General features: G+C 42.6%; 9 protein-coding genes, 1 long non-coding RNA gene and 1 other non-coding gene across 39 annotated transcripts; 6 read left to right on the top strand and 5 right to left on the bottom strand.

Moving 5' to 3' along the window:
• Positions 1-13,462: 13,462 nt before the first annotated feature.
• On the bottom strand, positions 13,463-14,890 carry ACTL9 (actin like 9). Its single transcript, XM_004277330.1, has one exon. It carries the CDS (start codon positions 14,781-14,783, stop codon positions 13,533-13,535), a length of 1,251 nt encoding a protein of 416 aa, XP_004277378.1. The 5' UTR covers positions 14,784-14,890; the 3' UTR covers positions 13,463-13,532.
• A 4,694-nt stretch (positions 14,891-19,584) lies between these two features.
• On the bottom strand, positions 19,585-38,516 carry ZNF558 (zinc finger protein 558). 4 transcript variants are annotated; one of them, XM_033401015.2, is made up of 10 exons: positions 38,298-38,516; positions 37,403-37,485; positions 31,406-31,486; positions 30,636-30,761; positions 29,991-30,079; positions 29,271-29,357; positions 28,933-29,059; positions 23,283-23,378; positions 22,690-22,772; positions 19,585-22,182 (listed from the first exon to the last, which is right to left on the bottom strand). In XM_033401015.2, exons 4-10 carry the CDS (start codon positions 30,664-30,666, stop codon positions 21,400-21,402), a joined length of 1,296 nt encoding a protein of 431 aa, XP_033256906.1. In that variant the 5' UTR covers positions 30,667-30,761; positions 31,406-31,486; positions 37,403-37,485; positions 38,298-38,516; the 3' UTR covers positions 19,585-21,399. The 4 variants fall into 4 exon arrangements, with proteins under 4 accessions (XP_033256906.1, XP_033256905.1, XP_033256904.1 ...); XM_033401014.2 differs by lacking the exon at positions 31,406-31,486 and adding an exon at positions 31,637-31,723; XM_033401013.2 differs by lacking the exon at positions 31,406-31,486.
• A 145-nt stretch (positions 38,517-38,661) lies between these two features.
• LOC117195705 (uncharacterized) lies at positions 38,662-82,028 on the top strand. The gene is made up of 4 exons (XR_007476325.1): positions 38,662-38,878; positions 40,636-40,685; positions 42,644-42,781; positions 80,307-82,028. It is a non-coding gene; the product is annotated as an uncharacterized LOC117195705 (long non-coding RNA).
• On the bottom strand, positions 45,593-46,586 carry LOC105748380 (olfactory receptor 7E24-like). Its single transcript, XM_012535693.3, is given in 3 exon segments — positions 45,593-45,948; positions 45,951-46,514; positions 46,517-46,586. Coding segments are annotated over 3 exon segments (990 nt in total).
• On the bottom strand, positions 73,476-90,230 carry LOC105748381 (zinc finger protein 699). 6 transcript variants are annotated; one of them, XM_049707534.1, is made up of 7 exons: positions 89,945-90,230; positions 89,800-89,863; positions 83,751-83,803; positions 82,739-82,865; positions 78,055-78,153; positions 77,483-77,666; positions 73,476-77,132 (listed from the first exon to the last, which is right to left on the bottom strand). In XM_049707534.1, exons 3-7 carry the CDS (start codon positions 83,796-83,798, stop codon positions 75,674-75,676), a joined length of 1,917 nt encoding a protein of 638 aa, XP_049563491.1. In that variant the 5' UTR covers positions 83,799-83,803; positions 89,800-89,863; positions 89,945-90,230; the 3' UTR covers positions 73,476-75,673. The 6 variants fall into 6 exon arrangements, with proteins under 6 accessions (XP_049563491.1, XP_049563490.1, XP_049563489.1 ...); XM_049707533.1 differs by having other exon boundaries at positions 89,777-89,863; XM_049707532.1 differs by lacking the exon at positions 89,800-89,863.
• Positions 90,231-96,385: 6,155 nt separating this feature from the next.
• LOC101272375 (zinc finger protein 177-like) lies at positions 96,386-129,455 on the top strand. 18 transcript variants are annotated; one of them, XM_049708573.1, is made up of 11 exons: positions 96,386-96,613; positions 104,094-104,322; positions 104,875-104,918; positions 106,911-106,993; positions 107,753-107,860; positions 124,944-125,029; positions 125,611-125,737; positions 126,174-126,266; positions 126,782-126,864; positions 127,398-127,562; positions 127,723-128,034. In XM_049708573.1, the coding sequence occupies exons 4-11, from the start codon at positions 106,936-106,938 to the stop codon at positions 127,885-127,887; spliced, it is 885 nt and encodes a 294-aa protein (XP_049564530.1). In that variant the 5' UTR covers positions 96,386-96,613; positions 104,094-104,322; positions 104,875-104,918; positions 106,911-106,935; the 3' UTR covers positions 127,888-128,034. The 18 variants fall into 18 exon arrangements, with proteins under 18 accessions (XP_049564530.1, XP_049564517.1, XP_049564518.1 ...); XM_049708560.1 differs by adding an exon at positions 105,925-106,123 and having other exon boundaries at positions 96,419-96,613; positions 104,094-104,312; positions 104,833-104,918; positions 127,398-129,455; XM_049708561.1 differs by adding an exon at positions 105,925-106,003 and having other exon boundaries at positions 96,419-96,613; positions 104,094-104,312; positions 104,833-104,918; positions 127,398-129,455.
• A 1,736-nt stretch (positions 129,456-131,191) lies between these two features.
• Positions 131,192-156,476, top strand: LOC101269489 (olfactory receptor 7D4-like). The gene is given in 7 exon segments (XM_049708575.1): positions 131,192-131,533; positions 144,012-144,095; positions 144,684-144,810; positions 145,406-145,491; positions 151,275-151,722; positions 155,410-155,731; positions 155,734-156,476. Coding segments are annotated over 3 exon segments (1,125 nt in total). The 5' UTR covers positions 131,192-131,533; positions 144,012-144,095; positions 144,684-144,810; positions 145,406-145,491; positions 151,275-151,549; the 3' UTR covers positions 156,364-156,476.
• Positions 156,477-178,964: 22,488 nt separating this feature from the next.
• LOC117195763 (small nucleolar RNA U3) lies at positions 178,965-179,175 on the top strand. The gene has a single exon (XR_004475585.1). It is a non-coding gene; the product is annotated as a small nucleolar RNA U3 (small nucleolar RNA).
• Positions 179,176-186,766: 7,591 nt separating this feature from the next.
• On the bottom strand, positions 186,767-198,525 carry FBXL12 (F-box and leucine rich repeat protein 12). Of its 2 annotated transcripts, none has more exons than XM_049708576.1 (4): positions 198,040-198,525; positions 192,974-193,122; positions 192,788-192,860; positions 186,767-188,250 (listed from the first exon to the last, which is right to left on the bottom strand). In XM_049708576.1, the coding sequence occupies exons 2-4, from the start codon at positions 193,057-193,059 to the stop codon at positions 187,429-187,431; spliced, it is 981 nt and encodes a 326-aa protein (XP_049564533.1). In that variant the 5' UTR covers positions 193,060-193,122; positions 198,040-198,525; the 3' UTR covers positions 186,767-187,428. The 2 variants fall into 2 exon arrangements, with proteins under 2 accessions (XP_049564533.1, XP_033256919.1); XM_033401028.2 differs by lacking the exon at positions 198,040-198,525 and adding an exon at positions 191,704-191,744 and having other exon boundaries at positions 192,974-193,038.
• A 34-nt stretch (positions 198,526-198,559) lies between these two features.
• Positions 198,560-200,252, top strand: UBL5 (ubiquitin like 5). Of its 2 annotated transcripts, none has more exons than XM_033401030.2 (5): positions 198,560-198,714; positions 199,086-199,152; positions 199,360-199,443; positions 199,605-199,642; positions 200,098-200,252. In XM_033401030.2, the coding sequence occupies exons 2-5, from the start codon at positions 199,097-199,099 to the stop codon at positions 200,139-200,141; spliced, it is 222 nt and encodes a 73-aa protein (XP_033256921.1). In that variant the 5' UTR covers positions 198,560-198,714; positions 199,086-199,096; the 3' UTR covers positions 200,142-200,252. The 2 variants fall into 2 exon arrangements, with proteins under 2 accessions (XP_033256921.1, XP_033256920.1); XM_033401029.2 differs by having other exon boundaries at positions 198,563-198,714; positions 199,037-199,152.
• A 5,869-nt stretch (positions 200,253-206,121) lies between these two features.
• PIN1 (peptidylprolyl cis/trans isomerase, NIMA-interacting 1) lies at positions 206,122-218,561 on the top strand. Of its 2 annotated transcripts, none has more exons than XM_004277336.3 (4): positions 206,122-206,228; positions 208,211-208,423; positions 216,894-217,004; positions 217,937-218,561. In XM_004277336.3, exons 1-4 carry the CDS (start codon positions 206,171-206,173, stop codon positions 218,044-218,046), a joined length of 492 nt encoding a protein of 163 aa, XP_004277384.1. In that variant the 5' UTR covers positions 206,122-206,170; the 3' UTR covers positions 218,047-218,561. The 2 variants fall into 2 exon arrangements, with proteins under 2 accessions (XP_004277384.1, XP_033256924.1); XM_033401033.2 differs by lacking the exon at positions 206,122-206,228 and adding an exon at positions 206,252-207,860.
• The last annotated feature ends 3,012 nt before the right edge of the window (positions 218,562-221,573 follow it).

Genomic DNA, 221,573 nt, shown 5'->3' on the forward strand with positions numbered 1-221,573 from the left:
TCGAGGTGAGGACTCTGGCTTCCTCTCTGAGTGAGACGGGGGTGCCAGGGAGTTTCTGAGCATAATTCTGCTGTAACTGTCCTTCCTCCCCACCCCACTCCATCCTGTGGTGTGTGAGGCTGAGTGAAAATAAATAAAGCCACCACACAAGTACAAGAGAACTGGCTCATTGTCTTGAGAAAGGGGGTGACTAACCACAGTGTTGCTGTGACTAATCTTCCCACAGGTGGCCACACGTCCCCTGCCCTTAGAGCCAGGGTGCTTATCCTATCCCTGTTTTTAACCCTTTCTGTGATATGAGGGGTGAAGCAGGTAAAGCTGCTCCATGAGGCAGATTCATGGAAGGTAAATGCACATGTTTTTCTTTTCTTCTTTATAAAACTGCTTTCCAAAAAAAAACCCATTTTGGACAAGTGTGGGAGGGAGGGCTGTCAGGTATGTGTGTATTCGGCTAGAAGGTTGCAGGGCATGCCAAGGTTGGGGGGAGGTCAGCAAGTTAGTGAGCAGGAGAAGGTGAGGTTGAGTGGGCTCAGGTAAACCGGAAGAGTTGGAGATAAGCTGGAGATAATTGGCTCCACCTGGCAACAGTGGGAGGACGGCTATGCAAGACCAGGGGGTGAAAATGAGGTAGAGGTTTACATCTGCTCTACAATTACTGTGACCCCTGAGGGTCTGTCACCCAGGACAAGTGGGCTCATTTCCCAGCTGCCTGGTTTGAGCCAGTCCCTCTGCCTTGGATTTTGTTTCACCTTCTGCAAAGGCTTCGTTATTATTATCCTCATTAACAGACAGGGAAACTGAGGTTTGGAGCAGTTATACACGTTGCCTAACATCAAACAACCAGCACCAAATGGGCCATTTCACCCCCTCATCGCTGCACTGGTGTCATGGCCAAATTTCTCTTCCTTGAAATCCTTTTCTGCCTCAGGTTTCTGTCCTTGCTGTTCCCTCTGCCTATAATGCTTTTCCCTCAGTCTTTAAATGCCTCTCCTGGGGACTTCCCTGGCAGTCCAGTGGTTAAGACTCCGTGCTTCCACTGCAGTGGGCATGGGTTCAATCCCTGGTCGGGGAACTAAGATCCCACATGCCATGCAGCATGGCCAAAAAACAACAGCAATAACAACAACAAAAAAATCCCCCCCAAAACCAAAAAGCTCTCCTTTTCCATTTTTAGGTCTTGGTTCAAGCACTACTTTCTTAGGGAAGGCTTTCCCTGAACACCCACTCTAAAATGCCTCTGCTTCTTTACGTCTATCCTACACACAGTAGGTATTCCATAAATATTTGTTGAATGAATAAACGAACTGGATAAGAACAGTTGATCCTCCTAGTAACAACTTCAACTGCAGTTGAATCCTGTGTCACCAGTTTTGTCTGTCTCCACCTCGAGGATGAAGGTGCCATGGGAATAGGGGGCCCGTCTGTTGTGTTCCCTGAAGGAGCCCGAGTATCTGGGAGAGGATCTGTCAAAGAGCAGGTGCGTGATAAATACTGTCGAATTGAATCTGACGATTGACAAGGAAATTGAGGCCACGTTATGGGGCAGAGAGAGACAAGGAAGGACAGTGTCACGTGGGTCATTCATTCAGTCACTGACAACTTTTCAGAGAGGATGAAACCAATCCTTGCCCTTTGGAGCCTGTGTCTTTGAGGAGAGGGACAGCCTTTGAGTGAACAAATAGATGGTCAAGATTATGTCAGATGCTGCTGAGGGCTGTGGGCTGAGGCATTTGGGGGCGGGGGGAGGTCAGGGAAGGTCCCTCGGAGGAGGTGACATTTGAACCGAGATCTGGAAAACATGAGTGAGAGAAGCCGGTCACCAAAGGCCACGTGTTGTATGATTCCATTTATACAAAATATTCAAAATAGACAAACCCACAGAGACAGAAGGCAGGTTGGTGGCTGGTTGCCAGGGGCTGGGGGGAGTCAGCAGTGACTACTTAATGGGCACAGGGATTCCTTTTGGGGAGATGAAAATGTTTTGGAACTAGAGAGAGGTGGTGGTTGCATAACCTTGTGAATGCACTAAATACTCCTGAACTGTTCACTTTAAAATGTTAATTTTCACCACCTAGAGCGGTGGGATAGCGAGGGTGGGAGGGAGATGCAAGAGGGAGGAGATATGGGGATATATGTATACGTATAGCTGATTCACTTTGTTGTACAGCAGAAACTAACACACCATTGTAAAGCAATTATACTCCAATAAAGATGTTGGGAAAAAAAGAATAAAATGGAATAATCCTGACACACACACAAAATGTTAATTTTCACCTCAATTAAAAAAAAATGCCATTGAGTCTGCCATGCACAGAGGACAGATGGGCCCCTGAGAGATGGAAAAGAAGAGATTGACCAGGGAACTGGGCACAGAGTGCAGAGGGGATGTGGAAGGACACGGTCCCCTGTTGGGTCCCAGCCTGGGCACACCGCCCTTGGGGAGATGGGGGAGGGGCTGATCTAGGGTGGCTTTGGCCTGCAGCAGCTTGAAGCAGGATTTCGGTCCCCCGGCCAGAGATTGATGTCAGGCCGAGGCAGTGAGAGGGCTGAATCCTAACCACTAGACCACCAGGGACCAGTGGCCAGTGACAAGGCCCTGGCCTCTCTCAGCACTGTAGAAGTAAATTTCCACAAAGGGACAGAAAGTGGTGAAACAAGTCAAGTGTTTATTAGGAGGAAAAAGGGTGTGTGTGGATAGACACGTGGGCGGACTCAGAGAAAGAGCTGCGCCCTCACGGTAGTTTGAGTCACTCACATGGGGCATTTCTTCCGGGTCTCCTCTGGCCCGTCCTCTTGCTTTGCCTGGTTCTGAGTCCAAATTTGGTTTATCTCAGGGTCCTCCCATGTGTGAGAGCGCATCTCTTAGCCAAGATGGATTCTAGAGAACAGGCCTATGGGTACGTTGACATCAGTCCCTTTTTGACCTCCAAGGAGCCTTTCTGCACATGTACAGTCAGGAAGGTCTCCTTGACCTCAAGACTGAGACATATGTGGTCTCTGTTATCTGGGCAGGACCCAGCCTCCTCTCTGGCTCCTGCTAGTTTGGAGTATCTGTCCACAGGGGACAAACTCCAGCTGCTCAGTCTGGGGCCCATCTATCTCCTGCTTCAGGGGAACTCCACCAGCCCCCCACTTTGTGGTATGCCTGGGTGACTGGGGGTGAAACGCCTGGGTCTGCCTGAGTTGACTTGTGTGCACGCGCGCACACGTGCACACACACACACACACACACACTGGCCTGGGTGTGCACGTGTGATGTGACAAATGCATGCACGTGTGTGTGCTAGGGTCTGTGTAGGGACATGAAGCACACACTTGCACACATATGCTAGAGCCTGGTGTGCAGGGAGCCCCTCGAGTCTCCGCATACGTGGCCCCCTAAGCCCTCTTGCGGGGGCTGAGGCTCAAAGAGGTGGGGGGACGGAGGAGAGCGGAGCCCTCTCCCATAAGGCGCGAGTTGGGCCCCCTCGCCACCCACTCTCTCCCACCGCCTCTCCGCCTGTGGCTCTGCAGGTTCTGGGGGCGTCCCCAACCTCCCCTCCCCCCATCATACTGTAAATTCTGAGAAATCCTGTCCGCGGTTTGGCCCGGCCCCTCCCCCGCCCTCTAACAGGGCTGTCCTGGCCACTGTCTTCCTGTCTTGGGGCCTGGGTGTGCGGCTCGAAGCGAAGGAGGGCTCTGCACTGCTTCTGGGGCCTTTGCATCACCTCCCTGGGCCTCAGTTTCCCCTTCTGTGGAGTGGAGATAATAATAGTTCTAACCTCAGAGGGAGAAGAGGAGGAGGTAACGCGCCCTGGGCGGTTAGCGCAGCAGCGTCTGGTTGGTAGGAAGGGCTGATACTTGCTAGTGGTTATTATTCTCCACTTCCTGCACCTTGCTTTCCCGTGGCTTCCACACTGCTACCTTTGCTGTTCCCCTACCCAGCATGCCCTCCCTCCTGTCCCCCTAGTCAAACCCAGGAATCATTCAAATTTCAGATCCTCAGGAAATAGGGGAGAGCAGTGAGACCAGCTGGATTCGGGAAACAGGGAACCTGGGTTCGAATCCGGGCTCTGCCAGGGACACGCTAGATGGCCTCAGGTTCCCTTGTCAGGTTCTGATGCTCTGTGGTTCTAAGCCTTCCTGATGAATGATCTTCGTGGGGACCCTCACCTTGTACCCCGCCCTGCCCCAAGCTTATCTGTCCTCTCCCGATGCTGAGCCATCTTCCTGGGCTCTTCTTGCCACAAACAGTGAAACTTTTGGAATATATCATATTGGAATATATCACAACCTGCCCTCACCCCCTCCCTCTTTCTCCCCACTCACTCCACTGTGTTCTCCAAGCACACCAAGTGGGCCCTGCCTCCAGGCCTTTACCCTTGGAGTTCCCTCGGCCTGGAATGCTCTTCCCTCATCTTCTTGGGTCCTTCCTGTCTGATCACCCATCACATCACCCTGTTTAATTTTCTTCAGGGCATATTGTTTTTATTGGAGTATAGTTGATTTACAATGTTGTGTTAGTTTCAGGTGTACAGAAAAGCGAATCAGTTATACATATACATATATCCACCACTTTTCAGATTCTTTTCCCGTATAGGTGATTACAGAATATTGGGTAGAGTTCCCTGTGCTATACAGTAGGTCCTTATTAGTTATCTATTTAATATATAGTATTGTGTATTTTTACCATCTAAAATTCTTATTTCTTTTCGTGTTTATTATCTGTTCCTTCTACTGGGCAGAAAGCAATCAAACTGTCAAGTAAGTGTTGGTTGAGGACCTACTATGTGCCAGTTTCCAGACCTCCTGGAAGTCACAGTTCACTGGGGGAGGCTGACCTGGGCTGAGTCACATGCACAGACAAAATGCACAATCCTGATAAATGTTAGGTTGGACTGATGCCTGGTGCTGGTGGACCTGAGCCACCTGGGCAGTCATAAAGGGCTTCCCAGAGCTGAGATTTGAAGCAGGGATACAGGCATTAACTAGGGAAAGACGGGAGAAGAGAAAGTGTTCCAGGTGGAGGCAGCAGCTTGTGCAAAGTCTCTGAGGCGGGAGGGAAAGTGCTGAGTTCCAGGGAATGAAAGAAGCATTTGGGAATGGAATGCAGAAGGCAATGGGGAGCCATGGGGGGTTAGCAGGGCTTTGGTCCAGGCTTCATTGGGGTTCTGGGAAAATTATTTAGCCCCAGGGCCATGGGGAGCCATGGAGGGATATTGAGCAGGAGAGGAGTGTGATCAGATTTGCTTCTTGCAAAAGAGATTCATGGGTTTCTAAGGGGGGTGGCAGTCAGAATGGAGGAGAAGAAAGGGATGCTGGGTGCCCATCAGGAGGAAGGGGGTGGCAACCCGGGTTGGGGGAGGCGTGGACTGGTGAGAAGTGGGTGGAAGATAGTGAGACCCTGGAGCTGACTTGCCCCCTGAGGGGTGATTGCCAACCAGGTGGGCTGGGCTTTTCCACCCATTGCTTGGTGACTTGATCAACTGTGAGTGGGGTTCCTGGAAAATCTATTAGCCCCTGATCTGGAACCCTGTCCCCTGGTCCAGTACCCCCTCCTCCACCTTTCATCCGCACATCTGACAGCCTCATCTGTCCATACAAAGTTTCAAGAGGCCCCAGGTGATAGCTGGGGTAAGGGTGTTTGTGTGTGTGTGTGTGTGTGTGTGTGTGTGATTGTGTGTGTGATTCTGTGAACAATCCTGCTAAAACCAGAATTCCCTGTCTGTCGGGAGTTAAACTTCCCTGTTGGGTTTAACTTCACTGTGCTGGGATGGGGTGGGGTGTTGGCTGAGTCCTTCATTGCTCCTGGGGCAGTGACCTGGCTGGGGGGATGCAACCAGCAGCTGCAGGTACCCAACTGGGGGTGGTAGGTGGTGGTGTCGGTGATTTCCTGGAAGGAAGCAGGCCCTGCGGCCAAGGTCTAGAGGAGTCTGATCTTCGTGTGTCTCTTCCTGGGCCAGCCTCACGAAAACCATCTGAGATCCTCACCACCTCCTAGTGTCCACGCAGCTGGGATTAGGGTGAGGCAAGTGAGGCATTCTCATGAGCAAATTTAAGGGGGCTCCCAACATCTCAGTAATCAAAGTGAAAAAACTTTGAAATATATTTCGCATATAACATTGTGTAAATTTAAGGTGTACAACATGCTAATTTGAGACATTTATGTATTGTAACATGATTGCCACTGTAGTGATAGTTACACCTCTGTTGCGGTCCATTATTATCATTTGTCTTTAATGGTCGGAATAATTAAGTTCCAGTCTTAGCAAATCTGATGATGATAATACAATATTGTTATCTATATTCACTATACTGTGCATTAGATCTCTAGGGCTTATAAAATAAAGAATATTTCAGTGCAATGCTTTTAATCGAGATTATCTCTCATACCATACAATTCACCCTTTGAAAGTGTACAATTCCAAGGTAGTTAGTACATTCACAGGGTTGTGTAACCATCACCCCTGTCTACTACAGAACAGTTTCATCACCCCAGAAAGAAACCCTATACCCATAGGCATCACTCTGCGCTGCCCCCTCCCCCCAACTCCTGGCATCAATGCAATATGTAAAAAAAATAAAAATTAATGCAAAAAATTCCATGATAAACAAGCGGTCAAATTTTAAAAGGAAGCCAAGCTCTGATGCTGTACTTTTCGGCCGTGCAATATTCACTCCACCTTAATCTCCAATTGGTCTGTGATTTACCTGGTGGGATGACCCCACCTCCTCCAAAGACTTCCTCTGCTGGGTCCCCCAAAGGATAGGCAGTCTGGACTAAGGTCACTTGGTGGATTCTCTCTCTGGTCAAACTCTTGGAGGAGGGTCTGTCTCCAGACTCTTGGTGGCCAGTGGGCCGGCTGGACGACATGGAATCTGTCTTTGGCACACTCTAGTGGAAACAGCTGCCTCATCACCATGTATTAACCACTTGCTGTGTACTGAGTGTGTTAAGTCCATTTTATGCATTACTCAAAATGGTTTGAAGGAATTATTTCTATGGAGGCATTTGCATTGTAAAACACTCAAACAATGCATTGATATACAGAGTAAATACAAAAACTCCCGTTCCTCCTCACAGCCCCAAAGACAATGGCAGTTTGACATGTATCCTTCCATACTTCCCAGAGCACCTGTGTGATCTGACTTAATCCTTATAAAGCCTCCCTGCAGTGAGCACTGATGTCACCCTCACTTTACAGGTGCGTTGAGTGAGACTCAGAGAGGTCTGGTTACTTGTCCAAGGTCGTACAGCATGTGAAGAGATGATGCTAGAACCCTGGTCTCTATGACTCCAGTGTCAGGAGGAAGAGAGGAAGAGGGGTCCCTATGTAGAGGATTCCTCTTAGCTCAGCCAAAGTCACAGCTTATTCATTTAATCATTCAACAAACGTTTATTGGGCATGACTGTGCGCTGGGTACATATACACATGGGGCCTCTGTCCTCCCCAAACTCAAGGCTGAGGCGGGAGACACCATCCATTGACATCATCCATTGACAAGGAATCAAACAAATCAGAGGATCACAGCTAGGGAGAGAGAGAGAAAACAGAGCTACCTGGGTGGACACCAGAGGAACCTAAAATAAATTTCCATATTAAAAAATATATATTCATAGGGACACACAGTTTTGAGAACATTAGCCCCCTGTGGCCCCCTTCACCTGGCAAAGCAATAAAGCTGTTCTTTTCTACTTCACCCCCCAAAAACATATTTACATGTTTCAAAATTTTAATATAGTAAGTCCCCTACGTACGAAGGAACTTTCAAAGATGCGAACGTGCGTTCTCATGTCCAATCACGTAAGTTAGTTCACGTGTCTGACGTACATTGTCATGTGTGTTCATTCACGTGTGTTCATTCTCTACAAGTGCTTTGTGTACTTTACTGTACAGTACTGTATCTTTATTTCAAGCCCAGGATGTCCGGAAGCAAGCGTAAATGTAGTGGTGATGGAGCTGGTACTATTGTACTTTTCAAGGTGCTATACTGTAAGATTAAAAATGTTTCCTTTATTTTGTGTGTGTGTTTGTTTTTTATGTATTATTTGTGTGAAAAGTATTATAAACCTTTTACAGTATGGTACTATACAGCCGATTGTGTTAGTTGGGTACTTAGGCTAACTTTGTTGGACTTACAAAAGAATTTGACTTACGAACGTGCTCTTGGAACGGAACGTGTCTGTATGTAAGGGACTTACTGTACCTCACAAGGGCAGGCAGTGAGCAGTCTCCTCCCCACTTTGCAAAGGCTCCCTGGTCACCTCCCCAAGAGCATCAATCCTCAGTGGAGATGATATTGTCCCCAAAGGAGTGAAAATTGGTTTAGGGGTGTGTGCAAAAAAACCTGTTTATGTATAAAGCACAGGTATACACAGACTATATATGTATAGATATAGTATAGATACGTAGTACCTCTGTTGTGTTAAACTTTTGTATGGGACAATTAAGAAAAAAAAAGTCTAAAAATGATTGTTCCTTGAAGCGTAATAATGAAATAAAACTGGAAAAAATCTGGTCTAGCAGCAGCCACCAGTCAGATTTCTTGTGAGATCATCTAGAGATATTCTAGGCATTTCCAAGCAAATATCTACATATCCCTTTAATCCTTTTTTTTTTTTTTTTTACATAAATGGTAACATACCATTCTGGGCCTTCTTTTTTTTCACTTAAAATATATGTTGGCTTGCAGTCCATGTCAGTGAACAGAGCTTGCTGGTTCCTTTTTAAGAGCTGTGTGGTATTACTCTATGTTTGAATGGCATTTATGTAACCAGTTCCCATGGATGGTCACATAACGTTGGCAACACATAATGTTTTTTCCTATGTTTTGCCACAATAAAGTGCTGCACCGTACAGTGGATAACTGCACTGATGTCATTTCACATACGAGTGAGTGTATCTGAAGGAGAAATTCCTGGAAGTGTGATAGCTGGCTTGGAAGGTGTGTGCATTTGTCATTTAGGTAGATATTACCATTTGTTCTGCGTAAGGGTTTGTACCAGTTTCCTTCTGCATCATCAGAATAAGAGAGTACCAGTTTCCCCAGAGCCTCACCAACCTGGGGAGTTATCAAACCTTTTGATCTCTGCCAATCTGATGGATTAAACATGGTCTTGCAGTGTAGTCTTAAAGTTCATTTCCCTTATGAGATTGAGAATCTTCTCTTGTGACTAAGAATCATTTGTGTTTCTTTCTCTGTGAGCTCAAAGTTAATATCCTTTTTTAACTTTTCCATGGACTGTTGTAATATTTTTCTTATTGATTGTTTCCAAGAGCTCTTTATATATTATGGACACTGTCCCTTTGTGTTATGAACTGTAGTTTACTCCATTTGTCATTTTAAAATTACTTATAATTTATTTAATTTATTTTTTGAATAGTCATTTGTCTTAACATTGTTCAGGGTGAGGAGATAAAGTAATTGAGTTACGTTTACCCTTCTCTTTGATACCCTAATTTAAATACTAGGATGTAAAGTGAACAATATTTAAATACTATGCTATAAAGTCAATACATCTTATGTTATATGATATGGAGATAAAAGAGGGAAGAAAACAAAGATATTTGGTTTATATATATATATATACATATACATACATATGTGTGTATATATGTAATATACACACATATTCATAAAAAACAAGAGAGAAATACTCATGACAGTTATAGTCCTCATTTCTGTAATTGGCCACATGGTTGTAGCTGGCATTATAACTACCTTCCGAACCACACTTGGTAAAATCTCTCTTAGTCTACTGGGGTTGCCATAACAAAATAGATTACAGACTAGATGGCGTATACAACAGACATTTATTTTCTCACAGTTATGGAGGCTAGAAATGCAAGATCAAGGTGTTGGCAGGGCTGGTTTCTTCTGAGGCCTCTCTCCTCGGCTTGTAGATGGCTGTCTTCTTGTTGTGTCCTCACATGGCCTTCCCTCTGTGTGTGTTGTCATAATTTCCCCTTTTTATAAGGACACTTGTCATATTGGATTAGGGTCCAATCTCCAGCATAGGAATTCTGGGGGGGACACATGCAGCCCGTAACAGTATGTTCGAGGAACAGAAAGGCAACTGGTGTGTTGGGGGTGAAGGTGGTGGGAGGGAAAGTCAAGGAGAAGTCTGGAGAGGTTGGCAGAGGATTCAGAGCTATCATAAGAACTTGGGTTTTGTTTTCCACCAGAGGGTTCTAAGTTATGCTTTGCAGAAATCCTCTGCAAGGGCCTTCCAGAGGGTGAGAGAGGTGACCAGGGCACCAGGGAGGAGGCTCCCACAATCCTCCAGGTGAGCAATGAAGAGGCCTGGGCTGGGATGGGAAGGAAGTGTGTGCTTTTGAGGCCATAAGAAGGAAAGGACTTGTGGGTCAGTGTGTGGAACAGATATCAGGCAGTTGGAAGTTGATGGAAGAAGTGACCTGGTCAGACCTTCCGAGGAGGGTCTGGGAGGCTGAGACCCCATTTCTTGTTCACTGTGGTTTCCTGAGACCCCATTTCTTGATCACTGTTGTTTCCTTAGATTTGAGCACGGTGCCGGGCATGTAGTGGGTGGCCAATGAATGTTTGTGGAATGGGTGCGTGAGTGACTTAAAGCAAGAAATGGAAAAACTTGAGGATGTTGGGTTTGGGAGAGAGTAGAGTCCAGGGGTGCATGTGGGCCTGAGTGGGGGGCTCAGGGTCTCTGGTGCTTTCAGTGCTCTGGATGGGGGGTGGCAAGCAGACTGCAGAGGTTTACCTAAGACTCCTGGGATGACTTGAGATTTTTTTTTTAATTAATTAATTTATTTATTTTGGGTTGTGTTGGGTCTTCGTTGTTGTGCGCAGGCTTTCTCTAGTTGCAGTGAGCGGGGGCTACTCTTCATTGCGGTGCACGGGCTTCTTATTGCAGTGGCTTCTTTTGTTGCGGAACATGGGCTCTAGGTGCGCGGGCTCAGTAGTGTGGCGCACGGGCTCAGTTGCTCCATGGCATGTGGGATCTCCCTGGACCAGGGCTCAAACCCGTGTCCCCTGCATTGGCAGGCAGATTCTTAACCACTGCGTCCCCAGGGAAGTCCATGAGTTGAGATTTCTAACACAGACTTGAAGTAGTGAGCTCCCCATCCCTGGGAGTGTGCAAATGGGGGGGCACATTTCCAGAGGGTTGCAGTGGAAATCTCTATCCCAGGGAAGGTTTGGAGCTGGGGGAAACTTAGTCTGGTCTAAGTGAGTGTCCTTTGGGTTTCCCAGCAGCCCAAGGGTGGCAGGGGTTTCTGCATCCTCCTCACTTCCTGTGACTTCTGAGACTCAGCCTGTCCCACATCCCTTCTCTGTGTGTGTGTGGCTGGCAGTGCCCTGACATCATGGTTTGGGGTGGGTCTGGGATGCCAAGTGTGCTGCAGCCATCGTGGTTCTAAATTCGGCTCTGCCCTTAAGGCCTTGTGCTTGGAGGTGCTGCCCCCTGGTGGGAAGAATGAGCAGTTCCCCTCACCACTTCATAACCTCCTGGGAGATCTTGCTGATTCTACAGGTTGAGGCTGCCTGCAGGAGGGAAGGCAAGGCAGGGGGTCCAACCTTGCATGCCTGTGATATGGGGATCTGAGCCTGTCTGTGAGGCTGTCCTCTCAGCTGAGGACCACCCACTGACCTGTGAGGGGGCTGGAGCCACTGCCCAGGACACAGTGGTACAGGGTGGGTGGGGATGACCAGGGCCTTCACTCCCTCCCATTGCCTGATGGCAGATGGGGGAGTGCGGTGGGCTCACACGCTCCATGAATATAGGAGTTTCCACGCTGGAAAATTCCTGCATAAGAACTAGTGCTGGCAGGTGAGTCAGAGAGAAAAACACATCAAGTGAACAAATAAAAACCAAAACCAAAGAGACACACAGAAGGACTCAGGGAGAGACAAAGCCTGTGAGTGAAGCTTAGTAAGCATTGACTGTTTGAATGAATGAATGATCCCTTGGACCCAGCATGAACGTGGATAAGCTCTGACAGCTCAGGCTTATTTTGTTGCTACATTGGGAAGATGTGTCCAGGCTGCTGGCCAGGGATCCTGACATTAACTGGGCTGGGCTAGACGGCATAAAGGCAAAGGGTCCTGCCTCCAGCAGGGGCCTCGGTGGCTGAGGATAAGGGCAGAGCAGGGAGAGGGGACTGAGGATACCCTGTGGGGAGAATGTCCAGCCCCTCCACCCTGCAGGTGGGGTAGTAGAGGCTTCATAGGACATCCTCAGGGCAGGTCCCAGAGAAAGCTCCTGGAGTGGCATAGAAGGAATATGCCGAGAGAGGTCTGGGGAGATGGGGCGAACTTGGAATGAAACACTAGTGGAATGGAAGGCGGTGGGGATGGACAGCCCAGGACAACTAGCACTGGAGACTTGTGTGGGGTTGGCAGGAGGGAGCCAGGGTCCAGGGGGACCCCCCACCTGGGGTATCTGCCTCAGGGTCACATTGCGCTGGGCAGTCCTTGTAAATGTCACTGGCTGTTGGTGTCTCAACTAATGGGATGGGACCTTGTGGCTGGTCCTGGGGGTGAGTTCCGGGAGCCTGAGAACACCAGGATGGGGTGTCCTGGGGTTCACCAGAGGGCAACCCTGGGAAAATGTCTTTGGGGAGGGAGTTGGGGGATTCAGAACACAGGTGCATTACTGGGGTCATCACATGATGGTCCTGGGGGCCGTAGCCTTCCTGGGAGGATATTCCAGGAGCTGAGGAATGGGGTCAGGAGACGCACTGAGAAATCACGTGGGAGTATTTCTGGGGGAGTTACAGAGCGGGGGTGGGGGGTGGGCTGAGAGCAGAGGGGGCCATCCTGGGGGCTTTGGGGGTCTCAGAACTTGGTGTTCTTTGGGGGTAAAGATGGGGGATGGGTTGTGGGAGCATCTGGATGGAAGGAGTTTGGGGAAACGAATCATGTGGGGAGGTCAGAGCTTTGGAGGAGGGTGGAACTTGGGGGATGGACTTTGAACACTGGGGGATCCTTTAGTGTGCTGTTGTAGGGGAGACCCTTGAGGGTCAGATTCTGGATCTTTGTGGTGGTGTGGGGATGCAGCACTTGTGGGGGGATGTTCAGAACATCAGGGTGTCAGAGAACTTTGGATAATCAGACCCGGGAAACCGAAGAGTGGGTAGATTTGGGGTGCTGAGAACCAGGGATAGCTTTGGAGTGGGCTTGGGAAGGGGAGCCCAACCCGAGTGTGGTGGGAGACTAGGATTGTGGGAGATGGGTTTGACAGGGTTCGCACATGGTGGTATGTGTGTGTGTGTGTGTGTGTGTGTGTGTGTAGGGGGGTTGATCGTGGGGGACGGAGGGTCAGGGAGTCAGAACTGGGGTGTCTCAAGGGATGGCTCCTGGGAGGTGAGTCAAAGCAGGGCAGAACCAGGGATGTCTTGGGAGGTAGCCCACCAGGGCGGGTGTGTCTGTGGGGTCACAGCCAGGCGCATCTGGGTGGGTCCAGCAGTGGACTGGGCCCGGCCTTGGGGGAAGGCAGGACGGAGCCGTCTGGGTAGCAGAAACTTTACTGCCCATAACTCGCCCCAACCCCGCACCGCCCACACCCACCCCTGGCCGTGTCAGCAGCATTTGCGGTACACGACGTGCGGCCCCTGCTCTTCGTACTGCTCCCGCAAGACCCAGCAGAACTTGAAGGCGCTCAGCGAGGCGAGGATGGAGCCGCCGATCCACACGGAGATATTCCTGGTGGGCTGGGCCGCCACTACCACGTGGGCCTCTGGGGGCAGACCGCGCTGCAGCTCAGCGCGGAAGCGATCCTCAAACCCGGTGAAGAGTGAAGAGCCCCCGCAGAGCAGCACGTTCTGGGCCAAATCGGTCCGCAACTCCAGCGGCACCTTCTGAAGACTCTGTTTCGCCATGGTGGGGACGCCCACGGGCGACAGCCCTGGGATCTCGGGGGGGCTGAAGAGCAGTTCAGGGCACCGGAACAGCTCTTTGCCCAGCGTGACCATCCGCCCGTCAGGCAGCTTCAAGGTCTGGCGGCATTCCTCCTCGGGCCGGGCCTGTGCCTTCAGGAAGTCGGAGGCCACATAGCAGTAGCGGCGCTTGATGTTCTCCACCGTGTCCAGGTCCTGCCGCCCCAGCGGCAAGCCGGAGCCGAGCAGCATCTCCGCCAGGAAGGCGGTCAGGTGGGTGCCCGCCAGGTCCAGGCGCTCTGTGGCGTGAGGCAGGTTGTAGCCCTGGAAGACGGGCACCGTGTAGGTGACCCCGTGGCCCGTGTCCACCACCAGCCCGCTGACCCGCCCGTGCGCGTAGGCGGACAGCACTGACTGGGAAGCCACATACATGGCGGGGGAGCTCAGTGACTCGAAAGCCACCTCCACCAGCTTCTCGCGGTTGGTGGTGGGGCTGAAGGGCGGATCGGAGAACAGCAGTGGGTGGTCCCGGGGGTTCACGAGGAGGTCGTGTTCCAGCATGTGGCGCCAGATCAGCTCGGCTGCGTCCCAGTCCACCACGATGCCGTTCCGCACGGTCTGCACCAGCATCAGCTCAGGGCGAGTGCGGGCTGCTTCGCCGATGAACGCCTCCAGCACCGGCGGCCCGGTGGTGGTCGACTTCTTGGGCTGGCAGCCGACGACGGTGGCCACGGTGTAGGTGGGCCGGGCCTGCCCCGCGAAGCCCACCTTACAGGTGCCTGTGCCCATGTCGATGACCACCGCCCGGGTCTTTGGGGGCAACCTGTCGCCCACCATGCTGGGGGGTTCTTGCGGCATGGTATTGTTCGCCAGGATTGAGCAGGGGTTCGGGCTAGGCTTGGGGGCCTCTGGGGAGGTCTGGGGCCCCGGGGGGTTGCCCCGATTTGGATCCATGGCTGTAAGTGGTCGCGTGGGTTGCTTGGCAAGGCAGCCCACTTTCCTCTGGGGTGAGGGGGGTGTGGAGAGAAAAGGCTGAGGCCAGGCCTGGGGCAAGCACAGGCGGAGAGAGGGAGAGGGGGCGGGGCCGCTGGTCTATGACGTCATTTTGCTGCTCACAATGCTGGAGTGGAGTGGTGGGATGTAAGGGTGGGCCCTTCCTTGCTCCAGAAAGCTCCCAGAGTATTTAATCTGGGTTCCCCTCTCCGCTCTCTTTTTTAAAAAATTAATTAATTTTTGGCTGCGTTGGGTCTTCGTTGCTGCATGCGGGCTTTCTCTAGTTGAGGCTAGCGGGGGCTATTCTTTTGTTGTGGTGTGCGGGCTTCTCATTGCCGTGGCTTCTCTTGTTGTGGAGCATGGACTCTAGGCGCATGGGCTTCAGTACTTGCGGCACGTGGGCTCAGTAGTTGTGGCGCACGAGCTTAGTTGCTCCGTGGCATGTGGGATCTTCCTGGACCAGGGCTCGAACCCATGTCCCCTGCATTGGCAGGTGGATTCTTAACCACTGAGCCACCAGCGAAGTCCCTGTTATCTCTTTTCGATGCTAGTCATTCTAACAGGTATGAGGTGATGTCTTGTGGCTTTGATCTGCATTTCTCTGATAATTAGTAATGTCGAGCACATTTTCACATACCTGTTGGCCACTTGTATATCTTTTTTGGAAAAATGTCTATTCAATTCCTCTGCTCCCATTTTTTTTTTTTTTTCGGTACGCTTGCCTCTCACTGTTGTGGCCTCTCCCATTGTGGAGCACAGGCTCCGGACGCACAGGCTCAGTGGCCATGGCTCACGGGCCTAGTCGCTCCGCGGCATGTGGGATCTTCCCGGACCGGGGCACGAACCCGTGTCCCCTGCATCGGCAGGTGGACTCTCAACCACTGCGCCACCAGGGAAGCCCGGTTTAATGTGTTTTTAAAGCATCTTTCTTTGACAGTGATTAATTAGTTCTCATTTTCTACTGTCTATTTACTTAGTTGTTCAACACTAGTATACACACAAAGTAGTTTCAGAAGTGCTAATGCGTGTCATCTGAAAAACAATTTTTTAAAAACTAGAGTGCAGAATTTCTGGACAGTTCTTTTTGTATTCAACCTTACAGTATCCAGTCAAAACAGTCTTCTAAAGTAAATCTGGTTTCCTTTTTGCCCCGTTCGTTGTGGTTATGTTATTCATTTGTCATACAGTTAGGTTCATTTGTTATAGTTTGCATTCCCTCCCCTATCTGGGAGATTACTTTTTCTTTTTAAACCCACAGTAATATTCACTCTCTGTGCGTGGTTGGCACAGTTCTGTAGGTTTTGGCAAATGCTAGAGTTATGGATCAATCAACACAGTCACGACTGAACATGATACACACATGAACATCAACACATTTGTGACAGAACAATTTCATCACTCTCAAATCCCTTTGCTCTGCCCCTTTGTGGTCACCCCCCTCTCTTACTCCTTGCCCCTAGAAACCACTGATTTGTCCTTCCCTAAAGTTTTGCCTTTTCCAGAATGTCATACAATGGAATTATACAATAAATGTCTTTTTGTCTCTGGCTCCTTTCACTTGGCACAAATCTGATTTAAATTTAGGTATGTTACGTGCAGTACAATGTAGAGACCTTAAGTGTACAGTTTAGTGTGTTTTGACAAATGCATATACCTATGCTGCTACTAAGATACAGAACACTCTCCTCACCCCATAAAGTCCCTTCATGTCTCTTCAGTCAATCCCTGCCCCTCCCTCACAACCTGAGCTTAAATGCAACCACTGTTCTGATTATTTTCCTATCCCAGATTTTTTGCTTGTCCTTGAAATTCATACAAATATAACTGTACAATATTTACTCTTTTGAGTGTGGCTTATTTTGCTCAGTATAATCCCACAGTGAATTTTAATTAATTCATAATAAAAGATGAAATAAATATACAATGTTTCCTATACACCAGGAAGTCTCTTAAGTGTTTTACATGTATTGATTGAATCCTTAGTATGTCTAAAAAAGTAGGCACTCTTATTGTTTCCATTTTACAGATGAAAAAACTTTGGCATGAAAAGTTTGTCACTTGCCTAAGGTAACTATCTCTAGAGAACCAGGATTGAGCAGAATAAGAGATTGAACTGTGATAACTTAAAAATGAAGACTACCCTTGATCCCATGGGGAGTTCCCGAGCTGAGGCTGACCCTTCAGGGGTGTCTCAAATTGAGGCAAAGTAATTGTACCTTTGTACCCCCCAAAAGAACCAGTCATTGGAAGTGGACTGGCCCCTGGACAGTTGCCATAATCTTAGGTGTGGCAATTTTCTTTGGCCCCAGGGAATTCCCAGAGAGGCTGTCAGCATGAGCCATTAGCAGCCAACACTTCCAGCAGCTGGGGAAGTGACTTAGTCCTAAAAGAAGAAACTGGGAAATATACTGGTCTCCCTTATGGTCCTCCAATTATGCCACTCAGATGTACTTGCTTCTTACAGTGAATGCACATAGGATTCTGGTTGCTCTTGTTGCCTGGAGAAATTTCCAAGAGAAAGATAAATGGGACGAACTACAGACAACTGTCCACAGCAGCTATTCTCAGCTGTTCTAAGCGTCAGCTGCAACTGACACATCATTTTCCTCTACTACCCTACCCTACCCTACGTTCCTTTCACCCTTGACTAGCATCTCCGCTGGTCTAGGTGGTTTACCTGGCGGGATGATCCAGATCATCGAGGAGTCTGAACACCTGGTCAACGTACCTTTCTCAGGATAGAGCTGCTACACTTGTTCATCAACAAAATTGGGAAAAGAATATCAAGAGACATCTCATTGGATTACCTGAATCCCGAATGTTTTCTTCTTTGCCCTCACTGTGTAATAGAAAACCCACATCTTCTGGGTGACAGGACTAATTACCCATGCCAAAAGCCATGGTGACGTCTTTCCTTGTGTGCTGGCCTCATAGCAGCCATAAAGTTCAATGGGGCTCTTACTTTGCCTCCCAGTGGGAGTGTTCGCCTTCTGGGAACCAGGATGTTTAGGTTATTTTTTGCACTTTCCTCCCAAGAACCCCATATCCATCTTGAAGAACACTTGTGGAGGAGACTAGTTTAGACCACAGATGTGAGTATATCAGCTCTTTGACAGCACCCAGGATGCTAGAGTAGTTGATGGAATTCCTGGGTAGGGACATGAAGTTTCCACCCAGGTGACTGTTAAGAGTAGATTCTAAGAAGCAAAAGGGGTGAGCAGTTCTGGTTTTCTTCCCCCGCAGAGAACCCACTTACTCTACCTTGCTGCACCTTAGAAGGTTAGTCAGTATGAACTGTACCAATGGGCTTTCTTGCTTTATGGCTTCTGGTTGGGTTTAGTCAATGGGGAGCCTGGGCATGAAACACGAGGATGAAATAGACTGAAGTCTGGCACTGGCTATTTCTTGCAGAACCTGGGTCTGGACACCACCCCTGTCATCCTCTCAGCTCCTGGAATATGATTCTCTCCTCTCTTATCTCTGGATTTCAATAATCATTCCCTCCCCTTGCCCCTTCAGGCTTACGGGTGTTAGAGCACTGCCTTTACCAGCTACTGGATACCAACCGCCTTTTGTGGTCTTTCTATTGATACATCCTTCCTACACTACTCTGTAAGTAGCCCTTTTATGAAAACTCTACTTGAACTGCCCTAGTCTGAACGTCTCAGCTGTTTCCTGTTGGGGCTCTAAGAGGCCAACTCATTGAAAGTATAAGGGAAAGTCCTAACAATAACCCATAAAACCCAACACGAGCAGGATCCACCAAGTCTTTTCTGCCAGTCCATCTTCTCCCACCCCCTCACCGTCCCCAGCTTGTTCACACTGGCCTCCGTGGTGCGGGCCTCGGCATACGCTAAGACCGCTCTTGCCACACGAATTCATGTGACTCACTGTTCCAACTCATTAAGGTCTCTATGCGAGTGCACCTTAACTAAGAGACTTTTCCTTCCGATTCTACATAGAATAGCAGGATCCCAACCCCCTTTAACTACCTTACACTGCTTTCGTTTTCTACATCACACTTACAACAACATACTTTCTTGATTTTTCTGTAGGGAAAACCATTAGGATGTATTTTAATGGCAAAACTTGAATTTCATTCATTGCTATAGACACCAGTGTCTCAAACAGTGCTTGGCATATACAATACACTCAATAAATAGGCTAGTGGTTAAGAGCACAGACTCTCTGGATTCAAATATGGGCTCTACCATTTACTAGCCAGTGAACTTGGGCAAGTAATGTAAGTGTACCATGACAGTTTTCTCATCTGCAAAATGGGATATTAATAGTCCACCTTTCTTAAGCTTATACTGAGTACTAAGTTAATATCCATAAGGCATTTAGAAGAGTGCATGGTCTTTGGGAAGAGCTATATAAATGTTCAACCATTTATTATTATTATATTTATTATTATTTTTTGCGGTATGCAGGCCTCTCACTGTTGTGGCCTCTCCTGTTGTGGAGCATAGGCTCCGGACGTGCAGGCTCAGTGGTCATGGCTCATGGGCCCAGCCGCTCCACGGCATGTGGGATCCTCCCGGACCGGGGCACGAACCTGTGTCCCCTGCATTGGCAGGTGGACTCTTAACCACTGTGCCACCAGGGAAGCCCCAAACCGTTTATTATTGTGTTGAAATACGTTGCTATGAAAAAATACGGCCCCTACATAAAAAAGAACAATTCACAAAACAATACCTAACCATTTATGTACCTATTTACATCAAAATACGTAAAGAAAAAATGACAATTACCAAGAAGAATTTGTCAATCCGTAACAACGGTGGAAGACTTTAATTCACATCTATCACTAAATAAGCTTGAAAGAAAAATAAAAACCAACCTGAATGTACATACAATATCTGAACATCATAAAGTCCACTTACTTGATAAAAATGTCATTAAATTAGAAAAAGGTATGTAGCAAATATAGTCTAATTTCTACTAGGATAAACTAAATCACTCAGGAGATAATCAGAAATACCTTTATAAATATGCAATGTGTTAATATTTTTAGAGTAAATGATGATAAACATATTACATATAAAACTATGGAACATAATTTAAGGTTTATCTTAGGGTATAGCTATAGACATAAATGTTTATACTTAAGCAAAGACTGAAAATTAAAGAGCTAGTTGCCCCACCCTAAGGATGAGACACTGATAAAGGTAATTCCATGCTCATAATATTTACACTTTTCATTCCCAGTTTAAAGTATTCTGTGGCCACTCAGAGAAGAGCTGAGGCAATCTCACGTTGAGTATCTTCTAGGGTTCCCCACCTGTGTGACTTCTCAGAAGTCAACAGACAGGACTCACCGAAAGATTTCCCAAAATTAATCCACAGGTTTTGCATCCAGGAATTTCATAGCTTTCCTAACATAAGAGGTATCATTAAAGGCATTCCCTCATTCTTTATACTCACAAATTTCTCTGCAACGACTTTTCAGTTTAAGGAATGTGGGAAAATGGAAGGCTTTCCAGTACTGATGCCATTCAATGGGACATTCTCTCCAGAATAAATCATCGTATCTCTTAAAAGTTGAGAGAATACTGAAGGCTTTCCCATAGTACTTGCACTCGGAATCTCCTCATCTTCTGTTCAGTAATGTAAACTCTTGTGCTATAGAGTTTTCCACATTCCTTATATGAGTGAGTGTTGCTCTGTAGTGATTCCTCATGTGTGTTCTAAGGGATGAGTGTCCCTGAAGACTTCTACATTCTGATGATATTCATAGGACTCTCCCCTTAGTGTGAACTGTCACATGACTCCCTAGATATCACCACTGTATTCCTCAGATTTATCCACAATACTTAATCTTTTGTGTACATTAGGCTGAATTTGAGCTGAAAGCTTATCACAAAGACTGGACTCATGAGGTTTCTTTCACGGGTGAATTAACATGAGAGTTATTAAATATTACTTCATACTGAATAGACTGAAAGAATGAGGGTCTCCTGAAGGTCTTACATCAGTGATTTCATGGAAAACTGCTCAGATGGTTCCCAACAATCTGTTTCCTGGTATTCATACTGAGTATGGTCTCTTCCCACACTGTATCAGGATTGGTCTGTGTGACCATTAAAATATGGAAGAAGTGATGATATGTCCTTCTGAGACTAGGTCGTAGAAGACACTGTGGTTTCTGCATTAGCTCTTCTTTAAATCAAATGCTTTGGGAGGAACCTGCTTTTATGTCATAAAGACACATAGCCCTGTGGGGAGTCCTACATGGTGAGAAAATGAAGGTTCCCTGCCAACAACCAGCACTAACTTGCCAGGCATGTGACTGAGCTATTCTCGAAGTGGACTCCTCAGCCAGCAGTAAAGTAGATGACAGTAGCTCCTGCTGACATCTTGACTACAACCTCATGAGAGTTCCTGAGCTAGAACTACACAGCTAAGCTGGTTCTGAATTCCTGACCTATAGATAATAAATGTTTGCTGTTTAAAGCTACTATGTTTTGAAGGGAAATTTGTTATGCAGCAACAGATAACTCATACATCTAAGCGTGAGTTATCACAAGTTGTCTGAGAGATAAGAAATCAGTGAATGCTTTCCCAGTTATTGTAGTCATATCCACCTATTATGGATTCTCTTGTGCACAGAAAGGTAAGAGTTAGTGGTGAAAGATTTCCCACAATGATTACATTCATAGGGTTTTTCTCCGGTGTGAGTTCTTACATGTTTCTTAACAGCTGAGAGATTATTAAAGGCTTTCCCACAGTTACTGCATTCATAGGGTTTCTCACCGGTATGAATTCTCTTGTGCACAGTAAGAGAAAAGCTACTGCTAAAGGATTTTCCACACTGATTACACTCATAGGGTTTTTCTCCAGTATGAGTTCTCATATGCTGTGTGAGATATGAGCTCTTCCTAAAGGTTTTCCCACAATCACTGCACTCGTAAGGTTTCTCTCCTGTATGAATACTGTTGTGCCCAGTAAGGGAGGACCTCGTGCTGAAGGCCTTGCCACACTGATTACATTCATGGTGATTCTCCCTCGTATGAATTCTCTTGTGGCTTTTGAGGTTACAACTAGTGCGGAAGACATGAAAACACTGGTTACATTCGTAGGGTTTTTCTCCAGTGTGGATTCTCACATGCAGTCTGAGGGAGGAAGGATCATTGAAGGCTTTTCCACAGTCATTGCATCCATAGGGCTTCTCCCCATTATGTATTCTCTTATGAATAGTGAGGTAGGATCTACTGCTGAAGGATTTGCCACACTGATTACAGTCATAGGGTTTTTCTCCAGTATGAATTCTTTTGTGCTGAGTAAGGTTAGATTTTGTGCTGAAGACTTTAAAACACTGATTACATTCATTGAGTTTCACTCCTAGATGACTTCTCTCCTGTTAAGAGATGAATGAAAACTATAATTTATAATATTTTTTAATATTCAATGCTGTTATACAAATTCTCTCTCCCAGGAATTCTGTTACATTATTATAATTGATGTTTTGGTTACCTATTTTAAATGCCTGTCAAACTGGGCTTCTGCCCAGTTTGAGCTCTTAGAAGTTAAAAAAAGAGAGACAGACACATTGCCACAAGTCCTTATCATATTCACAGAGCATTTTCTGATAAATTTAAGACCACTTTATAGTTCGACAGTCAATATTTTAATCACATTTAAGGAAATATTTACTTGTGGAAACTCTCAGTAAAGAAACAAGTCTGGAGTTAATTTATAGTTTTCTCCAAATTCACAACTGATTTACAGTATCTCTTCTGGGACACCATTATCTCATATATAAATGACATTTCCCTTTAATGACTCTCCTGTTTATTCTGTGGCTTTTCTAACTTATGGAATTCTCCTACTGTGAAAAAACAGCAATCAACCATGTTAGTCTTACCACTTTTACACCATTAGAATGTTCTTTTCTAAAAACATGCTTCTTAGGAGTTAACCATTTTGCTTTAAGTACCGTCTCCAAATCTGAAACAAATTGAAAAGAAATTTAAGCTGATGGAGAAAAGAAACACAAAAGTACACACGAGTATAGACAAACTGAGGGATTAGGGTTTTTGAGCAAGTTTGCAATGAAAGGGATATGAGTATTCAAATTACAGGTATTAAAAAAGGATTCTAAAAGGATTAGGACTGATCAGAGATTTACAAAGGGAGGAATTATCAGGAAGGTAAAGTAGGAAGGAGTTGGACAAAGAGCTCATATGAGACTTAAATTTAAAAAGGAAAAGAGACGTCTTTATTTTTTCCCCCTGAGTCCAAAGTAAAGTATGCATGTTGAACAGAAAGTTAAAGAGGAAAGAAAGAAGGTGCATGAGGAAGCTCATAACAAATGTTCATGGCCATCTCTGTCAGAAAAAAAGGACATTTTACAAAGTTCCCTGATTGCCATTTCCAAATGTAATACTCCCATGCCCTGAATCATCGGCTAGAGCTATTCCTCAAAAAGACTATTTCTCATATCTTCCTAGTGCTCACCTGGACAGGTGCCTGGAAGAATTCCTCTTTCCTCCGTCATCACCTTGTCTTCTTGCTCCAACTGGGAGATCAGACTGGGTTTATCAACATGATACCCTATTTGCGGAAAAAAGCCGTGTTATAGGGGGGCTGTGCAAGTGACAAGCAACTGCATGAAACTGAAGCCAAGAATTCTGAAGACGGGCAAGTGTGGCTTTGGGAGCAATGAAATAATTACATCTAAATTCTAATGAATATAGTAACTCTCAGGAAACAAAAATACGAGCAACTCATTCAATATCCAGGTGACAGGGCACACATAGGCCCAAAGTCCATGCCCAAGTTTTTTTAAAAATTTATTTATTTATTTATTTTGGAGCAGAGAAAGGTTTATTGCAAGGCCATGCAAGGAGACGAGGTGGCTCATGCCCTAAAAAGCCTTGAGCTCCCCGAAGGGTTTTGGCAAATCATTTTTAAAAGTCAGGTGGCGGGGGGGCAGGGGAGTTGCAAGATACATGATCAGATCGTGCACAATTCTGATTGGCTGATGATGAGGGAACAGGGTGGTGCCACAAGGGTTAACTTTATCAGTCCTTAGGCTCCAGGAGGCCTGGGGCTATGTGCTCATGGTCATCAAGTAGTTAATATCTTTCATTTGGTGGTGGTGGTATGTGTGGGGGAATCATGCCCAAGTTTAAATTCACACTTCAAAAGCTATAAAGCTTTTACATATGGAGAATATAAAGTCAGGGTAAGGAAATATTCAGTTCATAGGGAAGGAATTAAACAGAAAGCTCTATGAGCATGGGGACCATGTCTGTCTCCATCACTGTATTCCTACACCCCAGTAACAGACCCAGAAACAGACACATGCTTGACGTCTTGTGAAAAATGATGACAATGAAAATCATGGAATATGGAACTTCAGAAGTCCCCCTCTCTATGAAAACAGTGAATAAACTGGTAAAAACTGTCAGAACAACTTTATCACAACTCTGAAAACTTATCAAAAGTCTACAGCAACCAGGAAAATGCTTAATCAAAGACAAAAAACAGCTGACATTTTAACTGACCCTTGCCTCATCCTCTACTCCTTGCTTTGGCTGTGACATTGAAGACAACTCCTAGTACTAGAGGGAGTAGGATGGACCTTATTCTCAACAAGCTATGGTTGTTTGTTTTGACCTTTCTGGTGGCTCCCTGAAGGACTGGCTCAAAGGGCTTGCCTTTACTTATCTAACCCCAAACTCTCTGAAGGCTGAGCTGGTTACCCAGTGGGCATGTGCTGAAGACATTAAAAGGCAATATATTAGCCACTACTGCCTGAGGCAAGTGGAAACAGCAAGGGAAAGCAAAAGGCAAACCAAGAAGCCTGGAGGAAAAGTATAGAATAAAATGTTTGGGGGAATTTTTGAAAAGCTTTCTGAAAAGCTCCCTCATATTTCTTTGAATCTAGAAAGCCATGTGCATACCCAGGCTTGGGCACATGCTCAGAAAAGACATGAGAGGGCACTAAGTCCTCACCTTTGGCAGACCTTCAGGCTCTGCACAAACAGGAAGTGAAAACTAAGGCAGAGTTATAAACTGCTTGATTTTGAAGGTATGCCCCTGTATAGAGAGACTAGGAGTTTTTTATTTTTTGTTCCAAGTGTTCAAGGAAATCTGATAAATCACTAGCTAACCATTAAGATAACAGAACAGAGTCTTCAGTGGCCACATACAACAAATACTGACATTACAAAAATGAGTTCAGAAATATCACTAAACATACATACCACAGCAACAACAACAAACTCTAGGGATGGGGAAAAATGTGATTCCAGAATTACTATGTTGTAATATTCCAAATGTCTAGTTTTCAACAACAAAAAATTATAAGGCAGGCCAATACACAAAAGTATGGCCCATTACAGGAAAAAAAAACCCAAATTTAGTAGAAACTATCCTTCAGGAAGTCCAAACATTGGACTTGCTAGACCAAGAATTTAAATCAACTGTTTTAAATATGCTTAAGGATCTAAAGGAAACCATAAGAACAAATTCTGACCAAACAGAAAACATCTTAAAGAGACAGAAATTATAAAAAGAAACCAAACAGAAATTATGGAATTGAAAAGTACAATAACTATAATGAAAAATTCAGAAGAGTGGTTCAACAACAGATTTGAGCAAGAAGAAAGAATCAGTAGCCATGAAGATAGGACAACTTATATTACTCAGTTTGAAAAACAGAAAGAAAAAAAGAATAAACAAAATATGACCAGCACCTAAAAGACCCACGGGATACCATTAAACATACCAACATACACATAATAGGCGTCCCTTAAATGAAGAACAGGCAGAAAGAATATTTAAAGAAATAATGGCTAAAAACTTCCCCAAATTTGATGAAAGGCATAAATGTACACAACCAAGAAGCTTAACAAACCCAAAACAGGATAAATTCAAAGAGTCAGAATCCATCCTGAAACACATAATCAAACTCTGGAAAGACAAAGACAGAGTATCCTGAAAGCAGCAAGAGAGAGGAGATTCATCATGTGCACAGGATCATCAGTGAGAGTAACAGATAATTTTGAATCAGAAACCACAGAGGCAACAGGCATTGGGATAATATACTCAAGCTGCTTAAAAAAAAAAAAAAAAAAAAAAAAAAAAAAGTGAACCAAAAATTCTGTCCTTTGAAAATAAAGAAATGAAGACATTCCTATAAACAAAATCTGAGTGTTTGTCACTAACATATCTATCCTACAAGAAATGCTAATAGGAGACTTCCAAGCTGAAATGAATGGGCAATGAATACTGACTCAAATCCACCCAAAGATATAAAGAACACCAATAAAGGAAAATAAATAGGTAAATATAAAAGTCAAAAACAATTGTTTATTTTTGGTTTGTAACTTTCCTCTTTTTTTCTAATATGATTTAAAAGAGAAATGTCTGAACTAAAAATTATAAATCCATGTTAATGAAACAATGTATAAATTTATAATTTGTAAAAAACAAACAAACAAACAAAAAACAGCATAAGGAGGGGCACAGCTATACAGGAGCTAATTTTTTGTATACTGTTGAAATAAGTTGATATGAAATCAAAATAGATTGCTTAAAATTAAAATGATAATTGCAATCCCTCAGGCAACCACTAAGAAAATAACTAAAAAATATAAACAGAAATGAGAAGGGAATCAAAATGGTCCACTAGAAAATACCTAACACAAAAGTAAACAATAATGGAGAAACTGAGGAATAAAAATGATATAAAGCATGTAGAAAACAAACAGCAAAATGACACAACTAAGTCCTTCTTTATAAGTAATTCCATTAAATGTAAACAGACTAATCTGTCCAATTAAAAGGCAGATTTTGGCAGAATGGATAGAAAATAATCAATTATACGCTATCTATAAGAGACTCACTTTCTATCTAAAGACACTAACAGGTTGAAAGTCAACAAATGGAAAAAGATATTCCATATAAACCACAGCTAAAAAAGAGAGAATGTGACTATACTAATATCAGGCAAAACAGACTTTAAGACAAAAATTTTTACAAGACACAACAAAATATATGATGATTAAAAGATCAATTAATCAAGAAGATATAATAATTACATATACGTACCTAACAACAAAGGCTTAAAATATACAAATTCAAAACTGACAGAATTGAAGGGAGAAATAGAGTTCTACAATAATAGTTGCAGACTTCAATGCCCACTTTTAATAATGGGTAGAACAACTAGTTAAAAGACCAACAAGGAAACAGAGGACTTAAACAATCCTATAAACTTACTAAACCTAACAGACATAAAACACTTCACCCAAAAACAGAACACACATTCATTTCAAGTGCATGGAAAACATGCTCCAGAATAGAGCACATGTTAGTCCACAAAACAAGTCTAAATAAATTTAAAAACAATAAAATCATACAAAGTATCTACTCTGACCACAACAGAAGCAAATTAAAAATAAGCAACAGAGGATATGTATTGAAAAATTTAATATTGTTATGACAATAATAACCAAAATCATCTACAGATTCAATGAAATCGCTACCAAATTTCTAACAGCTTTTTTTACATAAATGGAAAGGTGATCCTAAAATTCATATGGAATTGCAAGGCATCCTGAATAAACAAAGCAGTCCTGAGAAAGAACCAAATAGGAGGAATCACACTTACTGACATCAAAGCAATGGTAATGTGGTACTGGCACAATGCTAAACACAGATTAATGGAAAATAATTGAGAGTACATAAACTCGCATTTTATAGTCAAATAATTTTTGACAATTGTGCCAAAACAATTCAATGGGGGCAAGAATAGTCTTTTCTACAAAGATGCTGGGACAACTGGATTAATACATGCAAAAGAATGAAGCTGATAATTTCTCCTAAGCCATATAAAAATTAACTCAAAATAGATAAAAGATTTCATTAAAAAAAAAAAGATTTCATTGAAAAGGTAAAACTATAAAATTTTTGGAGGAAAACATAGAGCTAAATTTTCAGGACCATGGTGGCAATAACTAGGTATGATACCAAATGCACAAGAAATAAAAGGAAAAAGTACATAAATTGGACTTTGTCAAAATTAAAACTTGTGTATCAAAGGATACTATCAAGAAAATGAAAAGATACCATACAATGGAAGAAATCATTTACAAATAGGATCTAGTATTCAGAATATAATAAACCTCTAAAACCCAGAAACAAAAAAGATAACCCAATTAAAAAATTGGCAAAGAACTTGAATAGACATTTCTCCAAAAACGATATACAAACAGCCAATAATTACATGAAAAAAATGTTCAGTGCCATTAGTAATTAGGGAAATGCAAATCAAAACAACAGTGAGATACCACTTCATACCCAGGAGGATGGCTATATTCAAAAAAGCGAATGTTGGGGAAGATATGGAGAAACTGGAACGCTCATATATTGGTGCAGCTGCTGTAAAAAACAGGTTGGCAGTTCCTCAAAAAGCTAAACATAGTAATCTATAACCCAGAATTCCACTCCTAGATACATAGTGGAGAGAATTGAAAATAGGTGTTTGAACAAAGACTTGTACACAAATATTCAAAGCAGCATTATTTACAATAGGCAGTAAGTGGAAACCACCCAAATGTTTATCAACCAAATGAACGGATAAACAAAATGTGGTATACCCATAAAAGAGCATGTTATTCAGTCATAAAAGGAATAAAGAAACTATACATGCTACAACATAGCTAAACCTTTAAACATTAAGTTGCTTGAAAGAAATGAGACACAAGGATCACACATTTTATGATTCCATTGATATGAACTGCTCTGAATAGGCAAATCCACAGAGATAGAAAGCACATTAGTGGTTGCCAGTAGTGGGGAGTGGGGAAGGTAACAGGTACTGGCCACTTAATGGGTACAGGTTTTAGGGGTGATGCACAACACTGTGAATTTATCAAAAGCCACTGTACAACTGATTCACTATGTTATAAAACAGAAACTAACACACCATTGTAAAGCAATTATACTCCAATAAAGATTTTAAAAAAAGCCACTGAACTGCATACTTTAAAATGATTAAAATGGTGAATCTTATGTTATGTGAATGATACCTCAATTTTAAAAAAGTCTTGTTACCTGAGTCATTAAATAAATGCAGGAATGATGTCACGCTTACCAAGTGAAGCCAGGTTCCTGCAGTTCTCCAGCATCACATCTCTGTACAGTGTTCGCTGAGAAGGGTCCAGCAGTGCCCACTCTTCCTGGGTGAACTCCACAGTCACATCCTCAAAAGTCACCAAGTCCTAAACCACCACAAACATCATGGCTTAGCCAAGGACCAACCCCACCAATGTGGACAGGAAAAGAGCCAAGGATGAGAGAGGAGTAGGAACAGGGAATCCAAAGCAGAAGCTGTATGGGCAGGGTTCTGATCTCTGCTCTCAACTGCTCCTAGGGTCAGCCCTGAACTCTCTTCTCCTGTCTATTCATGCCCACCCCCAATGTTAAATGTACCTCTAACACACAGGTGATTTTCTTTCCCAGTGAGACTGTGACATCCTGCAATCGAATTCCCCTCAATCTCAAAGGATGAGCATAGGCCTAGGACATTGCAGAAATCAGAGAAGTACTTGGTAAATGGATGAATGATGCCCTAATGGCCATCACCAATTGCCTGAGTTTAGGACACAGTCATGTCTTTCCTTAGCTTCCCCTTAAAACTCTCAGCAAAGGGGGAGGAGAGTAGGGAGGGAAGGATTGGGAGTTTGGGATTAGCAGAGGTAAACTATTATATATAGGATGGATAAACAGCAAGGTCCTACTGTATAGTACAGGGAACTATATTCAATATCCTGTGATAAACCATAATGGAAAAGAATATGAAAAAGAATACACACACACACACACACACACACATATATTCTGTCACTTTGCTACACAGAAGAAATTAACATGACATTGAAAATCAACTATACTTCAATAAAATTAAAAAAACAACAACAAAAAACAAAAAAAAAAAACCTCTCAGCAGAACATGGTGTAGACAGTGACCCTGGAGGAGGCTCTACATTGCAGTAAATGCTGACATATGCTAACACTGTTTGGGTTGCCTCAAACCCTCCATCAGATGCCCAAAGACCTGATTTGGCTCTGATGCTGCAGGTCACTGAAGGATAACAAGTCCAACTTCTGGTCAAAGGAATAATGATTTGGAAACAGGAATATCTGACTCACCTGTAACCAGTCTGTCAGGAAGCCATTAGCCAACCCTTCCTCCTCTGTGCATCCTTTCTGGTGAGAAGCTGGGTACGGGGAAGACTGAGCTGGAGAAGAAGAAATGTCCCAAGAATCCAGGATTGCCCCCTGTTCTCACACTCACAAATCTGGAGGCTCCCCCACCTACTTGTGATTGACTGTATCCCCAACAGACACAAATGACTATTCCCACACACAGCACATACCGACACCCAAACACCCACACCCAGCTTCCACAGGAAAACGGAACAGAGCACTGTCTCACCCAAAGCCAGAAAAAAGGGCCAAGCGCCCTCCCATGCTGGAGGAAAAGACTACTATTTCCATTTTGCAGATGAAGAAACTGAAGTCCCAAAGGACACCACTGTTATTTTTTTTTTAATTTATAGAAAGAATTAGAAGTATAATTCAAAAGCTCCCACACATTCGCCACACAGGTGACATCTCCAGAGACACTCAAACCAGCTAAGTCCCAAATCCCAAGAACCACAGAGTCAGGCACCAATGACCTCCAGGTTCCTGGGGTAACACACCCACCTCAACTTCTCAGTCCCTTCCCTCTACCTGCTCTGTGGTGCAGGGGCCTTTAACACCTGGGCTCTGAGGGCTGACCCTCAAACTCACCAAAAGTGGGGGACAGAACCATGGTCGCCATCCTGTGATTCAGACAGTAAGTTTTCCTGAACAACAGGGAGCAGAAGAACGAGGATGCTCCTCCTCGTATCCCCACAGTGCACTCAGGACAGGGCTCTGGAATAAACGGGAAAGCACAAAGTGTTCACAACCAACTTCCCTCTCCAGGGTACTGAGGACAAATCTTTAGCCTGTCCACCATTTCCTCCTTCAAAATGCGTCTGCCTCTGCCCACAATGGTGGCTACTTCTCCATCCATCTTAAAACCTCAGCTTCACTGAGTCTCAGGGCACATTCTTCCCATCCACGTGGTTGTCACAAACACATTCCCAGCTACAATCCCTCATTCACTGGAGACTCTGGCCCCTGACTCCCAATATTCTTTCAACCTCCCATCCTACCGCACTCGAATGACATCAGAGCCCAGGAGGGTGGCCCTCACAGTACTATGAGTCTGTCCTCATTCCACCTTGGCCACGCACTTCCCCAGGCACCACCCTAGACTTTGTTATCACCGGACATGATTCTACACCTACAACAATAGTTCAGAAATTTCTCTCTCTGAAGCCAATCTCCCAAACTTCGACCTTGCTCATTCACGTTTTTCTTTCACTACATGTGTTCTTCTCCCACGCAAAGGGCTCAGTCCACACACTCTCCCACCCTCCTGCTAGAGCCACCTCCTCTCCTCATTTTTTACTTTCCCAGCTTGGGTCTCACCGTCCTTCATTTCAACAAATTTCCTCACCCCTACCTCCTACCTTCACTCTGGCCCAGCAGAACTCCAACCAGGCATGGTTCCAATCATCTGCCTGCTCATGGCAACATCTGGGCAGACCAACCTGCACAAGAGTGGTCATGTTGCCACCTCTAGAAAAGCACGGTCAGCAACGTGAAAAGAGCCCTCAACACCGCAGGGCAATTCTATAAGTCAGTGTAACTTCCTACTCGTGAACCCTTCTCTTATCTCTTTAAATCTCACACAGCCTCACCTTTTCCCTCTATGGTTATCAGCTTCCCGAATAGCTTGAATGATCCAAGCTTCCTGGTATTCACAGCCACACTGAATCAGGGCTGACCTGTGTGACCAATAGAAAATTGTGGAGATGACTTCTGAGGGTAGATCCCTACAAGGCACTGTAGCTTCTGCTTAGTCTTCTGAACTGCTTGCTCTAAGGGAAGGCAACTGCCATATTCAAAGACACTCAAGCAGCCCTGTGGAGAGACCTACTTGGAAAGGAACTGTCCCCTCCAACAGTCAGCACTGATGTGCCAGAATGTGAGGGAACCTCCTTGGAAGTGAACCCTTTGGCACCAGCCAAGCCTTCAGATGACTGCAGTCCCAGCTGATAACCTCCTGCAGCCTCATGAAAGTCCCAAGCCAGAACCTTCCAGCTAAGCTGCTCCTGAATTCTGAACGACAAAAACTGTGAGAGATAGCAAATGATTATTGTTTTAGTCACTAAGGTTAGGGATGCTCTGTCATGCAGCAATACATAACAAATACACCCTCACTTTCAGCAGATGGTCCTGCACCTTCCTTCTCAAAGTCATCTCCATGAGAAGGAATCTACCTTCGTATCTTGCCACCAAAACTATATTCTGCACCATGGTTTCCTCCCTCTCTCGTTATAAACCAGGACCTGCCTTCTCTATAACACTGGGCTCTGCAGTTCTGTTCTGTGTTCCACTCCATCTGCCTTTTTAGGAGCTGGACATCATCGATTCTCTCTCCTTTACCCTTCCCTTCAAGCTCTCCCACTCTACTGGGCTCCCTCATACCATTTAAACTCAATAAAGTGTTTTTGGTAGTGAGACTCATTTATCCTAAGGGCATAATTTTCTTTCTAGTTACCACCCAGTCTGTCTCCCTCATCATTTTTTTTTTTTTTTTTTACTCTCTGTCTCATTTCCTCATGTCCCACCCACTCTGAGACACAGTTTAATTTGGTTTCCACCACTACCAATTCAATCAGTAGAATCATCATTGATCTTATTCACAGGATGAAGATGCAGATTGCAACTACACTGATACCATTTCTTATCTGTCAGATCAACAAAGACACAGGGGACCAACCACATCTTTCATTGGCAAGGCTGTAGAAAAAAGCACTCTCATACACTGTTGGGGTAGAACTCCTGTGGAAGGAAATTTGTTATCCTCAAGCAAAATGCAAAAACATTTATCACTTCCCTGTCAATCACACTACAAGGAATCTATTTGAAAGATACACAAATACTAAAAGACAAGAGCAAGGTTACTCACTGTAGCATTATTTATAATATCAAAGGATTGGAAACAACACAAATTGCTATATATAGGAAATTGGTTCAGTAAACTATGGAATATCCTCATAATGAAAAAGCATGAAGCCAAAAAAAGAAAGACACGATCTCTAGGTATTGATGGAGAGTTTTATCTCCAATAAATTTAAATGAAAAACAAAAACAACAGCAACAAAATCAAGGTACAAAGCAACAGAAATGGTATGTTTCCTTTCTATAAGGGAATGCCTCCTCTCCCTGGAGTTACAGAATACAACGTAACTCCATAAAACCAGCTTCTCAAGGTCTCTATCTGTGTCCTTCCTGCATCCAAAAGATAAAAGTAATAAAGTGAGTGTGTGCAGGGAGGGGAACACTGGACACTACGGTTGAGTGTCCAGGTGAAAAACTGTTGCAGAGAGTCTTTGACTCCTGGGCCTGTGGGGTAGACAGATTAATGCCTCTGCCCCAAAGATGTCCATGCTCTACTCCTCAGAATCTGTGAATATGTGACCTTACATGGCAAAAGGGATTCTGCAGATGTTAGTAAGGTTAGGATCTGGAGATGGAAAAAATTATTCTGGAATATACATATTGACCCAGTGAAATCACAAGGGTTCTTCTTTATAAGAGGGAGGCAGGAAGGTCAGGGTCAGAGGAGATGTGAGGATGGAAGCAGAGGTCAGAGAAAAAGAGAGAGAGAGAGATTTAAAGATGTTCTCACTGGCTTTAAAGATGGAGGAAGGAGCCACAAGCCAGGGAATACAGGTGGTCTCTACAAGATGGAAAAGGAATGCAGCCCTGCCAACCCATTTAGGATTTCTGACCTCCAGAGCAAGAAAATAAATGTGTGTTACTGTAAGCCACTAAGTTTATGGTAGTTTGTTACAGCAGCCATAGGAAACTTGAACAGCCTCTCATACCAAATCTTCCCTGAGGTCTTAGTGTGAGTCCAGCAGACCCAGATAATTGCTGAAGATCTTCTCCACTCTCTGCAGGTAGAAGAAGTCTACATTCTTCCCACCAGGAACCCAATTTGCCTTTAGGAATAGTAACAGTCATGAGCTGAGGAGTGACAGGAGGGGTGGGATCCAGACACCCCCAAAGCCCCAAGAGGAAAGCAGGCTGGGAAGGTGCCCAGGACACTCTCAGGTCCTGAGTACCCTCTCCAGGTCTTTTGGCAGCTGAAGCCTCCTATTAGGGGAGGAGGGGTCTCGGTTCAGTTTACAGATTCAGCGACTCCTGCACCTGGAGTCAGTGTTGAGAGAGGGTCAGAGGAGGGGCCACTCTATACCAGTGTTGCTCAACAGAACTTTCAGGTATGATGGAAATGTTCTATACTTCTGCTCTGTCCAACGCGGCAGTTCGTATTTTCTATTTCTCTGATGAAACAGAAAATCTAAACAGACTGATCACTAGCAAGGCGACTGAATCAGTATTCAAAAACCTCCCAACAAACGAAAGTCCAGGACCAAGCAGCTTCACAGATAAATTTTACCAAACATTCCAAGAACTAATATCAATCCTTCTCAAACTCTTGCCGAAAACAGAAGAGGGGGTAGTTCTTCCAAACACAGTTTACAAGGAAAGTATTACCCTGATACTGAAAACCAGACAAGGATGCCACAAAAAAAGAAAATTACAGGTCAACATCCCTGATGAATACAGATGCAACAAAATATTAACAAACCAAATTCAACAATAAATTAAATCATACACCATGGTGTAATCATACACCATGACCAAGTGGGATTTATTCCAGGGATACGAGGATGGTTCAAATCAATCAATGTGATACACCACATAAACAAAAAATAAAGAAAAAATATGATCATCTCAATAGATGCAGAAAAAGTATTTGACAAAATTCAACATCCATTTATGATAAAAACTCTCCACAAAGCAGGTATAGAGGAAACACACCTGAACATAATAAAGGCCATATATGATAAGCCCACAGTTAACAACATACTCTATGCTGAAAAGCTGAAAGCTTTTCCTCTAAGATCAGGAACAAGACAAGGATGCCCACACTCTTGCCACTTTTATTCAATATAGTGTTGGAAGTCTTCACCACAGCAATTAGGCAAGAAAAAGAAATGAAAGGCGTCTAAATTGGAAAGAAAAAAGTAAAACTTTTTCACTATTTGCAGATGGCATGATTTTACATATGGAAAACCCTAAAGGTTTCATTAAAAAACTGTTAGAACTAATAAACGAATTCAGTAAAGCTGGAGGGTACAAAATCAATACACAAAAATCTGTTGCTTCTTTGCACTAATAATGATCTATCAGAAAAATATATTAAGAAAACAATCCATTCACAATTGCATCAAAAAGAATAAAATACCTAGGAATTTAACCAAGGGTGTGAAAGACCTATATATTGAAAACTACAAGACATGAATGAAAGAAACTGAAGAAGATACAAATAAATGGAAAGATATTCTGTGCTCATGGATTGAGAATGAATGTTGTTAAAATGTCCATTCTACTGAAAGCAGTATGTAATCCCTATCAAAATTCCAATGGTATTTCTCACAAAGATAGAACAATCCTAAATTTTGTATGGAACCACAAAAACAATCCTGAGGAAGAAAAAAGCTAGAGGCATCACACGCCCTGATTTATACTATACAACAAAGCTATAGTAATTAAACCAGTATGGTATTAGCACATAGCTCAATGGAACAGAATAGAGAACCCAGAAATAAACCCATTCATATATGGCCAATTAATTTATGACAGAAGAGCCAAGACTATACAATGAGCAAAGGGCAGTCTCTTCAAAGAATGCTGTTGGGAAAATTGGAGAGCCAAATGCAAATGAGTGAACCTGGACCACTATCTCACACCATAAACAAAAATTAACTCAAAATGGATTAAAGACTTGAACATAAAACCTGAAACCATAAAACTCCTAGAGGAAAACATAAGTGGTAAGCTCCTTAACATAGGTCTTGGTGATGATTTTTTGAATCTGACACCAAAAGCAATAAAAGCAAAAATAAGCAAGTGAGACTACATAAAACTAAAAAACTTCTGCACAGCAAAGGAAACCATCAACAAAATGAAAAGGCAACCTACTGAATGGGAGAAAACAATTGCAAATCACATATCTGATAAGGGGTTAATGACAAAAATATACAAAGAACTCATATAACTCAATAGCAAAAAAACAATCAGATTTAAAAAATGGGCAAAAGACATTTTTCCACAGATGACCAACAGGTACATGAAAAGATGCTCAACATCATTAATCATCAGGGAAATGCAAATCAAAACTGCAACGAGCTATCACCTCACTCCTGTTAGAATGACTACTGTGAAAAAGACAAGAAATAAGTGTTGGTGAGGATGTGGTGAAAAGAGGACCACTGAGCACTGTGAGAAATATAAACCAGTGCAAACACTCAGGAAAACAGTATGGAGGTTTCTCAAAATTTTTAAAAAGACCTACTATATGATCCAGCAATTCTACTTCCAGGTATTTATCAGAAGAAAACAAAAATACTATTCAAAAAGACCTCTCTCTCTCTCTCTCTCTCTCTCTGTCCTGAATAAAAGAGCATGGTTGGTCACCATAAATTGTGCACCTGAAGAATATCTATTGCATGACAAGCAAACATTCCCCTTAAGAATGTCAAAGGAAAGACAGAATGAAAAAGGCATACGCACACACACACACACACACACACAATTGATAAAACCCAACAGTATAAAATTACTCAAAATGGTTCTCTGCAATATGAATCACCAGACTGTTATTTCATAAAAGTTTAGAGAAACAAAGTTAATTCTTATAGAAGCCAAGTTGTAGAATACAATCTTTGGAAACTGTTGCCCTACCCTTCAATCTGCAAGTTGTTGCTTAGTACTCCTCCAAGTGATCTTTAAATATCATGAAGAAAAAATAAAACAAACAAAAAACAAAACAAGAAACAAAACCAAACAGAAAACACTTGCAAGCAGAAAATACATCTGGTTGCTGGTCAATTCAATTTTAAATTTCTGTTGCCAATATAAAGAAGTTCAAATTATTTTTCCCCCATGTACCCCTATATTTTGAATCTTTATGGAAGATGTATAGGGTTTTAGAAGTCAAACTGAACTGGGCCTGAGGAATGTTGTTGAGTAATCCTGATATACACATAAAAAATTTATATATTTATACTTATATATAAAATCCTAAAATTTTTAGTATTATGGAATGCAAGTAAATCTATATTTGTTACTTATTCAGAGTTATTTACATGCTTGCTTAATGTGTATTTATTTGCACATAACTGTATTTACTTATTTACACTCACATCACCACACACCTTACTATCTTTCCCTTGAATATAATCCGTCAAAAATAAATCATTTTTTTTTAAGATGCCCTCACTCTTAGTGACTCCTTGTGTTTACACCTGAGCACAGGGAAGGCCTAGTAGCAGTTCTGCCAGCTGAGGCTGCTGGCACTATTGTTACAAGTTCCACACGGTACTCACCTGGTCACGCAGAAATCCACGGGTCAGTGAGGACAGGTGAAACTTGAGGCTGGTTTCAACTTAAACTTGAACTCCAGAGATAACTTGTATGTAGGAAAAAAAAGAAGGGTACAAAGATTTCTTTTGAGGCCTTTTATAGGGCATAATACAGCTGCTGGATGCAAAGGCCACACCACTCACTTTTCTTTTTTGTATTTACTGTACTGATTGAACGTGTAATTGTTGGCTATGACTGGATTTTCCTGATTCCTATCCAGCCATCTGCTCTCCCAAGTGGGAGAAGGCGGCATCATGCGGTGTGCATTCATTCGCCTTGATGAACTCTTCTGGCTGGATAGTGATTTTTTTGTGACTCCAGACGCTTTTAATACGGCTTGTCACTCAGGGGCGCTAAAAGTGACTCAGCTAACCTTTAAGTTCATTCAGGGCTTTGAAGATTGTAAGACCCTAGAGCAGGGTTTCCAAACCTCGGCACTACTGATAATGCTTTGTCACGGGTGCTGTTCAGTGCGTTGTAGGATGTCCAGCAGCACCCGTGGCCTCCACACACTAGATGCCAGTAGCAGCCCCTCCCATTTGTAACAACCAAAACAATGCCTCCACACGTGACTAAAAGTCCCCTAGGGGGCAAAGTCACACCGAGGAAAGGTGATGGGGAGAGGGGGAACTCTGAGGAGGGGACGGCGGCGCCCAGAGCTAGGAGGAAACGGAGGCTTTGGGCCAACCAGAGGGATGAGCCTCAGGGATCGAAACGCGGCTCGCGGAAAAGGGGGAGGAACGCCGGAGCCTGTGACGGGGGTGCCCCAGACCCATGCCCCTCCCTAGACTCCTACAGGAGCCCCAGGACTGCCCGCCGCTCACAGAGTCCTGACCCTCGCGCTAAGGCCGAACGTACCACGTGAACCCAGTCCCCCGCGGAGAAAACTTTACACACAGCACAGTGAGCCGCCCGCGTCTCCTTCCTCAGCACCGCCTGGCGCTTCCGCTTCCGGTCTCGGGCAGTAGCCAGGGGCTTCAGTTTCCGGTACCTAGCAGACGCGGATAGCGGGGCATTGCGGGGCTCTGGGTTAAGGCGGCGGGCCGGGCGGCGGCCTCGCACCCAAGCCTCCGACGAGGTGTTCTCGTTTGCTTAGTGAGTGCAAGGCTGGGCCGTGGGCTGGGCCAGCGCCAGCGACTGAGACCCACTCTAGGGGCGGGGCTGTGGGATGGTACCAGCTTGTGGGCGGAACCAAACCCAGAGGGCAGGGTTGTGGGCGGACACCCGTTTCTTGACGGGACTGAGGGCGGGGCTGTGGCTGGGTACCGGATCTGGAGGGCGGTGCTAGAGTCTCAGCCTGAAGGTGGGCAGAGACTAGGCCCAGGGGCGGGGATAAGGCGGGGGTGGGTCTTGGGTAGGCGGGCAGGAGAGTGGGAGAAAATCAGCTCCAGGGACGTGGATGAAGACGGGGCTTTCTGTGGACTCTCCAGGCTGCACAGGTAGACGGATGCTAAACAAACAACTTTTCTTCAAGCCTTTCCCCATGTTCAGTGCGGAGCCTCACACAGCCCAATTAAACGATATGCTCATGCTCAGGATTTTTTTTTCTTGTTTTTACTGATGTTCTTAATTTTTTTTAAAAATTGGATCATATATTCACCTTTCTCTTTAACTTGCTGTCACAAGCCAGTAGATAGGGATCTAACGCTATTTTTTTAAATGTTTTTTTGTGGGGGAGGGGGCTAGGTCATAGATACACGTATAGGAAATCTTCAAACAGTGGTAGTCAGTAAAATATTCTCACTCCCATACCGTCTCCCGGTCCTTTCTCCCAAAGATAAACATCATTTTCTCCTCTGTCCTTCCAGATACAGTGTGTATATGTATGTATGTGTGTATGTACGTACAGGCCCAAGAGGGATGCCCCCCAGCAGGAAATAAAGCTGGTAAATTGTCTCATTCATTTGGATCTACTGAAGAGAGATTTAAATTTATGCCGGAGAGGATGAACCAGTGATGAATTGATAGAAATAAAACAAAGAAACAAGGAATTTTACCATTTAAAAAATCCAAAGAAAAAAGTGAGAAAGAGAATGTATTTATAAAATCTGGATCAAAAAAAATAAAATAAAATAAAATCTGGATCAGACTCATATGTCATAAAATGGTAAACATCTATGTAATAAAACAATAGACACTGACTTTTGATTTATCCTAATTTATTATATAATTATATTGGGGGAGGGGAATTATGTTTTAAAATAGCAAGAGAACTACATGTTAATTTTTTCAGAGAAGAAGGTAATTAGAAAAAATCAAAAGCTGAAAAATGAAAAAGCTGTATAAGGAGCTAATTTAGAAATACAGAATTACAACCAGAAAAACAAATAAGTTGTTTGTGGGAGTCAGAATAAAGACTGGGGGATGTAGTTTTTCATAAGGCTTAAAATATTATTTGAGACATATGTGTATAGACATACACACACACACACACAGAAACCTGAAGTTTTATTCCAAAGGGATCATCAAACTCTAGGAAGAATTTATTTTAAAAAAAAAGGTTCCCTTTGCAAAAATAGATTTTAAGAACCGCAGACTTCAAGCATTAAAAAAAAAAATGCTATAATCACCCTGGTGGAAAAAGGAATAGGCATTACATTCCACAATACATGACAAGCATTTTATGTACATTACTCCTGAGTATTTTCGTGGAAACCCATAAGGAAATGCTATTATCTATCTCCATTTTACAGATGAAGAAATCAATGGAAGCGTATTGCTAAAATGTTCATATTTCATTGAAATTTTCAACAGATATCATTTTATTTCAAAATCATTTATTGAACTTTATTTTCATTAATAAAATATCTCATTCTAGCAAATAATCAAACAGTAAGTAGAAAACAGTTTAATAAAACTACAGTTTTCTTTTGATATATTTAAATGTATCAATGTACAGGACATGATGTATGAAAAAACACAGAGATTGATGTGTATGTAGTAAAATTAGTGATTACCTTTTCCCAATTCCTCCTACATTCTGTGAAGGAAACAGGAATCTTTTCACATTCGCTTTTTGACATGTAATTGAGAAATTTCTATCCTCACTTTTTTATCCCTTTATTATTTGTAGAACTTTTCAAACCCCACCCTTTATTCTATGAATCTTAATCGTGCAGTGACTATTAGAGAAACAGATTCCACTGAGGGTCCTGATAATAAACACAAGGAAACCATACTTTTTTTTCTCTTTCAGGCATTCCTGGAGGTGTCTATAGAAGGTGAGGGTTCCAGGGAAGAAGAGAGGTACTGGATGAATAAATGTTAAATTGTCTTCACTTTTTCTCATAGTGAGTAGTGAATAATTTATTCAGTGTTACACAAACTAGAGCTGTGCCTAATCTCCACCTACACTGTGCTACCTTCTACTATATAGAAAAATGATATTTATCAGTCCATGACCTCAACCTGGTCAAGGTCTCATTGCATAAAAATAAAAATGTAATGGTCAGTCAGGCATCCAGGATAAAGTACTAATGGTATTCAATTAATTTGAAATATACCAACCTCATAATAGATGGTAGAAAGGATATCAACCTTTATTAATATCTTACCATGTGCATATATTATCTGCTTATTCCTAGAGTGCTTTAAGTTCTATGATTAAAAATGATTAAGAATTATACTGCATTGAGATTAAAAAAATACTGTCCCACAAGGTTAAAAATTTAGAAAGGTGATAGGGAAAATCAAATTTTCTGTCTGAAAAGTGCATTAGTTGAAACACTGCACTGGCCTGTTAACGTGATGAATATGATAATGTACACTTATTGATCCATTACTATGTCATAAACACTATTCTAATAAGTACTTTGGTTACCTCCTCTCAACCACCCTCTCAGTTAAGAATTTTTTTTAACACTATTCTACAGACGAGGAAGTTAAACAGAAAGATGATTTGTATTATACCCAAGATCACAGTTTATAATATCAGGTAACTTATGAATTCTGGAATGCTCCCTTAAAATTAACTTCATTATCAGGAAGAGATCAAGATGGTGGAGTAGGAGGACCCTTAGTGCACCTCCCCCCATGAACACAGCAAAAATACATCTGTATGTGGAGAGATTCTCACCGAAAACAAACTGGAAACTGTCAGAAACACTCTTCTGCAAACAACAACAACAAAACTGTAGAGAAGGACCCACACGGAGTTGGGTAGGAGGAAAGGAGAAGCGATCAGGTCAGGACCCGTGCCCCTAGGAGGGGACACAGAAAAGGAGGGGAATATAGTACAGGCTGGGATAATCTCCCTAGGGTGTGAGGGGTTTAAACCTCATATTAGACACCTCAGTGTGGGATCTGACACCGTGAAAACAATTCTCCCACCTTACACCTGTTAGACTGGCTATTACCCAAAAGCCAAAGAAAACAAATGCTGGCAATGATGTGTAGAAAAGGGGAATCCAGAGGCACTGTTGATGGGAATGTATAGCCACTGTGGACAACCATATGGAAATTCCTCAAAAATTTTAAATAGAACTGACATATGATACAGCAATTGCACTTCTGGGTATGTATGTCGAAAGGCGGTGACAAAACTATCTTGAAGAGATAACTGCATTGCATGTTCATTACAGCATCTTCCACAACAGAAAAAAGATGGAAACAACCTAGTGGCCATTGATGAATGAAGGGATAAAGAAATGTGATATACTAATAGTACATACAATGCAATATTATTTAGCCAGGGGAAAGAAGGAAAACCTGCCATTTGCTACAATATGGATGAAACTTGAAGGCATTATACTAAGTGAAATAAGTCAGAAAAACAACTGTGTTATCTCTCTTACATGAGGAATCTAAAAATATTGAACTCATCAAAGCAGAGTAGATGGTGGTTGCCTGGGGCTGAGGGGTGATGGGAATGGGGAGATGTTGGTTAGAGTTATAAGATGAAACAGATTCCAGCAATGTAATGTACATCATGGTGGCAATAGGTAACACTATGGTGTTTTGTACTTGAAACTTATTATGGGAGTGAAGTTAATGTTCAAACCCTAACAACAACAAAAACAAAATGCTAGTTATGTGAGGTGAAGGATGGGTAACTAACCTTCTTTTGGTAAACATGTCACAATAGATACATGTATCAAAACAGCATATTGTACACCTTAAACTTACACAATGTTATATGTCAATTATGTCTCAATAACGCTGGGAAAAAACACAAAAAACGCTGCTGTATTTTTGTTGGGAAACAGGTGCATCTACCTCTAGAAGAACGTCTGTAGTTATGTTCACCACTGTTCCAGAAGAATTAATGGAATGGGATAACAGCCAGAAAAGAGGACATGAAATGGTTTGTTCGGAAAAAGCTGTCCTGAATGACAAGGTGAAATGTAAGTCTAAATTATCCCATTTTCTAGTCATTAGGCAACATTTTAAAACTAAATCAATTTCACATTGTTTTTTAATCATTTAAATTCACCCAATCTTGTCCTGCAAGTGCATTTATTACCATTTTACCAATAGTGAACATTATGGAAAGGCATTTCATGAATTCGTAGAAAATCTAAGATTAATACTCAAGTGTGTATATTCTATTATAATATTTTCAGATTTAAAAATCCCTATGTTCATTTATCTTTGAAATTTTTATTTATTTTTACTTTTATTTTTTTTAGCTTCTGCACAAATCTTTCTTTTTTTGTAACATATTTATTGAAGTATAATTGCTTTACATTGTTGTGTTAGTTTCTGCTGTATAACAAAGTGAATCAGCTATACATATACATATATCCCCATATCCCCTCTCTCTTGCATCTCCCTCCCACCCTCCCTATCTCATCCCCCTAGGTGGTCACAAAGCACTGAACTGATCTCCCTGTGCTATGCGGCTGCTTCCCACTAGCTATCTATTTTACATTTGGTAGTGTATATGTCCATGCCACTCTCTCACTTTGTCCCAGCTTACCCTTCCCCCTCCCTGTGTCCTCAAAAATAGAACTACCGTATGACCCAGCAATGCCACTACTGGGCATATACCCTGAGAAAGCCATAATTCAAAAAGAGTCATGTACCACAATGTTCATTGCAGCACTATCTACAATAGCCAGGACATGGAAGCAATCTTTGAAAATTTTAAGAAGGTGCTATGTGAAAATAAGAGCTAGTAAATTTAGCGGAACATACTGGAAATTAAACCATGCACACACAAAAAAGCAACATTCCTTTGGTGCTTTCCAAGGTTTCTTGGCTATCTTTTAAGCTGGCATAAATGGATATAAAATATAATATTTTAAGATATATATTTATATAATATTTTAGAAATATTAATAATTTTAATGAGCAATATTTTTTCCCACTAAATAATTGTAATTCTCTTCTGTCAATGCATTCCCTTAATATCTAAGTTTACCATCAATGCAGTAGTTGTTTATCCTCAGTTAGAAAATGCAAAGCAATAAAACTAGTTATGGAAAGCTTTCAGAAAGCCAAGATAACTACCACAAAAATGATGTGTGACATCTCTAAGGAATATTGGAAAACCATCTTGTAGGAAACAAAAGGAGCCCAAAGACTGAGTTACCCTGACTGAAGACAGTGAAGCATGGTGAAGTGCTAATAACCAGGCTGATACTAGTTAAAGGAGAGACCTCCGCATTCTGACAACATGATCCTTTGCAATCCTATAGTAATGTAAAAGAAGATAAATTTATTGTGATGACTTGGGTGATTTAATGGTCCTCAGGCATCATTAGAGCCAGTGCAATAGGAAAAATAATACCAATGCCTATTTTCCAGTTGCATACCCATGCCTAAGACGTATTATTGACAACCACCCATCTTACCTGTGCACATTTTGTAATCATGCAATTGCAGGCACCTCACAACACACTTTTATAACTTGTGCTACAATATCAGTCAAGGTTCAGTCAAAAAAAAAAAGAAGCCGATTAGTTATTTTAATGAAGAACATTTAATATAGAGAGTTAGTTAAAGCATTAGTGAGAGACTGAAAGGCAAGAAAGAACAAAGTGGTAACATAGTAATCATAACTGAAGGAAGAAGCTACTCCACCAAGGGCTTGAGGGGTATAAAGGGATCAGTTGAGCATTTGGGGCACTAAGGCTTTTACAGACCACTGTTGAAAATATGTACGATGAGCACAAGATGGAATATAGAGCAGTGATTTCAAGCACCCCACCCCAAAGCAAGGCCCATGCATATGATGTTGAGAAGCTATGTGAAGAAAATAATCAGAAATAATGGGGAAGACCTTCCCTGGTGGCGCAGTGGTTGAGAGTCTGCCTGCCGATGCAGGGGACACGGGTTCGTGCCCCGGTCCGGGAAGATCCCACATGCCGCGGAGCAGCTGGGCCCGTGAGCCATGGCCTCTGAGCCTGCGCGTCGGAGCCTGTGCTCCGCAACAGGAGAGGCCACAACAGTGAGAGGCCTGCGTACCGCAAAAAAAAAAAAAGAAATGATGGGGAAAACACATTGCCTGTTACTACAGTAGGCTCTTCATATCTTCCCCCTTTGACCTCTGATCTCTTTCAGATCTTGGGCATTTGTCCATGAGCAGTTAGGACACAAGGCATACAGGTCACCTTTGAGTGAAAGATCTGACCGGGATCAGTAGTTCTCAACCTTGGCCACACACTAGAACCACCTGAGTGGTTTTTTAAATCCTCATGCTCAGACCACACCCAAGTCCAGTTAAATCAGAATATCTGGTGGTGAGACCCAGTGGTCAGTACTTTTAAACTTCCCAGATGATTTCGATGAAAGCCAAGGTTGAGAAGCAGTGACATGCATCCTCACACAGAGCTGCATTCACAGATTGAAAAATAGAATTTACTATGGAGAATACATAAGAGCTGTGGAAAACTTGTACATTTTCAATATATTAAAGGGAAATTAGTCATTTTTGAGGATGCTGGGGCTACCAAAGATAAACTATAGAGTTTCCATAGATGTAACGAAATTCAGTCAAGGAGTAATTATGACACACAAAGGATCCTAGAGTTCTCCCCCAGTCACATTAAACCATAAAGAGAAGCAATATCCAGGTGTTAAGCTAGGAGAGGCATGAAGGTCATAAGAGCTACAAAAATGATGTGATGAGAGAGGTAGAATTTTCAGATCTAGATGTTAATTTTGCTACATTTGCCAACCCACACTCCAAATAGATGACACAGGTACCAAGATTAGAACGTTTTGCTGAGGAACCTCCACATGGCCTTTTTGATGTCTCTGTTCCTCAGACTGTAGATGTAGGGGTTCAGCATGGGGGTGACCACAGTGTACACTACCAAGGCCACTGTATCCTTCCTGGGAGATTGTGAGATGGCTGAGCTGAGGTACACACCAAGGCCTGTTCCATAAAATATGCAAACACCTGCCAGGTGAGAACCACAGGTGGAGAAGGCTTTATACATTCGACCTGATGAGGGGACTCTTAGAATGGAAAAAAGAATTTTATAGTAAGAGAAAAAGATCCCTGAGAAAAAGAGAAAAGCATAGGTGGCACCAAAAAAATACAGGACTATGTTGTTGGTGAAAGGTCAGAACAGGCAAGCTTGAGGAGCTGAGAAGGGTCACAGAAGAAATTAGAAATTTCCACATTCTTAAAGCAGGCAACTTGTAACTCAATCAAATTGTGCACCTGGGAGTCCAAAAAGCTAACAAAAAATGACACCAAAACTAAAACGCAACAGAGGCGTGGGTTCATGATGATCTGGTAGCGCAGTGGGTGACAGATGGCCACAAACCTGTCATAAGCCATTGCAGTCAGAAGCATACCATCCATACACACAAAAAGGATAAAAAAAGACATCTGTGTCAGGCAGGCTTCATAGGAGATGACTCTGCTATGAGTTTGGATGTTCACGATCATCTTGGGGACAGTGGTGGAGATGAAACTGATGTCAACCAAGGACAGGTTGAAGAGGAAGAAGTACATGGGGGTGTGGAGGTGGGGGTCAGAGGTAACAGCCAGGATGATGAGCAGGTTCCCCAATATGGTGACCAGGTACAAGGACAGGAACAGGATAAAGAGCAAAGGCTGCAGTTCTGGATCATCTGAGAGGCCTGTGAGGAAGAATTCTGAGACACTTGTTACATTTCCAGTTCTGTGTAGCTTAGACACCTTTCGAAAAAAAAAAGACGGCTGGAAAAAAAAGGAAACAAGTAAATGGGCATGTGGCACTGTGTCCATATTTTGGATTCATGCAATTCATTTCTAAGATCATACACCTCAGCACCTTCAGCAATATTTCTCCGTGTGACAAATTCTATCTGCTTAGAACTGTTTCCTCATCAGTTTCTGTGTTTTTCACCTCTGTCTATTCACTCTTTCTTTATAAAACTTCACTGAAAAGTGAACGGAAACAAGAACATTAGAGGTAATACATTCATGATCTCAGTTAAATACAACCTACTTTAGAAATAATACAGAATACGAAATTCCCTTCCCTCTTTATGAAAAAATATAATTTGAATATAATTTGAATTTAAGCCATAAAAAAAGAAATTAAGCCATAGATATATAAATCTTATTTTACTCAAATAAAATTCTAGATATTTCTTTTATTTAGAATACTTATAAATCTCTATGAAATGAGGGAGTGTGTCATCTGGATTCTAAATTAAAAATGAAGGTCCATAATCAGAAAACATTTTTATGTGATATTCAGAGTTTTATCATTGGTTTCTCTGTCTTCCCTCCTTCATGAAATAAGTAATTACTCAAACATCAGAGTTGTGTTTTAAAAGTTATTAAGTATATACTTCATATCTTTGACTTTGGTGGACTTCAGATTTTGATCAGTGTGGTTTATTTAAGTACACATGATCAATCATACAGCATTGGTGACTTGGAATGTGTTGTTAGTGTATAGAGCATTGTCAATGATAAAATGGTAATAAAATTTAAGAAACCCTCTTGAAATTTTTTATTTTATACAAGGTTATTTGTTTCAACCCAATACCATGTTGGTAAAATGTGTGATATATGAGACCACTTTACTTTTTGTGGACTCTATTCTGTGCTGGGATAGTACTAGTAGGATAATACTACTTCATTGTTTTCCTTTTTTTCAATTTATTGAAGTATGATTGACAAAATTGTACATATTTGGGTTGTGCAACATGAAGGTTTTTAAAAGATGTTCAAAATGATGATTTAGTACACATAGATATTGGGAATGATTACCAAAATCAAGTTAATTAACATATCTGTCACCTCACATAGTTTCTACTTGTGTGTGTGTGTGTAGTAACAGTTAAGCAGATCTCTCTTAGCAGATTTCAAGACTACAATACAGAATTATTAACGAGTCATCAGGCTGTATATTAGATCCCCAGAACTTATTCATTTTATAACTGAAAGTTTGTACCCTATGACCAACATCTCCCCACTTTCTCTACCACCTCCTCCTCACAACTACAGTTCTAATCTGTGGTTTTCAGAATTTGATTTTCTTAGCTTGCAAACATAAGTGAGATCATACAGTATCTGACTATGTCTGGTGTATGTATTTCAATAAGCATAATATTCTCCAGGTCCATCCATGTTATCACAAATGGCAGGATTTCCTTCTTTTTATGGCTGAATAATATTCCTTTGTTAATATATACATGCCACAGTTTCTTTCAAGAAAATGAAGAGTTCCCTTAAACTCCACAACCTCATCAACATTCGCTATGTTTTTTTTTTCAGTAATAGCCATCCTAACAGATGTGAGGTGATATTTGATTTAGGTTTTGACTTGTGTTTCCTGATACTAACTGATGTTGAGCGCTTTTTCATATACCTGGTGGTCTTGTTCTCATCGTAAACCCTCCTATTTATGGAGGGTTTAGAAGTTCAGCACCAGGGAAGGTCCCACAGCTGGGTCTGAACCCAGCCTTCTGATGTAGATGCAGATTTTAATGTCAATTCTTCCTGATACAGGGATTGCAATTCCTTGTCTTCTCCTACCTGAAGGTAACTCAGTTTAATTATTTTGGCATGTCACACTATGATTTAATCTAGAATTATTCAAGATAAGTACTGTAAACACAGTTGGGCAGTTTCCTTATCTATGAAATTATGATAATAATTGAACCTACCTAGTAGGAGTATTGGAAGATTTTTAAAATTATTAATATTGCTTAGACCAATGGTTTTCATCTCCAGTTGATTGGTAATTTACGTGTGCTTATTTTAAAGTTCACAGGTACCCTGGTCTCAGCCTAGGACCTATTTCAGAATCTCTGCATGTGCGTTTCTTGGTCACCCTAATGTCAAGCTGGACTTGATAAATACCACTTAGAATATTGCCTAACACTTATAAAAATTTCCGTTAATATTACCTATTATTAGTCTCATCAATAACCAACACCTATTTTTAAATATAAACATTTAATAATATTTCCTTCAGATCTCAGCTTTTATAGAGATTTGAACATTTACTCATAAAAAGGGACTTTCTTGGTATCTAGCTCAATCCCATTCCTCTATATAACTGGCCCCCAAAAGCAACCATTGTCATGAAGTTGATGGGTATATTTCCCTGTCAGTGCTTCTGTAATGTCAATATTCATTTATGTATCTAAACTGCATTCTTAAAATCTTCCCTAAACAGAATACTACACATATTTCCTCTGAAATGTGCTTGTTTACCACAACTTTGTGGTTAAGTCTCTTTGTGAAGTACATACAGTTACTTCAAACATTTACCCAATGCACAGTATTATGTAAGGGAAAACATCCTTTACTTTATAAATTTATATTTATACATATAAATATAACAAATTTATATTTCACATATATTTAAAATGTAACAATATAATATAATGTATTTTCACTCTCTATTAAATAAATATTTAATTTACATTACATAATTTATAGTATACTATTATTTATATCATTTTCTTCTTACAACAATCCTATGAAAATTCTGTACCTCGCTCATATGGTATCATACAAATGAGAATTTGTATATAATATGAGAGTGGTGGCTAGTTGTGCAGTTTCTAAGAATTGATGCATGTTCAGTTTTAATAATGTTGTCTGTATTTGTTTCAATGCAAGTATCATTTTCTATCAACCACATCATCACTTGTTAAGATATCATTTGAAAATATGGTCTACCTTGTGACAATGTCATGATATCTGCACATGACATTTTCATCTTATACAGGAAATTGTTTCAACCTTAGATTTCAAAACTGGACTGCACAACATCACTATTTATAGAAAATCCTATAATCCATCATGTTAGTGCCATTCTGGCCCCTGTGAACTACTGGTGCTTTCCTGTAATTCACAGATAGACTCACTGAACCAAAGAGGATGAATCAATTCTTCTACCTTCATTTCATATTCTGAGCCAACAAACTAGGTTAGAAAAGAAACGCTATTTAGCTACAGTGGAGATGACTGAGAACTGGTGCAGCAATAAGCAAATCAAGGATTGAGTCCTGGATTTTTCACCCCATGTATGTGGAGTGTGTATAAACTTCTCCTCCTCTCTATGCTTCTGTACCTTCCTGGAAAAAAAGTCTAATACCCAGCACTACCCCATGTGTGGCACTTAAGGGATGTTTGTAACTTATAAATATTGGGTCATTTTTATAAAGAATGTCAATCATTATTCAGATAGTATGTTTATTAATTAAATATAATCCCCAAAATTTAATAATGTTTTATATGGCAGAAAAGATCGAAGCCTTTCCTGGCTCAGGACACTGGAGCATGGAATGATAAGAAATCCTAAAATGTGTCTCAGCCCATGCATTAAGATGTGTCGTCCCCTCCATTTCTGACTCTTTTTTCCCCATACTTATGAAAATTTCTGCAATGGCTTTTCAATGATTGAATCCTGCATATGCTATTAAATGAAAAGAAAATATGTCCCTTAGAAAGTCCATGACATAGACAGAAACAAGCACTATTTTATCTTGTCTCTATTCCTGTGCGACATTCTGAAAAGGATGAAAACACCAGCATGAATGGTCCACTGTGTGGAAGCTATATTGCCCACACGGTTTATTCAACACTTAACAGTTTTCTTTTTTTTAAAATCCTTGGTGCCTCTTCTGTGCCAACAAGGTATAGGCTCTGGGGAATCAGAAATAAATGAGCCTCAGTCATTTCTTTTCATCTATGAAGAATGTACTTGTATAAAATAAAATAAAGTGTCCTGTCAGGGATGTAGGGTAACCATAACATCAGATCAACAGATATTTAAGTCTAATGACACGAGCGTTAGCTTTATCATTATTAGTAACAAAATATCAAAAATGTATTTTGCCCTTTCTTTATGCATCCATCACATAGCTGTTGCATAGAGGGCGACCATTATTTTTTTAGTCCTGATTCAGTGGGTTTGAATCAATGAGGAATCGACTCAGTTGACAATACTAAGTCTCATGGATTCTAAGAAATTGTCCCATAACACACTAAGAATTAGTGGAGCATACACGATTCAAAATTAAGTTTTGTTTTTTTAAACATCTTTATTGGACTATAATTGCTTTACAATGGTGTGTTCAGTTTCTGCCAGAGCCCCCGAATCAGCTGCTCCAAAATTAAGTTTTTATTCTCCTAAGTTCCATGCCCTAAATGTCATTGTTTTCAGACTTTCTGAAAGTTTTAAGCAGAGGTACAGCAGTCTAACCACAGACGCATCTTAGGTAGATTTTTAAAACTGTTTTCATTTTCCTGCATAGGAATGAACCTTAAGACTCTGATTTTATGTCTCCTTTCATGATTGAGTCAGACGATTATAAGTACAGAGGAGAAGGTGGACAGGTGACGTGAAATCCAGGAACAGGGTCAACAGAGAGATCTACCCTGAAATGTCAGGTGCCAATTATTTCTATGACCTCACCTGTGTTCTTAGACATCCTTCCTTTAGTTGATGCAGCAAGTGCTACCTACTACCCTCCCCTGTGTCCTCCAGAAAACTCCAAGTAGGAAGGGCAAAGTGAGCAGGGAATCTCTACCAGGACTGACAGGAAAGTAACATGACTGTTTGGAGTGGGAGGGGGAAAACTGCCCAGATGCCCTGTGTCTGGACTGAGTCTGCCCAGAATGACTGGCTTCAACACTTTCTAACTCATGACCTGGTACTTGTTACATAAAATGCTGTGCTTCTTTCCTCTTACTATAATAATACTTAGGTGTGCACTTATAATTTGGGAGAAATTATGCAGGTGTAATCAAACAAGAAACATAAAAGTCATACCTCAGAGGCTGACACTTAGGAAGCCTTCAATAACATAACATAACATAACATAACATAACATAACATAACATAACATAACATCATAACTGATGTTATGGTTCATGTCATCCTCCTCATCCTTATTGCCACTTTCATAACTATTTGAAGTGCTGCGGGGGAAGGTTCCAGAGACCCATTTGCTGCTACAGTGGGGGAGATGCCAGCCAGAGCCAGAACAAGTGAGGGTGGAAGCAGATCTCTGAATGAGAGTTCTCACACCCCAATCAGAACAAAGAACGTTAAGCTTCAAAAGGCTTTATTCCAAAACTGTTTGTATTCGTGCCCTCTCATCTTTCTATACCAAATATCACATTTGTCCTCTTGAGGAGGAAATCCCAACCAGAACCAAGAACATAAATGTCATAGGGCTCTAATCTGAAATTTGTATACTGGTGTCCCCCCAGCTGTCTGTCCCAACTGCCACGTTTGTCTTGTTGAGGAAAAAATCATGCTCCCAACACTCCCTTCATCCATCACTTTCTCCCTCAGCACTTACTGGGCTGGGCTGCATCTCTGCTGGAGCATGACCAAGGAGCACAGATTCACTGCCCCTCTCCTGCCTGCTGTGTGATGAAGTCTCAGGGTGTACCCTCAGGACTGGCAGGAAGACAGGCTCAGGCTGGGACCTTCTGATACAGCTTCCTACAAAGGATGGAGACACAGGTGGGGAGCCACAATGTTAGAACTGGCCAATTAATGAGCTGAAGACACTGGCCAATTATTTACAATGGTATGACCTTAGGGCTCAATGTCCAAAGCTCATAATTAGTCAGTTGGTCCACATTGTCCCAATCTCTGGAGACTTGCTAATATTCACGGAACAGAGAAAGGATAAAAGTGAATGTCCTGGGAAGGATCTAGGTCCCTCTTCTCCTCAAGAGGAAATTCACCTGTACTCTTGCTTCTTACTTCTAACTTGCAGGATTCTAACATAAAACTCAGACTTTTTTTCTCAGTTTAACCACTCAGTGTGTGGTTTTGTTATCTACAAATCCATTGTATCGATCATGAAATCTATGCAGCACTAGGTCTATACCAAGGATGTGATACTTTCCATTTTCACAGTTAATATTTGTCTCTAAGGATAACTTCTTATTTTCATTTCTTTACCCTTGCTCAGCTGGCATTAGATACGGTAGAGATTACTGGGTTGGACTTCTTTCTTTCCTTTTTTTTTGTGTGTGTGCTAATTTGAATCTTCATTTCTAAGTTTTTTCTCTAAATGAATTACATTGGGATATTAGAAAACTATTGACTTTTATTCCTTAATACCTGATACTTTAATTAAATATTTCAGTGGGCCTCCCAGAAGTTTGCAGTCAAGATCAGCCAGGGCTGCAGGCATCTCAAAACTGGATCAGCAGATGTCCACTTTCAAGCACACTCACGAGGCTGTTGGTAGGATTCACCTGTTGACAGAATATTGTCCAGAGAATTCTTTCAGTTCCTTGACACATGGCCTCCGGGTTGGGCAGTTGTTTTTTTATCAATATGAGCCATCAAGAATGCAAGAGAGAGGCAGCAAGAAGAAAGCCAGATTTTTTTTTACTCTATTCTCAGCAGGGACTTCCCAACCTTTCTTCCACATTCTCATTGTTGGAAGTGGGTCTCTATGTACATCTCACCCTCAATGGCAGTAAGATACACAAAGCAATGAAAACCAGGAGTTGGGATCAGTGAGAGTATCTCAGATACTGCCCACCACACAGGGCTCATCCTCTGTAAAGACTATGTGCTCCAAGCAATTCAAGACTCAGGCCCTGTCCATCTACTTTTCAGCATATCCCCAAATTAGTCACACCACCATGATCTCAACAAAAATTCCCTGGACACAAACTAGCATATGGGTAGAACTTTCTCTCCATTGGGTACTGCATTTTGTACGACAGACCCCACTCTACTGCTTTAGGTCATGCAGTCTCAAATAGACCCCCTTGTTTCTGATGCACTAGGAGAGCCCCTCTATCAACACCAGGCCAATCTACAGCTATTCCATGGCCAAACGTAACAAATGTTCCCAGTGAACATGATTTCTTCTAAGTAGAGATGAATCAACTCACTCCAGAATATATATTTTCATTAGATTTCATTGTGGTCTTAGATCTTGAAGACTTTAATAAGTAAAATGTGCTTGGGCTCACCTGTTTTTTTCTACTGTATAAAGTGGGATGTAGGTGGAAAGTGGAGTGATGTAACCTTCTAAATCTTGTCCATGCAGCCTTCCTGACTCAGAGACCTCTTTCTGAGGAAGGCAGAGATTGGTTTGTCATTGATATGAAGAAAACTTTACACCAAAATCAAATTGGATATGGAGAGAAGGATGTTATTTACCTTGTGGGGATAAGTGACGGGGTATTTTTAGGGTAGAGCACATGGTGGATAGGTACAGGTGGATATGAGAGGGAGAGACTATGTGTTGACATATTTAAAATAATTCATCCACGGCAAAAATGTATTACTAAAATGCAGTTATTTCATAGAGAGTAAAATGAATAACTTACTAGAGTCAATGACAAAGTTGAATTTATAGGAATTGGGATATTAAAACCAAAGGTAGTTATGTCTGTGCCCTATAATGTGACGAATGCTTTGTTCTTTTCCCAATTCCCAGTGCTCTCCCCCCCCCACCTCCATGGTGAGTATCCTTGGCCAAATACCAAGTGAACAAAGGTGGATTGGAGAGACTGGAGGTAAATGCTGCGGTCCTTTAATGTGTTTGGACCTTAGCAAAAATAATGTTAAAATGAAGTTATAGCATTGTGAGTAGAAAAGATCAGATATTAGGGTCACTGCCAAAGATGAGCGTACAAGAAGTGGTACATGAAAAACAGATACTGATGTTTATGCAGTACAATTAGTTATTTTTCTTTTTGTTTTTTCAATTCCTCCACGCATGATGAGTATCTTTGAAAGAACACAAACCTACTCACATTAATTTTTTGATGTGTAATTGGGAAATTTCTAAACTCACTTTTTTATCCCTTTATTATTTTTAGAACTTTTAAAATCCTATCCTTTAGTCTGTGAGTCTTAACCTCACAATAACAGGGGACATTTCTGCTTATCATAACTCAGTGCTGGCATCTAGTGGGTAGAGGTAAGGGGTGCTTTTAAATATCATACAATATACAGGACAGTCCCCTATGAAAAAGAATACAGACCAAAAATATCAATATTGTTGAGGTTGAGAAACCCTGGTCTAGACTGTTGAGGAATGATATTAAAATTTTTATCTAAAAAATTCCAATCAATCTCTATTATTTTATAATGACATTCAAAACATTATCTGAAATAAATCTCAATCTTTCTCCATTATTTTGCACTACTTAATGTTTTTTATTGTGGTCAAAGTTATATAACATGAATGTAAAAGAATGAAATTAGAACATTCTCGAACATCATGTACAAAAATAAACTCAAAATGGATTAAAGACTTAAATGTAAGACCGGGTACTAAAAATCTTTTAGAGGAAAATATATGCAGAACCCTCTTTGACATAAATCACAGCAATATTTTTTGGATCCATCTCCATCTTAAGCATTTTTAAATGTATAATTGTGTACACTTGACATTAAACACATACATATTGTTGGGCAACCATCACCACCATCCATCTCCAGAACTTTTTCATCTTCCCAAACTGAATCTCTGTAACCATTAAATGCTAATGCTATTTCCTCCCTTCCTCCAGCCCCTGGATGCCACCATTCTATTTTCTGTCTCTTGCTACCTCATGTGAGTGGAATCATATAATATATATCCATTTGAAATATCTCAGTTTTGACATTTCAAACTTGAATCTCTAATGTCCCCTTTCCTTCCCAAATTTGCTCCACCCACAGCCCTCCCTGTCTCAATAGATGCAATTCCATTTTTTCAGTTGATCAGGCCCCAACCCTGGAGACATTCTTGTCTCCTCTCTTTCTCTCACACATGTATCCTGCCTGGAAGCAAATCCTTTTGGCTCTGCCTTCAAAATATAGCTCAACAGACCGATTCTCAACCCTTCCACGCTATCCCCACCTTGGTCCTACCCACCTATATCTCACCTAGCTTGCCTACAGGTAAACTCCAAGCAGGCTTCCTCACATCCTACAATCCACACTCAACCCAGCATCCAGAATAATCTTTTAAAATTCCTAATCATGTCATGTGTCTGCTGTAAACCCTACAATTATTCCTCACATCACTCAGAGAAAATGAAAGCAAAAGTCCTTCAGTGGCAGAGAAAGCCTCACACGATCAGCCCATGATACCTGTTCTCTTCTTCTGTGCTCACTCGCTCTGCTCCAGCTACATTCCCCCCAGGCAACCTCCTACCTCAGGGTCTTTGTGTTAACCTTACCCTCTGCCTGGGGCACTCTTTCCCCAGAAACCACTCACCTAAGTCATTCACCATCTTCACCAATGTAACTTTCTCAATGAGTTTACTAGGACCACCCTTTTTTTACTAGGACAACCTGTCCTCCCCATGCTCCTGATTCTCTTTATCCTGTGGTAGTTGAGCCTAAAATAATGATCGACTCATAGTAAATACTCATTAAAAATAGGTTTGATAAATTGAATAAGTGAATGTGGCTCTGAAGGGGCTGCCAGTCACACTGTCTCTTGACCACAGTTGATTTGTCCAGCGTGGAAAGAGGACATGATTGTACCAATCAGAATTCTTTTCTGATAGATATAGATATAGATATAGATATAGATATAGATATAGATATAGATATATGTTTTTAGTCCTGAGCAGCTAAGTTGAATCCAGTTCCTCTTTAGTAGTGAAGCTACCAGGTGTGAGTGGTGAGAGCTGCTGAAGCTGAATCTGACCTCTGTACACCGAAAACCGAATTAAAACTTGGAGACAGAGTTTTGGGTGAAGTAGAAAAGAATAGCTTTATTGCTTTGCCAGACAAAGGGGGCCACAGCAGGCTAATGCCCTCAAAACTGTGTGTCCCAACCTGGAGTGGGTAGTGAGGAGTTTTACAATATGGTTCAAAGAGGGCATGATCAGCTCCTGGACATTCTTCTGATTGGTTGACGGTGAAGTGAGAGTCACTGTCATCAACCTTCTGGTTCCAATCGATCTGGGGTCTACGTGCCTGTGGGCAGCACACAGTTAAGTTCTTCCACCTGGTGGGGTTTTCAGTATCTGCAAAACAACTCAAAGATATTGTTATGTATATTCCTGCTCAAAGGCTGCACTATTGTTTCTTTTTTATTTTAAATCATCTATATTTAAAAAAATAATACTTGAGACACAAACATATCTGTTTTACCTATTAAGTATTTTTACAGGAAAATATGATGATAGATTATCTTTAATTTAAATCTCCTCTGTTTTAAAAACAGTTTTTTAACATCTTTGTTGGAGTATAATTGCTTTACAATGGTGTGATACTTTCTGCTCTATAACAAAGTGAATCAGCTATATGTACACATATATCCCCATATCTCCTCCCTCTTGCTTCTCCCTCCCTGCCTCCCTATCCACCCCTCTAGGTGGTCACAAAGCACCAAGCTAATCTTTCTGTGCTAGGCAGCTGCTTCCCACTAGCTATCTATTTTATATTTGGTAGTGTATATATGTCAGTGCCACTCTCTAACTTCGTCCCAGCTTACCCTTTCCCCTCCCCATGTCCTCAAGTCCATTCTCTACATCTGCGTCTTTATTCCTGTCCTGCCCCTAGGTTCTTCAGAACAATTTTTTTTTTAGATTCCATATATATGTGTTAGTATACTATATTTGTTTCTCTCTTTCTGATTTACTTCACTCTGTAGGACAGATTCTAGATCCATCCACTTCAGGACAAATAACTCAATTTCATTTCTTTTTATGGCTGAGTAATATTCCGTTGTATACATATGCCACATCTTCTTTATCCATTCATCTATAGATGGACACTTAGGTTGTTTCCATGTCCTGGCTCTTGTAAATAGAGCTGCAATGAACTTTGTGGTACATGACTCTTTTTGAATTATGGTTTTCTCAGGGTATATACCCAGTAGTGAGATTGCTGGGTCGTATGGTAGTTCTATTTGTAGTTTTTTAAGGAACCTCCATACTGTTCTCCATAGTGGCTGTATCAGTTTACATACCCACCAACAGTGCAAGAGGGTTCCCTTTTCTCCACACCCTCTCCAGAACTTATTGTTTGTAGATTTTTTGATGATGGCCATTCTGACCGGTGTGAGGTGAACCTCATTGCAGTTTTGATTTGCATTTCTCTAATGATTACTGATGTTGAGCATGCTTTCATGTGTTTGTTGGCAATCTGTATATCTTCTTTGGAGAAATGTCTATTGAGGTCTTCTGCCCATTTTTGGATTGGGTTGTTTGTTTTTTGATATTGAGCTATATGAGCTGCTTGTATGTTTTGGAGGTTAATCCTTTGTCAGTTGCTTCGTTTGCAAATATTTTCTCCCTTTCCGAGCGTTGTCTTTTCATCTTGATTATCATTTCCCATGCTGTGCAAAAGCTTTTAAGTTTCATTAGGTCCCATTTGTTTTTGATTTTGTTTTTATTTCCATTTCTCTAGGAGGTGGGTCAAAAAGGATCTTGCTGTGATTTATGTCATAGTGTGTTCTGCCTGTTTTCCTCTAAGAGTTTTTAGTGTCTGGCCTTACATTTAGGTCTCTAATCCATTTTGAGTTTATTTTTGTGTATGGTGTTAGGCAGTTTTCTAATTTCATTCTTCTATAAGTAGCTGTCCAGCTTTCCCAGCACCACTTATTGAAGAGGCTGTCTTTTTTCCACTGTATATTCTTGCCTCCTTTATCAAAGATAAGGTGACCATATGTGCATGGATTTATCTTTGGGTTTCTATCCTGTTCCATTGATCTATATTTCTGTTTTTGTGCCAGTACCATACTGTCTTGATGACTGTAGCTTTGTAGTATCATCTTAAGTCAGGGAGCCTGATTCCTCCAGGTCCGTTTTTCTTTCTCAAAATTGCTTTGGCTATTCGGGGTCTTTTGTGTTTCCACACAAATTGTGAAATTTTTTGTTCTAGTTCTGTGAAAAATGCCAGTGGTAGTTTGATAGGGATTGCATTGAATCTGTAGATTGCTTTGGGTAGTACAGTCATTTTCACAATGTTGATTCTTCCAATCCAAGAACATGGTATATCTCTCCATCTATTTGTGTCATCTTTAATTTCTTTCATGAGTGTCTTATAGTTTTCTGCATACAGGTCTTTTGTCTCCTTAGATAGGTTTATTCCTAGGTATTTTATTATTTTTGTTGCAGTGGTAGATAGGAGTGTTTCCTTAATTTCTCTTTCAGATTTTTCATCATTAGTGTATAGGAATGTAAGAGATTTCTGTGCATTAATTTTATATCCTGCTACCTTACAAAATTCATTGATTAGCTATAGTAGTTTTCTGGTAGCATCTTCAGGATTCTCTATGTGGAGTATCATGTCACCTGCAAACAGTGACAGCTTTACTTCTTCATTTTGGATTTGGTTTCCTTTTGTTTCTTTTTCTAGTCTGCCTGCTGTGGCTAAAGCTTCCAATACTATGTTGAATAACAGTTGTGAGAGTGGACAACCTTGTATTTTTCCTGATATAGAGGAAATGATTTTAGTTTTTCACCATTGCGAACGATGTTGGTTGTGGGTTTGTCATATATGGCCTTATAATTATGTTGAGGTAAGTTCCCTCTATGCCTACTTTCTGGAAGGTTTTTAACATAATTGGGTGTTGAATTTGTCAAAAGCTTTTTCTGCATCTGTTGAGATGATCACATGGTTTTTCTCCTTCAATTTGTTAATATGGTGTATCACATTGATTGATTTGCATATATTGAAGAATCCTTGCATTTCTGGGATAAACCCCACTAGATCATGGTATATGATCCTTTTAATTTGCTGTTGGATTCTGTTTGCTTGCATTTTGTTGAGGATTTTTGCATCTATGTTCATCAGTGATATTGGCCTGTAGTTATCTTTCTTTGTGACATCTTTGTCTGGTTTTGGTATCAGGGTGATGGTGGCTTCATAGAATGAGTTTAGGAATGTTCCTCCCTCTGCTATATTTTGGAAGAGTTTGAAAAGGATAGGTATTAGCTCTTCTCTAAATGTTTCATAGAATTTGCCTGTGAAGCCATCTGGTCCTGGGGTTTTGTTTGTTTGAAGATTTTTAATCACAGTCTCAATTTCAGTGCTGGTGATTGGTCTGTTTATATTTTCTACTTCTTCCGGGCTCAGTCTCAGAAGGTTGTGCATTTCTAAGAATTTGTCCATTTCTTCCAGGCTGTCCATTTTATTGGCATATAATTGCTTGTAGTAATCTCTCATGGTTCTTTGTATTTCTGCAGTGTCAGTTGTTCCTTCTCCTTTTTCATTTCTAATTCTATTGATTTGAGTCTTCTCCCTTTTTTTCTTGATGAGTCTGGCTAATGGTTTATCAATTTTGTTTATCTTCTCAAAGAACCAGCTTTAATTTTATTGATCTTTGCTATTGTTTCCTTCATTTCTTTTTCATTTATTTCTGATCTGATATTTATGATTTCTTTCCTTCTGCTAACTTTGGGGGTTTTTTTGTTCTTCTTTCTCTAATTGCTTTAGGTGCAAGGTTAGGTTGTTTATTTGAGATGTTTCTTGTTTCTTAAGGTAGTATTGTATTGCTATAAACTTCCCTCTTAGAACTGCTTTTGCTGCATCCCATAGGTTTTGTGTCATTGTGTTTTCACTGTCATTTGTTTTTAGATATTTTTTGGTTTCCTCTTTGAGTTCTTCAGTGATTTCTTGGTTATTAAGTAGTGTATTGTTTAGCCTCCATGTGTTTGTAGTTTTTACAGATATTTTCCTGTAATTGATATCTAGTCTCATAGCGTTTTGGTCGGAAAAGATACTTGATACGATTTCAATTTTCTTAAATTTACCAAGGCTTGATTTGTGACCCAAGATATGATCTATCCTGGAGAATGTTCCATGAGCACATGAGAAGAATGTGTATTCTGTTGTTTTTGGATGGAATGTCCTATAAATATCAATTAAGTCTATCTTGTTTAATGTATCATTTAAAGCTTGTGTTTCCTTATTTATTTTCATTTTGGATGATCTGTCCATTGGTGAAAGTGGGGTGTTAAAGTCCCCTACCATGATTGTGTTGCTGTCGATTTCCCCTTTTATGGCTGTTAGTATTTGCCTTATATATTGAGTTGCTCCTATGTTGGGTGCATAAATTATTTACAATTGTTATATCTTCTTCTTGGATTGATCCCTTGAACATTATGTAGTGTCCTTCTTTGTCACTTGTAATAGTCTTTGTTTTAAAGTCTATTTTGTCTGATATGAGAATTGCTACTCCACCTTTTTTTTTTTTTTTTTTTTTTTTGCGGTACGCGGGCCTCTCAGTGTGTGGCCTCTCCCATCGCGGAGCACAGGCTCCGGACGCGCAGGCTCAGCAGGCCCATGGGCCCAGCTGCTCCGCGGCATGCGGGACCCTCCCAGACCAGGGCACGAACCCGTATCCCCTGCATCGGCAGGCGGACTCCCAACCACTGCACCACCAGGGAAGCCCACTCCACCTTTTTTTAAATTTCCATTTGCATGGCATATCTTTTTCTATCCCCTCACTTTCAGTCTGTATGTGTCCCTAGGTCTGAGGTGGGTTTCTTGTAGACAGCATGTATCCAGGTGTTGTTTTTGTATGTCTATGTCTTTTGGTTGGAAAATTTAATCCATTTACATTTAAGGTAATTATTGATATGTATGTTCCTATTACCAGTTTCTTAATTGTTTTGGGTTTGTTATTGTAGGTCTTTTCCCTCTCTTGTGTTTCCTGCCTAGAGAAGTTCCTTTAGCATTTGTTGGAAAACTGGTTTGGTGGTGCTGAATTCCCTTAATTTTTGCTTGTCTGTAAAGGTTTTAATTTCTCCATCAAATCTGAATGAGATCCTTGCTGGGTAGAGTAATCTTGGTTGTAGGTTTTTCTCCTTCATCACTTTAAATATGTCCTGCCACTCCTTTATGGCTTGCAGAGTTTTTGCTGAAAGATTAGCTGTTAACCTTATGGGGATTCCCTTGTGTGTTATTTGTTGTTTTTCCCTTGCTGCTTTTAATATTTTTTCTTTGTATTTAATTTTTGATAGTTTTATTAATAGGTGTCTCAGCACGTTTCTCCTTGGATTTATCCTGTATGGGACTCTCTGTGCTTCCTGGACTTGATTAACTATTTCCTTTTCTGTATTAGGGAAGTTTTAAACTATAATCTCTTCAAATATTTTTTCAGTCCCTTTCTTTTTCTCTTCTTTTTCTGGGACCCCTATAATTCGAATGTTGGTGCATTTAATGTTGTCCCAGCGGTCTCTGAGACTGTCCTCAATTCTTTTCATTCTTTTTCCGTTATTCTGCTCTGCAGTAGTTATTTCCACTATTTCATCTTCCAGGTCACTTGTCCGTTCGTCTGCCTCAGTTATTCTGCTATTGATCCCTTCTAGAGAATTTTAAATTTCATTTACTTTGTTATTCATCACTGTTTGTTTGCTCTTTCATTCTTCTAGTTCTTTGTTAAATGTTTCTTGTATTTTCTCCATTCTATTTCCAAGATTTTGGATCATCTTTACTATCATTATTCTGAATTCTTTTTCAGTTAGACTGCCTATTTCCTCTTCCTTTGTTAAGTCTGGTGGGTTTTTGCCTTGCTCCTTCATCTGCTGTGTGTTTCTCTGTCTTCTCATTTTGCTTAACTTACTGTGTTTGGGGTCTCCTTTTCGCAGGCTGCAGTTTCGTAGTTCCCATTGTTTTTGGTGTCTGTTCCCAGTGGCTAAGGTTGGTTCAGTGGGTTGTGTAGGCTTCCTGGTGAGGGGACTAGTGCCTGTCTTCTGGTGGATGAGGCTGGATCTTGTCTTTCTGGTGGGCAGGTCCACATATGGTGGTGTGTTTCAGGCTCTCTGTGGTCTTATTATGATTTTAGGCAGCCTCTTTGCTAATGGAAGGTGCTGTGTTCCTGTCTTGCTAGTTGTTTGTCATAGAGTGTCCAGCACTGTAGCTTGCTGGTCATTGAGTGGAGCTGGATCTTGGCGTTGAGATGGAGATCTCTGGGAGATGTTCGCTGTTTGATATCACATGGAACTGGGAGGTCTCTTGTGGACCAGTGTCCTGAACTTGGCTCTCCCACTTCAGAGGCACAGCCCTGACACCTGGCTGGAGCACCTAGAGCCTGTCATCCACACAGCTTAGAATAAAATGGAGAGAAAAAAGAAAGAAAGAAAGAAAGAAAGAAAGAAAGGAAGAGAAAGAAAGAAAGAAGATAAAATAAAATAATGTAAAATAAGTTATTAAAATAAAAAATAATTATTAAAAATTTTGTTAAAGTAATAAGAAAATTTTTTTAAAAAATAAAATATTTAAAAAAGAAAGAAAGAAGAGAGCAACCAAACCAGAAAACAAATCCACCAATGATAACAAGTGCTAAAAACTATACTAAAAAAAAAAAAAACGGACAGACAGAACCCTAGGACAAATGGTAAAAGCAAAGCTATACAGACTGCAAGCATACACATACATACCCCCAAAAAGAGAAAAAGGGGGGAAAATATATATTGTTGCTCCCAAAGCCCACCTCCTCAGTTTGGGATGATTCGTTGTCTATTCAGGTATTCCACAGATGCAGGGGACATCAAGTTGATTGTGGAGATTTAATCCGCTGCTCCTGAGGCTGCTGGGAGAAATTTCCCTTTCTCTTTGTTCGCACAGCTCCTGGGGTTCAGCTTTGGATTTGGACCCACCTCTGCGTGTAGGTCACCTGAGGGCATCTGTTCTTCGCTCAGACTGGACGGGGTTAAAGCAGCAGCTGATTCGGGGGCTGTGGCTCACTCAGGCCGGGGAGCGGGAGGGGCAAGGATGCGGGGCGAGCCTGCGGCGGCAGAGGCCGGAGTGACGTTGCACCAGCCTGAGGCGCCGTGTGTTCTCCTGGGGAAGTTGTCCCTGGATCCCGGGACCCTGGCAGTGGCGGGCTGCACAGGCTCCCAGGAGGGGAGGTGTGGAGAGTGACCTGTGCTCGCACACAGGCTTCTTGGTGGCTGCAGCAGCAGCCTTAGCTTCTCATGCCCGTCTCTGTGGTCAGCCCTGTTAGCCACAGCTTGCGCCCGTCTCTGGAGTTCCTTTAAGCATTGCTCTGAATGCCCTCTCCTCTCGCACCAGGAAACAAAGAGGCAAGAAAAAGCCTCTTGCCTCTTCGGCAGGTCCAGACTTTTCCCCGGAATCCCTCCCAGCCAGCCGTGGCGCACTAACCCCCTGCAGGCTGTGTTCACACCGCCAACCCCAGTCCTCTCCCTGCGCTCCGACCGAAGCCCGAGCCTCAGCTCCCAGCCCTGCCCACCCCGGCGGGTGAACAGACAAGCCTCTCGGGCTGGTGAGTGCCAGTCGGCACCGATACTCTGTGCGGGAATCTGTCTGCTTTGCCCTCCGCACCCCTGTTGCTGTGTTCTCCTCCATGGCTCTGAAGCTTCCCCCCTCCGCCACCCGCAGTCTCCGCCCGCGAAGGGGCTTCTTAGTGTGTGGAAACCTTTCTTCCTTCACAGCTCCCTCCCACTGGTGCAGGTCCCGTCCCTATTCTATTGTCTCTGTTTTTTCTTTATTCTTTTGCCCTACCAGGTACGTGGGGAGTTTCTTGCCTTTTGGAAGGTCTGAGGTCTTCTGCCAGCATTCAGTAGGTGTTCTGTAGGAGTTGTTCCACATGTAGATGTATTTCTGATGTATTTGTGGGGAGTAAGGTGATCTCCATGTCTTACTCTTCCGCCATCTTGAAGCTCCTCCTGATTCCATTTATTTAAAATTCTAGAAAATGTAAAAAAAATCTATAGTGACAGAAATCCAATCAGTGGTTGCCTGGTGGGAAAGGCAGAGGGATGGCAAGGAGGAATTGCGTTGGACAAAGAGGAAACTTCTGGGGCTGATGAATATGTTTATTATCTTGAGTAAGGTGGTGGGGTTTTTTTGTTTTGTTTTGTTTGCAGTACGCAGGCCTCCCACTGTTGTGGCCTCTCCCGTTGCGGAGCACAGGCTCCGGATGCACAGGCTCAGCAGCCGTGGCTCATGGGCCCAGCCGCTCCATGGCATGTGGGATCCTCCCGGACCGGGGCACAAACCCGTGTCCCCTGCGTCGGCAGGCGGACTCCCAACCACTGCGCCACCAGGGAAGCCCAAGGTGGTGGTTTTATAAGTATGTACACATGTGAAAACTTATTAAATCATGTGGCTTACTGTATATCAATTATACCTCAACAAAGCTCTTAAAAATGTACTTACGGTTGGGTGAGAACTCTTAGGATGTACTCTTTTAACAGCTTTCATATATAATGTATAATAGTGTCAATTAACTTTGTCATGTTGTGCATTACATCCTTAGTACTTATTTATTTTATAGCATAATGTCTGTGCCTTTGACAACCTTCATCCAATTCTCCCTCCCCCACTCCCCATTTCTGGTGACCACAAATTAGATCTCTTTTTCAATGAGTTTGTTTGTTTTTTGAAGTATAATTGACCTACAACACTATGTTAGTTGCTGGTACACAATATAGTGATTTGATATTTCTATACATTTTGAAACGATCACCATGACAAGTTGTCATCTGTCACCATACAAAGATATTACATGGTTATTGACTATATTTTCCACAGTGGACATTTCATATCTATGACTTATTTATTTTGTAACTGAAAGTTTGTATCTCTTAATTTCCCTCTCCTATTTCTATCTCCCCTCACCCACCTCCCTGACAACCACCTGTTTGTCCTCTGTATCTATGCCTGTTTTGTTTAGTTATTTGTTTATTTGTTTTGATTTTTAGATTCCACATACAAGTGAAATCATACAGTATTTGTTTTTCTCTGTCTGACTTATCTTACTTAGCATAATACCCTCTAGGTCCATCCATGTTGTTACAAATGGCAAGATTTAATCCTTTTTTTATAATATTCCATTGTATATATATATAGCAATCTTCTTTATCCATTCATCTGTTGATGGGCTCTTAGGTGGCTTCTATATCATGGCTATTGTAAATAATGTAATGAACATAAGGGTGCATGTATCCTTTTGAATTAGTGTTTTCATTTTCTTTGAGTACATACCCAGAAGTGGAACTGCTGGTACTTCTATTTTTAATTTTTTGAGGAATCTCCATACTGTTTTCCACGGTGGCTGCATCAAATTACATTCTCAACAAAAGTACAGGAGGGTTCCCTTTTCTTCACATCCTCATCACCATTTATTTCTCTTGTCTTTTTGATAATAGCCATTCTGACAAGTGGTTTTGATTTGCTTCTCCCTGATGATTAGTGATGTTGAGCATCTTTCCATGTGTCTGTTGGCCATCTGCATATTGCCTTTAAAAAAAAGTCTATTCAGGTTTTCTGCCCATTTTTAAATTTTTTTGGATGTCGCCATTCTGTCACCATTTTATTGTGTCACAAGGAGAGGTAGCCTATGCAAAAGGGAAAAACCACAAAGATGAATAGTTTCAGATAATATACTTCTACTCAAGAAAAACAACTAGAGGCACTCTTAGAATAAAGAGTGCTAGACAATGCAAGTATACAATTTAATTATTTTCTACTATGCCAAAATAAACCAATTAGGAATAAATAAAACCAAGGGGCTTCCCTGGTGGCGCAGTGGTTGGGAGTCCGCCTGCCGATGCAGGGGACACAGGTTCGTGCCCCGGTCTGGGAAGATCCCACATGCCGCGGAGCGGCTGGGTCCGTGAGCCATGGCCGCTGAGCCTGCGCGTCCGGAGCCTGTGCTCCGCAATAGGAGAGGCCACAACAGTGAGGGGCCCACGTACCGCAAAAAAAAAAAAAAACAAACAACCAAGGATATAATTTAAATTAGCAACAAAAAATTAATACGGACTAAACTCTACACGGAATGAGAAGGACTTATATTGAGAAAACTGTGAAGGTTTTCTTGCTCATATAAAAGTGTTCAAACATGGAAATATTTTCGGATTCTAGCATGGTAAATGTTAACAATAAAGACGCCAATATTCCTGATATTATTTCATCATGAATGCAATTTCAGTCATCAATATTGCAATTGAATTTTAAGGTGAGGAAATGATAAGCCTGATCTTTACAGGAAGGGCCCTTTGGATATGTGACGAGAGGAGGCCAAGTGAACTTTCCCCTGGGAAGACGTGGGGCTCAGAAGTAATTGAGCTGAACCATGGACACTGACTTTTCTCTTCTTGTGGTTCTCCCAAAGTTGTGAAGTCTTCAGAAAATGGAGGGCATGGACTAATCTAGCTAATTAGGAGCTCTGTGCATCAAACATTCAAGGCCCCGCAACTGTAAATAGTCAGCCTGTGTCTCCAGCCCTTCAAGTTGCCGGTCCTTGTCTAGCAGGCTTCACACCTGTGCCTCCTCCTCCCAGACTAGTCATCCCCATCAGGAGGTTCTGGCTGGAGTCTGTCTTTCTGCCAATCCTGAGGATAGAGCTTCAGCCATCATTGCTCACCAGGCAGAGAGGGGCAGCAGACTGGTCCCCCTTGGGCATGCACCAGCAGGGTCTCAGCACAGCCCAGTGAGTGCTATGGGAGACAGTGGATGGAGGAGGGGTTGCGGGAGTGGTGTTTCCTCATGGTCAGAACAAGCAAAACAGTTGGGATAGACAGATGGTAGGGCACTAGTGTGCAAAGTTTCAGCTCCGGGCACTGTGACGTTTTATGTCCTTGGTTCTGGTGGGGTCCAAGAGCTCTCATTCAGAGTTCTGCTTTCCTCCCACATTAGTTCTAGTTCCCATAGGCATTACCCCCACGATAGCAGGAAGCAGTTCTCTCTAAACTGTCCCCTAAGTACTCCAAAATCATGAAGTGAGGACGTGGATGAGGATAAGACAGTAAACATGGTATCATGATTCTTCATTGAGGATTTCCTAGGTTCCAGGCTCTAAGTGTTCCATGTAGCTTGTTTCATTTCAACTGCGTAATCACCACCAAGAAAGAGGAATGAACAGTATTGTCACTTCACAGATGAATAAGGGAGCACAGCATTTAAATATAACTTGTATTAGGTCATGGGGTAAAATAGGAGTGAATTCACGTTTGAATCCAGGCATCCAGCCTCCAGACACAGGGCACTTAGCCAGAATTCTCTCCTGTCATTTTATTTGCCTGGTCACTTCAGGCAGAGACCCCATGTTCACTGCCCTCTGTCCTTTTAGGGGTTCCCGGTAGACCTCAGTGGAGGGTAAGGGGTACCCTTGCTGCATTGACTCTAGGAAGGAGAGCTGAGATCAAGGGAGGACTCATAGAGGATCAGCAGATTGTAATGTAGCACAGATGTCTCTCTTGCTCCTGCCCCTAGATTTTGCTTCAGCTGTCCATGTCCTCCTTTATTCTTGTGCTTTAGTCCTTCTCAATCTCTAAAGGAGACATAAAGGCAGAGTGTTGGATTCCATTCTTAGTTAGGAAACGGAAATCAGTTAAAATATATTTCTTAGCTGTGCTTTTAGTTAAGACCACCGTACTTCTGAAGTACTTCTGTTGTACTTTATGAAGTGCATGGAAACAAAGTGAAGATACTTAGTGTATGGGCATCAGAGACTGATAATTTAATTTTGTCTCCTCTATTTATTATCTTGAGTGACGTGGGGCAAGCTCTTTGTATCTCTGAACCTCAGTGTTGTCATCTGAGTCAATCCCTAGTTGATACAATTGCTTTGTTATAAGAATTAAACAGTATAGTGGAAACTACACATTTAATTACATATGTAATGAATGTACACAGGGCACAATAAATTTCAGATATTATTAACAGGCTAGCTTCATACTATTTGATTAAAATAAATTGTCATCTAAAGTATGAATATCTCTGGATCTGAGGAGATATTTTATTTTGTCCTTATCCAAGTAGATACTGAGTGTTTGGAGGGAAATAGACTGAGTCTCATTCATTTCTGATTCCTCAGAGCCTATACTTCTTTGGCAAAGAGGAGGCAACAAAAACAAACAAAACTCTGTTAAAAAAATTAAATAGACCCTTAGTTCACATAAATGCAGAGTAGACAATACTCTTTCCACCCACTGGGTACTTTTATTTATTTATTTGTTTGTTTATGTGTTTATTTTTGGTTGCACTGGGTCTTCGTTGCTGGGCGCGGGCTTTCTCTAGTTGCAGCAAGCGGGGGTGGCTACTCTTTGTTGCGGTGCACAGCCTTCTCATAGTGGTGGCTTCTCTTGCTGTGTAGCACAGGCTCTAGGCACGCAGGCTTCAGCAGTTGTGGCACATGGGCTCAGAAGTTGTGGCTCGTGGGCTCTAGAGCACAGGCTCAGTAGTTGTGGCGCACGGGCTTAGTTGCTCCGCAGGATGTGGGATCTTCTCGGACCAGGACTCGAACCCGTGTACCCTGAATTGGCAGGAGGATTCTTAACCACTGTGCAACCAGGGAAGCCCCGACTGGGTACTTTTCTGCCTGTACTTTCATCCTTCCAGCAATATCCCATCAGACTAGAGACAAGATACAGTGGGGCTTGGGTGTTTTTATGGCATGGGCTTTCTATGAACATATTATTTTCCTTTTATAAGACACACGTCATTCAATTATCAAAAGTTGTGGAGATTTGGATGAAGTCATGTCATTTGAAACAACAAGGATGGACCTTGAGGGTATTATGCTAAGGGAAATAAGCCAGAAACAGAAAAACAAATACTGTACGATCTCATATGTGGAATCTAAAAAACAAATGAACAAACAAAACAGAAACAGACTTTTAGATACAGAGAGCAAACTGGTGGTTGCCAGAGGGGAGGGTGGTGGGGAAAAGAGCAAAAAATGTGAAGAGGATTAAGAGGTACAATTTCCAGGTACAAAATAAGTCAAAGGGATGTAATATACAGCATAAGGAATATAGTCAATAACACTAATAATTTTTGTGGTGACAGATGATTACTAGACTTATCATGGTAATCATTTCATAATGGGTTTGATTGTCAAATCACTATGTTGCACACCTGAAAGTAACCTAATATCGTATGTCAACTAACTTCAATTTTAATAAATAAATAAATAAATAAATTTATTTATTTATGGCTGTGTTCGGTCTTCATTGCTGGGCGCGGGCTTTCTCTAGTTGCAGTGAGCAGGGGCTTCTTTTTGTTGCGGCGCACGGGCTCTAGGAGCGCAGGCTTCAGTAGTTGTGGCATGCGGGCTCAGTAGCTGTGGCTCGCGGACTCTAGAGCACAGGCTCAGTAGTTGTGGTGCACAGGCTTAGTTGCTCTGCAGCTTGTGGGATCTTCCCGGACCAGGGCTCAAACCCGTGTCCCCTGCATTGATAGGATTCTTAACCACTGCACCACCAGGAAAGTGCCCAATATATTTTTTTAATGTATTAAGTGAAAACAAGACAGAACAAAAATACAAGGATTACTGCAGGCAGACGTTCATCTTCAAATCAGAAGCATAATCAATACATAAAATTAAATCTTGCAATTCATTTCTTAAATAATAAAAAGATGATTCTTGAGTGTGTGGCACGTGGTAAATGTTTAACAAATGTTAAGTATATGAAGTTATTACTATTTGGAAGTGTACTTTGAATTAGAAAATGGACCTAAAGACTGTCAGTGTTTGTTGCTGTGCAACAGAAAAAATACTATTCCCACAAATTCCTCTTTTGAGTACAGTTGACCCTTGAACACGGGTTTGAACTGTGCAGGTCCACTTACACACAGACCATAGTACTATGTGATCGGTTGGTTGAATCTGCGAATACAGAATCACTTACATGAAGGGTCAACTGTAGTAATACATGGATTTTCTACTGCTCCATGTTGGTGCCCCTAACTGCAGCATTGTTCAAGGGTCAACTGTAGTAACACATGGTGGTTACACATGTGAATTCTGAGGCCAGGCGGATTTTAGCTGCCAGTTGTGTGACCTTGGGCAAACTCCTTAGTTTCTCTGCCTCAATTTCCCCATCTGTGAAATATGGATAATGACAGAATCTATCTCAAAGTGTTTTGTGTGTGTGTGTGTGTGTGTGTGAAGAGAAAATGCATTAGAGCTGTAAAGTCCTTCAAACAGCGCCTGACACAGAGCTCAATAAACCTTAACTAGTTCAGTTGAATCAAACTAATAATATTTATGTAATGCTAACAACAAGCCATATGTTTTCACGCAAAGATAAAGCAATGTTGGTCTCATACTTTATTGACTGGATTCTTTCCTTCCCTTGTAATCACACTCCTTCCATAATATAAGGAGCCCATATGCTGTGGATGGTTGAAAAGATACCTGGTGCTTGCCCAGAAGATGCTAAGTGAAGGTTATATGAAAATGCTCTCAGCCACAGCTTACCCTAATAGTTCCCTGTCCAACCACACACAAGCCTATTGTCCTAACTGGTCCTTCAGAATTCTTTGATCTCTGGAGGCAGTATAGTATAGTAATAAAAACCATGGTTTCTGGATTCAGGCATAGTTCCCCTACGTACTAAATATACAACGCTGGCCAATTATTTGAGCTCATTTCTGCTATTTCACTATGGTGTGTTAGGTGGATAATAAGTATCTGCCTCATAAGGCTTTTGTGATGATCAAATACGTTAATATATAGAAATATCTTAAATATTAAGATAGTGAATGACACAGAGTGAAACTCATGAAATGTTAAATATTATTTTCTCTTACTTTTATGATATCATAAAACCAAATAAGTCCCTTCTCTTCAAAGCCCTCTCTAAATCTGTCTTCTAAACTCCTCCATGGTCTAAAAACTTGGGACAGAAAAGGAAGTGTTTCTGATCCCACAGAAAGGATGTGGTCCCACCACAGCCACTGCAGTAGCACTTCCTATGTGCACCTTTGATGCTACTGAATGGCTTTGATTAATTTATGGCTAGTGTTGATAATATATCTGTCCTAGACTAAACACAAAAACTGTTTCTTGTCCCTTGTCTATTTTTTAACACCTTCCAGATTTTTAAAAAATATATTAGCCTTAAAATATATTTTATGATTGAGAAAGGTAACAGAAAAGCAGGTAATTTAGAGCTTCTCTGGATAATCTGGCCTCACAGAGGGAGGTGCTGGGTTTAGAATTCTTATCATATTTCATAAAACAATGTGTACGATGAATTGCAGGATAGATCTGATCAGAACACTGTGTCCTATATACCTTATTAGCAGAAAGCACAAGTAAATGTATTTATTCAACAAATGTTTGAGTCATTATGAAGTGTCAGTCACTTTAAAAGAAGGAATCCAGGACTAGTCATAAATTTTACTTTAACTACTGAGGAGATATGGATGTCATTTATAAGGGTAAAACAGGTTAGTTGTTCCATTAATCTACACAAGTGCTAAAACTGCAAACACACACACACACACACACACACACACATTTAAAATTGGTGAAATCTGAATAAGTTCTGTGGATTTCCACTGGAGGAAACTGGGTGATGAATACATGGGACTTCCATATACATTTTTTTTTACAAAAATATGAACTTGTAATTATTACATAATAAAGACTTTAACACACACACACACACACACACACACACACACACACACACAAACTAAGGACCAGAAAGCTTAAATGACTTTTTTCAAAGGTCACAGAGGTAAAGTTGAGAAGTGAAGACTAGAAATCAGGTGCCTTGATTCCAGTCCAGTTTTCTTTCCATTCCAACAAGGAAACCATACGGCCTTATGATAACAGGCACATAAAGGTGATCCTCTGCATATATCTCAAATGCATTTCAACTGATAATACTAATAGTAGAATATTCTGATTGGATGGTTATATAAGCAAATTGGACACAGTAGAAGGCAGGCACTGATACAAGTGACTATCACAAATAGCTAGGGAAATAAGAGAAAATTAAACCCAAATTCAGTAGAAGGAATAAGACCAAAAATTAAAGAATTAGAAGCATAATAAACTGAGAGTTGGTTCTTCAAAAATAATTAACATATCAAAATCCCTACCAAGATGAAGAAAAAGAAAGGGACCACATAAACTACCAAGATCAGGAATGAAAAAGGGGATATAATTACAGCTTTCAGACATTAAAAAGAAATTATAGGATATTATGAATAACTTTATGCCAACAAATTCTGAAAGTTATGGAATGGACAGATACAATTTAGCAAAACTAACACAAAAACAAATAAAAAAATTAAATAACCTTTTGTCTATTTATATGTTTGGTGTAATTCATGAGTGAAACTATCTTACAAAAGCTTCCTATGAAGAAAACCCAAAACTAGATTCCCAGGTGAATTTTTCCAAACACATAAAAAATAGATAGTAGATAGTTTAAATTTCATATAAAGTTTTTCAAAACAATTTCCAACTTCTTTTATGAAGCAGCGTAAACCTGATACAAAGCATACAAGTATATTAACATAAAAGAAATTACAAGACAAGCCTCATTAACACAGACACAGAAATAATTTTTTTTAAATAGCATTTTGAATCTAGCAAAATGGAAAGGCTAATAAGCTAATATATATACCATTTCCAAGTATAGTTTATTCCAGGAATACATCTTGTTTTACCATTTGAAAATCAAGGAATGTAGTAATTCACCACATTGAGACCAAAAGTTTTTAAAGACTCTGACATAGACAGAAAAGGCACTAGATAAAATTCAGTATCATTGATGATTAAAAAAAACTCTTTTGATAATCGAGGAATAGAATTCCTTTCATTTAAAAAAGTTATCTATGAAAAACTTACAGCTATTATTATACTTAATGGTAAAATATAGAATACTTTCCCCTAACATCAGGAACAGGGCAAAGATGTTCATTTTTACCATTTCTATTTATCACTATAAAGCAATGAGGCAAGAAAAATAAAACGTAAAGTTTAGAAATCAAGTAAGACTTTCTTTTATTGGCACTGACAGGATTGTATACACAGAAAATCCAAAATAATTCATAAACTATTTGAATAAATAATTGAATTTATAAATATCATGGATAAAAGATCAATGTACAAAAAGAAATTGCAATCCTATGTGCTAGCCCCCAAAATCGAAAAATAAATAAAAATATTTACAAAGGAAAACATATCACATACCTAGAAATAAATTAAACAAAGTTACTTCAAGACCTCTACAATTAAAACTACAAAACACTGTTAAGAGGAATTAAAGACGACCTAGACAAATGGATAATTATACTATGTTCATCAATTAGAAGACTCAGTATTGTAAAGATGTCAATTTTATTCAGGTTATTCTCTAAAGTCAATGCAATCCCAAGCAAAGTCCCAGAAGATTTGTGAAAATTGGTAAGATCTAAAATTAATATAGAATCAAATCAGGAATAGAGAAGGAAAACAATCCTGATGAATAAAAAAGTTGGAAGGCTCTTGCTACCGGATATCCAAAAATACTGCAAAGCCAAGTAAAGATTGAGAAACCATCTTAGCAATCTAAAGAGATGGTAACAGACGGAATCAAACCTTTCTGAAAGGATTTCTAGAACTACTTAGCCTTGGCTGAGAGTTCCCAGACTTCATAGTTCCCTACCATTGCTAAGACCAGAATGAGCATATTGTGCTAGCTGATGTTATTATTGCCTCTATTTCTACACCCTACCTGCCCCCGCTGCCTCCTTCCCTTCGCCATATACATCACAATTGCCAGGACCCTATGATTCAGTTAGGACTGACTCCACTCTCTTTTTCTGGATGAGTATGGGAGCCAGTCCTAAACAAACCAGAGAATTATATTCCTCTGGCCACAGTGATTCGATAACAGTTGCCAAGTGAGCCAATCAGATTTAACTGTAATAATCATATTGGAATTGTTCAGAAAGACAATCACTCTCTTCTCCCTGAGACTTCAACCCAGAAAGAAAGCAGCCTGGATCTTCTGAGGGCCACTGTGAAGAAAAAGAGCCCACAAGGAAGAATAGCTAATGCAGAAAGATGCACAGACAAGACATGGAAACAGAACTCATCCAGATAACATCTTTTTAGCTCCAGGACCCAGCCACCTCTGAAGTTACTTATACCCAAGGATTTTTCAGTAATCAAACCAATAAATTCCCTTTATAGTTTACAAAAATGAAAAGCATGAAGACATGTCAGAGACTGGGAAAAGTTATCTGCAATACACACACACATACACACACACATATATAAAATACACATAATTTACGTGTATTATAACATGTTTTACGTATATGTATGTAACTAGATATAGACAGAGATACACATACATTAAAAAAGGACAAGTAGGGCTTCCCTGGTGGTGCAGTGGTTGAGAGTCCGCCTGCCGATGCAGGGGACACAGGTTCGTGCCCCGGTCCAGGAAGATCCCACATGTCGCGCAGCGGCTGGGCCCGTGAGCCATGGCTGCTGGGTCTGCGCGTCCAGAGCCTGTGCTCTGCAACGGGAGAGGCCACAACAGTGAGAGGCCCACGTACCGCCAAAAAAAAGGGGGGGGGGAATATTGGGTAGGCAATTTCCAGTTTCTCATACTAGATCAAAATGAAATTACCATTTACAAAAGAAATTACAAATACCGAAGTGTTGATAACCACAATGACTGCATACTTAGAGAAAAATGAGAGTAAATTAGAAACTAATAATAATAATAATAAAAGACCACTCATGCCTGCATACAAAAAAATACACTTCAACTCTCCGATGGGTCCAAAAAACTCTGTAATGGAAATAACATTTACATCCAAACCAAAACAAAAGCACCTCATAAAACATATGCAGCTACAGCTGAAAGGTATTAGGGGAAATTTATCACCTTAAACATTCATCAGAAAATTAAAACTGCCAACAAGCCAGCAGTAGTCCACTTTAAGGATGAGGCACCAATCTTTGCTTCTAGTATGAATTTTCTTAGAACACAGTAAGTGACATTCATGAAGGTGTTACCACATGATTTACATACACAGGGTTTCTCTTAGTTGTGAGTTCTCGAGTCTTCAAAACGATGAGTGACAATTTCTTACATTCACAGGGTGTCTCCACAGTGTGAGACCTTGCGTGCTAAGATCTGAAAAAGCCTTGCAGACATTTCCTTATTCCTTACTTCATATGTTTCCTCTAGTATGAGTTTTCAAATGTCTTCGAAAGTAAGCGGGACAAACAAAGGCTTTCCCACACTCCTTACATTCATAGGGCTTCTCACCAGTGTGGCTTCTTACATGTCTTCGAAAGGATGAAGGACAACTGAATGCTTTCCCACATTCCAGACATTCAAAGGGTTTCTCTCCAGTGTGCATCCTTGTGTGGACAGTAAGGTATGAAGAATGGCGAAAGGCTTTCCCACACTCCTTACATTCATAGGGTTTCTCCCCAGTGTGCGTTCTCATGTGGATCCTAAGGGCTGAGGGGTAAATGAAGGCTTTTCCACATTTCTTACATTCATAAGGTTTCTCTCCAGTGTGAGTTCTTGTATGTACCGTAAGGTGGGAGGAACTAATAAAGGCTTTCCCACATTCCTTACATTCATAAGGCTTCTCTCCACTGTGAGTTCTTAAGTGTTCGGTGAGGGATGAGGAACGACTAAAGGCCTTCCCACATTCCTTACATTCGTACTGCACCTTTCCAGTGTGATCTCTCACATGTGCTCTAAAGGACGAGGGACAACTGAAGGCTTTTCCACATTCCTTACATTCGTAGGGTTTCTCTCTACTTTGATTTTTCACATGTGTATTCAGGGAAGTGGGAAGATAGAAGGCTTTTCCACATTCCAGACATTCATAGGGTTTCTCCCCAGTGTGTTTTCTCATATGGATACTTAAGGAGGATGGACAATTGTAGGCTTTCCCGCATTCCTTACATTTATAGGGTTTCTCTCCCGTATGTGTTCTGACATGTACGGTGAGCTTTGAGGACTCACTGAAGGCTTTCCCACACTCTTTACATTCATAAGGCTTCTCTCCAGTATGGATTCTTATATGTATTATAAGGTGAGAAGAGGAACTGAAGGCCTTCCCACACTCCTTACACTCATATGGCTTATCTCCACTGTGAATTCTTTTGTGTTTGGAGAGTGAGGAGGAACAACTAAAGGCTTTCCCACACTCCTTACATTCATAAGGCTTATCTCCACTGTGAATTCTTTTGTGCTCTGTAAGGGATGAAGAACAGCTAAAGGTTTTCCCACATTCCTTGCATTCATAGTTTGTCTTTCCTGTGTGAATCTTCATATGTGCCCTAAAGAATGAAGAACAACTGAAGGCTTTGGTACATTCCTTACATTCATAGGGTTTCTCTTCAGTGGGAGTTTTCATATGCTTCTTAAAACAAGCAAAAAAATGGAAAGCTTTCCCACATTCCTTACACTGATAGGGTTTGCTTCCAGTGTGAGACCTTATGTGATTCTTAAGGGATAAATGATCTGTGAAGGCCTTTTTACACTCTTGGCATTCAAAGGCTTTTACTTCAGTAGTTCTCTTGAGTATATTAAGATTTGAGATATGGCTGAAGGTTTGTCTACACTGATTTTCTTCGTTATGTTCATAGATGTTCTCCACCATGTGATTTCTTTTAAAAAATAAGAAGCACATTATTAGCAGCAAGTAAATTTTTACCATTTTCAGTGACTACATCTGTTTCCTTCCCTGTCCAATGATAAGCTGAAAGTTCTCACAGAGGGCTCTACGATAGCCAATATTATCACTGAGTTTTTGGCTTATGGGGTTTTTCTGATGGTTGCTTACAAATGAATTATGTGTCAAACATGGAAGAGCTCAGTCTCATTTGTGGAAAAAATATGAAAATTCCATATGAAATCACAATTTTTGACCAAGTTTTATATACATGTTTTTTTAATTTCGTGACATTTTAAGATTCTCTCCTGAGACACTACTCTCTCTCATATGAATAGCACTCACCTCAAATGTCTCTCATGGTTTTTGTTCTGATAATCAAAACCATGGTATTCCCAGCTTTTGTGTAAAATGGACAACGAGGAAGCACTCCTTTTGAATCTTACTACATTCTGTTCACTGGATATTTTTTCTCCATAAATATCTTGTGTGGCGACTAATTCATTAGTTTTAAGTTGAGTCTCAAAACCTGAAACAAAAAAGTAAAGGCATCATGAAAGAAGGACTTTTGGCAGTGTGGCTGGTTCAGGACTTTCCCAATAAGCACAGGGTCAAAATGGCAAAGCAATTAAGAAATAATCCCACAAAGATTGAGACTGATGGTAACATAAATAGGGTATTCCTAGGGGAGCAAAACAAAAAGGAACTGGGTAAAATGCACATGACCGAATACTACATTACGAAGAGGAAATATGGGCTTTCCCAAGAACAAGGACTGATGAAAAGTCAAAATAGAAATCGAAGGTATCTGTGGAAGATCAGCTTCCTCAGACATGGCAAAGTTTCACTTTGCTTTTATTTGATTTTTCCAAATGTAATATCCCCCAACCAAGTCAGTTTCTCCCAAGGATTCTTGCCTTCCTGATGCTCCCCCTGGGTGGGTCCTCTCTCTGCTATCTCCAGGTCCTCCTCTTGTTTCCACTGGGAGATCAGATAGGGTGTGTGTAGTGGATACCCTGTTCATGTGGAAAGGTATATCATGAGGGAAAACAATGAGGAACCATAAACATTTCCATGAGACAGGGCAAAAACTTTGCTCTTCTGTTACTCTAAAGCAAGTAGGAGCTTAATTGCAACAAAATGTTGAATTTATTTTTTTAAGGTGGGAGGGGGTGGTGTGATGTCTAGAACTGATCTGACATTCACACCTAAACCTCAGTATTATTAGAAACTGGTCCAATATTCACAGGCAGGACATACTGTTCTTCTGTTGAAGATAAATAATCTCAGAATACCAATCTCAGACAAGGTTACTCTGAGACCATGATAAGATGAAACAAAATAAGGCTACTTCATAATTTAGCCTAGGGACAGACAAAAAAATGTCACTGTGCCATCCACAAAATACTAATAGAATTTCCCCTGCATCCAGATTTCTGTCAGCATCCAATCTAAAGTGAACACCTAGGGACTAGGTTGAATGGTGCCCCTAAAAAATTCATGTCCATATATACACTACTATGTATAAAATAGACAACTAATGAGAACCTACTGTACAGCACAGGGAACTCTACTCAATGATCTGTGGTGACCTAAATAGGAAGGAAATCTAAAAAAGAGTGGAAATATGTATACATATAACTGACTCACTTTGCTGTACAGCAGAAACAGACACAACATTGTAAAGCAACTCTACTCCAATAAAAATAAATAAATAAATGACAGCATAATATAAAAAAAAATTCATGTCCAAACAGATCAATGGAACAGAATACAGTCCATAAATAAGTCAATATAAATATAGTCATAAATATAGTCAACTTATCTTTGACAAAGGTGCAAAGGCAATACAATGGAGAAAAATATAGTCTTTCCAATAAACAGTGCTAAAATAACTACTAGACATCAACATACATTTAAAAAAAAAAAAAGAATCTTGACCTTACACTCTTGCAAAAATTAACTCAAAATACAGGGGGAGGCATCCAAAGCTTCAGGAAAAGTTGGGGCCCCATCAATAGGGAGTAAAAAATTAGCTCAAAATAGATCACAGATCTAAATGTAAAACATAAAACTATAGAACTCCTAGAAGATAACATAGGAAAAAATGTAGGTGACCTAAGGTTTGGCGATGACTTGTTAGATAGGTGAAAATTAATCAGGGGAAACTTCACTAAAATGGAGTTGAGAGGCTGGAAGGGGAAGCTTTCATGCAGTTCCACAGGACATCAATTATAGGAAGAGGGCTTCCCTGGTGGCGCAGTGGTTAAGAATCCGCCTGCCAATGCAGGGGTCACCAGTTCGAGCCCTGGTCCGGGAAGATCCCACTTGCCACGGAGCAACTAAGTCCATGTGCCACCTGAGCCTGTGCTCTAGAGCCCACGAACCACAACTACTGAGCCCACGTGCCACAACTACTGAAGTCCACGTGCCTAGAGCCCATGCTCCACAACAAGAAGCCACCAAAATAAGAAGCCCGTGCACCGCAACGAAGAGTAGCCCCCACTCACTGCAACTAGAGAAAGCCCGCATGCAGCAAGAAAGACTCAATGCAGCCAAAAATAAATAAATTTATAAAAAAACAAATTACAGGAAGAATTGTCGATTACAGACTCCAACAAAAGAATCATCAGGGCTTCCCTGGTGGCGCAGTGGTTGAGAGTCCACCTGCCAATGCAGGGGACACGGGTTCGTGCCCCGGTCTGGGAAGATCCCACATGCCGTGGAGCGGCTATGCCCGTGAGCCATGGCTGCTGAGCCTGCACGTCTGGAGCCTGTGCTCCGCAACAGGAGAGGCCACAACAGTGAGAGGCCCGTGTACCGCAAAAAAAAAAAAAAAAAAAAAAAAAAAAAGAATCATCAAGAATCACCAGTTATAATCCTGACAGGAAAAGATGTACATTGCATCCCCTATAAGAAATCAACTACCCCAGCAACTAAGCCAATATGAAACCATCATCACCCTGAACTCTCATTTTTCTCCAATAGACTTTCATCCAAAACAACCTCTCCCAAATTCCTCCTTTTTCTCTATAAAATTATGTTCTCCTCCCTTGTTTTTTGGACTTGCCTATGGCTTTTGTTATAGCTTTCTTGTCCTAAATTGCAATTCCTCTGCTATGCCCAAATAAACCATTTTTGTTGGTAAAATAACTATCTTATTTTTAAGGTCAACAGATAATGACCTGAAAGACACAATTCATGAAAGAAAGAATTGACAAGTTGGACTTCATTAAAATTAAAAACTTTTGCTCTGAGAAAAAACTGCCAAGAGAATAAAAAGCCACAGACTGGAAGAAATTATCTGCAAAAGACATATCTGATAAAGAAGTGTTATCCAAAATATACACAGAATTCTTAAAACTCAAAAATAAAGAAAACAAACAACCCGATTTAAAAAATGGGCCAAAAACCTTAACAGACACCTCATCAAGGAAGATACACAGATGGCAAATAAGCATATGAAAAGATGTTCCACATCATATGTCATCAGGAAGATGCAAATCAAAACAATGAGATACCACTATACACCTATAAGAATGGCCAAAATCCGGAACACTGACAACAAAGAATTTTGAGAATGTGGAGCTGGTGGGAATGCAAAATGGTACAGTCACTTTGGAATACAATTTGGCAGTTTCTTACAAAACCAAACATACTCTTAACCATACAGACAGGCAATTGCACTCCCTGGAATTTACCCAAAGAAGTTAACAACATGTCTACACAAAAACCTGCATGTGGATGTTTACAGCAGCTTTATTCATAATTGCCAAAACTTGGAAGCAATCAAAATGTTCTTCAGTGGGTGAATGGATAAACAGGCTGTGGTACATCCAGACAATAAAATATTAATCAGCACTAAAAAGAAATGAGCTATCCAGCCATGAAAAGAGGTGGAAAAACCTTAAATGCATATTACTAAGTGAAAGAAGCCAGTCTGAAGAGGTTATATATATATATACTGTGTGATTCCAACTACATGACATTCTGGAAAAGGCAAAACTATGGAGACAGTAAAAAGATCAGTTGTTGCCAGGAGTTGTGGGAAAGGAGAGATAAATTGGGGTGAAGGGGATACAGAATTTTTAAGGGTAGTGAAGCTACTTTATGATATATAATGGTGGATATGTCATTATATATTTGTCCAAACCTTAAAATGTACAACACCAAAAGTGAACACTAATATAAACTCTGGACTTAAGGTGATAATGATGTGTCAGTGTAGGTTCATCAACTGTTACAAATATACCACTCTGGTAGGAAGGCTGTGAGTGTATGGGGACAGGGGGTATATGGGGAATATCTATCTGTACCTGTTACTCAATTTTGCTGTGAACCTATAAACTGCTCTAAGAAAAATAAAGTGTACTGAGAAAAAAAATCCCTGTCCTCCCAGAATTTCAGAATGTTACTTTATTTGGAAATAGGGCCTTTGCAGATATAATCAAGTTAAGGTAAGTTATACTGGATTAGGGTAGGCCCTAAATGCAATGACTGGTGTCCTTACAAGGACAGAAAGACTTAGAGACAGAGGACGAAGGCCATGTGAAGATGGAGGCAGAGATCAGAGTGATGCAGCTGCAAGCCAAGGATTGCTGGCAACCATCAACAGCTAGGAAGGGGACAAGGAGAGATTTTTCCTGAGCCTTCGGAAGCATCATGACACCCTGATTTCAGACTTCCAACCTCCAGAAATTTAAAAGAATAAGATTCTGTTGTTCTTGGCCACCCAGTTTGTGGTGCTTTGTTATGGAAGGCCTAGGAAACCAATACAGCCTGCTTCCACAGACCTACCCCCAAGTCATTCAACCTAAGTACACAAATCCTATAATATTTACTTTCTAACATCTTCTTTCTGAGACATGCCATGGCTCCCCATGGCATGTGTTCTCCCTCACTGCTCAAAGTAATAAACCCAACTTGCTTAACTGGTGGTCTCTGGGTACAGGGCACTAACAGCTGTAAAATTCTCAAAAGGTCCCAAACCACCAATTTTCTCCCTGTGCCCCAAAGTGACCCCCGAAGTCTGTGCCCACAATTTCTACACTTAATAAGCCTTGAGGCTTCCAACCACAAGAAAAAGAGAAAGTCAGTTCAATACACGTTTATTTTCTTTCTTTTTTAATCTTAATTTCATATTTATCTTCTTGCCCATTACACCTAAGCATTTTGAATACAGTCACATCTTGTTTTTTATAGTATACATTCAAAAGGGTTTGATGTAGAGTTCACCCTCAAAAAAATGCTTAATGAATGAAAGAATGACTGAATGAAGAAAAATAAGACCAACAGCATCTTTATAACACTGGATGAAATGAAAAGTCTGCATTCAGTGCCAGTGTCAGAATGGATAAGGAGATTTCCACTGATTCTTTTTCTGTTGCTGTTTTATACTGGTAGAATATTTTAACAATATGCATTGTTATTGTTTATTTTCATGGTGAAGCCACTAGACTGTAAGTTCCTTGGGGTCAGTGACCATGTCTGTCTTATTTACCAATTTATTCCAATTCCTTAACCCAAATCCTAGAACAAAGTCAATTAGTAAGATAAAACTGTTTTCTAAACGACTAAATGAAGGAATGTTGCCACCCTTACCTAATGAGGCCAGGTTCTGGAAGTTTTCCAGCATCACATCTCTGTAGAGGTTTCTCTGAGCGAGATCTAGCAAAGCCCACTCCTCCTGGGTAAAGTCCACAGCCACATCCTCAAAGACCACTGGTTCCTAAAACATTCCACATATTTTGTTCAGAAAAGTGCCAACTCCCCCAATGTGTGCAGGAGGATGAATGAGGCTGGAAATACTGAGGAACTGAGAATCAATTCATAGGAAGTTCAGAAGATTCTATTCTCCCAACATCTACCCTAGGATTCAGTCATCAGATCTTCTTCGTTCTACATAAGCATCCTGACTGATCAAATTTTCTCACAGATTTAACAACACTTTTGAAACAATAAATTTATCTTTCCACAGTTTGATGGTGACCAATTCCAGTCTTACAATAATCCAGAACATCCAGAGGATCTAGCAGAAATGAAATGCTCTAGAAATGAAATAATAATTTCTACATTGAAACCAGCAAAAATTCCTTGTTACAGAAACAATTTCACTGCTTCCTTATATCCCACCACAGCAACCAGCACAACACGAAACACTGGGTCAAATCTGGATGAGGTTTTAATGAATAAAAACACACTGAGGGACAGAGAGCTTTCCTTTTTTTTTTTCATTCCCCACAAACCTTGGGCCCAGGAGTCTGCAAGAAGCACAACATTCAACCCAGGCCCACAGCCGGCCACATTTTCTTGCACTCAAGGCCAGGGGCTGTAAATTATACAACATGAGCTAAATTCAGCCTATCATCTATTTATGTAAGTAAAGTTTTATTGGAACACAATAAAACATTTGTTTATCCACTGTATATGGCTGCTTTCACACTAAAATGGCAGAACTGAGTAAAACAGAAACTCTATGGCCTTCAAAGCCTAAAATGCTTACTATGTGGCCCAATGCAGGAACAGGTTGCTGACCCCTGCTCTAAACAATTAGGAGATCGATGGCCCAGTGGAACTGAAATATTCTTTTGGAGAATTATTAGCTCTTACTCACCTGTGTCATATTTTTCTGTAACTCAGCAGCTGTTCTTTCTTCCTCCATGTTCCCTTCATGAAGAAAGACAGAGTATTGAGAAGTTAGAGCTGAGGCAGGAGAAAGAAGACACGAGAATCTGGGTCTCCCCACAATTTCCATAATCAAGACTGTGGATTTTGCAGCATATCTGTTAGGAGTGATCACTCCCCTCAAAACACACACACACACAGACATGCATAGCCCCAAGACACCCAAGCAAACACACATCAATCTTGTAAGAAAATAGAGGGAGGGGGGGAAGAAGTTAGAGCAATCTTATCTCCTCTAGAGCTATAAAACAGTCCTCTGGTTCTTGTAGATCATTAAAAAAACAGGTTAAGAGTCCCATTTTGTAAGCAAGTTAACTGTAGTCTAAAAAAATTTAACTGTCAATTTGACCATAATAATGAAAACATAAAAAAAAAATCAGAGAATGCCTTCAATAGTAAGAATATACACACCATCTCAAATCCAGGAAAGTGTGACCTGTATGCCAGACTTCCGGGGGTTCCACTTCCAATATTTATTTCTGTACTGCTTGGCAGGCTAACATGTATTACTCCTCAGTCCCTGACTACTAGACCCTCTCCCACAAGGGCTGCAGGGTCCCCAAAACCTGGTTTTTGAGAAAGAGCATCAACTGACTGAATTCCACATGCAGGTGGCGAGAGAAGACTTCTCCTACTCAATTCTGCAGGAATTGTACAGGAGGTACAGCAGCAGCAGAACAAGAACACTCGGAGTGAAGTTAGCAGTGTGTGTCATCTCTCACAGTGATATCTGTAGACTACTGCACAAATTTCAAATAACGAAAATGCAACAGTTTCTTCCACTGCCGTGGATGAAGTATGTATTTTAAAGCCAATACAAACTGTAACATTCTTTACTAACATGCTCCATTTAAGCAACCAAGATATGAGAATGACTTGGCAAAGAGATGCCTATACCTCTGCAAAAAAATTATTCATAGAAACTCTGCAAATCAGATCCTATCAAAACCAGTTTATAGTTGAAGAATCTTGGAAAGAGTCACTTAACTATGTGCTCAATGCTACTCAATTAGAAAGCTGCTGAGGAGCTGTGTGTATGCAGCTGTATTTACCTTCAAAGCCTAAATGCCCAATGAGTGTATTTCTGAACATATACCCTACAATTTAGTTGTCAGTGAGGCCCTTATGCCCTAACATTACCAGGGTCTGGCCTAGAACCCTGTTGGGCACACTATGGAGAGTAGACAAATGAAGTATTCTATTCAAGTGTTTTATCTTTGAGCTCCTTCTCTTGACTAAGCCCTATGTCTTCAGCAGGGATGCTTCCCTTAAGGCCCTGACCTCCTGCTCCTTCATCTCATATTTATTTCGGTAATATTCACCCTGTCCTACTATGTGCAGTCACAGGAGACACAGCACTGAACAAAACAGAAAAATACTAAAGTGCCTGGGTCTTATAATCGTTTGAAGGAGGACCACTAAATTAACAAAATATTATCAGGTGGTGGTATATGCTATATAAAAATGCATCACATTATAGGGATAAGGAGATACACACATATTTATCTTTAGCAAATCAGGACTACTTATGTGACAGGGTAGAAGCAGGAAATTAAAATAACTGTTTCAGATAACACTAGAAATCCATGGCTGGTGTGGTACATATATTTATATACAACTGACCCTTGAACAATTGCAGGGGTTGGGGCACCAACCCTCCGGCAGTAGCAAATATGAGTATAACTCATAGTCAGCCCCCAGTACCCAAGGACTCAACCAACACTGATCCTGTAGTATTGTAGTATTTAGTACTGAAAATAATCTGCATATAAGTGGACGCGTGCATTTCAAACCCATGTTGCTCAAGGGTTAATTGTATTTACAAATATCATCCATTCCTGTAGAAGAAAAATCAGTATCAATGGGGTAACCATTGACTTATAAGGGCAGAAAAAGAACAGCATAAAGGTTTAGGGAAAAAAATGAGTATGTGACAAAATTAACAATATTTTAAAAAACTTAAACAGAATCAGATAAAGCTAAATGGCAATACTACCCAAAGCAATCTACAGATTTAATGCCATCCCTATCAAATTACCCATGACATTACAGAACTAGAATAATCCTAAAATTTATATGGAACGATAAAAGACCCAGAATTGCCAAAGCAATCCTGAGGAAAAAGAACAAAGTGAAAGGCATAACCCTCCTAGGCTTCAGACAATACTACAAAGCTACAGTAATCAAAACAGTGTGGTACTGGCACAAAAACAGACATACAGATCAATGGAACAGAACAGAGAGCCCAGAAATAAACCCACACGCCTACGGTCAATTAATCTTCAACAAAGGACGCAAGAATACACAATGGGAAAAAGACAGTCTCTTCAGCAAGTGTAGCTGGGAAAGTTGGACAGCTGCATGTAAATCAATGAAATTAGAACACAACCTCGCCGGTGGAGAAAAGGGAAACCTCCTACACTGTTGGTGGGAATGTAAATTGGTACAGCCACTATGGAGAACAGTATGGAGGTTCCTTAAAAGACTAAATATAGAACTACCATATGATCCAGCAATCCCACTCCTGGGCATATATCTGGAGAAAACCATAATTCAAAAAGATACATGTACCCCAAAGTTCACTGCAGCACTATTTACAATAGCCAAGACATGGAAGCAACCTAAATGTCCGTCAACAGAGGAGTGGATAAAGAAGATATATATATACAGTAGAATATATATATATACAGTAGAATATTAGTATATCTATATTAGAATATCTATATACAGTAGAATATTAGTCAGCCATAAAAAAGAATGAAATAATGCCATTTGCAGCAACATGGATGGACCTAGAGACTGTCATACTGAGTGAAGTAAGTCAGACGAGAAAGACAAATATCATATGATATTGCTTATACGTGGAATCTAAAAAAAGGTACAAATGAACTTATTTACAAAATAGAAATAGAGTCATAGATGTATAAAACAAACTTATGGTTACCAAGGGGGCAAGGAGGGAGAGGGATAAAGTGAGAGACTGGGACTGACATATACACACTACTATATATAAAATAGATAACTAATAAGGGCCTACTGTATAGCACAGGAACTCTACTCAGTACTCTGTAATGACCTATATGGGAAAAGACTCTAAAAAAGAGTATATATATATATATATATATATACACACACACATACATATATATGCTATATATATATACTATACTATATATACTATATATATAGTATATATATACTATATATATATAACATAAATATAGTATATATATACTATATATACTATATATATAACTCTATATATATACTATATATATATACTATATATACTATACATATATATAAAACTGACTCACTTTGCTGTACACCTGAAACTAATACAAAATTGTAAATCAGCTATACTCCAATAAAAATTAAAAAAAAAGAACACACCCTCTCACCATACACAAAAACAAACTGAAAATGGCTTAAAGACTTAAACATAAGGTGTGACACCATAAAACTCCTAGGAGAGATCATAGGCAAAGCATTTTCCAACATAAATTGTACCAATGTTTTCTTAGGTCAGTCTCCCAAGGCAACAGAAATAAAAACAAAAGTAAATGGGGCCTAATCAAACTTACAAGCTTTTGCACAGCAAAGGAAACCATAAACAAAACGAAAAGACAACCTATGGAATGGGAGAAAATATTTACAAATAATGCAACCAGCAAGGCTTAATTTCAAAAATACACAAACAGCTCATACAACTCAACAACAACAACAAAACAACCCGATCAATAAATGGGCAGAAGGACTTCCCTGGCAGTCCAGTGGTTAAGACTCCACACTTCCAATGCAGGAGGCACGGATTTGATCCCTGGTCGGAGAACTAAGATACCACATGCCACACAGCCAAAAAAAAAAAAAAAAAAAACGGCAGAAGACCTGAATAGACATTTCTCCAAAGACATACAGATGGCAAATAGGCACATGGAAAGATGCTCAACAATGCTAATTGTTAGAGAAATGCAAATCAAAACTATAATGGGGTACCCCACCTCACACTGGTCAGAATGGCCATCATTAAAAAGTCTACAGATAACAAGCACTGGAGAGGGTGTGGAGAAAAGGGAACCCTCCTACACTGTTAGTGGGAATGTAAGTTGGTGCAGCCACTATGGAAAACAGTATAGAGTTCCTCAAAAAACTAAAAATAGAATTAACATATGACCCAGCAATCCCACTCCTGGACATATACCCAGAGAAAACTATAACTCAAAAAGATACATGCACCCCTATGTTCAAAGCAGCACTATTCACAATAGCCAAGACATGGAAACAATCTAAATGTCCATGAACAGATGAATGGATAAAGAAGATGTGGTACATATACACAATGGAATACTACTCAGCCATAAAAAAGAGAAGGGAATAATGCTATCTGCAGCAACATGGATACAACTAGAAATTATCATACTAAGTAAAGTAAGTCAGAAAAAGAAAGACAAATACCATATGATATCACTTATATGTGGATCTAAAATATGGCACAAATGAAACTACAAAACAGAAACAGACTCACAGATAAAGAGAACAGATTTGTGTTTACCAAGGGGGAGAAAGGGTGGGAGAGGGATAGACTAGGCGTTTGGGGTTAGCAGATGCAAACTATTACATATAGAATGGATAAACAACAAGATCCTACTGTATAGCACAGGGAACTATATTCAATATCCTGGGATAAACCATAATGGAAAAGAATATTAAAAAAGAATGTATATATGTGTATAACTGAGTCACTTTGCTGTACAGCAGAAATTAACACAACATTGTAAATCAACTATACTTCAATTAAAAAAATAATAAAGTGAAAAAAATGTTTAAAAAATTAAAAAATATAGGGACTTCCCTGGCAGTCCAGTGGTTAAGACTCTGCGCTTCCAACGCAGGGGGCACGGGTTCGATCCCTGGTCAGGGAGCTAAGATCCCGCATGCTGCAGGACCAAAAAATAAAATAAAATAAATAAATGAATATAAACACAAAACCTGTTTACATCCAGTCATTAAAGAAAAAAATTAGCAGTTTAGAACATACCTACAAAGGAAACAGAAGTTGCAGATTGTTTTACAGACAGGTTCACCAAGTAAGTAAAGGATTCATAATTCCATTTTTTTGGGGGGTGGGGGGTGCTGTTTTCCTGTGTATTTCCAAGACCAGAAAAGTACTCAAAACTCAAATATATGTGTATACACACACACACACGTACATAAATATATGAAAGATCTCATTCATATACACAAGGGCAAAATATTAAAATATTAGTACAGTCCAGAAATGAATAATGAAGATAATAATCACAAAATAAGTTCATTTCCTCCTAGGAATGAAGTGTGGTTAAAATGATTAACATAATTAAAATGATTAATATAATTCACATTAATAGAAAAAGATCACATGACTCATCCCCTTCGATACAAAATAGTGACTGATCTCTATCAATATGCATTGATGATAATAATTTAACCCACTAGGACTAGAGGGAAATAGGCTTTAATTAGAAAAAATATATATTATTTACAAACACCTACAGCAAACATTCTATTTAATGGTGAAATGGCAGAATAATTCCCTCTGGGATCAGGAACAAGACAAGGATGCAACTTAAATGCTATTCTACATTGAACTGAAAGTCCTGGCAAACGCACTAAATAAATAAAAAGAATATGAGGTACACAAAATTAGAAAGAAAACGCAGAAACTGACATATGATCACACTTTCGGTGTGAAATTCAAAAAAAATCTACAGATAAATGACTAACATTTAGAGCTGCAACTGGCAAGGGGGGTTAAAAAGATACTAAGTAATCAGTTCACTTTTATGCAGCTGAATATAATGTAGCAAACTGATGCCCACAGGAAGAGAAAAAAAAATCACAGGTTAAAAATAATATCTCTCGCATCAGGAAGGGAGAGGTGGGGACGGAGTTAGGCAAATGTCACCCCATTCTCACAGAACAAGCCGAAATCCACAGACCTGCGCAGAGACGAGGTTGAGACTCTCGTCCCCGTAACCCGAATGGCAGGGATGCTTTTCCTTTCTGGAAAGAGAGCAGAGGATGATTTTGGAGGCCGATTAAATACGAGGATGGCTCTCCAACTCTCGCCTGCAGCAGACTCACCCCGACTGCTGGACCCTCACAGAGTTCCTGATTCAGTGAGTTTGGTACCAGCCGCGGCTGCTGGAGGCCCCGGGCGCGGGTGTCCCAGCGTGGAGCGGTGGGCACAGCCCAAGCGGCCGCCTTTTGGCCTCTGACCCCAAGGCCAAGCTCTCCACCTCCCGCGCACCAGACTTGGGGCGGGCTGGGCTGAACCAGGTAGGACGCGGACCGAGGCTAAAATTTACATCAGATTTAGACGGGGCTGCAAGGGGACATGGCCGCCGGCTTGCGCACGCGCAGAAGTGCACGGCTGCTTCCGGTTTCTGCGCCACGCACAGCGTCAGGGGCCGGGCCTCGGGAGCTGGGAAATTTGGGTTGGGAGGGGCGGTGGCAGCTTCCAGCCGCAAGTGGAGGAGAAGTACTAGTTTCCTTCCACGGAGAGACGCGACTGGGACTTGGGGCCGGGTCAACCTAGGACTTGGGGTTGGAGAGGGCCTGGAGCGGGACCAGGCTATGGGCGGGACTTGGTTGACTAGGCCTGTGGGGCGGAGATGGGGCGCGACCAGGCCTAGGGGCGTGGCTTAGTTGAATATTCCAAAGAGCTGAGTTTAGGGTGGGATCAGGTCGAGGGGTGGGACTGTAGCAAGAGGAGGTCCCACAGTCAGGCTGGTGATTTGGGGCACTTTGAGACAAGACGATGTCCTCATCCCTGGGGACCACTATAGCAGGTTAACTAGCCAATAAGGCAGAAATGGCAAGCCAAGGCCGGTCTCCGAAGCACAGTTAGGGGAGGCATCTTTGTCCACAGCCAGCACGCCTCTGCTGTGACCCAATCAGATCTGCTGTGAAGGACAGCATCATTCTCGCTGCTCCCCAGAGGGATATTGAGACCCCATCCCCAACCCTTGGGTTGGCCCAACTAAAACACTGCTTAAAGTAACCAAAGTCAAGGAAGTTTATATCCCTGCCTCCCTAGGAGCCCAAAGGAGATGGCTTACCCTACTAAAAGAATGCTCCAAACCACGAGATGGGCGTTGGGCCCTGCTTAGGGGAGCTTCTCACCAGGAGGACACCTAGAGAGGAGGTAGGAGCCCAAACTCTTGGGGAGATGAGAAGTGATGGAGTGGAGGATCCTGGAAAAAAAGGTCTGGTGCCCTCTACTGGAGAAAAAAAATGCAGCACGGTGTCCCACAATAGGAATACTGTGTAGAAATTGAGATACTTTATCCTCTGCTTTGCCAGTGAGCATCCAAAAAGTAACAAAAGACCAAAAGGGCAAAAGGAGAAGGCCAAAAACAGAGGCGCTGATTCTCTCTTGAAGGAGGAAATACACATCATCTCTCTCCTTAAGGACCTCCCCCCAAGAAGCACTCCCCCTTCACCCCAGGAAGTGAATGAATTGGGAGGAGAATGAGTTAAAAGGGCAATTACCTGCTTAACTATTAAAATCGGCCCACTTTTGCTAAGAGATGCTTCTGTCCTGGTTGTTCCTCCCAGACTCTCCCTTTTCCCATTATTGGAATGGACCTCCTTGGTCAACCTCATGAAATAAGCCTAAAGCTTTTGCTATGGTGGGTGTCACCTGGTGGGAACCAGTTAACTTTCTCCTACCCATGTGGGTGACCAATACGCCACAGTACTGGCTAAGGACAGGCGCTGAAGGATTACGGTCTGTCATAGCTGACTTACTGAAAGAAGGTACTGATTCCTACCATGTCACCTTTCAGTTCCCTGGTGTGTCCTGAGCCAGTATGAATATATGGAGGCTGCCTACAGACTATAGAGGGTTAAACAAGACTACTCCCTTCTTATAACATCGCTACCAAATATCATCACCTTAATGGATGACATTCAAAATAACATGGGTAAATGGTTTGAAGTTATAGATTTAGCTAAATGCATTCTATTCAGTAAAAGTTTCACAGGAGAGAGTGACGCCCTCACCTACTGCCCATGTACTTTATCCTTTGCTCCACTGAAGGCAAAGTGGAACAAACTCGAATCTGCTCTGGAGACCCAGGAAGTGGAACTAAAAACCTTGGACTTGGGAATTTCCTGGCGATCCAGTGGTTAGGACTCCACGCTCTCACTGCTGAGGGCCAGGATTCAGTCCCTGGTCCGGGAACTAAAATCTTACAGGCCGTGTGGCACAACCAAAACAAACAAACAAACAAACAAACCAAAACCTTATATTTTTTTGCTTTTCAATATCTATATTTAGTTTTTTTATATAAACTGATCTTTTTTAAACTTTTATTTTATATTGGAGTATAGCCGATAACAATATTGTGGTAGTTTCAGGTGCACAGCAAAGCGACTCAACCATACATATACATGTATCCATTCTCCCCCAGACTCCCCTCCCATCCAGACTGCCACATAACATTGAGCAGAGTTCCCTGTGCTATACAGTAGGTCCTTGTTGGTTATCCTTTTTAAATAACAATGTGTACATGTCAATCCCTAACTCCCTAATTATCCCTTACCTCCACCCTTCCCCGCCCCCTGAAAAAACCTTGTATTAGACCACACCATTTGAGCAATACTCTGGGGAAAATCAGATCCTCTACTTCTGGCTCCAAATGACCACCAACTTTAACCCCTAATCTGTGACTGGGCCTCTTCCCTGTAGTCGAAGAGCCAAATCTAGACACAGCTAAGCAGTTTTATATTCTGAAGGTGGCAGAGAAGAAAGCCTCTTACAGCATCAGAACCCAGGAGGCAATGAGAAACTCTCATGACAGGCCTCCCATCCTCTCATGTTCTGGGAGGATCACAGGGCCAACTCCCAGACTCACCACAGGTCAAGTCTTTGCCTGCATAGTCTATGTGGATAGAGGCAAAGTCTCAAGGGCACCATTTCTCCACACCTCTAGCCCCCAATCTTTCATGTATCTAGCTAAGAATTCTTTTTAGGTCCTTTTTGTGGTAGGCAGAACAGTGCCCCTTGCCAAAATTACCCATGTCTTAATCTGCAGAACCTCTGAATGTTACTTTATATGGCAAAAGGGACTTTGCAGTCATGACTAAATTAAGGCTTTTGAGATGGGGAGATTACCATGGGTTACCTAGGTGGGCCCAATGTAGTCACAGGGATCCTTGTAAGTGAAAGAAGGAGGCAGGAGTCAGAGAAGGAGATGTGAGGATGGAAGCAGAGGTCAGAGCGATGTGGAGCCATGACCCGAGGAATGGAGGCAATCTCTAGAAGCTGGAAAGACAAGGAAATGAATTCTTCCCTCCAGCCTCTGGAAGAAATACAGCCCTGGGGACCCCCTGATTTTAGCCCAGTGAGACCCAGTCCAGATGCCTGACCTCTACAGCTGTAAGATAAAATACTTGTGTTGTTTTAAGATACTAAGTTTCTGGTAACCTGTGATAAAAAGAGAGGTTCACATATTGAGGTATGGGGAAGTCATTCTGGCCTATACATGAGTTAACTTGCATTTTATGTTAAGAAAAATAGCCTGTTTGTGGCCTATCAAACATGCACTGCAGTCTGCTTTAATTATTAAAGAAAAGTGTCCATTGACCAGAAGTAAAGAATGTCCATGTTAAAAATAAAGATAAAAAAAAAAATAAAAAAAAATAAAAAAATTAAAAAAATAAAAAATAAAGATTAAAATAAATAAATAAATTAAAAAAAAATAAATAAAGATTAAATGCCTCCCTTCCTGGGACGCCAATGCTGGTACTCCTTCCATACTAAGACTCCCTTTCCAGGTGCCAAGACCACACTGACTAGCTGTGCACGTGCTGATCTGTTTTTTTTAAACCTTGAAGGAATGTATCCCTGACCTTCTTGATGTTCTTTGTTCTCACAAGACATAAAGCTGTACTGAAAACAAGGCTTCTCTAGAGCAGTTTCTCAAAGTAATCTGGGAAGCTGGCTTCCAAGCTATAGTCCTCAGTTTGGCTCAAATAAAACTCTTTTCTTTTCCTATTGTAGATTGCTTATTGATTACTTTTGTTGACACCTATCATAGCAGCAATAGGGGACTAACACAGATACCCTAACAAACTGTCCTGATAGAGCTTGGACCAAAATGGTTCTGTTCCTTTTAGGGAACATCTGACAAGAGTGACTGGGACCATGACTCCCAGTAGGGTGATTCGAGGTAAATGGAGGATATACCACAGCCAGGCTCCCCATCCAGAACCAAGCCAGTTAAATATTAAACTAGGTACAGCAAGAGATGCTGGCAGCCAAACACACCCTGCTTTGACTGGCCAGCAAGAAGTCCAGGGTAATATGATTGTTCATTACCACTCACAGGGCATGCGGGATCCTAGTTCCCCGACTAGGGATCGAACCCACACCCCCTGCAGTGAAAGCTCAGAGTCTTAACCACTGGACCACCAGGAAAGTCCCATATACCAGAGTGTTTAGAACAATGTCATCATCTGTGGAAAATATACAAAATAGGCACCAAAAATAATAGGATGAGGCTAAAGGGAATAATAGTGTCCAGAAAGTGAATTTTGTCCTGTCATTTCAAGTTCAATCTCAAGGGAGGCTGCTCCTTCCGGGAGGCTCTTTGAAGTGTCTACATGTGGGCATCCACTTCAGAGGTCACCGTGGGGCGTAGAAAGTTTGTGGAATGAGACCTCGTTAGAGTTTTACTGTGTTGATTACAAATTCAACATCCTCATTTTACTGCAAGTAGACTGATACTTTCTCATCTCCAGAGACCCTGGAGACCAAAATATTGAACCAATCTCATAAAAGTGTTTGTTACCCTACAGAGCTTCTGTTTGGGATGATGGAAAAGTTTTGGAGATGGATAGTGGGGGTAGCTGCACAATATTGCGAATGTACTTAATGCCACTGAGTCGTACACTTAAAAATGGTTAAATTTTATGTTATGTATATTTTACCACAATTTAAAAAAATGTTTGTTGTCCTTTGCTGTCTTACCTCATTGTTTGCTTTTTTCCCTGAGCAGCATGTCAGCTATACACACTCTTTCTGATCTCCCAGGAGGAGCAAGGGAAGAAGCTGGAGAAAAGTGGACAAAGGACTTACCCTGGGCCACTGTGCAGGGAAGCCCCAGATATTGGGAAACAGAGGCCCTATCCTTCCTGATGATTACATTTCAAAGGAAAGGCTCTCAAATCCTTAGAAACATTTCAGAGTTATAAGAGATATGTATTCACAATGGTAAACGTTTTCAGGAAATGCTCTAGGAACAAGAGGTCAGCGGCCTACTTTCTCCAGTATTCCTTTACATCCTGACTCCTAATACCGTTTCAGTTTCATGAGATAATACAATATACCTGGACCGTGATGCCACAAGTCTTCACTAAAAGCCCCTAATACTTCTTCCAGTTTCTCAGCCATAAATCTCCAAGACTTTCGACCTCCCTATCCTTCTACTTTGATTCTAGGTCTACTCACCTGATCTAACCTCCTCTCAAGAGGAATCTCTTCATCCCTGGAAAACGTTGCTATCTAAAGCCATAAAGTTTCTGGGAATTCCCTGGCAGTCCAATGGTCAGGGTTCCACGCTTTCACTGCCAGGGCCAGGGTCCTATCCCTGGTGGGGGAACTAAGACTCCCAAGCTGCAGCGGCCAAAAATAAATAAATAAATAATGAAGATGTAAACTTTCTGAGGATAAATTACAATTCAATCAGATTTAGTAGGTTCATTATATAGCTCATGACCATAACGCTGGGAAACAAGTCCCTCACACCAGAGTGAATAACAGCCATTAAAAATTCCCTTTTCTTTTACTGAAAGATGACTTATAAGATTCCTAAAATTTATTGTAGACTGTGCATAGCCACCTTAACTATTTGCCTCCTTCTATGACATGATTATTAACACCCGTGAATCTCTGCCGTGGGAGGTCACTGCACCGTTAGCCTTTGACTGACTCCAGGCTAATACTGAGAACTCCACATTTCTTGGTCTCCCAAATTACAATAAGCTGTTTTCTTTATCTGTTGGTAGCTAAAATGGATCGTCAAGCTCAAAAACATAATGGAAACCAGAGTCCAGCTGGGTATCACAGTCACTCTCGCAACTCATTGGCTGAAGAATCTCCCCATTGCTTCAGGACAGCAGCCTCAGCCACATAGTTAGCAGAAGCCATCTTAAACTTAGGGTCACCTCTTCACCTCCAGTGTCAGAGGCCCCAGACTGAGATGCAGAAGCGTTTGCTCCCTCTCGCCCTAACTGCGGTTTGAAGCTCCCTTCCCAGGTAGGGGGAATCACAGAGAGGAAGCTAAACTATAATGAAAAAATGAATGGTGCACAGGGAATTTATGTTGCCATGTGGAAAGGTCAAGTACATCTAGGCGGTAACTGTATACATATCTCCGTGGGGAAAGTGCAGCAAGAGTTGTGCAATGACACTATGCATCAAAATTTGAAAGCAATTGTTATTCATGTAAGACATGTAAGATGCATGGGCTATGGAGGAAAACAAACCACTACACAGCTCCTGGACCACAGCCCTGCCTTCCGGGGCCTGACCCAGCACCCCAGCACCAATCCGCGGGAGGAAAAAGATACCTCTCTTCTGCTCCGAGATGAAAGAAGAGCAGCCTCCGGCGTCTGCCCAACCTCCGAGGCCCTGCCCCTTACGCTGTGCGAGGAGCCTGGAAGTGCGCGTGCGCGTGCGCGTTTGGATCTGCGCGTGCGCAAGGCGGCGGCTGTCTTTGCTGTGCGGTCCGGCGCGGGTCTGAGGTAAGATTTTCGCCTCTTGGTGTGTCCCGCCTCTGTGCGGTCAAGCAGGAGGAGAAGACACCAAATAAGAGGGTCAGAGGACGTGGCCTCGCGCGCTGACCTGGCCGCCCCGGCCTCCGGCCGGCGCTCCCGGGCGGCGGCCCTTCCCGCGAGAGTCCGGGCCCGCTCGGCCAGCGGAGGTCCGGGCGGCAGCTCTGGGTGGAGGCGGGTCGGCCAGGCCTTGTCTTCATCCGCGATGCTCCCGATTTCAAAAGGCTCCAGAGCAACCTTTGGGTCCTTTCTCCACAAGGGAAAGGAATAGCATCTCTGTCGTTCTCGTCCCGGCACTCCGGCCCCAATGGCCCCCTGTCCCCGGGTCCCGGTGAGCACTCGGTGGCTTTGTTCCGGCCGTGGGTGTCGGTTATTGAAGTTTGGTAAGTTATATTCCGTTGGAAAGAGAAACCTTTGCAGGTTATTAGGCAGCACGTGTGTGTGATCTAAATAAATGCAGGAGTGAAGGAATTCATATAAATACTAAATTTACCACGTCAGAGCCCTGTAAAGCCCCAAAGCTTCAAAAGTATAGGAGTCTCAGGGAAGGAAGACGACGTAGGCTGGTTTCTGTTAGTAGCAGAAGTTGGAATTGAATTTACCGTAAGTAAGATGAGTTTTGACGGGTGGATTTTTCTTCCAGGTATTCATCTTGAAACTATTATTATTATTATTATTATTGTCCGCGCTGCGCAGCTTAGGAGATCTTAGTTCCCCAACCAGGAATTGAACCCCGGGCCCCTGCAGTGAGAGCGTGGAGTCCTAATCACTGGACCACCAGGGAAGTCCCTCATCTTGAAATTCTTATCTAGAGAAAATCTGTGACGTCAATAAAACGAACATCCATGAACCCTTCATCTAGATTCACTAATTAAGATTTTATCTCTCGTTATATATATTATGATGAACCATTTAATGGGAAATTGCAGACATTCACTTCCCCCTTTAATCTTCAGCGTTTATTTCTTAAGAATGAGGACAGTCTCCTACTAAGAACAAAACTGCATTGTCCACCAAGAAAATCAAAAATTTTCCACTTTTCCAAGAGTATATTTTATAGTTGTCCGGTTTTTTGGAGAGCTAGGATCCAAATTAGATTTGCACGTTGCATTTTGGTTTTAGATTTCTTTTACCTAAAACATTTGCCTGTATTTTTGGTTCCTGCCTATTTCAGGATTTGTATTGTAAAATGTTGGCATTCTGATATGATGTTTTCCTGTGATTTCATTTAATTAACTTGTCTATCTCATACAGTGGACATTGTGTCTAGAGCAGTAGTGTCTAATACAAATATAATATGAAGTACAGATGTAATTTTTAAAATTTTAGTAGCCAAGTTAGGAAAAAATGAAGTTATATTTAATAATATATCTTATCTAACCCAGTTCATCCAGTTATTAATATATAGTTATTGGTGAAATTAATGACTAATGTAGCTAATATAAAATTATTAATGAAAAATTTTACATTTCTTTTGTACTAACTGTTGGAATCTGGTATGTATTTTATACTTAAGCACATCTCAGTGTGGCTGCTAAATTTTTGTTGGAAATTCTTGATCTGTATTTAGCTTTCATAAAATTTACTGTTGAAAAAGTAGACTTGGAAACCCAGATTGCTCCAAACATGCTGAAAAGTTTTTTAGTAACTGAGCAATTTTATTTCTAAACTTAATTAAAAGTAAGTAAAATTAAGAATTCAGTTCCTCAGTCACACTAGCCACATTTCATGTTCACAGTAGCCACATAGAGCGAGCCAATGGCTACTAAGTTAGACTGCAGGTTTAGAGACGTGAAAATTTCCTAGGTGATGTTGTGTACTTCATATTGTATCCCATCAATATGGGATCAGGAGGCACATAAATGCAAGTTGTCCCACTGTGTATTAGGAATGCAAAGCATTTAGTCAAGGTGCCCATCTCTCTCGTGTAGTCACATTTTTCTTTTTAGTAATCTGTGGGTGATACTTGGCAATAGGGGAATAATCTCTTCCCCACCCCTTTCGATCAGTGGTTTTAACATCACTTGTTGATCTTCGCTTCAACCTGTTTTTACATTGGGAGCTTATGAAATGGTATTTTTTTTTTTCTAATTCTGTCATTCCTTCTCTATTCTTTAGCTGTCAGTCTTCTGTAAACAAGAGCTTTCCCTCCCCACTTTCCCTGCCCTCTATATTTTTTTCCCTTTCGGAGTGTCACAACATATCCGTGGATTTTTCTTTCATTCATCATATTATAAACAGTTGCTGTCATTTGATGCTCAAGCTGTCCCAAACTTGGCCAGGAGGAGTCCTTTTAATTTGACTCATGTGTCCCTTCAACACATACCTATTAGTCTTTGAGTGTAAATCCCCAGTTCACTTTGTACTTTCCAGTTACAGACCTGTAATAAATGATTTCTCCTCTTTCCTTATAGACACCAAGGTCTCTGTGATGGGCTCAGTGCTACTGGGATATAACTGTATCTAGGCCTTTCAGTGGTTATCTAAAAAATATATATATATATATTTTTTGAGACAAAATTGAATTCAAATTGTATTTATAATTTTATATCCTCCTTTTCATATAAATTATTATCATGAACATACTCTCATATTGTTATTCTTCAAAAACCCAATTAAAAATATATTTTCTTACATTGTAAGTTCATACTCATTCCTAGTAAAAATTTAATATGTGCTTTTTTCTTTATTTTATACTTGTATCTCTTTTCTCTTATTATAAAAACCATGGTTTGTAATACCATTAGTATATTGTTTTATCCAACAGTATGGGTACAGTAGTTTCAAAAACTATAATACCAATATTACTAATGGTAGACTTGCTTAATAAAGTATTAAGTTTCTTTGCATTTTTTTGTCCTTAATGGTTTATATTAAGTATATGCAGTTCATAGTACTGTGCTCAAATATTTGTGTGAACTCTAAGTCTTTTCTCTCATGGTTTTGTTATCAGTTTGATACACTATTATGTACATTTCTGTTTACATTTAGTTTTAAGGTTTGCTTCCTTTCTGAATTAACTTATTTTTTTAATTTATAAAACTTTTTCACGATTCAAAGGTAAAACTGTATAAAAAGGTATATTCAGAAGTCTTACATCACATTACCACCAGTAGCTAACCATTTCCATTTTATTAGTTTCTGATGTAAACTTTCTCAAAATTCATATATATATATATATATATATATATATATATATATATATATATTCCTTCTTTCCTTCCTTCCTTTTTACCTTCACATGAATGTACTTCTTTCCCCAATTAAACTAAATACTGGAAATCAATCTATATCAGTTCATAGTGATTTTCCTTATCCTTTTTTGTGGCTGCTGAGCCCTTTATTAGTGCATGTATGGTAGTTTAGTCAACTAGCGTCCTATGGATAGAATTTGTGTTGCTTCCAATTATCCTAACCAAAGCAGCCTAATAACAGTAGGAGCAAACCTGTAGTGCAAAAAAACCCAGATTTTTTGACTCATTGCTGTGAGGGAGACTGCATAGCAGAGGAACTGTGGATGTCTCAACCAAACAAAGCAAAATGTATACTTATGGATTCTGAGAATTGTGACATTTTAGGTGAAATTTAAAGGAAGCAGTAATTTGATAGTCTCAAAGCAAAGCAGGACTGTGTTAAGGGGTTAACATCAGGTCTGTACTACAAACAACCCAGGCTCTTGTTTCCTTGGAAACAATAAAATTAAGATAGATGTGGAATATTGTGTCCAGAAACCCTTTATTTGAAGCTCAGTTCCAGGTTTTTAAATCAAGACTCCTTCTTGATGTCAAATATCAAAATAATGATGTATATCCTCCAGGCAAAATTGGGATGTTTCAGTCTTACTGATACAATTTCAAACAGTGAATCTCTGATAGTCTCTGATTTTACAGAACAAAGTTTCTCAGTGAATAAGAAAGCAATAGTAACTCTGTTACATATTCTTTCATGAGATGGTCAGTCAAGTGCTGCCACAAGGGGAGACTGGAGGCCCAGGAAAAAACAAAGTTTATTATACTCTTTAAGTCCTAGAGGCAAGGCAACATGTAACCATGCAGGTTGATGTGGGAAAACACCAGGATGGTCAAGAGGCAGAAGGCACAGGAGAGAGGGGAAGGTTTAGGCCACTGCCTTTATTGGGGTTTCTATGGGAAAGGCAAGGCAGGGCAGAGGAAACAGCCAGGATTGACTGCTTTGAATAATTTTGTCAGGCTTCGGGTATATGGGTGGTCTCTAGTTGCCTGCTACCTGGCCCTGGGATGTTTAAGGCAGAGAAATATTGCCTCCTACAGTGGATGGGTCTGCTGGAGGTAAGTATGGTTCTCGATTGGTTAGTTTGCATATCAAAGTCATGCTTCGGTTTGAGTCCTTTGTTATTTCTCAGAGTTGGCTAGCCCCAAGAAGCAGTCTCTCCCCAGCCAGAAAGGATTTTTTCAGATGTCAAAAGTCATATAATATACAGAAAAAGTGTGTGTGTGTGTGTGTGTGTGTGTGCGCGCGCGCGCATGAGTGTCCAATACAGTCGATACTCATGTTTTGATGAGAGTAAGGAAACCAGGGCAATGATAGTAGAGACTTTTAGTGTGGCGTAAGTGCCCCTAACCAACACAGAAAACATTTTACTGTGATAATGGAAAGGAGAAACACAGGTAAAGTACGAGGAGTCCTTGTAGGCCAGCCTATAATTTAAGTTTCCCATTTATATTGCATTAGTCAAGAAAATAAATCTGAAATTTTTTGCAGTCCCTAACAATATCTTAGTGGAGTTGTAGAGTAGATTAGAAATACTCTCATATCAGGTTGACACATCTGGCGGTGGTGTTGGAGGGGATGAGCTGATAAGTTAGTAAAGTACATGTAAAAGTTGGTGGTTGTGTGTGGAACCAAGGGGAAGGAGTGCTGGTGGCTGCAACGCAGAAGGTCTTAGTGGAAAGCTGGAGGCGGTTAGTGGAAGAAAGCATCAGGGAGTGGGTGGCCCTCTTCCCAGAGGGTCCAGGGGTTGGCCAATATGAGGCACGTGCCTCCTGGGGAAAGCAGTAATCTCCACTAATTCCTTTTCCTTTTTAAAATTAAAACTTTGTTTTTAGAGCAGTTTCAGGTTCACAGCAAAATGGAGGGGAAGGTACAGAGAGTTCCCATCTGTCCCCTGCTCTCCCCCCAGCCTCCCCCTTTATCAGCATCCCCTACCAGAGCAGTACATTTGTTACAGTTGATGAACCAACATGGGCGCCTCATAATCACCCGAAGTCCGCAGACCACATTACAGTTCACTCTTGGTGTTGTAGATTCTGTGGCCTTGGACAAACACGTAATGACATGTTTCCCTCGTTATGGTATTATGCAGAGTATTTTCACAGCCCTAAAAACCCTGTGTCTTGCCTATTCTCCCTGACCCCCACAATCGTTGGCAACCTCTGGTCTTACTACTACATACTTTTGCCTTTTCTAAAATGTCATATAGTTGGAATCACACAGTCCATTAATTTTTGGAATGATATCGATACTAGTGACCTCTACCAGATTTCCTTGTAGGCATGGAGTGTAGAGGTGTATGTTTTGGCAGAGAGCAAGGAGTATACCTGGATCGTGGGCTAAGCAGACAAGGAACTCAGAATCATAATAGAATTCCTAATATCAAAGGAAGAAAAGCACAAAGTGTCCTATGTCCAATCTGTGCGTTAGAAGAAACAGTCCCTGGGATTTAGTGTCAGGGTCAAGTTAGCCCAGGGGGCAAAGTTATCTCCAATGGCGAGATCTCAGACTGGGGTGATGTCTCCTGGGGTGACGTCATCTCTGGCGGTGAGCTCCTGGGCCAGTGTGATGTTGCTGAGTGTGAGACTGGAGTATCCTTTTCAAGTGGGTACCTACTCCAGTTGATGTGGATCTCAGCATTTGCCGTGTTTGGTTGAAACACTGTCTTATTTGGAGGGTTTGGGCCTCTGGATTGTAAACCAATGAAAGCACCCAGACCAATAATAAGTCCACAGTTACCTAAACTGTGGTGTGTAGCTAAACTCGACAGGGTTTTTAGTTTTTGAATGAAGTTTAGGCTCCCATATCAGTAGAACAGCTGCCTGGTCTTTGGGATAATCTATGGTTAATAGATCCCAGTGGAGTACACCCCCTCAATCTGGCCTCCAGCCCTTATGGGATAGGGCAAGATTAAAAAAAATTATAAATATAGGTTAAGGTTTGAGGCAAAATAGAGACCTTTTCAGTTGGACTGGAATTTAATGAATAGGAATTGTTCAGGAGACTATTAAGCATCTCAGTTAAACCAGTTATTGGGGTCATGAAAGTTCTATGAATACCTTTTCCGAGAGCCCAACATTGTTATTCTAAGCAGTGAAATGCGTGTCTTTGTTACTAGCAGTAATGCCTATAACTCCAAAGGGAATAACGAGCATCCTGGCAAGGCCTTGTTCTGTAGTCTTAGTTATATGTAAAGACATGTGATTTTGATTTATATTTTCGGTGCCTGTGAGGCAAGAGATTGCCAGAGTTCTGTACCATGAAATAGGACAAATTTTAGATAATAGCCCAACAGTTTATAATAAATGTGATGATGGGACCATTTGTTGGCTAGGGCATCCAGTGCTGAGATGACTGCCTGAAGTTAGACCAAGTGTGTTGTTTCTTGGGTCCCATCCTTTATTTAGGGACATCATGGCTAAGGGATGGAAAGCAGCAACATTCCATCAGGCTCCATTACATATGATGGTTAACAGTGTCATTTGTATAGTCCTCCAATTCTCATTGCTATTTACTCAGTTAATCCCAGGGGGCTTCCTAGGTAGTCAAGGGTCTGGGGGAGGGGTGACATCCTCCAGCACCATGGCATCTGGCAAGAGACGGGGAGGCCACCCCTCCTGAAGGTGGAATATATGAAAGGGCCCAGATTTGGTTCCCTCCTCTCATAAGGAGGCCTCAGCAGTTATGCTGTGTTCATGGGGTATTGTTTCCATGACCCAAAGTATAATGGACAAGTGGTTATGGAGGGTCGCAGGCTCAAGGTCTGTGAGAATGTCTGTTTCCAAGAAAGTATGTTGACAGCAATTACTGTTTATAATGTACAGGCATATCTTGTTTTATTGTGCTTTCCTTTATTGTGCTTAACAGATAATTGCATTTTTTTTAATTGAAGATAAATTCTCATATTGGAGAATAACGGTAACCTCAGGAGTTCAGGCTTTTGAGACGGAGTAACCTGCATTCAGACTCTGGCTCACGACTTCTTAATTGGTGATCTTGGGCCAATTACTACTCCTGTTTGAACATAAGTTGCCTCAACTATTGAATGACAGTAATAATAACTGTTGATAATCATGAGAGCTTCCACTGTATGTGTGTTCTGGCACATAATGAGTGCTCAGTAAACAGCAATTATTATTTATATTTATGTGGTCTACAGTTTCTAATGACTTTCACATAATATAACTTCCATCTTCTGCAGAGAGATGGCTAATGAATGATGCTTGATGACAGATGAGAAATGCCTCCTGCATAAAGATTGATGGTATGAGGTAAGACTCCTACTTAATCAAGAGGAATTGAGATTAACTTATCCATTAAATTCAGAAACTGTCTTGAAGAGACTTTGGGAATAAGACATGTTAAGGCAGATTTCATTAACAGATTCACAGGATGCCAGCCATTGACCTTTTCCCTTGTGGTAAGTCCTTGTTGATGCTCCTTTCAGAGACCGTGCTTTAACTGGCCTGTGAGCAGCCTGTCTTGTGGTCTGGGTCTATGCAGTCCTGCTTCTGGGCTGTCTAGGAGGGGGCTTAAGTATATAACAATATCCTGTTGTCTAAATCCTGGGGCTTGGGAAAGAGGGGTAAGTATGCCTATTTTTGTGGGAGAGGTTCTGCTTAATCACATGAGTTATTATTGTTAGCCAAAAAATTCCCCAACAGTTTTACTTCTCTGGACTTCAATTTCTTTATCTGTAAAATGAGATTAGATTATTAAACTCTTCTTCTTGTTTATCAAAGCCCCAAATCCCATTTCTGACTTCAGATGAGGCGGGCTATAGGGCATTTTATGGCAGCAGTGTGTGTGTGTGTGTGTGTGTGTGTGTGTGTGTGTATGTATGTATGTTCACTTAGAATTAGTGTGGAGTGGCTGCCAGGCTTGTGAGTATGGAAACTGTGGGCAGCCTGGATTCTCAGGTTTTGTTTCTTCTCCTCAAGGTTGTCTTTCTCAAGACTTTTTCTCTTTTCATGAGAAGTCAGAAGGGGAAAGGATTGTGACTGGGTGTCTGACAAATTATTTTCAGGTCAGTAGGAAATTTATTCTTTTATAAAAGCACATGCTTCTTCCTACGAGGTGGATATGTTTCCTACTAGTGAAACAGAGCTTCTGTTTCAAATAGGGCCTGCTTAGGGACTGAGTCCCCAGTTAAATTTCCTCAGGTCTTACTTAGGGCCTTTCATTTACACAGGAGAATGATACTATCACTCCAGTATTTACTAATTCATTCCAGTATTTACTAATTCAGTCCAATTCGTCCATGCTGATTGTGTGCTCTCATTTTGCTATGATAGACAGGGAGCCAACATGTGCCTCTGAGAATTTCTACTGTCACTGGAGGAATAATTCATTTACCAGCATTTACTGTGTCTGTAATGTTCTCAGGACTATGGCTAACCTGTCAACAGAGAAAAATAAGACCAGAAGAGGTCACAATCTAGTTGTGGTGAGATACGTTCAGTTAGGTGAGAGAGGTGCTCTTAAAGCTACGTAATTGGATGAAGTCACCATGAATACGTCCAGGTAGAGAGGAGAAGGGGCTTGAGGACCATCAAGCCCTGGGGTTGATTATGGAAGAACATAAAACCTGTCTAGGCTTTGAGTCTCCCTTCCTTTTTCTCCAGGGAACATTGATGGAGATGGCAATTGCCTGATGCCAGGATGTTCCTCTTGAAAATGAAGATCTGTTCATTGTATTGGCTTTAATTTTTCTAGGATAAAAGGCTTAGGACTTCAAAATTATATATATAAGCTTGAGCTTGGGTTTTAGGCAAAAGACTGGCAACCCTTTTGGTGCACAGTGGGGGAGAGAGAGAGAGAGAGAGAGAGAGTGTGTGTGTGTGTTTGCATTTTAGTTTTATTTGAAAATTTACTGGTTTGATAAAGTGGACATGAACAATTTTGTTGCTTCTCAAGTTATACCTGACAGTATTTGGTATCCCTGAAGAGCAGAGTCTTGACCCCTTATTTATGGAAGTATTTGTCATCCCTTGCCTGTTCTTCTTACATCTGGCATCTTTCTCTGAGAGCAGGGCACCAGCTATGCAGACCTGGTCTGATCTTTCAGGTGGAACAAAGAGGAAAGCTGAAGAAAATGGAAGAGTTTTCCAAGTGAGGGAAAAGGCACATGTGATTCTTTATGAGAAAGAGCTGTAATCCATGAGAGCTGCAGTCCATTTGGAAATGTTAAACAGGAGGCTTTTGAAGAATTTTTTTCCTAAGGATGCTGAGGTCATTTGGGTTCTGAGGTTCCTTGGGTACCTCAAACTTCCCTTTCTCTTCAACTTTTCATTCGCCTTCTTAAACTTCCTTTTGGCTTGACAGTAGGATCTGTCCCATTTTTTTCTTTAAATTTTGCATTTGCATTAAGCTCTTTATCCATGTCCTTTCAACTTTGTTTTCCTGGTTACGCTGCTTTCTGTTCATTGTCAGTCTCAACATTTATAGAATCATTTCTTAGTAAATCACCTACCAATTTGACCACAGCACCTTATCATGCCAAACTCTTAGTCCAGCCAAACTTCTTAATCTTTTCTTTTTTTTTTTTAATAAATTTATTTATTTATTTTTGGCTCCGTTGGGTCTTCGTTGCTGTGCACGGGCTTTCTCTAGTCGCGACAAGTGAGGGCTACTATTCGTTGTGGTGCACGGGCTTCTCATTGTGATGGCTTCTCTTGTTGCGGAGCACGGGCTCTAGGTGTGCAGGCTTCAGTCAGTAGCTGTGGCTCGAAGGCTCTAGAGCGCAGGCTCAATAGTTGTGGCGCACGGGCGTAGTTGTGGTGCACAGGCTTAGTTGCTTTGCGGCATGTGGGATCTTCCCAGACCAGGGCTCAAACCCGTGTCTCCTGCATTGGCAGGCAGATTCTTAACCACTGCGCCATCAGGGAAGCCCCTTTCTTTTTGTTTTAAAATGTATCTTAAGTCAATGTTTGAAAGTAAATACACATTGGCCTTCATTTTTAACATCTTCCTTCCATTTATTTCTCCAAGAACATAATTTTTTTTAATCTTATTTCAGATTGGGAGATTTGTCTTAATGCCAAATGGTCAGCACCTCAGTGGAATATTTTGGATGGGAAAAAATCCAGTGTGGTGGAAATGGTAAGATTCACAAGATATAATTCCTTGCCTTCCACACTAGTGGAAAATTAGCAGTTCCATAAGATAGGAAACCTGCAGGATAACCATGACAGATATTTGAGACTAGTGTCATTCACCTGTTTTTCATAGTCTCTGGGCATTGTGAATTTGACAAAAACTTTAAACACCCCTCACGATATATTTCTTCACACAGAGTTCACTCAGCTGAATATTCCCATATATGTCATTCAGATGAAGTTTTTTGCTTTTTTTTTTTTGTGTGGTACGTGGGCCTCTCACTGTTGTGGCCTCTCCTGTTGCAGAGCACAGTCTCCGGACACGCAGGCCCAGCAGCCGTGGCTCACAGGCCTAGCCGCTCTGTGGCATGTGGGATCTTCCCGGACCAGGGCACGAACCCATGTCCCCTGCATCGGCAGGTGGACTCTCAACCACTGTGCCACCAGGGAAGCCCCAGATGAAGTTTTTGATAAATAATTTCATCTTGATCAATTATCAGCTAAACTCTATAAAAATCCCTTTGAAAGTAAAGAATACAACAAAACTTTCTAGCAGAATGATCACTTCATTCTGCTTGAAAGCACTGAGGGTCTGGAACCATGCATTGCAGTGAAAATGGAAGAAAAACAAAAACAAATAAAAAACTTCAGCCATACTAATTTGTTTCTTGTATAGAAAAACAATTCAAGGCAGAGGGGAAAATCTCTGAATATAACAAGATTGGAAAACTTTTTAAGTCATCATTAATCTCTTCATCAACAGGAGAGAAACTACATTGGAGAGAAATCAATTTTAACCATTGTGAAGAAGCCTTGAGTGAACACTCATGCCTTAAGGCTCAAAGGAAAACTTACATTAGAAAGAAAACTTGTGAGTGTTATCAGTGTGAAAATGCCTTCATAAAGAACTGTGCCCTTGATCTATACAAGCAAACCCATTCTGGAGAGAATGCTCCTGAGTATAATCGGTGTGAAACAGCCTTCAAACAAAATTTACACCTGGTTCACAAGAAAACTTACACTCAAGAGAACCCTATAAATGCGCTGACTGTAAGAAAGGCTTACCTTCTTCCTCGTACCTTAGGGAACGTTTTTTTTTCATGGTGGAGAGAGGACGTATGCTTTTAAAGAACGTAGGAAAGCTCTTTCACATTCTACAAACCTTTTTGTACATATGCGAACTCACTAGAGAAATATCCTATGAGTGTAAAGGATGTGGGAAGACTTTCACTCAATCTTCATGTTATTCAGCATTTAAGAATTCACAGAGGACTGATGCCTGTGAAATGTAAGAAACTTGAAAAAGGCTTGTCTTATTCCCCAGATCTTGCTAAGCATATAAGATTTTATACTAGAAACACTGTGTTTGTAAGGAGTGCAGCCCAGAGTTTACTTTTCTCAAAACAGTAGTCACATGCGAATTTAAACTGGAGAATGTGGAAAAGCCTTTGTTAGTTCCTCGTACCTTACTGTACATATGAAGAATTCACACTGGTGAGATGCCTTATCATTGTAAGGAATGTTGGAAAATGTTTAGTATTTCATCTTGCTTTAAAAGTCACCTGGAAACTCACCCTGGGGTAAAACCTTATAATTATAAGCACTGTGGGAAAGCCTTTATTTGATTCTCATTTCTTATTTGACATTTAAGAATGCACGGTGTAGGGACTTCCGTGGTGGTCCAGTGGTTAAGACTACGCTTCCAATGCAGGGGGCACGGGTTCTATTCCAGGTTGGGGAACTAAGATCCCACATATGCTGGTGTAGCCAAAAATAATTAAATTTTTAAAAATTTAAAAAATAAAGAGTGCACAGAAAGACCTTTTGAATGTAAGGAATGTGGTAAAGCATTTAGATAATCCTCGTACTTTAGTCAACATAAAAGAAACACATACTGGAGAGAAGTGTATAAATGTAAAAAATGTGGGAAAGCCTTCACTATTTCATCAGGCCTTACAGTACACATGAGAACTCACACTGGTGAACAACCTTTTGAATGTAAGGGATGTGGGAAATCCTTTACTCGATCCACATGTCTTATTAAACATTTAAGAACTCACAGTGGGGAGAAGCCATATATATGAGGAATATGGGAAAACCTTTAGTACTTCATGCCTTTCTGAATGTATACACAGTCACATTTGAGAGAGAACTGAACACTTGTAAAGAGTGTGGGAAAGCCTTTGATACTTTCACACTTACTGAACATGTACTAATTCATAGTGGAGGTAACCTTATTGTAAGGAATGTGGGAAGCCTTTTGCTCTGCCTTATACTTTAATTTTCAGCTCTGAGTTCACGGGTGTGAAAATATTACGAATGTAAAAAGTATAGGATTTTTTTTAGTTTTTATTCTCTGCTTTGGGAAAGTATGAAAGCACACATAATGAGAAATCCCCTGAATGAAAGGGATATAGGAAAGCCTTTGATTGTTCTTTGTCATTAGGAAACATGATTCATACTGGAGAAGAACCATAAATTATAAATATAGGGAGTGTGGAAAAGGCTATGTTAATTTATTGTAAAAGTCACACTGGAGAGATTATGTATGAATGTAAAAACAATTAGAATGCTTTCAATGAATATTTTTTGTATATTTTTTATAAATAAAAATCCTAAAAAGTTTTTTTTTTTTTTTTTAATGAAAAACCTTTGTTACAAAGAGGTTTTAAAATAACACCTTGGGAAAGTTTTGGAGTACATGTTTTCACTTACTGCATACAAGAAAATTGATACTGGGAAAGAAAACCAAGTAAATTTTTATTTAAATGAGTTGCCTTTCTTTGTGTGTTTTTTTTCAAGGTAGACCCATACTTTTAAAGACTAATGATGTTGAGCATAAATATGGTCAACTGATCTTTGATAGAGGAGCAAAGGAAATGGAATGTAGTAAATATAATTCTTTTCAACAGATGGTGCTGGAACAACCAGACACCCACATGCAAAAGAATAAATCTAGACACAGACCTTGCACTCATCACAAAAATTAATTCAAAATGCATTGCAGCCCTAAGTGTTAAACACACAACTATAAACTTCCTTGAAGATAACATAGAAGAAAACCTAGAAGACCTTGGATGTGGCAATACTTTTAAAAATATGACATGGAAGACATGATCCATAAAAGAAATAATTGATAAACTGGACTTTATTAAAATTAAAAACTTCTGCTCTAAAAAAGGCATTGTTGAGAGAATGAGAAGACAAGCACAAATTGAGAGAAAATATTTGCAAAAGACACAACTGATAAAGGACTCTTAAGACTCAGCAATAAGAAAATAAACAGCTGATTAAAAATGGACTAAGACCTTAATAGACACCTCACCAAGGAAGATATGCAGATAGCAAATAAGCATTTGAAAAGATGGCCCACATGAAAAAAAGAGACCACTACAAATCTATGAATCTGTGAGAATGGCCAAAATCTGGAACACTGATAATGATAAATGTTGGTGAAGATATAGAGCAACAGGAAATTTCATTTCATTGCTGGTGGGAATACAAAATTGTACAGCCACTTTGGGATACAATTTGGTGGTTTCTTACAAAACTAAACATAGTCCTACCAAGTGATACAGTATTCACACTCCTTGACATTTACCCAAGTAAGTTGAAAACTTAAGTCCACACAAAAACCAGTACATGCATGCTTTGGGGTTTTTTTGTTTCTTTGCACATGAATGTTTATAGTAGTTTTATTCATAATTGCCAAAACTTGGAAGCAGTCAAGATGTCCTTCAGAAGGTGAATGGATAAACTGGCACATCCAAACAACAAAATATTATCCAGTGCTTAAAATGAATGGACTATCAGTCCATGAAAAGACATGGAAGAACCTTAATGCATATACTAGGTAATGCATATTACTAAGTGAAAGAAGCCAATCTGGAAAGATTACATACTGTATGATTCCAACTATATGACATTCTGGAAAAGGCAAAACTGTGGAGATCAGTGGTTGCCAGGGATTGGTGAGAGTGATGGGTGGAATGTATAAGCAAAGCACAGAGGATTTTTAGGGCAGTGAAAAATACCCTGTATGATACTCTAATGGATATGCGTCATTACAGTTGACCCTTGAACAACAAGATTTTGAACTTCATATGTAGATCCATTCATATGTAGATTTTTTCCAATGAATATGTACTACAGCATTACACCATTCATAGGTGGTTGTATTTGCAGGTACAGAACCCAGAGGGCCAACTGTTAAGTTGTACTGGTGTTTTCAACTTTGAAGAGGGTTGGGGACGCTAACCCCCATGTGTTTACAGTGGAGCTGAGAAAGGCTAGTGGGCACTTCTGCCTCAAAACATCCTGCTTTTTTTCCTTGAGCAAAGCCTGGAGTCCACAATTCACATGATACTGCCTTGTCAGGCTGTGCTCATTATGTGGTGAAAGAACCTAGCCTCCTGAAAATATTTTTGGAATGGAATGTAGATTAATATTTTTCCGGTTTAAACACATGCTTCTAGTCTTTAATATTAGTAATTAAGTGCCTAAGATTCCTGGGCCCTTCTTTACATGGGCAGATATTTTATAGAACCGATCTGCCTGAGAGGCATGGTCAGCTGGGAGGGATTGAGCTTTTAAATACAGATCTCCAGATATGGGTGATTCCATTAAATAATAAGGATCCTCCTAATGATTAAGTTTTTTTATGTCTAGGCAGATGTTTTCTTCATGGGGGCGTCTAGAAAAGGCACAGAGAGGAAGCTATTGAAATTTTTTAAATCCTTATTTCGGGCTGTCTAACTGTAGTAACAACAACCCCAAAGCACCTTAAAATCTGTCTTTTCTCTACTACCAGATTTCCATTTTAAATCATGGTTCCGGTTATGCATATTTAAGAATCAGCCCTCTTTTGGCCCTAATAAAATGCATTTCTTGGCAGGTAGCTTAAGGTACTGATCGAGACTGTTTTTTGTTTTTAATACCAGGATAATCATTGTTTAAATTGGAGTCCAGACAAAAAAGTTCTCTGACTTCTGGGGGACTTGCTTTGGTTAGGAAGGGGAGGGGCAGTGACCCCGCAAGAGAATCCATAACGGCTGAGTAGTGAAGTTTGGACTCCTTTTCCCTTCTGACTGCTCAGTCTCCTTTTCAAAACCTTGGGGACCTCTACTTTTTCCATCGAGGAGACCATATGGAGTGAAAGACCCGGGCTCAAGTGCCTGCGCACCATTTTACTTAAATGTGCAATCAAGAGTAAGTTACTCTACTTGAGAAGCCTCCTTCGCTTAAAATAAACTTGCCTGCACTTCGCCTCAATTCTGTGCCCAGGCTCCCTGACCAGGCCTCAGCCACTCTCTCCGGGCCCGCCTCCCAGCCCCGCTCTCCGATCGGAGTTCCGGGGGGGTACTGAACTACTGGAGGCGGGAGCCTCAGGCCCGTGACCCGAAGCGGAGGTGCGCGTCCGCTGGCGGCTTGGTCCTCAATAGCTGCTTCGCGCATCTTACCCGTTTCCATATCCGTTGGCGTTTGATCCGGCTGGGCCCAAGTCCAGGTTCCGACCACGAGTCTGGAAGGGCCGGTCGATAGTGGGGAGGGGTCATGGGTAAGGTTTACGGCGCCAGCTGCTCCCGGGCCGCGGGGCCTCCTGCCGGGCTTCACGCGCGACTTCCCACCCGGGGCCTCAGGACGCCCCGCTTGTCCTCCAAGCCCCGACCCGTTACATTCGCGCCTGCTGGGGCCGCGGCTTCTTCCCGTCTCCTGGACGACTGCTCGGGTGGTCTGTCCCCGGGAGGAGGCGGGTCTGGAAATAAGGGCAGGGCGCGTCCGCAGGGTCTTTTCTCCGTCGCCTGTCCTCCCCTCTTTAAAAGGCCTCCCCCAAGTCTGACTACTTTTCCTTAAGAAGATGCCCTTTCTTGTACCTCATTTTCTTCCGTTATGACATTTTTTGAAGTACTCATCAGTTCACGGAGATCTGCCCTTTTTTTTTTTTCTTTGATCTGGCTTACAGTTCTCTAGTGTGTGGAAGCAGCCTAGTCCCCTATTGGTGGACGATTGAGTTGTTCCCATCTGAATGGGCTTGTGCATGTTTCTTCATATTTCTGTACTTAGGACTTTAAGGTCGATTTTTAGAACTAAAGTTGTTGGGTCATGTGTAATATTCCTAGATATTGCCAACTGCCCCCGTTCTATTTTGAGCGCTCAGAACGTGTATTTTGCATCCAGCAAGTTGCACACCTCTCTTAGTTTTCAAATAATCTTAACCTATAGATGCTTTGGGATGTTTACATATCATCCATGAATGACAGGTTTATTCTTCTTTTACAGTCTTCCAAACTATCATGTCTCCCCATTCTTTTCCGCTCTCCCCAACTTACTGCACTGTCTGTATCATGATTAGTAGAAGGAGCCACTTCTTTTTCTGTGTCTCAAAGGCCTTCTTCAGCTTGTATCTAGTAAATTGAAATGCTTGCTCTATGTTTTCGATACATTTTCAGGTTTAAAGACATTTCCTTCTATTCCTCTTTTCCTCGTTTACTATAATTAACATGTAACTAAAGTGTACAATTCAGTGAATTTTAGTATATTCCCAGAGTTGTGCAACCATCATCACAATATAATTTTAGAAAATTTTCATCATCCCAGAAAGAAATCCACAATATAATTTTAGAAAATTTTCATCATCCCAGAAAGAAATCCCATACTCATTAGCACTCACTCCCACTTCCCTACCCCCCAGGCCACCACTCACTAATCTATTTCTTGTCTTTATAGACTTGTCCATTCTGGACATTTCATATAAATGGAATCATACAATATTTTGTCTTTTGTGAATGACTTTTTTCACTATAATGTTTTCAAGGTTCATCCACATTGTAGCAAGTGTCAGTACTGATTCCTATTAATGGCCAAAAATATTCTTTTGTATAGATACATCACATTTTATTTATCCACTCATAATTTGATGGTCATTTGGGTTATTTCCACATTTGGGCTATTGTAAATAATGCTGTTATGAACATTCTTGTTAAAGTTTTTGCGTAGACTTACATTTTCATTTCTCTTGGGTTTATACCTAGGAGTGGAATGCTGATTCATATGATAATCGTATATTTAACATTTTGGTGGACTACCAAACTGTTTTCTAAAGTGACTGCACCATTATTCTTTACCACCAGCAAATGAGTTCTGATTTCTCCACATACTCACCAATTGTTATTTGTCTTTCTGATTATAACTATAAAAATGAGTGTCAAGTGGTATCTTGTGGTTTTCATTTGCGTGTCCCTGGTGGCTAATAATAAGCATATTTTTATATGCTTAATGGCCATTGTATTTTCTTTAGAAAAATAGATATTTTGCCCATTTTAAAAATTGAGTTTTTTTAAATAGAGTTGGCCAAAATTATTTTTAAATCATGCAATGTTGGGTATTATCAAACACTTTTACTGTATTATTGAGATGATCATACTGTTTTCTACTTTGATCTATTCATGAAACAAATGACATTAATTGATTTTCTAGTAAGCCTCTCTTACATTCCTGGGATAAACTCGACTTGGTTCTGATGTATTATCTTTCTCATTTTTTGATGTATTTGATTTGGACTTATTTTCTATAGACTCTTTGTATCTATGTTTATTAATGAGACCTCAGTATCATTTTGTTTTCTTATAATGGCTGTCATGTTTGATATCAGTATTATACCAATCTCAAGGAACATTCCTCTTCCTTTATCTACTTAAGGTAATCCCTTTGATAAGGCAAACTGTTTTGTGACATCATCTTAAAAGTGGCCTGTCCATCCCCTCCCCTTCTTTCCCCGCATGGTAATTATGTAAGGTACTGTCATAGATTAATCAAAATGCACACATGACGTTTTGGATCGTGCACATTTCTGGAGTTTTGCATAAGTGTGTCTAATCCCTGAAAGATTTGAGTCAGATTAGAATTTTCTTCTTCTTTGAATGGCAGAACTGATATATAAAACCTCTGAGCCTGGTGTTTTCTTCATGGGAGAAATTTATATGCCTAGTTCTTTATTTTGTTTTTGTTTTTTTGGTTGTTGTTTTGTTTTTTAAAGAATCTATCTAGGCAGTGAATTATTTGGGCTGGAGAGACCTGGAGTCTCTCTGAGGGGGTCAGCAACAACCCAGATTATTCCACTTTTATACATTTTTTTAAATTGTGGTAAAATATATACAATATAAAATTTGCCATTATAAACATTTTAAAGCATACAATTCAGTGGCATTAGTCACAATCACAGGGTTGTGCAACTATCACTGTCCAGGTCATTTTTGATAATTATTTTAGGACTATTCAGTTTGTTATTTCTAGTCTTACTTCTCTAGGAATTGAGCTATTTCCTGTGACTTCTGAGCTTGATTAGCATACAGTTATTCACAATATCTTACATGTTTATTCTCTGCAGCATCTATAATTGTGTTCTTTTTTGCTTTTCAATTTTCTTTGCACCTTCTCCCTCTTTTTTTTTTGAATAATCTTGCATGATTTTTCCTATTAATTTTCAAAGAATCAATTGTTTTTGTTTGATCTTTTCTGGATTTTTGTTTTCTAGTTCATCATATTATTCTTTCTTTCCTTCAATTTTTAAAAATTTATTTTGAGATTTTTTTCCTCTAAATTTTTTTTGGCCACGCCACGTGGCATGCAGGATCTTAGTTCTCTGACCAAGGATCGAACCCAGGCCCTTCGTAGTGAGAGTGCTGAGTCCTAACCACTGGACTGCCAGGGAATTCCCTAAATTCTTAAATTGGAAACTTAGACTAATTTTTAACTTTTTTTCTAATATAAGTACATAAAGCCTACTTTTTTTTTTCCTAAGGCCCACTTTAGCTGCAACCTACAAGTTTTGGTACTTAGCACTGATCAATACCATAGTATTAATGTACTTTTCCATTTCTAATTTAATTCATTAATTATATCTTTTACCCATGAGTTCTTCGTAAGTGTAGTAATGTTCTCTAAACTCCAGATGTCAATGGCTTTTTTCTATTAGATTGAACTATGGTGAAACTGCTAACATTCAACCTTTTTTTTAACCTATAAAAATGGCAGTTTCATATGTTTCAACATAATTTACTTTTGTAATTAATATATAACTTAATTTCATTTTGGTCAGAGAACATATCTGTATACATCTTCTCTGAATGGCTTAAGACTAACTTTATAGTATAGCAGTGGGGTCAGTTTTGTAAACATTCCACTTATGCTTGAGAAAGATATGTATTCTCTATTGAGAGTAGTGTCTATAAGTGTTTTAGATGAAGGATGTTCATTTTACTATTCAGACCTTCAAATCCTCTTTTTTTCCTCTGATTATCCATTACTCAGAATAGTGTGTTAAAGTCTCTTACACTGATGGAGATTTGTCAGTTTCTACTTTAATTTTGTTAGCTTCTGTGTATAAATTTTATGAGACTATGTTACTTGTGTATACAACTTCAGAATCTTTATACTTTCTCATTAATTGAATCTTATATCCTAATATAGTTACCTGTTGTAGTGCCTTTTGTCTTAAAAATGTGTGAAATTAAGTTAGCCAAACAAACTTTATTTTGGTTAATATTTGCCTGGTATATCATTTCCATTTTTGAGATTTAGTCTTTCTGTGTTGTTTTGTTTTTAGTGCATCTCGTGAAACAGCATAGAGCTGAAATTTATCTTAATCTAACATGGCAGTCTTTGTTTTTAAACTATAGAGTTCAGTCTATTTATTTGTACATTTATTGTGATTATTGATTAAGACATTTTCTGCCATCTTACAACATGCTGTTTATTTTACTTGCTTTTGTTGTTTTTTTCCCCTGCTTATTTTTGTTGCCTTTGTAATAATTGAAGTTTTTTCCTCATTCCATTGTTTCTTCTAGCCTGTGAGTTAAGCCCACTGTGTTCTTCAGTAGTTGCCCTAGCTATTTTATCATGCACACTTAAAGTCTAAAGCTAATCAATACCTTTATTCTCTAACGGAAGAATACCAGGAGCATAAGACTAGTCACATCCCTCCCAGTTTATATATTTTTATTATTCAGTAGCATTCCAGCTTGCTTTTCCATCTCACAAATTAGATATTGCTATTATTATTTTATATAATCAAAGTTCACTTAATATTTCAGACATAAAAATTCCTATTTCCTGGAATACTGAGAATTTACTTTAGTGATGATCTTTAGATGGGTAAGCTCTCTTGGGTCTTTACTTTAAAATGTCTTTATTTTACTCCCCTTTTAAAACTTTAAGCTTTTCATATGGAAATTTTCAAGCACACACAAAAGTAGAGAAAATAAAATAGCGAATCATATCTTCAACACTCAGTTTTCACAATTATCAGTATTTTACCATTCTTGGATCCCGTAGGCCTAAGCTGTCTAATACACTAGCCATATGTGGCTATTCAAATTTAAGTTAAAATTTAAATTACTTAAATAACACTAGCCACATTTCAGGTGCTCAATAGCCATATGTAAATGGTGGCTATTGTATTAGATAGTGTACATAAGAGTTGGACAGTGCTGGTAGCCTAGTCACCTGCTTTTTCTTTTTTCTGGAGTGTTTTTACAGCAGATTCTGGACGTCATGTCCTTTCATCGGTACTTAAGCATGCGTCTCTGGCTGGTACATAACCATCACCGCGTTTTCCCACCTGGCAAGCTCCAAAGTTCCCCAGTTGTCTCCAGAATATCTTTTTACAGTTTGTTCAAATCAGGATCTTAACAGGGTACCCACCTTGTTTTTTTGAATATGTATCTCTTAAGTTTGTTTTATCCCCTCCTCCTCCTTTTTCCTTTTTTTTTTTTAATCCACTGACTTATTGGAGATATCAAGGCGTTTGTCCTACATTATGGATTTAGCTGATTGCTGCTGCTTTGTGTTATTTAACTTGTTTATCTCTGTATTTCCTATTAAAATTAGTTAGTCCAGAAGCTTGATTAGATTCAGGGTTTGATTTCATAAATTCACCCTTGAACCTAAGGAAGATATTTTAACTGGATTTAGAATTCTAAGTTGTTAAGTTATTTTTCTCTCAGCACACTGAGGGTGTCATCCTTTCTTCTGACCTACTTTGTTGCTCTTGAGACGTGAGACATCAGTTTGTCTGTCCTTTTTAGGTGACCTGAGTTTTTTCCCTGGCTACTTTTAAGATTGTGGGGGGAAAAAAATCAAACACCAAAGAAGAAAATAAATGTAGGTGTGGATTTCTTTTTATTCTTTCAGCCTGGGATTTATTGTGCTTCCTGGATCCAAAGGTTAGTGTCTTTTACTAATTCTAGGAAATTCCTAGCTAGTTTCTCATCAAATGGTGTAACAAAGTTCTAATCTGGTAGTTAATCGTTGCATTGAATTTCTAACTTCAACGAATCAGTTTCCTTTCTAAAAGTTATGTTTGTTTCTTAAAACTGTTTCATCATTTCTAGTGTATCTTATTCCATATTCATCCATATTTCTCTTAATTTCTTTAAGCCTGTAAAATATAGAGGGTTTTTTACATAATGTCTAAAAAGTCTAATACCTGCAGTATTGTGCTTTCTTCTTCCTGCTGCCTGTGTTTTGACTGCTTCTCACTCATGGTACATTATGTATTTTATATATTTGTGTTTCATAATTTTTTAAACTGTGACTTCCTCAGTTTACTTAGAATTTTATCTGTGGGAATTCTTTGAGGCCTGGCTTGAAGTTGAGTTTTCCAGAGATAGGTCCATTTGCTCACACTAATTGCCTGGGGGACCCTCTTTAATGAAACCTAGAACCTTCTTTAAATAAAATTATTCTCTTAAGGGAATAATTTTGGATTACACAAGTAATGTGAATTTGGACCAAAACGTAAGATTTTCTTTTTCTACTATATCGGATGCCAAGGTCCAGACCAGTACATTTTCTCTCTGTCCCCTTCTGTATGGAAAGTTATATTTCTTTTCTTTAGAACTTTTAATTATGGATTTTCAAACATACTCAGGAGTGTGTATGATGAAACCTCCCTGTAACCATTATCCAGCTTCAATGATTACCATGATTTTGCACTCTTAATTCTTCCCCTTACTTACTATAATAACTGAGTTTTGTTTTCCTGGAGCATGTTAAAACAAATATCAAACATCATGTCATTTCACCCAGAATTTGAGTTGTATCTCTAAAAGAAAAGGATATCATAAGGATACAACCAGCCTAACCCAGTCTGGGGGCAAAAGAAGAAGGAGAACTGTTACAGAGCAAGAGACTTACGAGACAATTCTTTTTTTTTTTTTAAACATCTTTATTGGAGTATAATTGCTTTAAAATGGTGTGTTAGTTTCTGCTTTATAACAAAGTGAATCAGCTATACATATACATATATCCCCATATCCCCTCCCTCTTGTGTCTCCCTCCCACCCTCCATATCCCACCCCTCTAGGTGGTCACAAAGCACCGAGCTGATCTCCCTGTGCTATGTGGCTGCTTCCCACTAGCTATCTATTTTATGTTTGGTAGTATATATAAGTCCATGCCACTGTCTCACTTCTTCCCAGCTTACCCTTCGCCCTCCCCGTGTCTTCAAGTCCATTCTATACGTCTGTGTCTTTATTCCTGTCCTGCCCCTAGGTTCTTCAGAACCTTTTTTTTTTTTTTTTTAGATTTCATATATATGTGTTAGCATACGGTATTTGTTTTTCTCTTTCTGACTTACTTCACTCTGTATGACAGTCTCTAGGTCCATCCACCTCACTACAAATAACTCAATTTCGTTTCTTTTTATGGCTGAGTAATATTCCATTGTATATATGTGCATCATCTTCTTTATCCATTTATCTGTCGATGGACACTTAAGTTGCTTCCGTGTCCTGGCTATTGTAAATAGAGCTGCAGTGAACATTGTGGTACATGACTCTTTTTGAATTATGGTTTTCTCAGGGCATATGCCCAGTAGTGGGATTGTTTAGTCATATAGTAGTTCTATTTTTAGTTTTTTAAGGAACCTCCATACTGTTCTCCATAGTGGCTGTATCAATTTACATTTCCCACCAACAGTGCAAGAGGGTTCCCTTTTCTCCACACCCTCTCCAGCATTTATTGTTTGTAGATTTTTTGATGATGGCCATTTTGACTGGTGTGAGGTGATACATCATTGTAGTTTTGATCTACATTTCTCTAATGATTAATGATGTTGAGCATTCTTTCATGTGTTTGTTGGCAACCTGTATATCTTCTTTGGAGAAATGTCTATTTAGGTCTTCTGCCCATTTTTGGATTAGGTTGTTTGTTTTTTTGATATTGAGGTGCAGGAGCTGCTTGTAAATTTTGGAGATTAATCCTTTGTCAGTTGCTTCATTTGCAAATGTTTTCTCCCATTCTGAGGGTTGACAAGACAATTATTTAATAAAAATAAACTTTTAATTCCTAATTTAAATAAATTAGGAGTTTGGGATTAACAGATGCACAAAACTATATATAAAATAGATAAAAATTAAGGACCTACTGTATAGCACAGGGAACTATATTCAATATTTTGTAATAACCTATTATGGAAAATAATCTGAAAAAGAATATATATATGTGTGTGTGTATATATATATATCTGTATACACACACATACATAGCTGAATGACTTTGCTGTACACCTGAAACTAACACAACATTGTAAATCAACTGTACTTCAATTTAAAAATTTTTTTAAATAACCTTTTTTTTTTTTTTTTTTTTTTTTGCGGTATGCGGGCCTCTCACTGTTGTGGCCTCTCCCGTTGCGGAGCACAGGCCCCGGATGCGCAGGCTTAGCGGCCATGGCTCACGGGCCCAGCTGCTCCACGGCATGTGGGATCTTCCCGAACCTGGGCACGAACCCGTGTCTCCTGCATCGGCAGGTGGACTCTCAACCACTGCGCCACCAGGGAAGCCCTTACATAAACTTTTAACAGACATTTTTAGCATTATCACAACACCATTATCACACACCCCCAAATTAACAGTATTTCTTGATGTTATCAGTGGTCTTTAGCTGAAGACCACCAGGGGCACACAGAGTTAAACAAGTTGGATTTATTACTTACTGCAGCAAGGCAGAATGCACACAATGGTGAACTGTGGAATATCTCAGTAAGAGAGTGTTAGAAAAGACTTATTAAGGACTTTGGTTTTGAACACATGAAACTTATATTTTATAAATCATTGTTATCTCAATTAAAATAAATTTTAAAATTACTTTTAAAAAAGAAAGGAGAGGGACTTCCCTGGTGGTCCAGTGGCTAAGACTCCCAATGCAGGGGATCTGGGTTTGATCCCTAGTCAGGGAACTAGATCTCACATGCTGCAACGAAGATTGAAGATCCCACGTGCCACAACTAAGACCCAGTGCAGCCAAATAAATAAATAAATATTGAAAAGAAAAAGGGGGGAACATTGCTCTTGATATACATACTAGCAAATTGGCTAGTATAATAAAAAGTCATACATCATTTTAACATTGAAAAGGTTTCTTTAAAGGGCATTCAGGGTAAAACTACTGACTCAGAAGCATACTGCGTATCGGAATTATAAGATGTCATTTCAAGGATCAAGAGTGTGAGTTGTAAGTGAATGTGATTTTTCAAGCTATAGTGGTATTTCCCGAGGGATGGTGATATTTAAAATAAAATTGTAGTTTAATCCAACAACAATACCTTTTGTCCACTTTGGTAGAAATAGCTATTTTTGAAGGCAGATTTTCTAGTTTTCAAACTAATTTCTTTGTCAATGTTGGGCATTTTTTAGACTTTGTCATTGTCTGGTTGACCTTTGTCAATTGAGAACCTAAAATCATAACTTAAAGGGATATATTTTTAAGATGCCAGCTGAAACCAGGAACTTAGTAAATGCAACTACAAAGCCTTAATATAAAAAAACAAACAAAAAACTCACACATTTTTCTAACCTATAAAAAAAAGAATTGGGGCTCGTATTAGGTGCTTTTGGGGTGAGTTCTGGATTGGATGTTGTAGGGTGCAAGGGTATTATTCTGTGTTGGGCATCTTAGTAAATGTTACCTACAAAGGGGGAAAACTATACAGAGGCTAAAATTATAATTGATAAACATGGAGCAGTCACTCATATTAGCCAGAAAAGGGGGATGTTTGGTCATTTCTGAGGTGTAAATAATGTTTATATTTTGTCCATGTTCAAACACAGTTACAGAGTGTTCTTGCTTTTGTCTCAATATATCATGGTCACAGAGTGACCTTGTCTTGTTGCTGTTTTGGGTGTTGAACAAGAGAACACCCAGACTTTGCTGTGAGTTTCAGGCCAGCTCATCACAACAGCAAGGCCTAGCTGAGAGTACCAGGTCAGCTCCTGCATTTTAGGAACTGCTTTCTCTCTTTTTTTTTTTTTTTTTTGGTTCCGAAACCCAGGATGCTTTTCTCTTTACCAATATCGTCTAATATCCTGTCTGTGTTCTGTTAACACCACGTGTCTCAAATGTGTTTTTATAGTCGTTCGAATCAAGATCTAAGGGCCACACTTTACAATGGATTGTTACACCTCTTAAGTCTCTTAATCAGGAAGAGTTCTCCCTTCCTCTTTCTCCTCCAAACTGGATTTGTCTGGTTATGTCCTGTATATAATATCATTTAACATGTCCTCTGTCTCCTCTTACCCTTCTTCTATAAACTGCTAATTAAAGGATTTGTTAGGATTTTTTTTGGCAAAAATATTTTATAATTGGTGTTGTTTTTTGTTACATCATATCAGAACTAATGATGTCCAGTTGTCTCTTTTGAGATGTTAAGATTTATCAGTTGGTCCCAGTGTCAGCTTGATCTTACTTTATAAAGTTCCCCAGCACATGTACTTAGTCTTAAATTATCTCCTTCAGGTTTCTTGTTAATTACAAAAAAAAGTGTAACTTAATGGGGAAACATGCATACCACCTTAACCAAGTGATCAAAGTTAATATCAATAATGAGACAAGACTGGCATCATAAGCCTCCTGAAGTGATGCAGAGAAGGACAAGCATCAATCACATAATACATCATCCAAAAATGAACTTTGTGAATCTAATCATGAGAAAACAACAGACAAACCAAAACTGAGGCTGTCTGTAAAACATCTGGCCTGGACTTTTCAAACCTGGGAAGATGAAGAAAGGCTGAGGGACCGGTCCAGATTAAAGAAGATTAAAGAAACATACTTTGAGGGCGTGATCCTCGATGGGAAGTTTAAAAAGTGACTGCTATAAAGGACATTATTGGGGCAGTTGGTAAAATTCTGCATATGGATTGTATGATAGATAGTAATATTAAATCCTGCTTTCAATCATTGTGTTTGTGTTAGAGAATGTTCTAAGTTCTAAGTTCCTATGATACTCTGAAGAATGTAGGAGAAAAGGGTCATGACATCCGCAATTTCCTCTCAAGTAGATTCGTCTCAATATCATTCTTGATGAAACACACACACACACACACACACACACACACACACACACCCCTACAGAGAGAGAAAGAAAGCAAATGTGATAGAACTTTAACAACTGATAAAGAGTATAGGGAAGTTCATCATATTTACACTATTCTCACAACTTTTGAGTTTGAAATTTTTTCAAAATAATTTCAAAATTAAAAGTTGAAAATAAACATCCCCATTCACTTTTCATCTAATATTTTAATAGCCATTTCTTGTCATTGCCTAGGTCCATTAATTTACTAGTGGTTGCAGAATGGTGACTTTCTGATTCTAGCATTTTCTTCATAATAAATGAAGCTCCTAATAAAGTTTCTATGATTATTCTATAAAGAGCTTTCCCTTATCGCAACTATTTGGTAATCATAAAATATTGTTCATAAAGGAGGGAGCGCGGTGATACATTCGAGTCTTTAATTACATTCTTTAAATAAATTTATTTTATTTATTTTTGGCTGTGTTGGGTCTTCATTGCTGTGTGCGGGCTATCTCTAGTTGTGGCAAGCAGGGGTTACTCTACTTTGCGGTGCATGGGCTTCTCATTGTGGTGGCTTCTCTTGTTGTGGAGCATGGGCTTTAGGCACGCAGGCTTCAGCAGTTGTGGCACGTGGGCTCAGTAGTTGTGACACACGGGCTTAGTTGCTTCGTGGCATGTGGGATCTTCCCAGACCAGGACTCGAACATGCGTCCCCTGCATTGGCAGGTGGATTCTTAACCACTGAGCCACCAGGGAAGCCTTGATTCTTTTCACGAATTTTCAGAATAACAAAATTATATCCTAGCCACCTCCGATAGTGACCATTGAGGGTTTTTTTAGTAACACTATATACTCATGGCTTTGTTTTACATTTGGTATATTTCAACTGATTGTAGTCATTATTCTTTATTAAATTGTTCCATCTTAAGCCAGTGGGAATCTTTTTAAGTTTTCTCCTGTGTGGTAGGCTCCTTGCTTTCTGGTATAAGCTGTTCCAGGCTCATCTTGCACATTTCTTGTTCCATATTGGACTCAGCTATTTGCCAAAGGAGTCCTGGTTTCTTATACAGACAGATGGCATTTTGAGGAATTTTAACACTAGAGCGCTCATTGCTCCTGAGTTGTGAGTGACTCTAGGCATTTTTGGTAGTTCAGTCTAGGGAAAAGTTAAAAAAATAAGTACATACAGGGCTTCCCTGGTGGCTCAGTGGTTGAGAGTCTGCCTGCCGATGCAGGAGACACAGGTTCGTGCCCTGGTCCAGGAAGATCCCACATGCCACAGAGCGGCTGGGCCCACGAGCCACGGCCACTGAGCCTGCACATCCGGAGCCTGTGCTCCGCAACAGGTGAGGCCACGACAGTGAGAGGCCTGCGTACCACAAAATAATAATAATAACAATAAGTACATACAGTATTCTCATTCCTAACTGTTCTTGGATAGGGAGATAAAATCTGTACTGTATGGTTTGTATGTATATGTGCATATATGTGCATTTGTGTGTGCGTTGTTAAAGCTAGTGTGAGGAAGCTTCCAGGCCTGTAAGTGTTGAATATCTGTCAGGTCAAGACTCTCATGGCTTCTTTCTTCTTCTCTAGGTCTGCATGCTCCAGTCCAGGAGCCTGGCCAGGAGGGAGACACAAGAGGAAGAATGGCTGCAGGATTGCTGACAACCTGGTCACAGGTATGTGGGAAGTTATTGTTTCCAAAAAACCATTGCTGTTGCTAAAGGATACATCTCTTGCCCATGACCCACAGCTTCACAGCCCAGGCAGGCTGGCCTTAGGCTTCCCCAGTTCTCTGGGCTTCTCAGAATAGGAGATAGAGGATGTCTTAGGAAAGGCCTCAACATTTGTTAATTTTTTTTCAGATAATCCTCCAGGGTGAGTATTAGTTCCATATTCTGCTGGGTGCCATGAAGGAAAATAAAGACTTTTTTCACTAATGATTTTTCTCATTCTGCAGTATGCTCAGTCTTGATCTTCAATAAGACTGGCAGATTCCTCACAACCTAGTTGTGGAAATATAAGTTCCACTGTGTTAGAAAAGCTGCTAAGCTGCTGGATGATATGGTCCAGGGAGTGAGGACAAAAGTGGAAAGTTCCAAGAATTGAGCCTTGGGTAAAATAATGAGACCTCTGAAGCATGTCTGAGCTTCCTACACATTGGGTCTCCTTCCCAAGTCCTGTCAGCCTCACTCGCCATCTTTCTGGTTCAGAGTTAGAGATGGTCCTTGGCTGAACCTGTGTACATGTGATGTTTTAGGACTCGGTGACCTTCGAGGAAGTGGCAGTGGACTTTTCACAGGAGGAGTGGGCACTGCTGGACCCTGCTCAGAAAATCCTGTACAGAGACGTGATGCTGGAGAACTTTAGGAACCTAGCCTCAGTGGGTAAAGTTGACCTCATTCCTTCGTATTCATTTGTTCCTACACGTAATAGTTCTTCATCACATATCTGTTCCAGCAACTGTGAAAAGAATGGCAGTACATGGTAAACACAGAATGGATGGTTCCTGCCCTTGTGGAGCAGTCTTGTGGCTTCCCATGAAAATGCACTGATTGTATTTTCTCGATCCTTAAAAAATTTAGGTAATTTGCAGATCTTGGGCTTGGAATTCAAGGGTCAGGTCATGTGGGACAAGGAGTATGTGTGTCTGTTTTGGGGCCCTGTGAAATAGTTATATAATCTGATTGTTTTGCTTCTCCTAAAGCTGCACTTGCCTATCTTCAGAATCCTTTAAAACCAAAGTATTGGAATCAATTTTGTGGAAAGATTTCTTGTTTCCTTCACAGTCTCCCCACATCATGTGTCTTTCCCCATGAGCAGGGTATCATCTCTGCAAACACAGTCTGTTCACTGAGGTGGAGCAGGAAGAGCTGAGGCCAGAGCAGAGACGAATTCTCCAAGGTGCTTATAGAGGTGAGCCCCAGGCAGAAAGGGGTCATTGTATGGAATAGCCACAGCCTGCAAGGGGTGATACTGTTGGGAATGTCAGTCATTGTGGGAAAGAAGGCAGAGGCCATTACATGAGCTTTCCTTCTTTCACCATCTCTCCATTCATTCATACTTCCATTTGGTCTCAAAGGAAAAACTATTTTAATTACTCTTTCAATTTCACATTTCCTTGAATACTTTTTGTTCAGTTCTCCCCACTTGCTTTCCAGATAATACCTTCTTTTATTGTCTCAAGCCTCCAGAATCCTTAGTAAAATATCTCTCATTTCCATTGCTTGTCCCTATCATTGGCATCTTTTTCCAGAGCCAAGTTCCTAAATTAATTTCTCTGGTCACTGGTTGCGTCTTCTCTTTCACATTTTCCTCCTATATTTAGTGTTATTATTTGAAAACAAATCTATAGGGTGCCTGACTCCTTTTTTCTTTCATCCCTACTTTTTCTCCCAATAATTATAAAAAATTTCCCCATTCACTTTCAGACCAGGATACTCAACTTAAATCAAAAGACGCAATTCTTACACAGAATGTTCCTGGGGAAAAAACTTCCAATGGCATAAAAACGGTGAGATTCACTAGAAATGGTTCCTGGTTTTTTAGAATGGGAGAACCCTGTGAATTTCAAGGAATTAAAACAGCAGCAGCACCCAAACAAGGGGAGACACTTGAGGCAAGTGGAATTCACTCATCAGAAAGCTGCTTCAGGAAAGCCTTTATGAATCCCATAAAATTGGAGAAATCTCCAAACCTACCTCAACACTTGCTGCCTTGCAGAGAATATCAAAAAGTAAACATTTACTTAAATGTGATTCAATTATTAAGTATTTAATAAATAATTCATTCATTCTTCACACATGACTAGAAAAACTATATTTAGGATGCCCTTTGATGGGAATGAATACCATGGGGTCTTGGGAAGAGTATTCAGCTATTTCAACTTGAAAGAATAGCGCAAAATGTATACACACACCCTGAAAATGGTAAAAATGTTAGTTATAATAATATGCTTCATATATATGGCAGAATCCACATGGGAGTGAGTTCCTCTGTGATGAAAGTGAGAAAGCCTTTAGTCACCACTGATTCCTTATTCTGTAGGCAGCAACTCACCCTGGTGAGAAACCAATGGAATTTAATCATTGTGGAAAATTCTTTAGAAAGAACTGTCACCTTATTTGTCCAAGATATTGCAAGAGAGAGAAATGCAACAAATATAAAGAATATGGGCAAGACTCTGGCCATCCCTCAACCCTTAGGAGTCATGTGAGTACTCACACTGGAAAGAAAATTATTGAATTTAATGGTTGTGGAAAATTTTTCAATCAAGAGTCATCCCTTAGGAAACACTTAACTCTCACAGGAGAGAAATCTTCTGAGTGTAATCAACATCTTATGTCCTTCAACTTACACTCTTCCTTTTCAGTACATGAACAAATACCTACTGGAGAGAAACTCTGTGAATGCAGTGACTATGGAAAAAGATCTTCCCTTAGTTTCCACAAAAAAATGTGTACTGTGGAGGAAAGCTCAAAATGTAATGAACATGAGAAAGTTTTCACTGGCCCCTTGTCCCTTCAGATATGTGTGAGACCTCACACTGGAGAGAAACGTTATGAATGTAGCAATTGTGGGAAAGCCTTTGTTTTTCAGTCCTCCCTTAAGAAACATGTGAGATCACACACTGGAGAGAAACCTTACGAGTGTAATCATTGTGGAAAATCCTTCAGCCAGAGCTCTCATCTTAATGTGCACAAAAGAACTCACACTGGAGAGAAACCCTATGACTGTAAGGAATGTGGCAAGGCTTTCACTGTTCCTTCATCCCTTCAGAAACATATGAGAACACACACTGGAGAGAAACCCTATGAATGCAGTGACTGTGGGAAATCCTTTATTGATCAGTCATCCCTTAAGAAACATACACGATCTCACACTGGAGAGAAACCTTATGAGTGTAATCAATGTGGAAAATCCTTCAGTACAGGCTCTTATCTTATTGTGCACAAGAGAACTCACACTGGAGAGAAAACCTATGAGTGTAAAGAATGTGGGAAGGCCTTTAGGAATTCCTCTTGCCTAAGGGTACATATGAGAACTCACACAGGAGAGAAGCCCTATAAATGTATTCAGTGTGGAAAAGCATTCAGCACCAGCACTAACCTTATAATGCACAAACGAATACATCCTGGACAGAAACTATATGAATGAAATGACTACAGGCTAGCCTTAGGTCCTTCACATCTCACTCATTTTAGAACTCACTCTGGAGAGAAACCCTATTGTGACCAATTTAGAAAGCCTTCAGGCACAACTCTTAAGTCACGTTATACTGGGACCAACCTTATAAATGTTATGGTTCTGTGATTGTATTTATCAGTGAGTGTTTAATCTTTAAAGTGTGACAACTCATTAATTGATGAGTATTAAAGATTATACAGCACTCTAAATTCCCCTTGATCTACATCACAAAAGTTTTGATACATAATGTTTTTATTGTAATTAAGTACTAAATATTGTCCATTTCTCATCAAGATGTCTTGGACCAAACTATAGGTTATTTAGAAATATATATTTTAATGTGCAGACTCTGTGCATATTTTAGTTATCTTTTAGTTATAGATTTCTAAATTAATTACATTATGCACAGAATGCATGGTCTTCGTGACACAGATTCTATAAGACATAGATTCAAACAGAAAATTATTAGAGACTTGCTACATGGCCTAATGTGTGAGACAAAAGAAGTTGCTGTCCCAATATCCATTCCTCCCCTCCTTCTTTCAAGTAACAATACAACTGTGTTCAAATTAGCAGTGTGTACAGTTCTTAAGGATTCATCTCCCAGCTTTCCTTGTAGCTGGGAGTGCCCATGAGCCCACAGTCCTGGCCAATGAGAAAGGAGGCAGAGGTCACTGCTTGTGGGTTCTAAAGAATTCCATGGAAATGGGAGCATCGCATCTGGCGTTTTCACTTTACCATTTGCCCTTTGTCTTATCTCTTCTTTTTTCCTAGAGAATAGACCAATAGGATGACAGTTATACACTACTGATTATATAATAAGGACATATTATTTAGCTATGTATAAGCAACTATGGGTTGCTTATTTCTGGACTTCTTGTAACATGAAAAAAATAAACTAACTGGTTTAACACTCTTGTGGGAAGAGTCTGTTTCAGTGGATTTCAGTCTCAACTGATACATCTCATATGGTCAAGTTTTAAGAATCCTTCAAGTATAGTTGAAAACAATGTGTATTCTATAATTTGTTGGGTGTAACAGATTTTCAGTATATCTGATGGATAAATTTTATTGTGTTTTTAAAATCTGTATCATTAAAAACCTTATCTCATGATCTCCCCTTTACTGAGAGAGGTATGTTAAAATGCCCCAGTATGACTGTGGGTAGTCAGATTGTTTTTTAAATTCTATCTTGTATTTTGAGGCAGTATAACTGGATGCATAAAAATGTAGTCATTTTATATGTTTCTGGTAAATTGTCCTTTCATTCTTATATAGTGTTTATCCTTTTCCCCCTAATAATGAATGTTCATTAATTCACTTGATATAAATGTGAGCTATTGACCTAGTGGATAACATTTAATGCCTACAGATTTTTAAGGACAACCAGAAACAACTTACCTTTCTTCATCACCATATTAGTTATGATGTTCCTTGCAACACCAAGAGAGATCTCCTCCATGACATCCCTTGTGGCAGACAAAGAGATCAGTAGTTCCCCAGTGGCTGTCCCCACCAAAGACACCAGCAGCCCTCACCTATCTCTCTGTTGTGCCTTGCTTTGCTTCTGTAGTGATTTCCAACCTAGTGGGATATGAGGGATCTCATCCATAGAGACTGGTGGCTCAATGTTTAATGAAAAAGGAAAAGGGGAAGGAACATTTTGTTCTTGCTCCCAAGAAACCTCAGAAGGTTTCTCAACTCAAATCAGTTTATAAATCTCCTGGTCAGTGTGCTTGGGCTCTCTTGAGTACCGCTGCCTATCAACATGTAAGAGCATCCTCCTGAAAACCAAATTGTTACAAAATAAGGATTCCCCCACCTTGGATATAGACTCTAGTCCCCCTGAGGTTGATAGGGACAGTCTAGAAAGGGAGGCCACTGCTCACAGCAGGGGTCACTCGGGACCACCAGGAGCTTAGCAGGTAAATATCTAAAGAAAAAAGAAATAAAGAAAACCAGGGAAACACAAGAGACCAAAAGAAAAAAATTAAGTATAAAGGCTGGGACTTTACGAAGCTACAAGCAATCCCCCTACCCCCTACTAAAAGAAAGGGGAAACTTTAAATCTTACGTGCCAAGTAGTTTTGAGGTCTAGCAAACGTAATGCTGTCTTCGATTGCTTACTGATTTAACAACAATGAAAAACCCCCCAGATGCAGGGGACAGCATTTGAGTTTAGCACTGTGTCCTGCCTTGTGGAATTGACCGGAGGAGACAGACTACTTCATGGATCGGCAGGATTATCGATATGGGAAAATCACTGTTATGGCTCTAGGAACGAGGCGAGAGGCACGTAGACCTTTTGATGTGCTTGCTTGGGGTGGGTCCCTGCCCGCAGCCACGCCCTTCAGGCGCCAGTATTCAGCGATCTAAATACGCACAAAACGTATCCCACCTCCAACCCCGCCTCAGAAACAGACTGCGTCCCCCACCAGCAGCCCCATCTAAGGACTGGTTCCAGCATCAACCTTGTCTTTGGGGCTCATTCGGTCCCCAGCCCCCGCACCTAGCCCACCCGGAACCCATCTGTACCCACGCCAGAGAAAACTAGAATTTCTCCACCTGAAGGGATCGAACGTGGCCGGCGGTGCCAACGCGGAAACCCCGCCTCTTCCGACCCCTCCCGAGCCGGAAGCGGAAGTAGCGAACTTCGTTCGCCGCAGTCTCTTCCGTTGCTGGCCGGGTGTTTCTTGAGCAGTTTCCGGTTGGTCGTGGTTCGGCCCAATCTGGCGTCCGGTAGGCCGGCGCGTAGGAGAGGGAAGCAAATGGAAGGTGGAATTAGAACGAGTTTGTCCCGGGCCGCCCTGGGGTCAGCTTAGAGAGGCCTACGCCGCTCACTTCCGCTGCGGCCTCGGGGCCTCCCGGAACGGCCAGGTCCAGAGGCCGCCCCGGCGAAATATCCTAAGGGCGCTTCCGCGAGGTCGTTTAGGTTTCATCCTGTGCTCCCCTCTTCAAAAGCCTCCAAAGCAGCCTTCGTGATTTTTCTTCGAGAGGTAAAGAATTTCCGCCTTTAGGGTCCGTTGACTCCAGCCCCGTGTCCTCGAGTCCTTCACGCACCCGGCGATTCCGGCACATGCCGGTGAGCAGTGGGGGAAAGGGCCTCCGTTTCCTTTTCTATGCAAAAAAAGAAGTTTCGTCTGAGAATTTGGCATTATCTTTGCGCCTTCTTTGTTTTTGGCGCATTACATTCGGGTAGAAATGTACTCTCATGGATGCCTATGGAGTGCGTTTTTTTGTATAGAAATATAAGTTTATATAGGCCACAACTCTTTCTACAAAAGAGAAGCAAGGATGCTCCCTTATCTCTTCATCTGAACTTCCTAAACCTGTACCTCCCTACAAAACTTCAAAACATGGGATTCCAAGAAAAACGGATGGAGGCTTTTTTGCCCTATATCTAGGATAATTGAACTTCTGATTAACAGGATGTTTGGTCTAAGTATTGTTTCCCCACATTTTTCGTTTGAAAAGTCGTAAACCTAAATAAAATGTGAAGCTTCGGTACAATTAATGTCCGTTGAAGTAGAGTCACCCATTTTGGGCATTTTGCATGTTTGCTCTCTTTCTCTAGATAAATACATTTTTTGGTGAGTTATTCGAGGGAGTAAGCTGAAAATAAATTGCAACCATATATTAATATTTGACCTTTAAATACTTGGTAATGCATCTCCTAAAGATAAGGACATTGTGCTAATTAAACCACAGAACTATTATTTACCCCAAGAAAATTTAAAGTAATAATGTCACCTTCTATCTACTCTGTGAAAACTAAAATCCTCCACATTGCTCTGAAATACACTTCTGAGTGTCTTTGGATCTGAGATGCAATCAGGGTTTATATACGGCAATTTTTTTGTGTCTTTTAGTCTCCTTTAACCTAGAGCGTTGGCCGTTATTTCTCCATTATATTGATTTTTTGAAAAGTAACACGTTTTTAAAAGTCACACATTTTGAAGTTTTTTTAAGTTGAGATATAATTGACATATATTAGTTGCAAGTGTACAACATAATGATTCAGTGTTTGTATATCTATTCCGAATTAAGTCTAGTTAACATCCATCGCCATCCATAGTTACAGATTTGTGTGTGTGTGATGAGAACTTTGAAGATGTACTCTCTAAGCAACTTTCAAATATACAATACAGTATCATTACCCATAGTCACCATATTGTATATTGCATGTACTCAGGGCTTATTTATTTTATAACTAGAAGTTAGTACCTTTTGACCACCTTTACCCATTTATCCCATCCCACTCTCCCCTCCTCTGGCAACCATAGATCTGTCTATCCATGCATTCTAGTTTGTTTTTTTAAGGTTCTACATATAAGTGAGGTCATATGATCACATGGTATTTGTCTTTCTCTGTCTGACTTCATTTAGCATAGTGACCTCAAGGTCCATCCATGTTGTTGCAAACAGCAAGATTTCCTTCTTTTTTTATCCCATTGTGTGTGTGTGTTGGGTATGTATATGTGTGTGTGTTCATGCAAACACACTATGTTTTTTTCTTTATTCGTAGATTGACACTTAGGTTGCTTCCGTGTCTTGGCTATTGTAAATAACATTGCAGTGAACATGGAGGTACATATATCTTTTGAGTTAGTGTCTTTGTTTTCTTCACATAAATACCCAGAAGTGAAATTGCTGTATCATATCATAGTTCTATTTTTAATTTTTTGAGGAACCTCCATACTGTTTTCCCTAGTGGCAGCCCCAATTTACATTCCCACCAGCAGTGCACAAGGGTTCCCTTTTCTCCACATCCTCACGAACACTTGTTATTTGTTGTCTTTTTGATAATAACCATTCTGAGAGATGTGCTATTTCGTTGCATTGATTTGCATTTCCCTTAATAGTAACGTTGAGCACCTTTTCACATACCTTTTGGCCATCTATATCTCTTCTTTGAAAAAACATCTATTCAGATCCTCTGCCCATTTTTAAATTGCATTATTTGTCTTTTCCTGTTGAATTGTATGAGTTCATATATTTTGGATATTAACCCCTTAGCAGATACATGATTTGCAAAAATTTTCTCCCATTCTGTAGATTGTCTTTTCATTTTGTTGATGGTTTCCTTTGCCACGCAGGAAGTTTTTTACTTTCACATAGTTCCACTTGTTTATTTTTGCTTTTGGTGCCTTTGTTTTTGCTTTTGTTGTCAAATACAAAAAATCATCTCCAAGACCAATGCCAAGGGTCTTACTGCTTATGTTCTGTTCTAGGAGTTTTATGGTTTTAGGTCTTACATTCAAATTTTTAATCCATTTTGAGTTAATTTTTGTGTATGGTGTAAGAGAGTAGTCCAGTTTCATTCCTTTGCATGTGGCTGTCCAGTTTTCCCAACATTACATGTTGAAGAGACCGTCCCTTTTCCATCATATATTCTTGGCTTTTTTGTCATAAATTAATTGTATTTGTGTGGTTTTGAATTTCTGGACTCTGTATTCTGTTCCGTTGATCTCTGTGTTTGTTTCTGTTCCAGTACCATACTGTTTTGATTACTATAGCATTATAATACAGTTTAAATTGGGCAGCAGGATGCCTTAGCTTTGTTCTTTTTTCTCAAGATCACTTTGGCTATTCAGAGCCTTTTGTGGTTCCATACACATTTTAGGATTGTGTGTTCTATTTCTGTGAAAAACGCCATTGGAATTTTGGTAAGAATTTCATTGAATTTTATATTGCTTTGGTACAGGGGACATTTTAACAGTAATTCTTCCAATCCATGAGCCACGGAATATCTTTCCTTTTATTTTTGTCTTCTCCATTTCTTTCATCTACATCTCATAACTTTCACTGAACAGGTCTTTCATGTCCTTGGTTAAATTTATTCCTAGGTATTTTACTCTTTCTGATGCAATTGTAAGTGGGATTGTTTTCTTAATTTCTCTTTCTAGTAGTTTGTTATTAGTGTATAGAAACCCAATTGATATTTTTTATAAGTTCTTACTTCCTTTATTAGCATAATTTCTTGTTTTTTCAATTTAATTTAGTTTTTATTTTATATTGGAGTCTAGTTGACTTACAATGTTGTGTTAGTTTTAGGTGTATAGCAAAGTGAATCAGTTATACATATACATATATCCCCTCTTCTTTTATTTTCTCATATAGGTTATTACATATTGAGTAGAGTTCCCTGTGGTCTACAGTAGGTCCTTGTTGATTATCTATTTTATATGTAGTACTGTGTATATGTTAATCCCAAACTCCTCATTTATCCCCCTGCCATGCAGTTGATTTTTGTATATTGTTTTCGCATACTACAACTTTACTGAGTTCATTTATTAGTTCTAACAGTGTTTTGGTGGAGCCTTTTGGGTTTTCTGTATATAATATCATGTTGTCTGCAAAGAGTGACACTTTTACTTCTTCCTTTCTAATTTAGATGCCTTTTCTTTCTTTTTCTTGCCTAATGCTCTGGCTGGACTTCCAATGCAATGTTGAATAAAAGTGGTGAGAATGGGTATCCCTGTCTTTTTCCTGACTTTAGAGAGGCTTTCAGCTTTTCACTGTTGAATATGATGTTAGCTGTGGACTTGTGATATATGTCCTTATTATGGAGCAGCATTCTCTCTGTACCTGCTTTGTTGAGTTTTTAATCATGAATGGATATTAAATTTGTCAAATGCTTTTTTCTGCCTCTGTTGAGATTATGATATGATTTTTGTCCCTTTTTAAACTTTATTTTTAACTTTTTAATGTTTTTTTTTTTGGTTGTACCGGGTCTTTGTTGCAGCAGACAGGCTCCTTAGTTGCAGCACATGTGCTCCTTAGTTGCTGCATGTGTGCTTCTTAGTTGCGGTTCACTGGTTCCTTAGTTGTGGCATATGTGCTCCTTAGTTGCGGCCGGCAGGCTCCTTAGTTGTGGCATGCAAACTCTTAGTTGCAGCACGCATGTGGGATCTAGTTCCCCAACCAGGGATCAAACCCATGTCCCCTGCATTGGAAGGCGGATTCTTAACTACTGCGCCACCAGGGAAGTCCCCAATTTTTGTCCTTCATTCTGTTAATGTGTATCATATTGATTGATTTGCAGATATGGAACCATCCTGCATCTCTGGATATATCCCACTTCATCGTGGTGTATGATCCTCTTAATGTATTATTGATTTGGGTTTGCTAATATTTTGTTGAGGATTTTTGAATCTGTGTTCTTCAGGGATAGTAGCCTGTAATTTTCTTTACTTGTAGTGTTCTTGTCTGGTTATAGTATAAGGATACCACTGGTCTTATAAAATGAGTTTGGAAGTACTCCCTCCTTCCTGGTTTTTTTGGAAGATTTTGAGAAGGATTGATATTCATTCCTCTTTAAATGTTTGGTGGAATTCACCAGTGAAGCCTTATGATCTTGGACTTTGGTTTGTTGGGAGGTTTTTTACTACTGGTTAATCTCCTTACATGTAATCAGTCTGTTCAGATTTTCTGTCTCTTCATGATTCACTCTTAGTAGGTTGTATGTTTCTAGGAATTTATCCATTTCTTAGGTTGTCCAGTTTTTTGGTGTACAGTTGTTCATAGCAATCTCTTATGATCATTTGTATTTCTGTGGTATCAGTTGTAGTATCTTTTTCATATTTAATTTTGAGCCCTCTTTCTTTTTCTTGGTGAGTTAGCTAAAGGTTTGTCTTATTTTGTTTATCTTTTCAAACCTCTCAGTTTTATTGGTGTTTTCTATTTTACTTTTATTCTCTATTTCTTTGAGTTCCATTCTGATCTTTATTATTTCTTTCCTTCTACTACCTTTGGGCTTTGTTTGTCCTTCCTTTTCTAGTTTCTTGATGTGTAAAGTTAGCTTGTTTATTTGAGCATATTGATATTTCTGATTTTATTTTCATGGTGTGTTTAAATGTTTATTCTGTTTCTTGTATTTCTATCAACTGGTAAGTGGATCCAGAACAACAGGTAGCACACACTGTCTGAAAAGGGACAGGGGACTTTCCCAGTGGTCCAGTGGTTAAGATTCTGCACTTCCAATGCAGGGGGTGCAGGTTCGATCCCTGGTAGGGGAACTAAGATCCCACATGCTGCAGGGCGTGGCCAAAAAACAAAAAAAGAAAAGAAAAGGGACAGATAGGAAGTACTTTATGCTTTCCAGGCCACAAGGTCTCGAATTAGTCCATTCTACTTTTGTCGTGGGGAAGTAGCCATAGATCTCAGTAAACAAGTGTATATGGCTGTTTTTCCATAAAACTTTATTCACAAAAAAAGGCCTGTGAGTCATAGTTTGTCACTTACATTTTGGTCTGCAGGCTTCAAAAGATCATTTACAAAATACATCATAGATAATGTTGTATTTCATCAGGAAGACCTAGATTTATAACATTCTTCTGTTAGTGATGCTACATTTGATTACTTAAGGTAATGATCACCAGAGACCTGTATTTTAAAGGTAAACTACTTTATTCTTGAATAAGAAAGTAATATGTGGGGTAATATTTTGACACTCAGAATATCTTGTTTTCTAACAACCTTTATCAATTATTCTGGCATCTGTGATTTAGCACTACTAACAGTGATCTTCTGTGTATGTTGTTTCACGTTTGTAGAGGTGCATCTTCAGGACTAGATTTTAAAGTTGGGTTTCTAGGTCAAAGGGCCAAAACATGGTTAATTTTTCTGGGTATATAAATCCCTTCCATAAATCTTGTGCCATTTGGTAGTTTCCAAATCAACATTAAAATAGGATTAAAATTATTCTGGAGAAACATAAGGAACACATTTTAGTTTTGACTTCAAGGCACTTGTTTTCAAAAATGATATCCAGGGAATTCCCTGGTGGTCCAACAGTTAGGACTCCGTGCTTCCACTGCTGGGGGCCTGGGTTGAGTCCCTGGTCAAGGAAACCAAGATCCCACAAGCTGCGAGATGAGGGGAAAAAAAAAGTTGATATCCAGTCCACTTTCTTCCTAAGAGTACTCAAATACGTTTTCAGAAGTACAGTGTTTTGATTTGTATTGTGCACAGACATTTTATATGATTCCTATTTCATTTTGTGTTGTAGTTTTTTTGTTTGTTTTACTTCAATTTGTGCATATCTATGCTGTAACATTTGTGTGGGGATTGGCAATTCTGACAGTCCACCTAATGAGCTAGGCTGTCTTTGAGAAATAGGGAAACAATGGAGATCGAAATAAGGATAGTATTGCTTCTATGGGGTTTACAGTTTATTTAGGAAGACATTTTAAGTGATTGTTGGCAAGTTTGTTATCTGGACATAATAATGGCTTAATATGAGGGGAGAAGATATATTGGGAGGTGTTGATATTTGAGTTGAGAATGAAAGCATGGATATGACTTAGCTAATCAGGTTGTTGAGCTAAGGTGAGGAGGTGTAGAATGAATGAGAACATTTCAGATGAAGGGAACTTCATGAGCAAAATTCCAGAGAAGTTGCGAATTCAGTGTATTTCCTAAGGTGAGGAAAGAGTTGTCTGAAGCAGAGCAGAACCAGAGAGTGTTGGGAGGTATATTGGAGAGTGGGGGATAGGGCCAAGGGAATTACTTACTCTGAATTATATTCTAAGGCCATGGGAAACTTAGGAAATATTTTAATCAAAGGAGTAATTTGAATCTACTTACAACTCCTAGTTTGAGAATGGTCTTCAGAAAGTATAAGAGTGAATGCATGGAGTCAACCTAGAAGCTTATGATAAATAAGCTTTAAAACACAATGGTGGTAAATTACAATTGGATTATTATTATGGAAAAGGAAATAAATGAAATGATTTGAGAGTTTTATAGAAGGTAAAGTTGAGAGAATTTTAATTACTTGATGAAGTTATTCCTTCATCTGTTGATTTACTAGAGGATATATTATAGTCAGTGCTTGAATGATTAAGACATAGTGAAGAAAACTGAATTCCTCACATTTGTTCACAGACTTGCAGATATAGTTTCCTAAAGACTAAATGGTAATGTTAACCATTAACACCTTATGTATAAAATTAAAATGGGGAGGAGATAGAAATGAATCGTTCGTCTATATAAATAAACATACACATTAAATAAATGCATACATATAATAAGCAAAGAGAAAACGTGCAGAACTACTACCATTCTTGTTTCTCTAATTGGTCTTGAGGTTGTGGTTGACATCCATGGGTTACTTCTTCAACAATCAGTTTCGCATTTCCCTTGCCCTCAATGAGACCCTCACCTGGTCTGGGTTATGTACCTGGTGGAGTGGCCCAATGTTCATTCCCAGGCACACAACAGTAGTGTTAACTGGGTCATCCATGGAGAAGGGAAGTCCATATTGTTGAGCCCACAGATAGGCTTTATCCCCTTTAGCATGGCCATTTGGTCCATGGACCCATTGAGGAAACACTGTTTTGGCTAGGAAAAGTAATTAACATCTATGGACTGCATCATTTTGTCCACCTGATTATTAATAGTCTTATTTATAGTGGATTGCTCTTGGTGGACATTCATATAGGACACAAATAACTTTACAGTTTATGTGCATTCAGAGACATCCTTTCATATACTTTTCCCAGACTACTTTTCTTGTCATCAACCTTCCAATCTTGTTCCATTCACGTCTTTGACTCTTTAGTCAAATGATTGACAACTGTTTGTGAAGCAATGTGTATCCATACATGTGGCTGTTTTTCACTCCAGACCTAGCGACAGCCAAATATACTGCTTGAATTTCTGCCACTGGGAAGATTTTTAATTACTGCTGCATTTCAGGGTCATCCCTTCAGTAAGGATATAGAGCTTCACGTCTAAACTTCCAGGTGTAACTAGCTTACTATGCAGACCCATCTATAAACCAGGTTTTGTCTCAGCCAGCTGGGTGTAAGGAATACCACAGGAAGCCATAGACATAGACTGAGGAAGAGGAGGTAGTGCAACTGTACTTAGGTGTTGAAAGAGCCTTGGCAGCCTATCATACAATTTACTTGCACTCACTGGAATTGCCTGAGCTTAATCCCTTAGGAACTCCTAGGAGTTTACATGTTCACCAAACTCTTTTGATACACATTTGCAGAGTTGGGCTTATTTTGTATGTAAGCTGTTTTCTCCTACCTTATGTTGCATACTCTCCTGTCCCCTTGGATTTTGCACTAGTTGTGTGTCCAGAGGCAACGGCAGGTAATTGTGGCAGGTCTCGAGAATGAGCATTCCTTCCAAGGCATCTGCTCCAGTGAGATTATCACACATTTGTCAAGCAGAGGAAGGCTAGTATCTTCAGAAACCTAAGAGCAAGCTACTTCCCTGATAAGGGAGGCTCAGAGTGTCTTGGGGGTTCAATATTGTGAGTGTCATCAGGGTCCCCATAGATATCCCTATTTCAAGTTTCCTGTCTCATTCTTCCCTGATCAGTGCCTCATTTTCACATGAAAAAGTATGTGAGACTGACTTTAAGTATGGTTGAATACTTGAACTCTGCATTTGATTTTTGCAATATCTTCCCCATGTGACCACATGAAATGAGTTTTTAACCTGTCATGGAATCTCTCTGGTTTCAGACTTTGACTTGAGATAGTAGATCTGAGCTTGTCATTGTCTGGGCAACTACACTCAAAAGAATCCATCTCTCACCACAACCATTATAATCACCATTATTGTTGTACCGTTAAGTGTAGCATTCACCTGGTCTCCCAAGGCAAGAGCTGTACCATAATCATCATAGGTGATTGCTTGACAGTTGTAATTCTGTGAAAGTCTTTCCCATTGGCAAGGCTTTTAGCTCTATGCTTGAGTCCAAAGGTTTGACCAAACATATCCCAAAATGTCATCTTTACTACTTTGTCTCCAGGGATCACGTATCTTCACTATTGTGTATAAGTCTGCATGAAATGAAGAGACAGAAATCGTACTTTGATTTAAACAGGAGAAGTAAAGTATAAAATTGTAAAGAGAATTCTGTCATATATCCTAGAGTTCATGGAGAATACCTAAGGAAGGCCAAACTTATAGTGGGGAACTCTCCCCAAGATTGATTTCAGACCTTGTTAGAGAAGGTATCATGGCAACCCATTGAATGTGAGGAAATTTGCTAGGTTGCCAGGGCCAGAACTAGTTAATAGTCACTGGGCAAGGATGAAGCTCCCCTCTGGTATGCAGGCAAGCCATTACCAGTATGTAGATGTAGAGAGGGAATTGGGGTGCCACTGCCAGTGCAGGACCTAGAGCACTAAGTGTCCATATAAGGAGGCTTTGGGAAACAAGTGACAGGTGTGCAGATAAGCCGACGCTGGTGTGAGTGCTTGAAAGAAGATGGTGTTCCTCCCACCCTTACATTCTTAGAGTAATCAAATACATTTATGAAAATAGATATATGTTGTATTATGAACAGTTATTTAGGTATAACCTAGGTGTACTTGAAGAGTGATGTGAAGGAGCTCCACTCTGTCAGTCACCAGTTAGTGGGTGCCTTTGGTGTGCCAGACACCGTGCCACTCTTTGTACTGGCAGACACTGACATCCAAAACAGATACAGTGCTACCAATGATATGCCAAAAAAAGAAACTCTCCCCCAAAAAGCTGATCCTTATGTCAGACAACGTTGTCAAGAAGCATTACTACAGATACAGAGGTCATGATAAACAAATCTGTTTCTCCAAAAATATAAAAAATCAAATGCGTATCCACTCAATAATATTGTTGCAAATATATAAAGAATTACTTGAAAGAAGTGGAAGAAGAAATAAGCAATTTCAAAATTCTAGTGGGAGATTTTAATGTATTTTGCCCATAGTTTCACTAAACAGTACACGAAAAATCAGTTAAGACCCACATTTGAAAATGCTGTATTAATTGCCTAATATACATATATAGCATAATGTATCTAGTAACAGTGAAATCAGAAAGTGCTTGTCTGAGCGCAAGAAGTAAGGAATGGATGGAAAGGGACAAGAAAGCTTTCCAGGGAAATAAATATGTTCTGTTTCTTGTTTAGGCTGGTGATTATACAAGTATATGCAATTATCAAAATTCATCCACTAAATACTTGAGATCTGTGTATTTCATTAGACATTAATTATATCCAACTACAAAATAAACAGAAAAATAAAACATTTTATCAGGTACCGCCTCACTAAACTTACTCAGCCTAAGGACTCCTGGTTTGAGACCCCTAGTAGTAAGTACAGTTATAAGGGAGTCTAGACACATGATTTTTTTTGACCTCATGTATGTATGGGTTTTAGTCTTCTCTACTGAAGAATAAGGACTGTGGGGACAGTGAGGATGAATATGGTCCATAGGTTCATAGGTAATGAACTGTGGAACTTTCATTGTCATCATTCGTATCCAGTTTTGTAGACCAGCATTTGGCCTGGTGGTCTGTGTTTGATATATTAAAGGTTATTGATATATAACAAAAAGAAGTTAACTTTTAAATACAGAATGTTAAAAGACAAGAAGCATGAAGAAAGTCTGTGGAAGAAGTAAGTAAACATAAAAGCAAATTTTTCAGTTCCATGAAAAAGGAACTGAAAAATAATATGAAAATGTGATTGTCTGAAAAGATTCATTAAAATAGACAAATGTTGGGCTAAGTATGACAGGGCCTTGCTCCTTGTCCAAGGCAAGGAGAGAGTACAGACCTGTTTGATTTGAGTGTTTCCAAAACGGAGACCCATGGAGGCTTCCCAGTACTTTCATGTATTCTGAATTCTTTTGTAAAAAGTTTGATAAATTTTTTTCTAATCTTTTTGGACCAAGTGTAGAAGACCTAATGATTTCCCCTTTCTTTCTTTATCTGGCCCGGGAACTAACAATATATATGTGTGTGTGTATATGTGTGTGTGTGTGTGTGTAGGATACCCTTTATTTTTTTTTACCTGCTTGATTGTTTTCCCATGTTACTAATGAATTGATATATCAATTATTAGTTTATTGTCTATCTTCCCTAATAAGAATGGTGGATATTTAATGCCTAGAATATTTTCTGTATATGTTACTGCTCTCAACTGATTGCCTAGCACAAGGTCATTGAAAGAAAGGAATAATCCAGTGATAAGAACTAAAGGAGGCCTAGAGCTTCAAACTTCTCCAACATCCATCAAGAGAAGCTCAAGGATGTTGACCGAATAGAATGTATTTTTTTCCCTTCATAAGCCCAGCAGCAGCCTACACCAGTGCTTTTCCAATGTAAATATAATGTATAGACCACGTATATAATGAAAATATTTTCAGTACCCAAAATAAACAAAAATGAAGATTATTTATATGAATATATTTTATTTTATCTCATATATATTAAAATATTACTTAAACAGTCAATTTAAAAATTTAGATATTTTACATTTTTTTCATTTGAAGGGTTTTAAATTTACTGGACACTAAATTTTTATCATATATACTTAATTTCTGCTTAGAGCTACATAATTTACAGTTGACAGAGTAGATTCCAGTATTCAAGTTGTTCCAAACATATAGGTAAGCTGTAAGCTCCTAATGAGATATCTGGTACATAATGTACTCAATGAATAATAATTGATGTTACTGATATTCTTGTTGTAGAGCATACTCTTTTAGTAACTATGTTATCTACATAGAAAGAGCTAATTTATGATGTTGTGTGTGAGATAACTAATATTTGTTGATTAATGATTGATATGAAGCAGGACTCCAGATAACCCAATCTCCAGGGGCATGGAGATGTCCCTGTCCACTTGTATTCATAAGCTGCCTGACATGATCTTGACATCAAAGAAAGGAATTTTCAGGCAAATTTCACCATCATTGCAACATGACAGCTATATGTCCCATGTGAAGTCCCTGTTAATGTCCTTTTTCAGAGACTCTACTTTAGGATCTGCCGGTCTTTTGGTCTGGGCCTGAGCAGTCATGCTTCTGGTTCATCTAGGAATTGCTGAAGGGAGCCAGATAATGCTGTTCTCTAACTCGGCTTTCTGGTATGCGCATTTAGGTAGAGTTGCTGCATAATCTTTTTTTGTTTGTTTGTTTTTTGGTTTTGTTTTTTTGTTGTTGTTGTTTTTGCGGTACACGGGCCCCTCACCACTGCAGCCTCTCCCGCTGCGGAGCACAGGCTCCGGATGCGCAGGCCCAGCGTCCATGGCCCACAGGCCCAGCCGCCCCGTGGCATGAGGGATCCTCCCGGACCGGGGCATGAACCCGCGTCCCCCACATCGGCAGGCGGACTCTCAACCACTGCGCCACCAGGGAAGCCCTGCTGCATAATCTTATTCAAGTATTTTATTGCCTTGACAAATGAAGAGTCACATTACTCAGGTCTTAAGGTTGCTTCCCTGTAAAATGAACCCATTACTCTTTTCCTGATGGGCAGCATGGCTCACCATCCCCTTTTCTGGCTCCAGGTGAGACAGGACTACTCTGGCATTTCACAGCAGTGGTGTGTATATATGTGAGATTTCTTGAGTGTGCAAAGGATAATTGGGAATTTCAAGCTAGAGTTGAATGACTTCCAGGCAGTGACTGTGGGAATTATGATCATCTCTGGGTACTCATGCCTTCTTTCTTTTCTCCTAGGTGTTCTAAGGACACTTTCGCCTTCCTGAGGAAAAGATAGAGGCAGAAAGGATAATGGCTGAGTGTTTGAGAAGTTGTTCTCGGGTAAGAAGCAAGTCTATCCTAAAAATGAGCTACTGTATCCACCAGATGGACACATTCTGTTTTGGTAGGCCTGTGTCCAGAGCTTCTTAAAGAAATAAAGCCACTGCAGGACTCAGTCCCTGATGAATTCCCTCCCTAAGTGGAAGCTCATACTGGTGACACATTACCCTGAATAATCTCAGTATTTCAGTAATGACCTCCTAATCTTGCCTCTCATGATGGTGACTGCATATTTTTTGTTTTGCTTGGTGCTCTTACACAGTAAGGAAGATGACTGTGCATTTCTCAAAGAATGTATTCATTCATCAGCGTTTACAAGTGCTTCCAGTTGGCTTAGGACTATGCTACAGGAGAGAAACAAAACACTTTAAGGCTCATTCTATTGAGATAAGTTCATGTATTACATGTTCCATTAGAGCTGTAGCTGAAGGATATCAATCATGAGTGAGTGTAGATAGAAGAGAACCTAGGACCATTGTGTCCTGGGGGAGATGATGAGAGACATTGAATCATGGGTCACCCGTCTCCAGTCCCTACCATTGGTGGAGGGCTTACTTTCCTGAAGCTAGTATGTGTGTGATGGTTTAGGACTCAGTGACCTTCGCTGATGTAGCTGTGGACTTCACCCAGGAAGAATGGACTTTACTGGACCCCATTCAGAGAAAGCTATACAGAGGTGTGATGCTGGAGAACTACAAGAACCTGACCACAGCAGGTAAGGCTGCCATCATTCCTATAGTGTCTTAGAGAACAGATATATGTGATGCACTTACTGTGTTGCAGCATGGGTGATGTTACATATGAATATAATGGAAACTAACAGACACTGTTCTTCACATGAATGGGTTTTAATTCGGTTGGCATCTGAAAATGTGCTTCTAGGACTAGCATTATCACCATCGCTCTTAGAAATGTGCATTCTCAGACTCCACCTTTCACCTACTGAGTGAAACTGTGGCATTGGGACCCAGTCATCTGTGTTGTGACAGACACTGGACTTGGTTCTCATGGACACCAACGTTTGACACTCATTGGTTTCTCCATGTGAATGAACATCTTTTTTTGCACTTACTTTGTTTCCCGTATCAAAAAAAGTCTTAAGCTTTGTAATTGTTTATATCAATCTGAATGTGGGCTTCAGGGGCCAGAGAGAAACAGTCTTTGTGGAGAACAGAAGGAGGTGAATTTCCTGTTTTATCCCTTCTGAAATAGTTTTACCACAGTTTTAGATATATAGGAGCTGATTCATTGGACAGTTTCTTCTATTTTTCTGGAGCTTCTTTCATTAATTTATCTTTCCTCATAAACAGGGTATCAATCATTGAAACCCACTCTGATCTCTTGGTTGGAACAAGAGATGATTTGAGGACAGCAGAAAGAAAAGGAGTCCTCCAAGGTGAGTGATTCCTGATCAGTGAAAATTTCAGTGTCTTTGGAATAATAATGAGGAAACTTGTAAAGATGTGCTTTCTCACAGAAGGCTGAGGTCACTGGTCTCTGATGTTTCAGGATATATTCAAGTTGTCATATGTACGTACTTCACATTTACTCACAATTTCTTATGAGCTCACAAAATGGTTTGTTCTTTCTTTATTTTAATATAATTTTATTGAAGTACAGTTGATTTACAATGTTATGTTAGTTTCAGGTGTACAGCAACTGATTCAGTTATATATATACATATATATATATATATTCATTCTTTTTCAGATTCTTTTCTCATATAGGTTATTACAGAATACTTAGTAGAGTTCCCTGTGCTATATGTTCGGTCGTTGTTATCTATCTTATGTATAGTAGTGTGTGTATGTTAATCCCAAGCTCCTTATTTATCCCACCCTCCCACATTTCCCCTTTGGTAACCATAAGTTTGTTTTTGATATCTTTAAGTCTGTTTCTGTTTTGTAAATGAGTTCATTTGTATCATTTTTTTAAATCAGATTCCACATATGAGTGATATCATATGATATTTGTCTTTCTCTGTCTGACTTACTTCACTTAATATGATAATCTCTGGGTCCATCCATGTAACTGCAAATGACATTATTTCATTCTTTTTTACAGCTGAGTAATATGCTATTGTACATATGTACCACATCTTTATCCGAAATGGCTTGTTCTGTTTCTTTTTTTAACTTTATCATTTTGATGTAGGCTATTTTTCCTAACATTCCTCTTTTCCTTCACTGATAATATTCAGGTTTTTTTCCCCATCATATTTAATTTTCATAGAATTCTTTTTAATCAGGTACTGAATTTTGACTGCATTCCTATCATTGTTAAATATTTGGCATAGCCAAACTCCTCAAATCTAGTATGTATGTATTGATATTTTTAGCATCTTTAATTTGGAAGCCAATACAAACGAGTATTATTATTTTTAACTCCTTCAGCCTCCTGTTTCTTTCTACAAACTCTTACATTTATTATTTTTTTATGGGAAATGCAACTTAAAACCAAAGGCTCAGCAATTCAGCAGGATAATCTTGGGGGAGAAACATCTGTTGGGATGGAAACAGTAACATTGGTAAGTTTAAAACATCATATTTCTCTTTTTCCACATTCAGAAAAGAAAGGGAATTTCATTTATAGCATGAGCACAAGTGATGTTTGCAATAGGTGGCAGTCACCAGGGGAGAGCAATGTCTATGGTGAGATACTCTGAATAGGTTGAATTTGGGGATATCCTAAACCTAGCTTGATACTTATTGCTTCAGAGTTCCCATAAGTCCTCATTTCCACATATGTAACAGGACATTTGAGATTTTACAACAATCCATGAAGCTGTACAGGATTATTTGAAGTTTGGAGTAGATGGAACATCATTCTGGCAGAAGGATTCCATCATTCAACTTGAAAGAAATCAACAGGGCAGAGGTGTATGAATGTAGTAGAAATGGTAAAAGTCATCTTCATCGTTGTAATGATGTTTCAAGTTTGAGATGAGTAGGATCAATTAATGAGTCTGAGCAATCTTTGCATCATCATTCATCTATCCATCCACAGGCAAGAATGCATAATGGATGGAAACTCTGTAACTGTGAGCAATATAGGAAAGACTTCAATGAACACTTGAGCCTTAGGACAGGCAGGAGAACTCAAAATGGAGGCAACACTTACGAGCATAATGAGTATGGAAAAAGCTTCCTTACTCTGCAGAAGAAAACCTCTACGGTTGTGAAGCATTTTGTGTTTAATCACTGTGGAAAAGCCATCATCCTGACTCCAAATATTGTGGACAGGAAAACCTGCATGGGAGAGAAAGCCTTCGAATGCAGTGATGGTGAGGAAGCTTGTGTGAATCAGCCTTCTCTTCAGGCACAAGTAGTAACTCAGAATGGGGAAAAACACTGTGAACAGAAGGAACATGGGAGAGCTTCTGTTCACTCCACAAGGCATGGTATACCTGTACGAAATCACACCACAAAAAAAAGTTATGAATGTAAGGAGCGTGGGAAAGTCTAAAATATCATATATCCATTAAAATTCACATGGGAACCCACAATGGAGAGAAACCGTATAAATGTAAGGAATGTGGGAAAGCTTTCATTATAGCTTATGAACTTAAGAGACATATAAAAAATCTCATACGGGAGAAAAGCCCTTTATATGTAAGGAATGTGGGAAAGCCTTCATTAGAGCTGATCACCTTAGGAGCCATATAAAATCTCATACTGGAGAGAGGCCCTTTATATATAAGGAAAGTGGAAAATCCTATTTTTATCCCTTATTCTTTAATGATCACATGCAAAATCATAGTGAAATAAAAGTGCATAAATGTAGGGAGTGTGGGAAAGCCTTCCTTACTTCCTATAGACTTCAAGAACATATAAAATCTCATAGTGAAGAGAGGCCTTTTCCATGTGAAAAATGTGGAAAATTCTTTAAAAGTTCTTCATATCTTAAGATTCACAATCGAATTCACACTGGAACAAAACCATATAAATGTACGGAATGTGGTAAAGCCTTCATCAGGCCTTTTGTACTTACTGAACACATGGAAACTCATGCTAGAAAGTTTTTATGTGAAGATTGTGGAAAACTTTTTGTCAAATCTCAGTTTAGGGACCATAGAACATCTCACATTGGAGATAAGCCCTTTCTATGTGATCAGTGTGGAAAATCCTTTAAACATTCCTTATACCTTCATCGTCACAAGACAATTCACTCTGGAATAAAACCTTACAAATGTGAGAAATGTGGGAGAGCCTTCACTTGGAAATCAGACCTTTCTAAACATGTCCAAACTCATGGTGGAGAGAAAGAAACCTGAGGATGTAAACAATGTGAGAAATCCATCAGTTATTCCAACTCCTCAGGAAAAACTCACCCTCTAGCAAAATCCTATAAATGAAGAATATGTGAGAAGGCCTTCAGTTCTCTTTGTTCATTTGTCTTGTAAGAAATCGCTTTGTCTAACTGATGTCAGGTATGTGGGAAAGCCCTCAGTTGCCCTGATACACTTGACGTGAAAAGAGCACACTGGAGAGATGGTCTTCAAGCATAAGGAATGTGGGAAAGCCATCCATCTCACAACACAGCCTGTTAGGGCTCACAGTGAAGCCATACTATTAAGAAACATGGAAAGCACTTTACTGTTTGCTCAGGGAAATATGAAAGATCTTTCAATGCAGAGGAACTCTACTGATATAAGATTTCTGGAAAACTGTACATCTCTTGAGTACTTTGATGTTCACTTGTGATCTCACTGTGGAGAAGAACATTAGGAATGTGAGAAATATTGTAGAGTCATCATTTTTTTCCACTAGATTGTTGCTCATGCTGAATAAACATGGGGTGATTCACAGGCAAGAGAAACAGTGTAGTAAATATGGGAAATGCTACCCTGAGTCTGAAATCTTAGGGTTTCTGAGAAAGGATACTGTTCCAGGTGATCCCAAAGATCTATTTTGAACATTTTTCATTTGGCCGTGACCTTTTCTGGGCAGTGATATGTCTTTCCCTCATCATCAGGCCAGGCCAGTCTAGTTGCTACATTTTCCAGGTCACAACCTGGCCAAAAGTGGGCCTACAGGATTCACACTTAGGGCCCCTGTTTTTTCCTGTTGGATGGACCTGGTCTTATATTGTGAAGACAGGAACTGCTTGACTATGTATGAGGCTCACCAAGTCCATCTACATCAAGTCCCAATGGCCAAAGTGGAGGATATAGTACATCTCTGTAAATCTTGTAAAGATGACTTTGTCCTCTCTCACACCTGATCCTTTCAGGGTCAGGGTCAAGCATGGGATGAGTGGAGAGGAAGTGAGATTTCATCTACTAATGTGAGACACCCTGATTTCCTGACCTTTGCGGGAGAACAACACCCCGACACCTGTGCAGGACATTCAACCTCAGGCCTTGCAGGAAGAGGGTGAGATTGTTCCTTTTCACCCCTATATTTAGCTCCACACCCATGCAAAACAATCATATCATGTGTCTGGATCAAGCATTGTCTGCTGTAGGTGACATGTCCTCCCTCTGGGTTTGTCCTCCAATCCAAGTGCTTGAAAAGTGAAAAACTCATGTGACTGGCTGCTCCTGATAATGTGCGCTGCTTGATGCCATGACTGGCAGTTCCTGAAGGTGGGCTTTGGGTTCAGACACAGACAAATGAGTAGTACACTTATTATTCCTCTTAAAGATGGCTTTACGGAGGTTCATCTCTCCTCAGTTACTCCCCAATCTTTGTCACCGCTGGGAATTACAGAAATTGAACAGGATCTCTCGGGATTTTTTTTTTTTTTTTTGCAGTACGCGGGCCTCTCACTGTTGTGGCCTCTCCTGTTGTGGAGCACAGGCTCCAGATGGATACACAGGTTCAGAGGCCATGGCTCACGGTCCCAGCCGCTCCGCGGCATGTGGGATCTTCCTGGACCAGGGCATGAACCCGTGTCCCCTGCATCGTCAGGCGGATTTTCAACCACTGAGCCACCAGGAAGCCCCCTGGATTTTTTATTGGCTCAATTCTACCAGCTGTCAGTAATGTCCTCAGTACAGGTGTACCAACTGCACCATTATTGCCACCAGAACTAGCCAGTCCCTCATTTATGTGCCACCAATGAAGCCAGCTACTGCATTACCAGGTCTGATGCATTTACCAGCAGGTATGCCTAACCTCTGTGCCCTCCCCGGTCTTAAGCTTTCTGCACCCCACATCATGCCAGGTGTCAGTTAGCCAGAACCCAGGTTCTGCCTTCCTAGGACTTTATCTAATAGTAAAAACCTCATTTCAGCCTCTGATGAAAGGTTACACAGTTCTCATGCTCGAGCAGCCTTGGGTTACATCGTGTATAGCCAATCAGGGTACAGCTTATTTTTCTTTTTTTTAATATTTATTTATTTGGTTCTGCTGGGTCTCAGTTGTGGCAGGTGGGCTCCTTACTTGTGGTGGGTGGGCTCCTTAGTTGTGGCATGCAAACTCTTAGTTGTGGCATGCATGTGGGATCTAGTTCCCTGAACAGAGATTGAACCTGGGCCTCCTGCATTGTGGGCGTGGAGTCTTAACCACTGCACCACCAGGGAAGTCCCCAGGGTGCAGCTTCTTGATGACACTTTCTTGAGGCTAATCAAACCATTGTAATGATAATCCAAATCAAGCTTAAAACAAAGCCTGGACTGGAATTAACCTCTGAACCTTCATTTATACATATTAATATATGGAGTGACATGTCATGTTTGGTTCCTTTTTGTGTATGCATATTGCTATTTGGCCTATCTGTTGACCTCTTTAATTATTGGCAGTGACACTAATTATCAGCAGATTAGTCTTAACTCCCTTGAATGCAGAGTAATGGATTATATACTAGCCCTGGATGACATTCTGATTTTCTGGAATAAGACCTATATTTCCAGCAGAATTTGTTGCAGTTGCCTGAGTCTGAGACCTCATGGGTCATGTTAGAGGTTTATATGCAGGTTGGCCTCATTCTGCTGCTTCGACTCCTAGTGATAGTGTCATCAACAAGTGCTCACTGAGATCCATGAAGCAGATTTCATCCCAGCTTTTGTTCTTCAGTGGCTGACCAGATGTCATTTGCATGTGAAAATTCTCCATAAGCCAAGTTGACGTGTCAACCAGGAGTAGCTTATTGAAGACCCTCCTCTGTGCATCGCTCTTGCCCCTGCTCATCATGTTGTACATGTGAATACAAGGCTATGATCCCTTTTTTTCTCAGAATTGAGAAACGCAGTGAGGAGCTTGGAAAGACGACATCATCTCTCCCATTGAGACAACAAGCAGGCTTTGTTCCTGCTTCAAAGAAACAAATAAATTCCACAACCTCAGCATTGCTCTCCTGTAAGACAACCCAATGTAGTGCAGACTCGACATGGGCCCTCTGTGTCACCCCTGAGAGACTCAGGGACAAAGAGACAAAGGGAACCAATACAAACAGGCTAACTTTCCTTGGAGGAAGGGAATAATCAAGTCACTGGTCCAAAAGTATTGGTGATGGAGATGTGGCTTCCTGGAAGAGGCAGAACAGTAGTGGCCAGGCTGGGTGGAAAGACAGAAACACATCTGGAATCCAGTAATGAAAGCTCTTCCCCAGACATTTGCCCATGTTTGGGGCAAGAAGAGGGAACAAGGATCCCTGCTGTCCTACTTCTTAATGAGGCTCAACAGTAAGTGTATCAGTAGTTATATCAGTTTGTGTTTCCTTAATTTCTCAATCTTATAATACCCTTAATTTTTTTTTAGTTTATAATTTATTTTTTGGCTGCATTGGGTCTTCGTTGCTGCGCTCAGACTTTCTCTAGTTGCAGCAAGTGGGGGCTACTCTTCGTTGCTGTGTGCGGGCTTTTCATTGCAGTGGCTTCTCTTGTTGCGGAGCATGGGCCCTAGGCCCATGGACTTCAGTAGTTGCAGCACACCACCTTGGTAGTTGCAGCACCCAGGCCCTAGACTGCACAGGCTTCAGTAGTTGTGGCACATGGGCTCAGTAGTTGTGGCTCGATGGGTTAGTTGCTCCAGGGCATGTGGGATCTTCCCGGACCAGGGATCAAACCCATGTCCCCTGCATTGGTAGGCGGATTCTTAACCACTGCACCACCAGGGAAGTCCTATGCTTAATTTTTTTTTTTTTTTAAAGCAGATGCTGGGGGTAGGAGTTTATTAATTAATTAATTTATTTTTGCTGTGTTGGGTCTTTGTTTCTGTGCGAGGGCTTTCTCTAGTTGTGGCAAGCGGGGGCCACTCTTCATCATGGTGCGCGGGCCTCTCACTATCGTGGCCTCTATTGTTGCAGAGCACAGGCTCCAGATGCGCAGGCTCAGTAGTTGTGGCTCACGGGCCTAGTTGCTCCGCGGCATGTGGAATCCTCCCAGACCACGGCTCGAACCCGTATCCCCTGCATTAGCAGGCAGATTCTCAACCACTGCTCCACCAGGGAAGCCCTATGCTTAATTTTTTAATGTCACTTTATACACAGACATTATGTGGACTTTAAAAATACCTACGTTTTTGCTATCCAATCTTAAAATCCTTTTCTTTTACTTGGAGCATTTACTGTATAATATAATAAATTACTAATAAATTTGGGTTTGTGTCTATCTTATTTTTTCCATATTTATCTCATTTTCCATCTTTCTCTACATTGTTAGTGTATTTTCATGCAGATGATTTAACTGTCGATTATTGAAATTTATATGCGCCACTACTTTTCCTTTAGTTGCTACCCTGAAACCTTTTAAATTAACGTCTTTCATTGAAGTCTTTTTCTTTTTTAATTCATTGAAGTCTTTTTTTGTGTGTGTGTGTGGTTCATGGGCCTCTCACTGTTGTGGCCTCTCCCGTTGCGGAGCACAGGCTCCGGACGCACAGGCTCCGGATGTGCAGTCTCACGGGCCCAGCCGCTCCGCGGCATGTGGGATCTTCCCAGAATGGGGCACAAACCCATGTCCCCTGCTTCAGCAGGTGGACTCTCAACCACTGCGCCACCAGGGAAGCCCTCATTGAAGTCTTAATACCGTTTCCCTTGTACAAAGTGTACTGGGACTTGTGAATACTGCAATGCCCATTGTCAACTCCTCAGCAACACACTGACCCAGAGACCCAGAAATCAGTCTGTAGTCAGAAGAGCCACAAAACAGGCCCAGGTGACAAAAAGGACCAAGTTCCCCCAGAGAAGTGGCAGAGCTGCCCCTGTCTTATGAGTGGTTATGTTTGACAGGGAATGGATACCCCAGTGGGGAAGTGCTCAGTATCATCAGAAACAGTGAAATTAGTGCACTATTATGAGGTAAACTGACCACCACCATAAGGGGACACAACTGTGGAGACTGACTGCATGATTGCCCCACTGTGGCCAAACAGTAATGATGATGGGAATGGCTGTGGCTGTTCCCCAGCTTTCCTGGGTACTTCATGTTGGCCTTTTCTATCCCAGACGACTTTGGACCTGGCTGTCTGCCTCAGCCCCCAGTGGTGCATCCGTTGGGTTTCCCATTGGCTTTGTCCCCTGGCCTTTCTGGGACCCTGCAGTCAGTGCAGATCTGGCCCTTTCTTCACTCTTTACCCAGACCTGCCGCTGTCACAGGCAGCTGTCTTCCTGCCTCCTTCTCTCCCTCTGACTGCCCTGTCACTTGTCACATAAAGGGTGGCCTGTGGGTCCCTGGTGATGGGGACATTATATAAGACGTTATTGCCCCTGAGCAGTATGTCTTTCCACATAACAGCAGAAAGTCATCTCTTTAGTACAGGAGCTTTGAGGCGAGGAGTGGGGAAGATTATTCATTAGAGTGAAGGGTGGAGTAGGGTCAGCTTTTGTTTGTGCTCCATGAGGGGAGGAGAGATCTGCACCCTGAGCTTCTGAACCAGTTCACTTGTGACCCATTGGAACACAGCGCCTTTCACCATTACGAATCACTTTTGTCAGTGGAATCAACTTCATCCTTCTTATCTCAATGTTCATGGAAAAGTTAAGGGACAGGTTGGGGATATCCTTCCGCCTGAATCTATCACGTCTTGTCTCTAGAGCAAAGCCCAGAGTTCTTGGTCACGGAACATGTTTAGACAGGTACACCGTTCAGCCCATGGTGACTCTGGGGGCACCAGGCCCCTGCGCTGGCCTGGAAGGACATGTGATGCCTCAGCAGCCAGGCAGATTGGAGCCCAAATATCTACAAGGGCAGCTCCAGGAGCTACTGGGCTCCCCTCAGCTGGGAATACAGAACACTGTATTGTGTGGGCTTCTTCCTTGAAGCACTTCTTGGTGGCTGATTGGTGTCAAAGCCCACCTTCCCTCCCCAACCACCGGCTCTCAGTGATGTGTGTCCGATGCTCTCCCTGCATGACCCACTGCATTTGGCCTGCCCTCTGGTGCCTGCCTGGGAACAGGGTGTTTCTGTTTCTGAATGGCTGAGGCAGCTGTGCTTGTGAGGCTACTGACCTCCCTGTGCCGGCCACCTACAGGACTGACCCTGCACGTGGGCATTTAAAAATACTGTTTTGGGGTTTCCCTGGTGGCACAGTGGTTGAGAGTCCGTCTGCCGATGCAGGGGACACGGGTTCGTGCCCTGGTCCGGGAAGATCCCACATGCCGTGGAGTGGCTGGGCCCGTGAGCCATGGCCACTGAGCCTGCGCGTCCAGAGCCTGTGCTCCACAGCGGGAGAGGCCACAACAGTGAGAGGCCCGCGTACCGCAAAAAAAAAAAATAATAATAATAATAATAAATAAAAATACTGTTTTGTGTTAGGTGTTTTGTTCAGTGTTTTAGTCTTTGAAATGCCAGCTAAACAGTTTGTTTTTTTATATTCACTTTTTTTACACTCTACATTTCTCCATTTGGGGTCTGAGTTTAGTAGTTTAAAAAAAAAAAAACTAGCCTTTTTTAAAAATCTGACTTTTGGGGCTTCCCTGGTGGCGCAGTGGTTGAGAGTCCGCCTGCTGATGCAGGGGACACGGGTTCGTGCCCGGGTCCAGGAAGATCCCACATGCCGTGGAGCGGCTGGGCCCGTGAGCCATGGCCGCTGAGCCTGCGTGTCTGGAGGCTGCGCGTCTGGAGCCTGTGCTCCACAACAGGAGAGGCCACAACAGTGAGAGGCCCGTGTACCGCAAAAAAAAAAAAAGAAAAAAAAGAAAAAAAGAACCAGTGAGTAGGAGATAAAAATATTTTTTCTGCTAAATTTTAAAACAGCTAAATAAATATATTTAAAATGGAAATGGTCTACCATTTGGCTGAGTGAATCACTGTCATTGGAAGGACTAATAGAGGGTGAAGGATATCGACCTCAAAGTGGAATCATAAGTGATGACTAGCTGAGGTGCCATTTGGCTGTTCATTGAATGTTGCTTTTGCCTCCTTCCCCAGCAGACGCACCAGCGACATGGGAGCAGGAAACCATACAGGAGTATCACAGTTCCTCCTCCTGGGCCTCTCAGACGATCCTGACCTGCAGCCCCTCCTCTTTGGAGTGTTCCTGTCCATGTACCTGGTCGCTGTGCTGGGGAACCTGCTCATCATCCTGGCCGTCAGCTCAGACCCCCACCTCCACACCCCCATGTACTTCTTCCTCGCCAACCTGTCCTTTGTTGACATCTGTTTCATCTCCACCACTGTCCCAAGGATGCTAGTGAACATCCAGACACAGAGCAAAGGCATCTCCTACATAGGGTAACTCACTCAGGTGTATTTTTTTTTTTTATTTTTACTGTAATGGATAGTTTTCTCCTGACTGTGATGGCCTATGACTGGTTTGTGGCCATCTGCCATCCCCTGCACTACATGGTCATCATGAACCCCCGCTTCTGTGTCCTCCTGGTTCTGATGTGTTGGCTCGTCATTTTCTGGGTTCCCCTGATTCATATTCTACTGTTGAGGCGGCTGAACTTCTGTACTGGCACTGAAATTCCACATTTCTTCTGTGAACTGGCTCAGATTCTCAAGGTGGCCTGCTCTGACATCCTCATCAATAACATCTTGTTTGTGGCCACTGCCCTGCTGGGTGTGTTTCCCCGCATTGGAATCCTCTTCTCTTACTCTCGAATTGTCTCCTCTTTAATGAAAATCTCCTCTGCAGCGGGCAAATATAAAGCATTATCCACCTGTGGGTCTCACCTCTCTGTGGTTTCCTTGTTCTATGGGACAGGCGTGGGGATCTATCTCACTTCTGCTGTGACCCATTCTCCCCAGAGAAGCTCCATCGCCTCAGTGATGTACACCGTGCTCACCCCCAGGCGGAACCCCTTCATCTACAGCCTGAGGAACAAGGATGTGAAGGGGGCCCTGGGAAGGCTCCTAGGTTTAGGTACCACTTGTCTGTGAGGGGCCACTGGCCTCAGAACTAAGTGGACACTGTGGGCTGCAAAAACAAATTTTGAGAATTTATATCTCCTGATTTTCTTTTCCCTTAAAAGACATGCTTCATTTCTTCCATTCTCAAAGCAATTATGACTTTGCTTTTATTTGTGTTTGTATTAGTTTCTGCTCAACACCCTCCTCAGTAATTCCTTTTGACTTTTGCTTCCTATTTGCAGCCCATACATTTCCATCTTGGGCTGGGTTTCTTACAGCCATTCTGGCGATTTCCAACATTAGGTTTGAAGCACTTATACCACGTATGGCATGGTTTCCCCCCGAATTATCCTCTCAAATGTTCATGTTCTTCATGTTAATTTTTTTGTGTGTTTGCTTTTCTCTGGAAGAAATGGAATGAAAATCACACAACAGTCATAACCAAAGTGCTTCACATACCAAGGCTATTCTTGTTCTGTGTACGTTTTATGTTATCTTGACAAAATTTCAAAAGGTGTTTTCTCTCATTTATCTCATTTTTCAAACAGATTGGGAATGGAATAGAGTCTACCCTGAAAACCTAACACTATGCCCACATTCCTAACTTTGCTATCCAACATTTTCCTGAAGACTGTGAGATTTTCAGCTTCAAGAGTGGGAATCTAGTTTTGAGTTAGTTTTTTCACATGATTCATAGAAGTATATAGCATAGAATAATTATGAGATATTGCTTCATTCTTTGCCTTCTTTCTTCCCCCCTCCCTCCCCCTCCCTCCCTTCCTTTCCTCTTTCTTTTGTTTTGCTGGACCTTTATTTGCTATCATTGCAGTTTTAAGATACACCCCAATATCCTAAAACATCTAATAATGAATGCAATAGAATAAAACTTGTTTTCTCTTGTGGCTTATTTGGGGGGAGGGCACTCTTTGGAGGTGCCAGCAGGAGTGGTAATCACACACCTGTGGAGTGTTTTCAGAACTTAGTCCACTTTTTGAGAAGAATATTGATAGAATTGAGTCTGCAGCAAAGGGTGGAGTGGTAGAAGCTGTCAGCATTTCTCCTACATTCCCTGGGATCCCTTCACCATCCCCACTGCACAGCAGCCTGACTGTCACTGTCAGCACCAGGTAGAACCTAGTTTTCCCAATGTGTCACGGCAGACCTGACGGAGAATTATGCCCCACGAGGGACAGTTCTTGATGGACAGGTGTGGGGTATACCGTCTTCTTCACCCCTTAGCTGGGATCATTCTGAAGTTTGGATTTTGTGCCATTTTCCAGAATTTCCCTACAGGATGAAAACTCTGCTCACTCGTGTGCAAGCTAACTTAAGATGAGCTTTATTGGATGTGTTTTCTGCCCTGTATCACTTCCCTTTTCTCTAACCTATGTTCCATGGTCCTTGCTCCTTCCAATAATGTGCTTCGACATAAATCCTTGATTCGGCACCTGCTTCCGATGAACCAAAGCTGAGACACGTGATGAAGACTATTAAGAATATCCAAACAATACCATGAATGGAACGAAGGACTCTGGGGGCAAAAACGACAAAAACAAACACAAAACAAATACTGGGTATATAGTAAGATCTTCAAATTACTGGAAAATCGTAATTTATTAGTAAGGAAAAACATATTCAGTGGGGCTTTAATTGAATTTGATTCCACTAAGTTTAATCCATAGTGGGTTTTTTTAATTTATTTTTTTCTGCAGCAGGTTCTCATTAGTTATCTATTTTATGCATATTAGTGTATATATGTCAATCCCAATCTCCCAATTCATCCCATCACCACCCCCCACTTTCCCCCCTTGGGGAAGAGATATTCAGTGTGGCTTTAATTCAATTTGATTCCACTAAGTTTAATCCATAGTGTTTTTATTGCCTACTTCATATGAACAAAACTGGGGACCAAAGAGGTAAACATGTTGCAATTCAGAGTGGTAACCATAATAATATTGGTGTGTAATAATGCATGCTGAAAACAAAGGTAGAACTTTTCAATTCACCTTGAGTGAGTCCAGAATAAAACTTTTAAAAATTTATTTAATAGCTTTATTGAGGGATAATTTATATATCATGAAATTCAGGCATTTAAAGCATAAGGACAATAGTTTTGATAAAATTTTTACTTATGCAATCATCACCACAATCCAGTTTTAGAACATTTCTGTCACCCTAGAAAGTTCTCCTATGCCCATTTGCAGGTAACATCAACTGCCACCTCAGTCCTAGGCAACCACTTATTTGCTTCTGTCTCTATAAACTGGCCTTTTCTAGCTATTTTATATAAATGGAATCATACAATAGATGATCTTTTGTATCTGGCTTCTTTCACTTAGCAGAATGATTTTTCATAGTTATCCATGTGAAAAACACACATCAGTATTTTGTTCCTTATAATTGTAGAATAGTATTCAAATGTATGGCTGTGCCACATTTTGCTTATCCATGGATATTTGGATATTTCCAGTTGGTGAGTAAACGTGTTCAGACACACACACCCTTCACTGAAGTGCTGTATTCATCCTGTGGTGACTCTTGGCACTCTGGGTCAGAGGGAAGGTCTGGAGGCCATGTGATGACTACTCAGGACACCGGAGTCCAAGGCTAAATCTGCACCCAGGGCTCCGGAGCGCTTGGCCTCACACCTGCATGCAGACAATTATTGCAAATATTTTGGGTATTGGAAGCTATCCTTTCAACTGTAATTTTTTGAGATCTAAACACAAATCAGTTACATCTGATGAATATATAATATCCAGTGAATTTTGAATACTTCATATGAAGGATTTAAATAGCTCCACTACCACTTACTATGTTGAAATGTTTTGGATATCTTGGGTTAAATAAAATTTATTAAAAATGACCTCAGGGGCTTCCCTGGCGGTGCAGTGGTTAAGAATCCACCTGCCAATATAGGGGACACGGGTTCGAGCCCTGGTCCGGGAAGCTCCCACATGCCACAGAGCAACTAAGCCCATGCGCCACAACTACTGAGCCTACACTCTAGAGCCCGCAAGCCACAACTACTGAGCCCACATGCCACAACTACTGAAGCCCGCGCACCTAGAGCCCGTGATCCGCAACAAGAGAAGCCACCACAATGAGAAGCCTGCACACTACAACGAAGAGTAGCCCCCGCTCACCACAACTAGGGAAAGCCTGCGCGCAGCAACAAAGACTCATCACAGCCAAAAAAAAAGAAAAAAAGAAAAGAAAAAAGATCTTAGTTATTTCTTTTTGGTTTCTTGTGGTTATATAAAAAATTTAAAGTCTATATATGGCTTACACAGTAAAAACTGCTGCTAGGCATTATGAAGAGAAAAAGAGTGAAATATTTTATTCAGTTGACCCAGTTGATGTTCCCATGAAGGAGCTTGGAGAAGCCTGGAGGCCTGTATCTCCTTTTAAGTTCTTCCCTCTGGCATTCTCCTTTAATCTATCAGCAAATAATTAAGTTATGTCCCTGTGCTAGGAACTGAGAAGACATGAGCAAGGTATACAAAAAATGTATGAGGCCTAGACGATCCCATATGATGTAGGAGGTAGATAATAAAGTAATGATTAATATATCAGTTCAAAAGTGATATGAGGGAAATGAAGGAGGCAAGAAAATAAGGAAGGTCCTACATACACACCCACAGTGGCATAAATATTCTGGGGCAGATAAAGGCAGGACAGGAAAGTAAATATGGACTATTACACCTTTAACCAAAAAAGATTAGAAATACAATGTCAAGATTTCCCTGCAAAAACCACTCTGAATAAATCTTAACTACTGTGAAACATGAAGAAAATCTTAGTTGGGAAAATCCAATTGAAACAGGTCTGCTCTCTCCCTCTCATCTTTGCAGAGGGCAAATGCCAAGTCAGATGTTCTCCAATATCTGTGTATTTAATGGGTCTCCTCAATGTGAATCTGCTCAGAGAACTACCTCTGGGTATTATTTATTAGTTCTTTTGTTTTGCTTTTATTTTTTATTCATTTATCCCTCAGATTTCCTTATTTGATATCTTTTAACATTCTGTGGTTTAAAGGTCAACTCTAAATGTTTAAAATAATTACAGAAACACAATGAAAAAATGGGCAGATCTAACTAGACATTTCCCTAAAGAAGATATACAGATGGCCAAAAAGCAAATGTAAAGATGCTTAACATCACTAATTTTTAGAGAAATGCATATCAAAACTACAATGAGGTATCACCTCACACAGGTCAGAATGGCCATCATCAAAAAATCTACAAACAAGATTGCAGATGACTTGATACTATACATAGAGAATCCTAAAGATGCCACCAGTAAACTACTAGAGCTAATCAATGAATTTGGTAAAGTTGCAGGATACAAAATTAATGCACAGAAATCTCTTGCATTCCTATACACTAACAACAAAAGATCAGAAAGAGAAATTAAGGAAACAATCCCATTCACCATTGCAGCAAAAAGAATAAAATACCTAGGAATAAACCTACCTAAGGAGTTAAAAGACCTGTACTCAGAAAACTATAAGACACTGATGAAAGAAATCAAAGATGACACAAACAGATGGAGAGATACACCATGTTCTTGGATTGGAAGAATCAATATTGTGAAAATGACTATACTACCCAAAGTAATCTACAGATTCAATGCAATCCCTATCAAATTACCAGTGGCATTTTTTACAGAACTAGAACAAAAAGTCTTAAAATTTGTATGGAGACACAAAAGACCCCAAATAGCCAAAGCAGTCTTGAGGGGAAAAAATGGAGCAGAAGGAATCAGACTCCTTGACTTCAGACTATACTACAAAGCTACAGTAATCAAGACAATAGGGTACTGGCACAAAAACAGAAATACAGGTCAATGGAACAGGATAGAAAGCCCAGAGATAAACCCATGCACCTATGGTCACCTTATCTTTGCTAAAGGAGGCAAGAATATAAAATGGAGAAAAGACAGCCTCTTCAATAAGTGCTGCTGGGAAAACTGGACAGCTACATGTAAAAGAATGAAATTAGAACACTCCCTAACACCATACACAAAAATAAACTCAAAATGGATTAGAAACCTAAATGTAAGACCAGACACTATAAAACTCTTAGATGAAAACATAGGAAGAACACTCTGATGTAAATCACAGCAAGATCTTTTTTGATCCACCTCCTAGAGTAATGGAAATAAAAACAAAAGGGACCTAATGAAACTTAAAAAACCTTTTGCAAACCAAAGGAAACTACAAACAAGACAAAAAGACAACCCTCAGAATGGGAGAAAATATTTGCAAATGAATCAACCGACAAAGGATTAATCTCCAAAATATATAAACAGCTCATGCAGCTCAATATTTTTTTAACTTCTTTATTGAAGTATAATTGCTTTACAATGGTGTGTTAGTTTCTGCTTTATAACAAAGTGGATCAGTTATATATATATATATTGCAGCTCAATATTTAAAAAAAAAAACCCAATCAAAAAATGAGCAGAAGACCTAAATAGACATTTATCCAAAGTGGACATACAGATGGCCAAGAAGCACAGGAAAAGCTGTTCAACATCACTAATTATTAGAGAAATGCAAATCAAAACTACAATGAGGTATCACCTCACACCAGTTAAAATGGGCATCGTCAGAAAATCTACAAACAACAAATGCTGGAGAGGGTGTGGAGGAAAGGGAACCCTCTTGCACTGTTGGTGGGAATGTAAATTGATACAGCCACTATGGAGAACAGTATGGAGGTTCCTTAAAAAACTAAAAATAGAATTACCATATGACCCAGCAATCCCACTACTGGGCATATACCCTGAGAAAACCATAATTCAAAAAGACACATGCACCCCAATGTTCATTGCAGCACTATTTACAATAGCCAGGTCATGGAAGCAACCTAAATGCCCATCGACAGACGAATGGATAAAGGAGATATGGTACATATATACAATAGAATATTACTCAGCCATAAAAAGGAACGAAATTGGGTCATTTGTAGAGATGTGGATGGATCTAGAGACTGTCATACAGAGTGAAGTAAGTCAGAAAGAGAAAAACAAATATCGTATATTAATGCATATATGTGGAACCTAGAAAAATGGTACAGATGAACCTGTTTGCAGGGCAGAAATAGAGACACAGATGTAGAGAACAAACGTATGGACACCAAGGGGGGAAAGTGGCGGGGGGGGGTGGTGGGATGAATTGGGAGATTGGGATTGACATGTATACACTAATATGTATAAAATAGATAACTAATAAGAACCTGCTGTATAAAAAATAAATTAAATTAAATTAAAAAAATTTTTAAATCTACAAACAATAAATGCTGGAGAAGGTGTGGAGAAAAGGAAAACTTCCTACACTGTTGATGGGAATGTAAATTGGTACAGCCACTATGTAGAAAAGTATGGGGGTTCCTTAAAAAACTAAAAATAGACCTACCATATGATCCATCAATCCCATTCCTGGGCATATATCCAGAGAAAACCATAATTCGAAAAGATACATGCACCCCAATGTTCACTGCAGCACTATTTACAATAGCCAGGACATGAAAGCAACCTAAATGTTCATTGACAGATGAATGGATAAAGAAGATGTGGTACATATATACAGTGAAATATTACTCAGCCATAAAGAATGAAATAATGCCATTTGCAGCAACATGGATGAACCTAGAGACTGTCATACTGAGTGAAATAAGTCAGAGAAAAACAAATATCATAGGATGTCACTTATATGTGGAATCTAAAAAAATGGTACAAGTGAACTTATTTACAAAAAAGAAATAGAGTCACAGATGTAGAAAACAAACTATGGTTACCAAAGGGGACGTGGGGAAGAGACAAGTTGGGAGATTGGGATTGACATATACACACTACTATATATAAAATAGCTAACTAATAAGGACCTACTATACAGCACAGGAAAGTCTACTCAATACTCTGTAATGACCTATATGGGAAAAGAATCTAAAAAAGAGTGGATATATGTATAGGAATAACTGATTCACTTTGCTGTAGAGCAGAAACTAACACAACATTGTAAATCAACTATACTCCAATAAAAATTAATTTAAAAATAAAATAAACTCAATCACAGTCTTTAATAAATAAAATACAGAAGAGCAGCCTAATGGTCATCTCCACAATAGTATTAGAATGACAAAGGCAGAAAGTTCCAATTTCTATCCATGAACCAAATCTACCATCTCAATAACCACAGAAATGAGAAGCCTGAAGCCTGAAACCATATACGTCAAGTCTATGTTGTCTGGCATTAGGATCTGCTTTCTTGTGGAGAGATTTTACATGTCTTAGGCAGCATCATATGTCTTTTGTTTACCAATTTTTGTTGTTGTTGTTAACCCTGAAGTAACACAGGGTCACGGGTAAAAATCAGCTCTCTATTTCCTAGTAGAGATTCTACTTAATGCCACATTCCTCAAACTAGGAAACCTTGTACTGCACAGGCCCAGAGACCTATTTTCCTGGTGACTGCATAGGATGCTTACATTCTTTTCCCACTGAGATACAATTAGTGTACAATGAAATGTACACGTAAGCATTCTGGGAATGACTTCTGAAAATTGCATATACTTGCATAATCACCAGAGGAAGCAAGGTATAGAACGTAATTGTCTTCCCCCAAAGCCCTCCTGCCTGTTCTAGTCCATCCCCTCACCTTCATCCCCAGACAAGCACTTTCCGATTTCTAACAGTTACTAGATACAGTATTTGGTACACAGATATTAGGCATTTACTCATTGTTCTCATATATATGTCCTGTTTTTCCTCTATTGTTTGGAGAAACATTCTGGGAGAAATATTTTAAGTCCCCCTGTGGAACTCTGTACTATCTCTTCATCCTTTTATTTCTCTCAAACATTCCTTTATATATTTTACAAAAATATTTAGTGGAGACACATCTCAACTTTTCCTATCTTGAAGGACTGGAATCTTTTATCTGATTAACTCTACCTGTAGAAATGCTTCAAAGTCTACATTGTCTTGGGAATTCCCTGGCCATCCAGTGGTTAGGACTGAGAGTTTTCACTGCTGAGGGCCCGGGTTCAATCCCTGGTTGGGGAACTAAGATGCCACAAGCCACACAGTGTGGTCAAAAATTCAAAAAACAGGAAAAATAAATCTACATCATCTGGCATTAGGATCTACTTTCCTTTGGAGAGTTTTTGCACATTATGGCTTTTTTTGTGTCTTTTGGTTACCAATGACATAGTACCTTGCATAGAGCCTTGTTCACTGAGGGAACCCAGGGACTTGTGACTAACACACAACTGAGATTCTTCCCAAGATTGGTAAAGGAGACCTAGATATAAAAAAATCACTGGCTCTAGGTTGCTTGATGTAATACACAGTCCACCATGGGATATAATAGATACCCATCTAGAGGCAAATGCAGAAAACAAAAACATACAGTGCTCTAGTGCTCTAGAGGCTCTTACACTACATCTTTACACACAACTGACAGAATTTCTATATGTCAAAAGCTCCCATTTTGTACTTTTTCCAAATATCCCTATGAATCACATACCTGTCAAGATAAGGTAGGATTTAAAAGTGAACGAGGATACATAGAGACCTAGCGTAGTATCCAGCGATTTCCTGAGTTTCACCAAGAATTGAAAGAACTTGGTAGTGCTATCCACATTCATGTTCACAGCAGCATTATTCACAGTAGCCAAAAGATGGAAGCCCCCGAAGTGTCCATTAATGGATGACTGGGTAAACAAAATGTGGTATACATATCCAATGGAGTATTATTTAACCTTAAAAACAAATATTCTGTCACATGAAACACCATGGATGAAACTTGAAGGTATCCTACTATGTGAAATAAGCAAAATACAAAAAGCCAAATACAGCCATCCATCAGTATCCACAGGGGACTACTGCTAGGACCTGCTGGGGACAACAAAATCTAGGGATGTTCAAGTCCCAGAGTCAGCCATCTGAATCCGTGGTTCTGCAACCACAGATTCAACCAACCGTGGATCATGTAGTACCATACTATTTATTGAGGAAACATCCAAGTATAAGTGGACCTGCGCATTTCAAACCCATGCTGTTCAAGGAACAATTGTAGTATATGGTTCCACATACATAAGGTAACCAGAGGAGTCTATTTCATAGAGCCCAACATAGAAAGTACAGTGGTGGTTACCAGGACTAGAGCAAGGGGCAACGGGAAGTTATTGATTAGTAAGTACCAAGTATCAATTTGGGATGATGAAAAACATCTAGAGATGGATGGTGGCAATGGCTGCATAACAATAAGAGTGTGCTTAATGCCACTGAACTGCACACTTAAAATAGTTTAGTAAATTTTACATGGTGTGTATTTTAGGACAGTAGAAGATTGTGAGTGCAGGATTAGTAGTAGAAGTATTTAACGGATCCTCCAAAAACCACAGATCTGGGGGAAAAGAAATTTAAAACCAGTTTGGTTGGCAGTGCCTCTCTTAGAGACCCAGCCGTGTAAGATACCTGCCCAAAGAGAAAATATTTGCTAACGAAACAACTGACAACGGATTAATCTCCAAAATATACAAGCAACTCATACAGCTCAACATCAAAAAAATCAAACAATCCAATCCAAAAATGGACAAAAGAACTAAATAGACATTTCTCCAAAGAAGATATACAGATTGCCAACAAACACATGAAAGGATGCTCAACATCACTAATCATTAGAGAAATGTAAATAAAAACTACAATGAGGTATCGCCTCACAGCGGTCAGAATGGCCATCATCAAAGAATCTACAAACAATAAATGCTGGAGAGGGTGTGGAGAAAAGGGAAACCTCTTGCACTGTTGATGGGAATGTAAATTGATACAGCCACTATAGTGAACGGTATGGAGGTTCCTTAAAAAACTAAAAATAGAACTACCATGTGACCCAGCAATCCCACTACTGGGCATATACCCCAAGAAAACCATAACTCAAAAAGAGTCATGTACCACAATGTTCATTGCAGCACTATTTACAATAGCCAGGACATGGAAGCAACCTAAGTGTCCATCAACAGATGAATGGATAAAGAAGATGATGCACATATATACAGTGGAATATTACTCAGCCATAAAATAAACAAAATTGAGTTACTTGTAGTGAGGTGGATGAACACAGAATCTGTCATACAGAATGAAGTGAGTCAGGAAGAGAAAAACAAATACCGTATGCTAACACATATATATGGAATCTAAAAAAAAATTGTTCTGAAGAACCTAGGGGCAGGACAGGAATAAAGACGCAGATGTAAAGAATGGACTTAAGGACACGGGGAGGGGGAAGGGTAAATTGGGACGAAGTGAGATAGTAGCACTGACATATATACACTACCAAATGTAAGATGGCTAGCTAGTGGGAAGTAGCCACATAGCACAGGGAGATCAGCTCGGTGCTTTGTGACCGCCTAGAGGGGTGGGATAGGCAGGGTGGGTGGGAGACACAAGAAGGAGGCGATATGGGGATATATGTATATGAATAGTTGATTCACTTTGTTATACAGCAGCAACTAACACAACAACGTAAAGCAATTATACTCCAATAAAGATGTTAAAAAATAATAATAAAATAAAAGGTGTGAAGAGTGAAAAAAAAAAAGAAAAAGATACCTGCCCATAAAAGAAGGACCTTAAAGTACTGGAGGTTTCGTTAGTAATATTAAATTTATGTATCTGAGCTGCTTATTTAAAATGGACATTTTAAATCAATTTGCAAATCAAAAGTCAGATTTTTTTTAAAGGCTAGGTTTGTTTTTAACTACTAAACTCAGACCCTAAATGGGGAAATGCAGAGTGTAAAAAAGTGAGTATAAAAATAAAACTGTTTAGCTGGCATTTCAAAGACTAAAACACTGAACAAAACACCTACCCCAAAACAGTACTTTTAAATGCCCACATGCAGGGTCACTCCTGAGGTGGCCGGCACAGGGAGGTCAGTAGCCTCACAAGCACAGCTGCCTCAGCCATTCAGAAACAGAAACACCCTGTTCCCAGGCAGGCACCAGAGGGCAGGCCAAATGCAGTGGGTCATGCAGGGAGAGCATCGGACACACATCACTGAGAGCCGGTGGTTGGGGAGGGAAGGTGGGCTTTGACACCAATCAGCCACCAAGAAGTGCTTCAAGGAAGAAGCCCACACAATACAGTGTTCTGTATTCCCAGCTGAGGGGAGCCCAGTAGCTCCTGGAGCTGCCCTTGTAGATATTTGGGCTCCAATCTGCCTGGCTGCTGAGGCATCACATGTCCTTCCAGGCCAGCGCAGGGGCCTGGTGCCCCCAGAGTCACCATGGGCTGAACGGTGTACCTGTCTAAACATGTTCCGTGACCAAGAACTCTGGGCTTTGTTCTAGAGACAAGACGTGATAGATTCAGGCGGAAGGATATCCCCAACCTGTCCCTTAACTTTTCCATGAACATTGAGATAAGAAGGATGAAGTTGATTCCACTGACAAAAGTGATTCGTAATGGTGAAAGGCGCTGTGTTCCAATGGGTCACAAGTGAACTGGTTCAGAAGCTCAGGGTGCAGATCTCTCCTCCCCTCATGGAGCACAAACACAAGCTGACCCTGTTCCGCCCTTCACTCTAATGAATAATCTTCCCCACTCCTCGCCTCAAAGCTCCTGTACTAAAGAGATGATTTTCTGCTGTTATGTGGAAAAACATACTGCTCAGGGGCAATAACGTCTTATATAATGTCCCCATCACCAGGGACCCACAGGCCACCCTTTATGAGACAAGTGACAGGGCAGTCAGAGGGAGAGAAGGAGGCAGGAAGACAGCTGTCTGTGAGAGCGGCAGGTCTGGGTAAAGAGTGAAGAAAGGGCCAGAGCTGCACTGACTGCAGGGTCCCAGAAAGGCCAGGGGACAAAGCCAATGGGAAACCCAACGGATGCACCACTGGGGGCTGAGGGAGACAGCCAGGTCCAAAGTCGTCTGGGATAGAAAAGGCCAACATGAAGCCTTCATGACCCAGGAAAGCTGGGGACCAGTCACAGCCGTTTCCATCGTCATTACTGTTAGGTCCACAGCGTGGCAATCATGCAGTCTCCACAGCTGTACCCCTATGGAGGAGGCCAATTTACCTCACAAAAGTGCATTCATTTCACTGTTTCTGATGGTACTGAGCACTTCCCTACAGGGCTATCCAAGTCCCTGTCAGATGTAACCTCTCCCAAAAAGGTGGGGCTCTGCCACTTCTCAAGGGGGAGTTGGTTCTTTTTCCCACCTGGGTCTGTTTAGTGGCTCTTCTAACTGTGGACTTATTTCTGGGTCTCTGGGTCAGTGTGCTGCTGAGGAGTTGACGATGGGCATTGCAGTATTCACAAGTCCCAGTACACTTTGTACGAAGGAAAAGGTATTAAGACTTCAATGAAAGACATTAAAAGGTTTCAGGGTAAAAACTAATATAAAATTAGTGGAGCATATAAATTTCAATCATCGACAGTAAAATCATTTACATGAAAATATACTAACAATGCAGAGAAAGATGAAAAATGAGATAAATATGGAAAAAATAAGATGCTAGACACAAACCCAAATTTATTAGTAATTACATATTATAAATACACCAAGGGGGAAAAAAGGATTTTAAGACTGCATTTCAAATACCTGGGCATCTTAAGACTCCATATAATGTCTATATCAAAAGAGACATTTAAAAAGTAATGCTACAGGGCTTCCCTGGTGGCGCAGTGGTTGAGAGTCCACCTGCCGATGCAGGGGACACGGGTTCGTGCCCTGGTCTGGGAAGATCCCACATGCCCTGGAGCAACTAACCCCTCGAGCCACAACTACTGAGCCCATGTGCCACAACTACTGAAGCCTGTGCAGTCTAGGGCCTGGGTGCTGCAACTACCAAGGTGGTGTGCTGCAACTACTGAAGTCCATGGGCCTAGGGCCCATGCTCCGCAACAAGAGAATCCACTGCAATGAAAAGCCCGCGCACAGCAACGAAGAGTAGCCCCCACTTGCTGCAACTAGAGAAAGCCTGAGCGCAGCAACGAAGACCCAATGCAGCCAAAAAATAAATTAAAAATTTAAAAAAATTAAGGGTATTATAAGATTGAGAAATTAAGGAAACACAAACTGATATAACTACTGATACACTTACTGTTGAGCCTCATTAAGAAGTAGGACAGCAGGGATCCTTGTTTCCTCTTCTTGCCCCAAACATGGGCAAATGTCTGGGGAAGAGCTTTCATTACTGGATTCCAGATGTGTTTCTGTCTTTCCACCCAGCCTGGCCACTACTGTTCTGCCTCTTCCAGGAAGCCACGTCTCCATCACCAAAACTGTTGGACCAGTGACTTGATTATTCCCTTCCTCCAAGGAAAGTTAGCCTGTTTGTATTGGTTCTCTTTGTCCCTGAGTCTCTCAGGAGTGACACAGAGGGCCCACGTGGAGTCTACACATACACTGGGTTGTCTTACAGGAAAGCAATGCTGGGGTTGTAGAATTTATTTCAGTTTCTTTGAAGCAGGAACCAAGCCTGCTTGTAGTCTCAATGGGAGAGATGATGTCGTCTTTCCAAGCTCCTCACTGCGTTTCTCAATTCTGAGAAAAAAAGGGGTCAGAGCCTTGTATTCACATGTACAACATGATGAGCAGGGGCAAGAGCGATGCACGGAGGAGGGTCTTCAATAAGCTACTCCTGGTTGACACGTCAACTTGGCTTACGGAGAATTTTCACATGCAAGTGACATCTGGTCAGCCACTGAAGAACAAAAGCTGGGATGAAATCTGCTTCATGGATCTCAGTGAGCACTTGTTGATGACACTATCACTAGGAGTCGAAGCAGCAGAATGAGGCCAACCTGCATATAAACCTCTAACATGACCCATGAGGTCTCAGACTCAGGCAACTGCAACAAATTCTGCTGGAAATGTAGGTCTTATTCCAGAAAATCAGAATGTCATCCAGGGCTAGTTTATAATCCATTACACTGAATTCAAGGGAGTTAAGACTAATCTGCTGATAATTAGTGTCACTGCCAATAATTAAAGAGGTCAACAGATAGGCCAAATAGCAATACGCATACACAAAAAGGAACCAAACATGACACGTTACTCCATATATTAATATGTATAAATGAAGGTTCAGAGGTTAATTCCAGTCCAGGCTTTGTTTTAAGCGTGATTTGGATTATTATTACAATGGTTTGATTAGCCTCAAGAAAGTATCATCAAGAAAGTGTCATGGGGCTTCCCTGGTGGCGCAGTGGTTGAGAGTCCACCTGCCGATGCAGAGGATACGGGTTCGTACCCCGGTCCGGGAAGATCCCACATGCCGCGGAGCGGCTGGGCCCGTGAGCCATGACCGCTGAGCCTGCGTGTCCGGAGCCTGTGCTCCGCAGCGGGAGGGGCCGCAGCAGTGAGAGGCCCACATACCGCAAAAAAAAAAAAAAGATACATGCACCGCTATGTTTGTAGCAGCACTATTTACAATAGCCAAGACATGGAAACAACCTAAATGTCCATTGACAGATGAATGGGTAAAGAAGATATGGTATATACATACAATGGAATATTACTCAGCCATAAAAATAATGTCATTTGCAGCAAAGTAAGTCAGAAAGAGAAAGACACATACTATATGATATCACTTATCTGTGGAATCTAAAATACAACACAAAGGAACATATCTACAAAATAAAAACAGAGAGAACAGACTTGTGGTTGCCAAGGGGGGAAGAGGGGTGGGGGAGGGAAGGATTGAGAGTTTGGGATTACCAGATGCAAACTAATAGGGTGGATGAACAACAAGGTCCTATGCACAGGGAATTATATTCAATATCCTGTGATAAACCATAATGGAAAAGTATATGAAAAAGTGTGTGTGTGTGTGTGTGTGTATATACACACACACACACACACACACACACACATACATATACAACTGAGTCACTTTGCTGTACAGGAGAAATTAACATTGTAGATCAACTATACTTCAATAAATTTTTTTTAAAAACTGAAAGTGGATAGGATATTCTTTTTGAAAACAAGTGTCTTGAAGTTAAAACTAAAATTTGTTACACTTAAAAGGAAATCTTAACCAGAGCCAAGCAACTGTCATCACTATTATTAAATATTTGTTGATTCCACTGTTCCTCTTCCCTGTTATTAGATACTGAGTACTACATAATTTTCATGTTTTAGGTGTGATGGATTCTCCACCAAGAAACTTAGAGGTATCCATTATTTCTGATAATGAACCATAATAAAATGGATAAATATTTTAAAAAAACTAAAATTTGTTCCTTATGTTTCTCCATAATAAATTTTAGATATTTTTTTAAAGTTGATCAGAAACTACAAAATGGCACAAGATCTATGGAAGGGAATTTGTAATAGCCAACAAAAGTAAATGTATACTTGCCTTTGACCTAGAAAAACACCCTAGAAACTTATTTACTGCAGGTTATTAACAGATACTAAAACAACTGCTAGGGGAAGAAGATTCTGAGTATCAAAATATCACCCCACATATGATGCTTTTATTCTTATGGAAAAATCTATCTTTAAAATAGGGAGGTCTGGTGATTACTATCTTAAGCAAGTAATCAAACTTAGCACACTAACCAAGGGATGTCATAAGTTTACATCTTCCCAATGGAATGCAATTTGATGTACACAACATCACCTTCAAAATATTTTGAAATGACCTTTTGAAGCTTCTACACCAGGAGGTGGCACACTTTGGTCACAGGCATGTTTTTGTAAATAGTTTATTGGGATCACAGCTATGCCCATTTGTTTCCTTAGGTCTTTGGCTGTTCTCCCACTACAAAGGCAGAGCTGAGTAATTCCGTACCTTACAGCCCACAAAGCATCAAGAACTTACTATCTGGACCTGTTCATACCAAAAGCTTGCCAACCTCTCCTCTGAACCCATTTACTAACTGACAGGAAATACAAGACATGAAGGAAAACTTAAACATACTGTGAAAATAGAAGCAGGAATATAAAAATGTGTGACTTTCTAAAAGAAGGCATGTGACTCGTCAAAGAGTCAATATAATGAATATAATAGACAAACAACAGCAAGTGATCTAGGTTAAAACAGACTAAAAGGCATAAACAATTGTCATATATAAACCCTGATTGGGTTGTAGATCCCAAAACTACCCAAAACATATTTTGGAACAACGTAGAGAAGTTAACCTTTTAGAGTAGATATTAGAAGACATTGTTATTTTTACTTTCCTTTTGTGAAATAATGATATAATGATTTTACTAGGATAATGCCCATATCTTTAGGAGAAGCCTTACCAAGTTCTTAAAAGTCAAGTACCATGTATGCATTTTATTTTCAACTTACACTCAAACACCTCACTATACAATGTATTCGTAAATCTACGAGAGAACAAATCTGCACAGTGCTAAAAATAAGTGAACCTACTACAACAAACATTCATTGTACCGGATGTTAACATTTTGAGGTTTAAGATGTTACCAAAAAAAAAAAAAGTGAGTAAAAAACACACTTAGTCCAAACTACACTCCTACCAGGACGAGAAGAAGACAACATCAGAAGTAGACAGCTAGCCCAAGATACTGGGCCTGACTCGTATGATCATTTATAATGTTTTCTTGACTTCTTGAACCACTGCATATGAATCAAATGTTTTCCTATCATGGGCATGATCCTATGCTAGTTTTAAAAATCAACCCAATTGTTGGGTTTGTGACCAATTATCTTTGTCTAGTACTTCTGGATTACCTTGGTGGATTTCTCCACTCCAAGGCTCTAATTGGTTGGCCCTTAGGAAATGTATTCTAAAAGAAAGAAATTATAGTCCTGTTCAAGCCACTATCGGTATACTAGGTGGGATCCTCTCACCTAGCCAATTAATAATACCTGCTCTGACACTGGCCATAAAAATGAATTTTCCTCTAAAGTTACTCAAGTTCAGTTAGAGCAACAAGCAAAATTTCAGCCAAGGAATAAAACCTCTCACTATTATGGTATGGATTTATGTGGTTAACACCAGGCTATGGTCATTTAAGTTTTAAGACCTTCCTTTATCTTGGGAACAATTAAATGATACTAAGGATAACCAGCCTAGTAACACCAGGAAGTTGGGCTGGGAGCCTTATGGACAGTGCCAACACATAATTTCCCTGAAAGATAAGGATTGGTACAGAACAGACTAAGTCAGATGACCTGGGAATATACTGGGCCACACCTAATGGAAGTTCTTGGCTTAATTCTTACTTATGACTTTAATAATACTGCTAGCTATGTTATTTGTATTTTGCCTGTTTAACAGGATTATTGTTTCTTGTATTTCCAAATGTGTGACTGAGCCTCCAACAAAAATAATGATGACTAGGCAACTTGAAGCAGTTGATCAAGTATATAATTCTGTATGGGATCAATGATTGTAATAGTGTAACTGTAGATATGGGAAGATGCAATAAGAGGGATTTTTTTTTCCTTGGGACAGACTAGTAAGACAGGTGATCCAGAGACCTTTGGCTATTGTTAATAAGACCTAGTCCAATAATAGCACATTGAGTGGCCTATCAGCAAAATCTTTGCCAAACTTAGGAATGAGCCTTCCTAGCACCGTGGGACAAAATGGTCATGAAATGCCTCCCAAAGCATGGTCGAATTTATGACCATGAGGGGGCCCTGTCAACTACAAATTGGCACTTGCCACCTACCTCTACAAGGATTAAATCATGAACTGCTGCAGCTGCTGACTTTCAACACCCCCTGAAATGAGGCACTCTGTGCTCTGGGAAAAACTGGCAGAACAGGTCTTTAGATAGTTAGATATTTTCAGGAACAGATTTTATGAGCCCAGTTCTTATACCTCCTCATATCTAGAAAAGCACTAAAATCTTTCGTGGTGACTCTGCTCCTCGTGACTAGCAGTAACCTTCACAAGATTAGCAGAAACCTTCTGCAAAAAAATATGTGCTTGATTGCATGTACTCCCCCTATACCAAAATCACATATATACTAACCTTCCCCCCCTACCTCTTTGGAGCAGTTACTCAGAGCTATCTGAGATGCTGTCTCTCGGGCCCCAAATAAAACTTAACTCACAACTCTCACGTTGTGCATTTTTTTTAAGTTGGCACATGTAAAATGCTAAAAATAAGTGAATCTACTACAAAGAACATTCATTGTACTGGATGTTCACATTTTCTTGAGGTTTAAGATTTTACAAATATATATATATATGCGGAAAAAACACGCTTAGTACGAACACCCTGTCTATGGTTCCTCATTCTGGAACTAGTATCATAAAGCCTACGCCACATCTCCTGGAGGCTCGTTTTCACTCTGTGGGCATGTACAGCCCCAGGAAGCTCAGATGACGAGAAGACTAAGTACTCTTGCTTTTTATTAGAAGAAAGATCTGTGATCTACATACGTTTACATTTATATACAGAAATATGCCCGCCCACCCTTGACACCTGAGAAAGTATTTTATCTACCTCTATGTAATATTCAAAAATAAAGAACACGGGAAGACAAACCCAAATTCTCAGATGAAACATTCTTTTTCATACAAAAAGAACCGGCCTTTTAAACCAACTGTCCCTAATACTCAGAACAACACGTTAGGATCGCCAGGTTCCTGACACCCGGAGGAGGTGGGAGCTGGAGCAACTGTTGACCAGAACAGCGGAAATTCTTTTCCTCGTGGAGGAAAGTCACAAAAAACAGAGTGGAGGCTTTAGAATAGGGAAACACAGTGAATGACAACACGCCGCAGAAGCGCCCTTACCGCAAGTCCCACCGGCTAAACGCAGTGGCTCAGGTCCCGGAGGACGCAAGCGGAGGGACCAGGTCTTTCTAAGGCAGCGCCGTGGTGGCCTAGTCCAAACCTGTCCTTTATCGCCCTCCTCGCATCCCAGAGCCCTCCCTTGACGCGAGCCTCACAAAGGACACGCTGAATCACACGACGACTACAACGACTTGCTGCACCAGGAACTCGGACACGAGGCAGGAGACTGACACCGACCAGCGACGCTACTTCCGCTTCCTGCCTCGGCCGTAGGGGGCGGGGCCCCGGGACTCTGGCTGCCAATCAAGTTCAACCGTTGCTGGCAGGGAATTGTAGTTGGTGCTGGAGGTCTTGAAGTTGGCTCAGCCTGGGTTCTGGAAGCAGAAACAGGCCCAACGAGCCAAACTTAGGCTAGAACTAGGCCTGTGGGCGGGGCTGTGAGGAGAGGGCGGTCCCATACCCAGAAGTGGTGCTGGTGCAGGAGGAGGCCCAGTGCTGGCTTAGGGATCAGAAAGGAGAGGTTGGGGTGGACACTCACCCACCAGGTCGCTCCTCAAAAGCTTATCTACCTGCCTGTCCTCAACATCCTGGAGCCTTTAGAATGAGTCTCCCATATTGATAAGGCTGCCAATCCATGAGATAGGCTATCTATGAAACTGAGCGGGAGGGCCTGGGGCATGGAGGTCTCTTTTTTGTCCCCCATTTCTTGTAGGCAAGACTCCAGACTCTATGACCTTCCCAAGAGCAGATTCAAACAGTTGCCAATCAAGGGAGGAGCAGCCAAGAAACCACCTGAGGCAAGATTAAAGGGACCAGAGAAGCTCATCAAGATTGGGAGACTACCTGAGCCCCTGCACACACCCAAATCTTGTCAGCAACTCCACCCTTGGGAAGTATTGTTATAAAATTCCTTATCAAATCCTCCTGGGAGGGGACACATAGTTTTTCAAGGCAGGAGCCCATTGTGTCCCCCTTTGCCTGGCAAAGCAATAAAACTATACTTTTCTATTGATACTTCACCCAAAACCCCTATCTCTGAGGTTTGATTCGATACCTTTGTACAGAGAAGCTGAGCTTTCAGCATCATCTCCTCCATTCAATCAATCCTTTATTTAACCTTTATTTCCCCTTATTTTTTTAAAAATTTATATTGGTCACCGTACCAAACTCTTATCATTGATTTCTTTGTGTATTCAAAGTAGTGACATTTTTCTGTTACCTATGTGTTTTTCTTCCTTGAGTATTTATTCTGTTTTTTATTTTTCGCATGGCAGATACTCCAAGATGAAGAAAATAGCAGAAGTATAGGAGAGGCTGAACCCTGTGCAAATAAAAGATAAAGACCATGCTTGTGGGCAGCATACAGTTAACTTCTCCCATATTTCTCATTCTTGAGGTCAAGGAGACCTTCCCGACTGTACATGAGCAGAAAGTCTCCTTGGAGGTCAAAAAGGGAGTGATGTCAACCTATCCATAGGCCTCTTCACTGGAATCCATCTCAGCTAAGAGATGCCCTCGCACACATGGGAGGGCCCTAAGACAAACCAAATACGGACTCAGAACCAGGCAAAGCAAGATGATTGGCCAAAGGAAACTCAGAAGAAATGCCCCGTATACGTGATTCAAACTACCATGAGGGCACGACTCTCCGAGTCCGCCCGTGTATCTATCCACACGTACTCTTTTTCCTCCTAATAAACACTTTATTTCTTTCACTACTCTTTGTCTCTTTGTGGAAATTTATTTCTACAAAGCTGATGGGCCAGGGCCTTATAACTGGCCATTGGTCTAGTGGCTAGGATTCAGTGCTCTCACTGCCACAGCCTGACTTCAATCTCTGGCCAGGGAACCAAAAATCCTGCTTCAAGCCGCTGCAGGCGGAGGCCATCTGAGATCAGGTAGTGAGGAGCTTTATAGTAATGGTTCAAAGAGGAGGGCGTGATCAGCTCGTGGACATTCTTCTGATTGGCTGGTGGTGAGGCAATCAATGCCGAAAGCTCTGCTTCTTTGTACACTGGTGCCGAATCGAACCTCAGAGACAGAGTTTTGGTGAAGTAGAAAAGGATAGCTTTACTGCTTTGCCAGGCAAAGGGGGACACAGCGGGTTCCTGCCTTGAAAAACTATGTGTCCCGACCCAGGAGGATTTGATGAGGAGTTTTTGTTGTTGTTTTTTTGGTTTTTGGGGGTTTTTTTGATGAGGAGTTTTACAGCAATAGTTCAAGGGTGGGGTTGCTGACAAGATTAGGGTGTGTGCAGGTAGTTTGCCATCATCCATGCCCATGTCGTTTTGAAAGTTCTCATTTAAAGAAGCATTTTCTCATCCCACCATACCTTTGGGTTATAACATCTGCCTTGTGCTTGTGGACGGGAGGGTGGACAACAGTTTGAAAGATGAGAAAATAAAGGCCCAGCGTCACCTGAACGTAATTCCACTTCAGCTCTTCCTCCACCCAGTGGGTCGGGAAAAAAGCACTACTGGGGCAGGACTGAACCTACCCGGTGACCCTGACCCACCCCCCAACCCGGCAGTCCATACCTCTGCTGAGTGACCTTGACGCCCGCTGAGGCTGCAGGCGCTGATTCCCACTTCGCTTCCGGTTTTGTGAGCCGGAAAGGGGCGGGGCCCTAGGGAGGAGCCTAAAGAAGCCAGAGGGGCGGCCATGTTCCTGAAATCGCTCCAGCCTGGCGCCACTTACCAAGGTAAGTGGACGGAGCTAGAGAGGAGAAAGATTCTTGGAGGGCGTGGCCTGGGCAGAGATAAGGCCTGGGGGCGTGACCGGGGCTGAAGACCAATCCTAGAAGGCGAGGCTGGGCGTAGGTACAGGATCTGGTGGGCGGGGCTAAGCCGGGCTCCAGGCTCAGGGTCTGAGCTGGGGGAGGGTTTCAGGTGTGAGGGCGGGGCTTGGGCGGGGCCTCGCTTCTAGTTGGCCAGTCCTCAGGATATCCAATACAGGCTTTTCTTGCTCCTTTTCTCTACCATTCCGAGACCCTTATACAACAGAACACCAGGTTTAGGAAGGTATCTGTCCACAAAGGGATCATCCTCTGTTTACCCTGTTTCTTCTTTAGGGTGTTAAAGTTTAAATTTTTCTTCTTCAGTGGGTTGTATCTTTCTATTAGGTTAACTCCTAGACACTGTACATACATACATCTAAATTTTCGTTTCATTTCCCATTTGACTGTTTTTGGGGAGTTCTGAGAGATGAGGGATGTGCTCTGGTTTAAATCATAGGTGTAAGTCAGAGTATCCCGCTGATAAAGTGGATATTCAACAAATACGAATTCTTTCATTTTTCCCCTTATGAAGGGTGAAGAGGAATACAAATGTTAGCAGCTTCTCTTAATTCCTGTGTTACGAAGTTATAATATTTTTCAAATAAATTTATTTATTTTTGGCTGCGTTGGGTCTTCATTGCTGCTCACAGGCTTTCTCTGGTTGCGGAGAGCAGGGGCTACTCTTCTTTGCAGTGTGCAGGCTTCTCATTGCAGTCGCTTCTCTTGTTGCGGAGCATGGGCTCCAGGCACACGGGCTTCAATAGTTGTGGCACACAGGCTCAGTAGTTGTGGCTCACAGGCTCTAGAGCACAGGCTCAGTAGTTGTGGTGCGTGGGCTTAGTTGCTCCGCGGCATGTGGGATCTTTCCGGACCAGGACTGGAATCTGTGTCCCCTGCACTGGCAGGCGGATTCTTAACCAGTGTGCCACCAGGGAAGTCCCAAGAAGTTATAGTGAATAATTTACATGGCAAATTTGGTGATGTGCTGCCATCTGCTGGGAATCAAGGGTATTAGATTCTATCTCAACTGGCTACTTTTGAAATCAACCATAAAACTTCCCTTTCCGTATTGGAAAGTTCTCATTTTAAGAAAGCATTTTTCAAGACTGTACTTTCAGGGATCATTTCTATAGGTCGTTTCTAGAGAAGTTTCTCTGAATGTGTAGAGCACCTGAAACCACGAGGAGGAGGTGTGGTGTTCTGTCCTGAGCATGAAGCTGGTTATTGGTGTTGCTTCTGCAGCTGCCATTAGCCATTGATGATCGCTCTTCTCTTCCTTTGGGAGAGTGAGAGGGAGAGAATGCCATCTGAGTAAAAAAATAAATAAGAATAATAAAAATAATAAAAATTTTAAAATTAAAAAAAGAAAAGAAAAGAATAAACAAAAAGAGAAAAAAAAACAAAAAAGAGAAAAAAGATTTTTTTAAAAAAAGCATTTTTCCTTACCACTATACCTTTGGGTTCTAACAGTGTTTAGTGCTTGGGCTTGTAGCGGGGAAGAGCGACGGTTTGGCAAATGGGAAAACTAAGGCCCAGAGTTATCTAGACACAGTATTTCCACATTACCCCCAGCAATCAGGCTGAAGGAATTTGGGGACTGTGAGAATTTCTGGAGGAAGAATGAACAGCAAGTGCAAACGTCCTGAGGCAGGAAAAGTTTCGCCTCTTTGACCAACAGCAGAAGCTCAATACCTAAAATGGTTGAAGTGAATTGTGAAGGTTGGAGACCAGCAGGAGATAAAATCAGAGAAGTAACAGAGTCAGATCATATGAGGCCATCTGGGCAACTGTAAGAATTTTGGGTTTTACTCTGAGTGCGGTGGGGAGCCCCTGAAGGGTTTTGAGCTACATTATCTGATGTATATTTTTAAAAGATCTCTGTCTTGTGTGTGACTCCATGGAAGCAAATATAGAATTGGGGAGGACAATTAGAAAGTTAAGGAAATAATCCTGATGACAGATGAAGATGTCTGGACAAAGGTGGCAGGGGAGGATGGAAGGAGTGGGACAGTGCTCTGATGCTAGAAATAAGGCAGAGCCAATGACTGTCTGCTGATGGATTTGTTGTGTAGTTTGGGGGCAAGGAGTCAAGAATGACTCTGAGGGACTTCCCTGGTGGTGCAGTGGTTAAGACTCTGCAATCCCAATGCAGGGGGCCCAGGTTCAATCCCTGGTCAGAGAATTAGGTCCCACATGCATGCTGCAACTAAGAGTTCACATGCCACAACTAAGGAGCCCGCCTGCCACAACTAAGACCTAGCGCAACCAAATAATAAAAGAAATATATAGATACTTTTAAAAATGAGGATTTTTGTTTGTTTGTTCTGTATTGTCAAATAAAAATAATTCTGGACATTGGTAAGAGGAGACTTTATTCAAAATGGTTATTGCAAGAGGGAGAACACTCCGACGAGATCTGCAAGCATCTTAACGAGTTAGGCAGAAAAAGGCTCTTCTTTTGTTGGGGGAGTTTCTCCCCAAGAAGCTCAGGGATATCTTTGCATTTAAGGAGGTGCAGTGTACATGGCTGACATTAGCTTTTGATTGCTGAGGCATCTATTTCAAAGATATCCGTTTCAGATAAATCTATTACCAGTTGCATAACACAGTTACTAGCTAAACAACCAGATAGAAACAAGGCTGCCCCATCCACGAAGGTCCTCTTTTAGCGATCCCTGGGCAACCTAGATAACTGATTGTTTAAGTGATCACATTTTTCTCTTCCTGCCCCCTAGTTCCTGCTCTTATGTTTTAAATTCACCAATACAGAATGAAACCTTAAAATACTTGTCACCCCACCCTCCACCCCAAGAAAGACAGAACGCAGGTCTGTGCTTCCTATCTCCTTCTATTTGAGACCTTAGGCATGCCCTCGTACCCTTTAGGACCTGTGACTAATAAACCTTGTTTTTTCAAGTTCCCTGTCGATTGTTGCTGAGGTGCTTCTTGAAATTCTCAGTGAAAAAAAAATTAGTAGCCAATCTAATAAAGAAATAGAGAATTTTATTCTAGCCAACCTGAGGATTATAACCTGGGAGACAGTCTTTCAGAAAGCTCTGAGGACTTTTCCACCAGCTACAGGTCAAAGCACAGTTATGTACATTTTTTTGAGAAAAAGGTTATACATCAAAGTGACATGCTGAGAGTTCACACAGTACAGATCTGCACGTACAAGGCGAATAGTTAGTCATTGTGACCTTTTACAAGATTAAGAAAGGAATGTTATCTCCCAAGGAGTTACCTTGCTGGTGCCAGGAGAAAATTGCTCTTTGCAATCGGGCAGGTATTCTTGTGTCTTCTGAGGAGGTCTGGTTAATGTATAATGCAGAAGCACGTTGTACACGAAGGAGAGGAGGTAGTGGCCCAAATGGGCAGAGAGAGAATCTATGTTTAATTTTTTCTTGTCCAGCCTTAAAATAAATTTATTTCATCACAATCATAATAAGAAACCATAAGGGCCAGTCCAGCCACATAGCAGTGGCTCAGGTTGGGGAAATGTCTGTGGAGGCTCGCCGCATTTAGTCTGGGCCCAGGTGAGTGCTCCAGGCATCCCTAGCTGATAGCATCCTTGTCGATAGGCTGAGATAGACGCAAAACAGGTATGGGGACTTCCCTGGTGGTGCAGTGGTTAAGAATCCGCCTGCTAATGCAGGGGTCATGGGTTCGATCCCTGGTCCGGGAAGATTCCCCATGCCGTGGAGCAACTAAGCCCTCAAGCCACAACTACTGAGCCCATGTGCCACAACTACTGAAGCCCGCGCGCCTAGAGCCCGTGCTCCGCAACGACAGAAGCCACCGCAATGAGAAGCCCGCGCACCGCAACAAAGACTAGCCCCCGCTCGCCGCAACTAGAGAAAGCCAGCGTGCAAGCAACGAAGACCCAACACAGCCAAAAATATGTAAATAAATAAATTTATTTTTAAAAAATCAAAAAAAAATTTTTAAACAGGTATGCATCACTTTAGTCTGAGTTAGGGCAGAAACTCCATTCCTCTGGCTCCCTGGGTCCAAGTGGGGGGAATTTCAGCTGAAGCAACAGTTCTGATCCCTCTCTGCACATACACGTGCACACACTTTATCTGAATAGTGGGTTTGGAAGAAGGAGCTGAGTCTGAACGGTTCACACCCTTTCTCTCTGCCTTTTGGAGTCTTCTGGGCCCCAGACAGAGGGTATTTTGATCAGGCTGGGGCCATGCAGTAAGCATCTACAGGAGCCTTGTGGTTGACCAGCTCTGCCATGCCCGAGTAGGTCTGGCAAATTTAGGGGTGAAATATCAGAAAACCCACCAGGCTGCATAGTGGAGCCACGTGTTTCAGTCCTGCTTTTATGGGCCATGAAGCTGATGTTTTCATTGCTGATTCCTGTGACTGGTCTCAAACTCAGGAGGGAAATGAAGAGATGCCCACGTTTTTTTTTTTGTCCAAAGTCACAATAATAGACTGCCAACTAAAAATTGTCACTTGCCTTCTGGTTCTACAGGAATGAAGTCACTAGCCACTGCAGTGGCTGACCTTCAACTCACCCTGCAAGGAGTTCAGGGTGGAGATCAGGAATGAGGCACTCTGTGCTCTGGGAAAAACTGGCAGAACAGGTCTTCCGATAGTTAGATTTTTCAGAAGATTTTATCAGTCTAGTTTCTTCCATCTTCTCATATTTAGAAAAGCACTAAAATTATTAACGGAGACATCTGCCCCTTGCGACTAGCAGCGACCTTCTACCAAATGTGTGCTTTGTTGCACGTATCCCCCTTCATTAAAGTCATATGTATACTGACCTCCTCCCCCACCTCTTGGGAGCAGTTCCTCAGAGCTATCTGAGAGGCTGTCTCCTGGGCTATAGTCCTCATTTTGTCCCTAATAAAACTTAACTCACAACTCTCACATGGTGCATTTTTTTTTCAGTCAACAAGACAAAGAAAATTTTAGAAGACGATAAGCCAAACTTACAATGATTCCCTGCGGGCCGGAGATTAGAAATAGATTCAATTTCTGTAATGTTAAAATTATTTACAAGCAGGTATTATTATCAACATCAGGAAAATTTCTTGTTAACCAGAAATTATATGTTTTTTAAGGCTCTTTTAAAAAAAATTATTTATTTATTTGGCTGCACTGGGTCTTAGTTGCAGCATGCGGGATCTTTAGTTGTAGCATGTGAGATCTTTAGTTCCCTGACCAGGGATCGAACGCGGGCCCCCTGCATTGGGACTGCGGAGTCTTAACCACTGGACCACCAGGGAAGTCCCAAGGCTTATTTTATACTTTACTTTTTTAACTGAAGTATAGTTGATTTACAACGTTGTGTTAATTTCTTCTCAAGAATTATATGTTTAAACGCAAATAACCATCCATCAGTGAATGGATAACAAATTGTCTCTAGCCGTATGACGGAATACTGCTCAGGAACAAATTTTTTTCTTAAGTTTTTTGGTTTTTATTTTTTTGGTCACGCTGCAGGGCATGCGGGATCTTAGTTCCCCCGACCACCAGGGATCAAACAGGGACACCCTACAGTGGAAGCATGGAGTCCTAACCACTAGACTGCCTGGGAATTCCTGGGAACAAATTTTTGATCCCTGCAACTGTCTGGATAAATCTCAAAATTATTACGCTGGATGAAAGAAACAAGACCCCTCCCATACACACAGAGAAAATAACACACTATATGATTCCATTTATATAATATTCTAGGAAAAGCAAAATAATCTATAGTGACAGAAAGATCAGTGGTCCTGGGGACAGGAACAGAGGGAGGGTTATGAGGGGCCACAAGGAAACTTTTGGGGGTGATGGAAATGTTTGTTATTTTGATTGTAGTGGTGGTTTTATGAGTGCACACATGTCAAAAGTCATCAAATTACTTAAACATGTGGTTTGTTATACATTAATTATGCCTCAATAAACTAAAAAAATTTTTTTGTCTAATGGGGCACAGTTACTGGGCCATCCTTTCACATAATGTTCCATGTCAACAAAGCAAATTCACATAATGGTTAAGATCATGGAATAAGATTACTCAAGTTTTGCTACGTCATTAGCTGTGTGGCTTTGGGCAGCTTAACTTCTCTGTGCCTCAGTTTCCTCCTCTGTGCCTTTCTCACTGGGCTGCTGATAGGAGTCTGTACATGAAGGACTGAGCACAGCACCTGACATGCAATAAGCAAGCACTTGATAAATGATACCTTACCTTCATGGATGGTGTATTTTTTGTTTGTTTTGTTTTGGGGGGTTATTTTTTAGTCACGCTGCGTGGCTTGTGGGATTTTAGTTCCCCGACCAGGGATTGAACCCCGGACCCTTGGCAGTGAGAGCTCGGATCCTAACCACTGGACAGCCAGGGAATTCCCATGGGAGGGTGTATTAATCATGTTTTTTATTTTCTACATTTTATGATGCTTTGACATCTTAGGTCTTGCAAACCTGGGGAAAGACCGCCCCCCTCCCAGGGTTAGCTAGTTCCTAGAGATAGCAAACCACATGCTTGGGAGCCCGCTTCTCATATGCAAACCAGCCAATCCGATCACCTCCTTTATCTAACCCTGGGACCCTACACCAATATTCCCTCTGCCCTAAATCATCCCAGGACCATGTAGCCTGCAACTAGGGACCACCCCTAGAGCCTAGAACCCACTGAAATTATTTATTTATTTATTTAAATGCCTTTAAAAACATATTTATTTATTTATATATATATTGATTTAATTGTTGGCTGCATTGGGTCTTAGTTGCAGCACGCAGGATCTTTCTTGCAGCATGCGGGATCTTTTGTTGTGGCACATGGTCTTCTCTCCCTAGTTTCAGCCTGCTGGCTCAGTTGTGATCCCACGGCATGTGGGATCTTAGTTCCCCGACCAGGGATCAAACCCACGTCCCCTGCATTGGAAGGCGGATTCTTAACCACTGGACCACCAGGGAAGTCCCCCACTGAAATTATTTAAACCATCCAATTCTTAGCTTGCTCTGCTGGCCTCCCCTGCCTCTCCCATTCCTTCCAGCAAAAACTATAACAGAGGCTCTGGCCCATGCTTTTCCCTCACTCCTGCTGACCAGTCCTGGTGCGCCCCCGTGTGGCCGTGCTTGGCATGGCATACCCCTGCTCTTGGGAATTGTAGTAATAAGCCCTTCTTTAAAGGTCAGTTGGAGGATGGAGAGAATGAAGAGACCACCGAAATAAGAAAGCATCTTGAGACCGAAAAACAAGGCAGGCAGCTCCATGTAATCAATGGATCAGTTTATTAGAGGGTAACTTGCTCACAGGGTGGGATCAATTGGACAGCGATCCGGAAGCATTCACAGCCTCACTCCACACCCCCGAGGGGCCATTTGGACAATTTATAGTTAACCTAGGGGATGGGGGAAGGTGCTTGGAAACAGGATGTGCGTTCCTAAGTCAAGATTTATAAATGGGTAACTAGTCTCATGGGTGCCGGGAATACATCAGCAGTGAAAGTTTTCATCATTGTTTGGGGCCTAACAGAGCATAGAGGCCACCTGAACCTAATGATTATGAAACAGTATTAACTACAAAGCCCTTGACGACAGAGAAGTCATTTACTGTACAGTACAGTCTTGCATAGGGTCAGTGGAAGGACAGGAGGAACAGGGCCCAAGATGGTGTCAGTTATGCTAATGGCCATACAACCGCTGTCTCCACATCTATCACCTTACTATACGTGATTAAAACAAGTTCCAGGTACATTCTGTCTTGTTTTATTTTTATTTTGGTGGGGGTGAATTAGAAAAAAAATAGCTTTTTTGCGTTGCCAGGCAAAGGGGGCCACAGCAGACTAATGTCCTCAAAACTGTGTGTCCCGACCTGGAGTGGGGTAGTGAGGAGTTTTATAGTAATGGTTCAAAGAGGAGGGCGTGATCAGCTCGTGGACATTCTTCTGATTTGTTGGTTGTGAGGTAGGTGGGAGTCAGCATCATTAACCTTCTGGTTCTAACCGTTCTGGGGTCTAAATGCTTGTGGGCACCATACCGTTAGTTAACTTCTCCCACCTGGTGGAGGTTTCAGTATCTGCAAAACAGCTTGAAGATATTGTTATGTATATCCCTTGAGGGGGGTGTACCAGGACCCTGTCCCAAGGCTGCACTATTGTCCAGGTACATTTTAAAAGAGATGACAGGGACTTCCCTGGAGGTCCAGTGGTTGACACTCCACGCTTCCACTGCAGGGGGCACGGGTTTGATCCCTGGCTGGGGAACTAAGATCCTGCATGCCGTGCGGCGTGGCCCAAAAAAAAAAAAAAAAAGTATATACATATGTATAACTGAGTCACGAGTCACTTTGCTGTACAGCAGAAATTAACACAACATCGTAAATCAACTATACTTCAAAAAAAAAATAACGCTCATTTCATGGGCAGTGATCCTAAATTACTTAGGATCACTATCAGTCTGCCACCTGCATCTTTCAAGTGGTTCAGACTCAAAGGGCAGGAAAAGGAGTTGCTACCTTTTGAACCCCTAAAACCAAAGCCACCTGTGAGGCCCTTCTAACCTCTCCCCATCATCTCTGACTTCACTCTTGATTGCTCACCCCCTGTTCCCTCGGCCACTTGGACCTTCTTCCCATCCCTGGAAATTGCCAAGCTCACTCCCATCTCAAGTCTTTGCCTTTTCCGTCTTCCCCAGCGCTTCCCGGGGCTGGTTCCTCACCTCTCAGCTCTGGGCTCAGAGAGGCCCACCCTGCCCACTCAACCAAACACGTGTGCCCCCATCACGTGGCCCTGGTTTATTGTCTCAGAGTCTCTGAAACCGTTCCATGCATGTGTTCACCTGTTTATCATCCTGTCTTCTTCCTTGTCTGTTTTGTTCACTGCTGTGGTCCCAGTGCCTAGAACCATGCTTGCAAGAGAGCGGAGGCTGAAGGCACATTTGTTGAATGAATAAACCAAATGCTTTTTTGAAAAACGTGATTATCTTTCTTTAATAGCAAAATAATATATATTGCGCAAAACTTGGAAAATACAGAATACAAAATACTGAAAGGACAACTTAGAAACTTTATTAACATTTCGAACATCAAAGCATGAGTTGTATCTGCCCTTCTCTCCGTGTCTCCTGCGTGCATGTAGGACTATCAGTGGTGTGTCGGCGTGTCAGTGGTGTGTCGGCGTGTCAATGATGTGTCAGTGTGCTGATGCACATGCGTTGACAGCCCTTCCAGGCTTCCTAAGGGGCCTTGACCCCTCAGGTCTCCCTAACTCCTAACCCACCCTTCCACATCTGTCCTGTTCCTGAGAATGGCTCTTCATCCAGGACCTTCTCGGGCCTCAGGGCTGGTAAAGAGTAAGGCTTTGCAACATAACCGAGAGGTAGCTATGGTCTTCCTCATTTCTGGAGGTGAGGACAGGGCCTCCGAGAGGCTGGCTGATGTCACAGAGGCCACACAGCTGGCAAACCATGATTCTAATGATCTGGAGGAGCCAAGGCTTAGGTTCTTTCTACCTGTGGCCTTCATAGCTCTCCAGCCGGATTACCTGCCCATGGTAAGGTGCTGCTCAGAGGGTCTGGGACTCATTAATAAAAGCTGAGAGGGGTCTCAGGCTCGGCTGGTGCAGTCACATCCACCAGTCCATGGACTCTTTGGGGCAGGCCCTGACAATGACCATACAGTGGGGTAACCCCTTAGACAGGATCCTCTCTGCCTCCTGACCCTCCCAGCCCAGCCCCTGCAGCTCAAGGACCCTGAGCTTGGGCATGGTGAGGCAGGAGGAGAGGATTTCATGCGGGGAAGGCATTTCTGGGGTGATGAGCGGCCCCAGCAGGCACAGACTCTCCAGGGCCGGCATGCCCTCCAGGACCGACAGGCCAGGGGCCGAGAGGCCCCGCACGGTCAGCCGGATCTTCCGCACATCTCGGAGGTGGCGGCTGATGGCCAGGAGGGTGCTGTCGGCCGAGAGGGTGCAGCCCAGCACCTCCAGCCTCTGCAGGTAGCTCAGCTCCTGCAGGCCCATATCCAGCCCGGTCTCGGTCACCCGGTAGGTGCCGCCCAGCACCAGCGAGCGCAGCGCGCGGAAGCGCGTCAGGCCCTGCAGGTGCTCGTCGCGGAAGGCGGGGACACGGTCCAGCACGATGCACTCGAGCAGGGGCAGCACGGTGGGGTCCTGCTCCTTGAGGAGCCAGGCCATGGAGATCTCACAGCTGTGCAGCTCCAGGGTCCTCAGGGTGCAGGGGAGGCTGGTGATGGGCACCATGCTCAGGTTGGCCACGTGCAGGCAGAGGCGCTTGAGGTTGGGGCACTTCTGGCCCAGGGCCCTCATCAGGGCGGGGGACAGCTGGGGAGCCTGAGAGCCCGAGAACAGGTAGCCGCCCATCCGCAGGGAATGGAGCCGGGATGCCATGTACCGGCGAAGGAGGTGCCACATGACTTTAGGCCGCATCTGTAAGAACCAGAAACGGGGTGGGGGGGGGGCTGTGACTGGGGGAGAGATGTGGGGCATCTTCCAAGGCCCCCACCTGCCTGGAGACAGGCAGTCCCCAGCTGGGGCTCTGATGTTCCCTGGGAATTCTGTCCTTCCCTCACCAGCCTCACGCCACCAGATACCTCCCCAGGAGCAACAGGATGATTTAATCTGTGTTGACCTCTAGGTTGGAACAAAAGCAATGGCGATAAGAGACCATAATAGATCTGTCTCTAGCAAGAGTTATCTTCTGCAGTAAGCAAGAAAGTAAATCCACCTGGCAATATTTTTATCCCTTTCTTAATGACTACCTCCTCATAGAAATAAGCAACATAAAATAAAACTGAAAAAGGCTAAAACTGCCCAGGGTAAATCAGATCTAGGTTAAAAGAAAAAAATAAAAATCACAGCTTGGTAATAGTGAAAGCTGCAAAAATTAACCCTGGGAAATTAGTAGAAAACAAACAAACGAACTATAACTAACTGGTACCCTGTGCATTTCATTATATGTACATTTTAGCTTCAAAAAAAAAAGGACAGAAAAAAGAAATTGTAGGGACTTCCCTGGTGGCGCAGTGGTTAAGAATCCGCCTGCCAATGCAGGGGACAAGGGTTCGAGCCCTGGTCCGGGAAGATCCCACATGCCGCAGAGCAACTAAGCCCGTGCGCCACAACTACTGAGCCTACACTCTAGAGCCCACAAGCCACACTGAGCCTGCATGCCACAACTACTGAAGCCTGCGTGCCTAGAGCCCGTGCTCTGCAACAAGAGAAGCCACTGCAGTGAGAAGCCCGCACACTGCAACGAAGAGTAGCCCCCGCTCTCCACAACTACAACGAAGACCCAACGCAACCATAAATAAATAAAATTAAAAAGAAACTGCATACCATAAAATCTGTTGACGAGTTTTTTTTTTTTGTAAATATGACTTTTTTATTAGCAAAATCCACGACCAGGCAAGAGGATATTTTGCTGCCTCTCAGTTACACCTTTTCTGTTGGGTTCTTGGTATCCCTAATCCTTTTATTCCTAAATTCTTTTTTAAAATTTTTTATTGAAATATAGTTGATTTACTATCTTGGGTTAGTTTCAGTGTACAGCAAAATGATTCAGAATATATATATATATATTCTTTTTTTACATTGTCTTCCATTTTAGGTTATTACAAGATTTTTAGTATAGTTCCCTGTGCTATACTGTAGGTCCCTGTTGGTTATCTATTTTATATACAGTAGTGTGTATATTTTAATCCCAAACTCCTAATTTATCCCTTCTCCCTGTTGACTACTCTTGACAGAGGAATCAAATCTTCCTGATAAAATTTGGACCTGCAAGTTTGGGCCGAGGGAAAGGGACTCACTAGAAATATTGCCCACTAAAAGGGAACTCACAAAAGTAGAAGCGACCGTTGGCAAAATTTTAAATGCCCACGAAGCCAGAGGTTGAATCCCTTTTACTTGTAAAAGGACAAAATTAGAAAATCCTTTAAGTTTCATAATATCAAACACTGGCCAGGATGTGGAGAAGCAGTTCTCAGGTCCTGCTGGTGGCACTTGGTCTGGATACTTTGGAATGCGATCTGGTGGGTTTTACCGAAATGTAAAATGTGGACACCCACTGGCACCTGTTTTGTTTTTAAGAATATGCGAGCAGGAATTCCCTGGCGGTCCAGTGGTTAGGACTCCGCACTTTCACTGCCAAGGGCCCGGGTTTGATCCCTGGTCAGGGAACTAAGATCCCACAAAAAAAAAGGGGGTGGGGAGCATCTGCTGCTTCTCTGGGAAAGAACAAGGTGACCTGGGTGACAGAAGTAGGGAGACCTTACTTTCCAATTTTTATTATTTTGTACCTTTTGAATCCTGTGTATATCTTTTTTTTGCACCGCCCCCCTTATTATTTTTTTAAACTAATTTTTCAGTTTGTTTAAATGCACATACTGCCTGACCTAGTAAGACCTCTTTTGTGGAATTTACCCTACAGAAACATTAGTTTCTGACATCGTGGTTTTAACAGCAAAAACCAAATGTCCACTGATAAGATAACAGCCATGTAGGTAGTAACTAAGAACAAAGTAGATCCAGAGATATGAACCCTGGTAACTCCTCAAAACATGCAGGAAAGAGTGGCAAAATGATACTTTAAAGGTTAAAGAAAAAAGAAACAATACTATATATTTTATATGGGTACAATTATTCCAACCATAATGGCTAACTTGTATTGAGTACCTACTGTTTGCCAGGTGCAGTGATGAGCACTGAACTAGAAAGCTCACACAGTACCTGGTTGTGTAGCAGGTACCTCTGGAAAAATGCAGTGGCCAGAATCTTGTTGCAAGAGTACAGCTATGATTCAACACAGCCTGACTCCAAAGGCCAATCTTGCTCTTGTAACCACTTTCCTTTCCTTCCCTTATACAGGCCCAAGGATATAAAGGCATAGAAGGAAATATTCCACACTTATAATAGTGGTTACTCTGGGGAAGGGTTGAAGATACCAGGGGATGACTGTCAAAGGCTCTTAGCTTCATCTGTGGCAATACTTCAATGGTTTTTTGTTTTTAGATATAATTGACATATTATATTAGTTTCACGTGTACACACAATGGTTCGATATTTGTATATCTTGTGAAATGATCACCACATAGTCTAGTTAACATCCATCACCACACATAGTTATACTACTTCAACATTGTTACAAGAATTATTCATGACTTGTGTGATTTTTAAAAATTAAACCTCAAAAAGAGAAACGCAAAACAAATGTTCTAGTTAATCTCTATTACATATGCTAAAGCATTTAGGGATGAAGTGGACTCTTGTCTGCAACTTATTTTGAAGTGTATTTAAAAAATAAAATGGATTGATGGATGGAAAGAGGGATGGATGGATCGGTCAACAGGGGATAAAACAAATGTAGTTAAATACTAATAGTGGGCAACTTCGTGTTCTCTGTACTATTCTTTCAACTTTTATATATGTTGGAAATTTCTCATAATAAAATGGCAGAAAAAATAACTAAGAACTACATTATTATGTAATGTGTTAGTTTTTTAGTACAGAAAAAATAACCATTTTTAAAGGTGATTTCAATAAAAATAATTTCTATACAAGGCCACAACTCCTTATCCAAAACTCCTGAAGACAGATGGGTTTCAGAATTCAGAATTAATGTGGTACAAATACCATATATAATACCATCAGAAGGGTCAAGGGCAGCACCTTGTTATCAGATTAATATTTTTCAGTATAACATGACTTTTATTCCAAGTGGGATAAGGAGAAGGACATTAATAGCCTCACACCAGTTCACATCAGGTGTTGCCACCAAATGAATTTGTGCCAAGCTTACAAAAAACCTTTTCACTTTTCTGGCTTTCTGATTTTGGAATTGCAGATGAAGAACTGAAAGTGAGAAAATATAAAGGATCCTACCTCTCAGAAATTGTACTTCTAGGTTTCAGAGTAACTGGTACCTGGATGCAAGAAGACAGACACAAGGACATTCTTGTGGAACAAGAAGCAACAGCATCAGTAACACCTTGAAAGTTGTTAGAAATTTGGAACCTGGGGCCCCCACTCCAGGCCACTGAATCAGAATCTGCATTTTAACAAGATCCCCATAGGTGATTCGTATGCACAGTGAAGTCTGAGACACTGCCTTATAAAGCTGTCCACAACAGTAGAAAGTTGGAAATAACCTAACCATCTGTCAACAGGAAAATAGATAAACAATTTGTGGTATATTCATTTAACAGCAGTTAAAAGGAATGAATTAGATTTACAAGTGCTGATTAGAATAAATTTCAAAAGCGATGCGTGAATAAAGCTGGTTATATAAGTAAAACAGCATTTAACTATCTAAAGAGTAGAGCAGCATTATCTAAATTTTAGAAATACGTTAACAATACTGTGTATTGCTTACGGGCACACACATAAGAAGTAAATAAAAACGCGAAGGGATACAAATCCACTTTATGATAGTGGTTACCTCTGAGGAGGGTTTCAAAAGTTCAAGAGATATACCTAAAACTGTTGTATGCATATGTGTATATATAAACATTTGTATGTGTGTTTCACAAGATCAGCAGTAAATAAGGCCAAAGGTTAAAAAAGGTTAAATCTAGGTAGGGGGGGAAATAGTTTCAGATATTATCCTCTGTACATTTCTACATATATTTGAAATAGTTCATAATAAAAAGAAAAAAATAAAATGCAAATGGGAGAAAGTGGAAATGGTTTGCCTGCACCACTCAGGAAATTAATTCTGGAAATAAGTTGACTATGGAAAATGATTTCTCCATGAAAACTCATCAATAAGCCCTTTCCCTGCACGACTTTGGTAACACCCATTCTGGAGGTGGGGAAACTGAGGCCTGTACGTCACAGTGGAGCAAATAACTGACGCGGCCGGGATGCACCCGGAACAGCCTCGCTCGAAACACAGGGTTGGAGGCGTGGTCCTCGAGGTCGGGCCAGCCCGACCTTGGCCCAGACCTGCCCGGCCAGCCCCGCATACCGTGTAGAGCGTCAGGTCGACATGTCGCCACAGCCACCGGTCGTCCACCAGCCTCTTCCAGCGGTGACAGACCCTGGGGAAGGGGACCTGCCGTTAGAACGTCCCGGCCCCGCGGGGACCAGATGTCCATCTCCTGGTGCAACCCCCCCCCGCCCGGCCCTTCCCTCGCGCGGGGCGGGGCCGCACCTGGAGATGCGGATCCTGTCCCGAACCGGGAGGTAAGAGAAGATCTCCAACAGGACAGAGTCCGGCAAGTCCGCAAAAGTCGCCATAATCCCGCCGACACGCACTTCCGCTTCCGGCGAAAGGGACTCGTTGACTCGCCTTGGAAGCCCCTAAGAGACGGCAGGAAGTGAGGGTGCCGGCAGGGAGGTGGTCGTGGCTTCCGGTAGCCGGCAGAGTTCTGGCTTTCCTCTTGCGGGGACGTGGTTGGGCCCTGGAGCCAGACCAGCACGGGATCTGAACGCGGCACCGAAGGTGGGGTTAGGGATTAGGACCAAGCCCGGAAGGCGTGGCTAGGGCGATGACGATACCCGGGGGCGGGGTTAAGGGCGGGAACGAGACTCGGGGGGCGTGCCTGGGGAACTAGGACCACGCCCTGAAGGCGTGGCTAGAGCGGTGACGAGGCCCAGGGGCGGGGTTAAGGGCGGGAACGAGACTGGGAGAAAGCGTGGCTGGGGCGGTCACGAGCCCTAAAGGGAAGGATTGAGGGCGGAACCAAGAGCGGAGGACAAGGTGGAGAGTTCGAGAATAAATTTGTATAAGTGAAATAGCTTGTTAAAAGGCGTGTTGAATTTTTCGCTTTTATTGATGGCGCCAAATTGTTCTCCACAGAGCCTGAACGGACACTCCCTCCAGATATATATCACTCTTTTTTTTCTAAATATATTACTCACTTTTAAAGTTGCAATTCATAAGGGCAGTGAAATTTATTCAAACATTCCCGTATTGATGAGTATTCACGTTGCTTCCAGTTCTATCACCGCAATATCGGCGCTAAACATTCTCTTTATATATGTATGTACATGCATGTGTGTGTGTGTATATATATATATATACACACACACACACACACACACATACATATGTAATATATACCTCCTATGTTTTTATTTCTATAGGATAAATAACCAGGAGTTGGGTTGATGGGTCAGAGGACATGTGAAGTTTAATTCTGAATAGGTTTTGCCAAATCACACTCCCAAGAGCCTATAATGGCAATACATGGTTTTGGGTTGTTTTTTTTGTTTGTTTTGGTTTGGTTTTGTTTTTGCCGCGCTGTGCGGCTTGCAGGATCTTAGTTCCTCGACCAGAGATTGAACCCGGCCAGGGCAGTGAAAGCACCGAGTCCTAACCACTGGACCGCCAGGAAATTCCCTGGCAATACATGTTTTTAATACACACACAGAGAAGAAATTGGAGACGTTGAAAACTGTTTTAGAAATAAATGCAAACTGGGACTTCCCTGGCGGTCCAGTGGTTAAGACTGTGCTTCCATTGCAGGGGGTGCAGGTTCGTTTTCTGGTGGGGGGATTAAGATCCCGCATGACGGGCAGCCCGGCGCCCCCCCTCAAAAGAAAGCAAACTCATTAAGATGTATATGTTAGGGCTTCCCTGGTGGCGCAGTGGTTGAGAGTCCGCCTGCCGATGCAGGGGACATGGGTTCGTGCCCCGGAACGGGAAGATCCCACATGCCACGGAGCGGCTGGGCCGGTGAGCCATGGCCGCTGAGCCTACGCGTCCGGAGCCTGTGCTCCGCAACGGGAGAGGCCACAACAGTGAGAGGCCCGCGTACTGCAAAAAAAAAAAAAAAAAAAAAAAGTATATGTTAAATGTGTGCAATTTTGTATATCAACTATATCTGAATAAAGCTTAAAAATCTGTATGCTTTCACTTATCCATAAATAAATAAAAAGTAAAACACTGTGGTATTCACCTATCAGATTAAGATGAGGAAGCCAGAAAATACCCACACTAGCCTTGGTGTGAGGAAGTAGACCTTCTCAACCACTGCAGATGGGGCAGAATTGATGCAAAATCTTTGAAGACAGTTTGGCAATATCAGATTGCAGCCCCTGTAGGGCCCAATAATTCCACTTCTAGGATCTCAAATTGTCAGAAAGAATGAGGTAGGTCTTTCTGTGCTGTTTGGAACAATCGCTAGGATATTGTTTTCTTTTAAAAGCAAAAGGTGTAGAGAACAGTGTATATAGTTTGATCTCGTTGGATATATGTATTTGTTGTGTTTCATTTTATACATAAAGGCCTGTATGAAAACAAAGTCATTCATTTCTGCCCTTTGACACAACTTAAAATATTGTATGTTACTTGAAAATACAAAGTCCCTATCTCCATCGAAACGCGTTATTGACATCTGAGAGGTTTCATCATTTTCTTGGGAGGCTCTGTATCACATGTTTGAAGACACAGAGATGAAATGAAAACTTTTAACTGTAATTGTCCCTGCGGAGGGCCTGGGGTCTGGAGGGTGAGGAAACTTTATGCTGCTGTATATAATACTTCTGTACTGCTTGAATTTTTACCATGTGCAAGAAAGTTCCAAATGTTTTATTAATAAATCCAACCCCTTTCATATTTTTCCTCAAACAAGAGCACAGAAAAAAAATGCTTCATGCTCTGGCAACCATTTTACGACTGTGGGAGAAAAGACCAAAAGAATCACATAGAGGTCAAGTCGCTTGCCAGGGCCACAAGCCCAGATTTTTCTGATGCCAGAGCGTGGGCCTCTATCACAGTGCTCTCCGATTCCCTCTGGAAAGCCCATGCCAGCACGCAGGGGCAATGACTCCTCTGCTCCCAGCGCCTTGGGCTTCCCCTTCACAGCACCTGTGTCACACTGTATTGCAAGGACCTCTTCACTTGTCTTCTTTACTTGTCTTCCTCCTGTATCAGACTGAATTCTGGGGTGGCAGGTCGGCCTTGGACACTGCTGCATCTCCAAGGCCTGCTGACAGGCTGAGATGTTGGGAGAAGGGACCTCCTGAGCAACTCTCTCCACCTCTAAGATTATTTCCCCTCTGGTGAACCTTTAAGTTCAGCGGAACACAGGTGTCGCTGACCCCAGCTCAGTTACACGGGTTTCCTAAGAACCATCTCCTCCCCATCAAGCATACAGGAGTGGAGGGATGGGAATCCCCAAGTATAAGCTCCTTCCTCTGGGTCAGAAACTAGGCAACAAGGGGCAGAGGGGCCCTGCCCAGCTTGCTCCTTGAGTTCTGACCCAGAACTCTCCCTCCTGGGAAGCATCTACCTCCTCACAAGAGCCGCTCTGACAGCAGGTCCTTCGGCTGCCTAGACGGGAGGATGGGACTGTCCTGGCCCCTCAACAGGCAGGCACTGAGGCCCTTCATGGGAAGCGCCGAATGATATTTACCAGGATGTGGAGAGAGGTCTCTAAGGTGAGGTGTCCTGTCTCCTGAGGCCTTTCCCCCTCCCACCTGGCTCTGGAGGAGGCAGTCCGTGCAGCAGTGGCAGCCTAGTCCTGGGACTTCCCATTGCCCATCCCCTCCACTTCCTCAGGATGCCTTAGCCCAGTTGGGGCTGGCGGCCCCCGACTAGATCCCCACTACTGCCCATGGAGCCCAAGCCCCCAACAATCCCAGACTTTATATTCCTCCCCTTTCAGCAGCACTCCTCACCCCTTTCCAATCTCCCCCAGCCCATAACTCAGCATCACCATCCTGTGCCTTAGCTCCCCTTTTTTTTTTTAATTTTTAAAAACATTTGGGGTTTTTTTTTTTTTTAGCTGCACCACACAGCTTCTGGGATCTTCGTTCCCTGGGCACGGATTGAACCCAGGCCCTCGGCAGTGAGAGCGCAGAGTCCTAACCACTGGACCGCCAGGGAATTCCCTAGCTATCTTTGAATCAAACATTGAAAAAATAGAACTTCTTGTTTTAAAAAAATAACATTTACTTTTTCTTCTGATTACAAAAGTAACATATGTTCATTGTAGGTAATATGGGAAAACACCAAAAGCACCAAAAAGAGGAACATGAGACACAGCAATTCCACTGTCTAGTGGTAAACACCATCAATATCTGGTGTGTCCTAGTATTTCTATGTGAGTGCAAAAATGTGTTCCTTCCAAACTTTCTCGGGCACATTAGTCCCCTCAAGCTCACCCTTGACCTTCCCATCTCCCCCTCTTGCCCCATCTGTTCTTCTGCAAGAGGACTGTCAGGGGCTGGTCCAAGACCGATTCTTACTACAATCCTAGGGTGGGGATTGCTCTCCCCATTCATGGATGAGGAAGATGAGAATCAGAGAGGGGAAGAGTTGAGATCACACAGCTTAATATTAAGGGGTTTTGACTCATCTGTCTGGATCCAAAGCCTGTGTCTCCAATCTGAATAAGCTTTCCATTCAGATTCCCTGCCCGCTCAAGCCCACTCAGAGGGATTCTGCAGGGGTCGGAGAAATAACGGATCAAAGTCCTGAGGCAGGAAGGCCCCTGAGTCTAGTGTTTGAGGTGGGACTCCTTGGGCCAGTTCCCTAAGGCAGGACAGTCCCAACAGGGTCACAGAGCATCTTCCCTTTCCCCAGGAAAGCATCTCATGTCTTCCACCTAATCTCATATCCTAGATTGAGAAGGCGGATTGGGTGAATCAGAAGTGGTGGCCCCGCGGCTTCCCTGGTGGCGCAGTGGTTGAGAATCTGCCTGCTAATGCAGGGGACACGGGTTCGAGCCTTGGTCCGGGAAGATCTGACACGCCGCGGAGCAGCTAAGCCTGTGCGCCACAACTACTGAGCCTGCGCTCTAGAGCCCGCGAGCCACAACTACTGAGCCCATGTGCCACAACTACTGAAGCCCGCGCACCTAGAGCCTCCGTGCTCCGCAACAAGAGGAGCCACCACAATGAGAAGCCCACGCACCGCAATGAAGAGTAGCCCCTGCTCGGGGCAACTAGAGAAAGCCCACGCGCAGCAACGAAGACCCAACGCAGCCAAAAATAAATAAATAAAAATTAAAAAAAAAAAAGAAGTGGTGGCCCCTTTTCAGAGTGAATCCTTTTAGGCTCACCAAACTAGGAGAATCCTGTCTGCTGAGAAGGAACAGTTCAAGAGTCAGTTCCATTGACAGGTTGGACTTAGGGAGGGGTGTTCTCTATCCCACCAGCTCTGGGGAACCAGACCAGTTCAGGGGCTGCTTTGGCGCTGAAAGGCAAGGTTGGGAATTGGTACACAGTGCCCCCTGTAGGGCGGGAGCGACCTTCCTTGAAGATACAGACCTGGGAGATTTTGCAGTTGCAGGTAGGCGTGCAACGTGAACTCCATTCTGGTAAGTGCTGGTATCCAGGCCAGGATCAGGAGGCTCCTTCAATTATTGACTGCAGTCTGCACCCAAGATGTCCCTGGGGGCAGGCGAGATAAGCAGAGGGAAGGGGTGAGCAAAACGCTTCCGAGGCCCAGCCCTGAATGAAGGCAGGGGGGCGGACGGGATGCCCGCAGGACTTGACCCAGGCTCCCCAAAGCCCTAAAGCTGCAGTTAGAGGCTCCGTCAGGCTCAGGAACGAGAGGTCATCCCCGCCCACCGAGATGCCACACCAGACGGCGTCTCGGCACAGCGAAAAGCCTTCAACTAACTGCATCCAAACGGCTGGGCGCCGGTTCATGACCTCTGACTCTCCACGCCCCTCCCCCGCCCGGACCCTCATTCGGCTCCACGCTCCGTCCACATGTGTCCCTCTACTCAGGCTCGGGACCCCAAAGCTGCTCCTGGGAACCGCAAGCCCACTTCCGGCCCGGGGCTGCGAACTCCGCGCGGTGTTGACGGGCACTGGGAGGAGCGGAGGGAGGAGCTTTCGGCTGCGCACTTCCGCTTCCGGTTCTTAGCGTCAGCGCTAGTCGGGGCTCTGCCTTCGAGCGAGCTTGGTGTGGCGTCTGCTGGTGCCAGGAGATTCAAGGTGAGGTGGCCAGGGGGAGAGGCCCGGAGTAGCGGAAATTTGATGGGACCCGGCCATCGAGGATCCGCCCGCCTGCGAGAGGCGAGGCTCGGCCTTCAGGCTACCTGAAATGGGACTGGGCCGGGCCGGGGGGGTGGGACGCGCGGCTGCCTGGGGTCCGCGGTCGCCGTGGGGTCCGAGGTCCTGGGACTTGGGGCCCAGGAAGACTGCGTTCTGGGGGATTGAGGGGGGCGTGAACATTAAGTCTCAATAACCGGGTGCCTTGGGGCCTGAGGGACCCCTGAAGTCCTGATTCTTTTGCTTCTGTCCCCGCTCTGTGTAGCTCCATCCTGAAGTCCTGATTCTTTTGCCTCTATCCCCGCCCTGTGTAGCTCCAGCCAGGATGATCGAGGTTGTTTGCAACGACCGTCTGGGGAAGAAGGTCCGCGTTAAATGCAAGTATCCACTGGCGGCCGAGAGGCGGTGGCTTCCAGAGGGTGCTTGACATGAATGAGGCAGGCAACTCAGTCTATGTTGTAGGGTGATTTTAGTTAAACCCGGGGGCAGGGGTGGGAATGGGGTCCTGGCAGAGTGCATTCACTACTGGAAATGTCCTCGTCGCGTTCTATCTCCCCCTTCCATTTTCCTTAATTCCTCTGCGCCCAGTACTGATGACACCATCGGGGACCTTAAGAAGCTGATTGCAGCCCAAACTGGCACCCGTTGGAACAAGATCGTATTGAAGAAGTGGTGAGTACAGGGGTAGAGCTGGGGGCTGGACAGGAGCAGGCCAGAAGTTTTTGGTTGGGGGAGGGCTGCAGCCAGCCCTTTGCTTAGGCAGAACTTCCTCAGCTTGCCTCCAGGCTGAAGGGCCTCCTTAGGCTTTTTCCTGAAAAGTTTTTATCCCGCAGGTACACGATTTTTAAGGACCACGTATCTCTGGGGGACTGTATCCTTTGACTTCTTGAGAAGGGGTCTCCTCCATACCCGGACTTGGTTCTCTTTGTTCAATACTGGAGTCTATATGAGATTATGCACATAATGTGTTTAACTTAATATGTGGCACATGCTAAGTATTTAGAAAATGGGAGCCATGTAATTATTTTGTTGGGGGAGGAGGGTGGTTGGTGAAATGTTTTGATTTGACTTGGCTTGTAAGACTTTGACATTTTTCAGTCAAAGTATTTATTACTGAGCTCCACTTGAGTTGGGTACGGGAGGTCAGAGTGGAGGGAGACTCGGGCATGTTTGTTGTGCAAAAGGAACATGAACTTTTTTAAAAGTTTGGATTCTTTTAAATTAAAATGATCCAAACTAAAATGTGGCCACCCCGACCCAACTGTGACAGATGGGAGGGGTGGGGTTGGAGCCCACAGTGAGGATTCCTTAACGCCTGTACTTCAGATGAAATCCACGATGGGATGAACCTGGAGCTTTATTACCAATAGGGCAGAATTCCTTCTCCCTGTCCTTCTCTCTTCCCCCACCCTCGCCCCCCACACTAATATGGATGCTTGTGTTTGAAAACTCATGTTAATAAAAACTTAGAGGCTGCTTCATTCACTGTTGTCATCTTTGAGTGAGGGCTATCTCTTGAAGGGAGGGTTGGCATCTGGTCGTCACTATATTCTCAGTACCCAGCTGCTCAATAAGAGTTCAAGATTGGATCAGTGAGGGAGCCAGTAGACTGGGAGCCTGAATGGAAGACCAGAGCTCTGGGGCTAGCTATGTGTCTCTGAAGGTCAAGAGATCCTGGGATTATTGTCACCCTAACAGACCAAGGAACCTCTGGGTAAGGACAGTAGATGTAGTAGTTAGGAATACAGGTTTAGATTCAGAGAGGCTGTGGGTGGAATCCCAGCTCTGCCACCAACTGTGACCCTGGGCAAGTTACTTAATCTCCCTTAACCTTCATTTCCTTATCCAAACTGGAACCGACAGTGTTTACTTCAGTGGTGTGTTGTGAAGTGGAGATGAGATAAAGCATGATTAAGCAGCCACAGTTCTTAGCGCTTATGAAATCCTTGTGGACAGAGTGAAACAGTGTGGCATAGGCTATAAGAAGAACCCAGCCTCAACAGTCAGACCAACTGGGTTTGAATTTTGATCATTAGCAGTGGAATTTGGAGGAGTCAGACTCTCTGATCCTCAGTTTCTTCCTCTAAAAGGGGGAACCATGATGACAATCACGTTGCCATGAGATAATGATGAGATAATTGATAATGATGAGATAATGGAGTTAAAACAGCAGGATGGGGCTTCCCTGGTGGCACAGTGGTTGAGAGTCCGCCTGCCGATGCAGGGGACACAGGTTCCTGCCCCGGTCTGGGAAGATCCCACATGCCACGGAGCGGCTGGGCCCGTGAGCCATGGCCGCTGAGCCTGCGCGTCCGGAGCCTGTGCTCCGCAACGGGAGAGACCACAACAGTGAGACGCCCACGTATCAAAAAAAACAAAAAAAACAGCAGGATGCCTGGCATTATTAGCTGTCTCCTGCCTTCTTCCCTCAGGTTTGAGTAGACAGGACCCCAAACACTCCATTTCTGTTCCCCTGGCCACAGATCCTGGGGTCAACCTTGGCCCTGTCCTTTCCCAGAGCCACATTCTGGAGCTGCTTTGAGAGTTTCACCTAGAGCCTTGCTCCATCCCTTCTCCCCTCTTTGTGTATTGACTTGGCTGATCCTCCTCAGGACATAACTATGTTCAAGTCTAGCCCACTGCCCCACCCAGGCTCCTGCCTGCCTTTTGCCACCAAGCTTCTTGGGATGCAGACCTGCCGGCTGCGTGGGGTGATCGTCTCACCTTGGTCTCCATTGGCCACCTCCCTACCTGCTCCCTTGGCTTCCCTCCTGTCCCTAGGACTCCACTTCCTCCTGACAAGTTAGAAATCTGTTTTCTGGTAACCCTGCTCTTATAGGTCAGTATCCTCCTTACCTGTCTGCTTAAAAAACAACCCCCCCCAATTTTTTTTTTTTAATTTCATGACAACCTTGACAAGGTGAGTCCTTGTTTTCAAATCAGCATAGAAAAGTACAGGCCAAAAATAAGACCCCACTCCTGGCCCCATTCTCTCTCCTGAGGTCAGGCCTTTTTCAGTGCATTTACATAAACTTCAGTTTTATTTTTAAAAAGACTGTGCCAATAACTACTTGTAAAAAAAATCCAAATATTTTGTTAAAAATTGTTTCTTATTTTTATAATATCCCCACCGACAGTGGCAATAATTAACATTTGAGTGAATCCAGAAGTTTTCTGAAATACAACCTGTAGTTTTTATACAGTTGGAATAATTATATATTATGTAATATTTGCATACCATTCAGCGGTTTGCTTTTTTATGCTTCTTTCTATATAAATTATCTGTTTCATTCTTTTTCATTAGTATTTTTATTGATTTTTGTTTGCTTTTTTTTTTTTACATCAAAGGGCAGTATGCAGGGATTTTTGTGGTGATGGCTGGAACTGTAGTGGTGGATGCAGGACTCAGCATTTGCTAACCAGGACATAGGGAGAAAGATGGAATGCAGGCTGTCAAATAAATCTGCCTGTATTACAAATGAATCACATGTCCCCACCAAAGGGGTTAGGGGAGAAAGGAGCTGACCTAAATAACCTTGAAAAAGTAATTTGATTTAATACTGTAAGGATAAAGAAAAAAGAATTATACACAAACACTGTAGTTGGTAACTGTGTTCCTTACAGTGGTATAACTTAGCAAATCTGAAACTAGTTTTGTACATGTATACACACACAGGGTTGGATAATATATTGTATATAATTAGAGCCAGGTTTCTTGCTGCTGGAGAAAGAAGTTACAAATCAAACTAGGAGAGGGTACAGTGGAAGGGAGTGGGTAGAATGAACCCTGTGGGGCTGGATTAGAGTTGGGAGCTATCAGTGTGGACTCATGGTTTTTGTTTAATATGTTACAGACACATGTAGAAATACAGACATGTGCATATATCCATATATTTCCTTTACCCACTTAGAGGGACCAGAAGCCGTGACACCCCAGTATCAGTGAGCACACCCAGCAGCCAGATCTTGCTTTCTAAATAATATTCTCCAATAAAAGGAACCAGGGCTTCTGGGAGAAGTAATTTCGGGTGGGGGTGGGGAGGAGGAGAAGTAATTGATTCCAGAGCTAGGGCAGGGAAAATATAAGCTGAGCCCGTATTTTCCTGCTCTTATAGGTCAGTATCCTCCTTACCTGTCTGCTTAAAAAACAACCCCCCAAAATTTGTGTACCAGAAGGTAAGAAGTACTCAAATAAAAAGGACGGAAGCATGTTGAAAGGGCACAGAGGCCAACCTGTGAAAAAGCTCTCAGTGGCCAAATTTGGAACAACTTGAGCAACAAAATAACGATAGTATTGGATTATAACCCAAAGAATTAAATGTCCTTGAGCCCATGCTCATATAAATAAATAACTGAATATGTAAATGAGTGGGGGAGAAGGGACAACTCTTCATTACAAAAGGATTTCAGTTAGTTGTAGAAGGAAAGAGAGAAATAAGAAATCACCCACCCTTGCATCACCGTAGTAATAATTGCTGTAGGCAAGATGCATTAATAGATGCTAAAATTGGTGGGCAAAAGTTTAAGCAGAAGTAGGATATTTGCACAGTCTCAAAAGTATCTCTCCCAAAAGTAGTTATTCATTACAAAGGGGAAAATAGTTCAGATACTGCCCTAACCAAGTGATCAAAAACGTCACAACTGAGAGGCAGCTTCTAAGATGGCCCCTAGTGATCTCATGTATTCATACCCTTGTGTGATCCTCTCCTCTTGAGTATAGGGTAGATCAAACTTCTGACAAACAGAATATGGCATAAGTGATGGTATATCACATCTGAGATTGGGTTGTGAAGAGACTGGTTTCTATCTTGCTTGCTCTCTTGCTCATTGATGAAAGCCAGATGCCATGTGAGCTGCCTTACTGGCCCCCAGCCAGTAGCCAGTGAAGAACTTGTGGTCCTCAGTCCAGTATCCTCTTAGCAACTGAATCGTGCTAGCAACCATAGGAGGGAACTTGGAAGCAGATCCTATCCAGTTAAGCCTTCAGATAAGACCACAGACACCCTTGCTGACACCAGCTAAACTGTACTGGAAACTGAGATGGCAAATGTTAATCCACTAAATTGCGGGGTAATTTGTTATGCAGCAGTTGAAACCCTAACACTACTAGTAATACATTGCAACATCATTGATCACCCAGTATGATGCACTGAGAAGGGCATATCATCTCTGTGGTATCCCTCCCAATAATGCATAACCTCAGTCTAATCATGAGAAAATACCAGACAAACCCCATCATGACCAAACATCAGAATGAGAGACATTCTACTCTACAAAAGTATCAAGAGCATGAAAGACAAGGAAAGACCTAGAAATTGACATATTGGAGGAGACTAAGGAGACATGACAATGTAGATCCTGGAACGTAAAAAGGATATTGGTGGGAAAACTGGGGAAATTCTTTTAAAGTCTAGTTTAGTTAATAGAATTGTACCAATGTTGATTTCTTAGTTTTGATCATTATTCTGTGGCAGAATTTCTCAAGTTTTGGCACTGTTGACATTTTGGGTGGATAATTCTTTGTGCATTGTAGGATGTTCAGTAACATACTCAGCCTCTACCCACTAAAAGCGAGTAGCATCTCCTTTCTTCCATTTGTGACAATCAAAAATGTCTTAAAACATTGCCAAATGTCCCTTGGGGAACAAAATCACCCCTAGTTGAGAGCCTCTGTTCTATTATGTAAGATGCTAATATAAGGGAAGGCTGGGTGAAGGACACTGAAAACTATACTACTTTTGCAGCTCTGCCCTAAGTCTAAAATTATCTTTTAAAAAGTATTATTACTACTGTGCTCATATATGCTTGTAAAAAAGAATCAAAATGTTATGTTAGAACTTAAGTTCCCATTTCTTCCTTCACCTGAATCACCAGTGTTAGTCATTAACATATTTGAATAAATCCAGAAATTTTCTGTGATATAAAACTAGTTTTTACACAATTGAGATAATTGTACATACTCTAATAATACACATAATTAAATTATTTTTTGTTGATTTTTTTTGGTTTTGTTATGCTTTCATACATACTATAATTGCCACACTGTACTGTGACTTGCTTTTTTTTCTCACCCAGCAACACATATCCTTGCTATGGACCAGACATTGTTTTTGAGTGCTTTACATAGATTAACTCATTTAACCTTTACATCAAAGGTATTTATGAGATATGTATTTTTCTTACCCTCATATTGCAGATGGAGAAGCTGAAGTGCACAAGTTAAGTAATTTGTTCAAGGTCATAGCAAATGGTAGAGCCAGGCTTTGAATCTAAAGCAATCTGGCTCCTGAGTGCTCTTAACCTTCAATTCCCATCCTGCCTCTATAATTTGTCATAGACATGTTTCCCTGTGTTTCATGTCATTACACCTCATTCTTTTTAACGGTTATGTAAGGGCCTGTGCTATAGATGAACTGTAGTTGAACTCTTCCCTGTTGGTGTCTTGACTCCCATGTCTATCTCCAGCCCTAGGTCTCCAACCACCTCCTCAGTGTCCCACGAGTGCCACAGACTTAATTTTAAATTGACTCATTCAACTATACTTAAATAAAAAATAAATTAAAAAAATAAATTGACTCAAACTGAGCTCATCATCCTTCCATCCGCGCCTCCCATCTGAATGGCAATGCCAACACCCACTAGTCACCCAGGACGGAGGCAGGAGCCAGACTGGGAGGAAATAGGTGAAGTAAAGTAGACTCCAACGGAAATGTAAGGTGCTTGGGTCATGGGTCAGTAGCATAGGGAAAGAGACTTGCACAAAAAATTAAAAGGAGGTGGGCTAGCTTTGGACATCTGGAGGAAACAGGTGGGAAGACGGAGGATGCAGGAGCCAAATTTAGGCTTCTGGGTTCCTAGCTGTTCATCACCAAGGTAACTGCGTTGCTATGGCAACAGCAAAGGCAGCACAGCCTCTGCCAAGAACCTTCTCTGCTGCAGTTACCTCCATACAAACCAGACACTTCCGCATGGGGAGCTGCAGCCCTCCGGGTACGGCTTAGGAAGGCGGGAATTGCTGCTGCAGTAGCCAATCGGATGAGCTCTGCGGCGAAGGACGCAAAGGAGAGGTGAGGACTTCTTTGAAGCTCGGCAAAGGGCGTTGACAAGGAGGGCTCGTGTCCCTTTCCCACCACTTAGGGGCCGAGGAAAGGAGGAGGGCGGGGCCTGGGTGAGGCCGACCGGGGGCGGGGCCCAGGTAAAACCGTGTGGGGTCCCGCCCACCCCCGCTTCTGCTCAATAGGAAGCCAGAGAGCCCGTCCGGACAGTTGGGGTGTCCAATGAGTGTCGTCGCTAGACCCCGGTGCGGGGCGGGCCCATCCAATCGGCAGCGGCGGTGGGCAGGCGCGGGCGGCAGAGGCGGTGCGGCGGAGGCGGAGCGGGCTCTGCGGCAGGAGGGAAGATGGCGGACGAGGAGAAGCTGCCGCCCGGCTGGGAGAAGCGCATGAGCCGCAGCTCAGGTGCCGTGGGGGTCGGGGCTGGGGCGGGGCCGCGAGGGCCCGCGGAAGCAGGGCTCGAGCTCGCCCCTCGGGCGCGGCGCCGCCCCTCGATTGCCGTGGGGTCTTGGCTCCTCCGCGTCGTCCCAGGGTGACGGCCCGGCTCACCCAGTGGGGGCTGCGAGCCTGAGGAGTGGGGAACCGTGAGGAAACTGAGGCAAGGGGCGGGGCCGGAGAGGCCCCTCGCACTGCCGGGGTGATAGGGGGACGGTGATCCCTCGGCACTCTCTCAGACGATGGCCCTGGCCCTGCCGATCTGACACCTTTCTTTCGGCCTAATGCACGTGACGTCCGGGGAGAAGGTCTTTGCACCCCGCTGGGCCCAGGGGGCACCCCTGGGGGAGGACACCCCAACCTCATGCTCAGGGCGGGGCCCCAGGGTTGCTCGGCCTCGGGTCCACAACCTCCTACTGCTAACATGCCTACTGCCATCCATACCTAATTCTGAGTTTGCGATATCCGCCCGGTGGTATTCTGCCTGAGAACATCCCCCCGTGCTCCGGGACCCGATTTAAGGCTTTTCCCCCAATAATAATGTCAATAATAGGGCACGTTTATCTCAGTGCCAAGCTAGGTGTTTTCTTTCTCTGATTGGCTGCAATTCTGGAAGGTAGGTAGTTATTACTCCCATTTTGCAGGTCAGGAAACTGAGGCCAGAAAACTGAAGGAACTCGCTCAAGGTCATTCATTTCGGGGGGTGGGGGCTGGGTTAGAATCCAGTCAGTCTGACTCCACAGCCCCCTGCCCTTCTTACTGCAAACCACTGAGATACACTGACGTCCAGTGTTTCACTCTGCTGGACCAGAGCTCACAGTAATCACAGTCGCAGTAAGAATTCCGACTTATTGAACGCCAGGAGCTCTGGTGAGCACTTTGCATACATCATCATCGACTCTCCACATTAACCCCATGAGGTTTGATGTCCTTATTCTCTCACCTCACCCCCACTTTTCAGATGAGAAAACTGAGGTTCAGGGAGATGGAGCCCATTGCCAAGGTGTTAGAGGCAGTCAGTGGCTCAGCTGTCACCCACCCTGCTGCAGCCCTGGCTGTGACCTGCAGCATGAAGCTGATGCTCTGCTCAATCCTGGGCCCCCACTCCCTCCATTTCTTCCCAGTGCAACCCTAACAGTGTTCCCCGTGGGTGACATCCATCCCTTCACATTGGTGGGCACAAGTCCTCCACGTAACCCAGGCAAACTCTCTGCCCCTGGGATGACAGCCTATCTCTGCTGGGTCCTACTTCAAGCTTATTGTTTGCGGCCCTCACTCCATGCTCCTTAGTCTCTGGGTAACATCTGGTCCCAGTAATGCTGGCCCCCAGTTCTGCAGCAGAGTACACTGGGTAGGGGAAAAGAGCAGAGCTTTTGTGTCTGACGCACATGGGTACAGTTCCTGCCTCCCCCACATGTGCCTGGAGCAGAGTAAACACCCAGGAAATGTTGCTTAGTTTTGTGGTCTATAAAATGGACATAATAGTTGCTACCACACTCCTAATGTGTGCCAGGTGCTATCCTAAGGACGTTACAGATATGAACTCATACAGCCCTTACAGCAACCCTTCAGGCAGGTATTGCCGTTATCTCCATTTTACAGGTGAGAAAACCGAGGCCCAGGGAAGGTTGATCATACAGTGAGTGAGTGGCAGAGTGGCAGATTTGAACGGGCGGTCTGGCTGCTGAGTGCACGCTTGGAACCTTTCTTCCTCACCTGGGGTTATTTTCCCCCTTGAAGTTATGAATGACTGAAGTTATAACGTGGTCTTATTGCTTGTTTGGTGTCTGTCTGCCCCCACCTAGAATGTTAGCTCGCTAAGACCTGGTGGCACTGGTGGACAGCAGTGGGTTGGCTGAATGGAGGCATCTCATTGGCCAGTCCCTTATCACGGCCTTACGGTGGTGTCCTCTGAGCAGGTCCCAGCTGAATTCCACTCCCCCCTCTTCCAGGCCGGGTGTACTACTTCAATCACATCACTAACGCCAGCCAGTGGGAGCGGCCGAGTGGCAATAGCACTGGCGGCGGCAAAAATGGACAAGGGGAGCCCGCCAGGGTCCGCTGCTCACACCTGCTGGTCAAGCACAGCCAGTCGCGGCGGCCCTCGTCCTGGCGGCAGGAGAAGATCACCCGGACCAAGGAGGAGGCTCTGGAGCTGATCAATGGTGAGCAGAGGTGGAGACAGGGTCTGGGGGCCGGCGGGGGGCAGGTCCCTCTCCCCAGGGGCCAGACTGGGCCTTGTAGAAATCATGCCAGACTCTCGACCCCAGCTTGCTCAGCTGTCAGCTGTGGCCTTGACAGACCTGGAAGTGCCTCAAGCCTGCCTCCCACGGCTGCCTCTCCTTTTCCTCTCCAGCTGGTATTTGAGGGTGAGCCAGGGTAGGGGTGGAGGACCCAACCTTGGGGCTGGCAGACCTGGGTTCAGACAGTAGCCATGCCACTATAAGCTCCTTGACTTTGGGACATTCACGTTGCTTCCTTGAGACTCAGTTTTCACCTCTGTAAAATGGGCATCATCATATACCTGCCTCCAAGGGCCATCGTGAAAGCTCAGTGAGATGAGAAAGTACGTGGCACACAGTGGGTCCTCATTCAGTGGGAGCTATCCTTGAGAGTAGTATCATCAAGCAGGGTCCTGGGGCACATGTATGGATGGGTCAGGAGGCAGGTTGGAAAGGTAGAGTCGGTGAATTAACTCTGCCCTGAAGGAGGAGGCTGTTCCTCGTTCTGTTCTGTGTTTCCTCCACAGTCTAGAGCAGCAGTCAATAGGAAACTTTTTCTGAAAAGGCCAGATGGTAAATATTTTAGGTTTTGCGGGCCATACAGTCTCTGTCAGCTCTGCTTGGTAACTCCATAGCAGCCATAGATGATATGTAAACAGATGGGTGCGGCTGTGTGCCAATAAAACTTTATTTACAAAAACAGCAGGATTTGACCCATGGGACATAGTTTGCAGCACCCTGGTCTACAGCTGTCCAGTGTGGCCACCACCACCTACATGTGGTTATTTCCATTTAAATTAATTAAATTTGAGTCATATTAAAGATTGGGTCCTCAGTCACACTGGGCACACTGTTCAGTAGCCACATGTGGCTAGTGGCTGCCATCTCGGACAGCACAGATAGAGAATGTTTCCATCCTTGCAGGAAGTTCTGTTGGACAGTGCTGGTCTGGATCACACGTGTGGTTTCATCATCCACTCAGCCTCTCTCACCAGAGATCCCAGACCCCTCCTGGGCCCTCCAACCCCACATAACCCATCTCTCTCCCATGCCCAAATAGCCTGAGTGCCCATCCAGCTCTGCCAGGTCCTGGCTATGTGACCTTGAGCATGTTACTTAACATCTCAGAGCCTCGATCTTTTCACTTGTAAAATGAGAGTTATGATAATAGGACCCACTGCATAGGGTACTTGGGAAGACTCTGACCTAATGCAGTAAAGCATGAATAACAGCCTTGGCATCTAGTAAATGTTCTGTAATTGCTGGTGGCGATTATGATGGTTGTTATTAGCACAGCCCTGGCATGATCAGTCCATATTGGCTGTTGTTTTGCTATGACATCACTGGTCTGGTACTTGGCCAGTGGGATTTTATTTTATTTTTTTCAGTTATTATTTATTTATTTCTGGTTGTGTTGGGTCTTCGTTGCTGCGCATGGGCTTTCTCTAGTTGCAGCGAGCAGAGGCTACTGTTTGTTGCGGTGCGCGGGCTTCTCATTGTGGTGGCTTCTCTTGTTGCGGAGCACAGGCTCTAGGTGCGCGGGTTTCAGTAGTTGTGGCACACGGGCTCAGTAGTTGTGGCGCATGGGCTTAGTTGCTTTGTGGCGTGTGGGATCTTCCGGACCAGGGATCAAACCCGTGTCCCCTGCCTTGGCAGGTGGATTCTTAACCACTGCGCCACCAGGAGAGTCCCTGGCCTGTGGGATATTCTTAAACACACCTCTGCCCACACCTACACCCCCCATAGAGTGTCTGGCACCTGATAAATAGCACCTCTTAGCCTCCTACCTCCCAGCCTTGTAGAGCAGAGCCAAGCTCTTCCACAGAATCTTGAAGGCAGATTCAAAGAGCTCACCTCCTGAGCTCCGTGAGGGCAGGGACTGGATCTGTCTCTTTCCCCACTGTATTCCTGCCACCCAACACAAAGCCTGGCCCACGGCATTGCTCGCAGCCTGGTTTCCTGAATCAGGAGGAAGCGAGAAGGATCCCTGGCAGAGGAAGTGGCAGAAATGAAGGCCTGTGGCTAGGCTGTAGGTAGGACTCAGGGGAAGGCTGTGCAGGGGACTGAAGAGGGATGAGACCCTTCAAGGGCAGGTCCCAGCCAGGTGGAGGACGGCTCAGAGTGAGGCCAAGAGTTTGGGTCCTTTCCCAGAGACCGCAGGAAACACATGGCCACGTGTGACTGGGAGGGGGGCCCTGTGGTGCTGGCTTTTAGGAAAGAGCCGTGTGGCTGGAGGGTGACAGACCAAGAAAGCCAGAAGGCCCAGGGCCCAGGCTGGCTGGACCAGCGGTGAGCTGTGAGCAATGAGTGGGGTCTGGCGGCCCCAGGGGAAGAGGACGTGGCAGAAAACCCGGAGGAATCACGAGATGACCTCTTGGGTCCTCCTAGCTCCTAGAGGGGTCCCTGTTCTGAGGCTTCCGAACCACATGAGAGTGAGCAAGAGGTGATGGGCACTTGGAGGTTGAGCAGAGGAGGTGCCGTCACTGGTTGAGGGGGTTGGGAAGAGGCACAGTCTGGGGAGGGACTCACTAAATCTGAGGGTCTGAGGAAGAGACGTTGGCAAGGCAACCGTGAGAGGACCTGGATTCAGCAGAGCAGCAGGCCAGAGACAGAAGCCCTTGCGACAGTCCTGGCCAGAGATGGCAGGTGGACATGGGGATATCTGAGCATCACGTGGAAGGAAAGCTGTTGGGCCCTGGGGACTGCCTGGGAGTGGCAGGTGAGGATGCCCCCCAACCCATCTCTAGAATGGACAGGGATGTGTCTGGTGGGGCTCACACTGCAGTGGGAGCCTGGCGGTGCTGAGGTCAGCCTGGGTCTTGGGAAGGGGTGTCTGGCGGTGTGCCCAGTAAGCAGCTGGGCCCTGGGGCCTAGCCTTAAGTCAGTGCACACTCGGGAGTGTTAGCAGGGGTCCGACATGCCTGCCTGTGCCAGAGGGCCTGGTGGAAGCTGTGGGAGGAATTTCAACTAGAAACACTGTGACTTGAACTTGGGGCAGGTAGGAAGCAGGTAGAGTAGATTCTAGAGAGATTTAGGAGGCAGAATCGGGAGGATAGGGTGATGGATTAGAGGGGCAGGGGTGGGGTAAGGTCAGAACCAGTGTGGCCCAGCCCTGGAGTCACACAGAGATGGATCTTGGTGCCAGCGGTGTAGCTTCAAGCAAGTGTCTTTACTCTCGGAGCCTCAGTTGCCTCATCTGTAGGATAGGGACAGGGTGGCCATGAAGATCCAGGGGCCAGCCAGCAGCTGAATGCTCAGCAGAGCAATGGGCTCAGTGTCAGACGCTTCCTGTCTACACAGCAGAGCCTCGACCCCAGTCATTTAGGAGTGTGCGGTGGGCACCATGGTCTGGACAAGGCTTCCGCCTACCAAGAGCTCCCTGCTGCTTCCCCATGGCCCATGGGTGGAGCTCTGGGCCAGGACGTGGGAGGCCTGGTGGGTTTAGCGTGCAGACCCTCCAGTGACCTTGGCCTGAGGCAGGCCCCCTCGAGGGTCATTACGAGGGAGCAGTGAGATGGCCCGGGCCATGGTGCACTCGGTAACCAAACACTTGTGTGGCACATCAGCAAGCATTGGGCGCCTGGGCTTGGTTTTCTCTTTCGTGAAAGTGGATGTTGTCCCCCCTCCCCTGTTCTCGTCATGGGCTTGTTCCAGGTGATAAAGAGACCAGGATTTGGGCGGCACACTCTGCAGCTGGCAGCCTGGGTCTGTCAGTTCGATTTTAGGTCCTGTGCTCCCCAGTTGCCCCGAGGGGACAGGCTGCCGGCAGTGTGTCCACATTTTCTGCTGAGGCTCCTTTTCCCAGTGCTGGCTCCTCTGCAGCTGCTGGGCTGCGGCCACAGGCTTGTCAGGGATCTGGGTACCGGCTGCCTGTCATTGCCAGTGTCCTTGTGTAAGGAAGCCAGGCCATGGAGAAGCCCTCCCTGCCTACTCCCATCCCTCCAGCCCCACATGCCCAGGGCCTGAGGGTCCCAGGGAGGCCCTGATGTGAGCAGCAGCCCCCCCCTACATGTAACTGTGCCCAGGGCCTGAGGGTCGGTGAGCACCTTTGGCCCAGTGTCCCCACCCAAGGTGGGTGGCTCCCTTCTAGCCTGCTGGTTTCAGGCTGGGTGTCTGGCCTCTCTAGGCACCCCCTGCTGGGATTTGGGCCTTGAAGGAAGGCAGACCTAATCCTGTCACGTTTTTCCCTGTCCAGGCCCCTTCCCTAGTTTGTCTCTAAACCTTTTTATTTTTTCTGGCCGTGCTGTGCAGCATGTGGGATCTTAGTTCCCCGACCAGGGGTAGAACCCACACACCCTGCATTGGAAGCTCAGAGTCTTAACCACTGAACCTCCAGGGAGGTCCCATCTAAACCTTTTTAGAGTCAGAGACCAGTCCGTTTGTTCACTCACTTTCCCTGAAATAATTATGGTGCAGCTCAGGCTGCTATGACAGAATACCAGAGGCTGGGTGACATTTATTTCTCACAGTTCTGGAGGCTGGAAGTCCAAGATCAAGGTATCGACAGGTTTGTTTTCTTCTGAGGCCTCTCTCCTTGGCTTGCAGACAGCCACCTTTTGTGTGCTCACAAGGCCTTACCTCAGTGCATGCAGTGGGGAAAGAGAGAGAGAGCTTTTTGGTGTCTCTTCTTAAAAGGACACTAATCCTGTCAGATCAGGGCCCCTCCCTTACCACTCAACCTTAATTACTTCAGCAAAGGCCCTATGTCCAAATATCACATTGGATGGTTAGGGTTTCAATATATGAATTCTGGAGGGACATAAACATTCAACCTGTATTATTTATGGACTGACAGCTAGTAATTGTCAGGGGCTCACTCTGCACCAGGCACTGTTCTGGCAGTAATTCCTTTACCCTTCACAGCAGCCCTCCAAGGTCAGAGCTGATAATTAGCCCATTTTACAGACCAGGCAAGTGAAGCTCCAAGAGACGAAGTCACGTACCAGGGTTGCAGAGCTCAGGATCGGTAGAGCTGGGATCCGAACACAGTAGTTGGGGTCCACAATCTACCCTGCTCTGCCTCAGCTGCCCCGTTGGGTGAGGGTTAGATGGACGCTGTCTGGGTAGGGGGTGTTGCCGGTCAGGTGAGGCAGGGCATTGCTGAGAGCAGCCCAGGGTGTCTGGTTTGCACTTCCTTTCTTGCCTCCTCTGTAGCATTTGAGCCTGAGGTTCACAGAAAAAAGGCATGAGATTCCAGCATTTCCATCTACAGAACCCAGTGGTGGATCCCTCTCTCTCCTTCCCCATGACCTGTTTCTGTCTCATTTATTCACGAATTCCTTCAACATTAGTGAACACCTGTTCAGTGCACAGCACGGGGAGCTGGGGACACAGCAGTGAGCAAGGCTGACCTGGTCCCTGTCCTCCCCGTGTGAGGCGGCAACAGACGCACAAACAGGAAAGGGGTAAATGCAGGGCCCAGGGAGGCACCTCGCCTAGTGAGGGCTTAGGGAGACTCCTGGGTGAGACCAGAGGACAGCAGGTGAGCTTCGGGTGGGAAGAGACGATTAAACAAAGGTTAAGCAAAGGCTGAGAGGTGGGGGGCGGGGGTGGGCAAGACTGGGCGGGACACCATGGGGGGTGTAAGACTGAGCTGAGGGGACACAGGGAGTTCTGAATGTAGCCTTGCATCCTGACTTATGGCCAGACCCCTGAAGGTCAGCTTTTGAAAGGAAAGCTCAGGAAGGAAGCGTTGTTTCTTTAAACAAAATCATTTCAGGCTCCTATCCAAGCAGAATATTTTCTGAGACAGTTGGCTGCTCAGAGGAAGTTTTGGGTGCTATGAACTATGGGGGACATGGGAATTCTTTGGCATTTCAGTGGTTAGGACTCCGCTTTCACTGCTAAGGACCCAGTGAACTAAGATCCCACAAGCCATGCGGCTGGCCAGATAAACCCCCAAAAAACAAACAAACAGGGCTTCTCTGGTGGCGCAGTGGTTGAGAGTCCGCCTGCCGATGCAGGGGACACGGGTTCGTGCCCCGGTCCGGGAGGATCCCACATGCCGCGGAGCAGCTGGGCCCGTGAGCCATGGCCGCTGAGCCTGCGCGTCTGGAGCCTGTGCTCCACAACAGGAGAGGCCACAACAGTGAGAGGGCCGCGTACCGCAAAAACAAAAACAAAAACAAAAAACTATTGGGGGGCAAACGCTTGGCTTTTATCAGTCTTTAGGCTGCTGTTGCTTACACACATGCACTGTGTGCACACCTTGGCCAGGCCACCTACTCTCAGGGGTTCCCTGCCACTGTGCCCACAGCTCCAGCTGCTGGAGGATGCAGCAGGGGGGTGCTTGTGCAGGGCTCAGGGCTGGGCCCGACTCCCCAAGTGCTGGGCATGTGCAGCAGTGCCCGCCAAGGTACCTGGAGGCGGGCAGGTGCACTGGGGAGCACTGTGCACTCAGGATTCCCTGGCTGGTGTTACTGAGGTCCGGACAGAAGAGAGAGGAGATATCCTGGTGCTGCCCGGGTGAGGCTGAGGGCACAACCAGAATCCAGGGAGAGGAGGAGGTAGAGGAGGGGTATCCTAGTGACATCCGGTTCAGATCGCAGTCACCTGTGAATGCGTCTGGCACAGGGGGATCACCTACCTGGCAGCCCCAGGGCGGTGTAGAGAGCACAGCAGAGCATTACGGCAGAAGCCACTGCAGCATGCGTGCAGTCCACAGAGGGTGGGGCTTGTGTCGCATCCGACAGAGAGCCTGCCTGACCAGGCGGCGCGCCACGGTGACGGCCAGCGCAGACTGCGAGGTGCGGGCGAGGAGGACCAGGGATGGGCAGGTCAGAGAGAAGTAGGGGCAGCCTCATCAGCGGCTGGCACAGCCCACACGGAAGAGGGAACAGGATGGTGACAGCAAGGGCCATTTGTCAAGGCGTCTGTCTGTGCCGGGCACTGTGCTGCGGGGCACTGTGGCCTGCTGGCAAATGGCTGACAGTTGAGGCTCAGAAGCAAAGGGACGGTGAGGACAGAGCGAGAGTGACAGGGACACGGGGGAGGCAGGGGTTACCGGGACAGCCGTGGAAGCAGCCGTGCAGATCAGATGCCGGGACACGCAGTTGCTGCTGTGACATGCAGTGAGACGGGGGTGGGCGGGGAGTGATAGGTGTGCTGTCACCGTCGTTCCAGGGAGATAGATGGATACCAGTGATGTTGAGGTCGGACAGGAGTCGGAGACCCATGGGCCGAGGTGAAGTTTGCACCAGCCGCTCATAAGGCAGATGGCCTGGCTGCGTGTCTGGGCCTCAGAGCACCAGGTAGATTAATCCGCGGTGTCACTGTGGTGCTCAGACAGGTACCAGGTGTGTCACAGCCTCGTTTAGGTCAGACAGGAGCAACGGGCAGAGGTGTCACCATGGAGTTCAGAAACCCACCGGTGGGTGTGACAGGGTGCCTCTCACATCCAGCGTGGGCTGGTGTCCCGTCGCTAAGCTGGGGGTGGTGCGTGGTCCCAGGTCCCCCCAGGGGCCTCAGGGATAATGCCCCCCAGGAGAGTGGCTGTCAGGGAAGCCAACGTAGGCCTAGCTCGAGGCAAGGGGCTGTCCGGTGGTGGTCTGGGGAGGACAGGATGGGTTCTTGCTCCAAAGGCTCCTGCCTGGACTCAGGAGAGTGGCTGGCGGCCCTTTCCTACCCCCGCACACGCAGGGTCTGGGAGAGTCACACAGGTGCTCGGTGCTGCCCCCTGGCGCCCTCTGCTGGGAGCCCTTCGCCTCAGTCATCCTTTTCCTTCCCTCCCATCAGCCCGGCCTCCCTGTCCCTCCGGGGAGAATCGGTACCCAATGGGGACAGTTTGGGCTGCACAGAGGGTGAATCTGGTGCACTACCAACACACCCTGCTGTCTCTGGGGCGCAGTCTGTGGGAATGACGCGTGTCCCTTCCCGAGCCCCGGCTAGGCCGCCGCTGGGTCTCTTCACGATGCCCCAGTAAGCGGCCCTGGCCTTCCTCACACTTTGGACAGATGAGACAGCTGAGGACCCAGCCGTCTCCTGTGGCAGAGTTGGGCTGGCGCCCTGGCCTCCTGCCTTTCTCCTAGAAGCCTCTAGAAAACTCTCCACTGGGGCTTCCACCACTGCCCTGGGGCTCTTGGGGGACCCCTGGGTCCCAGTGTCCCTTTGTAACTTCTGTCTTCTGCTGTCCTCCCCAGAAGGGCCTGGGGGGTAGATTTTCTCAGAGTATGTGTGAGGGTAGGAAGAGGCCATGCTCTGTTCATTGTATGTTGCTGAGTGTATGTGTGGTGGGGAGTGACACAGCGGGCGGTATTGGGATGGGACGTGAGACCAGCTGGCTGTTGCGGTCACCACAGGGTCACGGTGTGCATGCATGTGAAAGGCACTTTCTGAGTGGAGTGCCGCCCTCCCTGGAGCCCTCTGCCCCGCCCCACCCCTGACGGGGAGGTCTCCCTGTGTGTCCCCCTTGCAGGCTACATCCAGAAGATTAAGTCGGGAGAAGAGGACTTTGAATCTCTGGCCTCACAGTTCAGTGACTGCAGCTCCGCCAAGGCCAGGGGAGACCTGGGTGCCTTCAGCAGAGGTGCGCGAGGAATGGGCACCACCAAACCCCGGCAGGACCCTCTGACCCACCAGCGCCCGCCCACCACCTAGAGATCGGGAGGGGTAACGCCTGTCGCATGGGCCTTTGGAGTCCACCAGGTGGCAGCAAAGTCCCTCCCTCAGGCTTCAGAGGCCGCCCTGCTGGGGGTCGTGGCCGCAGAGCCTTCTCCCCGGTGACATTCTCTCTTGCGGTGGGGAGTCCATCCGTGTGTCTCTCTGCTCAGTTGTCCCCATCACGGGCCCACCAAGGTGGGTACTTGCTGCCATTTTCCTCTCCTCCTGTTGGAGGTGTAAGGCTGGGGCCCCTTAGAGCCCCAGGGCATGTCCCCCAGCATCCCCTGCCCCGCCCTCATGGGTGGGGAAACCAGGGGTGAGGGGAGGAGGGGGTCAGATCAGCAACCCCGAGTTCAGGCATCTCCAGCTGGGGCTGTGGAAAGGGAGGGGCGGAGGGAACCAGGCCTCCGCCTCCTTCCCACTCCATCCCTGGGGTCTACAGAGCATCGGGGAGGGGCCCAGGATGGGGCGAGGGGTGTCGGGGAGCCAGCAAGGGTCTGTGGACCGCCTGCCCGCCCCAGGAGGCAAGGGAGACAGACAGTGTGGCAGGGGCTGGGGACCGGCACAGGGAGACCAGTTCATCCCTAGAACGCGTCTCTACATGCGCGGCAGAGACCGCAGCTCTGCCCTCATCCCTCACTTGCTGTCCTCAGCCTTCCCGGGGCCTCCCTAATTGCCCTGCTGCCCTCAGCTGGGCCCCCCTCGCCACTGTGACCGGGCCCTAAAGCACGTGACAGATGAGTCCAAATGAGCGCCCGGGGGTGCAGGCGGGAGCCCCATCTGCCTGCCCTGCCTGGTCCTGGCATGCAGCCCGGGTCTTGACCCCCCACCTGCCATCCCTCATGCTTCCTTCCCCAGGTCAGATGCAGAAGCCGTTTGAAGACGCCTCCTTTGCACTGCGGACAGGGGAGATGAGCGGGCCCGTGTTCACGGATTCCGGCATCCACATCATCCTGCGCACGGAGTGAGGGGCGTGGACGGCCCAGGCCCGCCGCACACACACCCCGCCCCCGCCCGGGTGGGTGCGGGGCAGGGTGGCCGGGTGCGCAGACTCCGCTCCCTGCTGCCGCTGACCAGCGGGCACCCCTCCCTGCTCGTGTCACACAGTATTTATTGATCCCAAAATGGCTGGGAGGGGGGCTCTTCACCACCGGGGGCTCCCTGCCAGACTCGCCTCCCCTTTAGGAATTGACTTCAGAAGGGCGCGGGGTGGAGAGGCTCGCCGGGCTTCCACATCCAAGGGCTGGGGGTGACCTGTCCCAAAGAGAAGGCCTGGCTAGCTGAGCCGCCCCCTGTGTCCCCCCAGGTCCAGGACGGGGGGGGGGGCAGGAGGGCCTTGAGTTATTTCTGGTTTTGCCACCTCCCTCTATTGGGTTGCAAAAAGCAAACGCTCCGCCTGGGGCCCGGGCTGCCTGCTGCTTGGGGGCCCTCTCTAAGCAGCAGTGCAGCACCTTCCCCAGCCTCCATTAAACCTGGAACCGGTGTTCTGCTGTCCCTGTCTCTCATTTCCTCCCTGCGGAGGTGAGTGGGGCTCGACTGGAGGAGCGATCATCTCCCACCATCCCTGGCGTCCAGGTGTCCAGGCCGCCTTTCCTCCCTGAGCAGCCTCTCCTCTTCCTGGGCTTGGGGGCATCCTAGCGGCAGCTGGACTCTCGGGGAATTGGAGCATTGCTCAGCGCCAGCGCTCCTCACACTCGGGTGTTCAAGGGCCCTGACCCCCCAGCTCTGGATTCAGCAGGTCGGGTGGAGCAGGGCATCCTCGGGGAGCCAGATTGAAGCCCCCGTGCCCTGGCTGCTCTCGCCGCCCCCCTCCCACCAACTCCCTCCACGCACGTGGGCCACTTGAGTTAGAATGAACTACGCCCAGCACCCTGAGGCCTGCTTCCCTGTCGCCACAAGCGCTCTGGAAGATTGTGCTTGGGTCCTGCGGCCTCTGCAGGCGCCGTTACCATGGCAGCAGGGGGCCAGGCGTGTGGGGGTTCCTGCCGGGCGCCTCTGAGAGCAGGGATCCTGCCCCGCCCTCTGGGGGAGGGGCCTCCGTGGAGCAGAGGGAATCGCTGTGGCACATGGGGGTGGGGGTGGGGGGACTCTTCCTCCTCTTCAGATTGGGGGCTGGGGTGCGGCCCACCTCTTGTGCATCACCTCCTCGGAGCTGCCCCGGGGCCAGGGCCTGGGCTGGGGGCTCAGGTCAGTCAGGAGGTTTGCGGCGCTGCTGAGAGGCGGTTAGGCCTGGTCTGCCCACCTGCTTCACGGGGACCAGCCCGGGGCGGAGGCGGGGGGCAGGTGGCGGGCTAGCGGGGCTTGGGCACCTGAGGAAAATAAAGCCCTTCCTGGCCTGACACCAGGGAACACCCCGCCCCCCGCCCCCCGTCCCCGACGAAGCTGAGTCTCTGATAAAAGCCCCGAGTCTCAAACAGCCGCCTGGGCCGACTCCCATCTGGCCAGCTTCTGGAGCCATCGCGCTCTGCCTGCCGCCTGCCAGAGCGTTCGTCATTAGGAAGGTTTAATGAATTTCCTCTCAGCTCTGGTGGGCTGGGGAGAGCCGGATGGTTGGCTGCGCCTCCAGGCAGAATCCTCTCCCACTGCCCGTGGAGGCCACAAGGCAGGCAGCAGCCCTGCTGTCTGCGCCAACCGTTCTGTGGTGTCGGGGGAGCGACTGCACCCCTCCAGGTCCAAAGGAGCCTCTGGGAAGGATCGGAAATGAGTACTTGGGGGCGGAAGGGTTTTCAGGGTCCTGCTCCAAGGCACCGCCTGAGGGTGGGCCTGTGCCTCGCTCTCAGCACCAAAGGCCTGGGGAAGGTCTCCCTGGGCTCCCAGGCATCTGAGATGCTGCCAGGGAAGGGAGGGTGCGGGGGTGTGTGTGTGTGTGCGTGTGCGCGCGCGCCCAAGCCTGCATGTGCCCATGTGACTAGTTGGCCTTAGGTGTGTGTCTGTCCTGTGTGACCCGGGGGTCCCTCCGTCTGGGCGTGACCACCTGCCTCCATGGACCTCCCTCTTCCTTTGTCTAGCTGTGCAGCGGCCAAAACCCAACACAAAAGAATGTTGCTCTTTGGTAAACATGCCCCCAGAGCCCACTCAGCACGCGTGATTCACGAGCTGTGGCTTGTGTCACCTGCTCCACACCCCTCCTGCCCAGAAGTGAGGCCCTAAATCCCAGGCCTTCAGCGTGGTGAGAGTATACTCTTTGTCACTGGTCTGGCATCTCCTGGCCCACTCGACCCAGGGGGCTGGTTTCCACTCTTTTGCCGTTTTCACCAGCTCAGGCTTCTGTGGCCGCAGAGCAGGGCTAGAGCCAGTTACTTCAACTCGGGGTAACATGGGTACTGCCACGGGATGGGCTACAAAGCTTCCCCGATGTAGGCAGACACACCTCCACAAAAGGGGAAGCAGGGGAAGCAGTAGGCAGCCTAGGACACACGCAGATGACACGCAACCCTCGCCTGGGTCGAGGGGCAGGGGGTTAATTACTCCTTGCCTGCCTTGGTTGGAACAAAAGCCACCAACCCCAAAGAATAAGGAGGGCTGGGCCTGCCTCTCTGTGTGTGTGTGAAAGAGAGAAGGGGCGCCTGTGGGCATCTGTCTGATGCCCAATACAAATCGGAGGGATGGGGCGCAGATGTTCTAGGTGCCCTCGCCCTGTGCCTGTTTTTTGTTTGTGTGTTTGTTTTTTAAAAGCAGATACAGAGCGGAGTGCCTCTCAAGGTGCTTATCCAGGAATCGATTCTCTTCAATGTCGAACTTGTTAATTTAAATGGAAATTAATTGCTTTTCTTGAAGATTTCTTTAAAAATTGGTTTTAAATGAGTGCATTAGGCAGTCGCATTTATTATTCATTGGTTTCATCGGCAGTACGGCCCCAGTGTCCCGAGTTCCCGGAGATGCCATCACGGAGCGGAGATGATTTAATCAGGCCATTAATTAGAGACGGGGAGACAGGGAGGGAGGGTTCCTCCCAGAGGAGCAAGCCTCAGCAGGGCCGGGCGGGGGGGGTGTTGTCTGGGCCGGTGGGCTGTTTGCACAATGTTTCTGCTGGAGATTTCGGGGGGGCCGTGTGTTGGGGCGTACGCGGGGGTGGGGAGTGGTCAGCACTACCTTTGTTCCCGGCCACAGCTTCAGAGGCGACTGTCTCCCCCATCTCCTTGCAGTCTGTCACCCAGGCTACCAAAGATCTGGCTAAAATAAAGCCTTCATTTTGTTTTTCCCCTTCTATGACCCCCTCCCACCCCACCTTAGTCACACTGCCGAGGTTCCTGAGGACTTGGCCTTTGCTTACTTCGGTCTTCCCCACGCGCTCACACACCCCTTCCCTTCCTGTCTCTGATACTTGCTAGCTTTGCCCGTCCTTCCCCTCCAGGAGCTCCAGTCCCCATGTAGGTCCCCATGTCAGGGACTGTCCCTGCCCAAGCCTGGGCACGGGGCGTGGGTGTGTCCAGCGGAAGGGCCCCCATGCACTTTCAGACTTGCTGTCTTTTCTTAATCAGCTAACTCAGAACAG

The sequence above is a fragment of the Orcinus orca genome, chromosome 3 (genome assembly GCF_937001465.1).
Source record: "Orcinus orca chromosome 3, mOrcOrc1.1, whole genome shotgun sequence".
In the NCBI taxonomy this organism is placed as follows: domain Eukaryota; kingdom Metazoa; phylum Chordata; class Mammalia; order Artiodactyla; family Delphinidae; genus Orcinus; species Orcinus orca.

Coding starts and splice junctions, on each gene's coding strand:
- ACTL9 (XM_004277330.1), bottom strand. CDS start 14,783: ATGGATCCAAATCGGGGCAACCCCCCGGGGCCCCAGACCTCCCCAGAG.
- ZNF558 (XM_033401013.2), bottom strand. CDS start 30,666: ATGGCGACCATGGTTCTGTCCCCCACTTTTG. Junction 30,080..30,635: donor GGTTCTGTCCCCCACTTTTG/GTGAGTTTGAGG, acceptor CTTCTTCTCCAG/CTCAGTCTTCCCCGTACCCA. Junction 22,773..23,282: donor TCTTCCAGGCACCTGTCCAG/GTGAGCACTAGG, acceptor AATTTGTTTCAG/ATTTGGAGACGGTACTTAAA.
- LOC105748381 (XM_049707530.1), bottom strand. CDS start 83,999: ATGTGTGTTTGCTTGGGTGTCTTGGGGCTATGCATGTCTGTGTGTGTG. Junction 82,866..83,750: donor TACAGAAAAATATGACACAG/GTGAGTAAGAGC, acceptor GGAATGTTTTAG/GAACCAGTGGTCTTTGAGGA. Junction 78,154..82,738: donor CCAGAACCTGGCCTCATTAG/GTAAGGGTGGCA, acceptor CCACATGAACAG/GGTATCCACTACACACACCC.
- LOC101272375 (XM_049708560.1), top strand. CDS start 106,936: ATGGTCAGCACCTCAGTGGAATATTTTGGATGGGAAAAAATCCAGTGT. Junction 107,861..124,943: donor TTACATTAGAAAGAAAACTT/GTGAGTGTTATC, acceptor CTTCTTCTCTAG/GTCTGCATGCTCCAGTCCAG. Junction 125,738..126,173: donor TAGGAACCTAGCCTCAGTGG/GTAAAGTTGACC, acceptor CCCCATGAGCAG/GGTATCATCTCTGCAAACAC.
- FBXL12 (XM_049708576.1), bottom strand. CDS start 193,059: ATGGCGACTTTTGCGGACTTGCCGGACTCTGTCCTGTTGGAGATCTTC. Junction 192,861..192,973: donor GACAGGATCCGCATCTCCAG/GTGCGGCCCCGC, acceptor CCCCTTCCCCAG/GGTCTGTCACCGCTGGAAGA. Junction 188,251..192,787: donor TCGACCTGACGCTCTACACG/GTATGCGGGGCT, acceptor TGGTTCTTACAG/ATGCGGCCTAAAGTCATGTG.
- UBL5 (XM_033401030.2), top strand. CDS start 199,097: ATGATCGAGGTTGTTTGCAACGACCGTCTGGGGAAGAAGGTCCGCGTT. Junction 199,153..199,359: donor AAGGTCCGCGTTAAATGCAA/GTATCCACTGGC, acceptor CTCTGCGCCCAG/TACTGATGACACCATCGGGG. Junction 199,444..199,604: donor AAGATCGTATTGAAGAAGTG/GTGAGTACAGGG, acceptor TTTATCCCGCAG/GTACACGATTTTTAAGGACC.
- PIN1 (XM_033401033.2), top strand. CDS start 207,647: ATGGGTACAGTTCCTGCCTCCCCCACATGTGCCTGGAGCAGAGTAAAC. Junction 207,861..208,210: donor CCGTTATCTCCATTTTACAG/GTGAGAAAACCG, acceptor CCCCTCTTCCAG/GCCGGGTGTACTACTTCAAT. Junction 208,424..216,893: donor GGCTCTGGAGCTGATCAATG/GTGAGCAGAGGT, acceptor TCCCCCTTGCAG/GCTACATCCAGAAGATTAAG.